Here is a 288,358-nt window from a genome sequence, read left to right as displayed (position 1 = left end):
TTGTTTTTTAGTAAGTGCTAGAAAATAGTAAAAATGAGACTATTTCGTTTGTTTCCTAAGATTTCTTACCACTTTGCGTTTCAAAACAAAATTTTATCCGTAAACGTATCGAGAACTTTACAAAAATATATATCTGTTTTGAAATAGGTAACTATAGTAAAGAACAGACCAATCAAACAATAACGCTCTTTTACAAATACTAAAGATTGTGAAATTCAGGCAGAAAAATACGTTGAATTCTTAACGTTCGCATCTAGGACTAAAATTGAGTTTACAAAAACAAAATATGTGCTACCAGAACCAAGATATTTTTATGATACGACATTTTGTTAGTACAACGTAAAACCGTAATACCCGTTTTAAATAAACATTTGCATAGTACTTAAGTATTTTTTTACATATACGAGGATGTAAAATTAAGACAAAAATTGTCCGTTCTATTCTCAACGTCCGCAGCATTTTACGAAACCGTAATTTAAATGAGATTTGTGTGGAGCAGAAATGACGCTATTTTAATTATAAAACACAACATTTACTGGAACAGAATTAAAAAAAAATAAGCATATTTTCTCTTCTATACTGATATCTCTGATAAATCAAAAATCATGCAGATATTTTATATCTTAATTTAAAATAAATAAAAGCAAATGACGTAATATTCTCACCATTTTGTTTGTTTGTTTTATAAAAAAAATGTTATTTTACATACGCGAGGTTGTAAAACATAGGCAAAAATATCCTTTTCATTTTCAACGTTTGCAGCATTTTCGCAAACGTGATTTAAAGTATCATGTAAAAATGCCGCAATTAAAAAACTCAATATTCAAAACTAAAACAGAGCTTGTTGTTTCCAAATATTTTATCAAAATAGCGTTCCAAATATTTTCACTCTTAAAAAATATAAATTAAAATAATTGTCTTATTTAAAAAATATCCAAAGTCATACTATTTTGTTCGTTTGTTTCATACTGAAGCATTCTTTTACAAATTGTAAAATACCGTTTCGTTCTCAACGTTCGCAGCATTTTGTTAAAACAAAACGTGATTTAAATGAGTTTTATATCGGTAAGAAATAGTGCTTTTTTAATTATAAAATGTTTCTAAATATTTTACTAAAACTGCGTTCAAAAAGTATTTATTAGATCAAAAATAAACCAAACATCTTCGATCTTTATTGAAAATAAAATATAAAATATTAATATCATTATTTTCAGTGTTGTATTTGTATTTCATGCAAAAGCGGTATTTTACAAATACAAGGCTGTAAAATTCAGGCAATAAATGTCAGTTTTATTCTTAACTTTAGCAGCATTTTACGAAAACATGATTCGAATCAGTTTTATATCAAGTAGAAATGCCGGTATTTTAATTATAAAAATCAATGTTTTTAACAGCAAAAACGTTCTATTTTTAAATATTTCACCGGAACGGCGTTTTAAAGATTTTGGGAATAATTTTACTCTCATAGAATAAAGAACAAAAAACTTTTAACAAATTATGAATCAGCGAAACATTTCGGATTATAATTAAAAAAATATATTTATAAGGTTTTTGTGGTTGTAAAATTCTGAAAAAAATAATCTATTTTATTTGGAACAATATACATCGGAAAAAATGCCGCTGTTTTAAAACCTGTTAATTGAACGTAGATTATAATTGTGCCTAATATATACATAACATTGTTTTACATAAAAACTACCAAGAATGCATGCAAATTAATGTAAATTATATGTATGTTGATCATATTATAAATACATCTAGAAATACTTTTGATTAACAAAATCATATAAAGGTGTCTTCTAGAATCATGCAAATTTAATATAAGTTTTATTTTTTTCTTTAAATGCAAATGCTTATAAAAATACTAACTTAAACAAATAAATAACTAGTCGAAAGTCGACATTTGTTCAAATGATTTTCCTCCTTTATTTTATATGTGTAGTTGGGTTGTTTCTTTGCACCACAAATTGTTATTTTTATTTATTTTTATTTTAGCATTATCAAAAAGAGTTAATTATAGTTAAATTTTAAATAATTAATATCAAACCATGTTTTATCAACAATTTTATCAAACCATGTCCTTATTGAAAAAATCTCTTTGAGTGTTTCTTATATGAACGTTGCGCATACAACGAAAGTGAAAAAAAACTATGCCACAAAGACAATCCGTGTGTGACAACACAAAACAAATCTGCGCCTACCGATAAGGATCGGCTTAGATAAAAAGTGAATCTTTACCTTCGGATTCCCTTATAATGCTCTTATTATGCACCGGCATTCGTCTATTATATGCGACAGAAAGGAACTACAATGCAAGATTCAAGTGTGGAGTTATTGTGGACCAAAGTTATGTACAAAAGAAAAATCCCAAAGTTGTGACAGGTCGGAGAATGGGTGTAATTGCACGTTATTGTGCTACCAAACAGGTAGGACTATGAAGAAAGTTTCGTAGGAGTGTCTCAATTTACTACCGTGTCAAACATTTGTGTGGATTTTTTTTAACTTGCGGTTGTAAAGGATTGGAGATTTTATAAAAAAAATATAAATATATGTGAATTAAGATACATTAAAATGTGAAACAACAATATCGATATTTCTATTGTGTGTATGTAACATCATGTTACCTTACATTCCAGATTGTCAAAATTCTTCTATAGACGTATCTGGCGCCATGTCTCTTCGCCTTCGGTGAGGACACTACAATAGGTTTACTATTTTTGTAACGCTGCAAACCACTAGACTAGACGTACACAAGTTGACCACTTATTTTGCAATAATAATGCAGAATGGCAAAAAATATACACTCTAACTAATTCCAAATCCTTTCAACTATTCCGAGCTCACTTTCGTCCACTTTTGAAAGGCGCTACACGTGAACGACATTGCCTTCGATTATCGCGCTCGAGGTCAAAAAAAATATATCAAGATCAGATATCGACACCTGAAATTAGGTTTCTTTGGTCAAAGATATGATTTATCAATGTGGACAGACTTTATGTTTAAAATGTTTATCTGTGTACATTTACAATTGGTAGCAATGTGCGGTCAATGATTTATTCCGTGTTGGCACATGCTCGTCAAGGCTTACCTTATTGTGACCTCACAACGTGAACGAACTGAACAATACGATTTATTTATATATCATATTGTGTATTGAAAAGGCAGAGCTGTTATTGTTAAAATGTTTTTAGAAATGCGTGTGCGATCAGCGAGAAAACCATCATTGGCCCCCCAATTGGGAATATGCCGCCATTTGTCAACGTCTATTTTTCAAATATTCGACGACACAATAGAGACGTTCCTTTTTAACGTGTATATAATATAAATATGTCATATATAACATATGGATGTAAACAAATAAGTATCAACTGCTTTAATATAGTTCTCGGAAGCTAAGACAAATTTTTTTAAATTTTTTGACGAAAGTATGTCATTTTACGATTAGTTAAAATATATAAAACATATAGATATGCATATGCATGTGCTATTTAAAAAGTTTTCAAATCTTTAATTTTTATTTTTAAGGATTTTTTATCCTTGTCACTCTCCTGTATAGATACACTACTTTTTTGAACAGTCCTGTGAATCGTTTTTCATGATAACACTTATATCCAATCGTGTTTAATATGTTTGATTTTAACGTTTATGTTAAATTTAATAATAAAACATCTAACGCATTGCTCTATTAAAAAACAATGAATTTTGTACTAAATTACAAAAAGTAAATCAATCTAAAAATCCATTTATTACAGAAAAAATATTATGTTTAAACAAAGCCATAAATCGTAATTTGGTACATTTATTTTAAAAGTTCGGAAACTTTTTGAACATTCTATGTATAATATAAGTTCACCATGGAATATATTTCATATAATTATGATAATATATATGAGGTCAATTTCACTCCGAAAATTAACAACCACTCTAGGTGGAAAATTATAATTTATTTGTTCGAGCCAAAGGCGTGTGCGTGCCATTTTGGATTTTTTTCTCAAGTTTTGGTAAATAAATAAAAATATATCATTTCTGATCTCGGCATCATTTTCGCCCTATGCGTCAACCATGACGTATTTATTTATACGGCGAGCTTAATTTTCTTGCCAAAAATGTGTATAAAATATTATACATACCTTCACATTTATTACCACATTTTTTATATGTACATACATGTGCCCTTTACCTCCACTCTCTGGTCAATAGCCTTTATGGGGTGAGTTTTAGACATTTCAAACATGATTTATATCGTAGTATTTTTTGCATAAAAATATGGCTGATTTATGTGCTGTTATATTTTTTCATGCGTTCAAAGTTTATATTAGTATTTACTGAAATTATATCAATAGGTATCTGGTAGTAAATTAGATTTTTAAAATACGTACTGTTTTATTGTTTTTACTTATTTTACGCAAAACTGCAATTTGGAAATCCCATATTTTGAAAAAAATATATATATATGTAAAAAGCATGCATTTTTTCCTATAAGCAATGCTCACATATTTATATATAAATTAATAAAAAAATACATTGCAAAATAATCTGACATATAAAATAAATAATCCAATAATTTAACAAACTTTACATTAATTTCTTAGAAAAAAGTCTACAGAGATAATACAACGATTAATAATATAACATTTAAATGAAATTTTAGTTTTCATCTAATTAATTGAAACTTAAATATAAATTTATTTGGTATGCTAAAATAGTATCATATTTAATGTTAAATAAACTAATTGTATAATCAATAATTATGAATATAATTAGTATATTATATTATACAAAATATTTGAGAGTAACTTTTTTTAAATAATCAAAAAAATAGTCTAGTATGAAAATGTGTTAAAAAACAATAATTTTCATAATTAGTATTTTCACCGTAATTTCGTATATAATCTACATTGTAATTAGTACAATTAAAGCTATTTACAAGTCTTATTGTAAGGCTTAAGATATAACCATTTAATTTAATAGGTATAATAAAAACATATATTTTATTTTAGTTAAAATTAAATAAATTTAAGCTTTACTGTTTATTATAATATATAATATAAGATGCGTGATTATTTAGCAAAAAAAGGTGAAGCATCATCCCTTAGACACATTTTTTTGTAATCATATTTTAACATAAAATAAAAAATGGATATAATATATAATCTACTTTAAAAAAAATATAAAATAATCCGTATACGAATTGTTTTATATTTATTCTGATGAATAACTTTATTATAAATATTCACAAATTATAATACTTAATTAATTATAATACTTAATTAATTAAAATCTTAATTAATTTATAATTGTGAAACAATAAATATAAGTGAAATTTAGTATATTCTGGGTATGTGAGATTGAGATACATTTTTTTAAGATAATTATTATTAACAAAACATTTTCTACATATAGTTTCTTATTGTATTCCTTTTACATGCAAAAGTTCTAACCGATTGTATTTAATTATAATTCACGAAACATAAAACAAAATAGGACTGAAATTATACTATTTAGTAATTTATCATTGAAGGTTAAATAAGCCCCTTATTTAACCTATATTTAAAATTAAAATAAATATACTAAAAAGGTTAATGAAACGCGACCAATATTGCCTTGTATGGAAATGGGAATCTTCAAACAACTTAATACATTTATTATTTTATAGAATAATTATTATGAATAACAGTTGGGCTTTAATGAAAAAATCTTTAAGGACTATACTACAAATAGTATTAAATAACTGGTGGAAAAGGATGTAAATTAGACCGTTAAAATGATATTTTTGGCTTTCAAGAGAAATTTTATAAACGTAGACAGATACATATATAATTTTAAATAAACTAGAGACTAATTGTATAAGCAAAGTTGTTTTAATATTGTTTAGTAACTTCTTTAAAAATTAAAAAGCAAAAATCTAAAAATGTGTATGTGTTATTAAGATATTACAGATTAAATAGTATATAAATTAAATGATTTTAAGATCGTTTGATAATTATATAAAAGTTGTTATAGGTAACTCTAATATAAAACTCAATAATAAAAATACACAATAATATAAAATATTTTGGAGTAATTAAAGATCAAAAAATTAAGTTTAATAAACAATGTAATTACACAATTAATGGTATATTATCTAGAATGGGATAAAAAAAAATAAAAAAATAATTATCTACAATAAAAAATTCTCGCTGCGCTATTGATTGTGTGCGAATATTGTTCCTAACACGATTTCAGAAATGTCTATATATATAATCTGTCTAGCCCTTATAGTTTTGGGTCATTAAAATAATCAATTCTTTATTTAGTTAAATTATTATTAGATAGTTGATCAGATCAGACACATGAGCAATGAATCAATGGATGGTAGTGAATCGATACCATAATTCGATTAAATCTCTTCACTGCATTTTTATGCAAGTGTAATGTGATCCTGTGATTTAGCGAAGGTGTGAGGTTAGGAAATGGGGTGCACCAGGGGTGTGTGCATCGAGGGCGTCGGTAATCTGCTTTGGCCGTCGGCGATAGCGACGCCACGCGCCGCGGGAATTGAACCGCTTATCTCTGATGGCGCAGGACTCGCACAATGCATGCGACGGTTCAAGGGCAACCTTCGAATGGGCCCTTCGACAAAAGTTATTTGTTCGCAAGCATTTATAGGCTTGAGTGGCAAGTGTACATGCACAGAGTGATCTATTATAAACTTTGCTTGGATTTAGTTAAAGTTAAAACAATGCTATTTATATGTTAGTATAATTTTAAATATTTAAAAGACACTATCTGTATAAAAGCGTTCTTAAAATATATTCTAGCCGACCTTTAGTGACAACTTGGCTTTGTATCATATCCTAAGATCGCAGTGGTGCCCATTTTTATTAATCGTCTTGTGCTTTTAATATCAAAATATCAGTAGAAAAAATAATTTTGCTATTACTGCTTTCGAATTAATTAATATGCTTTTAATTAAAACTGTTCCAAAAATGGTATATGTAATTAATTCACACAAAATCAATCCAATTTTATAAAATACACTGAGGAATTAATTCGAAGCAATGTCTAATTATCAACTGAAATAAATTATCACAAATATTATAAACAGTTAAAAGAATTTATACTTAAATACCGGTATTATAGTATTTAAAAATTTGACTGCACTAAATAATATGTGCTGGTGATATTGATTCAGATAATTCAGTGTTTCACAATTATCAGTAGACAAGCAATAAGTTGCACAAGACCCGTTAAAAGGGTCATACAAACTAATGGATTTGTGTATCTAACAATTGCAAAGAAACAGAGTGGCTTTTCAAAAAGTAACAAATTATAATGAAGCACAAGTTATGTATATCTTTGATGACAAAAACTACCCTTAAAACTGGATCTATCGTGTCGATACAAATATTTTATGAATGTGCACTTTAAGAGAAAATATCGCGAAACCATACTAACCCACTAATCTCGAGTATGAGTGACTAAGATAAAAACAGCTTTAAATTTAAATACAAGCACAAAATTGCAAAGCTCATATTGATTTAGAGACAACATATCAATTATTCCAGTTCTCCAATGAAATGAACTCAAATTATCACCTATTTTTTTTCTTTTAAATTATAAGAACAAACATTTTGTTATTTATTCTTATTTTTATCAAATTGTAGCTAATAACCAATTATAAATAGTTATAAACCAGTAACATGTATTATTTTGTATTATAATAATAAAATAGTATGTCGGTAAAATTATTGATATTATTAAAATAAACATATTTAAAAATAAAGACCCGTATCGCAAAATACCGTCTCTGAGCAAGCAGGTAGCAGAACCGCCTTTGACAAACATATACAGTGACAAATGAAAGAGTTGCCGTAGTTTTAATCATAGTGACATAAAACTTGTTCTAAAAAATATTTTGTAAGTATCTCGGTTAAATTAGCCATCTTGTTTCTAAATTGTGGCTGTTAAAAAAAAATAAAAAATTAAAGAGGTAAAAAGCGTTTTAAAATAAAATGAAGTTAAAAAAGTTTTTATTTTATTGTATTTTTTTATTTAAGACACGATAATTGCTCTAACTTTAATTATATTGATATGAAACATACTCTAAAAATAAATTATGAAAATATCTCTGATTCACAAAAAACTGTTAAATATGTTAAGGAAAATTAAGATTAAAAAATACTTTTTTTTATTTTTGCGAGAAGAGCACCGACAAGTGCTATAATCATATTAGCACTTTTTCCGCTGTCATGTTTTAAAATGACAGCTATTAAAAACTAAAAAAAAATTTTTTTTGTTAAAAAAATTATAGTTCCGAAAAACAGATTTTGTTTCAATTGTTATAATAAACATTTTTGCCTTTAAGTTGAATTAAATTGACATAAAATTTGTTTTAAAAATAACTTGTTATTATCTCGGCTAAGTTTACTATATGATATAATTCTTTATTCCAAGAGCTAATCACCGCATGGTCCGTCAAGACACTCATATTATCGACAAGTAAGACAAGAAATGACTTTTTCACATTATTAATTAAAATAATACTACAAATATGTAATCCTTTTTTGTATGGGACAATAGTAGTGTTTATTCTAGAGAAGTATTCTAAATCGAAATTCTTATTTCTTGAGAAATTTTATCGACTAACACTTAAGCAACTTGATCAGTGTCAATTAAATAGACAATTAGAGGTCATAAGCTACCCCGAAATTCCACATATATTATGAAACCAATGATAGACTTTTGCAACGATAAGAAACAAGAGGTGATTTATATTAAACAAAATTAGTGTCTCCAATCACAAATGGACAGGTACAATCAAGGAATTCCAAATTTACTATTTAAAAAAGACGAAAAACCTTGGAATAATACCGATACGAAAAAGTTGCAACGCAAAAAATATTTTAAAGCTAGTGAGTCAAAAATTATTTTCGTTTGGAAACAGTATTGAAGATGCTGTCATTTCCTTCATTTGGTAAACTCTCACTAATTTATCAGAAACTATGCTATAACCACGAGCTTTACTTTGCAATGTTATATGGCAAAGTGCTATATGTAAAAAAATATAAAATATTTCTATAATTAATAGCTTTTTAATAAAACTATAGATCAAACTTGCTAACTAAGTTACACCACTCGCCACCAATCTAAAAAAAATATTTCAGAAATCTATGTACATATATAGATAATTACATAACAAATTTAATTAGGTAACGATCCTGACAGGCAGATTGAAATGCAAAAATATGTTTATTTTAAGAATTCCATTAATTTCTAAAAATATTTCCTTTTGCTTTAAAAGGTCTTAATCTCAAATAATTAGCCTTATTATCGCCATAACAATGAATATGACAAATATACTTTGGGATAAATATTAAATTATGTTGTTTCAATATTTTTTTTAATTGTATTCACTTAAATTATAAAATTAAACATACTACATGTGATTGAAGTAAGTTTCATGGATTAAATTGAGAGATTAATGCTTTTCTAGTAATAAATATATCGCAATTCAAAGCATCTACTATATGTGCTGATAGATGAAAATAATTTAACATAAAACGTCATATAGAGATGCTGAAGGATACTTGTATATAACTAGATACAAAATGCGGACAAAGCCGTGTACGAAAGCTAGTTCAAGACATAATGAGCTTAATTATCAAATGCTGTTTTAGTTAGTTATACGTCATTGTCAGAGTAGCAGCAACTCAAAATAATTCATGAATACAACGGCAAAGTGATGAAATATCAAAGTGTACCCCCGCCTTTAGGTCGAAGCACACCAGATTACCGAAAGTCACAGCGATGAATGGTCTAAGAGCCACTAAATAGTCTTAAATCGCTGCATCATGCCTCCCGCGCCCTTTGTCGCCAAATTCCCCATCCTCCGTTTATCCCTCAACCCCACCCCCTGGCGATAAGCCGCCACGCGCCTCAGATATCATATCGTGTAGGGTAATTTATTATCTCGGAGGGTGGGCTTCCTCCCGTTGCCCGACGTACCCCCTGTCATTAGAGGCTTAAATCATAAAATTTAACAGCGCACTCCAGCTTTCAGTCATCGCTTAACCGGCCATTTTTCTGACCCTTTAGATTTTAAAACGCTATTCTATATTTAACATGCACCATGTCCTGATCTTTGCTAAGAAGTATTGTTGTATATTTTATTTTTATTTATAAATTAGAGAGCAGTTTTATAAATTTAATTTTTATTATGATCAGAATAGCTTTTCACGCGTTTTTTTTAATGTACGCCCACAGCTATATTTCTGCAATTTTATGGACCTTATTGCTGTTCGTCTTTAGAAAAAAAATCATAAATATTTTGATACACAACTGAGATATCTTTTACACGACTTTTTAATAGTGTTGCCGCCGAATTGTGCGTAAACCAATATTCGCCAAACTTTTCGCAATATAAAAGTGGCGATAGCATTGTGTCGCGTCGTTGCCATTGTAACGGGATAAAATACGAAATAAAACGTGTAAAAAAAGGGGAACGGGTATAAAAAAAGGTTCTACAGAACACAATATTACATAAATCATAAAGGCCGCATATAGTGTTACACGTTGGCCCCATTGATAAAACGCTGCGTTGTCGAGAAAAATGTCCAGGCCAAAGTGTTACGAGGGTTACACTTCTTAAAATATGGCGAACGGGTTAAAATTCGATAGCAATAAATATCAATAAGGGATGTATTTATCAAAATGATATCCGATAAATAAACAGTATTTTTTATAAAATCTATGTTTAATTCTCTATTTGGTACTTGATTTCGCTACGAAATTTTATACATTTAATCATTTAACAATACTCATTTTCATTAATGTATGTTATTTTATATCTCATCTACAAAATATTAAATTGCAAAATATTTTAATAAATATATATGTTAAAGTAAATGTGTATTTTTCAGTGAAATTATATTTTCACAAATAATACACATTCACTGGAACATAAATCATACTAATAGAATTCATTACGATATTTCAGCATCATGTTGATAAATGTAATACATTAACATCTAAAATATTATTTGCTTATTTTCAAGTGTCCTGCTTAATTTTTATATTTTTAATTGCAGTATTGAGATTTTTACCGTTTATAAATAAAAAAATTTAAAACCGATTTTTGTAATATATTTCAAGCTATATCTAAGCACCTTTATAAAGTACATTGATAATATTAAATCATATTATTTTTATTTTTTAATAAATATGTAATAATATTTAATATTTTACCACGCTTTGAGAAACGTGTCGAGCGTGAAAGATGTTTCTATTAGTTTTGGCGTATAAAGCCTACGCCTCCTTTTGTCAAATTCAATTTTTACCCCGTGAATATGTCCCCATATGTCATTGTTGTACAAACTCTTCCCCATAGAGTCCAATAAAGGAGTTTCGCTTGAATTAAAAGATACTCGTTTATCAAAATGGACCATTCACGGCCTCCACCTTGGACGAGCCAGTGGCGCGGAATGATCCCAAAATAGAGTGTCTATACACATTTTGCATACATTTCACGTCAAATAGAAAATTAGGCCGAATAACGAACCCTATAAATACCGTAAAATAAATTTGATTAAATTTTGTACGGTGGTTTATTCAATGTTTTGGTTTATTATAATAATTTGGTACAGCCACTGATGTTTATCGCCACGGGCGGCATTCGAACCCGAGAACTTCATTTATTAAATCGTTTGACAAAACCCAGTGGGCTATGTATGGTATAACGTCGAAAAGAGTGTTTCTTTTTTTTCATCATCGAGATTAAAAATAGACAACCATTTGAGACATTCTTCCATTCAGCCCCCACAGTACGGAGGCTGATAATTAAATTTGATCACGTTCCTCTTACATGAAAGGGTCATGAACATACATCATTATTTATTCATTTATTCCAAGAAAGGGCATAAGGAGAAGTTTATTTAAAAAAAATCAATAGCTACTGTTGAACGGACACCTTGAATTTTTAATACTCATACATGTGTATGTAAATTAAATTATAATAAAAAGTTTTTATATATTTTCCTACTAATTAAAAAATAATTTAAAAGTTCTAATTTAAAATTTCTGACATTCTTTAATTATATATCATATTTACCCAATTTCTACTAAAGATTTTATAAAACTATGTATTCGATTTAAAGCTTAGTTTTGTAAAATACATATATAAAAAAATCCTATTTTTTTTTCTGCGAAATTTATAAAGAACATAAAATTGTATATTCTTCTAAATATAAAATTGTATTTATATTCGCAGTTAAACTTTGCCTAACCACAAAGTTGTTAGGCAAAATCTTAATTTATTTGTAAAATAATAATTCCTAGTTTGTTGTTGTACTAAATTATATGAACTACTTTAATTCCGAATTCATTATTATTTGTTTTATAACATGATTTTTTTCAATTCTTAGAATTTTCGATAAAAAAACATGTGTTAGATAAAAAGAAACAGCACATGCTTTTACTTTTAATAGAATTTTTTAATAATAAATAAAAAAATTGAAAAAAAATATTTTGGTAGACTTTTATATAATAAAAATTAAATTCCATAATTACACTCTATAAATAATTTAATATTATATGAAATGTCTCTAATATATTGTAATAAAAATTATATTGTGAAAAAATATTATTTTGTGTGCAACAATGAGTTCTTAATTAATAAATAGATAAAAATAATGAGCAATTTACGAAGCTACTTTAATACAGTTTATTGAATATTTATGCAATCAAAAAATCCATTATTTAGCTATAATTATATTTTAAATTTATATTTGTCATATATTTTCTAACCATTAGTGTTCATAAACTTTTATAATTTATAACTATTATTTAACATACTTTCATTGTATATTTTATATCATTATAAAATTAAAATATTGACAATTTTGACAAAGCAAAATATATTTCATATTCTATGCTAAATTAAGAAGAAAAAATTAATGAGTAAATTTTAAAATTCTCAAGCCAATAATTATTATATTAACATAGTTTTATTGTATGTAATATGTATTACGCAATTATTTTGTAACATTAAATAACAAAATTTAGGATATCTAAAAATGATAATCATATAAATTAAATTATATCATTTAAGTAAAAATAAGTGCAAATTTATTTGTACTATTATTCAGAACCATTTTAATTCAGTAATATTTGTATTGCATTATTGTGTACTATATGAAGCAACACTTTAATATATTTAATTGGAAATGCTTACTTAAGGATTATTTATATATATTATAAAACACACATAACATAATCCTCAGTTTGATTCAATAACTAAACCATGTATGTACGTTGACAGGTGCGTTCGATAAATTATTTATTTATTTATTAAATATTTACACAAGCAACTGCTGGTTATCACGTACGTATCATAGTTCAACAGGCTTTCATTTTTAACAGGAAAACGCGATTATTATTTTGTTTTTGTCAAAATTTCATACCGAACAATTCGCCTTATCTGTTTGATAGCATAAAAATCAAATTGTGTTCTCCTATCGCGTACAACGATCTAAATCTTATTGATTCAATTTTGTAGTTTTATATCTTAACTGAATTTGATTATCAAGGTCCATCGATTAAATCAATCAATCAAATGTTTTATTTTGTGTGTTTCAACGACGCACCTTATCAGTATCATTGTTTGTTTTAAAAAAAAACACTTGCTAATATAATATATACATAAGACTCGTAGATTATTTTTAAATATGGCTATATATTTTAGTGTGTTAAAGTGTATACATGTCAAGAATTGCTATGTAAGGTAAGAATAGACTGACAAAAAATGTATACGGCGCCAACTTGTCCTCTGCATAATTTATGCTTCGGTTGAAATAAATTTTGGATATAATAAAATGCGGACACCCCCGTCCTTTGTTGGGATTTTTGATGTTTGGGACATTAAATTGAGATTTTTATGTGTACCTGGTGACAAATCCTAGTCCTGGGGCATGTCCTCGTATCTAGTCACTGTAACCATGCGTTATATAAGAATAATATTTTTTTAATCGGCACTAATTCAATGTGAGCGAAATATTACGTATATATAATACGATTAATAACACGGCACAATAATAGCAACTACTCACCGAAATAATATCTAAAATAGATATAATAATAAAAATCAAGATGATATCATCGCTTTTTATTCCATAAAAGATAGTAGATCATTTTGTAAAATATTACATTAAAATTCAGTAGCTCTATTACGTATGTATTCATATTTCTCAGAACTTTATAGATTAAGAACCTGTTTTAATCATTTATGTTAAAATATTTAAATATTATATAATAATTTTTAATCAATCTTCAATTAAATTAATATTTAATAAATTAGACTAATATTATGAAAAAAAATTAAATATGTATACAAATCACAAGTGTGCGACTAAAATCATTTGACCTTAAGATTTTCGCAACCTTGTCTGAATTATTATCTTTTTAAAACACAGATTAAATCTACGGACGACTGTAAATGTGTATTAGTATCAATACATTCAGATAAAAAATAATTGACACGCAATTGATTCGTGCCACTCGTTTGTTCTAATTATGGTCACCTGATATTTAAAGTAATAAACGCTAAAATATTCTAATTATGGTCACCTGAAATTTCAAGTAGTAAACGCGACGATTTACGAGTGTTCTTTTTTGTTACTATATGTTACTGGACCATTTTATTATAGACATCGAGGAGAACACGTCCAACCCAAGATGAATAACTGACCCTTCCGTGCGAAAACACCTGATTGTTTACCTGGCGCTACATCGCCGTACAAAAAATCAGTCGTTATGTTTCAAAACTAACAAAAACCATTTATAGTACATGAATCGATAAAAAGTAAAAGTGTAATTGAAGAGTTTGAAACTAAAGATGAAACTAATGTCATTGAATTTAAAAATTATGACGTACCAAAATAATATTGTTTTTTTTAATATTATTTTTATTATTAATAAACTAATATAGCTAATTATTTTTAAATTGTATAATAAAAAACATTAAAATTATATAATATTTTTTTTTAATTGAAATGTTTGTAAATGATTTCTTTACAAAATAAACCCGATAAATTAAAGAGTACGAAATAAATTAGCATACCAAAAAATATTTTATATTAATTTTATAAAAAATGTTAAGATTCTCTGTATTGATAAAAAAAAATCCGCAAAAAGCAAATAATATTTAATAAATATGTAAAATAAATTATTAAAACATACTAATACAAAAAAGTAGTAAAATAAATCAAAGCAATAAAACTAATCGAATCACTGTTTTTTTATTATTATTTACTATAAATTCAATATTAAATAATAATAAATAAATAACAACCGAAATAATTATGGAAATATACGTAAAATTAACTCACTCCTAGGTGTATACTAACAAATTAACAAATGCTTACAAATTAACTCACTACTCAAAGGATTAAGTACATTACCTAAATTATTACCTTTGTTTAAAATTGAAAAAATATATATAAATATTTAGTCTACTGTTGATGACTTAAACATAAAAAGAAAAGTATATGAAACCATTTTTGCAAGAAATATATATATTTATAATTAAATTAATACTGTGCTATAAATACAACATTAATTATTTTGGTTAACATATACTTCTTTTAAAACATATGATTCATAGTTTTGTAACTCTTGTTTTCATAAAAAATACTTCAATATGTATTTTTAATATTAAGTAAGTATTAAGAAAGCAAACTGAAAGCAATTTTAATAATTATAAACTATTATTATACAGGCTAAGCGCGGTTTATTTTAATTTTTCATCACGATATTAATATGTAAGTTTAGAAAAATTTAGTAAATTCTAGTCTGTAATGATCGAAAAAATAATAACTATATAATAATCACTAATTCCGATATTCATCCCTCTCCATATCATAGGTGCATGTATTTGCTGGTATTTTGGAATACTCAGTATATTTCTACTTTATTAATATTATTCTCAAGCGTCTACTATGCGGATTTATAATAGCAATGAATTTATGAAGTACAATATTTATTTATTTTATGTTAAAAGGCAATTAGCTTAAACATAAACATAATATAAACTATTACTAACACGTTAAAAATAAGCATTGAGCATAATTAAAAAGTTTTATATCTAAAGTACCCTTATTTATACAGAAACACAGTGTTTATTTTTTTTTAATCACAAAAAAATTTGATTTGTCATTTATTTAAAATATTCCATCTATGCCTTGATTTGCAATCCGTTAATTTTAATATAATGTACATGTAGAAATTGCAAAATCAAAATGTTGTTACAAAAAAATCATTGCCAGTTTTAATTCTAAACGACCCGAATATTTTTTTATTCTATTTCAACCCTGTTTGGATACGTCAGAAAACATTGAATTTCATTAATGTTTTCCTTTTCTTAACGAAACGATTTTTTCCGCGTATTCAAACGCATCGATCATCACGGCACAATTTGACAAAACAATCGCCTGGCAATTTGAAAGTTTTGATGGTCCAGGGAGGAAGGACCTCCCGTGAATGAGGGGACCCTGCGGGGGTCCCTACCTGTCCACCGCGAGCCCCACGACATTGAAAGTTGATCACCACAACATTTATGAACTATAAAAAAAAAACATACCTTTTGCTAGAATTATTCGTGATGTGTCACAGAAATGCGGGAGAGAAGCAAATATTTGTGTAACGTGCTACGCTTAGGTTTTTATTTATTATGTACCGAAAACTTCTTATATTGAATAATAATTTAACAAGGTAGGGACGTAAATATTATTTTAACTAGCATTTGATATTAGGGTAGTTTTTGAATTAATGAATTTTTATTAAAAAGTGTCTAAATGATTTTTATGAAATGAGCTCATCACGAAGAGCTTCTAAACAGCTTTATAAATATAAACAAACTATACTAAAGGTAGTTACTAAGGATTTTAATATTCAGTACTCCATTGCATCCTAAGAATCAAGACTCTTTAATAAATCCTGGAAATTTCTGTGATTTAAATTTTGAATATACATATATTGCTCTTAAATTAAAGTTTTTATGTGATTTCAGTGGTACATAAATAGATTTTTACGTAGTTACAATTTGACTCGTTAGGGTTCTTATACGTAATGAACAATTCATTAAATATTTTTTTTTATTTGATGATTAAATTAATAGCCTCAAAATGTATCATAAAGAAAATATATTCTGTTCCAAAATTTTATATGTATAATTAATATTTTAAGCTGTTCAAACATTCCACTAAAAATATATGTTTTATATTTATTAATATATCTATTAATAATTTAATAAGTAAATATTTATTTGAATATCAACATAAGCTTACAACTATTATTCGCTATACCAGACGTAGTCAAAGAGTCAAATATAATCAGCAAAATGATTTAGAATTTCCTTGAGAACCATAAATATATGTTTTAAATATAAATTTAAGTAAACTTGCACATTATATTTATTTAACAGTTTAGAAGCTCCACTATTGTGCTCGTTTAGTACAAAAATTGCATTTATAAAGTATACATATCCATTTCTAAAATTTGATTCATAGCAAAATATAGAATCATTTTACTTTTTTTGCATTTCTGATATTTTGAAGAATAAAAACTGTCCTGAAATTATTAAAGCTGATAAAGTTATTGGTTTTTCAACAATATTTTGATAATTAGTCTATTATTTTAAATAATAATTATATTTTCAAACCTTTAACCCCCTGAGCAGTATCGCCGTACATGTACGGCGGTTGATTTTTCACTGTTCTAAGATACCCCAGTTAGTTATATATTTACATATTTAACTTAAAAATATTTTAATGTATATGATTTCTGTAGAAAATAATATCGATAAATTAAAGAGCACGAAATAAATGCACACTACAAAAAATATTGAGAGCTTCTAAATTGATATAAAAAAAATCACAAAAGCCGAATAATATACAAAAATTAAGTAAATTGTATAATAAAAAAGTCTTGAAAGAAATTATTAAAATATACTAATACAAAAAAATAGTAATATAAATCAAAGCAATGAAACGTTGAGAATCGATATTTTTTCTTTAATTTACAATAGATGCAATTTAAAATAATAATAATTAAATAACAAAAGAAATAATTATGGAAAATACGTAAAATTAACTCACTCCCATGTGAATGCTAATAAATGTATAAATTAATTTACTACTCAAAGGGTTAAAAAAAAACATTTTTTAGAAGACATTGTATTTTCTTTTCCGATTAATTTACAATTGAGCAGACTTATTTGTGATATGATGCTTACAATAAAATATTTTTTATAAGCAGTGTTGTTTTAACAACACATCTATCTATCATATATATATATATATTGGTAAAGGAATTGGAATCCGTTGTTATTTTAATAATCCTCACATGTAACAAAGATCCAGAAACTAAAAATAATTATTCATTTTCAACATACGAATCTAGCTGCAGAAAGTCGATAGACATTCGCAATTGTCTGCATTCCTGGCGGGCGACAGATTTTCAATAATAATTGTGAGCAAAGACATAAAGTGGAATGATTCATTAGCGGCCGCAGGGTGCCGCTACCTGTCCGCCCCGCTCCTGCAGCCGGCCCTGCGCTAATGGGATAAAAAATAACCAGGAGTCTCCGAGTTTGACAGGGGTATTTATTTTTATTATGTGACCCGTACACGATGCTGCATGGGAACGCGCTGTCGATGCCGATATTTCATTTCGAGAAAACGCACCTCGTTCTTCTATGTCATTTTTTGAAACGACGCAACATAAAGTTGAATGAATAACTGTACAATACTATTTACACTCTAATTTTATACAAACAAAAATATTAAACTATAGCTGTGTTATGTTTGTGTATTCTATCAACATTTGCTTTAACTTCATGTAAAAATATTTAAACATTGTTTATAATCAGTACCTAAATTCTCTAACTGCAGATTGCAAAAATGTATGGGGGCTTTCCACAAAGGCGGAAAAAATCCTGTCTGTGAACTTGAATCTCATTTTATCAATAATTCAAAGAGATTTTTTATCTTTATCTCGTTTGAAATACAAAAAATGTAAAGTAACAGCAATATTGACAATTTCTCTACGATTCGGGTATAAATAGGGGAGCTCAAAATCATAACTTGACGAAGTAGATTGATCTGTTCTGATCATTCGATTATTCGTGTTCAATATATTATAAAATGAGTATACTTTTAAGAACATTGTATAATAATATACCTACTAATATATTTTAATAAATAAAAAATATTTTGCCATACTTAAACCTCTTTGAATGAAAAATATAATTTACATACTTAAATTCTTAGCAGTAAAGATATTTATAATGATATACCATATTATTTTATTTACATACATTTTTTTATGTTTCACTAGAATTTTCGAGAAAATCGTGAAGTAAAAAGAATTCTTTTTTTTGAGAAATGCAAAACATTAAGAAACCAGAATACTTAATTTTAAATTATTTAGTCATTTTACATTTTAATGGTAATATTTTATCGATCATTAACTAGTATCTAAATCTTTTATCTTTACTGGTGATAAACATAAAGTAAAAACACTGCAGACTTAGAACTAAATCTTGTATCAATTCAATTCAATTATCTATAAGATTTTATTAACATCTTATAATCATTATCGTAATAAACTATTCTATAGCTATCGTACATACAAAATATTGTAATCTGAATTGAAGAAAGTATTATATTTTTATAAGATGCAATAATACATTATCTATGATAGCTATTCTCTACTATACAATAAAAATAATCTTGAAAATGTAAATATAATTCACACATAATTGATAATGAATATACTATTAGTCCATATTCTATGAAAATCATTAAAAATATATAATAAATGTTTCAAACTAAAAAGAATATCATAAATGACAAAGATTAGTATGTAGAAATTAAAGCATATAGCTAAAATTCTTGTCTTTAATAATAAAAAATATTTTTATAACCATATTATTTTCTTTAAATAGTGATGATTTTATATCGATACGTTATTTAAAGAATAATCTGAAACGCCTATTATTTCGACAAACGATTGTTTGATTAGCAGTTTTTAATGCTATTTTTTTAAATTTAATCTTATGCTATTATTTATAATTAATATAATACAATACGATATTATTTTAGTCTTACAGGAAACATCAAAGTCAGCGGATGCCGACGTGCTTTGCTAAAATGACAACTTCCTCCTATTAGTCATTCGAATAGAAATTAGTTATTCGATATCTGTATTGCGAAACGTTACATTGACTCATAAAAAGGGTTACTGATCTGCAAAAAAAATGTAATCGATTCGTAACATATTAATTTTAAATAAAACAGCGACATCGTATTGTTATCGTATGAAACGGAGACAATTTGATGTATTTTATGGGTTTACGCTTTAATTTGTTGTGTATAAACAAAATTCGGGGGTTGAACCCTAGCACTGTTAAATGTTGTTACGCCAATATAAAATACTGGGAGCGTGGTGAAACCATTTAGACACACAGCATCCCTACAAATTACAAATTGTATAAATAACGTATAAAATAAATTTATATCTACTTGAAAATAAAATGCTAAGAAAATTATTAATAATTACATTTATGTTGTTAAAGAAAATAAGTTTGTAAAATATAGATAAAATTCTGCACTTACACATTGGTTGTTATCATTATTCCAAATCGATTAAATAATTTTGCATATCTATTTTAATCTATAATTCTTAAATCAATATAAAACACTTTGCAATAATTAATATCAATAATATATATTAGCTGTCAGACTCTCACTATCGTGAGGTACCGCAGCTAATTTAAAGGGTGGTCCCAACGTTTTCAAAGAAGTACGATTTTAACTATTCTATCCTCTCTCTTTTTAACCTCTATATTACAAAATATTTTTTCAGAAAGTACAGTCAGTATTGACTACATAATCGGATAAGTAAACTTATCTTCTATAGATCTAGACGCCCCATGAGGTCTTAAGCGCCACCAGAATATTGAAATGCTATAGAGAAAGAAATGTCACCGATTGCGATTCGTGTCTTTCCCATCGTAAAAATGAATTATGTATGTCGAGCGCTGCCATTGATTTCCCGCGGGTATTGTGAGTGTTGCCAGCGCTAATGCTAATTGTTCGGAACTGATTTTATGACGACCCCGACGAACGGTGTTGCCATCTCGTCGCGTTTGATGTGGTCGCCATCCGTGAAATTGCTATTTTTATTCTGGAAATTGACAGAAAAATTCTTATAAGCTATGATACGTTAATAGGACTTCCCCTACAGCTATGCCTGGTTATATTAATTAGGATACATTTCCTCCTTACACTTTTCGTAAAAATATATATAAAACAAACCAGAATATTTTCAATTATATTTTTTTACTTGATTTAAATATATATATATGATAAGTATAACTGACTTAAATAAATCTACGTCTAGAAAGTATAATAGTTATTCAAAAATAATAATTAGAAAAGCAAAATACTACAATATTAAATACTATCTACATGTTTTCATCATCATTAGAGCTTCCAAATATTTGTTATTTATAATTCGTATATCAAAAATCAAACGATAAAATATTCGAAAATATTTATAAAGTTATGAAGAAGGCAATAAAATGTATCAAAACTATTTATTTTTATTTATGTTTCAAACTTTACGGAGTTTACTTTTACTAACTATTCTTGCTGCCGAAAAGACTCATTCAATTATTGTTGATGTGGACTTTATTGTCAGAAATGTGTTGTAAAAACAGAAATGTGCATTTATTTTTTAAAAAAATATAGTCTGAATTTTGCAAAGATATCAAATTTATTTCAAATGTATTTAAATTAAATTATTCAGTTTATAACATTTTTGTTGAAATTAAAATAACCTAGGTTTTTCAAGAAGACATTATTCATATCGACCGTAAACATTTAATGTCTAGTTAATTCAATACAAATATTGAGAAAGTTCCCAGCCGCATATAATTTCTAGAACTTAGCAATATATTAGTATTTCTACAGTCCACACACAGATTTTTTTAAATAAAATTAAATATGAACACAATATCTATTCTGCAATGAAATTACAATAAATCTAAATACTTGAACCTTAATAATTATCTGGATTTATCATCGTTAGGTTTTGATATTTAAGATTCCATAAATAATCCGTGTGCTAATCATAATCATAACCATACATCGCTATTTGAAAAGTTCGCTGGACCACCTTAATAAATATATACGTATATATACATAGCACTAGCCTGTTATAAATATTATAATATACAAATAAAAATAAAAATATATTATTTCGTAATAAAGAGTTACAGCATCCGCGCAACAATGACCGAGCGCTCCATTAGTTATCGACCATTTAACGGACGTTCCTCCAAATGGACTTGTCAGATTTTTGTCATTCTGACAGGGAGAGAGACGCGTGAGTGGAATTAAGAAGTTTTGTCAAATTAATTTTTCGTTCCTTTCAACGTGAACACTGTCAAACAAATGATGGTGCAAAATAGATGAGATTTTTTTTACCCTCGACTTTTTTCACATTACATATTTCTCATTCTTCAACCCAGTCACTTTAATATGGACATCGATTGGATGATTGATGAAGACAGTCTAATTTAAAATAATCTTCGTTTAGAATATAATAATACGAAATAATGCAATAAAGACTCACTAAACTTTGATTATCCAGGTTAAAAAGCAAACTTTAGCGAATGACAAATTTTAATAATACTTTGCGCAATTAATACAATCTTTTTGTAGGTTGTGAGAAAATTAATTACTTAAGAATTTTCAATGGCCAAATCTAAAAAATAATATAAATAATATAAAAAAATATTATTGATAAAAATAAGAAAGAGCATAAGGCTTAATTATGCTCCCTGTAATACTTTAAAACTGAAAAAATATTGTTTATTAAAGATTTATTAGTTATTTTACCGTATATCTATGTATTATAGAATACATGTTCTTTAGTCAGAACAAACTTTTTTAATTTAAATTTGATAGCCAATATTAAAATATATCAGAGGATGTAAAATATATTTTTCACGTAATAAATCAGAACCTTTCAAAGAAAATGCAACACCCGGAGAAACTAATATTTTTTAAGCACTTCTTAATAATAAAAAAGTGGGCAAGCCAACAAAATCAATAGAATTAAATATTAATGCGATTACAACATTTAATTATTTCACAAAAGCTTTATGCGCTTTTCTATTAATAAATTCGGTTATTATTTCAATATAGTCTAAGAAAACTGGTAATTATTATTGAGTGTTAAATATATTTAGTCACTCTTTACTCATTGTTAAGCATAGAAAAAAAAATATTTTAGAACGAAGCAATGTTCTGGAATACTATGTCGATAATTTTAAAAGTAATTTTGCTGCTTTTATGCATATTTTAAAATTGGATTCGTAAATACGCTTCAGCAGTATTCGTTCTTTCACAATTTTATCGGTAATTTCATATACATATTTCTCTAAGTATAATTTTTTCTTATAAACTGTACTATTATTGATTTGATAATTTTGTCAAAAACATTTTATTAAAAATATTCTTCAGCAGATTTTAATCTTTAAATTGACGATTTATCTCGAATTCTGCAGTGATTTTATTTTTGATTGCGATTTTTTTACACTCAAGTTCAAGTCCAAAAATAAATTTATCGAAGAATTCATTTCAACACTTTTGATACAGAATCGAATATATTCAATGGGGGTGTTTTTTTTCTTATGGTGGTTGATTCAATTATCAATGAAATTATATTTTTTTCTTATTTCATCACTTATATGATTCACAATATTAATGCATGCGTTTATTGGACAAATAATACGATCCATTTTAATTCCGTTCAGTTCTTGCAGATAAATTTTAATTTTAAAAGTATAGAATGACTGATTTTCCTTTGCTACACTATATGCACTTTAATTTTTTTATCTGCTCCTAAAACTTTTTCGCGAAATAATGATTTAAAAATAAATTCAACCTTCTTTTTTTCGGTTAAAAAAGTATTTTTAAACGCTCGTTTGTATACAGCAAATTCACAGTAAACGAAATTTTTTTTTAGTGATCTCATTGTTGACCCATTCTTCAGCAATTTTCATTCCTATCGCCATTTTAGTTCCATAAGTTCCAACATTTCTGAAAGGTGTGCAGCTTAGTTTCATTTTATGTATGTTCAACCATTCATTTTCTGAGCAAATTTTTTTTTTTTATCAAACGACCAGCAATCCGGTCAATCATTTTAAGTTCATTGCTCCTCAAGATCAGCTTGAGATGATTCACAATTAACTTGCACCAAGATTTCCACATTTTCTCTCATCATTTCTTTTATTATATTGTACTTTTTTATTGATACAATACATTATTAGAAAAAATGTATTGCTAATTCTACATACAATGCTACTATATTTATGGTAAAATCTTGTTGTGCAGTACAATTAGAACAAAGAGTCCTTCAAAATCAGCATCTGTCTCAATGGCAGTCTCGCGTTACACCACTCAACCAAAAAGACCACCTATGAGCTCGTGCACTTCGTTGATGTCATTAATACCAAGCGCGTGCGTTTCGATTGACACTAGTCACCCCGTTTTAGTAACAATAAAGATTTTTTTATTCTCTTCTCTCCACTTCATATTGTTACTCGGTTACCAAAACACTCGTTTGCATCACACGCGCTCCGAAGCCATTGTTTGGCACGCACATGCCAATTGTTTAAACTTCTCCCATTCACGGGGTCAGGAGTGTGATGTACAACGTTCAACATTCCGAAACACAGTATTCATAGTCACAAAATAATAAAAAAATTGAAATAAAAAAGCTATTCCAATCTCATTAGATTCTTATTGGATTGAAAAGCGAATAGATAGAATTTTTCATTTTTAATATGACACATAGATTTTTCAGGTACAATAAAAACCAGATAATGAACGTACGCCATCGGACCACTAGAAATACCAATAGAAGCTGTGTCAGTTACAAAAGTCTAATAGACACCACACACGTTCTGTATTTTAAAATAAAATTTCGTATAACTATTTTTCAAGTGCAACATATTCAATATATTTTTGTTACAACCATAATATTATTATTCTGTACATTTGATTATATGTATAATAACCTTTAGAAGTCCAAAGATATGTTTATGCCATGTCCAATATATTTTCTATTTTCTAAAACCGTATTAAATGATTTTTGTTATTTGTATAACTTTCAAATGTATATATTTTTATTATTATTTTAACCCTTGGCTGCGAAGCCTTATCAAATTAATATCTAAATAGCAATTTACTACACAATAAAATAATAAATGTTCAGAAAAATGTCCTTAACCTTAAAAAAAAAACCTAACAGCCTATTAAAATGTATCTTTAATAATAACACCAGATCCAGTAGTAAGTATAAAAGTAGCAATTGTCGATATGTGCAACTAAAGAGTTGAAGTAATATATTCTTGCTAAGTAGATCAAGTTTATATAAAATATTGCTTATTATCGGCCTATTTACTATTAGTTTGCCATTTTCATTTTTTTTTTAAAACAAATATAAAAACTTAGTAGTATTTTAGATTTACACCAGCATGAATTTTATCAGATAGATTTACTTAATCAAATTAATGAATTCACAAAAATTTAATAAATGTTCTTTCGAATTTTAAGACCGAATTATTCTTGAAACTCGCGTTAAAATGATCATTCAACAATTAGGATAAACTAGACAATAGTGGTATCACACAAAACCCTCGTTACGACTATAACTAAATTGTTTCCCATAAAAATCACGCTAAGATTCCCCGGTGCATTGAATGAATATTTCTTTGTTACGAAATGGTTACGGAAAACAAAAAGCATCGTAAGGCCACAACATTCCCGTTACACAATTCGCCCTCGGATATGTCCATCAAGCAAATGTCACTTTCTAAAGACGTATACATATTGTTCTAAGAAGCGAGTGCAATGATTGGCTGGATGATTTCTGAATAATTGTGGGTGGTCAGAAAGCTATGCAGACATGAATACATAAGCCTGGTCTCCAATTAGGAGAAGGCAGACACCGGCAGAATTCGGCCCGCCCGCGAAGCTCACATCGTGAGAAGGACTCTACTATATGAGCACCTCCGCTATAATGTCGCTGCCACACCAATCACAACTCTCAGGATCTTTCAACGATATCATCCCTCCGCCAGCTTCTCCACCACCGCTCGGAGAATAACGATCTCGCAATATGTAATATAATCTAATAAAATTCTCATTAATTTCACCTGCGTCTTACTGACTGCGAAGTCACACTCCAGAGTTATATCATAAATGACTTTTAAATCTGCTGGTTTAATTTGAGACTTGAGCATTTTTTTAGCAAAAACTTTATTTTATTTCCAAAGATACGCTATTAATTTATTTATATATTAGGAAGCTAAAATTGATTTAATTGTTTAAATTTATTTAGCATATTGCAATTTTTTCAGTAAGAAGTTAATTAAAACATAATTTTTCAGAGCTTTTAATATCTGTATCAAGTAAATCTAAAAAAATTTATAAAAAATTATCATAAAACATTTATATTAATTTCGTCCTAAATTATCGGGAATAAAATTATAAATAGTTATTAGAAAATTATAAATTAAATAACAAGACATTTTAGTTTGTTTCATTATGAAGTTTTTCAACCTAATATTATATTATTTGCGAAATTATATAGTTACAAATTGTTAATTACGAATATCTGATTTTTGTTGATTTTTTGTAATTCCACTTATCTGCTCTTAGAGTTGTGATCTATATAATTATAATTAATAACACTCATTTAATGATTTATTCAATTAATAAATAAATAGATACCGTCATTTAAATAGTGTCGGAATAAATAAATGCCGAGCGTGTGCACGCCCCTTGAGTTTTTCCGCTGATGTAGGTCTCCTTTGTGGCGGACACAGACAATGGCTTGCAGATTGCTCTTGTATCAAAAACGTTTCTTTGTCTCAGAACTCTTTCCTTGACAATGGGGACTACATCTGTCCGAAGAGAGCGTATTGGTCCTACCACTCGCTTTGTTATTCGATTCTCAAACGTCCGTCTATCGACCATCAATCGGTAAACAATACAAAACGATAATTCTAATTCGTCCCCTTAACTATCAAACGCCAATCTGTGGCGTCCATCCTCTGGCCGACATGTGTGACAAGACGGCCAGGATCTAAATTGCATTGTCCAAAATGTGAGGGTCGTAATTTAATGAACCTCAAATATGGGGGTAAGCAGAGATTGCGGCATTGGAAATACATAGTGTACGTATTAAAGCATTTGTTAGCGACACCAATTACACATGCCGCCAGTTAGAGTTAGAGTTAAACAACACTCAAAGGAAACGTTTAAAGCTAAACCAGCGCCTCTCAAAATATTCACAAATATTTTTAAAAAATCATGAATGTAAACATTTCTTTTTACATTCTTATGACAATTCAAAACCAATGTTAGTTTATAATTTAATGTTGTTTAGATTTAAACATCATGTAGATGTAAAAGTATTAGAAAACATTTGGAAAACCACCCTATAAACTGGGGTGACTACCCTCCGAATAACTTAGAACCCCCGCAGAGCGCACCATCCACCCTCTGCGATGTTAAATCGTCCACATATCACATATCACCACCGACCACTGATTTTGATAATAAATTAAAACAATCGCCTTAGGGTGTCTTAATGCGATAAAAAAATATTTAGCATATCATATGATACTGTCAATCTTTAACTGCCCTTGTACATTTCTTCTTTCTTTTTTTAAAAGCTTTTTAATAAATAACAATATATTTTAATGACTCGCGACGATTTGACGTCGAATTTTAAACCCCTTTCACAATTTTGATCGTATTTTAAACTTTAGAGACATATAGTTTTCACCTGACAATTCAAAATAATTGTCTTTGCAGCATAAATGTTAAAGAATATTGTTTAATGACCGTGAACTCAGACATGAGTCCTGCGTCATGCGCTTTCTTTTATTAAAAAAAAATACTAGGACACCATAAAATTTGCCTCTATATCAGTGGTGGCCAACCCGTGGCGCATTGGATGATCACAAGTGGCGCATTGCATCCTTGCGCCCACTTATTCTTAAAAATAGGCGTCATAACTAAATCCATATTCATATTTTGAACTCAAGTCCCCTTAGTTCAATTCATTTAGCCTTCGGTAATGTTCAACTTTACGCGGATTTTTCCGCGGTGCACCAGTTAAGAACCATGCATGGAAAATCTAAAATTAGATTATAGTAAACTCATCAGTGTCTGTACTGATGGAGCGCCATCAATGATAGGTAAAGTCAATAGCTTTACAACTTTGCTTGAAGACGTCCTGTATTAAAAAATCACCAAGAGGCATTGTGTAGGAAAACGTTAAATATACAGCATGTTATGTTACCGGTTGTGAAATGTGTGAATAAAATTAGAGCAAGAGAATTCAGAGAATACTGTAAATTGCTAGATTTGGAACATGATGAACTTATCCTTCATTGTGAACTGCGCTGGCTTTCTAGAGGTCAGATTCTGAGTAGATTTTGGAAATTGAAAAATACCGTTTCTAATTTTTTGGTAAAATAAAATGAACTACCTGATAAAGGAACTAATTATTTGATAACAACTGGCTTTTGATTTGGCATTTTTAGTTGACATTACTAGCCATCTCAATGATCTAAATATAAAACTGCAAGATAAGAATACATTTTTTTCTAGCTTAGTAAATAGCATTAGTTCATTTAAAATGAAATTAAAATTGTTTATCTCCCTGTTATAAAATGAGGATTTAAGTAAATTTCCACACTTAAAAGAGCAGAGTGAACGTGCTGTGAGTAATAACAATTTGACCAAATATATTGACAAAATCAAGATTTTGCAAGAGTCGTTTGAAAGTCGTTTTCGTGATTTTGCTAAATAAGAAAACTGAATGCTTTCATTTATAAACCCATTTTCAGTTAGTGAAAAAAATAGAATGCAGATGCCTAGTAACATGCAAATGGAAACAAATTCCTTCTTAAAAATTAAATTTGATAAGCTTTTCCCGGATCAAAATGCGTCTGACATTATTAATTTCTGGCATTCAATACCCAGTGAACATTTCCCAGAGCTAAGAAAGTTTGCAAAAAAGTATATATATCGCTTTGGAACCGCATACAGGGGTGAACAAGCCTTTTCATAAATGAAGTTAGTAAAAAGCAAATCAAGGTCGCGAATAACTGATTCGAATTTGAACAGTGATCACCCTCTCTTCCGTATGATTATTTCTGACTATTGTAGATTGGTGCTCTAATAAACGTGTCTTTTGTAAATTAATTAATTGAATTCCGTGATTGCGTTATTCCCTTTCTTTCCATAAGCAAAGCAGTTCCTACTCCTATCTCTATTTTAGAACCCCAAATGTGAACGTAAGAAGGTAAAAAAATGCTTGAGTTGTATGGCGCATCTGAACTTGTCTGTGAAAAAATTGGCGTATGGTATACAAAAGGTTGGCCACCTCTGCTCTATATGATAATCAAAGTTGATACTATACTATTTCTATGTACTATTTAATAAAAAATAAATTATATTTTACTTAATTTTTTTGTAAAAAGAGTCGTTTTATCTCATTGCAAAGCAATGCAATGAGACGTCGCCTTTTTAGAGCACGTGATTTTTTTATGAAATGTATGAAGCATAATTATTTATTTTATAAAAAAATAAAATTTATGTTACACTTCTTGAACAGAAATAAATTTCAGGGGGAAACTGCCTGGCTAGGTAAACACAAAACCAACCCAATCAAACGAAATCGATTGATAGTACATTAATTAATAAAAATTTTCAATGTTATCGCAAAATTAAAAAGTAAAATCGTTACGATATATGTAGATAAATTAAATAACACAGTAATCAAATAGCTTAACTAAAAATATCATCTATTAATTTACGAACATTTTTACAAGGTGTTTGTTATTTTGAAATTTCCTCACCATTTGTAAAACCGCAATGATTCAAAGATTAAAAAACCAGAGGATAAAAGCTACAATTCAGATAAATTATCGCTGTATTAGTCAATTGTAAAATAATTAAAAAAATAATATTATTGCACTCTGGGGTAAGTAATAAATCATGAACGAATAAATATGTATTTTTCATTCCTAATATTTTGTGTAAATTGAAAATAGTTGCAATGGTTATAAACTAGTTATTTATAATTTAATAATATGTATGTTCAAATGCATCCATGAATTTTTATATAAGCAATTCATAAAAATATCCGTTTATAATATAATAAAATATGCACTCACCAAATTTTTCGGCGTCCTTTTTCTGCTTACAACTGTCACAGACACATTTATTTTAAACATTACACTTAAAAACCACACTAAATCACTATTTATATTTATTTTTATTATTCACACTTTTTTATCTATTTCAATATTTTTTTAAACGTATAAAAACATTCGCCAATTTGAAGAGAAATTTCACAACTTCTGCACATGTATGCTTTATCTCTCCTTATTTCATGTTCAGAACAAACACGACATTTTTCCGAACTTTTTATTTTTATTAGCTGATGGTTTTTCAGCTTATCCGAAAGCCTTTCTAGTAGATCGATAACACGGGCACCCCAAGATGTGGTAGAAACTGGTGAATGTCGATAAATTTCACGTAGTTCTGCATCGATCCTTACTCAAAAGATCTTTGAATTTAATTTTGCCGTTAAGATTCAAATTTTGATAGACACTGAACGAGTAAAACTAATAATAAACAACCGTTTTTGTTTATTCAATTGTTTTTTTAAAATATTAGGTAACTAGGTATCGATCGACACGATCAACACTTCAAATATTTATATATTGTAAAGTCGGTCGTTCTGCTTTTTTCCCATGTCTATCATCTGGCTGTTATGAAAAGTAGGTATCATTCTTAAACCTTTTTTTTATTTGTTTTCCAAATTTGGATAAGCGTGGAACAATTAATAATCTGGAACAATTGTTTCACAAATATTTTGCGAATAAAACGCTATTTTAAAAATAAACACAATGCCACTTGTCCAGATATGGGTTTAACACTTTCATTGCCGTGTTCACTTATCTTCCTGGATTTCCGGAATATAATTTTAATTTACAAATATAACTGGTATCTGATTCGCAAATCATTCTATTCAACATTCCATATTTGATTGAGGACTGAACGTCCGAAAATAAGTCTACCTAACCATGGAATCATTCCCTCATCCAGGAAAAGTTTTGCTTTGACTTGTAAACATTATTGAATTTGCCTAAAGAGTGATCAACAATAGGTTTTACTTTTGCCAACCTATCTCTATTATTTAAAATTGTTGCATTTTTATCAAAATGCAAAAAAAGTTAAAATTTGTCTAAAATTATTTCTTGACATAGTTTTTCGAAATATTGGCGTCTCGATTATGGGGTTTGTTGAGCTTATGCACCATGCCCATTATAATAAGTAAACTAAACCACTTTTTCAGATCATTTACTGTCGCATCGTTCCATTGTGCATTTTTTATTATATTTTTGTATTTGTGAGATGCTTTCCGATGATATAATTCTGTTCCTGAAACTATTATTTCAAACAAATGATCGCTTATAAATAAATTGTCCACTTCTTAGGTGCTTCCACTATTTTTGGGAAAACTTGTTCCCCTGGAATACCTTTAAAATCTTGATTATCGCTTGTTGGATCAAATTCACTTCAGTCTTTTAGGATAATATCACTATCACTAAGTGAAAGTAAATTTTTTTAAAGTCTATGTTCACGTACACTTGAATTAGAATCACTTTTGCACATATCACTGGAGGCATTAGACAACGTGTCTTAAATTTTTTCCAAAAAGGTTTCATCTCTTTCGTCCTTTTGGAGTGATTTAAAATATTTTTTTTAAATTAAAATCACAATCACAACAGATCACTGAGAGAAGAGCAATTTTCGCGATACGTTTCGGTCGATAGTTATATACTGCATTCCTTTGATTATAAAATGCATTATTTTATCTGCGTGGAATTCTCGAATTAAAGGTAAATCATATACTCTAATACAGGGTTTCCCAAACTTTTTCAGCGACGGAACACTTGGCAAATCCGAAAATTTTGGCGGAACACTTACCTTATTTTTTATATAGTATAAATAAAAATAAAAAAATGTTATTAAATAAATATTAATTAATAAACATAAAAATTCAAATAAATATAACTCCTAATAACTCTGATGATTTTGGGTTGTTAATTTTTTTATTTTTTTATATATGAAACTTCTCCCTCCAGAATTTATACACATCAATGTTGAATATTTAACACATATTTTCAAGCTTTTTTATCAGATTTATGAACAATTTTAATGTATTAGGAGCTCGTATTCAAGCTTTTTTATCAGATTTATTTACAATTTTAATGGAGCAAGACTAACAATTTTTTTAATTTACTCCAAATTTTTGTGAAATATTTATTCAGGCTCCGCGGAACACCTATTTTGGATATAAATTTGGAAATAGTTTGGGAAACCATGCTCTAATAGATAGATTTTTAAAAACTATGTATCGATATATTTATGGGAAAAATCATAAGGAAGCTACATATTTAATTTCAATAAAATATCTTAATTGGTTTACAAGTTATAGGGAATTCACTAAAAAAGATAATTGTTTGCTTTTATTCTGCGAAATCGCGGTGCCACCAAGCAAGGATCGGCAAAAAAACCCCGGGCGGTAAGCTGTTAAAAAGTATTTTTTCCAGTATTTATTAAGTCGTGTCAATTCATTTGTTTCGTGTGCTTAATTGTGGATTTTTTACCTCCGTTTTAGTTGAATACAAAAACCACAATGAACTCGAGTAGCAAAGATGCTCGATCAAAGAAGAGAAGAGTGACAGAAAAATTGAGAATTTTTCAAGACAAATTAACTTCAGCTGTCTGACTTTTTGGGTAAGTCAATAATGTGTTAGTTATGGATCACGTTTTTTGCGATTCTGATGATCGATACATTTTTTGTGTGCCGTCAATCGTCGTCGTTGTCGTTTGACAACATGCAATAATATTAATATTAGGTTTTATTTATATGAACGAAAATTAGCATATAAATTGAAATTTATTCTTAACATTTTATTTTATTCAAACCATATATGTACACTATAAAATTACATAGATAGATAGATCAATGTGTATTTTAGATTTATTTATTGAAAAAATACATCGGCATATATTCCGTCACTGTACAAGTGTTTCCAATACGTATTTGATTGTCTTATGATAAAAGTGCTCTCGTATTTGAATAGAACATATAGTATACAAATATTAAAATAGCTAACAAAGCATGATTTAAAAATAGCGAGGTCGAATATCTTACTACTATATAATGCTTACTCAAAAATCCTCTAGCAGCGGGCGTCCAATCTTGTAAGACAAAGTTGTGGCAGAGGAGGCTGCGTGGAAGTGGAGCAATGGCTTTCTTATCGGCGGGCAATAAATCGTTGCATGTCCAGTGTTTAATTTATGGTGAAAGCTTCAAACAGTGTTTGGCCATGTTGACTCCGATAAACGCAATGTTTAGATGTCATATCGTCCCAGAGGATTTAGCGATCCCGCGGGCACATTCCTACCCTATCTCCGCGCTACCCCTATAAATAAATTGAGACTCAAAATATACGCAATTACTCCGCGGAGAGCCACCCAGAGAGCGCGAATAAATTGGGGTGGGACACCGTTAAAAGTACAATTGAACACACTTTTAGAACGTTAGTTGGCTGAGTAACATAGAATTATTCTGGGTGCGACATTTGGGGATGTTGGTGGCACTTGTTGGTACAAGGAGAAAATATGTCGGTATCAATGGGTTGTTTAATGTTTTGATTGTGTTCATTGTGGTGATTGTGTAACCAGTATGTATATTATATATAAAAGACTAGCAATTAAACGTCAGTATAAAAAACACATTTGTGGTGTCTAGTCATTATTTTACAATAATTATAAAATTTATCTACAATTAATTATTATTTTTTTTAATGTATATATGTACATATGATTACGTTCCTACGGTTTTGTAATATTTCTAATATTTGTTTCATATATTTTTTACATGAAACTGAATCTTAAAAACAAGAAAAACACAAGTTGTGTATTTTAGTTCTAGACGACACGATAAACGCTTAAGAACCAGTTGAAGCAAATTTTAAGGCAATAATCAGCACGTGTAATTCGATACTGTACCAGAGATTTATTGAAATCATCCCGCAGAGGACCGCAGGCGCCCCGATCGAAGGGGCGCCGCGAGTCGATCGCAGATAATATGTGCGATGGCCGAAAACAATGAGAGCGGTAAATCTGAAACAAGCGTCGTCGTATCCGGCAGCCATTAAAAAACAAGATGGTGTTTGTGAGCGGAAGCGGGCCGGAGATGAAGCCCGCGATACAATATCCGGCTGGGTGGGCCGAGACACTCGAGACAAAAGCCGGCAGCCGGCCCTGGACTTTCTCTCCCGGTCACTGAAATTTCAACTCGACGTGTGTTAGGGGTGCATTTTTCCGGAAGACACATAAATTGTGAAATATAAAAAAAAATAGGAAATTCTTTTAAATATTATATTAGGTTACTAGAAAAATACTATAGGCTCTTCAAATACATTTTTCGCAGTAAATAATTTTTTTTTTCTGTGGTGGAAAATTTTAAAAATCTCGAAATGTACTTTTGGTCGCAACTTAGTTGTTGATCTTTTCTGTAAGAAATTAGCAAAATAATTTAGCAAGTGATAATATGTTAAAATAAATATTTCGTAGCGCAACTCGTTCAATTATTGAAGGGTCAATCATGGGATATGTGCTCACGTATTGTTGTGTAAGAGTCGCAGTTTTTTTGACAATAACTATATGTAAAAAGTATGACATATTTATAAAGCTATTAAATATATTGGAAGTGATTATAGTGAAATTAAAATACCTACGATGACTTTCGTGTGGGATAAGCTCACGTTAAAGATCGGAGATAGTATGGAAAACTAGTCGAAATGACCAAAGAACTGGATCTAAATCTGTAAGAAGAGGATTTTGTTTTCAATGGAAATGAACAATTAAGTCTGATTAAACTTGAGGATGAGATAAAAGAATATACAATTGTGCAAACTACCCATTGAAGTTTAAGGAATATAAGATATTTATATTATGCTTCCGTACAGAACAGAGCAAATTTACCTCGTTCGTCTGCGTATTATTACATTATAGGTATAGTTATATCTTATTATAGGTATAAGGGTACGGGGCTACCCCACCTTCAATTCATGCTTCATCCCAACTCCCACCCCCTCAGGACCCTCACCCAACAAACAGCGCGCGGGAGATAGGTATCACAATCTCTGGGCTGACTCTCGCAGATAAGCCGACGAGATCCGGGCGAAGATGAGTAAAAGTGGCTCATCTTTCATTAAATTTATATTTTATTTATTATAATATATTTTGAGAGCTCGGATGATATTAATAATTAAAAATAAAATGAAATGTATATTGAAATCTTAGAATCATACAATATATTTATTTATCGGTTATTTCCAAGATTATGAAAATGACTAATGAAATGCACTAATTCTTATATCATAAAAGCTTCAATTGCTTCAATGTAAGAATATCATATAAGCAATCATAATATTTAAAAACATTTTTGCACAAATAGTACCATTTTTCTCTTAAAAATCTAACTGGTGCAATGCGCGTATTTTAAATACAATTACATTTTAAATACTGTTAAGCATAAAAAATGTTTAAAATGTCTGGATTGCAATATTCTATATTTAAAGTCCATCTGAAATAAAAACTTTTTTTTATCAATAGCTCATTAAATCTGTCATTGAATTCGCTTTTAAGTTTGAAATCAGTATTTGCATTCTTTATATAATTTGTCATCTATCAAAATCAATCAATAATAACAAGAAAGATTTGTCATGAAAGCTTATATATAAAATTAATATATTTTTTCTTTATATTTTGATATTTGTTTTATAGTAAGCAATGTAATTTTGTGTAACTAAAATTAAAAAATCAGCAATTTATTATCATTGTGTTTTAGGGCCAACTTGTTAGGTTGGGCATGCAATATTGTCAGATAGCAACACTTTTCACTGCCGCTCTGTCGTGTTCCCCGCTTCGTTTGCCACTCTGAATACATTTGCGTCTTACATACAATTAAATAGATTCGTTTCAAATTCATTAACAGTATATATGGGATGTTCAATGTTTTGATCAACATTCGCTCACACCTAACCTGTCTAGCAGTTTTGGTGCAATTCTAAAATTAATAATTTATTGTCCATTTTTGATAAATGCTATAATACTATTTTTATTCTAACCATTTGATATTAATTTTTACCCTGAATAATATTATTATGACCATTCGTTATTTTAATTCTGATTATCCTATATTTTTATTTTAACTGTAAGCTATTTTTATTTTTACCATTGGATTTTTACTATAACCAAAAGTTGATTTAAATTCTGATCACTTATTTTGTTGCCTTAATATAATTCCGGTGGATCATCACAGATTAGGTTTTCTTAGATTTTCCTCCATATTTGATAATTTTACAGGAGCAACAAAAAACTTAATAGACAACTTGAAAATAGAAATAGAAAACAATATAACAATTTTATTGATATGAAATTTTGATATTTAATTGCAGATTTTGGAAAAAGCAATTTTTTTAAACATATGTATTTCGATTGAAGGTACAAAATGGCATTGTTAAGTAATTTTCACACAAAAGTGGAGTTAACAAATTTACAGAATATAATATCTTTAAAATTTAAAAATATAAAAATAAGTGATGACGATCATATCGAATATAAGTGCTAACGAAATATCATAGATAGAGCTCTACTGATTTCTGAATCAAGTATAGGAACATCGACTAACAGCAGTTGACCATTGATTAGTTTGTACTAATAGCTGATGCTTATTTAGATCATATTGTAAATAAATACATAATGGGTTATTTTTAATTTACTTGCTTATCTTTATTCAAGCAAAAGTGACTCTACTGCGAGACGAATTGCTGTACCAAATTATCATCGCCATATTGAATGCCAATTGCTGTCGCGTTAACTATAAACCCTAACTGTTACCTCTTTTGGTAGAATTCTCATTGATTACTTTTCCTCTATATTTAGAAATATCACATTTACAATCGTAACATAAATTGTATTATGATCGATCGCAAAAATACCACCCGAATAACGCTCATCGATAAGAAAATTCATACACGGGCCCAACTTGGGACAACGGCCCATTTCACGGACATTTTCCCTCTGAGACGATGAGGATCACAGATAGGAGGGCCGCCCCTTACAGATACCCCCTCCATCGGGGCCCCTCCCGCCCTTGGCCTCCTTCGCCCCTATTCGGGGGCGGCGGGCGCAGCCTCCGCCCCGTCGGGGGTGCACCACTTGAGAAATCAAATATACCTACCTACATATAGTATTAAGGGTACATGGATATACTACGTACATATCCATAATGTACAATATCTACGATGTTATACGGGTTAAACACAGGGCCTGTGATTCTGGCTGATCTTCGTCGTATATTACCATATTGTCATTATTCCAATAATCCCGGATAATATAAGGAAAACCATAATATTTGCTTTTACTACCTTGGGATGTAACTGCTAACGTATTGATTTTATATTAATTAAATATATGTAGGTATTATGTGCTACAGAGGCAAAGGATTTAATATTGATTTGTATTGGTACCTATTGTTTCCGATAATGTATTAAGGATGATAAATAGTATCTATAGATACAGTTTCAAAACATTATCTATTGTTATTATGACTTAAGATTATGAAAGATTCGGTGAAACTATGTCAATAATTATTCGAAATATATAAATAAATCTTTTTGTTCTATAATCATTAATTATTGGCATATTGAGATTCCTCGCAATTTATAAGATACCCATATTCTGCAAATTAACACCTTTTCTAACCTTTTTAATGTCTGAACTGATGTAGGTGACACGTTAAGCTTTTGTGCTAGCTTCTGCATCGTTAATCTCGGACCTATTTGATGGCAGCCCTAATATCCTCACTAACAACCAGCCCTTATGTAGATACTCTACGTAAGGGCTGGTAAAAAAAAATTAGAACCACATTTGACTATTTCCAAGTTTAATGAAATCACTGCCCATTGCCTAACAAAAGTGTTTATGAGTTGAAACTCATAAAGCATAATATAGCTTAACTGAGATTATTTTACATCTTAAACATATTGAAACAAAAAATATCTCATTACTAAATAGCATCATTTATACGACGTATGTTAACAAACACTGAAAGAATAGTGAAATTAATTCATAAAAAATTCTACATTTTTGCAAAAGTAAGAAAATTCATTATATCTGATTTATTCAGTTGGTACAGATTTACTCCGTTGTAACGCATTGGGCTTACGCCTGACAGATTACAACGGAAGATTTAATAAAAAAAAAAATATTTTAGCATGTGCTCAACTCGAACAAACAATGAGAAACACTTGGTGTAACTTCGCCTTTTATCGATTTAAAGAAACTAGCTAAATTTTTGGAGCGGCCAAAAATATATTTATCTAGAGGGGAGCATTTTACGACTAACCGGCTCATAAAATCAGCACCTGTTAACTGTTATTTATTATTTTTAATATTTAACATAGATATTTAGTGCATTCAGCTTAAGAACCACACTACACAAACGGTCCTTCCATCGCAAAAATTCCGCTCCCAAACAAGTGCCGCCCGGGGCGTTCCGTCCTCATCCTAGTTTGGCCACTGATACAAACCATATTCCATAACAATTGTTACAATTTTAAGCCGAGAAAACAATAAAATAATCTAGAAAATTGAATGAAACTAAATTTCAACATATAAATATTATTCATTTGTTACCGTTATAATAAACCGAGTAGTTGAAGTTGTAAGATTTAACCATCGGAGGTCATCTAGTTATATAAAACTCTTAGTCCGCATGTAATTGGTGACATTTTAATAACAACTTACTCACATTTGCTTAAATCTATCTTTGAGCCCAGTGGTCCCCAATCCATCGTTCGCGGTCATTTTTGCTAGCTCGCAACGTTATTTTCGGTGAGTATTTAAAATTCTATGATAATTTTTTTTTTAATTTTTGCCGAAGAAATTTATTTAGAATTTAAAAAAATTATATCTCAGATTATACCCACTCAGAAACTCATAAATATTACTACTTATGGTGCTCTAGCTTTTACTGGTGTTTATAATGGTTTTATTGCTATATGTGTCCTTGTTTTAATTTTTACCACTGCATTATCAATCAGCAATTATTGCAAAATATCTAAAATTCAACAATATAATGAAAATTGTTTTGGAAATAATAACTGAGTGAGATCTCATGTTCTTCAAAGACAATTATTCAAAACCTAAATGGATAAGCTGTATTATAAGCTTTTTATATACATTTTTTATATATTTTATGTACGTTAGCTAAATAAAGAAAGTGTTCTCCGTCGTTTTTTTAAGGAACATAACATAATTTATCCAGTACTTAAAGAGACTAATTGGTTGCAGGATTTTGCCTTTTTTGTAGAAATCACAGAAAAACTTAACGAACTAAATATTAAACTTAAAGGAGGAAATAAAAAAGAAAAAAATCCATTGCACTAAAATAAGTTTTGTCAATATATTCTTAAAAAAATTAAATATCTTGAAAGATCAAGACTTTAACGAGATTAGACCCATAAACCATAATACGCTTGTTCTTATTTATAAATTGATTTAAACCGAATCTGATACCATTTTTATACAGAACATATAAATACAGTATATATGTATATGTATGTACATATATTTATATATTGTATGATACATAGCATTTTATTACAACGCCAGGTTTGCCGCACTTGGACGTTAAAACTCTCTAGGGACCATATATCACGACGATAATATCTTTCGCCGGGGAGGACTTTAACATAATGCTTTCATCTTTATTCTTTATAAAGGCGCTTCTTATATATTTAAAAGGGATGTTTAAAAAAAGAGAAGTAAGAAAAAACGAGAAAAAGTCGCAAACGAAATCGTCCCAAATCCGCGGCATATTTTATTAAGGTGCTTAAGGAAGCCCTTAACGAATTTGAAAACTGCCCTACTGTCGTCCCCCGCCCGGGGCCGCCATTTACACGGGATGAATTTTTCACCGAAATGATGTGCAATTTTAACAGATTCGAGAAAATAATGTATAGTATAATGAAGGATTTTTTCTGTGTTACATCTTCTGAATCATATTTTTTAATTAAAGGGGGTTGTTTCTTTCAGGAAGTGCGCGCGTGCGTCATGTCCTGACAGCTACAGTGTGCTCAAACGCATGTGTCTTTTTTATGAATGACACCCTCCCAACGAATTATTTGAGTATCAGATTACGCGATTTGATTAGGACCATTCATCGGATGCTGCGGTTCACGTGAGAATACAAGACTCTTCTGACATATAGTAGGTACAAGGCGATTTATGGCTTTGGATAATTTTAATCACGCCTTTTGATTAATTGACTAGGGGACGCGTCTTAATATAAAATTCTAATATTAAATCTGTAGAATATAATATTAAACGCTTAAGCTCTAAATTATCGCAAACAATCAAGTTTAATTTATTTTATGTAATGTTTTGTATAATATATGTTAATCTAATTTGATAGTTAAGATTCGTTACTAAACTATTGTTTATTTATTTTATTAGCCACCAATATGTTTCGGCACAGTGTATGAAAACTTTATATATCATATCTTACCGAAAATCGGCTATCAAATTGGTGAATTTTATTTTGTTAATTACACAAAATATTTCAGTGAATTGCACCCAAATCTTACTCTCAAATTGCATAGCGATGAGATGCGACGTCTGCTTATACTTTTTTTTCAGCTTATTTTCGCATGAATAATGAATTAGTTAAGATGTAATTTTGCCCTCTTATTATTTGGCCGAGATATTGAAGCTTTCTTATCTCTATAATCCATAGAGTTTCTCATTACTTTTTCATACGTCGCATCGGAGGAATTAAATATACGTAATTCGGAAATTTTGCGCATACATCTATAGAGCCAAATCTCAAATACTTAATTGTTGATTTAAGGTCCTCCACTTCGTATAGAAAAGCTCAACTATATAAAGACGAACCATGCACGTTCTTAATTGAAGGATAATGTCACGCTTAGTCTCATTCTGAGAAATGCACTTGTATAAATTTCTTTTCGAGCTCTTACTTCTTGAGATGAGTGCCATTTCTTACTCATGAGTACTTGTATCATGTGACTCGGTTTGATATTAGTGTTTTTGGCTGGTCTATGATGTAATATTTTTGTTGCAATTATTCATTTAATTTTACGAATGTTCAGTTTCAGATCATACCTGTTTCTTGCCTCGTTCACCTTTTTAACCAGTGTTTAAAAGTGGCTGGCATTATCTGTAAATTATACTGTATCATCCGCAAATCTATATGCTATATGATATAACTCCGACGCTATATTTTCATAGATAGGTTACCTTCAAAGGTTAACGATACCTACGTCCCAGATTTTTTATAGTTATTTTCTCTTAGATAGGTTGTCATACAATATTACCAAGGCTCATCTCCCCAGAATAATAAAATTAAAAATAATTAAAAAATAATAAATTAGCAAATTAAAATTTGATAATATATTTATTATATTGCAAAATAAGTGCTAATAAATTGTACTAAAATATTTTATTGCTTGCAAAATAATATTTTTTATTATCCTAGTGTTCTACTTATAAATAAATTGCAACATACATATACAGAAATTTCCCCCCTTTGAAATATTTTTTTTGGTATGGCGTCAATTGTTTTTGTCAATGGACGGATTCCGCGCTGTTATGTCCGCGCGTGCGCACAAATTAGCGGCGCTTATGACTCGCGACGGCGGAAGCGAACGGCGCCCGCGTTTTTTAATCCGTTAAAAAACGTCTGGGTATCGTTTAACGGCGGCTTCTTATTACGAGATAAAATAATGCTAGCCCACGTTCAGACGAAGACGCGATACGATCTTCTTTGGGAGAATATTTTAGGTATAAATAAAATGCAAGCACGTATCAGGAAAGGTATTCTTAATGCAAAAACACACTTCAATGCCCTAACAAATTTTTCTAATCATAATTAAAAACTCGCACTCTATTATAATTCAGTAAATATTCGTGATTATTTTATGAGTAATAACTTAATTTAATTTCTAAATATTCCACTTATTTTTTTCACTAAATGAAAAAAGCCGGATAAAATAATTTCGCAATAATAAATTATATTTGATATTCATATGCCATTAATTTTTATCTTTATTTATCTCATATTTCAACTTGGACTCTATAATATGTTTTCAATTTTGATCTAAGATAAAGTTTTTTTCTTGAACACTTGATCAACATTTTTAGTCTGTAATTGCTAAATTATTATTATTGCTTATAAAAATACTTTAGAATTATATTGATTGGTTATTTTTTATTGTTGTATGCTTCAAGTGGAATCTTTGTTATGATCATATATTGTATAAAGGGCAAATATTCCATATTATCAACGCAAGCGATTACAAGTCGTTTCTTTTTTGGGAAATCGTCATGCGAATGCGCATTTGTCATCGTGCTTATCCGTCCGATTCAAAACAGGTCATTAAGTTAATCCCGGAACGTTCGCCAGGAGCAGCTCTCCTACTTTCACTGCGGCTCGTGGAAGTCAGCTTCCCACGGGGATCCTAATAACATATGTAAAGCGCCTGATGGATCACCGTGGACGGCGCTCGCACTTTATGGTCACAAAATATGCGATTAGCTTCGTACACTAAATAAACTGATATGGCTAGGGTGACCGAGCTGCGCTTCCGTATGGCACAGTTTAATTATGTAAAATATATATTATCCATAAGAATGAAACATATTCTGATACCTGACAAACTAAAAACTCATTCCACAAAATTAATAATACGCTTTAATTATCTTGTTGTCAACAACATTTAGCAATAATTCTACCTCAATATTCCATGATGAAATAGACACAGCATATCCACGCACTAATCCTTCCTTACTTATTTTTGAACAGTCTTCATCTATTATATAGTAACACGGCACTTTCACAATACAACGCAATAACTTATTCTAGAATTTCAGGATGGATAGTGTGTATTTTTCTCACACATCTTCATAACCGGATACCGAATATCTAACTAGCTTTAAGCCTATCTGGTATAGCATAAGTTTATTACATAATATATTGACAATTCGTAATTAAAAAAATCTATCATTTTTAGTCCTCCGTCCTATCAATCTTTTATATAAACTACATAGCGATAAATTTGTTGATTTTTATTTATCCGGTGTTTATGAAACAAAATGATTATTTTTTATGAATCTATTTTACAATATTATTTTTTCCTAAGCATAAATAGTAGCAAAATTAATTTAAAAGTGAATTTATAAATCAAGCCGTATATATATTTTTTTCTTATAACATAAATCCCGTCCAATAATTTTAACTGGAATAAAAACTTTTATTTATTATATAATAATTATATTTAAATTTATTATCCCCCCCCCCTCCTTCTTTTCTCAATTTGTCCTAAATCATTAAAATTACATTTTAACCAATATTCAATCCTCGCACTTGTAATACAGTAAATGTAAAAGATACATGTTATCTAGATCTAGAATTGCTTTATATGAAAAGTCATGTGTTACAAAATTGATCAGTGAATTCGGGACGTTCGAGCGGGTCCCGAAAAAATCAACCGACGAATGGTCACCGGCGTGTAGAGATTTGATTTTTGAGCTTGAATGATTTTGTCGCTCGCTCCGCCAACTCTCCCCTGTTTATTTGCGCATTTATCATCAGCACCCCCTACGGAACCTCCCCTTTACACCCCGACGCGTTAGGCAGCCTTGCGACCCTTGTCCCTTTCGGGGCTGGTGCCCCTTCATTCCTCAGCAAACTTACATTTAATACACATTGAATTAAGCTAATAAACCGAATGCATATTTCGACATTGAGCGAAGGATAAGACTACTTTATAAAAAATAATATCTTTCACTATATTGATTATTATAGAGTAGTTCTTGATACAATGGAAAAAATAAAGCTGGACTGCAGCCAGATCATGATTACAGACACCGGCGTTCTAAAGTCAGCACTTATCTTACAGGTGAGATAATTGGGATGTACAGACAAAAAACGTGTAAATGAGTGTTACAAATTGTATTAGTAGAACGAATTAATTTTAGCGAACTAACTCGAGAAGATCGATATTTTTATAATTTATTCAGTAAAAGTTAATCGGTTTAAGGTTAAGTTAGCCGGTTAAACTATGGCTATTCCCCCGCGGACGTTTTATAAAGGGGATGAATGGTAAAAAAGGACTTCCCATCCCTAAAGGGCACTGTTCAAACTGCTAACGACCCTAATGCTTATTTATTATTCATTCATGTTGATTCATAGTTAAGTTTCTCTTTTGGAGAAGAATCAATCCTCCCCCAACCTTTTTTTGACATGGAACATATTGTTCTTGTTCACTGTTTAAATGCTTATTATAAATCTGTTTTTAATAAAATCACTTGATAATTTAATAATAATTGGTTGCAAAGTGTGACGACCTTAGTCGTACTAATTTTAAAGACAGGTGTAAATGTATACTAATGAACCGGCGTAAACTTTGTCTTAATGTGTAATCGAGGCAATCACAACATTATGATATATGATTATATTTGTGGCCTTGAGTCTTTCATTGGCGTGCTCTAAAATTCCGACCTGAAACAATGACCTAAATATTTGTGTTATCATTTGTATGTTTATTTTACTTAAAAATGATCAAAATAAAATTTAATCTAGTATTTAGTGAGTTTGATTGTACTCTTTACTTCCAAAGCCATCAGTTTATATTCATGTAAAGATACAAATTCAAATGAATTATTATTGTTTACACCAGGGGCTGCCAACCCAAATGATCTTGCGGGCCGCTTTGGAAATGCATCATAGCTCCGAGGGCCACATATAAAATTATATATCCCCAAATATATCCAGTTTATATTATTTAATTTTAATATTTTATAATTTTTTGTTATGTTTAAGTATTGTTATATTTATGTATATGTACGTTTTTTTATGTTTTATAAATTTAAAATTTGTTTTCGACCATCGTGACGCATTGGGGTAACCTGTTAGGCCACGATGGTCTTAATTTAATCTAAAAAATAAAAAAAAATAAAAATATTAGATTTAGATACACAATAGACATTTTTTTTAACTGAAAAATTGAAACATTATGAGTTATTATTACTGTTATTATTACATGCAAACATAGATAATATAACAATAATGATACTAAACGTACATTGTACAGAATCTCGAAGGCCGGAAAAATATTCAAGGCGGGCCTCATGCGGCCCGCGGGCCGTGGGTTCGTCACCCTTGTTTTACACAAACCATATTTATTAATTATAAACCATAAGTTTCAATGTAATTTATTTTTAATTTTATATGCAACAGTTTTTTATTATTTTATTAAATCTTCCGTTGTAATCTGCCAGGTGTAAGCCCAATGCGTTAAAACAGGGTAAATCTGTACCTACTGGGTAAATCAATTAGATATAATGAATACCTACAAGTAAATATTAACCACCAGACTGAAAGTCTGGGAATCGGTGACATATATATTAATAGTTATAAATTATTGTGTAATATAATTTATAACCAATAGATGTCACATCAGCTGGGGCCAGTATTTTAGTTTTTTATCCATGAGATTCGGAAAATCTAGGAAAACTTAATGTATGATAATCGATCGGAATTATAATTATATATTAATCACAAATTCCAATCTCACAGGTTTAACCAAAATTGAAAATCACAAGGGTTCATATGGGATTCTAACCCAGATCTTTCAGGTATTAGTCACTCACTTATACGATTAGAGGCGGATTTATACACAGACGATGGAAGCGCTCACCTCAGGGCTTCCAGCTGGACAAGGTCTCCAACGGGGCACTAGCATTTTTGAAAATCCAATACATCATTAAAGTTGAACCACTTTCCGTTAAAAAATAGAGTGCGTTTGTCCAAAAACGTTAGTTATTTTATTAAATGTATCACATTTCCGAGAAGCTCCATATTCACACTTATTTATGGCCTTGAGCTTGGTTTGATTTCTTCTTTCCTCTAAATCTCCCAGACGATGGTAAAAATCAATGTGGCGTTTACGCCCACACGTGCATACGTTTTTTGAAACATCAAGAGGTACAATTTAGCAACGCTTTTTGATATATTCTGTAAGTGGCAAAATATTTAAATTACTACATATATAAATCACGAGCAGATTAATCTTTCGGATACGGGCGATCGGTATATAGTTTCCAATATTTTAAGCCATGAAGCAAACGTACGCATCTGAAGTCGAAAAACGAAAAAAAATAGATTGAAATAGAGCAAATCTCTCTTATACGAACAAAATCTCTGAATGATTGTTTTTTTAAGAAACTAGCAAATATGTTTTGTTTATGGTTATGTGTGTGGAAAACATTTGATGTGTAATAGGGGGGGGGGACCGGGCTCTGAATATTTGTTTATATAATATATAGGAGGCCCCCAAAAATTTGTGACGCCTCAGTGACGTAAATCCGCCATTGTCTAGCGTGCTGGTTCTATTTATTTATTTATAAGAGCCGAAATAATGTAGTCCATAAGCTGCTGCAACTTCGGGTACCCGCAGCAGACTTAAATTTTATTTATAAAAATGTACTATTATTAATAATTGGAAACTATATGTTCTGATTTATATGCGATATTCCTGTTACAAATGGCATCAGGGCCAAGAGATGTTTGACCCAAGCCGAGCGAGAAAATCCTGCTAGGTCTTCCTTATACAACTGGCTTCCATACTGCGCGTTCGTGGTGGTGAGCCTACGTATAACGTTACGTAGAAGTAAAACTATATTAAATATTTAAATTGATCCTCCGAACGTTGATAAGACGGTCATTCCACAAAGAATAAGGTCGCATAAGACTTCTCCTCCCATGGAAGAAGTTAAGCACAGCTTATAATTATTAATATTGATATAACTGATTAACAGACTTTGTCTTTTGGCGACAGTGGGTAGACACAGTAGGGCAAGTAGACACAGATTGAGTAGCTGCAGTAGTATTTTTATTGAAATTTAAAGTTACATGGTGTTTTAAGAGTAAACGGTGCGTGGGGTCCACACTGGCATGCGAACCCTCCAAAGTTGCTCAGAGAAGTGTTTGTTACACGACAATGTTACCAGACTGCCGCCATAATAAACCTAAATAAATACATATTTAAATAAGCCCCTACAGTCTAGTCTTTCATCATTTAGTTTTAGGTGTAAATTGTGTTTATCCTCGTTGTAAGGCATTGGGCTCACACTTTTCAATCTAGTAGCAACTAAAGATTAAAGGAATCATTAATGGATATTGGGCTTCGCAAGAGTTCCAAATTAAGGATCTTGCTTCAAGATTACTATGTGATAAATTATACAGACTACAGACAGATTATCAAAGATAAAATGCTTTATAAAGAATCTGTACAAATATTATTGAAATTTAGAAAAGATTTTACTTTTTCTCGAACGTAATTCTAAAGGCTTCCGATAAGCTTTGAGACACACGTCTAGAAAATACAAATGGCCCTAAATCAAATAAACTTTGTTATAAGAATCCTTTGTAACTATCGGACGGTAGCCCGTAAATGGCTACCTCGGAAGTTAAGCTTTCACTAAATAATATATTAGATGCGGAGATAAACAATACAAAGGATGTCACTTGATCATATCACCAATTACTCGGCGAATTTACTCTTCGACGACAATCACTCATAAACTGTGTTGATATTTCGTGTTTGATTTGTACTGCTTTACGTCGGCCACTTTACAGAAGAATACTGATTTTATTTGTCTCCCCCTCATATTAGGGCATATAAATAAAATATATAATATGCTATAATTCTTTGGCGAATAATTTACAATTTATTCACCTCATCTCTGGATATTTCAATGAATTCTTCGTTAGTGTACTGTGAGGTCCTGTTCAGTCAAAGTTATATTAAATTGATGTTACTACAATTTCATGAATTATTAAATGAAAAAAGGTTATATACACAGTAAGAATTAAATTACAAACAAATTGTCAAGCTGATAAAACAATTAGCTAATAAAGATTAAAATGCACAATTTATTAATTCGGGAAAATCGCTAGTAGCTGAAGTGTCAATATAAACCAACACAAATATCATAACAATCTTATTGAGACTTGAATCATAATTATTAAGAGCAAAGCTGTTTTTTTATTGTCTAAACTTTAAACTGAAATGCCTCATTTCTTAATTATACTTTTAAAAACAAGGGTTCAGTGATATCTTCAAACTTTTGATTCATGGTTTATATTTACACATTTAAAAAAAATTGACTAAAAACTGAAAAAGATTTTTTATCATTTTACTTAATTATAAATAAATAAATATAAATAATATATATATTTGAAATTAGATGAAACAAATGCTTAAGCATAATTAAACAAAATCTGATAAATAAAGCAATGCTCTTCGGTTATATTACATTTATATACAAAAATTTATATTTCTGGTTGTATGGATTCAGCATTTTATGTGTTTTATTTTTATACTATTTCCAGGTAAATTTAGTTTAATATATTATAACTTAATATTTAACTAACGTATGTGTTATTTTATTTCAATACCGTTAAGGATCAGTTACGTAGAGAATCAGTCATGTCACATGCAACCAAGGACATGTCTACTTTAAAAAAATCAAAATCTAGATTAAAAAATAAAAAACTAGAAAATAAAACAAAACCAATAGTCGAAAATTCTCTGGAAAATGTAAGTAAAAAATAAAAAATATTATATTATTGCAAATGAAAAACTGTTGTTTAGGCCAGCAACGAAAATAATAATAGAATCGATGATACATCACTGATGGCAGACGATTCAATGTTAGAGCTTACACAGTACGAACAAAAAGCAAGATTACTGGGAAAAGTGTTGAGGAAAAAGATATTGGAAGTACAGAAGTTATACGAGGAGAAATTAAAAGATGTAGTTGAGAAAAACAACAAATTACAGTATGAGAATAATATGTTTAGCGCCGAGTTAAAAGAACTGAAAAACGTTTTTTTAAGAAACGATTTGATATTTCAAAGAAAAACGCAATGCTACATAAAACAAATTGAAGAATTACATAAAAATGTTGAGGTAATAAAAAAATAATAATACTATACACTACCAAATATATTAGTGATAATATTATATTTTTATTACAGGATTTGAAACGCTGGAGAAGAGAGCGATATAATACTTAGAAATGTTGTTCAATAAAATAAATGTAATATTGATTAATAAACTAATTTAATATTCAGCCCTTAATAACAATTCTCTCTTTATTACATAATTTCTATTTTTTAAATAAAATGAAAGTCTTCCGATGTATGAAAGAGATCATATTAACTTTATTTGATACAGTTATATGAAATATATAAGTATTAAACCTATTCGAAAGATTATAATATTTACAAGATCTCAATTTATTTACTATTGAAAAAAAACAATATTATTAAGTACTTATAAACTAAGCAATAATCAGATGAAATGATACATATCCACGTTTATTTTGTCCATGAGACTTTAGGGATGTCGAAATGCTCCGTCAGACTGTCTAGATGTTGGTTGAACATCTCTACTCTCTGCTTATGAGTCATTGATGCCTTTGATGCAATTCTCTCTTTTTGCTGAAAAATAATAAAAGAGAACATTAATTAAAAATAAAATTCACACATATACGCGAATACACGATGCACTCAATATTATGCTTAAAACAATTCAATAAATATAACTTTATGTACCGTGCTATTTTATTTTATACAATTATATAATTCTTAACCCTTTGAGTAGTGAGTCAATTTAAACACATTTGTTAATTTGTTGGTATACACCTGGGAGTGAGTTAATTTTACGTATTTTTATTTTAATATTTTTTAGAATTAGTATGTTTTAATAATATATTTTAACACTTTTCTATTATTAAATTTCGTTAATTTATTTTACATATTTTTTATATATTGTTCGGCATTTGTGGAATTATTTTTATGTTAATTCAGATGCTTTCAATATATTTTATAAAATTAATATAAAATATTTTTTGTTATGTTCCTCTAATCCGTACTCTAATTTATTTATAATATTTATAGTATGTTCTATAGAAATCGTTCACAATAAATCAACACTCGTGGTCTATGTTAATCTTAGAGAGCTACGGACCACTCCAAGCTATAGCGTATTTTTGATGATTTATGTATTAAACATTGGCTAAACAATGTGCACCATTTAGGTAATCAGTCAGGATGCTCACCATTTTCTCCTGCATCTTTTGGAAGGCTTTTTCTGCGGGGGTTCGTTTGAGCTCTGATTGTTTATGTCTGACTTCTGGCGGCGGTGGAGGCGGAATTGCCGAAGGGCGAGTTTGCCTGTCCTTCTTCTTCTTACCTCCTCCGGAGCCTTTCAGCGAAAGGCGCCCCCTACAGACATTGGAGTACTCGTCCTCTTCAGCCGGAGCCGGAGTCGGATCGGGATCTGGAGCCGAAGCAGTGGACTCGACTTCCGGCATTGCGACACTGACAGCTTGACAGCTCGTGGGAATGCGTCGTAAACACTAGCGATGTGACATAAATTAAATTATAGTAACGGCTTCAATACAAGCGTTACTATATAAAAATACATATTTTAATAAAAAGCATTTAAAAGCATTTTATCTTTCAATTCTAAATTCATTATTTTAGTGATATATCTGCTCACTAAATATACCGCTATGTAAACTATAAAATAATTTGTCCAATTTTTTAAGAATTTGCGAGCATGTTGCCATAATTGTCTATTTGACAAACACATCAAACGCACTCGCAGACTAAAAAATTTGACTTAAATATCTAAATCTTTTTATTCACTATAATTATCACTATTAAAATACTTTAATTATATTAGATATATTGTGACATTAATATTATGTCGATAAGATACAAAAGTATAAGACAAAAAATTCTCGATAAAAGCCAGACAAAACCCTACATAAAATATACATCGAATATATAACAAAAACATGTCATATAAAATAGACCGCTCAAAAGTAAATCTGTGTGTAATTGCCACCCATCACCATCCGCCCTCCAAAATAGTAAATATTAAATTGCATACCATTAATCCTTATTTGTCCTTCGGAATGCCATTTGAAATGACTTTTTAGCTCCTGCAGCAATTTATCTTTCTTAAACAAAAATTTCCGAAATAGCCTTTTTATTTTTAATGCCCTCCTTTGATATTATGGGGGCCAATATAGATTTGTTATGGCCAAAACTGGTCGGCGCTGGAGTAGCATTGGCGTGACGATTTTTCTCCCTCTCTACCGGCAAGCTTGCAAGTATTCAGACGCGTGCCGTCGCGCGCGCGCCCTTTGAAAATGTAAAGAACACAAGTATCATCAATAAATATTACTGCAGTGGCTCAATCTGTGTCTAATTGACACCCGTCACCATCACCATCCCCAAAGTATTTTCAAAATCTGGTCATTCTAATATCTTACAACCTAACAAGCTACATGCATTATGTAAGAACTATTTTTTCTCATTTATTTTTCTTCTTGTACGATTTTTTTATCCTTAGAAAAGTATGTAAAAGATGGCTAATTAAATTTAGGTTTATAATTTTTTCTCAATAATTTTGTAATAAAATATAATGCTTTTATTTTAAATATGTATTTCAATATTTCATGCATGAATTTGAATACAGTCGGTATGGTAGAGAGCTACTATTACCAATCTGTCAGTTTTGCACATAGAATAAGGTTGAATTGAAATGTTTTCAATGAAACAACCAAAACCGCGAAATTTTAAACCATCCTGGACTATCGATTATGGTTTTGTCAAACACGGCGATAAAAGTCGTTGCGCTCTGTGCTCCGAAATTATAGTAACTCGAACGTCATCTGTCAAACGACATTTCGAAACCAACCACAAAGATATCGCCTACAAAGATGATGACGAACGAAAGAAAATAATTTTTCAGCGTTTAAAGGTGAACATTAATTAAATTTATATTCGTTAACTTTTAACAAACAAAACTAATATTTCACTTTTATGTAATGCACTGACAACTAAAATATTAAACAAACGCAACAAATTAAATGGTCACAATTTTAATAACAGCCTAGACATAAGTATATTATTCAGTGTCAGATTAAATATAATAAAAATAGCATATGGTCAAAATAAAAATATAGGACGTTCATGTGAATTAAGAAAATATTATAACATTTGTAAATATAATATAAATGGACAATAAATTATTTTTTAGAAATATCTTATAAAATATCTCGCTCGCACAAAAACTGTTGGACAAGTTAAGCGCGAGTGAGCGTTGGTCAGAAACATTGAACACCTCATGGATAACTCTCAATGGATCTATTTAATTATATGTAGGACGCAAAGGTGTTAAATATAATTAATTTAATTAGAGCATAATGCTTTCATTTTAGATTTTTTAGCAAAAGTGATTAAGTTATTGCTTACTAAACAACTGTCAACTAAGCTTATGTTTTGAACCGAGACCAAGTCTGTACTCTATTTGCGTTAACAAAGTCAGTTCGAGAGCTATCCATTTCATCATTATTCATAATTAAGAAAGAGCTAGCAAGTTTGGGTTTACGCCCCTAATATCTCTTACATTACAAGTCAAAAGTCTGGTTTATATACAATCGGGGAAAGAGGAGGAGATTGATGTCCTTACTATCCCAGGACCTCTTAATGATTTGGGAAGGTTTAGGTTTAAGTGCGATAGAATTTTAATTTTAGCCAAAAACTGCCGAATACTATCGACTAGCTATTTTGAAATCTTTGAGGCACATTCGTAAGTATCCATAGATATGCAAAATACAAATTTTGAGCACTCATTTATAAACATATTTTTAAATCAACAATATATAAAATAATTGTTCCATAAAATGAATTGTTTGTACATTACTGTTGGACAGATTAGGCGTAAGCAAACGAGTATTGGTCAGAACAGTAAACACCTTATGAATAACTGCTATGAATCCTTTTCTGAAAAATTCCGAAGATTTACCTTACATAAATGCATAAACAGTTTGTTTTATGGAACAAAGTATTTTTTAAATGCACATATCTCTCAAAATAATTCCCTGTTAAATAGCACCCTTTTTAATTTATTTAAGGGTATGCTGCAAAATACGACACCATCAAAGATACAGAAGACTGATGATGGTTTTCATCTACAACACAGTGAAACCAAATCTAAAACGACTGAGATATACAATGAATACGAAGCGAAAAGTTTTAACATTGTATCACAGTTGAAGAGAATGAATCCAACGCAACAAATATATGCAGAACTTTTAATACAAAAAGTTTTAACAAATGGATTATTAGGAAAACTAAGCGAAACTACAGATATTCTAGATTGTTCAGCATCACACGATTAATAAAGCTTAAATGTATAGTATTATTGTTTTTTTTTTAATCATAAAAATCATTGTCATGTTTAAATGTAACTTTATTAAAAATCATTACAAAAACATATTGAACTCAAAACTGAAAATATAAATGTATTTACAACAATTACGAGATAAAAATAACTACAATAATTAGAAAAATGGACGGTTATAATTATAAATAGTGTTCTAAGGCAACAGTTAATATACACATCATTGGAATGTATTGATTAACGGACTTCTTAAAAATAACATTTAATTTTATAATATATGTAAATGTCATTTTCAATAAAAATTAAGATAAATTTGTACCAGCATATCGTTCATATAATTTATGATTAATATTGTAATATAATATCAAATTTTAAATCATCAAAAACATTGTCATGCTTAAGAGTAATATTATTAAAAATCAATACAAAAACATATTGAACTCAAAATGAAAAATATAAATGTATTTACAACAATTATAAGATAACAAACATACAATAATTGGAAAAATGGACGGATACAATTCCAAATAAATGTTTCAAGACAAAAGTTATTATAATTAGCTCAATGGAATGAGTTGATTAATGGACTTCCAAAAAATAGCATTTAACAGAGACGATATGTAAATATCATTTTCAATAAAAATGTAAATAAATTTGTACAATACTAACATAAAATTTAAACAATTTCTGATCAATATTGTTTTATAGTATCAATTGAGTTTTCTTAAATTCAATGAAAGCACATAGTATTTAAATGTTAATATGAAACAAATTTGTGATATTTTTTCAACATAATTTTACACTAACGTACTAAGGCACAATACAGACTGTTAATAATCATATTAGATCGGTGAAATATTTACAGATCTAAGCTTATCACAGGAATTATCAATATGTTGAGATTCAGAAAATAACCTCATTTTACCTAATGGATGTGTAAAAAAAAATATTCTCAGATAAACAATATCTTTTGGTTATTGAGCTTTTCCTAGAAAAATGTGACATTCAATTTCATATTATAGTTCTGACTGACAATATAGAATACCAAAATGACATTAAAAACAATGTCAATGAATGCGATAGTTTGTTCCAAACTGAACTAGCAGATGAAGTTCCCCAGTAGCTATAAGTGAATATCTTGATGTAACTTTCGCTTTGCTCCCAAGGATTCGTTCCGTCGTCAAAGTGCATCGGACACTGATCTCTCTCTCTCTCGTACTCTTCCATCTCGATCGAAACACCAGCACCTTCGGTGTAATTCCACGAAGTTACGTCCTGTGTTAAATCGCAAAAGGGACCCACAGCTTGAGACATTAAAACCCTTTAAATAAAATTTATTATTATTAGTAATCATCATTATGGCTTATAAAATTTGTATAAAATGTCAACTGGTTGATTGAGCAATCGCTCAAAATGAAAAAATGTCCCTGTCACCATGTTTAATTAATGAAACCTTAAACTTACTATTTATATAACATAGCGAAAATGTTGATTTTTTATACAATAATGACAAATATATATTATAATATAAACAAAACATACCTATTAAGATCTGAACGTTGATACACCCAACATCTATATCTAGAAACTGCATCCAATTCATCATACGTAATCAGATATGACTTCAAATTCTCTTTCCAATATCCGATACACTTCATTTTATAATCAGGATCACTGTAAATATCGACCGGTCTGCCCAAATGGTCCACCGAGAGGCAATAAGTCTCGTCTACGTGAATCTCTTTTTGATCGGTATCGCAAACCGAAAAGTCTGAGATGTTCTCTTTGCAGTAAATGTTCGGGCGGGGACTCAGCGTCACACCGCCAAGGATTCGCGTCTCAAACGGATTCTCTCCTTTCTGGGTGAAATTGAACTTTCCGGCCACCGGACAACGCACGCCAACAGGGTTCTTGGCCAAGAACAGATCGTACTTCCACTTTTCCTTGTTCTTGAACTGAACCCAAGAACAAACGGTGTGGAAGTTATCTTTAATAACGGCGACTCCCTTTCGGAATCGTATGATGTTATGATGGCGAGGAACAAAGTCGAAGCAAATGTAATCCTTTTGACAACCGTCGACGGTGAGACGAGCCATCATTATACGACTATCGCGTTGTTCTCTGTAAACAAAGAATTAAATTTATTTCCATATAAAATTTAATAGTCCGTAATCTAATATAATGGTGGGAAAACACCGCAGAATCCGCCCCTTCAAATGCATAAATGTAAAAAACTTACCGGCATACGTAAATCGTTCGCCTATAACGTCCTTCATCAGGATACCAAGTCTCGATGATATGCGTTTCATTTATGAATACATCAGCATCTAAATTAGCCGTATTAATCCATTCTCCGGAAAAGTTTTGAGGCAATCGACATCCAGGCTCTACAACTTCGGACTGCAACGAAAGAATTATAATTAATTTAAATTGCAAATATAATATGCAGACCATCTATCCAAATATTACCTTCACGGGGGTGATACGCATTCTCTCCGGAGACTGCTCGGGCGTTTTCAAAGTATTACATTCAGCCGTTATGGACGCTCCGATGAACAAATCGTCGTCTCTGTTCTTCAAGAAACATCTGTACTTTTCATCCTTTCGAGACTCTTTTGTGTTGGCTACGGCAAAGTAGTGATTCTTATCCACGAACCAATCGCCTTTAAAAAAATAATCAATGATTAAAAATACGAATTCCTGCTTCAAAACTAAAGAGATAAATACATACCCAAACAACTGTATTCAACCGTTCCGTCGAACGTTCCCAACATTCCCTCGCACTTTTTATAAGTGATGTTAAACTTTTGATTAGTGATCAAGAATTGAGTACCGGCCGTCTGACAAGATCTGACTTGAGCGTCTTGATTGTCACATTCTCCGGTGAATCTGAATCTATTCTGATACGCAAACTGCCACACGCCTTCGAGCGAAGATCGGCAATTTACCTTAAATTGAAAATATTAACAATCATATAGATATCGAGTCATATCCGAGCGAAAATGAAGAATATTACTTACAGGCACATAATTTTCACTAAACAGCGTGACCAACTGCTGGTCTGAATTGAGTCCCTGACATACTCTATTCACCGTAGGTTCTTCTCCGGGTCTTAAATTCACACATGGCGTTTCCATCTTCTCTAACACGTTTATGGTTCTGACTAGTAATTTGACGCAGAAATAGCAATCATTATGCTTTAAGATTAACGTGTAATTGACGTGATAATCATCTTGAATAGCCACGCAATCACCACTAAAAAATATATTTTAATGTGTTTTAAAAACATATGTCAATAGAATATTGGAAAAATTCTGATTTCTTATTGAAAAAATAAGCATACCGTCTAGTCATTTTATCGGCATTTATCTCCGTCAGTGTATTTCTTCCATTTTCCCATGAAAACCATGCGCCTCTGATAACAATGGGAATCTGACAGTCGCATTTTACCAGGCAAACTAGAATAAATAATATTTATTAGGCTCATATTTCAATACGGTTATGGTCAAAATTTATATTAAAAGGTCAAAATAGATATTAGATGGTCAGAATTTATATTAAATGGTAAGAATTATTTTGACAGACGGTCAGAACGATTTCTTTTAGTTTGTAATAGTGCTATACACTGATGATTGGAACAACTGGTCTATCTGTCATTCGCATATCAGTAGTTCATTATCAAGATGTTCGGTTTGCCAACTTTTTGGTTGTCAGTTATCAGCACAACAAGCCAAACATGTTCTTTGCCACCGCTTTGTCGTTATTCCTACTTTGTTGTCGCTCTAAATACCTTCGCGTCTTACATACAATTAAAGAAGTTATAGAAATACTACGTTATAGGGGACTAGAAACCTATACAAAATTTGAGGTTAGGTTCTTTCAACTGTATTTTGAGAATTTAACGAAATCACCAAATTAAACTTTCTTTCCTATGTTCTAATTGCGACACGCGAGCGAAGAATGTCTTTGATTTTGCGAGTGCCAGGGGAGTCAAACGCAACAGTTTTTTGAGTTATTTTTTTTAATGCATAAGCCTACAATGAATAAATAATAAAAAATAAATATAAATTATCAAACTTTTTCTGCGGTATATTTTATTTTAGAATATTAATAAAAACCTAATAATTACATAAAAAATCAGTATTTAGATTTCATTAAGATTCATAGTATTTTATTAAGTGACATGCATTTTTTGGCTAAATTAAAAGGGGGCAAATTCCCCCAAATGACGTCCTTGTTTAACATCCATGTCAAAAGCAATAAAATCGTCGCGGTGGAATCGCTCAGTTATCTAGTGTTAAATAAGTGAGAATCGAATGAAGCACATCTAAACCGAATTTTGACCAATAAGAGAGCGCAGAAAACAATTATCCTTTCTCAGAAGTGAAAAATCCATGTCAAAAGCAACAAAATCGTGTCGGCACCGTTGCAGTGGGAACGCTTGGTAATCTGGCGTTCATACTACGCGTTTCATAATAATATCACAAATTGAATGAAACTCATCGGTAACCGAATTTTAAAAAAAATTGAAAAAACAAATATCACTTCTCAGAAGTCAAAAATTCACATCAAAAGCAATAAAATCGTTACTTGATGTTTACACTACGACTTTTATAATAATATCACAAATTGAATGAAGCACATCTAAACCGAATTTTGGCCAATAGGAGAGCGCAAAAAACAATTATTCCTTCTCAGAAGTTATAAATCCACGTCAAAAGCAATAAAATCGTGTCTAAAAAATGAATAATTATTTTAATTAAAAAATTCAACAAATTTTAATACTACTATATACTTGGTGCTGTGATGATCCTCAGCGGCGAATGGCCCATGAAGTCGATGTGCATAAAAGAAATGTGATCGATTGGTGTAATTTCATGCAGGATGAATGCGCAACATGGTTAAATAAACATTATGAGGAAATCGGTGGTACTGACAATAATGGGTGAGGCAATTGTCGTGGAAATTGACGAATCAAAATATTTTACCGGATCGTACTACAGCCATTTTAGAGGCCTGCATATTGCAGCATATTCTCCCCGGTACCCACATTATCTCAGATGGATGGGCATCATATGCCAACATTGAAAGGATCAACCAGGGAATATATCAGCACTCGGTAGTGATCCACGAACAAAACTTTGTGGATCCAAACACTTAAAATATAGAAAATTTGTAGATGCAGGCCAAGAGAAAATTAAAGCGGCAATTCGGGACTGAAGAGAGTCTATTCAAGTTGAATCTAGACGAATTCGTTTTTAGAAATTAGAGATGAGGATGTATTCACAAAATTTATCATTACATTAATTGAAAATTATCAATAAAATAAATAAACAAATATTTAAAAAATTGTATTCATATTCATAATTTATCCTTATTTACTGTTTATCTGTTTGAGTCATATCTACATGATTTATGTATAGAAATCATTTTAGAGATGAACAAAGGTTCGATATTATTAAGCCAACTTAATAATATTGAACGCTAATCGTCACCTTTACCCTTTGTGACTCATAAAAATACGAAAGGCTATCAGCCGCTTCAATGATGAGTCATACACTTGAAGTTTAATATAACACTTGATGATATAGTTGTTTTTAATTTGAATATTTGTCAGCCTTCGATGTGAGCGAACGCCATAGCTTAATATTATTCGTTTGTGTTTGAATTCCTATTGGAATCGCACCCTTAACGTTGAGTTTGACGGTTGAACCAACACGCGAATCAAATATAATTAAGAGTATAGTGTTTATGAAATAATTACCAGCCGTAGCCAGGAGCAAGCCGACCGATCGCCACATGACTAATGGGCTGTCGCCAATCGTCTGCTGACGCCCAACCGTCAATATGACTAGTCTTAAGCTACCACACTCACACCTCGGCACGCCCCTTCTTCAGTGCTGCCAACTAAAACATCGTCAACAACGCCACTTCATTTTTCCTCTTTTAATATAACGGGGTAATATTGAAATTATTTATAAATAAAAATACGAAGCTATGTAATTTATATTCAATTTATTCATCATGCGAAAAAAGAGAGGGAGAGAAAATCTGCAAGTATGCTACAACTTTTGCCAGAATAAAATTTTATTATCTCCAAAGTTTACGTGTGCAAATTGATTTGACGGTAAAATTGAAGGAAGTTAATTTGAAACTACAGAGTATAAATCTTTTAATTGCTTTTATGATAAGTACGGTAAATGTATATAATGATAAATTGGCGCTCTGTAAATCGCATATGAAGAAAAAATATTTATCACAATACCAAAATTTAAAAATGGTAATAAAAACATATTCCCACTCATCATTTCATGACATTGAATTAAAAATTTCTGAAATTTCGTGAATCGAAATAGCTTTTCAAATATGTTCTAAAATCCCACTCTCTTTGCGCGTCAATATATGCTTGTGAATGTTTGTTTTCCAATATAAAATATTTAGAATTAAAGTATCGATCAAGGCTCACTGACGCTCATTTGAACCAAAACTGTGTATTCAACTTGTGTGCCATATTACAATGAGCTGGCCGAAAATTTACAATGTCAAATAATCGCATTAATTTGAATTTATTTTAGGGGCTGTGATGATGGCGGTTGGCAATGAGACACAGATTGAGCCGCTGCAGTAGTATTTATTTAACGGTTAACGGTGTTTACATGGTTAGAATGGGGCGGACGCGCGACGGCACGCGTCCGAACCCTTACAAGCTTTATATTGGCCCCCATACGGCTACGGCCCTAGCAATTTACAATTGCGAACTATAACCAGGGGGAGGTATGGGGGCCTTGGCGCTGCTGTTGATTAAATGCTGGCGGCACAAAAGTAGCAAAGTCGTGACGCATGGTGTGGGCGGCGGCGCTTCTGGGAGCGTGTGTAGGGCTCCATGAGGCGCGGCGTGCTTCGCTCCAAGCCGAGTGGAACACGTGTAGACCTGGGCGGCGCGTAGGGCTCCAGGGGGCGCGAGAACGGGCATGTCCGGGAGCACCTTTCGGGGCCCTGTGGTGCGTCGGTGCAGCTACGCAGGGCGCGTGCGTGACGGGCTCCGAACATGCGGTTCGAGCTTGGAGTCGCGGGGGCGTAGCTCTACGGGTGCGTGACGAGTCACGCGTGGTCCACTCGAGCCTGGTCTACGGCAGCACTTCGGTGAGAGACACAGATTGAGCCGCTGCAGTAATATTTATTGACGATTGAGTGTTTACATTACAAAATGGGGCGGACGCGCGACGGCACTCGTCCGAACCCTTACAAGCTTGCCGGTCGAGAGAGAAAAACCGCCACGCAATGCCACTCTAGCGCCGACCAGTTTTGGCCATAACACATCTAAATTCGGCTCCCATATAATGTTTCAATTAAGACACAGATTAAGCTGACCCCTGCTATATATAAAATCCGCAGGTAAAATTGAACGAGGATGGACCGATTGTCGACACCACTCTCTAGTAACTTAATAAATTATTAATTGAAAATACAAAAAATATACCTTATTTAATTTAATGTATTTAAAATTATAACATTCATTTAATGGTTGTAAAAAAAAATAATATTGTGTTCGGTTTTACCCCATCGATCAGTCTGTCCATACAATAGTTTGACACATGACTAGCCGGCTCGACAGTTACATTTTAAAATGTAATCGAGTTTTTCTACATTTGTGCAACTTTTTACATTGAAGTTTATCATAAAATTCGTTACTTAAAGTCGTGTTGTATATAGTTAAACTATATACTCCTATTATTTAGTATAATTGAAATTTTACGATAGGTACAAAGGCACACCCACTTTTCCATAAAACGTGTTATCGCATACCGGTTTTAGTGTGAATTTCAAATTTATGCGTGATAAAGCAAAATTCTTTTGCGATTCGACTTAAAACGTACACTGTATAATTACTCATAATTTATTTTTTCAGTCTAAAATGTTGCCGATAACCCCGTTTGTGATCGGAGGTATACTATCGATCGTCATCGGACTCTTGTACGTTAGACGTCTGAAGAAGAAGGTCGATTTAACCGGTCGGCACGTGTTCGTCGTCGGAGGCACCACCGGCATCGGTTTATCAGTTGCCGAATATGCAGTCAAATCCGGAGGAACGGTCACGTTGGCAGCTCGCGATGCCGTTCGCTTGGAGAAGGTTAAAGAAACGCTGAGTTCGTCGCTGCGCGGTGAAAACCAAAAAATAAATACCGTCAAATTGGACGTTACTTCAGGACCTAATGATGTACAAGAAGCTGTTGGAAAAGCAATTAGTAAAAGCGGACCTATCGACATGCTGGTTTGCTGTGCTGGAACGGCTATTTGCGGTCGCTTGGAAGACATGAGCGAATCTGATATTCGATATTTGACCGACCTCAATTTCCTCGGATCTTTGTGGTTGAGTCGAGCTGTTCTACCAGCCATGAAAGCTCGCGGTAGTGGATCAATTGTACTCGTTTCTAGTGGAGCAGCATTGCTTGGTTTGTATATTTACTTTTTTTACATCATGTATCTTGGTTTGATTCTACTGAGAAAAAACTATTGCTATTTCTTTTTAAACTACTCATTTTTTTATCTATAATTTTCTGGTACAGGTATTTTCTTAATTCAATGTACAGAAGGATTAGTATGAGATTGAGATGAACGTTGATTATGCAATGACGAATGAGGTGTATGAATTAACCCTGCTATCTGTAATTTTATTAACCTGTAATAAAGATTTTATTAGTGTATCTCTAAATACCAAAAACTTATATTTTGTGACTTTTATGTAAAATAATATCCAAGAATTTAATACAGACGTGTATTTAAGGACGGAATAGCATAGCCCGTAACGTCTCAGACTATTAACTCTGAGATTGCGGTTTCGAGCCTCGGCAGCGACACTCCAATTTTTATTTATAATAAAAATGCTCTCTTATTAAAATACCAGCCCCAGCTATAGTGACATCTATTGGTTATAAATTGTATTACACACAATAATTTATAATTATTGAAGATAGATGTCACCGATTTCCAGACTTTCAGTTTAGTAGTTAATACTTACTTGTAGGTATTATATCTGATAAACAAAAATTCTAAAAACAAAACAATTAAAAGACGGTTTAAATATATTAAACTTTTACCATTATACATTTCTTACCATCTATCATTATACATTATACAAAGATCATAAATTAAATAGTTTCTATAGTACTCCAAACAATGAAACTAGTTATGAGAAAACATCCAAAAAATTCTCATTATGCAATTAAATTCTTATTTTCCCGATAAGAATTATTTAATCAGTATGATTATTTTTATCTTCCGATAATGTTGCTTGATCTCGATTAACCACGTCAAATAGTGGCGGGGGAATACAGGACCACATATAAAGTTTTATGTGCTATGTTATTAATACAATTCTATTTTGTATAGGTATTTATGGATATAGCGCTTATGGAGCTACAAAATGGGCCATAAGAGGATTAGGCGAAGCATTATTGATGGAGACTGTCGGCACTGGCGTAACAGTGACCATATCGTTCCCACCCGATACAGACACTCCAGGCTTTGTACAAGAAGAAGCTTCTAAACCATTAGAAACTAAATTGATATCCAGCAGTGGAGGATTATATTCTCCTACTTTGGTCGGCAAACATATTATACACGACGCCGTTGTAAGTATGATAATAATTTATCTTTATCAATATAAATAATTAATGTAACGTTTATGTATATTTTTAGGACGGAAAAGCTTATTCCACCGTCGGTTTTGAAAGCTGGATGCTATGTACTTTATGTGGAATCGGAAATACCAATTTCTCCGACGCTCTCATGCAATCATATTTAATGTTTCCGTTGCGTTTAGTATTGTTAGCGTATCAATATTACTTCAAGTATTTAATTAATAAATGCAAAGGAAATAAGAACGATAATAAGAAGGCAATGTAAGAGAGTTTCATGTTGGAGAATAATAAATTTTGATGCACGTAAATGGAATTAATATACATATTATTATTAACTGCACTAATATATGTATAATTAAAAATAATAGCACATAAAAATGAGCAATAATAAAATAATATAACATCGCCATTAAAAGTGTTGAATAAAAAGACAATTAACAGGATTTTTAACACTAGATTTACAGCACCTGTCAAATTGACGGGTTTCTGATTTATTTTTTACAGTATTTTTTATGGGTTTTTTACGATTTTTTTATATTTGTACAATGCTATTTTTATTTCTGAAAATGTGGTCACTATATACCTATTTTTAATGACACTCGTCAAATTTACGAGCTGATTGTATTTACTGGGATTGTATTTATATTTTAAACTAGGTGGCATTTATAACTCATTTTCGCATAAATAGATTTATTGTTTTCTGTTAGAATGGCGATGATACTTTTAGAGACCCAAACAATATGATTGTAAATTAATCTATGACCAGTACTTGTTAAGTTAAAAATAAAATTATACTTATTATGTATATTTTAAACTTCTTATATATTATACTATAAGTTTCATTTATGTTTCAATACATGTAAACTAAAAATTAATTCTAAATTATTTGAAGCAATACTCAACTATGAAAATATAAAGTAAATAGGTTTTAATGAACAGCAAAGCTATTGAAAATTAAAAACACTAAGGCCATCCAATAATTGTAAAAAGACGGCAGTTACATCATAAGATGTGACGTTAAAACAATATAAATTTAACCACTCGATAACTTAACTATGTTTTTATTTCTTTATATTGAAGTACATAGGTTATTTTAGTACTAAATTGGAAAATAGTTACCGCACTAACCAAATCTGTATTTTTATATGGCATTTAGGATTTTGTGTAGGTGTGTAAAAATAAAACAGTTTTATAATATGTAGCAATAAAAATACACAAAACATGTGACAGTGCAATAAAAATTATGCTGAATAAGTTACATACTGTACATTAATCAAACAAACTTTACATTAATCAAACAAAAATACACAGTAGGTAGTTGAATATTTTTAATATGATTTTATTATTTTTCTATAAATGTATTTACTTAACTGAATAGATCATCACGTGACGATACAATGATATTATAATATATGTAATTAAAAAATCATCATAATATTCTAGCCCTCCAAGTATATGCCTATGTATTTTATGTATAATTACTGAAATACATATAAATATGAATATAAATCATGCCTATTATTTCCTCAATAGTTATTTATAAATTGCACAAAGAGGCCAAAAGATAAGACAGTTTTCTATAAATTAGTTCAAGGATTTGTGTTTAGTCTTTATATTTTTCTGTTTACTCATTATAAATATTATAATGGTTTGCTATATGTAATATATATGTTATGTATATAAATTATTATACTCGCGCTCGCTCGCAAATTGATAGCAATCATATAAGAATGGAGGTTAACGCCTTATCATTGGTTCAGTGCATAATTCTAACATGTTTTGCAAACACCACACATTATTACATTACGTTTATGACAGCACACAGGTCACCTTTTACCAATCAAGGCGCATTTATCACGAGCACTGATTCTAAACATGTATTGTTTAAACTGAAACTATATTACTTGTAATAAAAATAATTATTTAATTTGATACTAATAAAATGGATCAATGGAGTCATTGTTTAAAGAGTGAATCCAATTATCTGCGCGTGCACTCACAATACGCACTTGATCAAAGTATAAGGAAAAAATGAAACTCCTGAAATCAGCTGGTAATTCTGGAACTATGTAAATTCAAAATGTATATATACGGTAATAAATAAGAATTGAATTACTTATGATGATTTTACAAATATTGCTAACAGATTTGATTTTTTAAATGATCATAATATTGTACTATTGTTTCAGTATTAGTTTTGATTGAATGATTAAAAAATTTGAACTTTGATGAAATATTGGTTAAGTAAATTAAAAGTCTATCATTTATCTATATTTTGTATTAAAATAATTAAAAAAAATGTTTAGTGTATCTTTCTTTACGGAAATATGTATTGTACTTATTCAATAAAAAGGTCTTTAGTTACATAAAGATATGAGATTTTATGTAACTAAACATCTATATATATATATATATACACATAAATAACTTTATTTAAAAATGTATTTTCAATTACTGTAACAAAATTCTCATTAATCAAAAATGCGATTCCAAACATATACATTCTACTGTAACTAAAGTGAACTAGTAAGTAAAATTTATCTCCGATTTTTCAGTGATCTAACAAGATTGTAAAGACAATGTATCAATCGGCTGGCGTAAGATCGATGCGGAGCATCACTAGACCGTCTCATTCAATATAGCATTATACATATGTAACAAATTTTCGAAATATTTTTACTATAACCTAATAACCACCAATTAATAATTTTTTCAGTTTAAAACGCAGAATGGTAATCCATTCCAAAGTACAACTTCTAATAACAAAGAAAGTACAATAACAGATGACGTCATTTTAAGAAAAAACTTATTAAAAAATATAATTAAACAAGACTAAAAATTGTTTACTTTGATTTTCGCCGTCACTTAAAAACATGTTTAACACTCAATGTTTACTTGTAAGATACATATATAAAAAAACGTTAATGTCATTTTTTGCTATAATATATGCATGAGTAGATTTTAGTGTGATGTCATTATTATGTATAATAAATTATTATGTTTTATTAGAGTGTAAATATTGGTTAGTTGTATTTGCAATGCAAATATTATTAATCCAGCATATATACAGGCAGGACAACCAGTTTTTAAAATACACAATATTGTTATTATTGTAAATATAATGTTGTAAATAATAGGCACTAACCCAATGGATTGTAATGCGGTAACAATCAACACCTATGAGTAGGTATTATACTAACACAATAACAAATTTAATAAATAATGTATTTTGTCGGTAGCTTTTAAAAAATATTTTTATTTTATTTATATATTATGTTTAAAGAAATTTAAAGTCGTACAAAGCTTCACAAACTTTTAAGACACATACATATATAGCCTTAGGCCTTAAAACATGTGACCTAGTGTCGGCCGTAGTTATTTTAATGGCAAAATAAGATAATTCTTTAGTAAAAGGGCGGATTCGGTCACAGTCGACTATAAATACGTTTGAATTAATCATTCTACAAACACTTATCCTAAACCTCTAATCAAGTGACTTTATATCTCAGAAAACATGGCAGCTAGGGTAAGAATATATAAAATATAAGATTTTAATATATTATATTTAAAATAATTTTTATGCTAGTAGTTGTATCTAATTATATAATAATAATATCAGAAATATTTGGGAAATGTAAATTATTTATTTATTATGTATAATATATACTTTTCTTATATAAAAAACACTATATTTAAAAAAAAATACACATAAAATTTATGTATTTTATAAAAAAAGTCTGTATCTTTAAAATACAACAAAATTTTATTTTTGAATTCCAATAACTTCGTAATATAAATTAAATTAAAAATGAGTAAAAAAATATCAATAGGAAGATATCAATTTATCATATAGTAGATAGATCAATTTTTTAATTCATATTGAAACAATTTAATGACAATATCTGTATAAAATGAAGAGAATACTATGCGATATATATAATCAGATTCTGATAAGTTTTTTCAACTATATATTTTATTTTCCTCTTAAATTCGTGATTTTTTAGGGATATTTATGCCAGTAAAAACGCGGGATTTCGCGAGATATTTTTATAATATTTTCTCGTATGAAAATGAGTGCTTTTTAATTGTTGGTATTTGAAAGTTAATATGCATTTTTTTAAGATTAGTATAAAAAGGTCTATTAAGAATTATTTTTATAGCTTTGTTTTGAATGCCTTGTAATTTAGAAAAAATAGTATTACTGGTCTAATTAATTGTTTATAGATAAAAAAAATGATAGTAAGCGTGCTTTTTCTATTAAATATCGGGCTAAGGGCCGCAATGGCGTCAAGCCCTTTAGAGCGAAGTTCCTTAATATGTTTATTAAATTTAAGTCTGAAGTCCAGTTGTAAGCCCAGTTATTTAACGCTCGTTTTCCATTTGACGTTATTGTCTTCTTCATTTAGGAAAGGTGGTGGCAAAGGTTGTCTACGTTTTGTGTAAATAATTATTTGGAAATTTTAATTCGGTTGAAATTAATTTTTCACCTCTCAAAATATTTCAAAAGATTTTTGTAATTTATTTGCGACTGGTTAAAGACCACAATTACTAGTTAAAATAACTGTATCATCAGCGTACATAGATAATAGTGTATTATTATTATTTAGTTCTGCTATATAAAACGTTCTTTTAAATTATTTAGATTCAAGTGGGATAGTATTGAGTCTTATTAGCAAAAAGGAGATATTTTATGGTTTTTTTGCTCTTTGTCTAGATTATTTTAGCAGGTACACCAGATAACTCGATCTAACATCTGCTATGTAGATTAAATTATAAAAAAAACTTGATTGGCAATGACTGTATAAGAAACAGACAACTATAAGTTGAGTTTACTTTTAAAAAAACGTCTTGAGACGAATGAACATAACATTTTTTTAATGTCTTTGAAAATCTAGAATTGTTAAATAATTAATATTTTTTTATAATTATAAATTAAGCTAATTGTTAGATTAGTTACGTATAAAGTCATTATATAGGTTATATATTGTATATGATGATAATGTGTTTATTTTTTTCAGTTGTGTTTTTTCTTGGCTTTGGTGGCTTGCTGTAAAGCGGCTTTTGTAGCAGCTCCTGGCTATGCCCCGGGTGTACCAGCGATCACCTCTCAACACTCCAACATCCTCAGGAGCTATGGAAATCTGGGACAAGTATCCACTTACTCTAAGACCATCGACACGCCATTCTCGAGCGTTAGTAAATCTGATGTGAGAGTCAGCAATCCTGGCTACGCTCATGGAATTGTAGCTCCAGCTTACGCCCATGGACTCGCAGCTCCAGCCTACGCCCATGGAATTGCAGCTCCAGCTTACGCTCACGGAATAGCAGCTCCAGCATACGCTCATGGAGTAGCAGCTCATGGATTATTGGGAGTAGCTTATTCCGCAGCTCCTGCCGTAGCTCACATGACGTACTCGAACGGTCTCGGATTTAACTATGCTTGGTAAATTATTTATTCATGACTGAACATCTTAAAAATATTGAAAGGAATATCGCGGTTGTATTTTAAGTAAATAAACATAGTAAAATACTATTCGAGTTGTTTTGAATATTATAATTCCTATAGCCTAATGAGTGCATTATTTTGTAATACACAATCCAGTTTTGTGTCCATGCTTAATAGCCAACTAGTGCTAGTTGCCATGCAAGCTGATTGTTCTTAGCAAATAACTGGTTTTATTATAATAATACAGTGCGAGAAATAAGTTCACAACTATAACTATTCAATTAGTGCATATAGCTTGTTTTTTTGTATTATTCTTATTTTAATCTGATCGAGTTTGGGTGATGTTGCTCATCATGGTTGGCACTGTTTTATTTTTGCCGGCTTGTCTCAGTAATGTCAGCTTGAATTGCATCAGAACCACGAGATACGTCACTAAGAAGGATATGTTCTGAAAAAAAATAATCTTAGTTATCAAAATGTAAGTATTGTTTTGTTGGCATTGATTGTTTCATACAAGTGATATACAAGTAAAAATAATACTAGCAAAAACATATTAAGGAGAGGCTGCTTAGTTTAAGAACAGTGTGTTTATCTTAAGTTGAATAATGGACCTTGAATAATCACACGAAATACGAGGAAGTTTGCAGTATATTATTTGCTTATCTAATTATATGAATATTTTATTTTAAACTATTAAAAAAACTATGAGAAAATTTAGAATCTTAGTACATAATATATATAGCCTTAAAGTTAATACTAATGAAATACAATAATTACAAATAAATAATCGTCATATGAGAAGCTTAAAAAACTATATTTTACACAGAAGTTATTGTGAAATTAAGAACAGAAGTATATATAACGTGTACATATTATAAAAACTATAAACATGTAATATGATATACCCAATTTGGCACACAATTAAAAGCGCAGTGAAAAATATTTTCAATAATAAATGATAACTAAAAATATTATGTAATAGCATATTTTTTTATTGCACGACACAGTCAATTGTGTTATTTTATATACATATTATATATTGAAAGGTTTTTCGTCAAAAAGGAAATTAATTTCTTTTTAACAAAATACTGTTCACAAAAACTAAAATCTTTGCGTCGCACACATGTTGTTTGGCATTTTATTGAAAATAAACAGTTAAGAAGGAGTAACAACTAAGGATTTTTAAGAGTAGTGCCTGCAAAATTTTGATGTTTTAAAAATTGTTCAAATTATTTGGACAACTGAGTAAACACCTGAATTCTTAATTGTATCAAACGCTTCATTGAATATAGTATTATTCCTAGGGCCAAATTATTTATGTATGCACGTTTTAATTATTAAATAACAATTGTGGTGACCGATATGTGTTACACAAACGAAAAAAATAACTAAATCCCGCCAAGCCGTCGAGATAAGAGATGACTCACAATAAAAATTCTGATCATTGAAATCATCCAATTTTACTCCAAAATTTTGCACCAGTAGATTCAAGCTAGAATTGTGCCTGTACTGAACATCAGTGGCAATAATGGATATTTCACGGAAACACTCGAAACCACTCGTAAGTATCAGAAAAACTACCATTTTGTGCTTAAAGAATGCGTCTATCTTGCGTAAAAATCGCTATTTTTATCTACCGCTTGCATTAACGATCTTTGAAAGTTCAACGCGTAAACATATTTTCTTTGTTGAATAATCAAGCGATGCAATTGGCCCGCCAACATCCGCACCTGTCTCGAATCAAGAGTATAAAATATGTGATACTTTGGCACATAAGCAGACGATCAAACGATTAGAGACGAGATGGTTAGAGATGAACTCAGAAGAAGGCATCCGGTGCAAACCGAGAGAGATCCGCATCCACGCGAGAGACATCAGCGGAACGTCTAGAAGACATCGCGATGACAATACCAGTTTATTCATCATCACTCAGTCTAAATACAATGCAACACTATTTCCCTGTTGAACAATAACAAAGAGTCTGGCTCCACCCTGAATCAGTATCTTTGCTCATATGATTGAGAACTGAAAGAGACGTTAGACTTTTATTTAATTATCAAATGTACATATGTCATACTTAATTACTTGCTTCCGCCACTTCATTCAAACACTGCTTACGATTTAGAAAATTCAGCTAAACGCGCAGTATGTGGAGCAACGCTGAATCGACCGAAACGATCTTTAGAAGTCCAAGAAAAGCAGCTGCTTTGCATTTCGACCGTTTGCTCTGATTCAGTTAAAGCAGTTATTTGAATTCAAAGAATTCAACTCGATTTTTAATAAGACTTAGAAACCAAGTGGTGCAGTTCTACGGCAAGAAAATACTTATTTATTAATACGTAACAGAATATTCATTTTTGCACAACTTGTAGGCCACATTTAAAATTATTGTGTTTTAAAATATTATATATTATACAAAAACGTTTGCACCGCCTAGGTTACGCACATAATTAAAATTTGTTTATGGGTGAAGGTTAGCAACCCCATTATATAATTCAGATCTCACAGATATAATAGGCATTGATTGTTTTTTTAATCATGTGGAGTTTAAGTCAATGAACTTAAACCCTATTGTTTTTTTTATTAGCTATTTAAATATTTATTTTCAATTGACAGATGTCTACTTATATGTAAAAAATCATTAATGTATTTTAATTTTATGGTGATAATAAATCTGTAGTGTATAAAATATAACATTATTATTCGCATACGTCATAATCGATTGAACGTATTTTAAATTGTCTGTTTTTTATTATAAAATACAACAATATAATTTGAATAAAAAAATATTCTGAATAAATTATATTTTAAATGAGTGGCGAGTATAAAAAACTTTGATTAATTTACAGTACTTTTTTTTAAATGTGAATTGATTTTTACCAGATAAAATAATTATACCGTTTTAAGTTATTAAAATAGAATAATCAGGATAATTTACTAAATTATATATGTTGTATTTGTGCACATTCAATGGTATATTTGTACTTGAATTAATTTCCTGTATACATTTTAAGTTATAAGAAAATAAAACGGAATTAACTCTTTACTAACCTTCCACAAAATGAACTTTAAAATAAATATTTATACAATTTTAACCATTGAAAACACTCACCGTAGTTATAAGCTCTCTGTTGATATTTGTATATCCATCAAGGTTCATGATAGGCGGATTTTTCGCAATCGCTACTAGAAACATTTCGATTTCCTTCTGCATACTATGATCGACCGAAGACAGGTTCACGTTCAATAGACGCTCTTGAAAGTCCAATCCGACCTGTTGAAACATGTATAGAAATTATGAGTGTCATGGACTTTTGAGGTCAAACTTCTTTTACCTTTTTTGAAGCGTGGTAGGCCTCGTTGCAGATGATGAACAACAGAGACATACAATAGCCGCTCAATACGAAAAGACCTAGCTCTTTGTAGCTGAAGCCGTGTTCCAAGATCTCGGAGAAGGAGCCGTACATTGAGATAATGGTAGTGAAGAAGATCAGCAAACAGAATATGCCATACATGTTGGAATAAGCGCGACCTAGAAAATTATACATGAAAGGCCATGCTGCACTCAATTTGTATGATGAATATTCACTGTTGACCAAGACTTTACGGTGGGGTCAACGATCCTATTGTTTATATTGTAATACTATCAGTATTATATTTTTAATTTTTGCGTATACTTATATTTTATAAAATAATTTTGCCTCAACGCCTAGTTTTCCAAGATATTTTTTAGGTGCTCCTAAGGTCTTGTTAATATCAATTAAACCTTTGAACTACAAATGTATCTATATTAGGCTTAAATATTCACGATAAAAATATTATTTGTAGTCAATCTAAAATATTATTATTTTTATGTTAAACTATTCGTAATCAAATTAAATCACACTAAACTAAACTAAATAACAGAAATGCAATTCTGATTCTTAAACACATGAGAATAAACCATATCAAGTGCCTTTAAATGTGTATGTTATAGTGAATGTATATTTTTGTACTTTCACTTATATAAATCTTTTTCAGTGAAACCATATTCGAATACATTTTCACCGTATATTTAGCTAAAACATAATTTATCTGGTAATCGCTAGTTAAATTAAATGCTGCTCTAAAATGTCTATGAAACTCAACTTGATAGTTACGAAACGTTCATTTGCTATTTAAACCTAAACCTAATCTAATGAAAGTAAAAACAATAGTTCGTTTTAGAGCTTTATTAGGTCAAGTTAGGTTTGGTTAATTCGTTTATGCTAGATTTGAGCTTGAACAGCAAATAGATACTTCGCAATTATGTATATTATTTTAGTCAAGTAATATTTTCACCAATATAAATACGATTTCATCAGTAAAAATGTATCAGACAATTTATTTATATTTTCACTGATGAAACTGTATTTATTCATGTACGTTCAGAACATTTTGCTGTACAAAGTGTACGATGTGAATGAATTTTCCTTGGTAAAATGCAGAAAAATAAATATTTATATTGACTTCTTTATTACTCATTATTGTAATATATTTATCTGGCACTAAAATGTTCTAAGAAAACAAAAACATCGGATAGAAATTTCTTAGAGACTACTTTCGTACATTTTAGTGTCTATTTTCCCTGAGAGATGAGTTGGCTTACTTTGTATTTTGGACTTGACCTACTGAAAGTTCTAAAAATGGATTTAGTTTTCGAACTTTTATTGGGTTGTGTTTGGGTTTGAACAGTAATTGAATGTTTCGCAACTGTCAAATTAAAATTCATAGACATCTTAGATGAGTATTTAAATTCACTAGTGACTATCAGTTAAATTATATTTTCGCTAGAAGAAATATATATATAATGTTGAAAATGTATTTGGACTTCACTAGTGAAAATATAACTTTACTGAAAAATACACATTCACTAACATTTATACATCGCATGTAAATAAATAATAATAAATATGTAAAAGGATATATTACTACGTATGGAAAAGTTTAAATCGTATAGTTTAACCACATAAAATAAAATTTACTGGTAAAAATATATATCTACCGGTGAAAATATATTCCGATATGATTTCACTGAAATGACATATTTAAAAAAGTATTTTCTGTATAGATTCGAGACTATTTTTTATAAATTTTCTTTGAGGAAAAATTCTGGTTTACAATCGGGGACGTCATTTAAGCTTTTTCTTAAAATGTATACGTTTATTGCTTAATATGGTATTGCTATTTTTATAATAGATGTTTACAAAGGAATCTCACAAAGGCTGTTTTGGTGCCTGACCAAAATGTTTTATAAAAGGGATTGAAAACTGTGATCTGACATAATGATGTCAGCACTATACACATTTTTTGTGAGGTTATACGAACTGTTATTAGCGTATCTGCAAATTTTACTTTAATGTGCTATGTTGTGACTTATGTGAGAGTGGTCAAATAACTCCCTGAAAATGGATTAACACTAAATAAAATTCATAAGACTATATTTCTTTCCTTATGGTAAATAAAACGGTCAAAAATTAGGCAGCTGAATTTAAACATTGAAGATGAATATCCAAGTGAAAGAACTCCATTTATTTTATTACTTATATGTTAATGGTAGATCGTCAAATCAAGCTTTATGAAATAGTAGATAATGTGGGTATCTTATATGAAATTTTCAGGGTTCAAAATATTTTGAGCAATGAACTAGATTGACTAGTAATAGAAACATCCTCACTAAACATGAAACATGAGCTCACTACCTTTTAATAATAAATGATTTTTCGTCCGCTAACAGAGTAACGGCTTATGTTTTTGTTATGCAAAGGAAATATTGATTGTGGATTACCTTCTTAAAGGTCAAATCTAACTAACAATAGTAACTTGCTACATAAATAAAAAAAAGCAATCTTGAATGCTAACGAATGGTGTGATGTTCCATAGTTCGATCGACCGATTTAAAAACAGAACAAGTTTTAAAGGCGATCGATCAAACATAAAAAGCTATGCTATGGAAAAAAAACTTTTTATAGATAAGAAACATGAGATTAGTTGGGAGATCTTTAGTGAAGTGGGCATCAGTTCCAGTATTTTTAAATACTACTCAGGAATAAATAAAGTTTTTGCTCATTTAGTGCCGCGACTGTTGAAACCAGATCATGTCTTATTAAACTTAATCTAAAAATATTTATAAGAGTTTTTTTTTATTGGGATAAATGGATAAACCTTAATGAGGATTAGGTTTAAATTACAAAGGATTATTTTAAATATATCTGTATTTTCGATATTATAAATACCAAGCTGTTGCATCATATGAGACAAGTCCACCCATAGTTTTCTGTATTCTGCTATTTTTGCTGCGGATTGTTCAACATCTAAAGTCTTCTCCAAGTTAACCGCTAAACCTTTAGAAGCCGTTCCAAATGCCGTACAGTTAATGAACCTTAAAGAAATATCGATCAAAGTATGTTTTTACAGGCGATAAATGCAGTACTCACCACAGTGAGCAGAATCCGTTCAACATCGCCAATATAGGATAATAAGCAAAGGTATGCCAAAATTCAAAGTCTTCTTGTAAATAGAATTGTAATAGTATTACCAGGGCCGCTATTAGCCAAGAGAAAAAACACAGGGCCCATGTCAGCACGTACAGATTAGGAAAAACTATCGGAGTGCCAGTGACCCTCAAATACCTCAACTGAAATTGGTTTTAAATTAATAAAAAAAAACGTTTGCTCAATATATGTTTTTAATATGATTATACTTGATAGTGTGTCCACATGTTTTTAAAAACTGCGACTTGAAATCCATGGCGCCAGGCGGCCACTGGAAGCAAAAAGTGCGGAATCAAGATGCTAATGAATATCACATTATATATGACTTCATCAAATTTTCCGTCAGAATTGTGCATGAAATTCGTGATGCGCGCTTTTCCAACTAAAAAATAATATTAAAAATATATAATACATTATTTATTTTATTACCAGCTTGTTACTCACCAGAGTATATCAAAATGCATTCAATGCCCCAAATGAAGTAAGCCCACATATTGGCAGAAGATATCCACCTGAACGTGGTCCTGTATTTAGATTTAGTTTCTGTATTAAAAAATATAATTTATGATAAACAATAGTTTTATTATGTTTTAAATAAATATATTTACCAGGTGGTACTCTCATAATAGGCATAACACCAGATATTTGGAAGAGAACGAGTAAGCTTTTAGTCGTGTGATAAAAACTGTCGTGTTTATCAAGTAAGAGTCCATCTTTATCGGATATGTTGAGATGCTCATAAGGATCGTTTTCTGAAAAGCAATACAAATATAATATGTTTCTAAAAAAACAATATACTTTTTAAATTGCACTCGAATATGTGTACATAAGACATATACAAGCACAATAGAACAGTAGTAATGGTCGGTGACAAATACTCGAATCTCATATAGACCCAAATGGTTTTCAATTTCTATCATGTCTAGGAGATCAAAATCAGTAAGTATTATATAATTTTAATCGTAATCGATCATCACAGAATAAGTTTTCATAGATTTTCCTAATCTCACATAGAAATAATTAAACTAAAATCGAGCTAGGTCGTACATAATGACATCTATTGATTGTAAGCTGAAATAATAGTTTATATTATTGCTTATATAGATTGATGTTTCACTACTTTGTCACTAATTTTTACAAGTGAGCTTTGGAAAATATTTTTTTGGTCCATCATGTATCATTGTATCGTATATTATTCATACTAAAAATATAAAAAAATAAGCAATTATATTTATACGGTTTACTGTGAGTATTAATACAGAATGCATTTTCACATTTTAGAAATTTTAAAGTCGTGTTTTAAAAAACTATAGAATTCTATTACCAAATAATTTGTACGATTAGATTTTGCAAAACAAACTTATTTTGTGTATATCCTAATGATTAATTAAATTGTATTTATTAAAGATTGAGCACCGCCTTCATGATGTCCTTTTTTTCTTAGATTTTCAATTTGTTGCTTTTGATTTGGATTCTGCACATAGCACTTTTTTGTTTCTGTGTTTTCGTGATTTATATTACTATAAAGCATCTTTGGTTATCTCGATACAAACTAAAAACTTCAGAGTTTCAAGTCCAACTGTTCACGGTTACATGAGACATTAATTGCTCGTTGTTATATTTTTATACAAAGGGTTACCAGTAACATAAAATACAAAATACTACTTGTCATCATGATTTACTTTTTTATTTTATGTTATATTCTATTCTCAAATATATACTATGATAAAGGCAAAAGTTTTATATTAAAGGACCAATGCAGATTTATTTTACAACCATGAAAAATTTATCTCATTGTTTAATCTAAGTTTATTACTGTGATGCCACTTACAAGTGTATTTATTCATTGTCAAAACACAATTTAGAATTTCAATGACAAAATACAATTGTGTATATATTTTTATGTTGTCATAACAAATCCAGTAGAAAAATATCTGCTAAACGACATTTAAGAATTGATTATTTTAAGATATTTATACGAAACAAAATAAATAATAAAAAAATCAATTTAACATACAGTTTAAAATATGGTACATTATATTCTGTTAAGAAATCATGGTCAGTGAGTGTCAAAGCATTTTCATGGTCCATATTCGGTCTTTTTAAAAAATATTGATTTGAGCAAATCATTTTTTTTTTGACCGATCAATACGTAGATTTTAGATGTATTTTTATTGTCATTTCCTGCTTACATAAAAGAGGTTGAAATGTAATTAATATGATTAATTAAGTAAATCGTAATTTTTGCTTTAACAAATAAAAACTAATAAGGAGATTTGATAATATGTATCTTTAAAAATAGTAGTAGTTATTCTAAAGATAGTAATTTGATTGGTTAGATTTTTTTACAATATCAATTAGTTCTGCCTTTATCATTAATATTTTTTGTTGTATTTAATATTTTATTTTATGTATGGCACTCATAATATAACATTTTACTCATCTGTACACTTTTACAATAATAAGAATAAAATATTTTCTATGAAATTATTTTTATTCTACACATACTTTTACACTGAAGCTTTTTCATAAATAAAATTAGATAGTTTCTTGAATAATAACTTACACTGTGTTTATATATAAATTACAGCAATATTTTTTTAATAATTTTACATTAAACGTTTCTTTCTTGCTTATAAATATTGACAAAAAGATAGTGTATCACTTTCTTTGATCTCTAAAACAAGCATAGTTTCTATAATTATCAATAATATCTGTCTAATTTTATTTAATATAGTTTCCAGTGTTAATGTTTTATTTACAATGTAAAGGTTTAATTTCCTTATCTTGAATATCTGCTGCATTGAAACTGCAACTATTTATAGTTAATTAAAAAATATTCTAATCCATTTATCGTAACCCTAAAACACTGTAAATAAATAAACAATAATTATCACCCAGCGTCTAGCTCTAGTAATTTACTATTTAAATTATGAATATCGATTGTGGGTTTTTTTGTTTGTTCAGCTCAACACAAATTATTTACGATCAATCACATCGATTTTTCCTTATATTATAATTAACTAATTTACTACAAAAAAGCTACTAGTTTTATAAATAATATTAAAAAAGTGCAAGCAAAAACTAAGGTCAAGTTATGTTTGCTGCTACATGATGTAATTATTAGTAGAATATATTTTGTGTATCGTTTTTGTAAATTAGTAGATTGTTCAATCAAAATCATGCAATAAGAATTCTTTGTCCAATTTTTTGCTTTCAAAAATGGCAAATATACATAAGTATTGTATAATCAAAATAGAAGATTGTATTGTACAGCTTCATTTTTATATGTTGTTTATGATTGTTGATATTTGCGAATTAAATTTTAAATATCTAAACTTAAAAATGTCTGAGTCTATAAACGAACATTTCCGTAATTTTGCTTTCCAAATATCTTAATAAATGTTTGTCCTGAGATTATTATTATACAAATTCACACCTCCATACATTATTCCCCTGGCCGTACTCGTTTTCTTACATCTAACTATCTTTAAATTGTTTTTATTTCTAATATTCAATCTATGTACATCTTTATTAAATACTTAAAATACTCTGATATTATTTTCTAACTTATATACATATAAATATTAAAACGTTCATATTTAATATTAATTTATCATAATTTATTTTATATGGAAATAATATTGTTATATTGTAAAAATATTTATTACTACACACGTATCCAAAAAACTTGCTTTCTTTTCAGATTCGAAAGCTGCAATTTTAGCAAAAAAATTACCGCTTGGTTAAGTATGTAATTGTGACACTTAAAAACGCTAGCTATCTTGCATATATTTATTGATATTTGTGTATTAATAGCACAATATATGAGTGGTATAAGTTGCTGGTTATTGCCTTAAAAGACCTGGGTTTGAATTCCATATTCTATCATCATTTTTTAATTTCTAATGGAATTAATAACACTGGCCAACATCTTAAGTCAGAATTTTCAGTTAAAGATAGGTACATATATTTTATAAATATATATATATATGTAGGCTATAATTTTTCATTCGAATGTCGAATATCAGTTTTAGTGAGAAAGTGCACTTGGAAACACTCAAAATAATACGAAAAATCAATAAAATGTTCAAGGACAGCTCAAGACACTGCGGTTGAGAGTTTTTGTTACATATGTGAAACATATAAATATGTCAAACAGAGTAATAATATAACTACAAAGATTAAAAATGCATATTTTCACTACTTTGGGTGCCATATTGGTGATCAAGACAAATCATGGGCTCCTCATGTTTGCTGCACATTTTTTAATATAAACGTAACTCAGTGGTTACATGGAAAAGGAAGAACAACGTCATTTGGTGTTCCAAAGGTGTGGAAGAAACCAAGAGATCATGTGAAAGATTGCTACTGACGTCACTGGATTTTCAAGTAAAAATAAACATCGAATTTCGTATCCGAACCTTCCTTAAGACTAGTTTTAAATAGTTCTGACATACCAGTGCTAGCTCCACCATCCAGTATTAAAGATATTATTTTTCATGAATTGCTTCTATCTCGAGGAAGCTGTCATCATAATCGAGCGATGAAAGTTATGACGACGAAAAAAAATTTAAAAAAATGCTCTCCTCACAACTAAAACAATTGAATTCACTTTTGACAGAAAATAGTATTTCTTATTTTAAAAAAATAAATGAATACTTAATTGTTTATTTCTATATAATGAATTGAGTTTGTTATTGCAAGGATATACGTGGATTATTCCAAGAAATCAACAAGGATTATGGTCCAAGTGATCTAAAAGCAGTTTTGATCCACAATGGTAATAAAAAACCAGCAATTCTAATGCTCATGCGGTCAATATGAAAGAATCCTACGACAGTATGTATGTATACCTAATTTTTATAAGCTCGCGAATGAATATCATGTTGCTTAATTAAAATAGCGCGTACATATTATATTATGCATTGAAAATTCTTAAATAATGAGCTACTTCAGCTCATAGCGAATTACCTAGTCCGTAACGTATCAGACTAGTAACTCTGAGGTTGCGAGTTCGAGCCCCGGCAGCGTCACTTGAATTTTTATTTATGAAAAATCTGCGATTATAAAAATCGGCAGTGACATCTTTTGCTTATAAATTATATTACACATAATAATTTATAATTATTATTATTGATGTCACCGATTCCCAAACTTTCAGTCTTGTTAATAATACTTAATTGTAGGTATTCATTATATCTGATTGACTTACTCTGTTGGTACAGATTTACCCTGTTCTAACGCAATAGGCTTACGCCTGTCAGGTTACAGCGGAAGATTTAATAAAAAATATAAATAAAATTGGATTAAAAAAGACCATCAATGGTGAAGGCATTGTCATTTAGATAAGCATATCAACAGCTAGAAATATCGGCCGGTGGAAAAAAACTCCGTACACCAGCCGATCGTAATCAGGCTTGAAGTTGCAACTTTGATTATTTTGGCTTCTGGAGACGATTGTGAAATTATACCTAGTATTCATTGTTATGATTGGGTTTGGTTGTTTCTTTTAATGTTATATTTAACTTGTTACTTTTGAACTTTTATTTTTCGACTAATTATTTACCAGCAATTATTTCTTTGTTCGAGTTAATTTTATTCGGGAACACGACATTTTATTTGGCTGAGCAACGTGACAATAATTCACTTTTGTAATGAAAGGAGATGTAATAAGGATTTCCCTCATGGTTAATTTTATGTCGCAATGCCACGAGCGGAGCATCCAAAATGCCTATATGTGCAGATAGATGCAAGAAATTTAATAAAAAGCATTATATATGACGATGTTTTGCTGAAGTCAAGGATATTTAATAATTAGGAAGAAAAGGCGAGTGACTTTGAGAATAAAAACCAGTTATATACACTACAATATAATAGATATACCTATGTATAAATAAAATCAATTCCAAAAAACCGGATCGAATTAAATTAATGTAAGGCCTACTTTAAGCACCACAAATATAAAGATAGAACGAAAGTGTTGCTAAAAATATGCTCCATGCACACATCTCATTCACACAATTTACTTCTCTAAACTTGTTTGTATATTTATACATCAATTGTAGATATGATGTAGAGAAGTAGTAGGTATATATGGTATAATCCAAAGAAGTTTGTGCCACTTGTACCTCGGTCCGTTCGTGGGAGACTTCTCGCTGACCAATTTCTTAAAGTGCTACTAAAATTTTTTAAAAATGTTCGATAAATTGAAATATTGTTTGATAACTTTCGTTTTCGCACAGAGCGTGTACAGTGAGAGTGAGTGAAGATCTAAATATGGTACACCGTAAAACTAAACGGCGCGGTTTAATTTATTGATAACCGCAGATAAGTTCTTCAAACCATGCAAGGTTTCGAGTCCCAACTTCAACGCATGTCTCAAGGAAACTGGGCAAAAAATGGTGGAGTTGATAGTCAAAGGAGAGCCAGAGTTGAAACTTCAAGGATTTAAGTCTCATCCCATCGAAGACATTGTCAGCAGCGTCGGTTCAACTCTCAAGTTCACGTTTACTAACTGCTTGATTTACGGACCGGAAAATATCAAAATAAGCGATTTGAAGTACGTATTAATATATTTTTCGTACCGAGATTTCGCCTTTTCTTATATTATATCACATATGAACGCAATAACCGGTTAGTGACCTTTTCGTTTATTACTACTACACGTGCACTGAGTAACTGGTGTTAACTCGATACGTATCCAAGTATTTTGGTATGTGACTTTCATAATCAAAATAACCATAAACAATTATATGTATTACAGAGTGAACCCAGATAAGAAGAAAATCATACTTACATATGATCATAATGGCTATATGGTTGCCGATTATAATCTAGAAGGTAGATTGATAATTTTGCCGGTAGCTGGTCGTGGAAAATCAAATATAACTCTAGGTATGTTGTCTAATTATTAGTGTTTTAGGTTAATTATTAGCCACTGATAATAAATTGAATGTCATTGGTTTTAATCTCACATGGATCTGAATTTTTTTTTAATTTTTGATGATATTTGGAAGACTTAGGTTGGAAATTACTATTAATTTAAATTCCAATCGATCACTTCAGATAAGGTTTTTCTAATTACTCTAATTACGTTTATCAACAATTAAAATCGAGTTAGTATAATAGTTAATTAGTGCGATACATAAATGTATAATATAAAAATAGCTACAAAGATAAGCCCCATGAGATTTCATTTTCGCTTAAATTGTCTTAAGGAACTTAATAATGGATGTGCAAAACCAATGCTTAGAATACGCGTTTATTCATATTACAAAAATTATTAATGATTTTTCCGATATAACAGTTGATTTTGTTGTGAAAAGTGGGGATGGGTTGTTCGTGGCGCAACGGTGTGCCTTAAAATCTTTTCAAACTCCTCACTGGACCAAATCTGAAGATCGAAGAGGAAATATTGCTTTTCTTCGGACTTGTGTGAGCTCCACTGATAGCGAGTTCAGGCCTAAAATATATTATATTTCTTAAATGAAGCTATGATTTTTTTGTAAAGTTGTTCGAACTTATGTATTGTCAGAGCAAGCAGATCAACGAATCTCTTTCTCTCGTCTTAGGCATCTTGATCGAACATGAGTGATTTGTGTGGATTGGTGACTAAGTTGTGTATATTTTGCAGTCAGTTGGACGGTTAAAGAACTGATAACAGTTTATTATACAAAATATATAATTTACCTAAAATGTGTCAGTATTGTGTGACGCCAAGTGGTCGTCGGTCCAAAGATAAATTTATTTTAAAGCAAGTTCGGTAATGTTTAATGTTTGATTCTAGTGTCTTCGCTGTGACTATCGAGTAATTATCAGTGATTTGTGATATGACCGAGTGTCATTTTTTTGAAATAGTCATTAGAGAAAGCTTGAACTAATTAAAAACGAGGCCAAATGAGATCATCGAATTTAGTGAAATCTAGTTAAAGGTGGCCGTCCGATAATTACAAACTAAAATTCAAACAATGCTTATTAGAGCATAAGCATCTGTGTTTTAAAATGTTTAATATGGTAATTGATTTCGTGGCTATTGTGCAATTCTAGGTGTTCGGTCAGTATGACAAAAAATTTTCAAACTGACATTATAAATTGGCAAAACATCCATAATTGCATAATAGCCTTTCCAACAATTACTATTGTTTAACAGACATAAGAATTGTAATTTTAATCTAGTTGCATATTGAATCCGTCACAGTGTTAATTTTATAAAATATTTTAACGTGCGGTTTCGCTACATGCTCAGTAAAACATTATTCGCTGGCATTTTATCTGTTTCTGCAAAAATTTTATCTTAAAGAGGTGCATTTATTTCATAATTTCAAACATGCTAAGCAAAAAATAAATCATATTTTGATTTAAATGCGCTGGAACGGAAATTTTAGCGTCATATCGCTAGTACGTGTCCCTTTTAAAGTCCGATAAACATTTTTGGAATTAGTCTATATATTTTTTATTGTTGCAAAACGTTGTTCTTTCAATGTCTTCTTCATTTGCTGGAACAAAAAGAAATCGCAAAGGATCATATCAGGTAACTAGTGAAAACGTTACTTGATATGACGTCAGTTTTAGCCAAGAATATTTTTTTTTATTAGATTGTCTAACAAAAACGGCGTAGAACTTCAAAGTAACAAAGCTTTTTCTGTAGTTTAACCTTGACATTTGACATTACTTTAAAATGAATAAATCGTCAAGTTTGACTGTCACACAAACTACGCGTTCAATTTGGCTGACAATTGCGTTAAAAGTTAGACTTGTGGTATCAGAGTGAGAAAAAAACATTGTTTCATTACTCTCAACGATTTATATTTAATATATTGTACGAAACAACAAGAAACCACTTAACTTAAAAGCTTTATCGTTCGAGTATCTTCGCATATTGTTAAATATTAAATTATTCATATGTATGTATATTGCTATGATTAGTTTATATTATAGTACACATTTGTATATTATACACCACATATTTACTAAATATATTTTCCTGATTATAATTGCTGTTGTAGATTATTAAAATTACTGTTTAATCATAGGCGATTGCCACTACATTTACGACATCGATTATGATATAATTAGAGGAAAAGATGGCGTCGATCATTGGAAGATACAGAAACATCAAGTGACGTATTCTCCGTCTTTCGTGAGATTTGAGTTTGAAAATTTGTTCAACGGAAACAAGCAACTGTGTAAGTAAACTCTATCGTGCATACCTAATCAATAATATATGCTTCAATAACACTAAAAAAAAATTTCAGCTGACAGTATCCATCGATTTGCCAACGATAATTGGAAGGAACTCTTCACCGAGATTGGTCCAGCATTTGGAGTCAAAATTACTAACAGAATCGTTAAAGAGATCGGAAGATTTTTTGCTGCAATACCAGCTTCAGACATGATAGAGCCTTGAATTTATATATTTAAATAAATAAGTTAAATTCTTATAGTATGCTTTATTTAAAATCAATTTAAGCAATACTAATTTTATTGATATTATGTATCATTTTATTAATAAAAAATCTTTTCAAATAAACTAAAAAATATATTTGAATCTAGTGATAATAAAATAGTGTAGTTAATATTATAAATTATATTTGACTCAATTAGTTATAAAATCAAAGCATTTATTATATTATATTATGTGTTATTTAAAATAAATATAAGCTTTATTAGTAAATAATTTTATTGATATTATAAACTGTTTTACTTAAAATAAAAATATATTTAAATAATATTTACATATTATTACGTTTTAAATAAACTATTAAATGTATAATGAATGCGAAGATAATAAACTGTTTTGTTGATTATAATAAAATATATATTTCTTATAATTACTATGTTTATTTATTTTAATACTTTTAATTAATAATACCGGAAAATTACGTTAGATTATAAAGACATACTTACAAAAGAATAAAAACATATTTCCTATTTTATAATTAATTTTGTTCTTATAGGACAAATTATATTAAATTTAAATTATGTGCATAAATTTTATAATTTATTTATTTTTCTAAAATTTGTTCAGGTAGATACAAATCTATCTAAACAACTATCTCGATTGAATTATAATGTTAGATTAAACTTGTTTTTATATACTTTTATAAACAATAATAAAAAAAATCGTCGATTTTTTTATTAATGTCATCATGCATCAAAGAACGAAGCAAATTTTAATAATATTCTTTTAGTATTGTTGTGACATATATAATTTAATATGTAGATATACATAAAAAATATAATATGCATATAATAAAATATATGTTATACTATGCAAAGATAATATTTTTTTAAGCTTTAATGGATAAGGAAAAATCAGCATAAACAAACTAAGCAAAAAATTTACAGAGTTTTTGCATCCGTATATTTATTAAGAATATAATTTTTAAAATCCTTATATTTTTCTTATTTTTTAAGTAATATAAATTTAAATAAATGAGGTATTTTAAAGCATTCATTTAATATATATAGCTGTGTTGCCTTAAAAATATATAACTGTATTTTCTAATTTCTTACGTCGGTTCAATTGCGTTGAAAAAATAAAAATCGATAATCACTAGTATATTTTTAAAGTTGCATCCTTAATAAAAATAAATTATTGTTTTTCGCAAGAGGTGAAATTAAAAAATGGCTGACATTACCATTTGGCCGATTTGGACATAAAGCCAACGTATGAAAGACTGACTGTGACTAAAGGGTAACATACAAATATCAACAAACAAATATTTTTTTCATTTTAAGTAAAGACACATTTATTTTAAGTGAATTATTTACTAACATGTTAAAAACTCTTTGTTATATATGTCAGCCTCTCGTCTGTTTCATTTTTTTCAATTAATGTCACATTGGCCTTTTATCCATCGACCATTTTCCATATCGGCCTTTTATCCAAGTCGACATAATACTTACATCGGCCATTTGATAATTTCAGCTATACATTCGTGTCGGCCTTTTGTCTGGATCCTAAAAACTTTTTACCTATATTATACTTTACCTGACAATAAATTTAAATTCATACTAATGAAACACTAAGACTTAAACTATACATAGCCAAGTATATCTATGGTTATATTTAATGTAAATTGGTCAAATTTGTATGTTATCACATCAAGGTTGTCTGAATAAAACAAATTAAAAAATATAGCTGTAGCTTATATTTTATAAAAAAATCAAACGTAGGACAAATCAAATTTGATAATTTATTCTCGTTTTACTAAAAATCTAATAAACATAATGAATTTCATAAGGTAATTAAATTTTGACTAAATAATTTTTTAATGGTAATTTAAACATAAAATTTGAGCGACCATTTAACAAACAGTCGTTTCTTGAAACTAAATTTTTAACTGCGTTTTTACGGTTCTTGGAACCACATGGAAATTGCTTTTAGAGAAAGATAAGATTGCTAGTGATTAAAGCCTTCTAAATATATATATATATATATATATATATATATATATATATATATATATATATATAAATCGTCGACTTATCATAATTTTGATTGCTTTAGAGAATTTCTCGTTTTTGGCTAGACGCCAGGGATATCAATAGTTAATAAGCCACGTCGGACAGTTGTTCTTGGGTCGTTAACCAGTGCAGAGAGGACAGTGCACCACCTTTTTTTGGCCTGAAACCAGAGTTTCTTTAACCATTGGTTTATCGAACCCCCCTCATTGCAGGCAGGACCACAGAGAGTTAACCCGGGCTTTAAGAAAATAGTGATTCCGGGCCCCATGACAATTAAAGGATTTTATATTTTTTTTCAACATCCTAATATAATTTCTTGATTAAATATTAATACGTACAAATTAACAGGATGTGATCATTAAAAACATATTTAGTATTAAATAAATATATTAATTTATCAGTAAAATTATGTACAAATATCAACAATATTAATACAAATATAAACACATATAAAAAAAATTAACATAGCATTCAGATTTGAAAAATGTCAAATAATCAGCAAATATAAATTTTAAATTAATTTAAATTTTAATACAAAGTTAAAATATAAAAAAGTGTGTTTTTGCGACAAATATTAACGAATAAACAGAAATCAAGCACATTGTGGGGGCCTATTATATATTTATTTATACATTCATTGTGGCGAAAATTTAGTGGCGTTCTGATAACACTGACGTGACGGCAGCGGAGGACAGCACATTATTTTGGTGGACCTCAACAGGAAGACAACGGCGGTGGTGCCTCGTCCACCGTTTACTTATATATATTTAAATAACAAACATATAATTTTTTTATAACTTTTACCGGGGCCCACTTATATATGTATTCATTTTTTATGGCCACAACTTGGCGGCGCTTTGGTAACACTAACGTGGAGAGCAGGAGTAATGAATTAAATTTTAGCACTATGAACAGAGTAACATTGAAGTCTATCCATTTCGACTGCCCCTAGATGGCACGTCACCAAGGGTCAGTGCACCGAATAATTTGTTTGCGTTTTAATCGGCTTTATCTTGTGTTTTTGTAATATAATGTAATTCTGAATATATAGAAAAAAGCATAGACATCATGATAAATGTTTTTATTTTAGAATAATGTAATATATGAACACATTGAAACCAAAACTAACAATATAACGTGAGTGTTCTTAGGAAGTATATATAATATATAATACAAAACATATCATAGTGACATATAATTTCAAAAACTGATTGAATATTGGAAAAAAAAATCATTTCACTCAAACTCAAATACAATGCTTATCAACACTAATGGATTCTAGATGGCGCGTCGCCAAAGGTCTGTACCCCTTGTTAACATGCTCTTTTATCGGTATCAAATGACACTTTTTGTGTAATAACAATACAATATAATTCAAAAAGGGTAATAAATTAAGTGTTCTGTTAAAATATAAAAAGGCATAAAATAGATAATATATTATACTTGAATTGAACTATTAAATAATATGCTATAATTTTTACATAACGAGTCTATAATTACAATAATTTTCTTAACTAACAAATTTATAGAGTGTGAAACACCTTGTGAAATCTCACTTGCTTCGCAATAATATATTTCACAAAACTAAAGTATTTATATATAATATATGTATATATATATATTAGCTATATTTATAAAATAAATAATTAAATAAAACAAGTGCTTAAACAACAAAATTTTCTTTATCAATATTTTATTATTTGTTTTCAACAAATAATTCGAACATCAGTTGAACATCAAATTGTTTTTTCTACGAAAACTATATGTTTTTTTGTACCATAAGTACTCTTACGTTTATATACATAATTAGATCCAAATTGAGAGTTTCTCGGTATAGCGAAAAAAAATCATGAAGCATGCTAGGTATAATTCGTTTGTAAAACACGTTTTTTTGCATTTGTACGGTCAGCGGGTATAAATACTAAAACATCGACATGTGGACATTCATTTGTGCGTAGTGTATGTGCCTAGTATTTTGTGAGATACAGAAAAGGAAAATCCATAAAATAAAAATATTAAATTATGATGTCAACCGCTGCGAGGGCATTGTTTTTGATCTTCATAGTCATAGAATGTGTCAATAGCAAATGTGAATATACATTTTGTGGCTGTTTCAGTGTGTCAAGGAAATATTAGTATAATATATTTTTTTATATTTTAGCAGCATACTTTGAGCCATGTCAAGTATCCAGCCCAACTTTTAACTCTTGTCTGATGAGCACTGCCCAGAACATGGTAGATGTTTTCGTACATGGAAATCCTGAGCTGAAACTCAAAGGTCTCAATCCATATACCATAGACGACATTGAAAACAAGGCGTCAACTCTCAAGTTTAACTTCAACAACAATGTGATATATGGACCCATCCACACCAAGATCACTAATATAACGTGAGTATATATTATACATATATAGTGACCCCGAATATAATTACAGAAACTGATTGGGTAAAATAAAAAAATGTGTTCATTTCACTCAAACCCATAAAATTGATATTAACTATGTTTTGATTTATTACACAATAATATGAAAAAGATTCGGTAAAAAGAACAACATAAACGATTAACACATTCAAACTTTTTTATTATATAATAAACAATAATGTAAATAAAATATACTAACATCATATAGAATTGTTGTACTTTAAATTGAAAAGATTTCATTAGAATAGTTAACAATATTCATATGAAGGTCATAACCTCATAACTTATATTTTTCGGTAACGTAAGTTTAAATGTAAATAAATTCATATCTTACCCAATTCTTACACTAACACTAACAAACAGAACAACATTTTTCCCTCCGTCATTTTAGATAATAAAAAAACGCGCACGAACTTATAGAGCTAAATGTCGAAATATGTTAACTATGTAGTTTACCTTATTCTGTCTTTGAATAATATCAATAAGTTAGTTAGTTTCAATTGCTGCCTCTACATATTCTAGCTATTTCATCTGAAAGAGTTACTATATTATATTGATTTTCATTTATGATATCAATTTATAAATAATCTAGTATATTATATGCATGCATTAGTATGGTAATAGCTTATTACAGTCATAAAAATAACATTCGCTGGAATGCTATTTTTATAAATAATTCAATACTAGTTAAAAGATTATACATTTTTTACATATTATCATATTATCATATTATCATATTCTACATTAAATTTTATTAAAATATTTATATTTTATTTAATAAAAATCAATGTCCGTGACACACATGCACGTGTTGAGAAACGCTGTTCTAGTAATTATTTAACTGTCTTTATGAAATTATAAAAGTTTCCATACAAGCGTATAAATAAATAATTGGTCACTTACATTGATTTGTGAACCAAACAAATTGATGTAACAAATCTTGTCAAAAAAATATTGCGTTGTTTGTAATAATAGTCAAAGTAGACTCATTAAGTTCAAGGTTTCTTAACCTTGACTTTGCAGTGAACGATGGCTAGAAGGCATTTATTAGATGGTACAATTTGATTTGATTGTTCAACAAAAAACCTGTATTATTACAATATCAACACTTATAATATTTCAGATTGGACCCGAAGAAAAAGAAAATTTTCCTTGAATACAAAAATCACGGCTATATGCTCTCAGATTATAAACTGGAGGGCAGATTAATAATACTTCCGGTCACCGGCGCAGGAAGATCCAACATCTCTTTGGGTAAGAAGTAAGATTAAATTTATTATATTTTAGGTCATTTTTATTAAAGGCCATCAAAATTTCAGGTGATACCATATACACTTATGACATTGATTATGACATAACCAAAGGAAAGGATGGCAGAGATCACTGGAAGATAAAGAAGCATCAAGTAAGCTATTCTCCAGAGTACGTCACGTTTAGTTTCGAAAATCTCTTTAATGGAAACAAAGAGTTATGTAAGTATCAAATAAAAATGAGGTATATCAAATATTATTTTATTTCAATTGATTTATTTTATTTTATAGCTGATAACATTCACACATTTGCAAATGAAAACTGGAAGGAAATCTTCACTGAATTAGGACCATCTTTGATGTCTAAAATTATAAATAGGGTTATCAAAGAAATTGGAAAATTCTTTGCTGCTATACCAGCAGAAGATATGATTAGGCCATAAATATAATTTATTAAATACATACTTAAATAGTGCTTTGTACAATATTTATTAATAATGTTATCTAAGTTACATATAAAATTTTGTTTTTAAATGTGATATTAATATAGTTTTTTCATAACTGTGTTTATATTAAATATTTACTTTAGGTATTTTTTCTATAAATAATTTAAATTATATGAATGTACTATGTAGCACATTTTATACAAGAAAATATATAATTTACACAAAAATGTATTTGATTACTTCGATATATTGAACTGACATAATAAATATATAAACTAGCTGTCGAAACTGTCGAAACCGAAACTAGCGAGTGTGTGAATACCGGACCCTCAACTTTTTGGGTTTTAAATAGTATTTTTGCTTCGTTCTGATTTTTTAAAATATATTTTAAAATTGAATGGTTCAAATTAGACATTATTATTTAGAATTTTCAATGATATTCAAAATAGTTCAATCTATAAAAAACTACTTAACATTTTCAATTCATTTGAAAATAAGCTTACAACTTGACTAAATATTTCCAGAAGAAAACATTTTATATTATTTAACGTTAAATTTGAAACTTAGATATTTAAAGATAAATATTAATATTGTATATCATTTATGAATAGTACTTAGTTAGATAATAATAAATTAAACATTGTACAGTGAAATCTCAATATAGCGAATGAATAAATTTCGGTATACTGATAATTCTTTATATTGAATGTACGGAAGATGATTTATTTTTATTTAATTTTGTATTACCATATTACTACAGCATCAAAATAACCTCATAAAGGGTTGACAGATAGTTTTTGTCAATTTTAAAGGATACTGTATGATGCACAACAAAATTTGTGAAAAAAATGTTTTATATAAAAAGTTTGAGGGTCAACGAAACACCTGTAATATCCTTTTGAACACATCTGACACACGCCAAGTCAAAGACGAACTGAATTCGGAGAAATATTGTGTCAAATTGCAACGTCATTCTTAAATTCTGGAAATTTTGTTGTTTCGGTATTCGTTACAAAGAGATTTCATTGTATTCTTTTTTAAAACTAATTAAATATTAATAAAACAAAAAAAATAGCAAAATGTTTTCAACATCAAAAATAATATTAAAACGTAATATTTTGTATCATTTAAAAGTAGATTTACTGTTTAAATAAATAATATTAATAAATAGCAGCGTCTTAACGCTGCATATAACCCAATTTTATCATAAATTTAAATTTTAGTAATAAGAACGTTTTTTAGTTACACAATAAGTTACTTTATAATTAGTAAAAAATATTTATAGGTTTTATGTGTAAATATAAAAGCAAATTTTTAATTACATTTACTAATTAGAAAGAAACAATAAACTGAAAATATCAAGTACTTAATCTGTTACTTTAGACCAAAAGTGCGCTTTAAAATATTAATAATTTTGAGACCTTTGTCTATTTTTATTAAAAAATATTTTGATTTATATATTTTTTAAAGTAAATGTTTTTTCTGCGCAGCATTATATAATTTAATAATTAATTAGTGCAAAAAGTTTTCACTTTACTTAAAATTAATAATAAAGTAAACATATGTAAAATCTTTAATAAATTAAGAATATTTAAAATCCATAATAAAATAAAAAATATTTTTAATAAATCATTCGTCAAATCTAACGAATATGTGCATTTAATCAGAAGCAATGATAATTTGAATGTATTGTAAAAGTAAAAACTCACTTTTCGGCCTCGAAGTCCATCGCCGGGAATTCAAAATTTGAAGATTTCATTACGAAGATTGTTTTATGATTGTTTATATAGTTTAATCAATGTATTCTTCTATTCCTCAACACATTATGTATATATTTATGGTTATAACACACCTAGTTATTTTGCAATCCGATTATTTATAATCAGTCAAATGACGAATTAATGAAAATTATTGTCGAAATGTTGTTATCAAATAATAATTATTTAAAACTGTCGTCAAGGTACTGTCGGCCATCTTGTTTTATATTTGAATGCTTATTTTTCATTGGTCGAAACAACAGAACGCATTACCGGCAGCACGAAAATCAATCGGAGCAAATTCAGTTTTTATTTTTATTATTATTTATTATTATAATTAAATATATTTCCTTTGTTTACTTGTATTATTATATACCGTTCATACAAAGCGATACGATTTACAGAGTAGAGAATAGAACAGAGAATGTTTCATTTTAAAATTAGCGCGTCCGGAAGCGGCTTAGAACAATTATATTATAAATAGAAGATTGCCTACTACACAAATAATTTTGTCAAATATTTGTATTTTAAGCGATTGACTAGCGAAGAAATTTAAAAAAGCTTCTTCAGTTCATAGAAAAATATTTTCCCAACAATATCAAACAAATATGTAACAAGCATAAAATCATTAAATACCTAAATATATTTTTCTCATTTACTTGAGATAGAAATATAAATATATATTTTAAGGGAATCTTTCAAATTTAAATATAATATTTTTGTTATAAATTCGTATATAATGACTTATACACATGCTTTAATTGTAACTTATTTTAAAAAAAATAATTGAGTAGCCCGAAATGTGTTTTTATGTGCAATAAAAAAATATTCTAAGCGAAAACATCTGAAAAAAGATAAATTATAATAATATACAATACAACTATCTACTTAATTAAAACTGCATAGTTATTACTCTACAATGTAAAGTGAATATGTAAATACTAATTTATTTATATTACGTATAAGGATACGAAGAAAACATACAATTTAATATTTAAATCTACCGAATTATTCATCGATTATCGTCATTTATGATAATGTGACGTAGTCATCAGAGCCAGCTCAGAGAAATAATGTTTTAGGGCATTTGTCATTTAATTTATTTCTATACCAAATAAAATAAAAATATTAGATTAATTAAAACCTCGAAACATACATGAATTTTCAGCTGCTCTAGGTTGAATTGCTCAGGAGAAACACAGCAAAAAAATGTACTTAGTACTTGTATTTATTTTTTTGATGACCGTTTGCTAAACAAGATGTTTTTCGGAACAACAATAAAATGTTTTTTAGAGAGAGACAATAAAGCATGATAAGATCTTTATGAAAAAAATGAATCGTTGAGTATTTTAGGGAAAACTTCTGCAACTATCGCCCTGTGCAGGAACAGCAACAGTTGTGAGCCACGCAGTTTAAATAATTAACGCTCTCGGATAGAAAACTGTTGCTCACCTCCATTTTCTCCCGATATAACACCATCAGATTATCATTTATTTAAGACTTTACAACATAATTTAAATGGTAAAAAAAATAATAGTATTGGTGAAATTAAAACTTTTATTTTTAAATATTTTAATTCACAGCCAGTCAGCTTTTACAAATGTGGGATTAAAAACTTACCTGATGGAAGAAGGTTGTATTTTTCTATGGAGATTATTTTATAGAATAATATTTTCAAATAAATTTGTTATTGGAAAAATATAACGTGCTTCCTAAATTTTAAGGCATTATATAGTTGTAACAAACTATAGTTTTAAGAGTCTATGAACCTTTTTCTGAATAGTGAAATTAACACTAAATAGGACTGAATGTAGAATTATAAATCAAAGTTAAACAAATAATTGTTGTGTTGTTTTTAACTTTCGGACGAATCGAACGCTCTGCATCCTGCGGAGTGAGCTCGTTCAGCATCGGATAGATCCTTACTTGCCCGACCATAGCCGGACGATCCCTTCTCAGGTGCTATGTGACCTTCTCAGGTGCTGTGATCTTTGCTGTGCGACTAAATATGTATATTCGACCCGGATTAAAATTAGTCGTGTCGTAAACACCCTATTACCTATTTCAGGGGTGCCGTCAGAGACATTAGCAAGAGAAGCTGAGGGTGGCCTCGAGAAACACCGACGGCGTACGTTATAATTGACACGTCGAATGAGTGGTCTGAATTTTAGTCGGCAGTTATCTATAAAGTGATGATGTCTTGAGTACTGCTTGAATCTAAGTGATATGACTCGTACATTCTATGATGCCCAGCAACTATTTTGGCCCCTATACCTTGAACGAGCATTTTATATATCTTAGGATAACAATATATTAAGATGCGGTCAGCCATAATGACCAAGTGTTCATAAATATTTAAATAGTATGCATGTTTTAATAAGTTTTTCACTTGCCTATTGTCAAAAGTCGTTAGCATGACAATAGGCATTGCCTGGCTTGACCGCCATTTATTATTCTATAAACACGCAGACTGTAAATTATCTATAAAAATGTTTATTAGCGGCCATATTTTTATATTTTAATATGTTGCGTTCATATGTTCTTGTTGTTGATTTCCTTAATGATTTTATTTATCTCTTCCATGGGAAATAAGGTTTGGCATCAACAATTTACAGATTGAATATTTAGGTATCTAGAATCCATTCCACTCATTTAATTTATTCGATATAAGATATAATAGAATATATACTTGATAAAAAACTGATCCTCCTTAATGTTGACTTTTGAATGTGTAAGAAGTAAAAAATCGTCTCTCTGAACCGACTCTGGTGGCTAAAATCATTTTTTATAAGCAATAAATTAATATAAATAATAATAAATAGCAATAAAAATTCCCATTACTCGCAAGTAGCAAACAAGCCGTATCATATTTTTTATTGTACAAAATGTTTCTTATTACTATTTTATCTATTGTCGTTTTATTTGAACATGGAAACAGTGATAAACGTGTGTACCAGATAGTGTAAATTATTATTATATTATTATTAAACATTAAACATATTTTTAGAACTATTTACAAAGTGTAAATTATCAGATCCTCAAATAAAGATAAATGACTGTCTCAAAGAAAACGCGCAAAAAATGTTACCCATCATCATGAAAGGAATTCCAGAAATTAAACTGAAACCTTTCGATTCATTCAAGATTAAGAATACTTTCAATTACGATCAATCGAAAGCTGTTCGTTTTAATCTTACTCACAGCAAATTTTATGGAATGAATACAACCGTTATTAACTCCATCAAGTAAGATATCGTTTTAATTACACTATAAACATAATGATTTTATAAAAAATCAACATATTTATTATAGTTTAAATCTCAATAAAAAGAAATTCTTATTGAATTTTACTAATACTGGGACTATAAAAGGAGTATATTCAGCGATAGCTAGTTTTATTCCAGGTCTTAAAAAAGGACACATGGAGATTTTTCTCAGTATGTATACAATTCAAATTACTTAGCTATTATATTATACATATATTTATTAAAACTATATACATATTTTTTGTGTCTTAGAAAACTTTAATTATCAATACGCAATTTACTATATAATCAATAAAGGCAAAGGAGGTAAACACTTTTGGAGAATAGTGAAACACAGGGCCTCGTACATTCCTGGCAAAACCATGTATAAATTTTCGGAACCATTCGATGGAAATCCAGGATTTAGTAAAAACATATTAATTTTATTTTGATTTATAATTCGCAATTTTGAATGTTATATATATATATATATTTTTAGCTGATTGGATCACAAATTATATGAACACCAATTGGAAGGAATGCCTAATAGAATACATGCAAACACTAATGAAAGGGCTCACAAATGAACCAATATATTACATAGATAAAATATTCTCAAATTTCCCTGAGGAAACATTAATTTTACCATAAATATTATTTTTAATAATTATAAAAAAATACTCAATTTATCTTTATTTTATTTTTAATATAATCAAATGTAAAAATTTACAGCAAATCATTAAAAACATATATTAACCACTTAAAATAAAATAAGGTGCTAATATTTCATAAACTTTCTTTATTGCTGTGTAATTTTATGGTAAACCCGTGAATATAATAAACAAAACATATATGTAATAATAATAAGAAAGGACCACAAAAAAATAATTTATAAAAATAACATAATTTATTTCATATTTATATTTAAGACTTTTCTATTTAATTCCACCGCCTGAAACTATATTTAACACTCCTCTATATATAGTTGATTAATTACATTATTTTAAAATAAATTGTTAGGAGATTTTCCGTAGTCTAATTGTCTGTAATGTCACACCACTTGAATTGAGTCCCTTAAGTTTTATAGTAGGGCTTCATGTCTAAAGTAGAGCAGTCCTTGAAGTGCTGAATATTCGTGATTCTCTCTTTTTCCTTAAGTAAGCGTAATTATTATCTAACGTTCTCTCACATAGTACATTTAGATAAATTTGGTTGTATGTTCAAACTCCGCTATTCTAAAGCATGAGTATTTCTTCCGGGTGATCCTCTATAAACGAAGCCATTTGGGCTGCTTTAAGATCGCTATTAATTAAACGAAACAATGCTTATTGTTTCGATGAGCACAAAGCATTATATAAGTACAAACAGTTTTGTGTGCTTAATGTGATAATTTTTCTCAAATGTTTGGGAAGTACATACATAATATTATGTAGGGTCCCCTACGATGTTTACTTTGAATTTATGAATTTTTATTGTTTTTAAATCTTCGTTATATGCATTTACTATAATATTTATATTATCACTCACACATTATACTAATGTACTGTATAACAATAAACGTCTTATTATTATAACACTTTATGTGATTTTTATATAGTATATTATCTATTTTATGGGTATATTATATCCACTCTAAGATTATATCTGATTCATGTATTATTATTAATTTAATAATAAGAATAGTTTTAAAGCCCCTTTAAAAATATAAATGACTACCATAAATTTATTTATGGGCCGTTTTTGTATTATTCGTTCTTCAATTTAAAAAGTTTTTTATTTACAAATTCTTAATGGAACACAAACGATTATTATCTATTAAATGTCTTTATCTTACTGTCCTCTATTTTTGGTATAGGCATTTGGAATTCTCGATACCTTGTAGATTTTTTAATAATATAACAAATTTATATATCATTCGCTCCTAGATGTTTTGTACAAAGTAATTACTTATGTCACCTATGTTAAATACTTTTTCATAGTAAATATTTAATGCTGAAAATATAATAAACATACATGCCAAACCATTTTCATTTCTTTACACATTAAAAAATCTATTTTTATTCATCCCTTATTTTGGGTAAGCAGAATGTTTTTTAATAGTTTTTTTATAATATACTTTTTCAATTCTTGCATCATTTACCTTCAATAAATATCAGTGTTTATTTATTTTTTTATGTTAAACTTTTTTATAATGGGTTGATTAAAGTAAATACTTCAGATTTGTGTCATTTTTCTAAATTAGCATAATATATTTTAAAAATTGATTTTTATGAATTTTTTTTAAAATTTAAGCTTTATATTAATATAATGCGTCTGTGTTAAATTTTGTTTAAATTTTTTTTATTCAGATAGGATCATTAAATATGGGACATTTAAAAACGCGTTCATATTTTTTAGCTACCGATATTATGTTAACAATACTGAATAATTTCTTAAACATAATAAAACGATCTATTCTTTATTATTTATTAATTACTTTTCGATTAAACTAATTGCATTAAGGTATAATTAATATAATAACTACTTTTACTATTGGTGGTAATTACAGTATTATTACAAAAGTCGCTATTCTAATTCAGATTCAAGAATATATATAAAGACGTCAACGAGCAATTATATCATTAATAAACACATATTCACAGTGTAGCCATCAGTTGTTCATCAATATCACCTATCAACCACCTGAAATGTATTTCTCAATTGCAAAAATGCATACTTTGTGCGTAGTTGCCATAACTATGCATTTAATTTCGTACGTGTGTGCATCAAAACTTCGTAAGTATTTTATTATTAAATAAATAAAACATATGGTTATTTTTGACTAATTTGTAAAAAATATGTTTAGCGTCTTTTTTGCACCCTTGCAAAAGGAACGACCCAGAATTAAACAAATGTATTGAGAAGTCTGCTCAGATGGCTATAAAAATGTTCTCCAAGGGAGTACCAGAATTGAACATACCCAGCTTGGACCCCGTAACTTTAGATAAAATTACAATTAATGCACCAGGATTAAAAGTTGTATACGAAGACACAGTTTTGACGGGATTAGGAGACGGAAATATTGAAAATGTCAGGTAAACTATCATCGTTTAAGAATTATTGTTGCAATTAGATTTTATTATTTTTATATAATTTAAGGCTTAATTTGGACAAATTAAAGATTCGCTTAGACTTTGTTGGAAATGTAACTTTAGCAGGAAAATACAAGATAAACGGTCGTGTATTAATTTTGCCAATAATTGGCAATGGATTATATTTAAATAAATTGAGTGAGTCTAAAAACACTAGTCTAAATAATAATTTATATACATATATATTAATAACTAATTTACAATTTACATTGCAGCAAATCTCAGAATGACACTTAAACATAACATTAAAAGAATAATAATGCAAGACGGAGAAGAGCACTGGTTTGCCGAATTGACTAGTAGAACATTTAAACTTGATAAAGCATATTTCAACTTCAGTAATCTGTTCGAAGGAAATAAGCTACTAGGTAAGTTAAATAATTTTATTAAATATTCGTATATGTATATATATATAATATAATAATATTATTGTTTGTTTCAGGAGATACAACATTGCGATTTTTGAACGACAACTGGCAAATAATAATGAAAGAGATAGCACCGCCTGCTATCGACCAAATAGTCAAGATGATGGTAGAAACTATTAACATACTATATGAAAAAGTACCTGTGAAAGATTATTTATTATGATAGACGTTGCTTAGTGCATAAGTTATTGTTAATTATTGTGTAAAAATTGTTACAATTTTGTGTAACCCCAATAAAGCTTTAATAATAAAAATATTACCCAAAAACTTGATTATCATTGCTTACATATGTCACAAAAATATTTACCTTGCAGTACTTAAAAAAAGTATTAAATGTAAAAATTCATTGAATTTAAGATAATAGTTAATAAGCTAAGTTAAACGAGCAAAAGATGAAATATAGATCCATACAATTATTATGTCACTTTATTAATATTTATGTTTAATTATGTCTAATTATTGATAATAAATTAAGTTTAAAATATAAATTTCAATATATTGCTTAAATATAGTTATTACAAGAAGGATAAAAAATATGGTGATTATAGATCATAAAAATATATATTTATTTACAATATATAAAACAATATTCTGCCTTATTACTAAAATATTACTTACCCTAAGAATAGCTTCAACAAAATTTAGAAAACGTAAATGATTTTTGCCACAAGCAAAAGTTTAACTTTCGTAAAAATATAAAATGATTAAATAAATAAGAGAACTATCACCTGTCACATTGATCTTAACAATACAATTTGTACCATTTAGATACAAACATAAGTTACTTAAACACATCTTAAACGATGAACCGTCCAATAAGCTTATTAATCTGCATCCAGGCAACTACTGCTGTCAAGGGATTGCAATAATATTAACATTAACATTATTACCGGTATTAACATTATTTTTTTATTTAAACGAAAAAATAATCCGAATACTGCTCACATGATCCACCATGTTTATTGATTAAAAAATCCAAGCTATTCACATACCCTGGCAAGTATTGTTTCGATATATTTAATATTTTAATTAAAACATTTTCATTAATTATAAAAAAAATATTTTGGAAAATACGGGCGGCAAATGTTTTTACTTTGGGAACAATAAATCCAGAACAAGATTGTCTTTGAACACCTGCTTCTGGATACTAAATTAAAAATAAAATAAAAATATTTTTTTATACTAGGGGCCAGAGCACCACTCGACAGTTTATTATAATAAAATATATTACTAATTATTTTTAGTCAGTTTGTCAGTACGTAGAAATTAAAAATTTGTTTTATCAAACTGCGACATATTTAAAAAAACAGATTTATATGATTGATGATTGTGATATTTATGTGAATTATTTATATTATTTTATTTTAATTATAGCACATGTAGTATTTATTTTAGATATATATATTATATTTATTTTCGACTGATTATTGATTTCTCGAATACTTATTTATTTATATTCATGTTAAAAGCAACATTATTAAAAAACATGTTTATGTAAATAATATAGAATAAAAAAATACGTAAATACTGCATTATTCATTTTAGTCCCAGACAATATGGCTTAACATTTGCGATTTTTTTTGTAAAAATCATTTATTTACACTTTAAAATAAATTATGTATTACATGTATTTTAATAATTTGCAAACTTTTTTTGTGTACTCTTTTTGATGTAAGGTAATAAAAACAATTATGTTTATTTTTTATTACGATAAAAAATAGGATTATTCTTAGAAAAAAATAAAATATAAATCAAGTTTGATGTAAAAAAACATCCGTTAACACATTATTACTTATTTTAATTATATCATCTAAAAAAATATATAACCCGCTCACCCGGCCGTCAAAAGCTGGGTGCCCGCACATAAGGGTTGGACTCGTAGGGCAACGGCAGTGGTGCACGCAATGGGTAACTACTTCTGTCCAGATGGCCAGGGGTGTCAGTCCACTACACGCTGGAAGCCCATCACAAACAGTGTGAAAACGAAAATGAACTCCTCCTGGGTGAACCTTATCCCTTGAAGAGCAGGGTCTCTGAGGGGCAAGCAGCTAAGGTAGCATTGAATATCCCTGGATGAACTCGTAGGGCTCTAGTACCGGTAACGACAGTGGTGCACGCAATGCATAAAATGTAGACATACTCTCTTTCTCTCTCCCTGTCCAGATGGCTACTACGGTAGAATAACAATAGTATTATTCGCAGGGTTGAAAGAATGGTTTAACACGTCTTTTCCAAATAAAGAGTAGTTTTTCAGTATACATATTAGTGAATAACGTCTTGGAACAGGTGTTCTATTATGTGATCCGTGAAATATACAATTATTTGGTCACAATATATTTTTCTATTTTTGTGAAAACACTGTGTGGCTCGGTCTGATTTTCAAAACTCTCTTATCGTTTGTTCAAATGGTTGTTACAATGAACTAAAAAATAAGGCTCGTATTTTTTGGATCAGAATTTTAATACAGTTGTGATTAGCATTCATATTCAAACGTCAGAATACTACAGCCAGGATAAATATTAGATGATAAGTATTTATATTACTTATTTTGAATTTATAATCAGTGGTTAGAATTTATATTAAATAATAAAACTCATTTTGACAAATAGGAAAAATCTTTTTTTAGTTGGCAATATTTATATTATATGATCTGTATTTTAACCTCAAGGTCAGTTTTATGTATAATAATACATGCTCATTATCAAGGTGTTTTAGGGTCAACTTATTTGGTTGGGCTCGCAACATTGTCATATATAATATCAACACATCAAACCAAGCATGTTCCTCGCGCCGCTCTGTCGTTATTCTCACTTCGTTGTCGCTCTGATTACTTGAGAGTTATTCATGGGTGTTTACTGTTCTAACCAACGCTCGCTCTCTACCGCTAATTTCTCTAAAAGTTTAATTGCTAACGAGATATTTTATAAAACATTTTTGAAATGAATAATTTATATTTATAAATGTTATATTTTTTTGGCTCACATGATATTCATATATTTTAATTATGATCATCCTATATTTTTATTTTGGCCATATGCTATTTTTAATATAACCATTTGCTATTTCTTCTGACCCAGAATAATATAATTATGACCAGGCTGTACATTTATAACTTAGGTTTGGTATTTTATATTATATAACTAAAATAATTAAAAATTAAAGATTACTACATATATGAATAATGAATGATGATTATTTATTTCTAATATATGTTAATTTTTTAATTCGTTAGTATTATTTTGTTACTTTATTTAAAAAGATATTTATTTAAATAATATATTATTCATTTTTTTTTTTCGATAACTCACAATCTTTACAATAAACGGTTGTGTGTGAATTCTGCAAATATAATATTATAGGTAAGAAAATAAAAATTGAGTTGATTTGAATATAATATATTTTAATTATCATTAATTAAATAAATCAATTACAGAAATATCAAATGATAATGAAACACAACATTAAAAAAATGCTAATAGAAGACAGAAAAGAACAAAATGTTGTCGAATTGACCAATGGAATATTTAAACTCGATAAAGCATATTTCAACTTTAGCAAACTGTTCGAAGGAAATAAACTACTAGGTTTGTAATGTCATTTATTTCAAACATTATTATTACTTATTACAAGCGATACAATATTACGACTCGAGACGAAAACTGGCAAATCATATTGAAAGAAATAGCACCACATGCCATCGACCAAATAGCCACAGCAATGGTAGATACTATCAACATACTATAAGATCATTCATGATAACAAACATTATTAATTATTTTAATTGTTATAAAATAATTTATAATACGATATCAATATATATTCTAGTAAAAAATAAATTATATTCATTCACATTATTTATTTAATAAATTATTGTTAATTATTATAAAAAATATTGTTACACTTTTGTGTAACCCCAATACCATCTTTATACAAAAAAAATATTACACACAATAAATCCATTTTATAAGTCAATTACTTCTTAATAGCCTGAAGAGCATAACTCAAGTGTCGATGATTAGTCCACGTCCAATTATTATTGTAAAATCTATAAAATAAACCTTTAACCTCCACTGTTTCACAGTTATCTAAAATGCAATAATTAAATTATAAACTTGCATGATTATGTATAATTAATAATATCCATATATTAAACTTACATTTTTTAAGCAAATCAGTTAATCCTTCCGGCGATATGAATAATCGATATTCGTGAGTTCCTTTTGGTATAACTTTCATTATTTTTTCAGCCAGTAATATACCATAAAACCAAGCAAAAAACGTTCTGTTGAAAGTGGTGAAACATAATGAACCTCCGGTCTTTAGTGTCTTCAAACAGTTTCGTAAAAAAATGTCTTTTTCTTCAATATGTTCGATGACCTCTGATATCACGACGCCGTCATATATTTCTTTATTGTGTTCCGAATAATCCTTAAATTCATATAATTTTCAATAAATATATTTACAAATATTATATTATTGAATAACTGAGAAGATTTACTTCAATTTTTGCGCAAATATAGTTCAAGTTTTTGCTTATTACTGGATTTTTACTGGCGTGATCTTTTGCTACATTTACGAGATCTTCACTCGCATCTACTCCATCAACTTTAGCTCCTAATTTAGCTAATGCCTATTTGATATTATTATTAATACACAATAAAACAAATATTTTGAATAAAAAATATAAATTAACAAACCTCAGATAATATACCTCCGCCGCATCCAACATCTAAAATTCTGAAACCCTTTAATGATTCACTTTCATCTTTACTTTCATAATTAGGTCCTGCCATTTTTAGAACACTGTTTTTTAAAAATGGAACTCTGAAAATTACAATTTTTAATGAATATCTCAGCTGATTAAACTTTTTTGGTAAATTACAATGGATACACGCAGTTGAGTACACAAACTTTTTTATGTTTATCTATCAAAATTTACATAAAATTAGAATAGCAAGCTAAAAAATAGACTAATTTTTAACGCATCATTTTTTTATGAATTTTAGAAACATTTAATTGAAGCACATTACATATTGTATCATATATGATTATAAATATGATTTTCGACTATATGTTATATACTTGTTAATATAATAAAAATTTGATCCTTATTATTATAATATACGTACAAAAGTCACATACCTTCTTTTATTCAATGCATGGAGAACCTTAGCCATCCCATTTTGGTCCCACCATTCGTTTTGTATACTCTCCATGACTTCTACTTGAGACTTTATAACAGTGTCTTTGATCGTTTTCATAGTTTGATATGATATACATTTTTCGAAATTTTGTGAACGATGTAAAAAATTCAGTCTGAAAAATGAAAAATAAAATTTTTAATAATATGCATAAATCACAACAAAATAAATAGATAATAATAAAAAATGCACTACCTGTTAAATGTATTTAAAGTTTTGCTCGTCATACCTGTCAGAAGATTGGCTTACAAATGAATAGATGAGTTGACTATTCTTCGGTTAATATAGTCTGTCGCTAATTATGTGTGAATAATTAAAAAATACTTTATTAGTAATATTAATTTGTTTGTTAAAATACCTACATGATATATTTTTATGTATTTCTTAGCTTAATTATTTACATATTTAATTTAGATACAGTTTATGATATATATTTTTATAACTAGATATAATTTTAACAACTAAACACTGGATAAAGCCGTATAAACACAATAATTCTACACTGAAATATAATAGTATATGAATTCTATATAAATATATAATAGTACGGAAGTGAGATAATAAATAGACCAATAATATTCATTTAAAAAAAACTGTCGGTAATATTCTTAATTTATTGCCAGTTAAATGGCTAATAACTTTGTCATAAACGAATGATATTAGTTTATTTTAATTAATAGTTATTAAATATAAAATTAATTTATCAAGAAGAGCGAATTTCTATATTTATTATATTGATAAAATACGGTTTATTAACAATGTTATTTATCACTTATTTTACTCTAGAAAAAAATAAGTAATGTTCATAATATGTTTTTGATTTAATATTAAATAATATGTTCCATTGGTTAAACACAAAATATCAACCGTTTTTGAATTTGTTAAATTGATACAATTTTATTTTTAAAAAATTTGACCATTTAATATATTAAATGGTCAATTTTTTTAAACATACATTTTCAAACATATTTTTTTCATCTTAAAATATTTTATAAAATATTTTAACATAAAAAAAATATGTTTGAATATGATTATTTGCAGGTGAAAAATGTGAACGTATTTCAATTAAATATTTGCACTGTTTTTCAATATTTACAAATATTGAAGACATTGCGAATGGTAAGAAATTTTCTAGTTGTTCGTCACTAATGCGGTTTATGTGGTCGTTTTTTACAACTTTATTTTTTGTAAACAATTTTTCGCAGAGATATGATCCGCCTTATATGTTTTCTAAATTTATTTTTTACCTTAATTTTTTACTGCAGAATGATCGTTTTCTTTAAAAAAAACCCTCGGGTATTTTTTCTACGTCTAAATTAAACTTAAATTTTTATTCTACAAAATTATTTATTTCTTTTACATATTTTTCATGAATTTTCTTTATTTAAAAATCAAAAAGTGTGCCGTTTAATTAGATTTTAGTTTTGTATTGTCAATTTATTTTTTTAACCTCATATTTTTTATGCATATAATTTATAAACTTATTTCTTAAAGACTTACATTCAATTAAAAAGTAATTACAATATAAATTTTATTCCTTGTTAGTATTTTATTTAACCTAAATTTATTGTATTGATCAATAATTTATAATTGCCATAAATTATATATTAACCGAATACATCTGTAGTTGTAAAGCTGTCAATGTGCAGTATGTGGTCCTATATCCTGAACAAATATGATCTAGCTAGGTAAATCACTTCGAGACGGCCAGCAAGTAATTAATCACTCGCTGATCGATCACTCGTAGATGTTTACATTTCGTAAACCAAAGGTAGTATGTTCTTGCGCTAGCTTCTGGATTCGTTAAAAACGATAAAAAGTCGAATATTAAATCCATATTTAATTTGACGCGTTTTTTTTCGCGATTTGAGAATTAATTTTTCATTCGTTTACCATTCATTAATACAATAATAATTATTAGGAGCGAATAAATAAATACCTATTTCGAATTTTTTTATTTTATGCTGATGTTATAACGATGTAAATCAGAGACGCTTAATTGATCATCAATAAATCCATAAAATGGATATTCTTTAATCTCTAAGAAAAATTGTGCACACGCTATTTTTTTCGTCACAAATTAATCGTCGAATTCCAATGTTGTACCAATCTTATATCTTACGCGTTAAAAGTGTCATAACCCAAAGTTAGGTCTTGATGAAGCTACATGCATCACAACGGCCATTCTGGATTTGCTAAATACAGCACATTAGGATCAGAAGCGATAAGTGCAAGGTTGCCAAATCATCCATGTTTTTGTTCATTCAAATTTAACCTGTTCAAACTCCCAGTTTAAAAAATTAAGCAAACGGTGAAAATGGTGAGCCAAAAATTTTTAACCATGGTTAACAAATGGCTTGTACTCACATCAGTACAATAAAAGTACATATTATAAATAAAATATTTTAATACATGTTTATGTAATTATGTTTGATATCTATCATATATTGAAGTATGTGACCTTATTTGAGTGTTATCAGTGATTCAATATTATATAATTATAATAATAATAAAATAATATTTAAAATATTATTATCATTTTTCTTTAAACATACATATACTTGATACGTGTTTTATTAATTACAGTAACATGTATAATAATTACAACTATTCTTTTTAATATTTAACATGTGTCTGTTTTTATAGCTTAAATTGTATATTATGCTTGAAAATTTATTTCACAGCAAATATTTTCGACTAGTAAAACGTAACAATATGATAATTTATGATAATCGAAATAAATAGGAAATAAACATTTTTATAATAATAATTATTTTTAAATTAATGAGTTGCAGTTTTATACTATAGCACATATATTTAGATACTGTACTTTTAAGACCATTATTTAAATTTTTAATCGTTACAATAAAAAGTAAATTGCAACAATAATTGATTAGTAAAAAATATTTATCAAATATATATTTACCTATAATAAAAATCATTATAACTATGTATAAAAATGCCTTTGAATAAATATATTATTCATACTAATGATATTCTTGACATAAAAAAACATTATCAATATATTTATACATTATTTATTTAGCACACATAAATTATTGTAAATATTTAGTTAAGTTTGAAAACAACTGACACGAAAAATATGCACATATTATTAAGAATAAATAATAAATATTATTGATAAGGTAATATTTGCATTTGTGCAATTTAGATCAAAACAGATTGATCACTCAACAGCATCACACGACAGTAGATCAAAACACTATATAAAAATGTAAGTTTGTTTAATAATCAAAACTATATTTTCAACTGCTTTAGGCTTTAAAAGTTATCACACAAATATGATTAACACATTATAAACATATTTTAAGGGTGATGAAGAAATTTGTGATTCTATTAGCCATTTCTATATCCTCTATAGAGACAATAAGTAATAATATTGTCAAACCAAAGACTTCTGATGAGAATTTTGAAGAAAGTGATGAAACATTTTATAAAAAAGACTACGTGTCCATGTGTGGTTATGATGTAAGTATTATAATTATTTATTCAATTTATTTTAATCTGATTTTATATATGTTTGAAAATTTTCAGGCTTGTCATCTCACTGCTAGAGATGTAATAAATGTTCATCTAATAGCACATTCACACAATGACGTCGGTTGGTTGAAAACTGTCGATCAATATTATTACGGAAGTGAGCTTTTAATAATTTAAAATATCAATTTATTTAATTTATTATTATAATAAATATAATTGTATAGGCAATATTAAAACACAAGTAGCTGGTGTACAATACATCCTAGATTCTGTCGTAGACGCTTTGATGAAAGATCCTTCTAGGCGGTAATATTTTTATTTACAATATTAATGCCTACAGTATTATTATTATATTTCATTTTTTTATAGATTTGTATACGCAGAGACATATTTCTTTCAACGTTGGTGGTCGGAACAGACCTCAAAGAAGAGGAAGCAAGTGAAGCAATTGGTATCTCAAGGAAGATTAGAGTTTGTCGGTGGAGGTTGGACTATGAACGATGAAGCGTCAACTCATTATCAAAGTGTTGTAGATCAATTGACTTGGGGTTTAAGGTGTGTTTTATCAGATTAGCTTAAAGGTTCAAGTTAAAAGTATGATCTATTCATTTCAGAGCACTCAATGATACATTTGGAGAATGCGGACGTCCAAAAGTTGGATGGCAAATCGATACATTTGGTCATTCTAGGGAGATGGCTGACATTTTTGCTTTGTCAGGATATGATGGATTGTTTTTAGGGAGAATTGATTATGAAGATAAAGATAGGAGAATGAAGGATAAAGAAATGGAAATGATCTGGAGAGGAAGCGATGATATAGGTATGGTTTTATATTCATAATATCCATCATCATCAATCATCACAGTTTAATATTTCCTAGATTTTCCTATTCTCACGAATGAATATCGTGATGAATAATTAAAAGAAAATCAAGTTAGGTCGTACATAGTGACATCTATTGATTGCAAGCTGTGACAATAGCTTTTAATGAATAAAATAGATGTCTGTGATTTACATACTTTAATTTCAGTCTAGTGTCACATTACTTACTTGTAGGGGAATAATTAAAGGCAAGTTTTAAAATGTTTTATTAAACAAAAAAGGTTGAATAATAAAATAATTTCTCTCTAAACTATCCATTATAATTTGTTCAATGAAAAGTCACTGGATTGCCCTTTTCACTGCTCCATCCGTCATGGTGAGCAAGCCTCAGGAGCGGATGACGGACTTAGCCGTCATAAATTTTTGAACCTTATATCACAGTTGTTCCATATATTTTAAAGTTGAAAATTGTTTGAACGGAATATTAAAACCTTTATCTAACGACATCTTTTGCGGTTTGTTTAAAAACATTAGTAGATATATTAAATTAAATATTTTTCAAATAATTATTGCTGTTTCTAATTCTCGATTTATCGTATTTTTTATGGTAAAAATTTACATTTTTTATGAATTAAAAAATAGGAGTATATAAATTGATATGTTCATTATATATTTTATAAAATAATGGGATAAGTTTATGCATAAAAAACTTATTTATTAACATATTAAAAACAGCGCTAATTTATAATTTATAATTTTTTAAAATGGTTAATTTATAATTTTTTGAAATATAAAAAATCTTTTAAATATTTAAATAGTTTTTTTATTATTTTAAATTGTGATTTATATACTCACATATAACACATAATATTAATGTGATATTTACCAAGTTTTTTTTTAACATTTATTATACGATCAGAAAATAATAGTGCCGATTCCGACCGTGCACTTAATAGCCGTTAACATTTTTTCTTGCCTTCACCAGTATATTTACAATTTGATCGTAACAAGTAACATAATAGATCATTTTTAATACTACATAATTAAATCTACATCTCGGCTCATCTTGGAATGTTTCGATAAAGCTTAAGCAATTTGTAGTATTTATCAGTTTGGCTTCCAAAGGCGAAGAAATCATAGTCAAGACCGTCGATTAAACTTTTTAAATTAGGCGATATTGCTGGCCGATAACCTCGTTTTTTGGCCCTAGCCTTTTATACTCACAACTTGGTCTTAACAACGAATTTAATGGCTGACATTTTAATGCTACATACATAAAAATAAAATTCTAAAATAAGATAGAGAGAGAATCTAAGCTATTTTGTTATAAAAAAAATCCATACTTGTTTTGAGTTTTGAGCCCAAATTGATGTGACCTGCCAAAATAGACCCCGGAAAATCTGGTTCCAGATTATTTAATTAAGCCTATATAATTGTTTATTTAAATAAGCGCATATACTACATATATTGAAAATGTAGCTTTCATTATCAGATGGTAGAGTAGAAATAGCTGGTTTTGTCTGAAGTGTCGAGTTGAATTATTGTTTACTGATCTATTTTAATAATTCTAAACGATTCGCTGATATCTCTCTTGCTGTATTTCTGGGGTTTAGTCGTAAAAGCATCTTCGTTCGGCCTCCATTTGCTTTTATATATATCTCTCTCCTATTTGCCTTTCTTCTAACTGCCAATGATCGTCTGCCTTGTGACCAAAAATCACATTTTTTAAATTGCGAATTCGAGACAGCAAGCGATTGTTAACAAGGAGGTAAATGACAATAGTCATTTTTGCGCAGTGTAGAACGCATATCGCGCATCCTTTTTACATAAAAATAGTTTTTTCTGAACTTATGAATGATTGTGCTCTATTATCCTATTTTTAAATTCCTAACTTTCGATACGAGTTGGTATTACTTTTATACGTTCGAATTTCTCGTTAGAATGACCTCATAGTTAATTGTTCAGGTGGTTGGAACTCCTACACTTACGATGTTATATCAACAATAAAAACATATTTTTTGAAACGCAAAAGTAAAAATGTTCAGAATGATTTTTATTAAATTTGCATGTTACTAATTTTTATTTGATGCAGTGTATTATTCCTTTAAATTATAATTTTATTTTTTAAGTTTGTATTTCTGAACCCCAATTTAAGTTTAATAAAATGCAAAATCATTAGTTAAGAAAATTATATATTTTTATTGTGAAATATCAGTATATGAAAGGATATTTCTTTCATTTTTTAATATTTATTTAATAAGACTATATGCTCCACAATGATTTTAAAAAGTATACTAAAAAAATATATTTTTTTTATTAATTTTTTTTTTATTTACTAAAAATTAGGTTCTGAATCTGACTTATTCACTGGAGTATTATACAACGGATATTCTCCACCAAATGGGTTTTGTTTTGATATACTGTGCTCGGACGAACCTATAATAGACGATTTGGAAAGCCCTAATTATAATGTCGACGAAAAGGTAATGTATAATGCAATTTATAATAATAAAAAAAATTAGTATTATTTACATATGCCAATATGTAAAAGTATTTTGATTTACCAAAACCCAAAACCGAGCTAAATTTAATAAAATATTTTCTGAGTCAAACTGAGTGATTACAAAACGCCAGTAAGCACATCCCTATTTCATCATCGTGGAACATCTCTACGCGTCACACATAAGAGCGCGCATTTTAAATATGTATGCTTCTTTTAGATCAGTAAATTTGTATCGTTTGTTACGACGCAAGCCAACGCTTATAATTCAAGTCAACTTATGATAACAATGGGTGATGATTTTGCATACCAAAATGCCGATATTTGGTTCGATAACATGAATAAATTAATAAAGTAAATATAATTTATATACCTGTCGCATTTTACTTTATTAAGAAGAAGTAATAAATATTATTATTTATAGATATATTAATCAAAGAGAGCCGTCAGTTAGGGTCATGTATTCATCGCCAACTTGTTATCTTAAATCTCTGCATGAATCCAATTTAAAATGGCCAACAAAACAAGATGACTTTTTTCCATACGCTTCTGACGAGCACTCTTTTTGGACTGGTTACTATACTTCAAGGCCTAGCAGTAAATATCTAGAGAGAAGGAGTAACACTATGTTACAGGTGAATCATGTGAATTAATTAATCAACTATGAATATTAACATTGAGCAAATTTATTCAATAGATATGCAAGCAACTATTTGTTCTTGCAGACTTACGGAGCACAGATCAATATAGATTAGATACGCTAAGATCAGCTATGGGTAAGTGTTAAATTGTTTCTTGAATAAATTTTATATAAACATGAGTCGAAGAATATTTTAAATTATCTTTTAGGAATTTTCCAACATCATGATGCTATAACTGGAACTGCAAAACAACACGTGGCTAACGATTATGCTAGAATTTTATCTGAGGGTATAAGCGATTGTCAGATTCTAGTTAAAAATGCTTTAAAGTGTGTATAATTTTTTTATATTTAAAATATAGTTTAATAAATATTAATAAATGTATTTTAGTAATTTAATGACATACAAAGACAAATCAAAGATGAAAATCACGACCGAAAAATCTTTATCTATGGACATATGTCAGTTGAACGAAACAAGATGCTCTATCACAGAAGAGTTTCCAACTTTTACAGTTAATAATCGATCTATATGATCATAAGAATAATTTATATAATTACTTATATAATATTTTTTTAGATCACTCTTTATAATCCTTTATCGCGTGAAATAGATCATTACGTTCGATTGCCTGTAGTCGGAGATAATTACAACGTAATAGACGAACTGGGTGCTTACACAAAACCTGAAATTATGCCAATAGAAAAAGAAGATCTCTTCTCTAGGATTAAATCTATAAAACCGAAGGTCAAAAATCAATTACTGTTCAAAGCCACAAGCATACCACCTTTAGGATATAAATCATATTATGTAACATTGAATGAAATGGCTTATGAAAAATTCAATCAAAGTTTAGAAAACACCATAAAAAACGATGTAATATATTATAATATAAATATTAAAAAAATACAGTTACATAAATTAGGTAATAATTTATTATAATTTAAGTTACTAACAGTAAATTTTGATGATTCTGGATATGTGAAAAGTATCACGTATGATACAATAGTTCCTGTTACGATTCCGTTGAGACAAGAACTTATGTATTATGAAGCGATGTCTGGTTCTAATGAATATATCAATGATAGGTATGCTCGTAAAATATGCTGACTCGTGCTTATTATTATATAATAAAAATATATATTTTAGGGCATCAGGTGCATATGTATTCAGACCAGTGCAAGCTAACGCACTACCACTGACCGAAAAACCGGAAAATACGTTCCACAAAGTAATTAATATTGTATTATTTTAACATATAATATATAATTAAACTTAATTTAATTTATATAGGGGGAAAATTTTGAAGAAGTTCATCAGAAGTTTACGAGTTGGGCAACTCAAGTCATAAGAGTCTATAAGGGAGATTCTAATGTACAATTTGAATGGCTCATAGGGCCTATTCCAATAAAGTAAATTATAATAAATATATACATTTATTGATATTTTTATATATGCAATAACTATGTATTTTAGAGATAGTAGAGGTAAAGAGATAGTGTCGCGGTTCACGACCAATTTTGTCACAAATGGAATACTTTTCACAGACTCAAATGGCAGACAAATGTTGAAGAGGATAAAGAACAAGAGACCCATGTGGAGATTTAATACGAAGGAAAATGTATCAGGTATTAATTATATAAATAGCATCTAAAATATATATAACATTTATATGGCACCTATAATCGTAGGCAATTTTTATCCTGTGACTTCAATGGCATCAATAAAAGATGAAGCAACAGACAATGAACTATTTATCATGACAGATAGAGCTCAGGGAGTCGCTTCTTTAAATAACGGAGAAATAGAATTAATGGTGAGGTTATTTATTTTTTCAGGCGTTAAATGAATATTTATTATATATGTATTTTATAGATACATCGAAGATTATTACATGATGATAACCTTGGAGTAAATGAAGCTTTGAATGAAACTATAGATGGTGATGGACTAGTAGCTAAAGGGACACATTATCTATATTTTGGTGGTTCAGATGATTCTGGTAAGTATTTAAACTTATATACATATGTATATATATTATATATAAAAATAATTTTACAGGCATTCCTTTAGCAACTCAAAGTAGAAACATTGCACAAACTAAATTGTTAAAACCAATCGTATTTTTATCACCAACGGAGATGACATATGAAAAATGGTCAGAAAATAGGAACGAGTTCAGTGGAATTATCTCAGTACCTCAAAACGTTCATATATTAACTCTGGAGCCATGGAAGGATGGTTCGATACTTTTGCGTCTGGAAAATCTTTTACCAAAGTCAAATATAGATGAAGAAATTGTTGTGGATATGAACAAACTGTTTTGGGGTATCAAAATAAAAAGTTTTAGAGAGACTACTTTAAGTGCTAATCAATGGAAGAATGAAAGTTCTAGGCTTCGCTGGTCTTTAGCTGATAAAATGGTTGACAATTTCAATCGAAAATACAGTGTAGATGGTATTAATAAATTTAATAAGAGACATAGGAGGAAACAATATGAAGATGATCTAAATTTTAAAATTCTAAGAATAAATCATTTTGAAATTGTATTAAAAGCAACCGAAATTAAAACATTTATTTTACATGTTCAATATTTATAAAAAAGTATAACTAATTAATAAATAAATATATACAGAAATTAATATGTTTTTACATAACTAATCAAGAAATTTATCACACGATTGATTCAATCGATACATAGTTTATATATTAATGATAATAATTACTTGATTGTTATAATATTCAGAATAAATCATAAAAATATGATACTGTTAAACAAGCAATGTCAACTCATGTCAATAAAATATCAAAAATTTGTCATGTTCGTTGTGAAAAGATTAAAATCGGTATTTATACTATTTTTTGCGTCAATAATGTATATTTGCAATTATTATATAATTATATTACTATAAAATATAAATAAAAGTGTAGTGCCGTTATATAGACATATCAAGACTCGTAACGTCGAGTTCATACTAATCAACATATAAAAGTATATAAACTAATCAGTAACCCTTACGTACGTCAGTCGTGTAGAGTAATTGTGGGTCAATCTTTTAATTTAGTTAACAAATGTCGCGACACACAATTTAAAACATTTGTGTTGAGAACTGTTACATTTGTAAGAACTTGTAAGTAAGCATACCTTTCTTTAACCTAGTAAAAGTTCTGAGTAAACTTTTTTGTTTAATTGAATTTTGAGTTCAATATTAAGCATGTATTAAATCAATAATAAAAACTCTATTTGTCAAATTTTCAATTTATTTTATATTGTATGTGTATTATTATTTACACATAAATACTTAAATATCTAAAGTTAATCTGGTAAAAGATAATTTCAATACTCTTTGGAAAGTCATAGCGATTATCATACTCAGTTGAAAACTGTAATTTAACAGTGAAAATTTTTAGAAATAGAATATTAAAATAAATTTTAATATATCTTTTTTATTTAAGTTAAGAACTAGTAGTAAATGTTGATTATATATGCAATTTATACACATATTTTAATTATTAAGATATCCGTGTTTGCGGTTAAATATAATAAATTATATATTTTTTTACCTATACAATACCTTTCATTGCTTGTATTCGCATTACCACAGTAACAAAAACTGTATTTGTCTTCAAATACTTTCCCAAAAGTATTTATTTTATTGCAATTCTTATGTATTTTAAATACTAACGCGAAACACAGTTTTACTATCTAAATAGAACATAAAGTTCGTGTATAGAATTCTTAAAATATTTTACTATAACACAATTTATCACTTCAATAGATTAACTTCACAATGAATGTTCTACTTCTGATTCTAAGTACGATTATATATCTGGTCGCCGCTAGACCTGAAGATTTTGGTTATAGATTTGATGGCGATTCTGAAAATCCAACCTGCGGATATGATGTAAGTATATAATTATAATTATTATACATTTCAACAACTTCTTGCTAACCTAAAAATATACACTATTATCAGCGGTAAAACTGGTTGTTCAAATCACAAACTGGTTCATAAAAGCGATATTGTACAAAAGCCTTAATCTGTAATTATTACTATTTATTATTAACAGTCTTGCCATCCTACGAGTGAAGATGTTTTAAATGTTCATATTGTTCCACATACCCATGATGATGTTGGTTGGTTGAAAACTGTCGATCAGTATTATTTTGGAAGTGAGTGATTATAATAATTATATTAAATATAATTAAAATACAATTTAATGAAATATAAATACTTTTAGGCAGAAGCAATATTCAAAAGGCAGGCGTGCAATACATCATTGATTCTGTGATTGATGAACTCCTAAAGGATCCTGTCAGAAGGTATATTAATTTATTTTATATCTTTACAATACAATTTTGCTATTCATTTCTATGTCAACAGATATAAGGTGAGGAATAATATCTGCATAGTGCAATATATTGATTGTCAGCTTTAATATCAATTTAAAATTAATATTATTAGTACTGATTTCAGTCTGTTGTCTCACCACTTACTTAGTATGCACTTGTTGATTATGTTGACTCTGTTGTAACGAATTATTCTAACGTTTTTCTTTTAATAATTTTTAATAGCATTATGTTTAATGATTTTAACGGCTGTTTCTTACTTTTAAGCTATCAAGTACATACATACATAATCATTTTTAATTATTAGATTCGTCTACGTAGAAACATCTTTCTTCAGTCGTTGGTGGTCAGAACAAACAGATCACAGGCGTCATCTGGTAAAACGATTGGTATCTGAAGGCAGATTGGAATTTGCTGGAGGTGCTTGGTCAATGAACGACGAAGCTGCTACGCATTATCACAGTGTACTCGATCAACTAACTTGGGGACTTAGGTAATCAAATAGTTTATTTTATAAACATATATAAATTACAACTTGGATGCCGCTATAAAATAGTGGATTTGAAATGGCAGATGTTGGAAGTCGGAGAGTCTTCGCTGGCGAGTTGTATTATTGTCAGCTGTGATTTATTTTTGATGCAGTCTCTGTTGTTGTGACTCTGTGTCTTCTACGTTTCTCACCGCTTGGAATAATACTTTAGTTCTTTTATAATTCTGATTCGTGACAGTTTTATCGAATCGCAGATGAGGATGTTTGCGAGTCAACTGCATCGCTTTTTGTACACACCTATAAAATGTGTTCACGTATTTAAATAGAAACGGTTTTTATAGTCACACCAGCGATGGGTAACCTTAGGGTAGAAGAACAATAGTATTATGCGCAGGGTAGAATCTGTTGTCTAGCGCGCGTCCTTTCCAAACAAAGATTAGTTTTTCAATGCTACTTATAAATGATGTAAGGGATGTAATGGAAGTACTATTTAGTTTCCCGTAAAATAATTTCAATAAAGAATGCATATTTTCAGTTACGAAATCTATCTTTTTTTGTTGTGAAAAATACTGTGTGTATCATTACTTTTTAGACATGTTTTCATTTGTTCAAAATGTTTGTTTAAATGACTTTATAATTATAAGCAAAATGTGCAGGTAGTTGAAGCTCTCAAGAATAAAATCATAATGATTTAATGTTTATTATAGGGTCTTGAATGATACTTTTGGAAGATGTGGTCGTCCTATTGCTGGATGGCAAATTGATCCTTTTGGACATTCCAGAGAATTGGCAAACATGTGGGCTTTATCTGGTTTTGATGGCTTATTAATGGGTAGAGTGGATTATCAAGATAGGAGTCGAAGAGTTAAAGACAAAGATTTGGAGATGCTGTGGAGAGGGAGTGACGATCTAGGTGAATAATTACTATTAATATATAATATAACGTAAATATAATTTCTATATTAAAATAAGTTTATAATGATTTTTATTTATAGGAAAACAATCTGATCTTTTAACGGGAATCATGTACAACACATATCAACCACCACCAGGTTTTTGCTTTGATATAGTATGCGCGGATGAGCCTTTCATCGATGACATCAAAAGCCCTGAATACAACGTTGATAGATTAGTGCGTATATTTTTTTTCTATTTAGATAAATATTCTTAAATATTTTTTACATCTCTCATATTTTTTTTCACAGGTAAAAAAATTCGTCGATTATATTGATAGACAAAGTAAAGCACAAAAAACCAACAATTTAATAGTAACAATGGGCGATGATTTCTCATACCAAGACGCTCAAGTTTGGTACAAAAACTTAGACAAATTGATAAAGTGAGTCATTGTACTTAATAAACAACTATTATTTCAACGTATTAAAATCTAAAATTATTTTTTTACAGATACGTGAATGAGCGTGAACCTAGAATGAAACTCATTTACTCGACTCCCGGTTGTTATATAAAGTCTTTACATGACTCGAAGAAAACTTGGTCGCAAAAGGTTGATGATTTTTTCCCTTATGCTTCGGACCCTCACGCCTACTGGACTGGCTACTTCACTTCAAGGCCCACTAGTAAATATTTTGAAAGGAGAGGAAATAATTTATTACAAGTAAACATGCGATAGCTGAGTATACATCAATATAAATAATCGATAATGTTATTAAATTATTGTATTATAGGTCTGTAAACAATTATACGCCATGACCAATTTAGACAATAGAAACAAAGTCGATTTGGACATGCTTAGATCCGCTATGGGTTAGTGTTTTAGTTTATTTAATTAATAATATCGATAATAAATCATGTTAATAATAGGTATTTTTCAACATCATGATGCGATTACTGGTACTGAAAAACAACACGTGGCCGATGATTACGCTAGAATTTTAGAAGAAGGCATTGTCGATTGCCTAAACGTCACTTATATTGCTCTCAAGTACTTAATTTACATGTTAAAAATTAATAAATTAATTGATAAGAGTTTTAATAGTACGATATTTTACAGCGAACTTATGAGCAATAACAAAAATAAACAAGAATTAACGATGAGCATGTGTAAATTAAACGAAACTGTATGTGAAATTACAGAATCGTCTAAAAAATTCATTGTAAGCTTATCTTAGATATACGTTTTATTATAATATATGCTTAAAGTAATATTTATGTAATTTATAGATTACCGTATATAACCCGTTAGGTCATGAATTAAATCATTACATAAAATTACCAGTCACAGGTCGAGAATATATCATCAAAGATGGATCTGGTATATATTTTAAAATATATAAATTATATTTATTAAATAAACATTATTATATATTTTTCTTTACTTTAGGAATGGTCTTAAAATCTGAAATAGTACCAGTCGATGTAGATTCTTTGAAAAGACAATCATATGATAATAACATAGATGCTACTGCTGAATTATTGTTCCAAGCTTTAAGCTTACCAGCTTTAGGTTATAAATCATATTATGTAACCGAAATAGATAATAATATCAAAGAAGAGAATCGTCCTGTACATAAGGTATATAATATAAATAGCAAAATAAACGTAATAGTTATATCAAATGATCAACGTTTATATATAACAGGTTGTCAGATCGTTGGATAGAACATCGAATAACAACCATAGATTGACAATCTCTTTTCCAAAAGATGCCGGTTTGTTTACTTTACTTTCAATATCAATAAATTCAAAAATATTTTTTTTTATACATATACTTTAAGATATTTCAGATGATGTAGAAATAAAATCAGAAGCAAACGATGCTGATCTATCAATCACTAATGGAGTAAGATTTCATCTTAATATTTATTAATTATGTGATTTTTATTTATGATAATTAAAATTACAGTTTTTAACTGTACATTTGGATTCAACAACTGGATTAATCGACAGTGTCACAATTGCCAAAAATGGCACCCAAACACAAATACCATTTTCTCAAGAAATGATGTACTATAAAGGAATGAAGGGATTTAATGCGAATTTCGATGATAGGTTATTATAAATAATAATAAGCAAATAAACACATATTTTAATATGCAATTAAAATAATTTTAGAGCTTCTGGTGCTTACATATTCCGTCCAAATGGTTCAGAGCCTATCAAGCTTACAGATAAACCAATCAATACAATATTCAAAGTATTTATTGATAGCATATATAGTTTTATCATTATATGGAGATTTATACATTTTTTCATAATTTATTTTAGGGTCAAAAAGTGCAAGAAATTCATCAGAGCTTTTCAAATTGGGCCACTCAAGTAATTCGATTGTATAAAAATGAGCAACACATTGAATTTGAATGGCTAGTTGGACCTATACCTGTAGAGTAAGTTATTAATAATGTTTATATGACTACCCTTAAGTAATATTTATATCGTGTTAATGTTTATATGACTTCCCTTAAGTAATATTTTTATCGTGTTGTATTTGCCTTTTATTTTTCTACCCTTTAGAAATTGAGATATTTACATATAAGAAAATAATAATCGTACCCGCAGATAAAATTAACTTCTATGGTGAAGAAGAATCTTTATGCCATTATTTCTTACTTTATTGACTAATGATTTATTTTTGGTACATTTTATCAATAACTATAATTTTATTAATAATTTCAGTGGTATATTGATGAAAAATCTGCATACAGTATTCAACTTTAAATAAATGCATCACCAATCTTGTCAATATTTTTCTCATATCTAATCTTTGGGTAAGGATATGAATTGCTTGTTAATCTAAGATATTTACAGTATATTCTTCACTGGCAACAACCAGCTACATGTACTATCACTTTTAATGAAATTTTATAAATGTACCAATACTACAAACATAATTTTTAAATATTTGAATATCAGGTCATAAATTTCTTAAATAACCAAGTTTTTATATATTTTTTAATGATTCTAAGAATTGAGAAAGGCGTAAATTCTAACTAAGTTAACTTAATTACTCACAAAAAGGCGTACAAAATTGAATGTTAATTATATATTCTTTCAGTGATACAATTGGAAAAGAAGTTATTATGCGCTATACAACTGATTTTAAAAACAATGGAGTTTTTTACACTGACTCTAATGGCAGACAAATGTTGAAGAGAACAAGAAATAAAAGACCCACATGGAATTTGGAAATTGTTGAACCAGTTGCAGGTGCTAGTCAATTCTTATCAAAATTTAATGTTATTCAACTGAAATTTATTTTTAAATGTTATTTTTTTTCAGGAAATTATTATCCAATAACGTCAATGATATCGATCAAAGATGATAAATCAGATAGAGAGATGTTTATATTAAACGACAGGGCACAAGGTGGTGGTTCTATCAATGATGGTCAAGCTGAAATAATGGTATGTTTTGAGCAATAAAAAATACTGATAAATACATTTATATATAATTTATTTGTACATATCTCAGGTTCATAGAAGGCTATTGTACGATGATGCTTTTGGAGTCGGTGAACCATTGAACGAGACAATAAGTGGAATTGGACTGGTTGCCAAAGGAACACACTTCGTTGTGTTTGGAGATGCAGAAAAAACAGGTATGTAATCCAATACTATAAAACTAGTTTAAACATTCGTGTTATTTTACCTTATACTTGTATAATAGGAGCAGGTATTAGCAGAATCTTAGCATTAAAAAACCTCTTACAACCAGCTATATTTTTGTCTTCCGCTGACAATTTGCCTTATGATCAATGGATTAAAAACAGAAACGAAGTAAGGATAATTTAATAATATTCATAAATATTATATTTACATTATTATATTATTTATTTTTATAGTTTAGTGGAGTTAATTCAATGCCTGCAAACGTACATATTTTGACTTTGGAACCATGGAAAGATAGGTCTATTTTACTCCGCCTAGAAAATTTTTTCCAAACGAATGATTATAATGGGTCCACTGCAACAGTCGATCTGAATCAATTGTTTACTGGAATGAAGATAAATTCAGTCAGAGAAACTCTCTTGGCTGCAAACCAATGGAAAGACGAAGCAAAAAGATTCGAATGGAAGTCGAATGAAGAAGAAGAAGTTGAACCTATCAATGTCGAAGAAACTAATAAATTCGCAAATAAATACGAAATCACACTTGCTCCTATGGAAATAAGAACTTTTGTAATACATGCAGATTTTATATAATTAAAATATGTTTAATAAAGTATTTTTAATCACTCGAGTATGTTATTAAAACATAAGCGCTCAAAAATCACTATAAAATAGTGTGATAATTTATGTATGTTGTCTTCTTTAAAATTTAAAAAGGTTAAAATAATCAATAAAATATTTTTTCTCATATTTTGAGTAAAAATAAATATTTTTTTTATTCCTCTTTTTTATTAAATGTGAGTCGCACACAGACAAAAAAATAATTCTAGAAACTATATACCCTTAGCAACCTTTTGATGCACGAGGATTGAGCAACTTATATTACACAAACGCTGCAAAAACAAAAGAGCAAACGCACCACATATCATGTTTCTCTTAAATAATATAAAAATCGTGGTTATAAATGTTGAGGGGATACTACTTTATAACATTACTCAAAAATATAAAAATAAAATGTGTAACATGTATAAAAAAATCTGATTAATAATAATTATGTTTTAATTGGGACAATACTTATTGTTTTGACAATAGTACTATACACTGCTAAATGGTAACAAATAGTTAGGTTATATTACTTTCACATACCAGATTAATTGTAAATTATGTAAGCTCCCCCTTGATTTTTCAAAGGGTAGTATAAATTTGTGTACAAATCTAAAAATGGAACTCCGTTTAAAATTAGTAAATTTTTATATTTTTTTTACATAAGATAATATATTCTTTTTCTTTCAAGTGCTGGCAACACTGCAAATTCCTTTACCGAAACTATAACTTTAAATAGGCACTTATTAATCAACGAGGTTTATTCGTTGTGTTTTAGTTCGTCTGGACGCTGTGGTTCCTATTTTGTAGATTTCTACAAAAGGTACTCGGTACGAATCGCAGGTCAGAATTTTTAATTTTATATTAAATTTTAATTATATAATTTGTATAAATGGTAATATAAGTAATATGATAAAGACTAATTATTATACAAATGGATATGGTAAAAATATGATTTAATATTTTTTTTATTTTATTTATGTATATTCTAAGTAGCAATAAAAAATAATATTATGCCAAATTTAAGCTGTAAAGCAAAACCTTATTTATCATATAATATGGATGAATAAACCAAGGCTGTGGAGTCGTTAAAAAAAACACGACTCCGACTCCGATTCTGATATTTACCAACGACACGACTCCACTCCGACTCCGACTCCGACTTCGACTCCGACTCAAAAAAGTTTAATTTTATCAGGTATTTTTGGTGTTTTTCTACACGTTTAATATTCATACGCTATACACATTCATTATTACGCAATTAAAAATTCTTAAAATTTCATAATTTAAAAAAATGCTCGGAGTCGCTCATTTTTCACGACTCCGACTCCGACTCCAACTCCGGCCAAAACATCACGACTCCACGACTCCAACTCCGACTCCGACTCCGACTCCACAGCCCTGAAATAAACTCATACTAAAATAATGGTTCGTTTAATCCTAATTTTGATATGGATCGCATAGTTTTTTTATTGCTTATAGATTCAACAATCTGAGGTTGTATATTTTTTCATACAATACAACGGAGAAAGTCGTATTAAAAATTAATAAAAATTAATAATTTTTTATACATTCTATTAATAGCACATTGACAAAGTCAACAAGTGGAACAACAAGTCGTAAGGATGCCAGATCTGCTGATTATTCAAATTTTAACGGTCGTGCAATACAAAAATGTAGCGAAAAAAAAATAAGAAACACTATTACACCTCCAAATCTTCCTAATTGGGCGTTGTAGCGAAAAGTGGGTGAGCATGAAATTTTCCTAAATAAGCCAAACGTATAAATGTAAATATATAGCTGTTATATTACACTTGCATTAAAAACTCTACGCTCCATAAATTAAATACACGAGCTTATTTATTTTTTGGTGTTATAAATTAATATTTATTATATATGTATTTTATAGATACATCGAAGATTATTACATGATGATAACTTTGGAGTAAATGAAGCTTTGAATGAAACTATAGATGGTGATGGACTAGTAGCTAAAGGGACACATTATCTATATTTTGGTGGTTCAGATGATTCTGGTAATTATTTAAACGTATATACATATGTATATATATTATATATAAAAATAATTTTATAGGCATTCCTTTAGCAACTCAAAATAGAAACATTGCACAAACTAAATTGTTAAAACCAATCGTATTTTTATCACCAACGGAGATGACATATAAAAAATGGTCAGAAAATAGGAACGAGTTCAATGGAATTATCTCAGTACCTCAAAACGATCATATATTAACTCTGGAACCATAGAAGGATGGTTCGATACTTTTGCGTCTGGAAAATCTTTTACCAAAGTAAAATATAGATGAAGAAATTGTTGTGGATATGAACAAACTGTTTTGGGGTATCAAAATAAAAAGTTTTAGAGAGACTACTTTAAGTGTTAATCATTGGAAGGATCAAAGTTCTAGACTTCGCTGGTCTTTAGCTGATGAAATGGTTGACAGTTTCAATCGAAAATACAGTGTAGATGGTATTAATAGGTTTAATAAGCGACATATGAGAAAACAATATGAAGATGATTTAAATTCAGAAAATCTAAGAATAAATCATTTTGAAATTTTATTAGAAGCAACTGAAATTAAAACATTTATTTTACATGTTCAATATTTATAAAAAAATATAATTAAAAAACAAATAAATATATACAGACCTAAATATGTTTTTACATAACTAATCAAGAAATTTATCAGACGATTCATTCAATCGATATATAGTATATATATTAGTTAAAAGAAATACTTAGATTGTTATCATATTTAAAATAAATCATAAAAATATAATACTGTTAAACAATCAATGTCAACTCATGTCAAAAAAATATCACAAATTTGTCACGTTCGTTGTGAAAAGATAATAATCGGTATTTATACTATTTTTTGTGACAATAACGTATATTTGCAATTATTATATAATTATATTACTATAAAATATAAATAAAAGTGTAGTGCTCGTTATATAGACATATCAAGACTCGTAACATCGAGTTCTTACTTATCAACATATAAAAGTATATAAACTAATCAGTGTTCCTTACGTACGTCAGTCGTGTAGAGTAATTGTAGGTCAATCTTTTAATTTAGTTAACAAATGTCGCGACACACAATTTAAAACATTTGTGTTGAGAACCGTTACATTTGAAAGGACTTGTAAGTAAGCATACCTTTTTTTAATCTAGTAAAAGTTCTGAGTAAACTTTTTCGTTTGATTGAATTTCTAGTTCAATATTAAACATGTATTAAATTAATAATAAAAACTTTATTTGTCAAATTTTCATTTTATTTTATATTGTGTGTGTAAAATTATTTACACATAGATGCTTAAATATCTTATTAATTAATCTAGTGAAAGATAATTTCAATACTCATAAAGTCATAGCGAATATCATACTCTGTTGATAACTGTAATTTAACAGTGAAAATATGTTGATTATTTATGCAATTTATACACATATTTTAATTATTAAGAAAATTATGTTTGCGGTAAAATATAATAAATTATACATTTTTTTACCTTTACAATACTTTTCATTGATCGTTATCGCATTACCACGGTAACAAAAACTTTGGTTTGACTTTATGATTTGCTGTGAAAATATATCCGCAAATAGATTATTTTTTTACTTCATCTACAATACCATTTATGTATACACAACACAAACAATAATAAACTGAACTAAAATCGCTATGGAACTCCATAGGGATTTAAGTTAAGTCCTTTTTTGTTTTCTACAAAATAAATAGTCTTGAAGCCATTTATTTATTATTATGTATTTTATTTTTTAATCCATATGCATTTAAGTATATATGTATTATTACTAATGCTCTTTTACAATTAAATAAAATTAATCGTAAGACTGAATGCTTCTCTCTGAATCCTAATTGAACTGGTCTTCATCACCTCTATTAATAATAACATATTTATTGATCTAATTTCTTTATATTTTCCTTAACCTTTATCACCGTAATTGATTCACTAACTTTTCCGAAACTATTCAGACTAATAATTATCTGATCTAACATATCTGTAAAATCAATCTGACATAGATTTACTCATTTTATAAAACTAATAACAAAAGTATTTTTTTATTGCAATTTTTATGTATTTTAGATACTAACGCGAATCACAGTTTTACTATCTAAATAGAACATAAAGTTCGTGTACACAATTTTTTAAATATTTTACTATAACACAATTTATCATTTCATTAGATTCACTTCAAAATGAATGTTCTACTTCTGATTCTGAGTACGATTATATATCTGGTCGCCGCTAGACCTGAAGACTTTGGTTATAGATTTGATGGCGATCCTGAAAATCCAACCTGCGGATATGATGTAAGTATATAATTATAACTGTTATACATTTCAACAACTTCTTGATAACCTAAAAATATACATTATTATCAGAGGTAAAACTGGTTGTTCAAATCACAAACTGGTTCATAAAAGCCATTTTGTACAAAAGCCTTATTCTGTAATTGTTACTATTTATTATTAACAGTCTTGCCATCCTACGAGTGAAGATGTTTTAAATGTTCATATTGTTCCACATACCCATGATGATGTTGGTTGGTTGAAAACTGTCGATCAGTATTATTTTGGAAGTGAGTGATTATAATAATTATATTAAATATAATTTAAATACAATTTAATGAAATATAAATACTTTTAGGCAGAAGCAATATTCAAAAGGCAGGCGTGCAATACATCATTGATTCTGTGATTGATGAACTTCTAAAGGATCCTGTCAGAAGGTATATTAATTTATTTTATATCTTTACAATACAATTATGCTATTCATTTCTATATCAACAGATATAAGGTGAGGAATAATATCTGCATACTGCAATATATTGATTGTTAGCTTTAATATCAATTTAAAATTAATATTATTAGTACTGATTTCAGTCTGATGTCTCACCACTTACTTAGTATGCACTTGTTGATTATGTTGACTCTGTTATAATGAATTAGTCTAACGTTTTTCTTTTATTGCATATTTGCCTATTTGTTTATGCAATATATTATATTTACTTTAAATAGATATATTAGTATTTGTTTTAAATAATATTTTGCAGCATCCGCTCAAAAGAATTTTTAATAGCATTATGTTTAATTATTTTAACGGCTGTTCCTAACTTTTATGCTATCAAGTACATACATAATCATTTTTAATTATTAGATTCGTCTACGTAGAAACATCTTTCTTCAGTCGTTGGTGGTCAGAACAAACAGATCACAGGCGTCATCTGGTAAAACGATTGGTATCTGAAGGCAGATTGGAATTTGCTGGAGGTGCTTGGTCAATGAACGACGAAGCTGCTGCGCATTATCACAGTGTACTCGATCAACTAACTTGGGGACTTAGGTAATCAAATAGTTTATTTTATAAACATATATAAATTACAACTTAGATGCCGCTATAAAATAGTGGATTTAAAATGGCAGATGTTGGAAGTCGGAGAGTCTTCGCTGGCGAGTTGTATTATTGTCAGCTTGGATTTATTTTTGATGTGGTCTCTGTTGTTGTGACTCTGTAGCGTCTCTTATCGCTTGTCTTCTACGTTTATCCCCGTTTGTATAGTACTTTAGTTCTTTTTTAATTCTGATTTGTGACAGCTCTGTCGAATCGCAGATAAGGATGTTTGCGTGTCAACTGCATCGCTTTTTGTACACACCTACGAAATGTGTTCACGTCTTTAAATATTATAATTTTATAGAAGCGGTTTTTATAGTCACACCAGCGATCGGTATCCTTAGAGTAGAAGAAAAATAGTATTATGCGCAGGGTAGAATCTGTTGTCTAGCGCGCGTCCTTTCCAAACAAAGAGTAGAGTTTCAATGCTACTTATAAATGATGTACGGGACGGAACGGAAGTAATATTTAGTGGCCCGTGAAATAATTTCAATAAAGAATGCATATTTTCGGTTTCGAGATCTTTCTTTTTTTGTTGTGAAAAAAACTGTGTGTGTCATTACTTTTTAGACATGTTATCATTTGTTCAAAATATTTGTTCAAATGACTTCATAATTATGAACAAAATGTGCAGGTGGTTGAAGCCCTCAAGAATAAAATCATAATGATTTAATGTTTATTATAGGGTCTTGAATGATACTTTTGGAAGATGCGGTCGTCCCATTGCCGGATGGCAAATCGATCCTTTTGGACATTCCAGAGAATTGGCAAACATGTGGGCTCTATCTGGATTTGATGGCTTATTTTTTGGTAGAGTTGATTATCAAGATAAAAACCGAAGGGCTAAAGACAAAGATTTGGAGATGCTTTGGAGAGGGAGTGACGATCTAGGTTAAGAATCATTCTGCATATTTTACATTCATATAATTCCTATATAAAAATAAGTTTTAATTGTTTTTTGATAGGAAAACAGTCTGATATTTTAACGGGAGTTATGTTCAACCAATATCAACCGCCACCAGGTTTTTGCTTCGATATAGTATGCTCAGATGAGCCTTTCATCGATGACATAAAAAGCCCTGAATACAATGTTGATAGATTAGTGCGTATATTTTTTTTAATTTAGGTAAATATTCCTAATATATTTTGTACATCTCTCATCAATATTTTCACAGGTGAAAAAATTCGTCGATTATATTGATAAACAAAGTGAAGCATACAAAACCAACAATTTAATAGTAACAATGGGCGGAGATTTCACATACCAAGACGCTCAAGTTTGGTACAAAAATTTAGACAAATTGATTAAGTGAGTCATTGTACTTAATAAACAACTATTATTTCAACGTTTTAAAATCTAAAATTAATTTTTTTACAGATACGTGAATGAGCGTGAACCTAGAATGAAACTCATTTACTCGACTCCCGGTTGTTACACAAAGTCTTTACATGACTCGAAGAAAACTTGGTCGTCAAAGGTTGATGATTTCTTCCCCTATGCTTCGGACCCTCACGCCTACTGGACTGGCTACTTCACTTCAAGGCCCACTAGTAAATATTTTGAAAGGAGGGGAAATAATTTATTACAAGTAAACATGCGATAGCTGAGAATATATCAATATAAATAATCGATAATGTTATTGAATGATTTTATTATAGGTCTGTAAACAATTATACGCCATGACCAATTTAGACAATAGAAACAAAGTCGATTTGGACATGCTTAGATCCGCAATGGGTTAGTGTTTTAATTTATTTAATTACTAATATCGATAATGAATCATGTTAATAATAGGTATTTTCCAACATCATGATGCGATTACTGGTACTGAAAAACAACACGTGGCCGATGATTACGCTAGAATTTTAGAAGAAGGCATTGTCGATTGCCTAAACGTCACTTACATTGCTCTCAAGTACTTCATTTACGTGTTAAAAAGAAATTAATTAATTAAGAAGAGTTTTAATAATACGATATTTTACAGCAAACTTATGAACAATAACAAAAATGAACAAGAATTAACGATGAGCATGTGTAAATTAAACGAAACTGTATGTGGAATTACAGAATCGTCTAAAAAATTCATTGTAAGTTTATCTTAGATATATGTTTTATTATAATACATGCTTAAAGTAAAATTTATGTAATTTATAGATTACCATATATAACCCGTTAGGTCATGAATTAAATCATTACATAAAATTACCAGTCACAGGTCGAGAATATATCATCAAAGATGGATCTGGTATATATTTTAAAATATATAAATTAAATTTATTAAATAAACATTATTATTTATTTTTTATTACTTTAGGAATGGTTTTAAAATCTGAAATAGTTCCAGTCGATGTAGATTCTTTGAAAAGACAATCATATGATAATAACATAGATGCTACTGCTGAATTATTGTTCCAAGCTTTAAGCTTACCAGCTTTAGGTTATAAATCATATTATGTAACCGAAATAGATAATAATATCAAAGGAGAGAATCGTCCTGTACATAAGGTAAATAATATAAATAGAAAAATAAACGTAATAGTTATATCAAATAATCAACGTTTATATATAACAGGTTATCAGATCGTTGGATAGAACATCGAATAACAACCATAGATTGACAATCTCTGTTCAAAAAGATGACGGTTTGTTTACATTACTATATCATTTCAATATCAATAAATTCAAAAATATATTTTTTTATACATATACTTTAAGATATTTCAGATGATGTTGAAATAAAATCAGAAGCAAACGTTGATGATCTATCAATCACTAATGGAGTAAGATTTCATTTAATATTTACTAATTATATGATTTTTATTTATGGTAATTTAAATTACAGTTTTTAACTGTACATTTGGATTCAACAACTGGATTAATCGACAGTGTCACAATTGCCAAAAATGGCACCCAAACACAAATACCATTTTCTCAAGAAATGATGTACTATAAAGGAATGAAGGGATTTAATGCGAATTTCGATGATAGGTTATTATAAATAATAATAAGCAAATAAACACATATTTTAATATGCATTTAAAATAATTTTAGAGCTTCTGGTGCTTACATATTCCGTCCAAATGGTTCAGAGCCTGTCAAGTTTACAGATAAACCAATCAATACTTTATTCAAAGTATTTATTGATAGTTATTATACTTTTATCATAATATTGGGAATTTTATAATTTTTTCATAATTTATTTTAGGGGCAAAAAGTGCAAGAAATCCATCAGAGCTTTTCAAATTGGGCCACTCAAGTAATTCGATTGTACAAAAATGATCAACACATTGAATTTGAATGGCTAGTTGGACCTATACCTGTAGAGTAAGTTTTTAATAATGTTTATATGACTTCCCCTAAATATTATTTTTATCGTGTTATATTTTAATATAATAGTATTTGCCTTTTATTTTTCTACCCTTTAGAAAATGAGATATTTATATACAAGAAAATAATAATTGTACCCGCAGATAAAATTAACCTATGGTGAAGAAGAATCTTTATACCATTATTTCTTATTTTATGACTAATGATTTATTTTAGGTACATTTTATCAATGACTATAATTTTATGAATAAAATCAGTGGTATATTGATGAAAAATCTGCATACAGTATTTAACTTTAAATAAATGCATCACCAATCTTGCCAATATTTTTTTCATGTCTAATCCTTAAGTAATGATATGAATTGCTTGTTAATCTAAGATATTTACAGTATATTCTTTACTGGCAACAACCAGCTACATGTACATTAACTTTTAATGAAATTTTTAAATATACCAATACTACAGACATAATTTTTATATATTTGAACATCAGGGTATGAATTTCTATATATTTTTTAATGATTCTAAGAATTGAGAAAGGCGTATATTCTAACTAAGATGTCTTAATTACTCACAAAATTTAATGTTTATTATATATTCTTTCAGTGATAAAATTGGAAAAGAAGTTATTATGCGCTATACAACTGATTTTGAAAACAATGGAGTTTTTTATACTGACTCTAATGGCAGACAAATGTTGAAGAGAACAAGAAATAAAAGACCCACATGGAATTTGGAAATTGTTGAACCAGTTGCAGGTGCTAGTCAATTCTTATCAAAATTTAATGTTATTCAACTTAAATTTATTTTTAAATGTCATTTTTTTTCAGGAAATTATTATCCAATAACGTCAATGATATCGATCAAAGATGATAAATCAGATAGAGAGATGTTTGTATTAAACGACAGGGCACAAGGTGGTGGTTCTATCAATGATGGTCAAGCCGAAATAATGGTATGTTCTGAGCAATAAAAAATACTGATAAATACATTTATACATAATTTATTTGTACATATCTCAGGTTCATAGAAGGCTATTGTACGATGATGCTTTTGGAGTCGGTGAACCATTGAACGAGTCGATAAGTGGAATTGGACTGGTTGCCAAAGGAACACACTTCATTGTGTTTGGAGATGCAGAAAAAACAGGTAGAATACGTAATCCAATACTATAAAACTAGTTTAAACATTCGTGTTATTTTAACTTATACATGTATAATAGGAGCAGGTATTAGCAGAATTTTAGCGTTAAAAAACCTCTTACAACCAGCTATATTTTTGTCTTCCGCTGACAATTTGCCTTATGATCAATGGATTAAAAACAGAAACGAAGTAAGAATTATTTTATAATATTCATAAATATTATATTTACATTATTATATGATTTATTTTTATAGTTTAGTGGAGTTAATTCAATGCCTGCAAACGTACATATTTTGACTTTGGAACCATGGAAAGATAGGTCTATTTTACTCCGCCTAGAAAATTTTTTCCAAACGAATGATTATAATGGGTCCACTGCAACAGTCGATCTGAATCAATTGTTTACTGGAATGAAGATAAATTCAGTCAGAGAAACTCTCTTGGCTGCAAACCAATGGAAAGACGAGGCAAAAAGATTCGAATGGAAGTCGAATGAAGAAGAAGAAGTTGAACCTATCAATGTCGAAGAAACTAATAAATTCGCAAATAAATACGAAATCACACTTGCTCCTATGGAAATAAGAACTTTTGTAATACATGCAGATTTTATATAATTAAAATATGTTTAATAAATTATTATTAATCACTCGAGTATGTTACTAATACATAAGCGCTTAAAAAATTACTATAAAATAGTGTGATAATTTATGTATGTTGTCTTCCTTAAAATTTAAAAAGTTAAAATAATCAATAAAATATTTTTTCTCATATTTCGAGTAAATGTAAATTTTTTTTTATTCCTCGTTTTTATTTAATGCGAGTTGCACACAGACACAAAAATGATTTTAGAAACTATAAACCCTTAGCAACCTTTTTTATGCATGAGGATTGAGCAACTTATATTACACAAACGCCACAAAAACACAAGAGCAAACGCACCACATGTATACACAGAACAGATATTCTCTAGTCAGTGCGTGCAAATCACGTTACTTTTAAATAATAAAAAAAAATCGTGTTTATAAATGTTGAGGATATACTACTTTAATATATTACTCAAAAATATGAAAATAAAATGTGCTGCATGTACAAAAAAATTCTGATTAATAATAATTATGTTTTAATTGAGACAATACTTATTGTTTTGACAATAGTACAATACACCCCTAAATGGTAACAAATAGTTAGGTTATATTACTTTCACATAGAAGATTAATTGTAAATTATATAAGCGTATATATTTGTGTACAAATCTAAAAATGGAACTGCGTTTAAAATAGTAAAGTTTTTTGTTTTTTTTGCTACCTGCTTACTTTACATAAGATAATATATTATTATTCTTTTAGTGATGGCAACACTGCAATTTCCTTTACCGAGACTATAACTTTAAATAGGCACTTATCAATCAACGAGGTTCATTCGTTGTGTGTTAGTTCATCTGGACGCTGCGGTAACTATTTTGTAGATTTCTACAAAAGGTACTCGGTACGAATCGCAGGTCAGAATTTTAAATTTCATATTCAATTTTAATTATATAATTTGTATAAATGGTTACAAGATAAGGACTAATTATTTTACAAATGTAAATGGTAAAAGTATGATTTAAAACTTGGAAGCTTTTTTTCATTTTATTTATGTATACTCTAAGTAGCAATAAAAAATAATATTATGACAAAATTTTAGCTGTATAGCAAAACCTTTTTTATCATATAATATCTGTGAATAAACTCTTACTAAAATAATGGTTTCTTTGATCCAAATTTTGAGATGGATCGAATAGTTTTTTTTATTTTTTATAGATTCAACAATCTGATATTGCATATTTTTTTCATACAATACGATGGAGAAAATCGTATTAAAAATTATCGAATAATCTGATCATAAAATAATTGCACACATACATGCAGCACTTGTTTGTATACAAATAAATATTAGATAGAATTAGATTATAACTTTATTTGAAACAATAATAGGAGTACAAGTTATTTCATAAACATTTTCTTAGTAATTTTAACTGATGATAAATGTGTCAGTTCTTACTTGGAGAACTTCAAATAATTATAAGAGATAACTTTACAATGAAACAATGAAATTGACAACTCGTCAATATAAATTTAACTACGCAAAAGATAACATGTTATATAACATAGTTATATAGTTATTATGTATTTTTATTGTTTTTTAACCATATAGATTATATAACCAACTTAATAAATATATCATGTAAGTTAGCATATTTCTCCAGAAATGAACATATAAATACATAATTAAAACAAACGCACATGTGACATTAGGAATAAAAATAAAAAATAATTTTTCTATAGACCGTTTAATGGTCAGTTAGTATATTTATTAATGGTCAAAATAAATAAGAAATACTCAGTAACTTTAATTTTTAATTAGAATAAATATGCCGGTAATTATTATTTTTTAACTTTGAACCAAATTTGAAAAATTATTGTTATACACTATAAAAAATCATTTATAAAAAATGAAACTGTAGTTACTTAAAATTATCCAGCGTAAAACCCGCTATTGTAATCTATGTATAATTGACATTTGGAACGTGTTCACCTCACGGTTTCACTTATAAGTCGTTGCTTGAATATGCAAGCGATGTAATTGGCGAACTAATTTCTGCATCTGTGATTCGACGGAGACGTTTCGAATTAAGAATATAAACAATCTGACACTTTGTCAAATCAGAAACGATCAAGTGATTCGAGACGTGAATGAGTCGAAGAAGACAATCGCGCGAATCGAAAGCAGACGATCACGCGATTCGAGGCGACAGACAACCAGACCGAGACCGAGAACAAACAACAACAAATACGAAAGACGTTAACGGATCATTTAGAGGACATTACTTCTCGACCAGTGTTGAGTCTACAGAATATTTACAACTGGACATTATTTCGTTTTGGTAATTTATACAGCTAAAAAAATATAAACTGTTAACAGCTTTTTCCGATATCTATTCTGGATGCAAATTCAAACCCATTCGGCCTATAAGCCCGAAATAACCCGAAATATTCCCGATCTTCTGTAAAAGTTATTTTTTATACATTGTATTGATAGCAGAAAGTCAACAAGTGGAACAACAAGTCGTAAGGATGCCAGATCTGCTGATTGTTCAAATTTTAACGGTCGTGCAATACAAAAATGTAGCGTAAAAAAATACGGATATTAAGAAACTCAATTATACCCCCAAATCTTCCTAATTGGGCGTTGTAGCGAAAAGTGGGTGAGCATTAAATTTTCTTAAATAAGCCAAACGTATAAATGCAAATATAATGCTGCTATATTACACTTGAATTAAGAACTCTACATGAGCTCCATAAATAAGATACACGAGAGTGCATTTGAAACTAAGTGGAACAATGCTGACCATCATAGACGAAAGAGACTGTGAAAGCAGCCGCTTCCCTCTTCAAGTCAATCCTGGCCCAGATACGAAATCCAGAATTAAACCTGGAGACTTGGCTATCATGACTATAACTATGCATGGACTGACTAAAAATTGTTACATAATAATCATTTTATGATTTAAAAAATAAGCCACTGACACTCAGGCCAAGACACGTCATTTTTAAAATAAATAAATGAATCACTAAATACTATAAAACACAAACTACGCGCTAAATATGTCTGACAATTAACATACGCATCAACTGAAAACTAATACAGTTATAATAAATTTATACATTTTTATTGCTCTATGTATAATAAATAAACTATATTTATCATAGATAATAAATATATTATATATAACTGAAATTATACTACAATAGTTGCATTATAGATAAATTAAAATTCAATTTAATTACATAATTGATTTTAATATATTTTTATAATAATCATTAAATATCACATTATTATTGTTACAGTCATGAAGATCGATCTCCTTTTTTTGTTCATCTTTATTTGTTCGGCAAGCTGTCGTCCCAATTACAATAATCCCAAAACAAGCACATGCGGATATGCTGTAAATATTTTGTTCATTTATAACATAAAACACACAAATATTGATGTTCATTTATAACTTAAAACACACAAATATTTATATTAATAAACAAAATATGTACCTAGATTTAGAATTAATCAATATGCCCTCTTATCTCAAGTTCACGACTCGAGATGAAAGGTCACAAGTTTTCATATTTGTCTCACGTACTGTTTATTTATAACGAGATAGTTATGAGCGCAGATGTAAAACGTTAATTAAAATTTATTTATTCATAACAATTTAGACATGTCATCCTACCAAACAAGGAGTTTTGAACGTTCATATCGTTCCTCACAGCCACGATGACGTTGGATGGCTCAAAACTGTTGATCAGTATTATTATGGAAGTAAGTGTAGAATGCATTAATGATTGTAATATTATATTAGCATCATTCAATTAATTTGTATGATTAGGTAGAACGTTGACTCAAAGAGCTGGAGTTCAATACATCCTCGATTCTGTTATCGATGAACTTATGAAAGATCCCGATAGGAGGTTCGTTTATGTGGAAAGCGCTTTCTTTGATCGTTGGTGGTCGCATCAAGACGATCAGAGACGCCATCATGTGAAGAGATTGGTTAATGAAGGAAGATTGGAATTTGCTGGAGGCGCTTGGTCCATGAACGATGAAGCTACCACTCATTATCAATCGATAATTGATCAGATGTCTTGGGGTCTGAGGTGAAAATTATACCATACATTTATATACATAATATATGTCTGATATACCTTAATAAGAAAAAGATGACTCGATGAGATTCACAACCACATACACAAATTAATAATTTTGCAATAGTGATAGTAGTTCACCAAATCACTGTTCTTTTATATTGTATATTCATAAATTATTTAGGATGCTCAATCATACCTTTGGTGAATGTGGAAGACCAAAAGTCGGATGGCAGATCGATCCATTTGGTCATTCCCGAGAAATGACAAATATCTGGGCGCAAGCTGGTTACGATGGTCTCTTTTTGGGAAGGATCGATTTTCAGGATAAAAAGAATCGCTTTCAAAAACAAGAAGCTGAGATGATATGGCGTGGAAGCGATGATTTATGTAAGTATCTACAATTTAAAATAGTTCTACAAATCTATTTTTTATAATTGATAATTTTAGGTAAAAGTTCTGATCTTTTCACCGGAGTGTTATATAACAATTATGCACCACCGCCTGGATTTTGTTTTGATGTTTTGTGCAGCGACGATCCTATCATCGATGATCCAAGAAGCCCAGACTACAACGTCGATAAAATGGTACCCATAGATTGATAATGAAATTGAAAAACAAACCAATGACATTTATCTATAATTTAGGTCACAAAGTTCGTAGAATACGCCAACAATCAGTCAAAGACTTATAAATCGGACCACATTATCATGACAATGGGTGAAGACTTCAATTACCAAGATGCTAGAATGTGGTATAAGAACTTGGACAAATTAATCAAGTACGTAAAAGATTTTATGCATAATTTTCGTAGGTATTCAATATATCTGATTGACTTACTCAGTACATATTTATCCTGGTGTAACGCTTTGGGCTTATGCCTGTCAAGTTACAACGGAAGATTTATTAAAATAATAATAATAATTATCAATGATTCTGATCATTATGATTAATAGCCAATAAGCACGGTAGAAATTCAGTATAGGATTTAAATTTAAATTTTCTAAGTCAGTAATTAATTACTTACGTTTAGTTTATCACGTGCTTGCTCCATCACAGTTTAACGCCTTGATGACATAAATTTTACAGTTTTTTTGCCGATTCTTTTATTGTTCTCAAACCTAGCCATCGTATTGCAGAATATCTGATGTACATAGCAGGTCGAGTACCTGATTCAGCACGATACCTTGAGGTACTCCACCTGATAAATTTATTAGTTATGTAAATGTTCTTGTTTAACAATAAACTATATGAGGGAAACCTTTTTTAATTTTGAAAACGAGCCATCTGTGTCACACTCTTTTTAAATGCTTTTTCAATAAATGGTTGAATGCTCTTCCCTGAAGCTAAACTGTTGAGATGGAACTAGCTGTTTATCCTCAGGTATTGATCAGAATAGTTAAATCGATTGGTTTGTCCAAGGTAACCTTCAAAACGTCACCGGAGATGCAACCTTGTCCAACACTATACAAAGAAAATATTATTTCATTTGTTTTTTTGCAGATACGTTAATAATCGTGACACTACAATTAATTTGTTTTATTCCACTCCATCATGTTACTTAAAATCACTAAACGAAGCAAATTTAAAATGGCCAACAAAACAAGACGATTTCTTCCCATATGCCTCTGATAATCACGCTTTCTGGACTGGATACTTTACTTCTAGGCCTACTATAAAATACTTTGAAAGGAGGGGAAATAATTTCTTGCAAGTAAGTATTATCTTTGTTCGGCTTTTCATCAGTAATTTGGCTAGTAATTGGAAGCAATATTACGGTCTACCACTTTAGACAAATTAATAGTTTCATGATAGGCTTATCGAATGTTTATTGCACGTTTATACGTGTTTAACTATCACTTATGGTGTAAAAAATCCGTGATGTACACTCAGTGTACATGTAAAATGTGTAAAAATTATTGATTTAAAATCAGATCAATAGGAATTAAATTATGATATAATCATTATAGTTTTAGTCAAAGTCTAAACAATTATTATAATAAAAATCCTGAAAACTATAATTTCAGAAATTACAGGTACAAAAATTAAACTTATAATATATTTATTTACAAAAATAATATAAGATAAAAATCAACAAATCCGACCAACAACACTCGTACGTCTGACTGTATTGATGAATTACTGCCAGATTTTGTTGACATCATATATATTTATGATACTTCCGTTAATTACTTACATAATGTAATATAATATTTTAATATATAAGTGTATTATGAAACAATAAGTAAAATATGATCATTTTATTCGACATATTTATTAAGATATTTACATAATAACTGTGATGTACACTCGGTGTACATCACAGTAAAGGAAATATTAAGTTCCATATAAACGAAATTTAATGATTCACTACTTAAAATATTATTTAATAACTACTCCTACTCTTTAAGGTATGTAAACAACTGTATGCAATGACCAACTTGAACGAAAAAGACAAAATAGATCTGAACATGCTTCGCTCTGCTATGGGTATAATTTTATAAATTAATAACATATTGCATATTTTTTTTTATATTACTCTTATACTATTCAGGCATAATGCAGCATCACGATGCTGTTACTGGAACTGAGCAACAACATGTCGCTAGAGATTATGCCAGATTGTTGGATGTTGGAATCGACGATTGTCTAACCACAACTAAAGAATCGTTGAAGTATGTTTTTTTTTTATTTTATATGTAAAATATGTAAGGTTCCATTCATCATAATATTGTTTTTAGCATACTGATGTCGAACAAAAACCAGAAAAATAGGGTACCATCAAGTAAATCTTCAAAAGATATTTACATGCCGATGACTTTATGCCAATTAAACATCACAGAATGTGAAGTCACAGAATCTTCAAAGATATTTGTGGTAATATATCATAAATTATATGTTTAATCTATATTATTCAAGACACATTTTTAAATTTGTAGATCACAGTCTACAATCCATTGGCTCATATTATATCCGACTATGTCAGATTGCCTGTGACGGCTAATACCTATTCCATCAAAGATCCTTCAGGGGAAAATATTGATTATGAAATCTTATCAATAAGTAACAGCGTTATGGAACAATTGCCATCAAGAAAGTCGAACGCTACAGGAGAGTTACTCTTCTTAGCCGAAAATTTACTACCGATGGGATATAGATCTTACTATGTACAAGAAACTAATTCAGAAAACAAAATGCATTTAATACAACCTACCCCTAAAGTCATTACAAAAAAAGCACAAGAAGATTCAGTTAGCTCCGATGAAGACGATATGATGGGTGACTCTACACCGATGGTGATTGACAGTCGTTCACAAGGATTGAGTGGTTTTGATATAGGAATGTCAGAATTTAAGAAATTGATATTGAAAGAAATTCAAGAAGAAAATTCAATTGAAAATGCTGTATGTTTTTTATATTATTTTTTTCAATATTTAATATAAATATATAATAATTTATTCTTTGATATTTTAAGCATATTAAACTAGCACTACACCCTTCTAATGGACTTGTGGATAGTATAACTGTGAATGAAAATGGCATTTTGACAACGTTACCTATTTGTCAACAACTGATGTACTATGAAGGAATGCCGGCTTCTAACAGCACTATTTATAATAGGTATTTATTAGTGGCGTTGCATCCATATAATCTGTTAAATCGTATTTTCCACTATTAACAAATTAAATTTTAAATGACATAAATATAGAATTTTAATCTATCTACTCACAAGATTTTTTGTCTAATGGTTAAGTAATACCTAAAATTTTATCATGTGTTATTATGCGAATAAACGAACTCTTTTTAGAAGTCGTAACAAGGTTTTTGAACCATTACTAAATAACTTAGTAACATCAAATGTCATCACAAGCCAATTTAAATAGTGTGAGATTCTTACCCACTGAAACCCTCGCATCCGCTGCGACTGTCCCTGGTATCCACTTTAACGCATTTCTGCATAAGGCAGCTGGACTTCGACTGGCTTCTCACCCTGCGACTTGATTAAAGTGGTGCTTAAAACCAACGCCTACTAATATATTGCATCGATGGTATTGCTACCACTCGGTAGCCCAAAACTTCGTGACGTCACGACATACAACGATTCCAGGCTTAGTTTTAATGACATTGTTTAAGACTAACTTTACACATTATGTATTTAATATACATAATGCATCAATATTATTAATAGCTCATATCAATTATATTTAATATTTCCATCGATCAGAAGTAAAGTTTTTGTCTTCTTGTGACGTACGGGCTCGACTCTCGCAAGAAGGCATTTACATTTATATTTGATCATTTATTTTGCCTTTCTAAATGTTTAAGAACAAATAGGCTTATCCCCGCATCCGTACATTACAGACGCCGGCGATATGCAAACAAGCAGGAAATTTCCGTTCGGATTGGTTCAAAACATCTTAGCCATAAAAATAATTTTTGTGGACATGTCCAAAATATTAATTAGACACTTTAGTCTATTATATTTATTATATAAAAAACTATTAACAAAAGTTAATAGTTTTGTCCATTATATTTTTTTATTATATTGTTAATTTAATTATTGTAATCTAGAAAGCAATGAAATTATATTAAAACTATATACTAGCTGATTGTTTAACTTTGCCAAGCGCTCTAGAAGCAATAACAAATATTTTGATTTCATTTAGATTTTACCTATGTTTTCTAGTGAAAGTGCGTAAGTGCTTAATCCCCATGTATTGTATTGTGCGTGCTCATTATATAATACATACACAACAACTTCCTATTTCATCGTTTTCTATTTGTATGGTTACTGGATTAACCTATACTATTAAGAAGGCAATAGTTTCCACCCACATTAGTTTATCTTAAAATGTAAGCAGTATCCAACGGAGCCCAAAATATCTAAAAAATAGCATAAAGAAATCTGTATATCAGTACTAATTCAACTTAATAACTACTTACCTGACAAATTTAAAATGAAAGAGCAAACTAAGCTATAATTATTTTAGTAAATTAAACTTTAGAAGACGTTCTTACTTTATATATGATTAAGGGCAAGATTTTATTTTCTTTATTAAATAATATATGTAATGCCATTACTTTTTGATTCACCGACTAGGAAGCAATAAAATAATTTTATATTTTTATCATATGACAGACCTTCCGGAGCTTACATATTCAGACCAAAGTCAGAACAAGCCAAATTTTTTGATAAACCTGTCAATACAGTATTTAAGGTGAATATTATCAACAATATCATTAATAATGCTATATTAAAATATACTTATAATAATGAATTATTTTAGGGTGCTATGGTTCAAGAAATACATCAAAAGTTCTCCAACTGGGCAACGCAAATTATAAGACTTTACAAAGACAATATGCATTTAGAATTTGAATGGCTTGTTGGCCCAATTCCAATTGAGTATGCATAAATATTTTTTAGTATTTCATTATTATTGTGATTAGTATTAATATTTAATATTTATATGTTTTAGTGATGGTGTAGGTAAAGAAGTTGTATCTCGATTCATAACCAATTTTAAAACAGACGGTGAGTTTTATACCGATTCGAACGGAAGGCAAATGTTGAAGAGGATCGTCAATAAAAGACCAACATGGGACGTTCAGCTTGATGAGAAAACTTCAGGCAACTATTATCCAGTGACTTCGATGATATGCCTCAAGGATAAGAACACTGAGAACGAACTACATGTAATGACTGACCGAGCTCAAGGCGGTAGCTCTTTGAAAGATGGAGAAATTGAAATTATGGTAAATGCAGCTTTGAGCTTATTTTACATTTATAAAATCATATAATTAATTGTAATAATTTTACTAACAAACATAATTTAGGTACATAGACGATTGTTATATGATGATTCATTTGGTGTTGGAGAGCCGTTGAATGAAACTGAAAACGGACTGGGCTTAGTAGCCAAAGGGACGCATTATGTTATCATTGGAAGTTCTACACATAGAGGTATTTCAACATTATTTTAGATATATAATATATTATAATAAAAAAATACAAATATTTCATATATCTATTTTAGATTTACCTATAGCAGTCATGAGCAGACACTTAGCTCTTAAAAAATTACTACAGCCATCTATATTTATAACACCAGCTGAAAATATAACGTTTGATCAATGGAAAAATAACAGAAATGAAGTAATTTCAACACTTTATTATGTAATATATAAATTTAATTAATATATTAAATATTAATAATGATTTTAGTTCAGTGGATTGCATACAGCACTACCGGCCAATGTTCATTTATTAACATTAGAGCCGTGGAAAGATGGAAGCATATTACTGCGATTGGAACATATCTTGGAGAGCAAGAACGATCCACAAGATCTTTCCAAGCCAGCTATCGTAAATCTGAGGAATCTATTCTCTGAAATAAAAATATTGACAGTTAGAGAAACGATGTTAGGTGCAAATCAATGGAAAGAGAATTCTAATCGACTCAAATGGCAAACTTCCGAGGGAATGTTTAATACTAATGATAATGAATCTCCCAATGACTCAAAACGGAAGAGAAAAGATAAGGATGATGAATTCCTTATAACCTTAAACCCCATGGAAATAAGAACATTCATTTTGACAGCAAATGTGTTATAAATTTAGTACTACCATATTATAATTATACAAATTTATATTATATTATTCAATAAATCAATGAAAAATATAGAAATTTATTATAAATAATTCCTAATATGCTTCAATATGTGTCATTACCTTGTCAAAGTTAAATTGACAAGCTATTGACATCTTTTGATTAAAATTTCACTTTGATTTTATATAATCACGCAATGCATGTTTAACTTTTTATATAAATAGTGATTTAAAAGGATTTCCTTTCAATCTTCTAGAAACTCATAGCAGAATGAAGCTCAACTCATATATTATACTCTTGAACTCACTTTCTTTTGCAAAATGTGATTCTAAAATAAACGATATTTATTTTCAAAACATAATACTTGATTATTACGAATTAAAAAATATACATAATGGTATAATTTTCACGTGTGGCGAAAGACAAGGTGAGAATAAGTACATGTGTAAAGAAACTTGTATGGGTGCTTTATTAATTGAGGCAATTTGTAAATTTTATCTTATAAAATAATCCTCAATCTTTTATTTTCTTGATAGTATTAAAAAAACTATTTCTCTATTAAAAACCAGTAATGTAGAAGAAAAAATAAAGTAAAACCTTAAACTTGTAGCATGTGCTTAAATTAAACAATTTTTTCTGATTTTATTTATGTTTGTAATTCAAGTAATTAAAAAAGATTTATCTTTTTCAGTTTGTATAAGTGACGTCTAGAATCAATATCAGAAATGTCTAACGTTTATAGTTTCTTCACTATATATGCAGAAATGAAAAGCAAATAAATACCTATAAGACAAACTTCATATTTTACAAAATCATTTATGTTCCATGAACAGCTATATTAAACTCAAACAATCATATTATCTATCCTTGTTTATGAAGTTTGGCTATTTTTATGATGTCACTGGTTGTTAATTCGATTGCTTTATATTTAGTTTACTCAAAATAAATCATTCTGAATTGTGTTTTATGGCAATAATATAACTTTTTTACTTATTTCTAGATATATTTCAACTATACAAATCACTCTCTCACAAACACATTGTAAATATACAAAATATAAATACTTCAAGGTTTAAAACTTTATTCACTATAAGCAGCTATTTTAACAACACATTGAGATTAAACATGGGTATTGTTTTAAATTTAGACTGTCCGAATGCAAATAACGTATTAGATGTGGTAATTTAATATTTCCATATTATAATTAGAGTACGTAATATTCATTTAATTATATATTTATTATTATTAAGGCTTCTACAGAGGAACATTTCACTATCAAATACAAATGGTTGATGATCACGGAGCATTTTATATTGAACTTACCGTCATTGAAGCAAACCAAGTTCAGAATTGATAACGACGTTCTTTTGGCAATCCGAAATAAATCCGGTAAATCAAATTATGACTGAAATCTTATCACTTTAACGATACTTATGAATACATTATTTAAGAAAATTGGATTATTTATGATATATACAACCCCGGCTTTAAATATAAAGGAAAATTCAACATCACTTTATACGGTATGTGGAATGCTCATACTGACGATCCGATGGGAAAACGAATAGTAAATGAATACATCATTAATGGTTTTGTATGCTTCATCATAAGAGATATATTATTAATTACTTTTTTATTTAACAAATCATGTTTCTAGAAAAACCAGTTTACAATAAACACAACAAATCAAAGATTGATTATGATTCAATGCCGTGGACTTTTGGAAATTGGATTATTTATATCAAAACATCTATATTTAAGCGAAGAAGGAATTTTCATGGTTTAGTTTTAAATTTAGGAGTTGCGGTGTGTTTTATCTTTATTTATATTTTTATTGAATATTTAATTAAAACTAAAACAATATTATTATAGTCAGTTCATAGGCCACTCAATGGGACACTAGTGAGTCACTTAAGTTCTCCAAAAAATAGAGAAATTGACGTGATGCACAGATATGGTTATGCCTTTCATCTTTTACTAGGAGACATCTATAATTTCACGTATAGATAAATAAATTTATATGTAGAAGCTAAATATAATATATTGTAATTTATATTTTAGAACAAAAGTTGTGAGAGCAAAAGCTTGGGGTGTTCTTAGAAACGAATCTTGGTCAGGATCCATCAGATTGGTAGTGGAAGGTTTTGCAGAAATGTCAGTTACGCCAGTTCAGTTCAAAAATGAACGGGTAGACTATACAAGTCAAACGGCAATATTTTGGTTAGCTAGGTAATAATTTAGGTATCTAATCTACAAATTGATAAATTCAATATGTATACAAAACAATGCATATGTTTTAAGACCGTGTATTCTATTCAAAAACATAAGAAGAGCTTCATTGGGAGGTAACCTGCTGCGTCCGTTGAGTAATCAGATCTGGATATATACGCTGATTACTCTTTTTATAGCTTCTGTCTTATTTAAAATAATCTTCAAGAGTGAAGTATTAATAATTTAACAATTTACTTATTACAAATATACATTTGTTACTAGATTTATATGTATATTTAAGGAAAAGCGACCAATGAAAAAATACGAAAAAATATTATTAGAAAACCAAAACACTTGGAGTCATATTGTATTTATCACTCTCATAGGTGGAATGTCTCAGCAAGGTAATAAATCAAAATATACACATAATTAACTTCAACTGTTAATACTTCAATTTAATCTCATGCATTACAGGTCTTCAAGACACGCCGTCAAATATGAGCGGTCGAACAGTATTGCTGATAATATTATTATTCTCATTTGCAATATATCAATTTTATTCAGCATCTCTCGTCTCATTTTTATTGCTTAAACCACCAAAGATGATTAAGACACTAGAAGATTTAACTGCGAGCTCATTTCAAATTCTCATTGAAAATGTTCCATATAATTACGACTTTTTTGAAGTGAGTATTTTAGATATAAATACAAACATAATAATTCATTATTCAATATTACATTATATACCCTGCTAAGTCCATGAAAAATATAGTGTAGTCGAGTGCATATACAAATAAGGATGTAGATTAAAAAGAACCGTGAACGCGCATTTGAGTTGTGGATAATAATATGAATGCTTCATTTTGTTGTTAAATTATTTCATGTTAGTATGTTCATAATTATGTGCCGAACGGCAAAACACGTTCTGCCGTGATTGAGTAAATTCCTGCTTCGCCACAGTGCTGCCAGCGCAGCTCTAATTTGGCCAACTGTGTCAGATCCGCCACAAACCAATATAATTCCAAATAATTGCAAATTATCTAAATCTTTATAAGAAATAAACAATTTTTGGTAATGATTCGTCAATTTGTGGTTTTGGTCTGATATCAGTCACCCTCTGAAAGTCACACATTCGAGTTTTCTCATTTGTTAATTTTTTTAAGAACATGAAATGGGTCACTTATTCCAACTGAATATATATAGTCTTTACATCTGTTGCATTTCAATTGCAACTGTGATCACTTCTTTGCTTTGATTAGCCTAATTTTATAAAAAAAAAATACCATTTGTTTTTTACTTAAATTTTTATTTTAAGGGTTTTTATAGTATCTTACTATCTATCTTGCAGCAACCGATCCTTTCGATGACTTTTTCGTACATTTCTGGCGGTATCTCGGCTCTAACTTAACGGATGTTGGTTTTTAGGTGCTTCAACATTTCGGGTTTGTTGGCGTGGACGCGACTCTAAATGTAATCCCACAAAAAATCGCATGATCTTGGCGTCCATTTGACGTCACCAAATGAAATAGTGTGACCTAGGAACTTTTCACGCAAAACATCAAACGTTGCACCCGATATGTGGCAAGCTGCGCCGTTTTGTTAAAACTACTTGTTTTTCACATCAATATCTTCGATTTTATGCCAAAAATAATTGATCATTGATAACCGATTATTTTTGACATAAAATCGATTTTTGGAGTGAGCGCTATGGGCGCATGATAACTTATCATGCGTCTATAGCGCTCACCGTTGACTGTTACAATCCTACCATTATACTTTTCAAAAAAGTAAGGCCCAATGACACCGCCATAGCACAATATACACCAATGCACACTTTTTGGCCATGTTATACTTTCCCGTGAATTTTCCTCGCTTCATATGCGGCAATTTTGCTTATTAACATATCCAGAGGTAGAAATGTGCCTCATCAGAGAAAAATATTCTCTTTAAAAAATCAGCATCAACTTCCTGCTGCTTTATTCGCTTTCCATGGTCTCTGGGTTTTAATTCTTGTATTACCTGAATTTTATACGGGTGTAGGTGCAAGTCCAGATGCAAAATGCGCCAAAGGGAACCATAAGAAAAGTTCAAAAGTGCGAACGCCGACGAATCGACAATTCCGGGTTTTTGGCCGCATTTTTACTTACAGCACCAATGATGATCCACAAGCCTTACCCTATCTCTAACGCTTCCAGTCTTTTAAAAATTTTTGACTACGTTGCGAATTGTTCGCTCAGTATGACAATGAAATTACCCTTACAATTATTTGTTTCATAAACAATTAGTTTTATGAAACAAAGTACTTTATAAACTGATTTAAATTGTCCTCAAAATAAATTATAAAATATTTTTAGGAAACTACTAACCCTGCTGCTATAGATTTGTTTAAAAAGAAAATATTACCAAAAGGCATAAAAAATGTATACACTTCTTCAGAAAAAGGCTTGAAAAAGGTTTTACAGGGAGGTTATGCATTTCAGGTACTCTAGTAAATTGTGTATTAATATCTTATCGATTTGTATCTCTATAATTGATTTTATTAGGTCGACGTCGCATTAGCATATAAGTTAATTCCAGAGATGTTTGACGAAAAGAGCATATGCGATCTTTCTGAAATCCAGTTATTTGCACCGCAACCCACTAATCTTCCAGTGCGGAAAAACTCATCGTATCAGCAGTTTATTGCAGCTGGGTAATTATTGATACAAAACCATTTACTAAAATAAAAAATTCTGACGCATATATTATTTTACAGGATACGAAAAACTCAAGAAACTGGCGTTATGCAACATTTAATAAATTATTGGCATCCGCCAAGACCAAAGTGCAATTTCGACTCGAGTACGAACCTTGAGAGTGTCTCGATAGAACAGATGGCATCGGCTTTTGTTATTTACGCTGCTTGTTGCGCAATATCAATTATGATTCTCATTATAGAAAAGTTGACGTTCATAAAAAACACTTTATTGATAAAACCTTGTCAAAGAATTATAAAGAAACTTAACAAAAAATAGTAAAAAAAATAATACTAGTAATTTAACAGATCACCAAAATATAAATTTAAGAAAAATAAGTATGATTTATACCTATTTAATTAATCTTCTTAACAAATTGCATTGCATAATTTATAGACGTGTTAGAAGTCCAACACCATTCATTCTGTAAAAATGAATAAAACATTCCATGTATCATGCGTGTCTTGCAATTGTCTGAAATTATTAAAAAAACACATTATAAATAAGTAATCAAGTAATTATATATTTATTGTAAATATATTACGTTTATCCAAAATACGAGCGAGCTCCTCAGGAGAGATAAATTTATCCCATTGATGAGTTCCATTAGGCACAATTCTCAATAAGTTTTCGGCTATCATTATACCGCCTAACCAAGCCAAATTCGTTTTATTTAGCGTTGTAATAAACAGAGAACCGCCAGGACGTAATGCTCGAACGCAAGATTCGATAAATAAATCTTTGTTTGTGACATGTTCTACGACTTCGGAGGAAACGACAGCGTCAAATTCTTCACTATGTTTTTCACTAAACAACTAAAATGAATTTGAACATATTTACATTCTAAAATATACTTATTGTGATTAGTATATTATTTATAATAATACCTCTATAGAATCGTGCACGTAATTTAAATGATCAATAGATGATCCGTGTTCTTTAGCCAATGTTATTAATTCTTCACTAGCATCTAAACCCGTGACGGCACCGCCAAGCTTCGCTAAAGACTAATAAAGAATATATACTATGTATAATGTTTTATTAAATATTACAAATTAGTACCTCTGTGAGTATTCCGCCTCCGCATCCGACGTCCAATATTTTTGCATCTTTCAACGGTGCCGGAGTATCGACGTTTATTATTAAATCGTTACGCGTCTCCAATAAACCATCGCGCACGAACGGCACTCTGAGATTATTCAACGAATGCAATCCTCTCATCGAACCATCTTTTTTCCACCATTGATTTTTTAAGTTGGCATGTAAGTTTACTTCGTCGATGTCGATCGTCGAGTGATGCGAATGATTCGACTGCGCTTCAGCCATGTTCGCATCGCTTTTTCCATTTGTCAATAAAACGAACGAGGCTGATAAGTTGCGATTATGAACTTTAATACTGCTAAATCTGAGACGTGACACGTCAAATAAAATAAATTGCTATAATATTTCACCTTAGATTATAATATCTAAAAATCTTAGATTAAAATACCTGCTTAAAAGTTTCAGTGTTTTAGTTAAGTTTGACATTTTGAAATGTAGCGCAATACTACTGACAGTGCACCTGACCACTTGACGCTTCAATTTTGGTCATAACAAGATCAATGATAACCAGGGCTGTGGAGTCATATTTTGCTTTGAAGAGCGTTTTTTTTCCACCTTTAAAATGATAAAATCTGATTTAAGAATTTCCATAAATGCTGACATATTAAAAGTGTTTATTTTTAATGTCTAATTTTAATTTTTAATTAATTAAACTTTTAATTAATTTTTACTTAATTCAAAAAAATTAAGCAATTCCAATTCAATTTTTTTTCAAATGACATGATTTATTAAAAGCTCGACCATTATGTTGGGAAATTGAGAAATTGTCACAGCTATTCTCGATGAATAGCTGTGACAATTTTTCTTTTTGCGCTCCAGCATGTTTCCGAATCGCATTTTAATGTCAGTTGCAAAGCCTGTAAATAGTAAAACGGAAAAAATCGCATATATGCTTTCTGTTCCGAAAAAAGTGACAACCACTAGATTTTTTTTTTTTGGATGAGTGTGATTCAGCAAAATTTAAGCTATGGATATCATAGTTTTGGCAAAATTAAATATATTGTTTGAATATGGATTATTACCAATTTTGTTTTAACGCCCCTTTCAATCTTGCACCCGGGGTGATTTGTCTCCCTCTCTTTGTTACGACCCTAATCAAGTTTTAGGTAAAAACATGAGTCAGTTTGAAAACAATTGAAACTAAAATAATTCATTACCAATGTGTATGGTATTTGTTGTATATCGAGATACGCGAACTTGTTACTTCTGAGGTCTGAATCCAAAACACGTGTGCTTGTATGTAAGCTTTATTGTGTTTGGCCAGGTCCGACCGTTTCGTAACGATAATCGGAGCCAACTGATTTGTCAAGCATAGACATTTCCGAACGCCGACATTTTAGAGTTGATGGATGACATCATATTTTACTTGAAAAATGAAGACTTGCCCTGCTTTCGAATACCATTTGGTAACCTTAGCCTTATGCTCTATAGGTAAATAGCTCCCAGGCTAAATATTTGTTGCAAAAACAATTTATGAAAAATTAGAAAATTACTTTTTTGTCATTTAGTAATAATCATTCTGAAAGAATAGTTTAAAATTGTAGTGTTTCTAATTACCTACTTTTCCGCCATGCTCGACAATTCGTGTTATTTGAACCAAACTTCAGTTATAAACTGTCAATACAATACCAAGCTAGAATGGCGTTTACCAAAACCGGTAATATATCGTTGTATTCAAAAAATTAAACAATAAAAATAAATAGCTTCAATATTTTGCTTTTAAGTTATCATAACTTCTCCGCCAAATTGATTTATGTTCAGTTAAAAACGATATATATTGAATTATTTACTGGCTAATTAGATATTAAATTTCATCTTTGCAGAAGCTGACATCAAAATCGACAAAGAACCGTTTACTTCCGTTAAATTGATTCAATGTAAAGTCGAGGTAATCAAATATTATGTCTCTTAATACATAACACTTGTCCGATGTGAACGTATGTGATTTTTTTCAAGTTATTGGATGTAAAACGCGAATACGATAGCAGCGAAGATACTTACAAAGAAGATGACTTATTCGAAATGGGTTAGACATGCATTTTAATATACCGTATTTCCTCAAACATATATTAATTCATCTCAAATTTGGCCCCAGCTATTATTTTAAAATTATAAAATGTTAGTGAATTATCTAAGTGAGAAATAATATAATAAAAAAAATTCAATACAAAGATACCCCCTTACTTTAGGTTATATACGTATTCCAATTTACTCTTATATTCAAATTGTATTTTTATTTTTTGGGCAAATCTATATTTTTATGCAACACGTTCTAACGTAATGTATGACGATTATTGTTTATTATATGATTTTAGAATTACACGATATAAAAGATGTACTCAAGGCGAATACTACCGTTGTGGACGTCTTTCCTCACCAAAAATGTGATGTCACCAAAGTAATAGTCAAACAGATTTTGCTTACAATGTATTTGACGTTTACGACTAATCTAATAAATAAAATATTTCAATTTTAGGAACCAGAAAGAGGAAAATGCCCTACAAATGATGATTTTTATAAATATCAGTGTAGCAAATGTGGAAAAGTATTCAAAACAAAATATAATCTCTCAAGACATATAAAAAGTCATAGCGATGTTCGTGAGTTTGGATGTGAAATATGTGAAAAGGCATTCAAAACAAAATCTAATCTCTTAGGGCATATGCTTATTCATAACGATGTTAGTGAGTTTGAATGTGAAAAATGTGGAAAAGCATTCAAAACTAAATCCAGTCTTATAGGCCATATGAGTCAAATTCATGACAATTTCTTTGACTTTAAATGTGAAACGTGTGGAAAAGGATTCAAGTATAAAAAACATCTTTCAATACATATGCTAACTCATAGCAATATTTGTGATTTTAAATGTGAAAAATGCGGAAAAGGGTTCAAATTAAAATCGTATCTTACACAACATATGCTAGCTCATAGCGATGTTCGTCAGTTTAAATGTGAGAATTGTGGAAAAGTATTCAAAACAAAATATAATCTCTCAGGGCATATAAAAACTCATAGCAATGTTCGTAAGTTTGGATGTGAAATATGTGGAAAAGCATTCAAAACAAAATTCAATCTCTTAGGACATATGCTTATTCATAGCGATGTTAGCGAGTTTGAATGTGAAAAATGTGGAAAAGCATTCAAGACTAAATCTAGTCTTTTAGGGCATATGAGTCAAATTCATGACAATTTCTTTGACTTTGAATGTGAAACATGTGGAAAAGGATTCAAATATCAAAAGCATCTTTCAATACATGTGCTAACTCATAGCAACGTTTGTGATTTTAAATGTGAAAAATGCGGAAAAGCATTCAAATTAAAATCCTATCTTACTCAACATATGATAACTCATAGCGACGTCCGTCGGTTTGAATGTGACAAATGTGGTAACACATTTAAATATAAACACCTTCTTTCAATACACATGCAAACTCATAGCGATCTCCGTGAGTTCGAATGTGAAATATGCGGTAAAACCTTCAAAACAAAATCTAATCTCTCAGGACATATGAAAACTCATAGCGACGTTCAGCGGGTTGAATGTGATATATGTGGAAATACATTTAAAAATACATACCTTCTTTCAATACATATGCAAACTCATAGTGTCTGTGACTTTGAATGTGAAATATGTGGAAAAGAATTTAAATATAAATATTATTTTTTAATGCATATGCAATCTCATAGCCATATTCGTAACTTTAAATGTGAAATATGTGAAAAAGCATACAAAAGTAAATACACTCTTTCAGAACATATGCAAATTCATAGTGATATTCGTAAGTTTAGATGTGAAAACTGTGGTAAAGCATTTAAAACTAAATCCAATCTCTTAAGGCATATGAAAACTCATACCAATGTTTATGACTTTGAATGCAAAAAATGTAGAAAAGGATTCAAGTTAAAATCCATTTTATTGCAACATATGCAAACTCATAACGATTCTAAAGCCTTTGAATGCGAAATATGTGGGAAAGCATTTAAAAGAAAATTTACTCTCTCAGGGCATATGAAAGCTCATAGTGATGATTGTAACTGAATGTGGAAAGCAGGAAAACCTAATCATTCATGATATATCAAAACTCAAGTTGAGACTTTTATATCTTGACAGACTGGTTCAGTAAAGTGTCTGTTTTAGTTGGTTGTCGCAATTCATGGACAGAGACTAGTAATCTTACCTTTTTTACTGTCTTACAATAATCGTCGGACTCAGTAATCTTTTTTATAAATATTTTGTTAAAATAAAAGAAATTTTAAACATAAATTAATTATGTCTTAATTTTGATTTTACGCGCCCCACAATTTTTAAGACCATTAATAGATGTACCGACATGGATCAAAACTATTGATCCACTTATTTTTATTATTTCCTTTAATCCATAAGTTATGTTTTTTATTTTCGAAAAATAGCTTGTTTTTATTAGGACAATTTAAATATGCAAATAATCGCTCCATAAAACGAATTGTTTGTGCATTACTGTTGGACAGATTAGGTGCGAGCGAGTATTGGTCAAAACAGTGAACACCCAATGAATAACTGCTTTTCCCTACATAAATTGATAAGCAACTAATTTTTTAGAACTGTAGGGGGCCTATTTATATATGTATTTATTAAGGTTTATTATGGTCAAAATTTGGCGGCACTCTGGTAACACTGGTGTAACGGACCCTTTTCGCTTGGTAACTTCGGCGGCCGGTGGGGGCCCCGCGCACTGTCCACTTACACTTGTATATTCATGTAACTTTTTTATCGTAATAAAAATACTACTACAGCGGCTCAATCCGTGTCTAGTTGCCACCCGTCGCCAAAGAACAGATGTTTATTTTAATGCACATATCTCTTAAACTAATTCCCTGTAAAATCGCACCCTTAAGCAATTTTACTTTTAAGTCTGAAAATGGTAGTAAATTTACAGCTGTAGGAAGTGATTTTAAATTGGCCGAGTCTACAATTATGCGACAAAAAGATATAATTAAAAAGGCTGGTGAGTGTTACTCCAATTATAGGGACAAAAGTTTCACGAACCAGAAGTTTTTTGATGACGGAAATGGAGAATTTATTAAGAAAATGGATAGAGGATCAGATTTAAAACCACATGCCTATTAGTACTCAAATCATAATGAATACATCACATGGAGGAGAAGAAGTATTTAAAGCAAGCAAAGGTTGGCTTGATCGGCTTAGAAAACGATCAAATTAGCATAACCTAAAATGATTGGTGAATTGGCTAGTGCAGATGTAGAATCAGCTGAAAAATATCAAACGGAATTCCGTGAAATTGTAGAAAAGGGAAATTATTCACAAAATTTATTGTATTTAATTTGGATGAAACTGGACTTTATTGGAAACGAATGCTAACACGTACGTTTATTTTCATATATGAGAAGACTGCTTCTGGATTTAAAGCACCCAAAGACCGTCTAACTCTTCATCTCGGTGGAAATGTATGCTCTTTTTGTTATTATTAACGTTTATTTAATAAATAAAGTGTTTTTCGAGTTTTAGGGGTTTTTTTCAAAAATCCCTCGTTAATCGCGAAATTTCGCTTAGCGCGGTTATGTCCAGAACGTATCTCTCGCGTTGAACGGGGGCTTCCTCTAGTGACAAAGTAAAAAAAAAAACAACAAACTCGACCAATCCAGTAGCGCCTACTCTCGAGTCTTACCACTATTGCCAAATTTACAGTTTTGTAAAAAGATATTACCATATTTGATCACTTTCATCTGGACTTTATGCGCAGAATAACCACTTCCCTTCCGACTTGCAATATGCAAAATATTAACCAAATTTGTATACAATATTAAAAATTGAATAGAACGATTATCATATTACACAAATATGTGTCATAAAATCTAGGGACGTGATTGTATGAAGTACGGAAATATATATAAGTTTTATCTAAAAGAGGATTTACATTTTTTTAATCTAATTAATTTAATGATCATTTTGTGAAATAGATTTGTGCTTTATTTCATTACAATATTTTTAATAAAAATAAATAACAATTAAATATCATGTATTAAAATTTATTCTATAAATATAATTTCAGTCGATAATGGCCGAGATAAATTTTGTTTAGGTTCATAATAGCAAATGCCTTGATCGTCGGCGCATCGTCGTGGCGGCGCTTCTCGTTTTACATCACATATTGCCATTGAATCATCGTTCAGATGATCGAAATAAGCCACAGATTAGACTGAGCGTCGATCTAAAGTCAACCGCATACATGAAAGTAAAGTAGTCGCCGGCAGGTACCGAATTAATAATCACACCTTTTCTGACAGCTTTGAATGTTTTCAGGATGTATTCCGGAAACAAGACGATCGATTACCCTACGCAGTGGGCGCTGAATCCATCAGCTTACCAAGACATGACAAACGATCAAGTGGATTGGGCCGCTCTGGCCCAGCAATGGATCCAGATGAAAGAATCGTGCCCCACGGTTGCGATTCCTCCTGCACCTCCGCCACCCATCATCAGCACCCCTGGTGAGCTAGTATTCACTTGATAAAACATCCTTAGTTTAATGAGAACACAATTTATATATTGTTCAATATTCCATTAATTAATAGAGAATTAATATTAATTGAAAACAAAAACATTGCACAAGAATGGATTTATCATGCAAAAGTGTGAATTTATTTGTAATGTTTAATATACGAGTCAGCATCAATATTTGTTAGTATGAAAGAGATTAACAATTAATCGATGCACACACTCATTATTATGTATCAAAATAAATATATTTTAGTATTTTATTATTGAAATAATTTTAGTTTTAGAAGAAGAAGGCGAAGCGCCGATGGACGTAGAAGGGAATGAAATTGATGCAGCTCCACCAGCACCGATAGTATCCTCACAACAATGGAAAAATTCTACTAATAATTCCAACTGGAGCAATTCGTGGGATCAATGGGGAGGTGTGTTATAAATAACAATTTATTGAAGGCTTAAATGGTCTGAGGAGTGGTGGTTCAAGTATTAAATTTTTACATGTTTCAATCTCATCGGCATCTAAATAACGATGAGAGGTATATTTCATAAATGAAAATCTTTTAAAAAGTTTAGATTATTCTCTTTCTTTGGACAATGGAGATTTATAACGTTCATCTGTTTAGACAATTTACTAGCATGATATATGTATTATTCCATTACATTTTTCAATATATTTTGAATGGTCAGAATAAAAATCAAATCTGTCATAATTTTGGTTCAAACTAAATATTATTATTTATTAAAATGAAAATAGCATATGGTCAAAATAAAAATATAGGAGGAACAAGAGTTATATTATTCACGGTTTGAATAATATAATTCTGAAAAAATGGTTAGAATGAAAATATTGGATAATCACAATTAAAATATAGTGATTCAAAAAAAATATATATATGGGCAATAAATTATTTATTTTAGAAATATCTTATAAAATAGTGAACACCCCATGAATAACTCTAAAAGAATCGATTTAATTATGTATGTAGGACGTAAAGGTATTCAGAGCGACAAACAAAGCTGGAATAACGACAAAGCAGCGGTGGAGAGCATGCTTAGCTTGTTGTGTTGACATCTGACAATGTTGTGAGCCCAACCAAACAAGTTTGCCCTAAAGCACCTTGATGATGATAATGAACTCCCAACAAAAATTCTGACCAAACCAATTTTAATTCTAAAAATTTAATATGAATTCTGACATTTTGAATTAGGGTAAAATATTTTCATTATCAAAACTAGCATAATTTATGTAACACATGGCAGCATTGTTTGGATTCAGGAAATAAATTTTCAACAAGCTTCTCTGACAGATAAGCTTCATGGTAGTATTATTATTCATCTTCTCGGGGAAGATCAGATTGCAACTGGCCAAAAAAAGCTTACCTTATATTTTTTATAGACTACCTATTAAGTTTCTTCAAAACAGAATGAAAAAAATTCGATTGGTCTCCATATTACAATATATTAATATAGCATAAATTAACAATAATATTAAAATCACCAGAAGGTAATAATCAAGAAAACTGGAACTGGCAGTCAAACTCATCGTCGAAAGCTCCACAACCACCATTGGCACCTCCGCCATATTCAACCGGTTACACAAGCACAGATGCTAATTTTTCAGGGTAAATAATTGTTTGTTAATTATTTTTTTATTGTTTTATTTTTATTTCTATAATTATTTCATTATACGTGCATAGGTATAATAATAACGGACCGCAAAATTATAGAACCGGCTATTGGAGCACCGACGCCGAAAATAAACCAAATAATATACCCAATCAGATGAACGAGATTGGCAATCGCGTCTTGCGTCGGATTCCGAGACAGCAGAACGCCCCAGAGCCTGCGCCTAGTCCGCAAATAGCTAACTCTGTGGATACAACGCAAACTATAGATGCGGCCAAACGTCGCCAGCTACCTGCATGGATTCGAGAAGGTTTTCGAAATATGATGATTGGTAGTCGGTAGCAGGATAATTCGATGCAAAAAACCATACGTAATTTGTCCATTTCGATCCAGATTTACATTTTATTTTAAGATGAGTACAACGTTTTAGCTAATATTGAAAGACACTGATGCGTTTGTTTATGGTTTATTTGAAAGATGCATTTACCTAATGCATTAAAATAGCTGATCGGTGTGATGAATACGCTTGTTCGGCAAGTCGCAAGTACTAATTTAATTTATTATTCTTAACAAATATTTCTGTTTTTTCTTAGTCAAAATAGTGGTAATACTCATACATAAGTGCAGATACTAGGTTTTATGATCAGAGAGTTGAAAACAATAATTCGTTACAAGGTTATGATTATTCAAAGCTATATAAATAAATTAATGACATTAGAATATATGTACAATTATCTATATTATCTTTCCTAATATTGAATGACACTGGCGTCTCTCGGTAGTTTTATAAATTACGCATAATTAAGTCATCGACCTATAAAGTGTGAGTCACCGAGAATATCAAATTAAAGTATTCCAATATCAAAATACACCACGAATTTGAAAACGATTGTTATGGTGTACTATGAAAATGTAAACAAATATTCTGCACATGGCCTGCGAAAATCTATTTTTAGAAAAATCTTTTAGTTTTTTAACTGGTTTTTATGCATTTTTTAATGCGGATTCTAAAAATGACATCCATTTTTTTCTATCACATAAGGTTATTTCACAAGAAGATAATAAAAAAATTAACCTTTCCTTTACTGTGCCAAATAAATCCGTACATTACTGTGCTGTGTAGTCCATACACGTGCAATGATTAGTGATTTAAAACTGGATATTCATAAATATTACTAATTATTCATAGTTGAGGTCAACATGTAATAAGTGAAATTGAATTACTGAAAATAGAAAAAATCATTGACTAAACAGACGAATAGACCGATTTGAATGAAAGTCACCCAATTTTCAGAAAAGTAGTCCAGATATAAATAGAATAAATGTACTTTTAAAGTCGTGTTACAGCCTAAGATCTTGAAATTTTTCAACATAGCTTCAACAATATACCTAAAAAATAATTTAGTATGATTGTCACACATATGTCAAAAATAATCCGAGGAGTTAACACATCTGTTGTTAACAGTTTCATAAAGCTCGGAGCACTATGACATGTGGACTGCACAGAGTCCAGATACGAAGGGACCGGAGAGACAGATTGAAGGGCTAATGTGCGGGGGATGGCGTCAACAGGCTAGTGAACTGGTTTTCACTAGTTTTATTATTATAATTGTGATAGTTTGGGGACAAATGCTTTTGATTGTGATTTGTACTTTCTTTTAAAGTGTTAACACACCTTGAACAATTATTTAATATACTATAAATACATGTGTATTGTACATAAAAACAGTTTCATTGTACTTTTCATTCTACTAAATGGCAAAATTAGAATTATCATTATTTTTCCAGTAATCTACACATGTCACTATTTACATTCAAGGCAACTTTCACATTGCATGCCTGTGTTATTTACCATTCTAAATGATTTCTCAAGGCCAACCTTGTACACCGCATTAATAATTGGAGCATAGGGCAAATTTTTGCTATCAAAAAATATTTTAGTATCATAGAAAAATCTATTCTTTTACTGGATTGAGGACGAATTATCATATGATTTTTTCGCATAGGTTGAATACCTGAACATCGAATGCTCCTGCTCGCTGACTCTCAATGTCAACATTATTAGTTTATATTGTAGTAGGTATGTAATTTTGAGATTGTTTTAGGACTTGAGAAAATGGAACGCGAGAAACAAAAGCAAATGGACAGAGAGCGAGAACTAAAAGAAAGGGAAGAACTTCTGAAGCAACAGGAATTGGATGCAGTTCAACCGCCGACACAGGAAGATGGCGTTCCGCAAGTTCCAGCCAAAAGCAAATTTGTATGATTTCAGAATTTAAATATATACACAAAATCATGAACGCATTCAGGAAGAATTTTGTATCCACTACATTGTAACAAAATCGAATAATTTAATTATTAATACTCGAAAGGAAAATTTGATGTTAATAATTATAAAATAATACATTACCTATGGCATATAAATAGAAGAGAAATTTGTATTGCTGTCACAGTTTCATTGTCAAAAACATTTATGAATATTTTTGTGTAGTAGTTATAGTGGTCTCTGTTTTTAGGAGTCTGATAGCAATGATTCGGAACCGGAAGTCGAAGTTAAAAAGCCGCAAAAGGTGCCTGCGCGTGAGCAAATTGCGCTTATTCCATTATTACCCAAAACGCAAGAAGAGATTATGCAAGAAGTGGTCGGTTAAATTATCAACAATTAGTGCAACCAATTCTTGTTTATTTATTGAAAGCTCTGTATATTCGTAATGTAGATGCTGTGCGTACGTCGGACTTTAACGGAGATTTTGCTCGACGTAACAAACGAACAAATTCTGGAAGTATGTCAAGAGGAACTAAACCGGAAAAGATCTCAACCACAAGGTATCAATGTTGTTAACAAAAACAAAACAATTGACTACTCTTCAGCCATTGAAGAATTCCAGTTACTGGCGTACGGACGGCAAAAAAGACTCACAAGACAATTATAACGATGTCTATATTAAACTGTGATATTTACATAAGTAGTACATTGTGAATGGTGTTCGACGTATTTTATATAGTTTCTAATAGAATACCCTGTTGTATATTATTATCGATGAGTATTCAATACTTTTTTTTAAATATATACTAAATTGCAAAATAAATGTGCAATATGAGTGTAAAAGTGTGGACGGTATGATTTTATTTACATCTGCTCCTGCCAAATGTCATTTTTTACTATATGATCTAGATATTTTGGTTTCAGGATATCCCTGCCATTGATTTTTTTTTCAATATATTTTATTTACTAAAAATTTATATTTATATGAAAAGCATCGCGTGGCACGTCAGTGGCTAGCAAATCGCAGGCCTTATCAAGCATTGGTGGACAACTCGGTAAGTTTTTACTCTTTGCTAATATTCAATATGTGATTGCTTTATCTGTTAGTTTGATTTTGTTCGATGCATATTTTTTAAATTTATTTCTTTAATGAAAATGAACCATTCGTATATTTATTATTAGAACAAATATGAATTAAAAAGTTTGATAAATTTCTATAGAACACATAAATTGTAATGAGTGCATTTTCATTTGTATATTGGTGAAAATGTAAAAGACAACAAAATTTATCACCAGGTTTGCCGCATAAAATATTATTAAATAATGGTGAAGTCTTACACTGTGGTTTCAATGTAGGTTTGGGCATCTACGGCGACAGCAGCGGCGAGAGCGACACCGACGCCGATTCGGGCGAAGAAGAAGGAAGACGTTCGAGTACTCCTGTTGGTAAACACCGCAAGAGAGCAGAACTCACCGATGCTCAGCTTCAGGTGAGACAGATGTCATATTTAACGTATAATACGTATAACTAATTTTTCTCGATCGTGTTTTTATTTATTATTAAAGGAAAGTATTCGGCGTAAAATGGCAGACTTTGAAAAGACGGCGCGAGAAATTGAAAATCAAATCGCTTCAGACGATGCGGCCCATAAAAAGAACGACAGCGGAGACGTCTCGAACCGCACCGGTGCTGCGGAGGAAAGGTCTTCGCGGCATGGCGAGGGATTGGGAAACTCCGATTCAGATGGTGAGGAATCAACTACCCACAATAGGAATGAAGTGAATAGCAACAGACAAAGTAAGTTACAATACAAATATACGAGTAAGGTGTTTTTAGAAGGCCACTGCATTGGTTTCGTACAAGAAATATTGAAGTCTCAGTCTCTATCTTGATCACACGGCGACCGGATGTAGATTTATGTCGTACAGGGTTTTGGTTATCGAATCAATTTATATGCAAATAGGTTTTTGCTTATTCAATACGTATATGTTTAACAATCTAGTATACACATTTGTGTTCACATAAATGCTCCTTATTCAATCGTACAAGTCTATTATTGCATTTATGCCGATTAGAATGTGTATGCAATGTTATTTTATCATAATAATATTTTAACATGTCATATTTTCAGTTGTATCACTATCTATAATTTTTTAATTTTCATCAAATGTTACTAAGTATAGCAGGAAATTGTGCAGCAAAAACTTGAATTTGCATTATCGTTTATATATATTAAAATTTATATCATGTTCATATTGTAAAATAGCAAGTTTTTGTTGATGAGACTAGATCGCTTGTATGGAAATAAATATCGCGTTAATTAGCTTCGTTAGAAAATTGTTCTAATCCCGTTATGTATAAAACGTATAATTATTTAACTGTTCTTTCAGTTTACGTTAAATGAAATAATCCTAACTGCTCTGCTTCATAATTTTATAATACGCACTACTTTGTTGTTTTCTGCATTTCAATAAAATCATGCAACAGAGCTTTGGATGAATGCTGTGAATATTTTATTTTCAGGAAAATTTTCTTCAGATAAAACGCCGCCTGCGGATAATGCAAAGAAATCTTTTTCAGATAAGTCTGAAAAATATTTACATTACTCTAAATCTAATTCTGAAACAAAGAGCAGACACGGCGAGACTAGTAATAGCAAACGCGAGTCCTCGAACAAACGCGACGCTTCCAAGAGAAGACGAAACGGCTCTAAAAAGTCAGACAGGCGATCTGGCAATTCGAAAAGGCGATCCAGGTCTTTGTCCGCCAACAGCAATTCTGAACGTTCCGATGACAGCGAAAAGGAAAGTTATTCTCGATCACCGAGCTCGTCTTCCAATACCGAATCTAGCTACAGCGGCAGCAGCCACTCTAGCAGATCGCGCAGAAAGCGTTCGAGAAAATCTAAAAAGAACAGCGAGGAACGATCTACGGCTAGAAAAAAAGATAAAGGCAGGTCGAAGCGAAACAGAAAAGACGATGAAGTCGAGTCAGATTCGGAAAACAAAAACGCTAGGGACAGCGTGTCTAGCAATAGGAGGTCGCGTACACCCGATAGGCGATATAAACGATCGCATTCTAGAAGCGAAGACAGACACGGACATTATTACGATAAGAAGCATTATAGCAGTAATAGGTATAAATCGCGAGAGCAGGACCGATCTAGAGACAGAAAGAACGATTACAGAGACAAGAGGGATAGATCGAGGGATAGGGGCAGCGATCGGTACAACAGAGATAGACGAGATACGTCCAAGGAGAATAGAGGCAGTTCCAAAGATAAATACGATAGGGATAGGAGAAGCGATCGTAGAGACTATAAAGACAGCAGTAGACGTTCACGTTACTAGTTTAGGATTTGTTAAATATGAGATTGTACATTTTAAACGTTATTTTCCATTACTCAGCTTTTAAATCATATCATTACGCCGACGATATCGCTGAACCTCTATAAATTGAATACATATTAATGATGAATTAAATCAATTTATTAAATTAAATTTGTTAATAAAATATATTAATTGAATCGGTCAATCTATTTTAGAGCCCTATAGATATTAATATCCCTCCCAAGTTTTTGGTAAACACGCACTCACGCAGGTTAGAAAACATAGATTTAAACTCAATACGTTGTATTTTTAAATTAAATATTAGTATAAAAAATTCTGAACCCCTTCTGCAAGAACCGATTCATTTATGGTAATAAAAAAAATATTTTTACATGAAGTGTGTCGATTCACATTTGTCAGAATGTGGGCTTCTAAATTTTGTACAAAAACTGATAATTGTACACTCTGCCTTATTAGTTTCATAGTATATATGATGCGATCGACGGCGCAATATAGTATCGCTTTTAGTAAAATAAAAATGTCTTCCCCGCTACGAGATGATGGAATGTATATTTATATGCACGCACAATTTTAGTTAAGGTCCTAACGATCAACTTTAATCAAAAATCATAAAAAATAAAATATTTTGCCTTCTTAAATCTGTTACTTTACACATAAGGAGTCTTGTGTTCCTTTATTTATTAAATCTGCGAATTTATGGGAGGTATCCTTTTGTAAATCGTTTCGATGACTTGAATTGTAAATATGATGAAACTCAATATTGTAAGTGAAATTTGTCGATAAGTGAACTTTTTTTAATCAACCCTTTGTATGCTGAGAACTATATTTGAATTCTTATTATTTATTTTTTTAAAGCAATTCAATAGCGAAAGGAGTGATAAGTAACACAGCGATTTTTTGTTTGATATTTATACTAGGAATGCATTATATTGTAAAAAACTGTTTGTTTTATTAACGTTTATTAATAAACACCTTAAATATTAATTTGTTGTTTCTCTTCGTATTGCATCGTTACAAACGTTTGTATATAAATATATATTTACAATAAAAATGGAGTGTGTACTATAAACAACAAAAGTATATTAGAATCCTTTCAAATCAAAGAAAATGTATATTTGAATTTTATCAAATAAAAAAAAACTCATTCGAGTACTCAATTTATCATAATTATATTGCCAACTTAGTTACAAAATAATGAATTGAATATATAGAGCAGTAATAATAAATCACAATGACTAGTTTTTATTCATTCAAGATATAAATTATAAAAAATCTTGCAATAAAGTAGAATGTAAAAGCTCATAGCAAGAATATAACAATATTTTGAAATAACATATCTGATTAAAAAATTTATGAGTTATTTTAAATGAAACATTCACCTTTACTTTTGTTATATAACGTACAATTATACAAAAAAAAATGTAATAAACTGTTTATTTTGAAAAAAGACGATTTTTTAAAAATCTTATGTCGCATAAATACCATTTTATTTTAATTTCAAAAAATAAATAAAACCATCTTAAAATAATTTGATCTTAAATACGCAAGTTCAAAATAAACGAAAAAAATACTAAAAACATTATTTATCATTTACCAATAAATTAATATTTTCAACTGGAATAACTATCACATTTCTGCACATCGGCGATCGATCGATCTCACCGAGACGAACGGATCGGGAGAACCGACATAGCATTATTTCCCGAATCTCTGTTCGCATCTGTCGTACCTCTGCAGCATTTCGACAAAGTCTTCTAAATTTATAGATTCACTACCTAAGCTGAGGAACTCGGTCAACCTCAGGTGCCACGGAGCGAAGCCTCTCGTGCAGCACAATTCACCGAAATACATAACTAGATCAGGTTCCGACACAAACGAGCACCGGCCGTTCAACAGACCGTCGATCTGCTCCACGGTGACATTGTCCGAACTTAAACTATCAACACTGTCGCCGTCGTCGAACGCCTCTCTGATGATTGACATTATTTTGCGCTTGCCGTCGTCGGCTGACATTATCCTAACTGTTATTTTGTGTTTGGTTCCATTTTTGTAACCGTTTTTATCAGGACGGTCGGCCCAAATTACTTCGCCTGGATTGTTTGACTTTTTTAATTCTTCGACGGCCGCTATTAGTTTGTCTTCGTTTTTCTTCAGCATGCCTGAAATTAATAGAAATGAGATGTTTACACTTGTTCCAATGTTACTTTATTAGTCATCTTCCATCTATCCGTATATATATGTCATAGCGAATATTTACTACTGGTGAAAATATATTTTCACTAGTATAAATATAATTTCACTAACTCGGCTAATTAAAATGAATTTGTACGCGTATTTCCACAAGTTCACAGATTCACAGAATTGTGGCATCACATTGTATGACAAAATAATATGATACAGTGGAACCTCAACTTTTGAGATACGAGCAATTATTTTTTTAAATTTGATTCAACATACAAGCAGTGTTGACATACGAGAAAAAAAGTATCACATAACTTTAAGAAAAACACCTTATCTTTAATTCAGTTAATATGTATTTACCATTTCAATTGATTTCAATGGAGAAAACTGATTTGACATACACGAGTAATTTGAGTTACGAGCTCCGTTATGGAAGGAATTAAACTCATAAGTCAAGGTACCACTGTATTTAAAATAAATTAAGCCAAACCTATTAATTCAATGAATTTCATATTATAGTTAGTGGTCAAGTTAACCTTTCTGATGCTGCACTACGTCCATACAAATTGTCATTCACAAGTAAAATATAAAATAAATATTAAGTGCTTGACTAAATGATGCATGTCATTGAAGCCTTTTAGGGATTGTGAAGAAAGTCAACATATGCTTTACAAATGTTTATGACCTTTTTTTAAATCTAAAAATATGCAGCACTGGGAGCGTTAATGTGTAATACACAATGCGGCAAAAAACGGTTATTTCATTTAGGTTAGGTGTAAGTTCGAACATTAAATTGAGTTTAAATTACTTTAGGGCAGCATATAATTTTACTAGTTAAATTATATTTTTGCTAGTAGTAATGTACCGGGGAAAAAGTATTCAGTTAAGATTTCACTGAAACACTAATAAAATATGACTTCAATGTTCTGCGCATGATAATCACCATACCTCTCACACTCGATTTCGAATCATAATGCCATAGACTTGAACTTTATACCAACATACAAATAGTGTATTTTCGGAAAAAATGTTTGTTTATTTATTTTAATTTGATAAAAAATTTTTCTGTGAAATAAACTTTTCATACCTGTTTAAAAACGCATATTATTTTCAACCCATTTATGGAGACTTCACTGACTTTATATTACACCTCCTCAGCCGCATTTAAAAACTGCGTTTAAAAATTTACAGAGGTTGGTGCGATTGAGCGTTGGTCAAAACAATGGGCACCCCATGAATAACTCTACAATGAACCTACTTTAAAAATGTCATTTAGAATAAATTTGACTCCTGGTAACAGGAAAGTTGGATTAAACAAGAAAGCAAAAGGAATGTCATTTTTAGATTACAGTACGTCATAAAGGATCTATTACAATACAAAAGTTGGTTTGAAAAAATGATGAAATTAAATAAAAATGTCAAGTATGCGACAAAAAACACGATGTGTGAGTGATAGCATATCGAAGCTGTCATAAAAAACTCGTACAAAGGGCGATAGTTTATCGTACCGTTTTTGTCGTAGAACGTAAAGTGCTTCGCTCCGGCCTTGAGACTCCACACTAGGAGCTGGGCGAGCTGACCGACGGGTGGCGGAGGCTCGTCTAAGAGCAGCGCCAGATGAGGGGGCGCTCTCGAAAGGGTCGTCGAGACGAGTTTGGGTCTGTGCGCCGCCTTTCTGAGTAGGGCTGCGCCCCTCGCGAGGGCTGCGAAGAGCGCCCAGGCGAGGTGCAGCAACCGCCACAAGACGGCGCGCACCGACGCCCGCAGCATCGCGAGCCGACTGTCACGCGACACGTGCATATACCCCCACTCCACCTCCAACACAAGTATGGCCGAATTATAGAGTGCTATGGCGAGATTCACTTCATTCATTTATTTAGAAAATTTTACCACGAGCTGATTAAAACAATAACTGCATGCAAATGGAATGTCAAAATGTGGCCCTTTCTTTTTTTAACAGTTGTTTCGCAGCCTTCTGGACCAAATATTTTGGCGCAGAGTCGGCTCTGGCGAGTGCAGGGACCTACGTAAGAATAAATTGCAAGCTTCCCCCCACCCACACATAAAAAGGTATACAAAATAATAAATTAAAGAAAACACTAATAAAGTATCGTAATTCCAAATATTTTTGTATAACTAGCACGACATTTTAACTCTTCATAATCACAAGTAAATTAATTGCATATAGGATAGGGTAAATGAAATTATAATCGGTTCTAGAGCTCGAACTGTTTACTAATATTTTCCTCATTTGTACGCTAATAATTGAACAATAAAATAACGGTGCACTAGTATTATGAAATACACGTATTTTTTTCTTTTATTTCAAGTTATTTTCTTAACAATGAGTAGGTAATATCACGATATGGAAAAGTAATTTCGTTAAAATTTAAAAGTTAGTGTACTTGATAAAAATATCGGCGCCACGCTTAGAAACCAGTGGTTATAAACATTTATTCTGATTTTGGCCCTAATTCCTGCGAAAGTGGTCAACAACGTATTGCTACATGAATACATTTTATAATTTAAAATTTTGTGTTTTATCGCCGTGCGTGTGTTTATTCCTTAAACATCGGAAAAATCGCAATTAAACGTTTATCAGTGTTATAGATAACACTGAATAACACGACTAAACTGATAAACGGTTGACTACGATTTTTAACTGACGTTTGGCAATAAACACGCGCACAGCGATAAAAAACTAAGTTATTTTTTTAAAACTAAATGTTTGCTGCTTTCGTATTTGTTAAAATAGTCATAACCATTGGTTTGAGCGTGCCGCCGATATTCTTAAGAAGTAGCAATTTTTTAATCTTTGCATGCTTTACGTATAAATTTAGTTGAATCGTTGGAAAACATTTGGAGTCTGTATTTTGGGACGTAGTAAATGACGTACAGTGGGAACGCTCGTTTAATTGCTTTTGGCTTCTTAGTATTGATAATTGTCTTTGCGCTTTCCTATTGGTCATAGTTTGGTTTAAATATGCTTCGTTCGATTCTCATTCATTTTAAGTCGTAATATTGTTATAAAAAGTCTTAACAGCTTAACGTCCGGGGTTTATTTGCCAAACTTTGCTTGGTTATTTGGGTTAAAAACATAAAAAGGCTTTAAATTCTTTGTGGGAGCCTAAATTTGTTATGGCCAAAACTTGGCGACACTTGAGTAGCACTGGCGTGACGGTTATTCTCTCGCCTGGCAACCCTCGGCCCGTTCGCGCGCGTCCCGTATATTTATAAATAACCATGTAAATTTCATAAATCTTCAATAAAACATTACTGCAGCAGCTCAATGTGTGTCTAATTGTCACCCGTCACTATTTTGTCGTTAAATCTTCATCTTTCAAATCTTCCCATGAATTCCACATTGAGTTATTTCCTAGATTGATTTTTTCAATTTTAACATTTGCATATCATACATTTCATAAAAAAATTCACGTGCCCCAAATAGGCAACGACTCATTGCATTGCAACCCAATGGGGTAAGACGACTCATTTTATAAAAAAATGAAGTAAAATATAATTTATTTTATATTATGTAGAAATAGTATACTAGACTCTTGGCTGAGTCCACGACCATTACACAATGTTCTTTCAAGACATATGTAGATGAGTCTGCGGGGGTTAAATTGCTAATATGAACGCTAGATGACCGAGCATTTCCACCACGGCGGTTATGTGGATTCTAAACAGGGACTACCTTGAATTTGGCCCGAAAAATGCACGACTGGCCAACTTTTGCACCCCTTCTGGAAAAATTGGAAAGACATCCCTGGTTTTACCGCTGTGCCTTTATGTTGCATTAGAAAAATGAATAAAACAAAAATAAAAATTTGGATTGGTTTAATTTCTGCATATAAGCTAACAAGAGAGAAAAATAAATAATAACAATGCACAATAAATATATAAAACGAATCAGTCAATAATTTAAGAAATATTTCATAAAAATTTGTACTTATTTCAGCTGTCGATAAAACATGCACTTAAAAACAATTGTCAACATTCGTTCGGTCAATCTTATAACATTTTCAAAAACAGTCGAAACACAGACAATAAAAACGATCTAAAATTAAATATAAATAACCTAACACTTAAATAAATTAAAATCTGACCATCGAGACAATCTAATGTATGTAACGTTTTAAGTTTTTGCAGGAATAAATCAAAGAATCGGTTTAACTCCTAGATAAATTAAAGGTCGAAAAACTAATATTGAATGCATAATCTCTGATAAATTAAATATACATTTTCCATGTTTGGTAAATTATACATCCTAAGCGTAAATATCGATATAAAACATTAACTATAAAAATAATAATAAATAAAATAATTTAACACCGCGTCTAATCAACGAGCCGAAAATGTATTTGCTAAATTTTCTGAATAAAAATGTACTGAAACGATTCACATGCTTAACTAATCAACGGTTCAAATCCCTCAATGGGGTGAGTTGCCGTTCCGACATCGGACTCGCAATCACGTTCGGAGACTGCGGCCTGCTGCTGCTCCTGTTTTCTTTTCCGTGCGGTGAGTGTATTTGGAGGAGCTGTTTCTTCTGAACGAGCGGCGATTTGTAACCTTCGTTCATGTCCTTCTTCAATTTATCGATCAAGGTGGATTGTTTCTGTACTGTCAACGAAAGCTTTTCATTTTCCTATAAAATTACAATGAAATATATAAATTAATAACATAATATTTTACACTAAGATAAATTCAAAGTTTTAAATTTTGATCAAGTATACAATGACTAGGCAAAGTATGCACTATGAATTTTAGTTAAGCCATACAATGTTACATTTTGTGTATACTTTCACTAGATAATGTATGCTTCAACTAGGGAGTGTGTGTGTGTGTGGACTCTCTGACGTGAGCTAGTTACGTCATCAACGAGCAAGATTTGACAGACGAGCGTGTTTGACAACCAATCTAATCGCGAGCGACTAATCAATAGTCAATAAAAAAAGTTAACATTGGTCGGAACAGTGAACACCCCATGAATAACTCCCTGCAACGAATCTACTACGAGGATTATATAAATTGGCAACAAGATTTACCTTGCCTAAATGGTATAATCCCTTCCTGGTTATGTCCGAGCTGATTCGGAAATTTGTATTTTGTGAATTCTTATCTCAAAATTCAGCAAATTTGTTGTTAAAAATTAAACAAATATTTTTAAACGTTTTACAATGGCTGCATATTTTTATACCGCTGTCTGCATAGGAAATGGCGGGTCCATGCAAGAAGCTTTTGAGTTATTTTTAAAAAAGTTCTGTGACCGGGAAGTTGTTAAAATACCTATTAAATATGTCATTATTTGATTTTCAATACTTTGACAAGCACCGAACAGTGAGAGCATACAATAACTAGTTACATTGTTCATCATTTTTTTGTGTGTACTGTAAGTGAAGTGATTTGATAGTGCATACATTTACACTTTGCCCGTAACATGTACATTTATACATATTGTATGGCTGATTTAATATATTTGATATGCGTATACATTTATCAAAATAGCGTTGATTAATCGAGTGGGACAAAATGTAGAGTACAGATATAATTATTTCCATTAACAGTATGTTAACAACACTGTTAGTCTGCAATGTGTCATGATAGATTGTTAGTTTATAGCGAGTTTAAGCAATTACACGTTGAAACGATGAAGTAAAATAATTTATATTTTGACTGTACTTTATAGTTCAGGGCTCGGCAACCTATGACCCGCGGGTCACCAAGTGACCCGTTTGATGATTTGAAGTGACCCATTTCAGTTCTGCAAATATCATTTTTTTAGCGTGTTACGATGTCACGACTAGACCACAGATATGGTTGTTAGGACCAAAAATATTCCCTGACCCGGTGAGTCTTTTTAATAGTCACATTTTAATTATTTTGACCCGCAGTCAAAAAAGGTTGCCGAGACCTGTTATAGTTCATTACGCCAAATTTTAAAATATGATTTTCGAGAAGCTTAAATATTTATATAAAGTTGGTTTCGTATCAATCCAATTAAATAATTTAAAGAATTAATTACCCCTTTCAAAGTACTATTTTGAGATTTCAAATCGGCCATATGCTTAATCTTCTGCCTGTTATTTTGGTGACCGAGTAGATTAGTGTACTTCTCGGTCATCTCTTTCAATTCTACTTCAATGTTTTCACAGTGGACTCTCAAACTTTCCTCTTCGCACTTCGCCATGTGTAGTTCGAGATCCTGCAACTATAAACACGACAAATAATTAAAAGAAACGGGAAAATATAGTTTTCCTATAAACAATATATGTACCTGTTGTTCCAATTGCTGAATTTTCAATTCACCGTCCATCACATTATTTTCGACCTTCTTTAGGCACTCTTTCAGGCTTTCGTTATCATTGTTCATCTCTTCGACTTTCACTTGCAACTTCTCCAATTCAATCTTATAATTATAATTGTCATTCTTTAGATGCTCGTGTTCGAAAATCAACTTTTCGTGAATCTTTTCAATGTTCTGCTTCTCCTCGTTGAGCAATAATGCATCCTCTTGGTAACGATTAATCTCTGCATCTTTCTCTTTGATAACAAACTCCGTAGCTTCCAGTAACTGCGTCATATGCATTGCGCGATCTTCGGCATTATAAACCTCGTCCTCGAGTTTCTCGATTTTCATAGTTAAGTCGTAAATTCGCATATCTTTGATTTCAACAAGCTTCACGAATTCTTCCAAAAGAACTTTGAACTCACTCTTTTCTTGCTCAGAAGCGGCTAAAGTACCGGATAATCTATCATTTTCGGAGCCTAATTCGATCAGCTCTTGATCTTTGGTTTCCAATTGGGATTCGGCAGCGGAGAGAAGCTCGCGACATTCACCGATCTTCGTATAAGCTTGATCGCAATTATTCTTCATTTCTTCGAACGAATTATGCTCTTCTTCGATCCTCTTCAATAGATCGTCGATTGTGATTTGCGCTTGTTTTTTAAATTCATCGATTTCGTTCAGCAAACCAGATTTTAAATCGAAAATGTTCTTGGCTACGTCTTCTTTTATGGACTCGAACGATTCCGATAACTTAGTATTGTTCTCCAGTATTTCATTATGGCTCTTGTCTAAAGTGGTCTTCGAATTAACGATCGAAGTCAAGAGTTGCGTATATTCGTCTTTGAAACTACTAAATTCAATTTGTAACTCGACAATCTCAGCTTCGTACATTTTATTCAAAGACAGCGAGCTGTCCAATTTTTTTTTAAAGTCTTCAGCGCAAGCGTCAGAGTTTCGCAAGCGGTTTCCGAGAACTTCGACAGTCTGCCTGGTAGTATCTAAAGCTATAGCGAACATACTTTTGTCTTTAGCTAATTTATCGACATTCACTTTCAGTTCTATGATGCGATTTTCATACGTTAGCTTCTGATCTAGAAAAGTATTTCTGGACATCTCAATGTCTGCCTGTAGTTTATTTAGCAGATTCTCCTTCGTGTTATTTTTATCCCTCAATTCTTCGACAAAACTAGAGAGCTCGCTTATCCTTTGATTGTTTGCCTCCAACGCATTCCTCAGTTCATTTATCTGTCGCCCAGAATTCATCATTTCTTTTTCGGCCAATTCTTGGCAAATCTGTAAATCTTCATCTCTGACTTTGCGTTCATGATTGATCTGAGCTTCGGAGTAAGCTTGCAGATCATTATATCTCTCTTCAAACTGAATCTCGCAAATCCTCACCTTCTCGGTTGCATTCTCTTCGTAATGCTTAACCTGATTAGACAACTCAGCCTTCAAGTGCTGAATGTTTTCATTGTGTTCTTCTTTCAGTGACTGTAAATCTTCAACCATCCTCTTATTTTGCTCAATCTGTTTCCTGTACTGCTTATCCATCGATACTAATTCGTCATTATGTCTCACTTTCAACGAATCAATCTCAACTTTATATTCATGACGGATACTCTCGTTAGCTTCCAAAGCCAAAGCATGCTGACCCCTGACCATAGCCACGTTCTCCATCAATTCGTTTATTTGAACGTCTTTCTTGCTAAGTTTATCCTTCAATTCTTCGCACATCAAATTATTAACATTTATCAAATCTGACATAGCCAAAATATCCAAACTTCTTCTCTCATCGTACGAGTTTAACTCGGCAGTTTTAGTTTCCAGCTCTGAAATCCTCTCCTTCAAATAAGGAATAATGCTCAACTCCAATTCTTTCTCTTCAATCACCTGTTTAGTCGATTCAACTTCTATTAACAAATCTGATAATTTACGATTCAGCATCGAAATCTCACTATCTTTATCGTCAATTGCATTTTTAATAAAAACTACATTCTCAAACATTGATTTTCCACTATCGTATGTATCAGAGAACACGATTTCAATATTGGCTTTTTCGTTTCTCAATTCATCTATGAGTTGAACCGATTCTTCGTTTTGTTCATTCAAAAATTTCAATTCAGCTTGAAGATTTAAAACATTGGATTTCAATTTTTCATTTTCTTCAGACAGAAGAGCATTTTCAGTGCTCAATTTGTCCAGCTCCTTCGCTTTACCTGCTTCCAAATCCTTCACAGCACTCTCGAAATTGTAGATTTGATTTTTCATATCAGCGATTTGCATTTCGTATTCTTTAATAGTGTCATCCTTATTTCTGAAAAAATAAGTGAATTTTTACATTACTTCTTTAACAAATTCATCGATTGAGTATTAAATCGTTATTTTTAAAATATCCAAAATTACACTAATTTTTGTTAGAAAATTTATGACACCATAAAAGTGAGAAATGTACGATTTGAACTCTAGTCAATTGATTACGGTCAATATTGATCTTACGGTTAATGCAAAAACATGATCGATCAAAAGAAAATTGGCGTGTCTTTTGTGATTAAAACAATCAATCATTTGCCCATTTAAATACTGCTGTTAAACAGAACATTGAGATAACTATAAAATGTTTTGGAGAGCTTTTAATGTTCTGTATGCAGTAAAGTTTATAGGAGTCACAGATTGAAAAATCTTAGACCGTTTTTATTTAGCCAAAGGTTGCTTTTATAAAATACAAGTGTTATAATTTATTGATAGAACTGTCAAGAAGTAATGAGATCTCAACTTACATCACCAGTTTTGAAACCACTTATGATGTATTTTTGTCTGTTTGTATTTTTACTATTTATAGAATCCTACAACCTTTGATCGAATTTTTTGCACAGTTGCTCACTAGGACTTTGATCTAAATATAGTTAATCAATATTGTACGTAGTATATTGAATGCCATTTAGTTGAATTGCATTCTAGAAACCCTACGGTAAAAAGTCACTTCCATTTTTTCCCATTTTGGGGTAAAAAAAAATGTGACTTTTTAGTATGTAAAAAAAATGATAATATCAGCATAGATGAATTATAAAGTAAAGCAAGAACGACTTTTCAATAATTCTAGATAGAAATACAAAAACTCTTTATTTATTATTATAACTTTATTACTTACTTGATTTCTACATTTTTAACTGCTATCATCTCTTCCATCAAAGACTTGTAGTCGACGTCTCCATTCTCATTCTTATTCTTAAATGAAGTGAACGGATTGCGTCTGATCGCTTTCGGCTATTCCGAGAATGTAAATAAAACACAATCATACATTTACAAATATATGTAGAATATTGAATCAATAATAACTCACCGTTCGGAATATTTGTGATGATTTCTCACTGTGAACCGACTCTGCGTCTGAATGCACAGAGTTGGCCTTTTTAAATTCAGCAAAACGATCTACTTTGGGTATTACTCCACCAACAGGTTTTACCAAGTCCTTAGGCGAGTAAGGTACATCAGCTCCGCAGCCGACTGAAAGTAATAAGATTAATCATATATTACAAATGCCTGTTGCAACATTAATAATACAATAAGATTAATTTTAGCTCTTGGCGGTCAAATGGCATTAATGACAAGACGGCTTTCCCATTGTATTCCTATAACCTGGAATACTTGACAAACTAAAACCTAATTTTTAAAATCATTTTTCTAACACTTATCAATAAAAGATTTTGTGGTTTCTATCATCGGAAAAGCTAAAAAGCAAAAACCATTGTGGCAAAAACTGATCAATACATATGTTTGTATATGTAAAAGTATATGGAACATAATGGTTTTTGTGATCACAAAATCAGCCTCATTAACATCTAAACTACGTTTATTAACCAGTCTGATTCGCCATCTTGATTCAAAATGGCAGCCATTGACAAATTAAAAAAAATCCTATATAAATAAAAGTAAAAAACCTTTTCTATATAGTATTTTTTTCACTAGGATAGTTGCCGTAGTTTTAATCAGATTTCCCAAAAACTTTTTTTTATTATACAAAAAAGTAGTGGTCAAAATACATACATAGGATATAACGGTTTTTATGCACACGACAAATCAAAAATTAAAATAAGTGAAAATCTCTTTTACCATGTTTATTAACTAAACACATTATTGTATACATATTCTATTTCGTGCGCCCATTTTAAATGTGTAATCAAGGAGGTCGTTATATTTATTTGTAAAAACCGCGTTGCGCAAATTTGGCGCGTGAATATCGTTACAAGTGCGCAAAGTAGTAAATAGTAGTTCGTACCCGGCTTTTCGTCGAACCTCTTGGATTTGGAGAACATGATGAACCGATGAACCGATGAACCGACGAACCGACGAACCGACTCCGGCGAGTGGAGTCGGTGTTGAAGATCTGGCGGAGTTGAAGCTACGGCCGGTATCCTATTCAAACTGCAGACCGTTACGAGCGGCTGTCGCACAGCTGCCGTTAATCGCCTTGCGACATTACACATTTCCAGCCAGTAAGCTTCAACTTTTCAAAAAAGCAATTTTATTGTAATTTCTATTCTAGATACTATGTTTCAATATACAATTATTGTATGCAGTATATCAATTGGATATTATAAGTGATCGGTTTAATATTATGAGAGCTAATTAAGAAGATGTGCAAGTGATGATAAACTAGTAGAAATTCATTTAGGCGCAACGCGCAAAGCCATTCGAAGAAAATCCGGTAAATTGATTCAATATCTAAAATGACGGAGTAATTTTTAATAACATACATCGTAATTTTTTTTAAATATTTTTAATAAATAAACACATTTAACTGTTTATCTAATATATTTGTTTAAATATATGCACATTGAAATATGTTTTATTGTAATTAAAAAAATCTTTATTTTTTTATTTGTTTGCCGTCCGACTTAAGAACGATTAGTCTACCAATAGACATAACAATTATGTAAAAACTGTATATAGAAATTTACGGGAAGATTATACTTAATTTCATCGTTCTATTGAGCGAACAATTCGCAACGTAGGGAATTTTTTGGAAAGACTGGAAGCGTTGTAGATAGGGTAATGCTTGTGCATCATTGTGGCGTCCATTTAGCTAAGAATATTGCTGCTGTAAATAACCGTGCGGCTGAACGTTGGATGTTTTGCGTAACGTGAAAAGTTTCCAGACTGCATTATTTTACGTTTTGGTTACGTCAATTGGCTGCCAAGATCATGCGATTTATCGCTGTTAGATTTTTTGTTTCGTTAAGAATCGTGTCTACGCCGACATACCCGAAACGTTGGAGCAATTATAGCTGAAATATCGCCCAAAATAAATGAAATAGTCATCGAAAGGATCGGCTGCTGCAAAAATTCCAGAGGCGGGTATTTGATTAATATTATTTTATATAATTAATAGAATACAGCAAATGTTTACTTATTAAAAAAAATCCCAAAATATCCTTAAATTTATATGTTATTTTTTTGTTCAAAACAATTTGGAAACTGAAGTCGGATTACTCTTTATTTGTAACAAACCACATGCACGTAGTGCATGATAGTGTATTGACCTTAAGACTACAGCTCTTATTTATTTTGATTCAGAATATCAGTTTTTGATTAATTTTACATATTCCGTAAAAATGTACGATTCGGGTAATCCTACATAGTATTGCTTTGGTAGTACGCTGTCTAGTTTGTAAATTACGCCTCTGTGTCAAAGTTTATCAAAAACTTGAGAAATATTACACCAAATGAATTGCTTATTAGCATAAAAATATGAGTTGTTTTTTATAATTTGGCAATAATCTGTATATTTATATAAAATGGTAAATATATTTATTTATTTTTTATTTTTAAATACCCATTTGCGTGTTGACTGCAAGTTGGTCGCTCTTCAGGAATTACTGTTTAATAATAAAAGTATTTTTTTCAAATTGCAAAATTATTAAAAACGCTTTTGATTTTTGTAATGGTAAATCATAGCTGGCTGGAAAGGTGCGCACTCTTTTAACCTCAAACGCTGTTTCCGCGCCTCCATCTTTCTTTTCGCCCGTCGCCAATCCAGGTTGGTTGTCGCTACGCAATTTTGCCGTTTCACACGTCATACGCTCTTTTTACGCGTAACCGCGCGTGCTTCTTCTTTCCGCTATCGAAATTCACGTCGATTGTCGCGTTACAGAGATCAAGATGCAGTTCATCGTGCGAGGACAGGCGCTACACGTGGTAGAAGCGGTCGAAGACGAGACCATCGCTCACATCAAGGTAACGTCAAACATAACCTCAAAATCTTCGATGTAATGTGAAAACGTAATAAATAGATATAGAATACGTGGAATCTACTAAGTTTCAATTGTCAAGTGAAAACGCCAGTATAAAGTTTAACAGTATTGGCCATAACCAATGTTAAATTTAGATTTTTATTGTTATTACTTAGAACCTACATATTTGACCATTAATGTAATTGTCAAAATTAAGATGAGGTTTTACGTTTAGAAGTTAATCACGGTTGTTTGTATAGTATGTCTATTTTAAGTTTGAAATAATTTAATTGTTTATTTATATTACAGGAACGTGTAGCCTTATTAGCTCAACTCGCAGCTTCTGACTTCACGTTATCGTGCAGTGGAATTCCACTCAGCGACGATGTCGTAGTATCTTCGTTGAATTCCAGTGAGCTGGACCTCACTGTCCCACTACTCGGTGGTAAAGTGCACGGTTCTCTCGCTCGTGCCGGTCAGTATAACAAAGCAACTGTATTTTTAATTGTCGAATATATTTAATGTCGAATAATCTAATCGCAGGTAAGGTCAAGGGACAAACACCCAAAGTAGAGAAGCAAGAGAAGAAAAAGAAGAAGACTGGACGTGCAAAGCGTCGCATTCAATACAACAGGAGGTCAGTTTTTTTATAATATTACTTTACTCCTAATGGTTGATTGTATATTGAATTGAATTAATATAATTTTTTTCAACAGGTTCGTCAACATTGTCCAAACCTACGGAAGACGTCGCGGACCCAACGCTAACTCCGCCTAAACTGTCCATCTTGACAATGATGCATTCGCAAAAAAACATTTGTAATCTATATACGAAAGTGCATTAAAACACAAATAAGAAAGCCCATTTGTTTTTTTATTTCATTTTATTTCTTCGATAAATTTATGTTCTTTGTATATAATAGTTTCAATATAAATACATTTGTTAGTTAAAATGGTAAATAATTAATAGGAAGACATGTAATGTTTTGTTAGATTAACTATATCCAGAAATGGTTTTCTTACTTTGGTTATATTTAATTAGAAACATGCATAGATTTATATTTAAAACTTATCTAAAAAATTTAAGGTAGGCTTTCGATAATGTGAAGATGGAAAAATCAGATAAATATGTATTAGGAGTCTTGCAGATTATAAATAATGGATGTGAATCTAATTTTGTCACTGGATACCATAAATCAATGAAACACGGAATGCAATTAGAAGTAAATAACAATCCTTTAGATCGAAAACGAACCATTTTTCGGAATTTAATCCTTGTTTGAGCGTTTGAAAGAATGGAATAGGTTTAAATTATGTATAAAGACTAACAAATTTGTGTATAAACAATGACATTTTTTTAAATGGACGCATAAAAAAGACAAGTCAGCGAAAATTTAACAAATTAAATTTGAAATTACAGGGTAGAAATCATCATACTGCTTCTAAGTACAGTAAATGCATTTAAAGCTTAATTGGCGCTCTGAATATCTGGATATTTCCAAAATATAAAAGTGGTAATAGAAAATTATTGTGATGGAAATGCTACCACCCATCAGTTTGCCAAACCTTTTGATTCCTTATTGAAAGAATTAAATACCAGATTTGAAGAACTCTACGAATTGGAGACATTCTTAGCGTTTTTATTAATCCTTTTTTTAATACAGAGGACGATGTGACCAATAAAATAGCAACATATTACGATATTTCCAAATAGGAGGACTTAGAATTGGAATTTATAAATATACCAAATGAGATTGAATTAAAATCACTACATAAAGAAGAAAAATTCTGGAATTTAATAATTTGAAATAGCTTCTCATTGTTGAGAAAATGTACTGTAAAATTAAACTCTCTTTGCACGTCGACATATGCTTGTGAATGTTTGTTTTCCAATATGAAGTACATACTTAAAATCAAAGTACCGATCAAGCCTCATTGGACCAATGCATAAGAACTGGGAATTCAACATATGTATGTGGCACATTACAATGAGTTCACTGCAGATTTTCAATGTCAAATATCGCATTTATTATCAATTTTAAGATTGTTTTTCAATTAAAATTTGAATTTAGGTATTAAAGATTCATGTAATAAATTTATGCTGGGTTACTATTTTCATGATTATATATTACCCCTCCCTCCTCTTCATCGCACAGTGCCTGCTGAACTCCAGCATTTCTGAAATATGCCCTCCTAGTAAAAAATATTGCCGACCGTCCAAAATAAAATATCACAAACCTTTATACATCTAATAAAAATAATATTGTCTTTAAAAATTGAATCCAAGCAAAACCATTTTTATCGAAAAGAACATACCTATTTTTAAATGTATAAATAGTAACCATAAATCACCATTAGAAGAATTTAGATATTCCTAATTTTAAAAATATAAGTTATATTTCTAGTTTAAATGAAGCTAAAGAAGATTTTTTAATATACAGTCTATCTATTTTCATCTGTCAGTGAACAAAAACTTTATTTAACGCATATTCATCACATGCTCTTAAATTTCTTCCCAGTGATTGGTCGGTCGCCCTAAGGGGTCAGTACCGATATGTGTAAGTACACAAGGTGATATCGCATTTCTTGTTCTCGAGGTACAGTTTTCGAGATTCTTATATTATCTTATCGCCACTTTCACATTGATATAGTTTTGGTTTCTATTAGTTACTATGTCGCATGGGTGTGATCGGTGTGTGCAATCATATATGTACATCCTCGTTCATAACCACAAAAGAACGTTGACATAGTAATCAATGCATCAGAAAAAAACTCATTCACACTGTATAGCATTGTATCTTTATTCATGTACAGAATGTAATAGCTAAAAAGGCTTTTTTTTCACACAATAGCTTTTGGAATGCACTTTTTGTGTACTAAGCCGCATCAAGTGTAAAAGAAGGGCGGATCTACCAAAAATTCACAACCGAAACGTGAGCTGAATTTAAGATACATAGAAATATGTACAATTTATATATTAAGTTCGAATCAGATGGCAAAAGACTCATGATTGGCTTAAAAGAAGATTAATTAACAATCATTTAAAACAAGAAATGTGTGACTTACGTTAGTATTTTTGATTTAAGCACTGGACTTTTGGTTTATATACTAATGGAATTATAGTCAATCTTTGCTATACGGATGACTACTACCGAAGACCTACAAAATATAACAATTAAGTAAATAAATAAATAACAATATTTAGAATAAATTCTTTAATCATATTATTCTATAACAACACAATGGATTAACATTTTGACTAGATTACAAATAACGTTAATATGGAATGACTTGAACACAATATAAATATTGTTAATGTCTATTATAGACATGGTTTTTAAAACTGTAATTCTAATTAAGTAGATTCTAATGTTTTATATCACATTATCGATTCAACCATTGAAACGCTATGCGCTACAATCACAAATAAACAAATTAGCATAAAATTTGTTATTGATCACTTAACTATGTAAATTACGTATTCGACTTGGTCGATATTTAAGTTTTCATATATGTATATATATAATTGGTTCAAAATGTTAATGAATATTCTTTGGTATATATTACACATGTAATGCGAAAGGATCGACGTTTATGAATTGTAACATTATAACAACCTTTCTTTTTTCAATCTTATATAATAATATAATATGTACATATTTACAAGCGAGTAGTTTATACTGTTTGTGCATTATTTTATATTTAAAAAGTTATCACAATCAAATATTAAAATACGATCGTTATCGTAAGTCTTTTGAAATCATTTATATTGCACGCCTCTTCTTATTAGACGGTAGTGTTTGATATGCTATTGTCGTTCTTCATACATGATATGGGCGATTCGGATATGGTCTTTCTGATTTGCATCAATCCTTCGTCGTCCATTAAATTACTCTCTTTACTAACATATAAATTGTTATTGACGGAATTTGTAGAACCTAACGTTATTGTGATGCTTTTGATCTGCGTCATGTCTTCGTCGCTCAATGAACACTCTGAAACGCTCTCTTCTCTTATCCTGGCTCTGAGGTGAAACAGTGGGGCTGACGATTGCTTATTCTTCAATAAAGATGGACTAGAGAGTTTGACAGACGATTTTGGACTGATACTTTTACCGTTCATGCAATTTTTTCTAACGTGATTGTCCATTAAATGTTTCGGATTTAATTCAGCCCAATCTACACATTCCTTTGGAGAGCAACAGTTTGTACTACTCTTTGGGATGAGACATTGCAAGAGTTCACTCTCAGTTTGGCAAGATAGTGTGCGTTGTTCAGGTTTTCTTGAATAGTCTATAAATATAATACATATTCATAAAATACAGTATTGCATACATAGATAGATAATAAATAAAATTCATAAAAATAACATTTTAATTAATATTGAATTTAAACAAAAAAGTAAATCACTATGAACACACATTAAAGTATTGGGACAGTAATTTTTAAACAGTATCCACATATGTCATTAACATGTTCTCGTTTTGGAGTCCTTCTATATAATGTTAAAATATTTACCATTCTTTATTGATTCCATATTTCCATCACTCCAACTCACGTTGTGTCTTGGAGTCGTTGTAGATTTATCCTGTTTCTTAATAGCTTTTCCAGGTGAATCAATTCCTCTGTTAGTGTTGTTGAAAGAGCTGGAACTCTTATCTGATATGGCTGAAGCGACTCTTGAGCCAATGTGGCATCTTATAGACTTAGAAGTGGTGAACAAAGCTCTGTTATTTCTTTCTGGTTGGAAGATTATTATGTACAACTTTGGCATGAAGAGAAAAATTAGAGTCACCATAGCACTCAACGTGACGCACATGCACATTGTGATAATCTGGAAGATTAAAATTAAATATTAAAATACTTAAATTATAATATTTTTTAGATGAGATCTAATACTAAATTAAATCATACATAAATTTAAATAAAAATGGAATTAAATTAATTAAGTCCAACTGTTCTGATTATATTATATTTTTATATTAAGGGTAATTAATGAGTCGTTTCATGATCTATGTGATTCAAACTTGCTGTAATATTTTCTAGTCGATATGCCTAGTTTTTATGATTAGTATTTTCAATTTTTTTTTAAAGTAAATGTACTTGTTAACCGTTTCATAGACAATACACAGTCTGTGCGCTTTAACGTAATACATAAGTGGTTAATACTTTAATAAATACCATCATCACGTAAAGCACACAGAAAAAAATCAATGCAGATTGTCATCATTGAGACGTACGTAAAAGGCTTGATCATAGCAACATACAATAATATTATTTATGGCCATTGAGTCATTGTGGGTGATCCCCTCTAAAGATATCATTCAAGTAATACAATAATATTATACAAGAGCATAGATAATGTTCGCCCAAGATACAATTTTGGCACTGACTTTATTAGCTGGTTGTCAAACATATACAAAAGCTTTTCGCGAACACACTTCTCTTTGAGTTGAACTTCAAGCACCTTATCGATTATTTGGTAAGATAGATTCTTATTTTGTGACACAAAATCTGAAAGATATTTAGTGATATAGACTTAATCAACATGTCGCACCTTAGATTCACTTCCAAAGTAGATAGGAACAAAGGCGATCCATATGACACACGTCGTATACATAGCGAATCCTATGAACTTAGCCTCATTAAAATTCTCTGGAACGTTACGCGTTTTCACCGCATACAATGTGCAAAGTCCTATAAGGACAAAGTCAAAAACTAGAGGCGTTAAAACTCCTCTAGGAGTCGTATCGCAAACCAGTTTAGATTGCCATCGAGTAGGATACACGTGCTTTTCACGAGCTGGCTCTATAATCAACATGCCTAAAGCGACAGCTACTTCAATTCCAATCAATAATCCGCTGATCATTACCTGTAAATAATAAAGTATTAAATATGACATATAAATAATCACCTGAAGACAATAAATGCTTACTTGCGCCGTTCCAGACATGAACCTTGGTTTCCTAGTAGGAAACCGTTTCTTGGAACCGGCTAAAATCCTAGCTATCCTATTAGTCTTGGTCAGTAACGAAGCATAGATCATGGCAAAGCTTATTCCTGGTAATGTTCTGCTAAGGGCGCAAGTCAAATTGGACGGTTTAGCCAAAATTGGAAAGGTAGCAGCGTGACTTAAAGTCATTCCGGCTAAAATCAAATAGCTCAATTCCCTCGTGGAAGATTTGACCACTGGAGTGTGGTTGTGCTTGATGAATATAAAGGCAGTAAAAGCAGTTGTGATAAATCCGACGCAGGAAAATGTTATGGCAACTATGGCTTCACTATCAAACCATTGGACTCGCTCTTCAGATACTTTCAAGCATTCTGCAAATAATATGACAATGAGTTAACACATACTAGGCGTTTATAAAAATGTAGATAAAATGCTATTTTTAAGATATATTATATTTGTGATAATTAAGTAATTAAAAAAATATGCTCTCACCTGTCTTATTGTTGTTTGGATACCAGCCCCAAGGACATTCAGAACAAGTGGTCTCGTTCAATAGCTTTTCATAATCGTTGCAAGGCACGCATGCCCAACAGCAACGCTTTTCTTGCCCACCAGTCTGAAAGTTCTATAAATGTGGATTTCATGAAATCAGTGAAGAGAAAGTGTTAAGAACAAACATGCCGTCTAAAATTAAATTATACCTTATAGAACCCTGGCAGGCATGGCAGAGAGCATACCGAAGTAGGAGGTTTTGCGCTCATTCCGTATTGTATTTTAGTGTGAAAATTTAATTGTCCATCTCTCCAGTCTCCCACATGGACATATTTGTATTCGCCGTCACTCAGACGTTGAAAGTTCATTATTTCGTACCTGAAATGGTCGTACGCTAGAAACAGTGCTACGCAGACATATATTTTTTAAGGGAACTGTGTTCAGAGGGATTTTATATGAAATGCATCTAACTATGACGCTGTATTTGAGTATACTTTATACTTGACGAAATCAGACTCCTGATACAACTCGCATAGTTCGTTGTTTTACCGACGATATCAAGTATTGTATTCGTAAGCAGGTTTAAAATCTTTCTCAGGATTAAGATTTTTTAACATTACTAGTTCTTTAACTGATTTTGCGTTCGTTAATTCTCGCGAATTCATAGATTTTTAATAAGTGAAGAAATTTTTCATAAATTGACACGGTTTTGTTAAAATTAATATGAGGTTTATACAATTAACTGTCATTATTTAAAGCAAACAACGTATGGTTAACCGCGCACCAAAAATGTAAAATAATCTTCCAATATATTTAAAGAAGACACCGAAGTACGATTGGTCGGGCAGCGAAATAATTTTAGATTTTTTTTGTAGTTTATATTATGTGGCGACGTATAAATGCTAAACTAAATAAACTGCTTGGTCCACGTCAAAAGCAACAAAATCGTGTCATCGCTGTCGTAATGGAAATAGTTGGATATCTAGCGTTCTTATTAAGACTTTAATAATAATATTACGACTTATACCAATTTTGACCAATGGGAGGGTGCAAAAAACAATTATCGTTTCACAGAAATCAAAAATTCACGCCAAAAACATTTTTTTTTAGTTTGAGCTTTGACTTCTGAGAAGCGATAATTGTTTTTGCGCCCTTCTATTGACCAAAATTCGGTTTGCATATACTTTGATCAGCTCTCTTATATCAGAAGTACTTAGTAATAAAGGTAAGGATAGCAATCATATTTTTAAAACAGTCATTATGACATGAACATTTTCAAGAAAGTGCAGTGGATTTCAGATTCCCTCGATCTGCAAGAGGATCTTAATTCTTTATGGAAGTGGGCTTGCTATAACCGATTGCCTTTCAGTGTAAAGAAATGTCACATAATTTCATCGATGCCGGCGGAATATTTATACCATCAGGTATTCTTTTACTAAGGATTTAGGTGTGATTTTTGAACTACACTACACAAACAGTCCATCGCGAAAATGCCGCCCCCAAGCAAGTACCGCCCGGGGCGGTCCGCCACGCTAGCTACGCCACTGGCGCGAATACCACCATATACCCACCGACCTGCCGGGAGGATCGCCAAACATGTCGAACTGGACCATCTCGCCATCTTCCATGGAAAAAGACACGTTCAGCAAGTATTTCTGTGAATTAAAACACAATTTTAGATTAGGAAATAAATATGTTTAAAATTATAACTGATTAATGAATGTCACGCACTTTGTGATGCATTTGTACATTTTTTTTTATTACAACAACTGATTATTTACATAACTGTAAAAAAAAATGTAATTGACTTAGCGATAGTCATTAGTTATTGGTTGGTTTTATCGGTTTGGAAACTGGCCAACTTTATATCAAGAGTGTATCTAAGTTCTGAATACATATTAATAATGTGACATACATGTCCATTGTATGGAGGAAGATTTAGATTAAAAATATTGATTCAATACCTTGAACAAAGTACCATTGAATGGGAAGAGTGCTGGACATGTACCATTTTTGCCGCATATGTCTCTGGCCATATCGTGTAAGCCATGTGCCATTGTGTATAGGGCCTTTATTATAAAATTCATTTTAGAGTCCTGCTTATATCGATCGGTGAGTTTTTCATCTCCTGTAATTATAAATTTATAAAATAACTATTTAAAGTGTAATAAATTAAAATTATTGTGCAGATTACTTTTCGCATGATTTATATTTCATTGTACGTAGAGAATTGAATAAAAACAGGTAATTTGTATTCAGGATGCACAGAAGTAACGAATTGTTATTCAATTTATTATATTCCATTACACAAATCATGCGGTGTACGTTTTCAATAAGGGTTATTTTTTATAGCGAAAATAAATATTGCTCTATAAATTTTCAATTATTTTTAAAGCATCTAAGCTAAACCTTTGTCTATAAATTTTATTTAGTCTATAAAAAATATATTTCAGATATACGTATATTGAATTCTTATAATTTCTTTGGATATATACTAGATTGCTTTTTATATTGTATTTAATAATTGAATATGCGGATATAAGACTTTCTTAACATATAAAAAAATATTGTTTTTTAACATATACATGTGACTAAAAATACCAAAATACCTTTTGAATGCTGTTATCTCACGAACCATTATATATAAATAATAAATAAAAACATAACTATAAAGTCATATCACCATTGAAACTTAAAAAAAGTATAACTGAAGTTAATATATAAAATATCGTTAGCAAATGTTAATAAATTTAGTGAAAAAGCATATCACAATCAAAGATATTCAGATGTAAATTATAAAACATATTCTTATAAAGCAGTAAAGATTTATGGGATACTACACTTTATTTATAAATAAATATAATTGAGGTGTTTTTTTATATATTAAATTCTCGTACCTCTTTTTGAATTGTCACAGAAATTTATGTTTTACCATAAATTTAGTCACAAATAACAATATCATCTTATTACCTACAAAGTCATATACTTTTATAATAAGCTTAGGTGGAAATTCGTTAACCTACTAGATAAATAAGTATTGTATTGCAATATATAAAAGCATGTAGTCAGACTTTTATTTAAGCATGTAGGTTGTTTTTATTCAATAAAAGTTTGATAAATCTATTGCTGAAACATGAGACAACGAAAAGTGGTGGACCTTTAAATAAAAAAATATATAATAAATTATAATATATTTTACAGTTAAGATATTAACTTAAAATTATAAACCTATTTTAATATAACTTAAAATTTATTTGTATAGATATAAAAATATAGTCTACCTTAAATGCGATGTTGACCGATGAAAAAGGTAATTCAATATGTCTTTTTGAACGAGACAGAGCTGTCTTTGCCTTGTCTGGGTTTTCGTAGAATAAAACGTAAAAACATACCGTGAAAGTCGTCGCATATGTATAACCAACGATTTGTGCCATTTACATGAACATGCCTTAGGCTGTATGATGCACTAGTTTCCTATCAGGAAACAAGCGGTTAACTTGAAACACGGAATGGCATTTTAAAATGCACGTCTTTCACATGGGCACTGCTCTTCTTTAAAACATAACATACTATAACCTAAATCGTTACATCTGACTATCATTGTCATTCAAGTATTTGCTTTTTATACTCAACTATGATCTATATGTATATATAAAATATAATAATATACAAACCTGTGCAATTTCCATACTCTGGTTTCTGTATCTTTGAATCGCCTCTAGTCAGAAGATCTTCTGGGATTTTGCATGTGAATTTCGATTGCCAAAATTCAGTGAACCAAGGATTACGTGTATTGGTCACAGGCTTTAAACTCAGATAGTAATTATCAAAGGCTTTCACGTAAGGAGAGTGTATTCTGATGCTGATGCTTCCTTGAGCTTCGTATTCGTATCCTTGGACCACTTCACTTCTGTCTGCCCAACCATCACTGGAAAAAAATGTTTGCTGTAGTAAATAATCTGAAGTTTTACGCAAAAACAGCGTAGTTGAACATACACATGGTAAATAACTTGGTTTATTATATGAGAACAAAAAATAATAATAACTGATCTAGTCTCGTGGCACGCCTTGGAGATCTTTTTATGTCGCAAGATCGACGTTCGGAATCTAAAGCGAATCCAATTCAAGGACGCTTGCAGCCTATGGAAGCACCCACGGAATAATAAAATAGATATCACTGATTTACAGATTTCTTCAATTTTATAGTATTCTAGCAGTATGTTTTTATTTTGGTTTAAATTATATAAGGCGAACGAGATTATTACTAGATTATAGATATGACATTTAGTTACATCAATATATAGTACTTCTACAACGCCACAAATAATAATAAGTATACTTTATACAACCATAATCGATTTGAGCTATCAACGAAAAAACGTTAAAAGTCTCTCGCTATCAAAAATATTATTGACGCTGTATATATGAGAGTTGAATACTGCTTTTTTACTTTTCTCTTTTCTGGAAAACAATCACGGGGATTGATTTAATATTAGCTGTAATTCAATTCCAGCACGGAGAGCGAGTTCAGAGCGTTGAAAAAAAATATCGAGAAAAAAAACCGGAAACGGAACAAGGGGAAGAGTCGCGGGAAGCTAGTGCTCTTCATAATAATTAATTTGACGTTGCTTCGCCGAGTGGTCTCGTCGGAAAACGTTGGTTTCCAGCAATGTACAGAGCCGTTCTTATGAGGTAAGTGACTTGGGCTAATGCTTAGGTCGACAATTGAAAGAGGCGCTATGAAAAAATAATTTTTATGGATTATTAATCCCTTCATTGTGTTGTATCTTAAAATAACTAATAGAAAACAGCGATATCCTTTTACGCCTGATAAATTCACTTACTCCATAAAGTTATGACTTTCCGTAAACGTCTGGCTGGATAAATGTATTCTGGGGATCAGAGTTAAATCACAATTGACAGGACGGAACAATGGTGGTTTTTAAAGTAAAATAATGTAATAGAATATAGTTCCGGTTTTTTCTTAATTTTCTTATAATTATATCACATTTTTTTATTATAATTTTCATATACATATTTTGTTTAAAAAATCTAATTATGATGGATACAAATATATGTTTATTTTATATTACTGTAAACCAAACAAATCTTATCAAAATATAAAATAAAAAAATGATTGTTACAATATTTTTCCTAGCTTTTAAAGGACGAAGAGTCGAAAAATGACAAGGGTTTCGAACAGGGGGACGTAACGACCCCACGAATTTCTGTATTAATTATGTTAAATATATTATTGCTGATATTCTTCAATAAGTTATTGCTTAAAGAAACGATAAGTATGAAGTATATCTTGAATTTAAAAATGGAAGTGAAAATTTAATAACTGGAAACAATTTTTATCAGCCTTGCTTGCAGCGTGTGCTTAAAATGACCAGGTGCGAAGTCAGTGATTAATTTCTTATTTGCGAGAAGTTTAACTTCTCTTACTATAAACATAAAAATATAGCAAACTAGAGTATCATCAGTAACTCAATGTGCCCTCACCCTTATTATGAACCAATATGGAAAATAAACCAAAAAATGAAATTATCAAATATTATTTTCCCCGTAATTATTTTGTACTATTATATTTCAATTGAAAAAATTTAATAATGAAAATCATAAGAAACATTTGTATAAAAAATATGATTAAAATTATTTTGTTTAAAATAGTACCGAATTATTAAATATACTTAATTTTTCAAGTAATATTATGAAGATTTAAATAATATATTTAAAAAAACGTGAGTCATATAAAATACAATGAAATTGTGAGGTCCTCCTTTTTGTATTTGCCAGGTGTGAGCCCAATGCGTTACAATGGGGTTAAACAAAATCAATATTTATAAGTGGGAAAAAACAGCTTACAATCAATGTCAGTTTGTGACTGAGGCATGTTTTAAATAATAGCGCTTTTTTATAAATAAAAAGATTCTGCAACATACTTGGATTATAAGTCACCAAACCGCTTTCAAGAAAAAAGAGATAAGGGGTGACTCATCGGAAATGGAAATTTCAATGAGTCATCAAATGTATAAAATTTTGAGCAAGGAACAGTATAAGTATAGAAGAAATATTATGTTGATATGATAACTTACATTTAGTAGCGGTAATATATTTATTATTAAATGATTTTTTTATCCGTAATTTATGCATACAATTTACTTAACACTGTATAATTTGTAAAGTAAATGTCGGAACGACATTTTCACATCGTGCTATAAAAAAATATTTATGACGTTACATATTTTCAGCTACAAATAATATTTTTGTTGTCATTCTTACGGGAGCTAAATTAAATATAAAAAATATAAATTAAATTTAAATAATATTAATAATTAAACATGAAACTATATGCAGAGAAAAAAAATTAAGAAAAAAAATAATAAATAGAAACAACTGAAACTTGCAAATATAAAATTAAAAATAATGTTTTTAATAACTTATAAAATAAAACAAATATATTTGAGGTGAAATAAAGTAATATTAATATTTATAATATAAACAATAAAATAAAAATTTAACTAGCACGATAGATAGAGTGGTATAAATCAGTGAAAAATCTTGATTCGAATCTTATATGGACCCTAATGTTTTTCAATTTCTATCGCGTCTGAGAGAACAAAATTAGTAATTAATATATAATTATAATTTCAATCAATCATTACAGATTAGGTTTGCTTATATTTAAAATAAAAATAATAGCTATAATCGAAAAATACTAGAACAGTAATTCAATAAGTGCAACGTTAACGCTTACAGCAAATCATTACATATAATCAAATAAATATAAAATAAATATTATTTTTTATTTTCAGATCTCTTGAATGTATAATATTAAAGTAAATTAATGAGTAATGGATTGATAATTAATTAATATCCTTAAGTGCTAACTTTATTTACTTGTATCTAATAATATTTTATGCATATTGTTAGATATTTTCAATTAAAATCTAACTTATTACAGTATTTATAAACAATTAAAATTGTGTCAAACCCGCTTCACCTGAAACTTTGAAAGTTTCAAAGTTTCTCGAAGATTATTTAATAAGCTTAATTTAATTGCAGAACGTCCAAGGCTGAGAGAGAGAGAGAGGGACACATTTTCGGTTCACCAAATTTTCCATTATTACGTCAGATTCGTTTTAAATTAAACGTTTACTTGGATAAGAGCGAAACACACAGGATGTTCCACAGATTCAATTTAGTCTTGAACGAGTTTTGTTGTATACTCACACGAACTCCAAGATAATTAATTAAATGTCAAAAAAGCATTATAATAAATATTTGTTTAAAAATGTATAATAAACATTACTATTCCTTATTTATTTTCCTAATTTTATTTATTTAATATAATAATTAGTTCTTTATTTAATAACCTAATATATGTATACATAATCTATACTTGTTTTATATTATCAAGTATAACGTATCTTATTTTTATCATTTATATTTAATTTAATAACAACAGTTCTACTCTGTATAATAAAATATTGGCATGTACTGTTATATATATATATGTTTTACGATGCTCATTCGTTCGCGCAGTTTTAATAGGCATAACTTATTTTATTATCCTCTTTCCAATAATCGAGAAAATATATTATATTACCAAGACAATATGAAAAGAAATACGCGATAGATATGTAACATATAAGTTGCCTTTATCTGATTATTATTTTAATAATTAGTAGGACTTGTCAGATATTTTTATATCCCACATAAGATTTATAGCTATATGTGCAATGTTGGTCAGCAATTTATATCACAATATGCTGAAATCTGATGGAGGTCCAGACAGCGTGAAGCTGTAAATTGAGGCAATGGCCTAGATGGCTAGACATTGCTCGATTAAGTTTATCCTGTCGTAGTTAGATGGACAAGTGATTAATGTCAACTGGATATTAGGATAATTAAACACGAGTTTTCATATTTTTTACTTAGTTGTTTGCCATTTTGAGTTCCGCAAAGATAATTAATGTTTCTTCATGGTCGGTTCTCTTATTTTTACAATGATTTTTTGTTGAACACTTTTAATAAATTGCTGATTTTATTACATAATAATGATATTTAATAAAGCTCCAAGGTATTGAAATATTATTTATATTATAAATTAATTCGCCTTATATATGAATGCACACGTCTTACTTTACTATAATATTAAGATTTTGAGACAGGGGCAAATTTAATTTTGTCATATAGGGTATCCTTTAATGTCATAATTAAGTTTCTCTTCCTTTTTATCTATTTATATAGTTCTACATTAATGTAAACGTATATATGTATAATATATACACTCGAGAAGTTTAAAATCAGTAACGTCATTTCAGATTTTTCCAGAGGTGTAAAAGTTAACCAGTCATTTTTTTAATACCTTATTAAATGACATGCATTTTTTTGGCCAAATTCAAGGGCGAGGAATGCTCTTGCAAAGTGACGTCTGCGTTTGTCAAAGAATCAGTCTTTGAGGGCGTTAGAGTTTTCATTTTATTTGATAATATATAAGCTAGAACGATGCTGTATAGAACTACCATTTTTATTTCGACATGGAATATATAATACAAGAGTTGAACTGAGCTCGCATTTGAGTCGACATTTTGAGCTCCTTGAAAAATTTCCGTTTCACTTCAATCGCTCGATCTGGTCCACTCAAGCAGTCACCTCCATATCCAAGAGTTTTTTTTGCTTATATAATATTTTTAAGATACCTAACTTGTGATTAAAAAAATATCTCACCTGCCGACAATAATTAGTTTGTCCGTGAAGTTCAGTCTCCTTTCCGCCGCTAGAAGACCTCTTATAGTCATCCCTTCGCAAAAGCACACGACGACTTTTGCGTGTTTGTCCTGCCGTAGATTTTTTATAACTTCTTCAAAGTCTTCATCGGCTGCATTGCTCAGCACCGAGTCCTCTTTAGCTATGCAAACGTTCGCCCTTTCTGCTAATTCCCGAAAAGCCTGAATTCCCGACTGGCCGTAGTTCTCTGAAATAACAAGTCATTATTATGTAGGGCAAATGCAAGCGCTGTATAAGGAGATTCTCAATTAAGATGGGTCAATTATTGGCAGGGATATCCATTAGGGACAAGATACATCGTTAGCGCATGATTGAATTAACCTATCGAAGACAATCGATTAAATAGGGTATTGTTTTCGTTATATGTAGGTCTACATACTAGTACTATTCTCTCATTTTGATTATTATCGAAGGAGTTTAATATTGAAAAAATATCAGAGATGCCATTTTTTATTTTCCCGCGAGAGCAATACTAAAATTATTTTTTTATCTAGCTAAAATTGAAACTTAAGGTACGTCGCAAACAATTTGTATATAATATAATATGTCTGTATATAGATTTAATACCAAAAAAAGTTAAGCTTTGATGTATAAGGTATTTTTAATTGTGTTATCTCATTTCTGATAATGTATAAATTTTCAAAATCCAATAATGTGTGTGCGAAAAGGGAAAAGTTTAAAACTATTGCTCCGCAAAGATAGCGGTGAAACTTTCCGATCACACAAATATAATATTGTTTTCACTTCGGTAAACCCATTTGAAAACCGCTATTCAAGTAAAGCTAACTTGTGCGTTTGCCGTCAGTCTTTGCATGACAATGTGCCAATATGTTTTGAGCTTTTTTCGTTCAAAGGAGTCACATGGCTTAAAGTTTTTCAATTTCCTTTACAAGGCCTACATTACCATACAATGAGGATTTGCCGAATCATATCGCTGTCCTGCTCACCTATTCTGTATTTTATTCATACGACCATATGAACACGAGCTTTTCTTGGAGCTTTAGCTCATTAATGGCATAAAGACATCAATTTGTACGCTCCAACAATCTTACATAATAATGAATGGAGTGAGTCCGTTAGTTCAAGTTTATTGACTCGATTAATCTTTGATTTTGAAATAAATTGATTTCGTTATCTACAGCAACCATAAAAGGACGAGAAAGAGAGTGTGTGGCAAAAATATCTAGTGTGTCAAATCTGGTATTTAACAATCGATGCGTTCATCAGGAAGTATACAATATTAATTAAAAACAGTGTTAACTTTAATTTTTTATCCCCTTAGAATTTTTTAAATACTTATTTTTATATCAAAAATATTATTAGAAACAATGTGAATGAACTAACACACATTTTCTAAAGAATGTCATAAAAATAACTAACGCTCATAAATGGTTTAGACTACAAACAAAATATAATTTACTGCAAATATTCTGTTGCAAGGTGTTAGTCCAATACGTTACAACCAAGTAAACACAATCAATAACCACTTTCTGCTCGTAAGGTGCGTGAGACGCACCAGCGCTTGGCTCTATATTACTCGTAGGGTGCGCAGGCGCACCATTTCAATTAATGAAATATAACGACGATTTTTGGGTATTAACTATGTATGTTTTGTATGGCGTTTTTGCAGTATTGTAGACAAGAGTTTCAAGAAGCATATCTTATCACAAAAAATATCATTTTTACTTGAATCAAGCCGGGGAGAGCTCATTTATCGCGATAAGTCGGGGTTTTTTTGATGACTAAATTTAAATCTGTAAATTATAACATCTATTTTATTAAATTCAAACAAATATTATGGTTTAAAAACAATAGATGTAGATTAAATTTTATTTTTAATATTGCTTACGATAATCCTGCATAAGATAAGGGAAATCTGAGAAAACATATTCTGCGATGATTTACAGAAAATAAAAAAAACATTAGAGTGCACATGCGATATGAACTCGTCTTATAGGCAATAGTCACTAACGTATGCGACTGGTCATAGTGCTGGCAAATCCCTTAATAAATTTTATATATGAATAAATATGACTTATGAAGAATCCTATAAAAAACTGCAATGTTCTTAGCTCGCCATTTTTTTTTTGCTATTTAATAAAATAAATTAACTATACTTAAATATAATTTCGAGCTCGTAGAAATTAAGATGGTTTAATCATAAACTAATAAATTTATTGCTAATATTTTTTTTTGTCAATAAGAGCTCAAAACTTTTGTATATGTTTATAACCCATAACTAGAAATTTAGTTATGAGTCGAACGTTTCTTAAAGATTACCTCAATTTTTATTACAATTAAAAAGTAGACGTATTAAAATATAATTATTTGATACCAAAGTTGAGATTATAGTCTTATTAACTAATAGTGAACTAAGATTAGTTTTGCTTAATAGCATTCACAAAGGTTATATAGATTGAATATATAGTTAAAATAGAGAATAAACTTTTAGGCAGCCATAGTCTGAGTACAATTTATGTATGGCTTAAAAAATTGGGGGTTAATTAAAGACATATAAAATAGATTAAAAGTTTTTGAAATGTTTTGTAAAGATAGGGAAAAGCTACGCATTTCTTAGGTTTACAAAGTGAAGAACTCGAAAATGCAATATTAAATAGTATAGTATTCTTAAAAGCGTTTAAAGAAAAAAAGCTAAGCGCCTCAGTAGTATTATATCAAATAAAAAGTAGAAAATACCACAACTTATTGCTCTAAAGAAAATTTCAGGATGTCGTGCTTAAAAATTTAAGAAACTGAGACAATTCATTAATTATTAAAAAAATTAAAATAAAAAATATTACACAAATAACAGAAAAGATTTAACAGTAAAGTATATACTCAGATGAACGATTAATCGATACTTCGCTTTTGTCGTGCTTCTAAACGACGCAAAATTCAACAACAATATTGTTTTGTTAAAGAGTCCTCTTTTGATAAACAGGGAAAAGGGCGAGAGATAAATGTGTGTCGTTTTCCGATTCACTAAGAAACGAATAATCAATTGAGCGGCAGGGCATGAGTTTTCTACTCGACTTTTGCCTTTCTTCCTTTTTCGTCTTTATAACTAGGTACCTATATATATTTTCTTTTCACGGTCGGAAAAGTTGCGTCGCATTAAAGACGCCCATATTAATTGTTCTTTGCCCTGGCGCCGGCCCAAAATTATCATAAATTCGCTTCTTATCGGCGATTTAATTAGGAAGATAATTGAATTCCGATAATTTAGATTAAAAATTATACTTTTACATTTTTTTAAAGTGATATAATCTAATGTACTTCATAGCAAATCTTAAGTTGAACGTTAGCTTTAATTAACTTATTTAGTTTGATTAGGCTTATTACATATTTTTTTTTATTAATACGGTTGTCGGTATAAATTTATAATAAATACATATTATAATTCTTCAAGTTGGTATTTGTATTTATCATCAATATGAAACATAAAATAATAATATGTAATAATTAGTAACGGTATTTCTAAAAATATAATTTTCATATTACTATCTCTGAATATTTTCCTTTGAATGAGTGGTAAAACGAGCAATATAAGCTATAAAGATACGATAAATTTGAATCATTGATTCAAGGGATAATGTTTCCAGAACTAACTATTATCGAGTAAAAAATCGCCGAAATATTTCAGCGTCGATTCATAAAATAAGGTTTTAATACAAGGGATCTATTTATTTACACATATTTGGAATTAATATGTAATTTATGATCCAGCATTGATAAAAACAGATTCAGAATTTGAAACTTCACGTCATAGAAAAGTCAGATGTCACAGCGTAAGTAGAAGTAATATATATATCAAAATGTTCAAAACTAATTTGGCATTCTAATGTTCATTCACAAGTCTAACTACATACATACTAGTTATTTAGCGTAGAGCCAATCTAGACAAAATTGGTCGTTTAGCGAGTGATTAATTCCTTGCCGTCTGACCCATAGAAACGGTTGTATTTACTTGCTAAGAAGAACTTGCTATTTACTATTTCTACAAATATAGTATACATTCCACTACAGCTCTGCTTATACCTCTGGTATACCTTTCTTGTTATTTTTTAATAGTTTAAAATATATAAATGCGACTTATATAGTAGCCTCTATAAAAATAATGCATTGTCTCTGGCTTGAAATTTATCTTGCTGAATCTTAAAAGTATTGTACATGTTTTTCATTAAATTCTTGTATTGTTTACTAAAGCGAATTGAGGACAAAAAAATGTCCCTTATAATATATTATGAAAGATGTTATATTATTATAAAATAAGCCACAATTGAAATTTCCAAGGGCAGCTATCGTCTGGCAATAAAACAATAGTATTTTGACATAACATCCACGGGAAACAGGTGAAAAGTTTTCGGTGGATGAGAAAAGTCTGACAATGGTTCAGCTCGGTTCGCAATTATTATCCGAAATGGCGTTTTGTTATACATATACCAAAAACGTACGTATTGTATTGTGTGCTTTATTTATTTTTGCCCGTTCGAAATGGATACTCGTGTTTGAACTGTGTGGTGCGATTACGAAGCTGAGGTCGAAAGCTCAATCTAAAATATATGAAATGAAATATGCCTCGAAAGAAAGCGCCGTTTGTATTTCACGCCTCTGTGACATTAATAAATGTCACGAATGAAAGTGACTTCTGAATGAAAAATGTGTGTGAAAATAATTAAACAGTCTCGTATTTAATAACTACAATTAACAAACACAAATGTGGTTGTATTTAGTACACTTGTATGTAAAATAATATTTCATATATAATAAAATATAATATTTAACAGTCGTTGGCAAAAGCAATTTATAGTTTGCGATTTTGTGTTCTAAAAAATATCATATTAACAAATATTATTTTATTGCTGCGTGTTTAAATATATTTGGAGAGTCTCATATTTATTAACACAAGTCAAGAGACACGATACACACGCGTCCGAAATCCCATGATCGGCGCCCACGGACCTATCGCGGCAGCCGTCAAGAAGTACGCCCGCATTCTTACGATCCCCTCCAACATACGTAGCACAAAACCGGATTAGATACGTTCAATTCTACTACGCCTTGACGCCTTGCTTATTAATAATCGTTTTTACATAATGCAAAACCTTGTTTTAATACATTCGTATTCACTGATGTGTGCGTCTGTAAAGGTTCTATAAATAAAGGTGAACAACTGAAAATACATTAGCAATTGTATATTTTCTTGAAATATATTTAATTTTACGTAGATACCCACTTTTGAAACACCCTGTATAATTCGATATGATACATTAGGCGAGACGCTCAATTAGGCGCGCGCCGCGAATCGTGTCCTCGGATAATTCCAGTGGGTTAGAAAATTCCGTCTGTGATTTCGCATTATGAAAGTAATCCGAAGTAATTCCGAGACTGTCTTTTCTGCTTTTGCTGACACAACTTGTCACCAGAGATTATCGATAATACTGTTGAGCAAATAATTGTCAGTGATACTCTTAGGTAAAAGACATTTCCGATACCAAAACGCCATCTCTTTTCGATTTGATTAATCAATTACTAAACCACTCGATTTGATGAAGAAAGTAAGAATATGGTACAAAAATAGGTTTACGAATTTGTCTTAATATATGTTTTTTATTGAACAGCTAACATAGTTTGAGATTGATTGTTTTGGTGATTAAATATGTTGATATTAAAATATTAAAAGTTCTATGGTTAGCGTTGATTTGCATATGGACTAATTTAGATAATATACACAAGTGCTGTGTTTTTTGTTAGACATACATAAATCTACAAAGTCAAAAGAGATAAAATCATATAAAAATATAATTTTATTTTATACTAACTAGCTGTCGGACTCTCACTATCGTGAGGTACCGCAGCTAGTTTTATGCCTCTAATAATAATATCAGATATTGTATAATATATTTACAGTTAAATTAGTATTCTTATGCATCATAATTGATTAAAGTGATTATATACAGTACAACATTAACTATTTATAAACTGTTTATTAAAATTTATCATTAGAATAATACTTTTATGTTCTAATTATGTATATTTTTTTTAAGTTTTCAATTCAGTTTAATATAATAAAATAATATAAAAATTTAATATTTTACATTCGAATTACAAACAAAAAAATGGTTGTTAGCTTTAGTAAACTTGTTTCAGGTCATTTGTATGTCCAATAAAATGTGCAAAGGTGCAATTTTCAGGTGAAATACGAGTCTTATTTAATATGCAGCTTTATATCGCAATGCGAGTGTTATTGCATTCCATATGTAGATTATTTTTTTACCACTTAATCAAAAAGTTTTTTATCCAAATATTTAAATAATATACTTAATATTAAACTATATTATCAAGATATTTTTAATAATTTGTTCACTTAATTAAAAAAATCAACATCAAATTAAATTTAATGCGCTGTATATTGAAGTCGAATTCAAGTTTAATTTATACGGTCAAATTGAAATCTCTTACATCATAGCGACCTTTGATAAGAAATCAATTTCGCTAAAAGGCTATTTAAAGGTGAAAGATATTTCCACTCGAAAGTACCCTAAAAACGGGGTCGAATAGATCAGATACATGTTATTTACATTCTGCTAGATTGTGCACATACGAAAATTATATCGATCTTTTAAAATGCATATTTTTAACGTAATGGAGAAAACTTGATGGTAGTGATATAAAAAGCGTCATTTTCACCCAGAAAGAAGGCGTAATGATCTTACGTTTTTACAATATGTCTATGTATTATATACAGTTTCATATGTGAAGTGTCCTTTTGGAATTGAGCGATGGAAAAAATTGGGTGTGACGCCTCAAGTTGGAGGAAAGTTTCGCCGGAAGGACTTTTTTCGGTGCTACAAAGTTAACTCAATTGGGTCTACTATATCAATATAAACACTCAGGAACGCGTACAAAATACTTTATAATATTGTATACACAATTTTTAATCTATTGATATTTATTATATTTTCTTTTAATCTTACAATTAATTACATTTTTAACACTATCAATTTAAATCGATTTAAACTGTATTTTTATTTTGGGTAACACCGAAAACTAAAACGTTTACTATTTGATATTCAAATAGTATAAAACTTAAGTTTTAACACACCTTTTATTGATTTAAAAAAAAAAGATATGAACATAAAATACTATTCCATTGTATTTATGTAACAGGGAATATTTTTATTGTTAAAAATATTAATTTGATAGCTCACGACCTTTAAAATGATATAAGATGTCGCTGATTGAATAGTATGTAACACAACTAGTAAAAACAACCACTATAAAAATTCTCATTTTTCCAGAAATTTGCTGATGTCCGGAAAAAAATATAGAGCTTTTTTATTAGAGATTAAATTTGTATAAATACTTTTAAATGTTTTACAACCGCTTCATTTTTTTATAATACTATATAAAAAAGGGAGGGTCCGTGCCAGATGTTTGAAATTATGCATTTTTTCTTGATAGGTATAATATATGTCGAAATATTTGAATGGCAAAATGATATTTTTAACAACTCTAATTGCCCGTATCTTTGCCTTGGTAATCTAACAATTACATTTATAATCAGATAGAACGAAATCGCAGATTGCAAAAATGTATGGGGGCTTTCTATAGAGCGACGCCATAAAATCTCGTTTTTTCAATAGTTCAAAAACAGCTGTTATTGACAATTTTCTCTACGATTTGGGTATAAATACAGGAGACTGAAATTCCTGCGTAACTCGACGCTTTGTAATCAATCAAAGTAGATTGATTATTCGCGTTTTATATGGCAACTCATCATCCTATTGAAGTATATTGTCTTCAACGATCATCCAGTTCTCAGTTCATCTATATTGTATTATTATAGTTACATTTATATGTTTGTGTATTAAATTTTCTCGAGAGTTATTCTCGAGAATATCAAAAAGTAGAAAGTTTAAGGAACGAATTAAGTTATTTGTATAGGACAAGAACGATAGACTTGTAGTATAAGCCGGTGACTCATACCTAAAAAATCGTATAAAATAAACTGAAAATATTTTTTTCGGCTGACATCAAAACAAATATAGAATATTTAATTAGTCTCCACAATTTACTATAATTAACACACCCACATTGAATTAATTGTTTTAAAAAAATGCACACTAAATATAATCATCTCACATTCAGGTCACATGACATACTACATACGTTCGGAATTAATTACGGGAACAAACCGCTAAACTCACCCGTAAGCCTCTCCCATAAAATTCCAAACGTTAAAACCCACCTAGAATGCGACGCGAGTGTGAAATTAAACCGTCCAAGATTATTCAGCGATCCGTGAATCCGTTTAACGGCCGCTCGAGTGGTGGCTAGTGTTGCGTGGACTCTCGGAGGCTTCCAGAGGTTCCTGTCACTACGTTTTTTTACCGACATTAATCATGCGACTTATCGGTGTGGGGTATATAAGTTTAGTCGGTTCAAAGGCCGCGTTCGTCACGGGTGGTGTAATATTACTCGGAAAATATATTTCGCTTTTTAATAGGCAAGCTGAAATCTTGATGATTGAGGTACTCGAATAAATAAAACAGTAATGGTTATCGCGACTTTCTACAATTCCTACAATCAAATAAGTGAGATATCAATTTAATTATTTTTATTTGTGCGTTGCATCTAAATGCAACGCAATATAACTGTATTTATGAAACGCAATCGTGTACGATGTTAAAGAGCGCGTCATCATAGTTAAACAGAAGCTATGGGTTTATATTTTATGTCCTTGCACGTAAAATTCATCGTATTATGGTAAAGAAAAAAGGCTTTTAGCAAAGGAATCCGATGCAATTATATATTAATTATAGAGCTGCATGCTCTAAAACGAGTGCAGGGGAAAAGCAAGTCAAGTCAGAAATAAACGGTTCATGCAATCCACTCGATGCAATACTACGGTTTTCAAATATTAAAATGTACTTAATATTTTACATTAATCACCCGTAATTGGCTTCTTAGACGATGGGAAGATAAGGTAGGCGGGATTTTATTTTCAGGTTATTAGCTTAGACATAGGAATTGCAATAATACAGGAATTTTCAATACCAGTATTACCGGAATTTACAGTATTATTATTTTAATTAATTGACCTACAAAAATAATACGACAGATTTAATTTTAGTCAAAATAAATAAATTTTATAGTTCACAGTCAAGATTAAATTCTATCATGATACCAAAGAAAGATAGAAAAAATGCCAATGAAATATTTTAAAACCACTCTTGTTTTGCTTTTTGTCCGTGAGCTTGGAACAATTTTAATTTTATAAGAATTTGCTTATTGTAAAAACACGTAAGATGGCTCACCAGTCCCAAAACATTGTTGACAACAAAAATGTGTTTCTATTATGGGTCAAAAGATTAACAGTAACTTTATGAAGTGTCGACCATTGTCAACTAGCGTGATCATTAACTTAAAGGCATATTAATATTTTTATAATTTTCTATTTATAAATCACTTTATTGCACTTGAAAAATTTACTTTTCTTGTGTTTGCAAAAGTGAACAAGGAATATTTTTTGTTACTTCTAAATCGATAATAAATATTAGTTACCTACTCAAATAATTTATTCTGTGTAATTTGTATCAAAATTGCATTAAAACAGTTTTAAAAAAAATCTGCTCACATCTCGTACTAGCAGTGCTAACAATCAAGCTATCATAAATCACTGATTATAAATATTACCTAAATTAATAAAATAAATGTTGTTTTTTTGTGTACAACCGTCCCCCGATTATGTTTTTTTTGCATTTTTTTTTGTTAAACGGCAAATGTTTGAGGAAGCCGAAATGAAATGTGTTATAAAACTTACATTGTGAAACAATAATTTCGGACTGTTGCATAGGGATTTCCTGTCCTTTTTCAATAAACCGCTTTCACTACACACTCTAAATGGGAGAAATAATTACAAATAGTATATTGAAATTATAATTCCTGGATCCCCGTTAAAAATAATAGGATATTCGGTTCTTTAATAAGCGTGTGGGTACCTCGAAAGCCCTAGCAGGGTAGTATTCTACGATAATCTCTAATCTGCAAATAAGTGAGCAAGTGTCAAACCCTTAATAAATACTTTTACGAAAGCTTGAGTGAATAGAATAAATATGTCCAGATCAATTAAGCCGTATTGTCAAACATCGCTTATAAAGTCTACACTCTCAATTAAAGCACGAGTGTCTCTCGGGTGCTCCCCTATAAACGAAATCAATGTTGCTTTGCAATGACGATAGAGAATAAAATAACTATTCGTTAAACAAAAATATGCGTTTTTTGACTTTGTTGTCATTGTTTACGTCGTTATTGGTTGTGAATATGATAAATATTTTAGATTGTGAATCATTATAAATTTGTCAAGTGAAACACAAATACTTATAATTTTTTTATGTAAAATTCTGCTTTTCACTATATATTATCTATTATTTTATAAGTTCATTGCCTTTATTACGGATATAATTGTGGCTTTTATATCGGAATTTGCGGTTTTCCAAGTGTCATAATATTTCATATATTGTAAATAAATATATTATTATTATATATGTATTATGCGTTTTAATAAATACCGCTCCTTCAAAAAAGAAAACCTCATTAACCTTTTGCACTTTTTTAATTTATATACCTCCATGTAAGCATCCGACTTGACTATAATTTATAGCCTACCTTTGTCCGCTATACATGTATAAATTTGAGAAGGCGTGGATGCGTATTGTGGTCTACTACCCCAAATTTGTTTCATCTGTTGTACACCCTCAACAACCGCCTCTTTCCACTATCGCTTCACGTTTATCTCGGCCTCACAAATATGCACAAAATTTATTATCATAATTGCCATAAGGATATAATTATTATTTTCATGTAAAAAAAGAGGAAACAGTCGAACGGAATCGCCATTATCGTTACTACGCTACTAATGTGGGTTTTAATCGTGCTTTTTAGGTACTATAAAAATTCTGTTCACATATCAAAATTAATGTAAAAATAATTACAAAGACTCACCATCTGTGTTTACAGCTGAAACGTAAGTCCAGTTGTGTAATCTGACTATGTCCACCATCACTTGAGCCTGATAGTAATCTGACGGAACGACCCTGAGGAACGAGCTGAATCTGGACTTATCGGATAGATCCCTTGATGTTGCAGAATAGGCCACTTGTGGAATACCAAAGAGTTGCAGCAAGTTTTGAACCTGTTATAAATATTCAATTTAATATATAGTTTCATACAAAACATGGCTAAAATCAAAACAAACAATATTTATCTATCTGTGTTAATAAAAATAAATATTGAACTCAAAAATACAAAATCTATTGCTCCATTTAACGTTTCTTTAAATTGTATTTACGTAATTTCGCATTAGTAAGAAATAACTCATTCTGCGGTTACAATTTGATACAAAAAAATTATAAATTTAGAAAAATATTTATTATTAAATTTAAAAATAATTAATAAAAACTATGTTAAAGGAAAACTAAAATAACAATTATATAGTGATATGATATATGTATGTATTATTTATTAACTTAATTTTATTGTATTAAAGTTGCATGTATTCATTAGAAAATTATTTTTTAATATCTTCGCAATTATTTCTTATTGATTTTGCTAGATTATGAAAGGTTTTAAATGCAATATACTTAAAAGAAATTGTGCTAAGCTTCACAAAAAAATGCTTGACGGATATGTAAATCATCAGCAGATCTAATTTTATAATTTAGAAAACCCCTACATAAGTAGGGGTTTTCTAAATTTAAATTTAGTATTCATAATTGATTTTCTTTCTAGTATTTTTTTGGTTACCATTATTAGTTAATATTTTGGTAGAATTTTTATAAGAAAAAAATTAGTTTTCATATATATGTTTTTCGTGTGAGCATCGAAAGGCAAATTTAATATTTTTTTATAACACTATTTTGAATAACCTGAAGTGATTTTAATTTAAATTTAATTTTAAATCTCCAAACGCAAGACGTATGCTCAGTGGCGTAGCTATAGGGGGGTGGAGGGGGCGAGCTGACCCGGGCGGTACTTGCTTGGGGGCGGCATATTCGCGATGGAATCGTCTAGTGTTGTTCTTAACACTGAATGCACTAAAACATAAATCCACGAATAACAGCAACTTCAAAATAACCAATTTATTATTTTAAGAAATGATGATTTTATGACCCTGCAAAAAATGTATGTGAGGGGGGCAATTTTAAGGATCGCCCTGGGCGGCACATACCCTAGCTACGCCATTGCATATGCTAGATGTCTTTTGGGGATTTAAAAAACCTTTTTTAGAAATTTTTGACATTGGTTATATTTTTTTTAAAAGTAAACTTAAAAGATTTTTATTAATTTTGTAATTAAATAATTATTTACATTGACTGTAATATTAAAATGATCATTAAATATCATATAGTTGTTTTTACATTATTAGTTAATTTGTTATTTTTCTTCAAATGATAATCGAAAAACGATTTCTTACGTTTATGTAAAAAAGGTTATAGAACAAGTTTTTAGGATAGGATTAGAACATTGCTGTACAGAGTATGTGAAATTCAATGAGATTATATTGAAAGATAATTTTTTTTTAAATAACATATAAATCTTGAGATTCGCGTTTGCAATCTAGGTAGTCAAACTGCGCATTTAAAAAATGAGGTTATCTACATATTTTAGTGATTTTTCTTACCTGCATTGCTACCGAACTAGACCCAGGTCCAACCACGCCGATCAAAGTCCCTCTGGGCTGGGGTGGATTAGACAACACAGGGCCGGACTCTTGTACCTGAAATATAAATGAATTATCAAACAGCCTCAATTAACCTTAGATTCAATTAAATTAAATCCCACGTATATTAATAATTTCCTACACTGTCATAACTCGAATCTGCACGTGCTAATTGTATTAGAAGCAGTAATGAAATGATTCATATTTTAGGTGTTATGTTATGTTATATAATACATAGTGAACTTTCAAGTTCAGCTCTATTTCGATTGATCACCTGACGCACAGTGCGATCATACGCTTTATACTTCAGTTTTTGCATGAATATTTTGCTATTTTTATTATAATAAATTCTTTCATCATGAATCGTTGTGGTTTCAAATTGTTATATTTAACCATAATATAGAGAAATGTAGTATTGAGCTATTAAAGTAATAGTTTGCACATTAGCTAACATTTCATATGGACCATATTGGCCGTTTGGACACACTGTGCGACAGTGTGGTAAATCGTAGTTTTTTTCATTCGCCTTTGACTTCCTTTCAGGAAATGCTCGAAAGAGTAAAGGGTTTCAATTTGCACAAGACTACGACGGCCTTTTTCAATTTCCCATGAAATATCGAGGTGCTCCTATAACACATCCTAATAGCGCGACCTCACTGTGAGTCGTTTTTGAAAGGATGAGATTTATTATCCAAATCAAATGTTACAAGAAAGCACCGGAAATTGTATGGTACATATGATTTGACTGAAAACCTACGATACAAATTTAGATATTAACATCAAAGTCTACAGAATGTAGTAAAAAATCGAAGCAAAATAATTTATAATTTAATATAAAAAAATATCCAAGTCTTAAGAAACTTAATACACCATTAAGCAATAACTTTTACCACTTAAACGGCAGCGATCACCGGTGAGTCAATTGTTCATTATTTTTTTTAAGCAAATTAATTAATTATGTACATTTTTTTTATTTATAAAGATTATTATACTAGCGTAATTTATCAGTAAGTATTTAAAAAAATATTTTCAGAAAGAGATACTAACGTATGAAGAGAAATAACAGATGACTCACTAATTAATCTAGCGTTTAAAGGGTTAAAGGACGTATTAGAACAGTATGGACTATACATCTATGTACAGCATAGCTTTGATAAAAAAACAGGGATATTCACCGGAGAGCTTAGAAATAGTTACACTACTCTATGCGTGTAGAATGATTACATTTTAATGGACTAGTGTAACTGCTAAAAATATGGTTTCTTCACAAAAGTTTTTGAAAAAAATAGTGTACAGATAACAGGTAATTAGTCTAATTATTTTTCGATAAATATTAATGAAATTATCTTAAGATCGCATATATATGCATACGTAGGAGACATCTATTTATGTATCTCTATATATTATGTTCTAGATATTTTCTGTTGCTAATTTAAATATTATTATTATTAATCATATAAAATAAGACTAACTATAATATGCTATCGAGTCTTTTTATACAATTTTCCCTTTGGAACATTATTAATAACGTGTGTTATAATTACTATGCTTTTGACGCTCTTGTTTACACTCGCTTCTCATAGTTTCACACGCAAGTGTTAACACTGCCGTGGTTCTTGTGTCAAAATTGCTTTTAATGTTTGTTTAAATCCCACATAAGTAATTACAATTAGCATGGTTTAAACTATATTTGTTTTAATATTATAGTAGACATGTCATAATATCATGAGTTAATTCTCGTATAATTAAATTATTGATATGAAACGAATAGGAGAATATTATAATCTCGGAAGCTTTATCGCTAAATCTGCGGCAGCTTTATAGATGTGCGCTCTAGATTTTTTCCCTAGCTGTCGTATATTCATATATACACAAGTGCTACGACCGCCAGAGCCTTGAAGAGCTCTAAAGAAAACGGGGTTCACGTTTAAAGCAAACGCCTCAACGGAATAACGCTAGAGTTATACGCAATCTTTTTAGATAAAATACAAATACCACCGTGACCGTCCTTTTTCATATTTGATTATTATCATTCTTGTACTTAAAAACTGAATGGTCATTTATATATAAAAATCAGGTGAATGTAATCAATGGTTTCTTTATACAGAGTATCATCAGTATATCTACTTAATGCTTTTCAGACGCACATCAATTACAATGAATTTTCACAAAGGGACCTTTGTTGTAATATTTAAGATAAAAACACGAAGAACAATGAAAGTCAAGGGAGTATCATATAACTTAGTCGTGTGTTTCACGAAATAGGCAATCGCTTTGAGTTTTGTGTAATATTGTATATGTACACGTAGAAACTCATCATTAAATGATGTTTTATTGTACATATAATTACAAGCAATAAAATATTACAAATGCAAAATTCATATTATTAGTATTTATAATAACACATCATAGCTGTTTACAACAGGAGCAAAAAAAGCAACAACTTCTACGTAAGTAGTAAGAAACTAAACTGAAATTAGATCTATAAATCAGGAACAATAATTTAATTAATTAAAAAAAATGATTACAGCTTAAAATCAATAGATGTCCGTAAGATTAAACAAATCCGTAAGATTAAACAAATCAAAGGAATCTGTAATGTTTGATCGAAAATATAACTATAATTTAGATCTCCTAGTCACGATCAAAATTTATATATCCCTCTTTATATATATATTTATTTTAATTAAATCTTTCGTTGTAACCTGACAGGCATAAGCCCAATGTGTCACAACAGGGAAAATCTGTACGAACTGAATAAGTCGATCAGACATAATAAATACCTAAAAGTAAGTATTAACCATAAGACTGAAAGTCTGGGAATCGGTGACATCTATATTAATATATAATTATAAATTATTATATGTAATATAATTTATAACCAATAGATGTCACTACAGCTGGGACCGGTTTTTTTTTATTAAAAACGAATTTTTAAAAAATAAAAATTCGAGTTCTGCTGCCGGGGCTCGAACCCGCAACTCCAGAGCTACTGGTCTGAGACGTTACAGACTATGCTATTCCGACCTTAATATGGAATTTGAACCTATGTCTTTCTGATATTAGTCACTAGTATATTGTTTATGTATATTATCTGGTTCATCAATTGAACCACTTCATAATTGGATGGATTAACTCATGCTATTCAATCATATAAAAGGCTAAATTGGCCGTTTCAAGACGCTTAAACCATGAGAAAAATATAAAATAGGACACTATGATAAAATAACATGTTTGAAAATTAAGTCAAAGTATCAGCCATAAATTAGAAATAATATAATTAAAAATATCAGTCGCAAGCGCTCCAAGAAAGAATAACAACAACAAATTATTGCAAAAAAAAAAACATTCATCAGCCACCCTTTTGTAATTAGCGGTCCCACCGAAAGGGGCGGAAAAATTAAATGTGTTATAAAGAAGGCCATAGGTATAAATATGGAAACGCGGGAAATTAATGACTGAGTTTGAAGCATCAGAACTTCAAAATCTCTCAACTTGAATAAACAAGTTCGTACAAGCTTTGACCAAGAGGAGGCCGACCTGCAGAAGTTGCCGCTTCTCTCTTCGTATCCACTGGTTCAGCTTGCCGTCCGAGATTCAGAGTTTAACCTGACAGGCATAAGCCCAATGCGTTACAACGGGAAAATTTTGTACCAACTGAGTAAGTCAAGTTTAACCAGCTGCGTATACGCATGGAGACTACGGACGCAAATTTGTTATTAATATTTTATATAGAATATAAAATATTAATAGCAAATTTTGCTTTAACAAAAATAAACCCCCTGACAATATAATTAAAATTTAGACAATTTAAAACAGGCTGAAATAAGAATACGATGATTAAACGTTTGTACTCAATGAATGTATTGTATATCTCACACATATAAAGTAAATCGTAATTAGGGATTGTAATACCGGTAATACCTTTATTGAGACAAAAATTGACTTTCGGTACTATTGATATTAAAAAATAGTACCGAAAATATTTTTTATTTGTTAAAAATTATATATACATAGCATAGAACTACAAAAACGACGATGCACATATTGCTCGAAAATAGAAGTGAAGAATAAAATTATACTCCTTGTATGGAATTAACCTAAGTAGGATATCAAAATAAAATAATATTATCTCTTTTAGTCTTAGAGGGCCAAAATATTAGCCCACTCTACCTATGCAAAAAATTCCAGCTCAATTTCTTTAAATTTAATGTAATATATTCGATATTTTTGTACGATATGTGCGACGTGTTAACATAAAAGGAATACATTTGCTTTGTCTCTGGCAAGTCTAACGGTATCTAGCAGTTCCAAATTATTATGTTATGTAACAGAGAAATGACTGTAACACAGCGGCCTGCCTGTCACTTTTTTTGATAGGGATGGCTGGCGAAGTGATATTGCGTACACGATAATTTTTCAATTATTTGTACATTTTTATCTCCAATCAGACATATTTTTACCCAAATAGTACCAGGGAATATGCTTCATTAAACATAGGTGTAAAACATTAGCAATAAGTAAAGTCTCAATAATTACATTTAAATAAAAAAAATATTTGAAAAAAATGCACGAAATGTATATTTAAAAAAATCTATTCCATTGAAATATGCGTGTTACTTTTTTTCTGTTATAATTAAAATGTATTGACGGTTGTTTTTTTAAATCAAACTTATTATTGTTTTTATTACCTTACATATATTAATAATAATGTCAATGTCGGTAATATTGGTATTGACTGTTTTCTCTCTCTGTAATACAGATATTGAAATTTCTGATATTATTGCAATCCTTAGTCTTAATATACATATTATTTTTGTATCAAGATTTTATGGTGAAAGCAGCAATTTGAATTAGTCATTGTGTTTTTATCTTTTCGTAAAAAACACATTAATCTGTCATTTTAATTCATGGCGTTGGAATAATCGTATAAATCGAGGAATGTTGTACAACTCTTTATCAAAATAATTAATCTAAATTGTGGTTGAATTAAACAAAAACAAGTTATAATAATTAAATATTATAAAATAATGTGATTGCGAACTAAAAATAATAATGAACTTCGTCAATCAATTCGAGAAATCATTGTGGTGTTCAATATATATTGTAATTATTATCCGTGAGTAGTTGATTGTAAAATGTACAATACACATTGTATGATAAATTAAGGAATTTAAATTGAACTCCCGGAATTTTCGTAAATGAAGTATTCAATTTGTCTTTAATGGAAACGCGGGGAAAGTGCGAAAATTGCGTATCTATGCGTAAGATTTGCGCTAGGACACTAAAAGCCGAATAATCCGACATAGCCAAAGTTATTTTAGGAAATGGAACATTTTATTATCCGGTATGTACATGTGTACTGTGTATATAGTACCAGCTTAGTCGTTTTTATTTAGTTTAACGGAATTGATGCAAGTGCTGAAGTTTTTTTGAAGTGGTTCCAAACATGAGGCGAAACTATATACTTATAAAATAAAATCATAGCAAAAAATATTTTTTTTTATAAAAAATTCAATAATTTTTTTTTTATAAATTCGATATCGATATTCTAGAATAATATATAATTTGAGAGCATATTTATAAACTATTAACTTCAGATAATTTAAAAATTGTAAGAAAATAAAATCAATGATCTCCTCCCTTTCCCCGATTATATATAAGCCCTAACGCGTCATATAAAATCACTTTCCAAGTATCACTTTGACTACTATTTTATTTTTAATTTGAAATATGGAAAACATCAGTCACATATAGACACAGATTACACTTTACTGACATCAGTAGACATCGAAATCATTACAGCATGTATATTTTTGAATATATATATTGCACAAGATTTACAACTGTATTTAAAACTAATTTATAATCCATTGTAATGCCATGTACCAATAATAATTGCTTTTTTAAAATATTTGTTAGTCATTATAAAGTTTCATTTAACAAATCCGAAAAACCACTCAAAAAAATTATACTCTTTAAAAATAAAATATTAAAGTTGGGTTTTAAATATCTTAATGTGTAAATATTTATAATTAAGAGACAATACATATCCATATAAATATTGTGCGACAATATTTAGAGAAAATCAAAGGGTGATGTAAAATTCATTTTTTTGCGAAATGTTGTGGGAAAAAAGGTAGTGAATCCTCATTAAATTTATATACATATATTTTTAATATCAGTGCAGTCACCATAAGTTTAGAATCCGAAATATGTTTGACCTGACATATCAATAGTTCCAACACACACAGAATTTTTGTTTTTAGATAAAAGTGGTGTCGGCTCGAGGAGAAAGAGACTGCCTCTTGCTTTAAAATCTTGTTTTGCATATCACAGAGACACGGCGCGCACACATTTTACACGTAACATCGAGGAACAAAAGACGTTACCTCCACAACATTTGCATAAAGCGTCAGAATTGTAAATGCGCCGCATTAAATATTTAATAAACTGAATCTGTGCACGAAAAACGTCCACCGTATATTATGCGATGTATCAGCGTTTCCTAAACTATATGTCTAGACAACAATGCTTCTACAAAATGTAGGTGTGTGATTTTGAACACAATAACAATATCTGACGTCTAGTTAAAACGAATTGAAAAGTCATTGATAATATGTATAGCAAAACAGTTGCTCAGTATTTTTAAACAGTAACTCACCCCCGCATTTTTTACAATTTTACTGTATTTTAAAAATCATCAGAACTTTACTTAAATTTACTTTGAATTACTATTTTAATATTGCGTAATAAACCAAGCCAATAATATTTTCCTGCAGAATATCTTTTATTTTTCAATTATGAGACTAGCCAAATGTTCCAATTCAATATTTCACGGTGTTCGCTACCTGCTCGCTCCTAGATGATATTTTGATTGTCTGTTTTTGCATAAACAAGCATTAAATATTCCAAACTAGATAACGTTTTACAAAAAAATCTAGATCGTCAGATCTAGTAGGTTTGATCCGATAATTTATAACAATTACAAATGAACCATATTTTATTATGTGTTTAGGTGGCCGCAAAAATAATTTGAAATTTTGTTGTCTGAACAATGTTTTAGAAACACCGCTATATGTATATAATAGAAAAAGCGCTCTTCCTATTGAATAGTCACTATGTCGTGTTAAGGGAGTACATACATATATGATATTTATACTTTAGTTCGATTTATGTTTGTTGGAAAAATTATGGTGGTGTAATTTTGCTTCGACGGCGTGTCGTTTATCTTATATTGAAATGGGTCAGAAAACTCTTTCATTTATGTGGTGTGTTAACTTTTCGAATGAAAAATGATAGCGAATATGAACGTGTTTCGAATTAATGTGTTTGAGTGGTGTGAAAGTAATGGCAGTATTATTTTGTTCGACTAAGTTAAGTATGGAAAAATTGGTATAGAAGCAGTTTCAGTTATTCAATGATTTTTGCTTAATATATAATTCACATAATAATGAATTCATTATTATAGTTATGGTGCCAACGGACAATAATAAGGGATGCAATCGCGACTTGTGACATCTATATTATTAATTATGCGCTATACAATTTATAATCAATAGATGTCACTGCAGCTGGGGTCAGTTTTTTTAAATAATAAAAATTCGAGTGCCGGGGATCGAACCCGCAACCTCAGAGTTACTAGTTTGAGAAATTACGGACTACGCTATTAATATAAAATAATATAATATATAAATCCGCAGATATGATATTTTATGAGATACAGACATTTTTATCTAGAGGTGTAACTATGCTATATAATCAGATATATATTATAAATAAATCGTTATTGTGATCGTTTTTTTTTTTATAAAAATAAAACTCTTTTTTAACACGTCCTTTCGCTAATGCATCGGTGATAAAACACCCATATCGAACTCTATCCACTTTCCCTTAAACCCTATGAAAATATATCATCCGCTTTGACCTTTGACAAGACAACAGTATAAATTGCTTCCATAATATTATAAAGCAGTCTGAATCAGATTAGAAAAATAATGATAATTCCACAAACAAACTGAATGCTCACGAAGTTAAAAAAATAGCTTACACAATGGTTCAAAATTAGCGATGATAAACTTTTAATTCGGACCAACTCTTGAGTCAATTTGCAGACAGCACACACGACCCGGGAAAAGTATTTTATATGCAAATTTTCTGTTTCGAAAATCCGCGTAAATCCACCAATCAGAAATTCGGTCAACAGATTAAATTAGATTTTGACCTCACCATTCGAATTAATTACCACAACACCGAAAAAACACCAGAAACAGTAACCGAACATCTCCAATTAAGTTCGGGTCGCAAATGCCCATTAAAATTAACCGCTTAAGTTTTAAGTGGAATTTTTGCTTCGTATTGATCAGATTTTATACAAGAAAAGGAAATCAAGCCGCAATCCGTGTGTATTAAATTTTAATGGGATTTTTTTTATTATTCCTGTTTGTAATTTTAAAGGGAGAACGTTTTGAATTCGAGTTGTGTCTAACGAGAACTCGTAAACATGACCAGAAGATGGCAAAGGAGAATCTCACACACTTTCTTATGTTATCTTGGATAGGTTTTCTTGGGTGGCAGGTGCGGTTGTCGCTTCGTGTAAATTTTGCGTTACAGTTCGAATGTAACGAAAAATAAATTATTTAATAAATAAAATTCTAGGAATTTGCGTATAATATTCATTTTTCCAATTAACGTAATCACTGTTAAAAGCGATGCACTTTTTTCAACGAGAAACAAGCTTTTTAGATCCACTTCAAGGATCTTTTGTACTGTTTATCAACCCATTTATCGCTCTTTTCACTTCGCTAAGAGCTGAATATACTTGCCCCTTAGTGCTTTTTTTTAATTTTCTATGTATGTGGAAATTACTAGAAGCTTTTATGACGAATAAAAAACATTTGCCAACAGCCAGCAAAAAGACAAAATTAAAACATGGCGAAATAATAGCGTATGGAAATGATAATGTTATGATTCTTGTTCAATTGGCATTCTAACGAATCTCAAATTGTAAAGAGGTAGAATAGAAGAAAACATCGTTAAACCAGAAGTGGTCTTAAATTATACAAAATATATGGGAGGTGTCGATTATACTTCTTCATAGTGTTTCCTAAGGAAAACATTGAAATGGTGGCGTAAGCGCTTTTTTTGGGGCTTAGAAGTTGCGGTAATAAATGCGTACATTTTATGTAAGGAAAATAAGATAAAATACAACGAAAAACTAATGAGCCATTTTCAATTTGTCGATAGAATAAATATTCAGCTGGTTGAGTCACACAGAAGGCTTAGAAACAAGAAAAAGAAGACATTTAGTTGATCCGAAACAGCTATTAAATCACGTTAATCTACATGTAGTTATGCCTGATGTGCATTAAAAATACAGCAACTAAAAAGCGTCATTTGTTCGGACCATTTTAGCTCGGTATTTTTTCTTATAAAATGTGGTAACCATGAAAATGTTTTCCATCTCGCTCGGTAAATTTTCTAATCGCGATTTCATCTATAACTAAACTGCAAACAAGTTTATAATTCATCGATTGAGATTTTATTTTTAATAATTGAAATGTAAATCCTGGATCTCCGTTTAAGTTATGACACCATTTACCGATGGTTCTTAGGTGAGGGAGGTTAAAAAGTCTGTCAAATATATTGATACGCTTTAGGAGAATAAAACTTAAGGTTAATGCAAAGGATCAAATTCGGGCTGAATACTTGGCAAATTTTGAAGTGTTCTTTTTTTTAGAAAAGTTGAAAACTCTTGAATCAAATACAAAATTTTATAATAGTGACAATCCGTTTTCCTCACTTAAAAGTCCTTGTCTGTTATTGATCTAACTATATTTTACAAATTAACTATTTTTTGGTATCTACGATAAAGTTTTTGCCTTAATGCATATATTTTTTTTCACTTTTTTTTTAAATTAACTTAACATGATTTAATTTTCGTAATAAATTTATTTTTCTAGGAGAATTGTAAGCATCAGTATTTTAAATTGACGTTTCAATAGTGGAGACGGTGGTTGGTTATGTAAAGGGATTGAGTTTAATACTATTGATTAAGTTTAATAAATTTCGTTACATCCTACATTAATTACAAAAAAATGTTTCATAATTTGTAAAAGTTATTTTATTTTTAATTATCAATATTCGTCGAATTATGAAGGTTGCTTTATCAGACCAATAGTTTTTAGAAAGTATAATACATTTCCAGTTATTTTAATAAAATTTAATTTAAAATATTCCTCCCCATCTGCTGCGGCAAAACAATATTGCGCTATGTTAGGAGCGCAGAGCTGTGAGGCGGTCGCGTTCATGATATAATTTATGTGTTTAAAATGACCGCTTTTAATTTCTGATAAAAACATTATTGATTTCTTTACCTTTTTTCCCCAACATCTCACCGAAATGATGAGAGCTATTTTTAGAGTAGGTTTATGACGACTTATGAAGGTCACTAGACATTGTAGTGCTTATCAGATTAATAGGTTTTAGAAAGTATTCAAAATTCATTTGAAATTTTAATAAAATTGAATTAAAATTATTCCTCCCTAACTGCCGCCGCCATACAGAATGGTTCTTTCTGTATTAGAATCGCAGAGTTGTGAGGCGATCGCACTCGCAATGCATTTAATTTTTATTAAAAACATTTTTTATTTCTTTACTTTTTTCTTTAAGATTTCACTGAAATGGGCTATTTTTATAACAAGTTTCATGTACCTATATATATATATAATTAAACTACGACAGTTATCGTGTTTTCAAATTTCGTTATATCCTAAGTTAATGATAAAAAAATGTTTTATAATTCAGATAATTTGTAGTGCTTATCAGCTTAGAAAAGAATTCAATATCCTCTTGAAGTTATTTTAAAATATTCCTCCCCATCTGCCGCTGTCAAACAGAATGGTCTGTATTAGGAGCGCAGAGCTGTGAGGCGATCGTGCTCACAATATTATTTTTCATATGAAGTGCTTAACACGACCGCTTTTAATTTCTGCTAAAAACATGATTGATTTCTTTACTTTTTTCTCTAAGATTTCACCGAAATGATGAGAGGTATTTTTAGAAAAAGCCTAATGTATTATTTCAAATAATCAAATTTCGACAAATCCCACATTAATGACAAAAAAATGTTTAATAATTTAAACAATTTCTAAAATGTATTATATTGTTAATTATCAATATTAGTCGACTTAAGAAATCACTAGAAATAGTAGTGGCTATCAGATCAAAGTATAATCATCCTCTTGAAGCTATTTTAATAAAATGTAATTCTATTATGTGCCGCTGCCGTACAGAATGGTTCTTTCTGTATTAGGAGCGCAGAGTTGTGAGGCGATCGCGTTCGCAATATATTACGTGTTTGCAATGATCGCATTTAATTTATATTAAAAACATTTTTGCTTTCTTACTTTTTTTCTTTAAGATTTCACTGAAATGATAAGGGCTATTTTTAAAACAAGTTTCATGTAGATGATTAAACTACTATATATAATTAAACTACGACAGTTATTGTATTTTCAAATTTCGATACGTCCCACAAAAAAAATGTCCAGGAATATTTTAAACAATTTCTAAAATTTATTATATTGTTAATTATCAATATTCGTCGACTTATGAATGTCGCTAAACATTGTAGTGCTTATCAGATCAATGTTTTTAGAAAGTATGCAACATTAATTTGAAATTTTAATAAAATTTAATTAAAATTATTCTACCGCTGCCATACAGAATGGTTCTGTATTAGGAGCACAGAGCTGTGAGGTGATCGCGCTCACAATATTGTTTTTTGTATGAAGTGCTTAACACGACCGCTTTTAATTTCTACCAAAAACATTATTGATTTCTTTACTTTTTCTTTAAGATTTCACCGAAGTTATGAGAAGTATTTTCAGAATAAGTTTAATGTATTATTTAAAATAATCAAATTTCGACACATCCCACATTATTGACAAAATTTTTTTCCATAATTTAAACAATTTCTAAAATGTATTATATTGTTAATTATTAATATCCGTTGACTTATGAACGTCGCTAGAAATTGTACTGGTTATCAGTTCAATAGTTTGGAAAATTATTCAATATTCTCTTGAAGTTATTTAAATAAAATTGAATTTAAAATATTCCTCCCCATCTGCCGCTTCATACAGAATGGCTCTGTATTAGGAGCGCAGAATTGTGAGGCGATCGCGCTTAACTTAGGATGTAACGAAATTTGAAAACACGATAACTGTCGTAGCTTAATATATACAATAAGTATTAATATATACATAAAACTTATTCTAAAATAGCACAATTTCAGTGAAATTCTAAATAATAAAGTAAAGAAATCAAAAATGTTCTTAATATAAATTAAATGCGATCATTGCAAACACGTAATATATTGCGAGCGAGATCGCCTCACAATTCTGCGCTCCTAATACAGAAAGAACCATTCTGTACGGCAGCGGCACATAATATTTTAAGTTCAATTGAATTAAATTTTATTAAAATAGCTTCAAGAGGATGATTATACTTTGATTTGATAGCCACTACTATTTCTAGCGATTTCTTAAGTCGACTAATATTGATAATTAACAATATAATACATTTTAGAAATTGTTTAAATTATTAAACATTTTTTTGTCATTAATGTGGGATTTGTTGAAATTTGATTATTTGAAATAATACATTAAGCTTTTTCTAAAAATACCTCTCATCATTTCGGTGAAATCTTAGAGAAAAAAGTAAAGAAATCAATCATGTTTTTGGCAGAAATTAAAAGCGGTCGTGTTAAGCACTTCATATGAAAAATAATATTGTGAGCGCGATCGCCTCACAGCTCTGCGCTCCTAATACAGAACCATTCTGTTTGACAGCGGCAGATGGGGAGGAATATTTTAAAATAACTTCAAGAGGATATTGAATACTTTTCTAAACTGATAAGCACTACAATGTAATTATTTGAATTATAAAACATTTTTTTATCATTAACATAGGATGTAACGAAATTTGAAAACACGATAACTGTCGTAGTTTAATTATATATATAGGTACATGAAACTTGTTATAAAAATAGCCCATATCATTTCAGTGAAATCTTAAAGAAAAAAGTAAAGAAATCAAAAATGTTTTTAATAAAAATGAAATGCATTGCGAGTGCGATCGCCTCACAACTCTGCGCTCCTAATACAGAAAGAACCATTCTGTATGGCGGCGGCAGTTAGGGAGGAATAATTTTAATTCAATTTTATTAAAATTTCAAATGAATTTTGAATACTTTCTAAAACCTATTAATCTGATAAGCACTACAATGTCTAGTGACCTTCATAAGTCGTCATAAACCTACTCTAAAAATAGCTCTCATCATTTCGGTGAGATGTTGGGGAAAAAAGGTAAAGAAATCAATAATGTTTTTATCATAAATTAAAAGCGGTCATGTTAAACACATAAATTATATTGTGAACGCGATCGTCTCACAGCTATGCGCTCCTAACATAGCGCAATATTGTCTTACCGCAGCAGATGGGGAGAAAATTTTTAATTACATTTTATTAAAATAACTGAAAATGCATTACACTTTCTAAAAACTATTGGTTTGATAAAGCAACCTTCATAATTCGATGGATATTGATAATTAAAAATATAATAACTTTTACAAAGTATGAAACATTTTTTTGTCATTAATATAAGATGTAACGACATTTAATAAACTCAATCAAACTCAATCCCTTTACAAAATCAACCATCGTCTCCACTCTCGTTAACGCCAATTTCGAATACTGATGCTTACAATTCTCCTATAAAAATAAATTTATTACGAAAATTAAATCATGTTAAGTTAGTTTTAAAAAAAACGTGAATAAACAATGCATAAATTAAGAAATTCACATGTGACAATTCATTTGTCAAAGGTCACAAGGTCATTTTAAACTATGATTAAATACTAGTCTATAGACGATTTACTTTACCAATATTTTTTTATTAATATTTTGTCATAAAGTAGCTGATTGATTTTGAAAAAATTCAATATTTTTGACAAAAGTATAGAATTTAAGATCATATTTTTTTTGGTTATTTATACATTTACTATTAAATTAAAATAATTGAATCGATTATTTATAAAATTTCAGTCTCAAGAAACAAATATTTAAATGAGTAATTATATTATTTAAAGTTGTAACAATCTATTTTTAACATCTGTGTGTGTTTCTGATAAAAACTTAAAATTTTAATCAAGTCATTAAAATACATTTGCAGCTTACGGATAAAAGTTACATAAATGTGCATATGACTAAAAATTACTAATAGATTTAGTAATAATATTACTTCGAAATCGTAATAAATAATATTGCATCAAGCCTTTTGCGACATACTCTATAGGTAAACAAAATGTAATAGGGCTTTCTATGACAGCTATCATAGAGTGATTTATAAAAGAAAGTCGTACATAATAAATATGCAAATATGTTAACTCTGATTAATTTAATAGTAAATAAAAAGCTAAAATATTGTTGCTTCACCTAAGTTTATAAGTTGTAGAAGCAAATTTCGTTTACCATATGACAGTTCGCATCTAATATTGACTGGATCGATCAAGATTATGTAAGCTATTGATGCAATCGAATAAATAATATAAATGTAGTCAAGTCAGATATGAAAAAATACATAGCGAATAAGATTATTTTTATATGATTTTATGGTTGTTATATGATGTTGAATATATTGTATGTAGTCACCGAATATGTATTATACTGATATGTTCACCTCGAAGCAAATCTAAACTATGTGTGAAAAGGAGCACTGACCTGAGACAGACCATCCCTCATGCAAGTGGAAGCTGAATGTGTGACAGGCGTGATGGAGTCCCTGATGAGCTCTATCGTTTGTTGGAGAGCAACTGGGGCGTACCAGCACGAGTCTCTGATTTCTGCGCCGAGCGTTATGTTCGGCAGGAGGTTCGGGTCACTGTTTATCTTGTCCAATGTTTGAAATGTCACTTCGGCTCTTTGTATGCCGTACTCCTCTCTTATCTCGCCGCACTCCAGGAAGTGACTGATGCTCGCCTTCTTTTGTCTCGGCTGATGGTGCATCGAGTAAAGGGCGCCTATGATGAAATCGCCCCTGTACAAGGCAGAAGGGCGTTCCTGTCTGGTGCATTCGCTCCATTCTAGGGCTAACATCAAGACGCAGGACAGCAGAGGCAGGAGTCTGATCGGCAAGGTCCTTCTCCTCAAATGTCTCATGTCGTCGAAGACATTGTTCGTCTCTATCGGCATAGTGTTTCATAGTTAGGTGTTGGCGATGTTCTCATTTGTTGCAAATTGTTGGATTTTCTGCAATTGTAATACAAAAATGTTTTATTGTTGACATATAATATTATTTCATTAAATGACATTCTGGCCAAATTCAAGGGGGGCACCTGCTTCTCCCCCAAAAGACAGTATTGTACAAAATAATCCTAAACCAATAACAATATTAAGAATTATATGCTGCTTTAAAATGTCTATGATACTCAATCCAACAGTTGCGAAACGTCCATTTGCTGTTCAAACCCAAACCTAACATAATAAAAACTTTAGAACTTATATTAGTTCAATTCAAAAATACAAACTAAGCCAACTCATCTCTCATACGAAAATATGCGGAAGAAGTACTGCTCCATAGTTTGTCTGCATTTCAATATTACAATATGTTTTAAAAATATGATAACTATCCTTACCGATAGTATTATGAGCTTCTAATATAAGAGTCAATAGGAGAGCGCGAAAACAATTATTACATCTCAGAAGTCAAAAATTCACGTCAAAAGCAATTTAAGCTCGGTAACAAGCGTGCCCATTGCGACGGCGACGGTACGCTTTTATTGCTTTTGACGTAGATTTTCGACTTCTGAGAAGGGATAATTGTTTTTTGCGCTTTCTTATTGGTCAAAATTTGATTTAGATATGCTTCATTTGATTTTTGATTTGTTATAAAAAGTCTTACTATGAAAGCATGAATTTATTGCTTTTGACGTGGATTATAAAATATGACTATAAAACTTGATGAAATGGAAATAATAAAAAATTGCTCACACATCCTTTGAAATAAGTTCCTGTTAACACGTATCTGTTAATATTTATTCAACAAATTATTTTACGAGGATAATTTTTTTATCATCATGGAGCCTAGAATCATTATTTTCCCATGGTCCGGGTTCGCTTTTCACTTTTTCTTCATAGAAATGCTGTTTCTTCAAATGTTAGTATGATTATATTCACCGGAATTGTTTTTTATAATAGTAGAGTAGATTGGATAAACTAATGTCTGTGTTAAAGACAACTTTGAAAGTTCATACAGAAACACAATGGCCCTCAAGAGAAAATGCCACCAAGGAATTTTATCAGCAAATAACATTAGTATATAATGTGTTAATGGATTTAGAAAATAAACAATTCTTACACCGTGTCGAAATTAAAAGCGTATTAATATAAATAAATTTAAAATGTTTGTGTACACTACCTGCATGGAATTATTGCAATAAGTTAAAGTAAACAAAGCTTTGCAGCAAAAACGATTATAACAATATTTTTGAGAAATTGGCTTTAAAAATGGAATTACCAGCAAGATTTGACAACAAACAATGTAACATTTTCAAATTAAATGATCGATCTCAACTGAAAATTGCAAAAAAATGCTGAATAAAATAACACATGTACGAAGTATTAAATTTACTGTCATTAGTTAGTGCGGCACTTATCAGAATAATTTATTTGATACCCGAACGCTAACAAATATTGATACACGAAGTCTCTCTGCTACCGCATCGACCTTTTTGTTTGTGCATATATGTATATTTTATGACAACACTGAAATATTCTCGGAAAAGCTTGGAGCCGAAAAATCAACTCAACTTGTGTCAACTAATTGACATTCACCGTCATCATATTCAGACATTTAATTTGTAACGAATGCCCCCGCTATTTGCACTAGCGCTGTATGATATGTATATACATTTTTTATGCTTTTATACATTTTTGACAGATAGAAATATAAAAACTAAAATAATAGTGCTTCTTAAGAATATAAATATTTTTCGGGTGAAAAATAATCCAGTCCTCAAGTTCCCACAAACTATACAGAACCAATATAGTATTTTAGATTATTTTACACTAATAGCTAAATTAACAAAATTATTTAAAAAGCAAATATGAGGATTTTAAATATGACTTCAAGATCGGTATGGAAAAGCTAGAAAGATTCAAGAATTATGGCCTTCTAAATGTATGCAAGATTATTGGTCTTCTCACTATAATTGTAATTTACATTTCTTAGAATATGTATAGAAGAGAATGATGTTTTAAAATATTTTAAATGTTGCATCTTAATATAAATAAATAAATTAATGATCTGAGGAACAGAATTTAAAAAGTCAACACATATTTAAAATACTTGGATCAAAACTTGAATCGGTTGTAAAGTCAGATTTATTATCAAAATAATAGAAAAGAGTCGCTAAAGATTTATCTTTTTAAATTCAATCTTTTTACACAGTATGATGTTTTATTAAATAGTAAAAAACTTATATTTTTCATATGAGATAAAATAAAAATAAAATATTAATTATTTTAAATAATGGGAAAAATTACTAAACTAAAAAATGTAATACTTTTTAACTGAAAACCATATATTTTATGTAAATAAAAAAGTCATATACTTTTCATTACTTATAAATAATATATTATAATATGTAGTAGTAAAGTCCGAGTGGAATATAACTTTATTAGATTTAGGGAAAATTCGCCTTTAAATAGCCAGAACCGATAGTAATAAAGCTAAATAAAATTGAATTTGTGTTCGTTTTCATATATTTTTTTCTAATACAAATTTTATATATACGATCTAAGTTTATGTGTAAATTAACATTTCGATTCTCTTCCGTGTTTTCTTTCGTATTTTTTATAAGAATTATCACAAAATTTTATACCAAAAAACACACTATTGTTTTCGTCGAAAACAGATCGTCAAGCATGACGGTAATTTTTTATTCGAGCGAAACTCTCGTATTTTTGCCTTGTAAAAGTGGAAGGATTCTATATGTTGGAATTGAGAAAATAAGGAGGAGATTCAGCATTCTTTGGGCCAGTGAATTAATTCTATATCGCGCCTAGAGACAGTTGTGTTTGAACGACGTGAAAAGTTTTATGGCACAATTCAATTGTAGGTCTTCTTGAAAAAACCTAATTCGATAAATTTTTTCGGTAAAAAGACCCGTCAAGGAGAATATTTCGCAGAGGAAAAATTTCCGATTAACGAACGCGCTGGCAGGGCTTCTTTGTGAATCAATTTAATATAGATTATTATATAGAAGATTTAGGAATTAAAAAATAGATAGAAATTAAGTTAAATTTAAAAAATACCGTTCAATTTTATATGAAATTTAACATTTTTTTTGCTTTGAAAAATACTCAAAGATTATTATGGTATGCTATGTGTATGGTATATATTTAATTTACCTTACGGTCATATTATTAATGCTAGCTTCGGTACCTCACGACAGTGAGGCACCGACAGCTAGTATTATTAATAGGATTATTTTAATGTTAAAAAACTTATTTTATCTAATCATTGACAATTCTTTTTTATAAAATTCGACAATTTATTAACTATGCCACTTTTAAATGCAGAATTTGCTATTTTAAATCATGTATTATAAAAAATAAAACTATTAATATAAATACATATGGATAATATTAATGTAACTTTATCAAAATATATGTATAAATAATTAAATTCCTATATACTCGCTTGTCTGTTAAAATATATTGTATGCATTTAAGATTTAACAATTCTTGATATGTAAATTTATTTTTATAGTCAGGCGTAATATTTAATTTTATTATAATGGAGTTATTTTGCAAAGGAAGTATATGGTCTATATCTTTATCTGAAAGATTATATGATCTATCTTAAATCGAAAAAAGTCGAAAAAAATATGTAATAATTGAATATATATATAGATATATGTTATAATAGCATTAAATTAATTATATATTACCAGCACGATAAACATGTCAGTAACTAATACGTGAAATACCCAAGTATATTATATGCACTTTTTTATTTTATATTTGAGATCAGAATTAGTAATTATTATACAATTATAATTCTGATAGATCATCATAGATAAGGTTTTTGTAGATTTTCATAGTTTTGGTTATTTTAGGACGTGCACAATGTTTTACTACTTACTTGGTAGTTAGTATCCGATTGTGACCCATTAAAAAATATACTATAAGCAAAACTGAATTAAAACATATAACCGAGTAAGAATTCATCTTAGAAACAAGACACTGACAAAGAAATATGCTTTCCGTTAGATACATAAAAAAATACAGATCAATACATTATTCCAAATGTTCGTGCCAATTTTTACGCTTGAAAAATATACCTTCAATCGTAACTAATAGTTTTTCCTCCCATTTTTGTTTACTTTTATGGTAATATATCAAACGGGAAATTCGGCGACAAAAATAGTCACGGTCTATGGAACAATTGATTTTGGGTGAAAGAATAAAAAAATAAAAGCGTCAAGCTTTCCATTATCATTTCTGTGACCAAAGCCGGTTAACTTGAACTAACCAGTTATTTTCCTGCGTTGACAGATGATCGATTTTACGATGTTCTGAAACAATATGCTTTGCGCAGGCTAATGAACTGCGGACTCAATTAATATTGTAATTTTTTTATAAGTTCTAACAACCTAGTCACAATGAGGTGTGGTCAGATGACCTAATCACACGTGTATCGTGTAAATCAAATTATAAAAAAATAAGAATGTATAAAAATTGTAAACTACAATCAAATGATTTAACAAATAAAAATACCATGGTAATTTATTCCGATTCTTATACAAGGTAAAAATTAAAGGTCCTAAAATGCTTATTGTAATATTTTTTTTTCGTAATGAGTTTTTATAAATAATTAAATTTTTATTTTTAAAAAAACACTATTGTTTTGCGGTAAATAAAATTACATATTTTAAAAATATAAGTGTTTATATTGTGTTTAAAATTATACTAAAAAATAATCGACTATACATACAAATAGTATTGATCGGAAAATAATTTTTAATAAAAATCAGATTGAATAACCATTTTATAAATTTCATAAAAATAATATGTATTTATTATAAAAAAATATGCATATATTTTCTAAATTAAAAAAATAATTTGCATAAATTGGTGTGAAAAATAATTTATTATGGCGGTTGACATGTACCACACAGACCGAAAAAATAAGGGAATTTCAATGGCTCTTACTTCAAGAAAAAAACTATAAAGTTGTGGTAATTTTATTATGGTATATCTGTTTAAATTATGTATTTGATACAATAGCTCAGCAAATCGCCTATTACTTAAATAAAATGCATTGAATTGTATTAATAGTTTTCCAAAAATCTTAAAATTAAGTTAATGTATGTAGTATGTTTTGTTGCATCAGTACAAACGTAGCAATAAAATAAACAACGCTGCATACGTTTTACGATTCTCAAACAAATATATATATATATATATATGTAAATTTTAAATACATCTCAACTAGTACTTTTATTATTATTATTATTATAATACTTTTGGGATTATTTTTTATTACAGGCGTTTAATATCAGAATTATTTTTATGTGTATCACAGAAATGAAGCTCGAAAACGTTGAACATATTCCAGACCTCTCTTGTGTAATATATGCGAACTCGAGGTTTCCGCTGGGATTGAAAATCAAATTGGCAGTAAATTTCTTTTTAAAGGACACTTGAGAAAGTCAGAGAGAGTGAAAAAGATTCAAGCAAACACCTGTCGTTCTGAACTTTGAACTTAAAAGGGTCTACTTTGGTTTTATATTTTTTTATCTACTGTTCGAGTACTTAAGTGAGCATAAAATACGAATGGCATAGTCAATGTTTTAATTATTAAATTTAATATAATATATTTTTAATTATAAAAATTTAAATACGTATACAATTTGAGTGTCTGTGATTTAACTTGATAAAAATGGCTTATCATGAACTGGAAAATTCATTGTAATTAAACTGGATTGGATAAATTATTAGTTCTTATAATTTTTAAATCATTGATTGGCACAAAATAAAGTACTAAGAATTACAATGAAAAGAGCTATTTAAAATTAAATGGGATTAAATATTTAAATATAAATAAAAAAGATTTCAGATCTGTTGAAAATGCGATGCTTGATTATGTATTTAATTAAAGAAATGATAAAAATATGTAGTATATTTAATATCCGCTTCAAAGAGCAGCGAAAATAATGTCAAGAGCATCGTTTACATATTTATTAGTCATTTCATAATATTCATGCTTTATTTACCCGTTCTTGGCCTTAACAATCATAGGTACAACTTTGTCTTAACAATTAACTTATTGGTTAATATTAATACATACTAAATCAGTTTAGTATAACGAATCTATTTATTAAAAAGCTATATATTGTCGACAAATGTTTGTAAAACTAAACGCGATTAAGAAACACGGAAGAATTAGCATCATTAGAAAATAATAATAAAAGGAAATAAACATCCTAAAATAACCATCTATGTATATATAGTATACATGTATCTGCCGATTCTAGAATAATTTCCACAAATAATTGACAAAGAAAACTAACGATAATTTAATTTTAAATAGCACTGAAACATACAAAAATTAGCTCTTAGATGAGTTTAGAAATGCAAAGAACATATACTTTCTTTTAAGATATAAAATAATCTGCGTACTCCAGTGATGTTCACTGAGTGTACATATAAAAATTTGTAAAACAGTAATATTATTGTAAAATGCTGAATTTAATAAAAGTTACAGTAACACTTAGTGTAATACAAGCGCTGTAAACAATTAAATCGTGATTAATTTGAGTAAAAAAAATTAATTTAATTTAAAAAATCGACTGGCAACACTTACCCCTTTTTATTGTACTCGTGCCTGATTTTTCGACAGAATTATTTTCGTCCCATCCGATAATTACTTACATATTGTAATTATTTTATTTATTATTTAAGTGTATAATGAAGGAACCTGAAATTATAACAAATTTTTTTAGAGAAATTTTCATATCAAGATAAAATGTACACTCGGTGTACATCACAGGAAGGGAACACTGAGCAATTAAATACATTAATTTGATTAAATTTATTTATACAAATATTTTTCAACACCAAACACCAAAACATTATTGGAATTTGTAATTTGTATTAATAATGCACGCCCCCGATATGTGCGCCTACGCTACATTGGTTTTGCCTCCAAGTGAGGGAAATGAACAAACTACTTATCTTTTTTTTTTAAACTAATTTTATTAGTCGTTTTCATACCTTTATTTCCAAGAAATGCTTGTCAGTGGTTTTTGGTAAAAAAATTGCAAAAAAATTGTATTTGTGATTTAATAACTGGTTGACCATTGCTGTTGCGGATAAAACGCCATTATTAAAACAAAATGTAAAATATAGACAATACTAAAAAAATTGATCATGGCCGATGAGAAATGTTTTCTAAGAAAGTTGAAACGTCAAGCTATATTAAAAAATTATAAACAGAAGGCTAATAAAAATGTATATATACTATGCTTATCCATGATAATAGAAAAATCTGAAGAATTCTAATCTGTGATGATTAATTAGAAATATAATTATATAATAGTCACTATCACCGATCTCCCAGACACGATAGAAATTGAAAAGCATTAGGATTCATATGGGATTCGAACCTAAGTCTTTCAGGTTGTAGGCATTGACTCTACTACTGATTCCTCGCACTGGTTATATAACTATAAATTCTCAAATCATGTAAAAAGGGCTTAATAACTTTTTAGTCATTAAAGTAATATAATCAAAACGACACAAATTAAACAATTATTGTTTTATACTTAATTTTAGAAAACAATTTGCTTAATTTAAAGTTTTAATTTTCACACAGTAGACCATTATTAATATTTTTTACATTTACATATTAGTCTTTTCCATGAAAATACGTTGCTGAGTAATAATTCGCGTCACGCATACCTTAGTCAGAGATTTAATGCGTTTCAGGGCAAAAGTACAAGGTAACCACAAAATAACGATAAATCACAACAAAAAAAACCCGACCGTGACAAGATTTGACCCACAAAAAGGGCGACCGTCGTTTTTTCACTTACGAATTGACTTAAATTGAATATTTTAAACTTCACCTTCCACAAACACTTTATTCGGTCTAATTTATTATTTTTTTACAAACTTTGAACTTTAAACGCAATAATGAACGTTTGAGAAAAATCTTAGTAACATTAAAAAAAACATTATTGCGACTTAGCATTCAGATGATTTGTTTGGTATAAAACTATTATATATTTTACAATATACTAAATGAACCACGCAATATTCATATGAAAATGGCTAGATAAAATTTAATTACTTTCAGGAAAAAATTCGATTAAAAGCCTTTTATAGTTTCCCTTAAACTTTTAATGGATAAAAGATATCAGTCTATTCTTTATAATTAGACCTTTCAAGAGCTTATCTATAACGTTGACGGTGATTTATTACAATTTAAAATTAAATTAAAAGTTCTAACATATGATTTTAATAAGAAAAAATAATAATGTGTTTCAATCACATTATTGTAGAAAATAATAAATACAATACGTCATTCAAATGCAATTTTGTAACTCGATACTAAGATTATACATAGCATACTGCTATAGCTAAACCGCAATATTAGTATTACTGTTTTAGTTTCATAATAAAATTGCGTTTCGTAATAATAACAAAGAAGGAATTTGGTCACATATTTTCGGAATTTCGTAATAAGCGAAATATTCTTATTAAGTATATCATTTTCGGACGAAAAACTTATTGTATATTTTATTTTAGTATTTTAAAAGATGCGACTTTTCTCTTCTTATGATTCATTACAAGTGTCACTCTCAAGGTTTTTGTGAATTTATAAATGAAATCGCAAATTAGCCCGCGACTAAAATGAATCGTCGTATTTTCCTGTGGGAAAACTGGGACGGTTAAATTAAATGTTATTTTAACTAGCTTTGTACTGTTATTTTAATGTGTATAAAATAAATGCCAAATAATAGCAATTATAATAATATTAAATAACAACATATTTTTATGCTACGAAGATACGAGGAAATCGACTAAAAAAACATACATTATAAATTAGTTTTCTATCAATCTTTGACATTTTGCATAATAATTAAAGTATTTATTTATATTTTAATTGCTTAAGATAATTATATTTTCATTAATTGTGATTAAAATATACCAGAAAAGATTTCTGAAATAAATCTATATGAGAAGCTTTGGGTTATAATTAATTAAGATTGCAAAAAACTGAATAATACTATAAACAATCCTTCTATTATCGAGAATTTTCAGCTTTGTAATAAAAAAATCATTAAGAAACGAGTTTAATATTTTTAATTATAACTTTAAGTAACCGATGGGGTCATAATATTATTTTTTAATAAATAAATAAATTTATTGGGTTCCTTAATCAGAGACGCATACTTAACGTTTTTTTATATTACTGTGTACATACACGTGTTTTAATTATATTTTATTACTTTTTCTTTCACAGTTAGCATTGACAGTAAAACTCTTTCATCCCAACTCTTTTCATCATTTTTTGATCAAAGTAAAAATATAATTACTGGAGTTCATAAAATTCAAATTAAAACTCAATTATTATCATTTGCCTCAACTTATATTTGTGAGATGATTCCAGCATAAATTTAATTAAAACGAAGCTGTGTGAAAAATTTAAGTGAACAAATATATAAACACACACTTAGCACTCATAATAATTGACTGACAACGATTTTACTTAATATGTAACGTCAATTTTATTTTCTTATCTTGCGAATTTTTGCAATTGCTCTTTGGTTAAATCAATGACATTTTTAGTATAAATTTGCTTATGACTCTATGATTTATTCTATACCGATGGGTTTAAATATTCTATTTCGTTACTGACATCATCGTTTTAATTTGTGTTGTATGTATATACATATATTTATATTTATAACAATATATTTCAGAATGTTTTTTTTTATTCTTTATTTTCTATTGATATTTCTGGGAAGGACTTTGTATTTAAATTTGCTTATTCTAGTGATGTTAAAATAATATATATTGGTCTAAATCAAATACAAAGAGCAGATAAGAAAACATCACCGAAAAAAGGCCACTTCTCAAATAATTTAAGGGAATATTATGATACCATAAATTATTTTTTTGCAATTAAAAGCCATTATAAGATTTATAATTCATAATAATATTACCTATGTAGTGTTTTTTTATTGCACTATAATTATTCACACATATAAGACTGAATATAATGAAAGAATATAATGAAAATAACCAATGAATAACTTGAATAAATATAAGTTTTTGCCAAATATGTGGTAGCGTAATAATTTTAGTCATTGAATTAAAATAATATTAATTAAATATAATAAAAGAAATTTTATAATAAAATTCGCTAAAGCTTAAAAATTTGATTGTATTACTAATACTTGAAATATAAAGTTTTTGGGATATTTAATTTTGTAGTAATTATACGGTTAATAAATTTGATGCAGTTGATCTGAGATAGGTTCTATAAAGTTTTAGTTTGATAAAATTACGTTTTACTAAGCAACCGTTTCATAAATTCATAAATTTGGGAAAACATTTAATGGTATTATTTTTTTAAAATTTATTACCTCTAATAAACTACCTTTAGTATTGGGTACCAAAGTACAAATTATTTTATTTTTTCATACAAATCATAACTTTTTGTATTGAAATTATCTGCATCCTTAAGAATTAGTATTTTGAACAGATTTAGTAATTTTGGTAAAAGTTATGTGACTAACTAATATATCACTGTAAGGTTTCAAACACATAGTCAAATTATGATCTTTTGCATTATAAGTTTTAAGAATACCATAAAATATGCAGCCTTGATTTTTTTATTAAAATAATTCGAGAGTAGATTTAGTGATTTTTAAAACAATTAGCAATAAGTTCTACTCTATTTTCAGGCGATATAATTACATTAAAAATCTTTTTTCAACGGAATTCATATATATTTGCAATCATATTTTGAACTGTGAAAAATGTTGGTATATTTTTACAAGACTTTTATAAGACATATTTTCCCAGAAAAAATAAATGATGTAAATCGCCTTAAGACTTGGATTTGTATTCCACTTGGATCCTAGTATTTTTAAATGTATATCGAGACTGAGAAATCGGATTTAGTGAGTATTGTATAAATATAATTTCGATCGATTATCACAGATTAGGTTTACCTAGATTTTCTTAATCTCGCGAATGAATATTGTGAGGATTAATTAAAATCGAGCTGGGTCATATATATTATATTAGGTATTGAAAATTATATAATAATGAGCTCATAGAGTATATACGTTCAAAAAATCACAAGAAAAATAATATTGAAGCAAATATACGACACGAACCTTTAATACACAAAACATCTTACTAATTTTATGTTGCCTTATCAAACAATATATTAGAGAGATAAAAAAAATGTAGTTTTATTACTTACTTGCTGCTGTATATTATAATACTATCGTGAGGTGTGTAAATAACTGACTCTTTTGTTTCGTTCTGATTTTTTCGTATATATATATATTTAATATTCAATTGTTAAAAATATTAATTCATTTGTTAGAAATTTAAACTATGTATGATGTGGGATAAAATAACATTTGTATTTTTTTATAACTAAAATAATATAATTTTACATTTACTTTTCATTGTTTTTATATTTTCACTACAAATATATTATATGTTTACATTTATATAAACAATCTTTGCTATTTTTATTAAATAAAATATAAGCGTTATTGAGCACATTATATTAGAAAACGAATAAATGTAATTTCCATTCGTTGTTGATAAAAATTACACATAAATAGGTATTTTCTTAAGTAATTAATATTAATCATATATTAAATTTAATAATATATTTTTCGTTGTTAATAATGAAATATGACACACTAGAAGTATTGAAACCTTTGAAACATTACTTTTAGTAAAAAATAACAGAAATGAGCAATTACCTTTTTAATTAATTTGACTGGAATATAAAAAAAAGTAATGTAATGTATGTGAAGCAATGTACGTAGTAAAATATAAATGTATTACGTTTTTCGCTTTTTTATATTTTTCATTATAAATTGTATGTACATTAATATTTCCATTAAATTAAATATTAACGATTATAGGTACATAGATTTTAATTTTCCATTCAAACATTTTCTATATTTTTTAATTAAATAATATTTAAGCAAAATATGAAAATCAAATATTTTAATTTATAATATACGTATATAATATAAATTATATCTCTGTGTCAGTTATTAACAAAAAAATACCTGGAACCGAACCGGGTCCCAGTTAAGTAATAGAAAAATATCCGAGAACCGGGTCATGAATTTGGCCGGGTATTTGTATGCCCTAGAGCCTAGACTAATGATATAAGTCAGTGACTAATACTTGAAAGACCAAGGTTCGGATCCCATATGGTTCATATTAATTTTTAGCTTCTTTCAATAGGAGGCGCAGTTTTGATTTTGCAGGTAACAATCAAGGCTCATGGATATAATATAGACGGCGCCGACACGATTTTATTGCTTTTGACGTGGATTTTTGCCTTCTGTGAAGGGATAATTATTTTTTTCGCTCTTTTATTGATCTAAATCAGTATAGATGTGCATAAACTGATTCTCACTTATTATAAATCGTTAAATTTATTTTATTAAATCTTCCGTTGTAACCTGTCAGGCGTAAGTCCAAGTCGTTACAACGTTAAATCTGTAGCAACTGAGTAAGGTAATCAGATATAATGAATATATACAAGTAAGTATTAACCTAGTAACCCAGTTAATTTTAAAAAAAAAGCAACTGACACGTTGCTACCAAACATCTTGTTTTATATTTATATGCTGATTTTTTGATCGACAGTCAAATCCTTCAATTCAAAACAATTAAATACTGGGGGCTCGGATATCAATTTAAATTTTTAATAATTATAATTTAATATATTTTGTGTTTACGTCAATATTATAAACAGTTCATACAGAGCAATACGATTTACAGAGTAACAAATTGAACGTAGAGCGTTTCAATTTTGAGGTGAGTCCATCCAACACTGAAAGCTTAAAATAATTATGTGTAAGATATACATTAACTATATTATATTTGCCACAGGACGACTCCTCTTAACTTTACATAAAAATGCAAACATTTAAAATAGATATTTGTGAATAATGTTTGAAGATTTCGCGCTTTGCTGATAAATTATATTGAGATTTTAATGAGTAAAATTAAAACTGTAGTAAAGATACCTAAATATTAAATTTAAAAAAACAGCGCAGGTACATGGACCTAATTTTTTTTTAAATAAAAAAATAGTATAGCTGCTAAATAAGCCCAATCTTAGTTTACTGATTAAAATAATAAATTTTAATTAGGCAGATTAACATTTTCTGTACATACATCTGCTGAGGTGTAAGATTCTGCGGAATACTAAATTATATAAGCTTCAATATTGTATTGTGCTATATTTTTAAAATTATAATTCACCTGTAAATTATATACATTATGGACAGTACCGCATTATTTATCTATATATAAAAATCATTAAATACACTATATAACTGAATTGTTACGTTACGAATATTTCACTAAAATTTCTTATTGATTTTTTATTATTGAAAAAAAAGAACTGTTCTCCTTCACTATTAGTAATTTTTTTTGCTTGTTGCTTGATAACGTTTGAAAACTTTCCAACCCCCACCCGATTTCTTATGAATTGGCAGGTAACTTAATGGCAACTTGAGGAATACTCATTCAGTGTTATTTCTCCGAGCCGAAAACATCTAATCGCAAAATGGTAAATATATATTGACTTTAGTATTTTAGGAGTGTATATTTATTTTGTATGTCTTTCATAGAATCCTGCTGAAAACTACAATCGCAGGTATAGATTCGTCGTAGACTTACTCTTGCAATATAATTTGCAAGAATTGATTGTAGATTTAAACAATAACTATTCCGTTGACATTGTTCAAGTAGTTCCAGTAAATCGACCAGTCCAAAACGATGGTAAATATTTTATTATAAACATGTCTTACGTTTGGTATGTAAATACAATAATATTTTTTTTTAGAGTTAAACGAAAACGAAGATACGGAAGAATCTGTCAATGATTCGGTTATTAATTTAACACCGCGCGAGCTTATAGTGAGAATTGATAAACATTAATTATGTAGGTAAATGATATTAAAATATTTTAAACGTGTATCTTAATGTTACAGGATAGGTCCAGATTATAATAAACTTGAAGCCGGATCGTCAAACCAAAATATGAAATTGCTATGAAATGATTTATATGTAATATGTATTATTGAAGTTATATGTAAGCGACATTAAATTTGTAATTAATATGCATTTCTTAAATAAATATATATCTATATAAAAATTACTTTTAATCTAAAACTATTTTTAAGCAAATAAAATATTTAATAATAATAAAAATAATGGTATTAGTATTAAATATATACCAATAATAAAATTGATAATGCAATCTATAATTGAATTTTTGAATGCCTAAGATTTATTCAATAACTAAAGGTATTCATGATGAACTTATAAAATTTATTTATTAAACTATTTAAATTTGCTAAACTATTAAATTACTTATATTATATTTCATATTGCCATATTACTTTATATAATATGTATTTTAAAACACCTGTGACACTCAAATTGTTTATCACCGTTATTTTATAAAAAAAACGTTATCAGCATTTCGTAGTATTAGCTCCGCCCACTATTTCATGGTCAAGGATCTTTAAGGATTAGCACTCATTCGACTTTCAACCCTCGGACGGAGAATATCAAAACTTAAGATGGTAAGTCAATACTTATTTGTACTAAAATTATATGGTTATTCTTAGTAATAAATATATATTTTACGGCTTTTAATTTATATATTTTTTTGCAGGAAACGGTTCAGAAAAAAAAGTTGATTAACTTCGCAAAAATTCTATTCGTTAATTCAGACTATACTCAAGATGATGATGCTTTGCTTTCAAATCTTAATGGTAACTATACTTTTGACAAAAATTATAATTTTAATTCAGTATACAATATATTTTTTTTATGTTTGATTAGAATCAGAAGATATCTTCAAAATTGAACCTCCTCAAATAGAGGTTTGTGCTCCTAATAAGGTAAAAATGCGACAATATTTAAGCCGAATTAATAATGTTTACAATAAATAATAACAAAATTTTATTTTCAGAATACAATAAAGATGAACTCATTGCTTAAACAGTTCTGTGCATGGAAAGTGGGTAAATCTATATTCCAAGATTGCAATTCTACTCCAGATAAGGATTCACAAGAAAGATCTGAAATACGAAAACCCCCAAGCAATTACAACAAGCTACTTGATTCGGTAAGAAAAAAATAACATTATAATAAAATAATAGCATAAGCAATCATTCAACATGGTTTTACATCCCATTTTAGATCTCTGGAAAGTATGACACACTAAGGAAACGAGCGCGCGTATCAAGATTTGCAAAAATATTATTCCAAGATGATGAGAGTTCTGAAATGAAAAAGCAACCCAACGAAGTTGATAATAATGTAAGAAGTGCCTTTATTTTTTACAATGGTTTATATTAAAAAAAATAAATTGTAATTATTATTATACAGAAAGCTCAAAAATTGCAACTTAATCGTAAAGCGCAAATCGCGAAAGTACTGTTCCAAGATTCTACTACTGATATCGACGAAATTGTGAAAGAGTGCATCGAGATACTTTCATATATTTATCCAGATGGTATATATTTTAATAATATTACTTATAATAAATATAACAATATATAAATTAATATAAATATAATTTTAAAATACAGATTTTGATAACTCTGTAGTAGAAAAACTGCCTGAAGATCAAATGCGACCATGCGATTATTTGGTAATGAATTTACAACTTTCATTTAAAAATTTTATCATGGATTCAAAATAATATACTTTTTTTTTTGTATTATAGGAGATAACTGTACTGTAAACTCATCTACAGGACCTATGAAGTATTAAATCCAGTGCTTATATTATACATTTTTTGTATAATAGTGTATTTTTTGTCATATTGACACAATACTTTTATTATTACCATGTAATAAACTTTTTATGTAAATAAAAATATTTTATTTATAATTTATTTGAAAAGCCCAAAAAATAGTTGCTGAGACCAAGTTATAAGTATGGCGTTTAAAGGCAAAAACAGGGTCAATGACCAAGAAGCGCGCGGTCAGAATCGGCGGCAACTTTTGTCGTCCGCTTTATAAATATTTGAACGATGCATTTGACTTTGATTTTGCTGTCTTTGAATCAGACGTAGTTAAATTATTTGCTAACGAAAATACCCTTTTTATTTAATATTTTTCAACATATAATATATGGATTTTATTTTAATATAGAAAATAAGCGCACTGTAAATTTGTCTATATGATTTATAAAAAAATCAGTCTAGTGCTTAAATATTTTTTGTTTAATTGTTTATTTTTTATCTTTATTGATATTATTTTGTTATAATTATCTAAATCTTTTTATATATGAATATAATAAAAGTATAATATAAAGATAAGCCTGTTAGTAAATTGCCGAAAATCAGTTATTTTTTTTTTAATATTAGCTAAATAAAGATAGATTGTCAATATGGCGCTTAAGGCCAAGAAACGGGGTCAACGACCAAGCAGCGCGCAGTCGGAATCGGCGCAATCTTATGTCGTCCACATAATAAATGTTTAAACGATGCTCCTAACTTTTATTTTATTGTGATCAGAATCTGATATGGTTAATACTATATTTATTTTATTAAAACCATATAAAATGTCCTTAAATCCGCTAATTGATCACGGCTAAAATAAGGGATTTCAACATTTTAAAATTGTAAGCGTACATAGACACACACCACTAGAACACATACAAAATACGCATAGGGTTGCCGCTTACATTATTTACCAATATAATTGAAAAAGCGTATAATAAATTATTATTAAAAAAAAAAAATTCCGCAACACGATTGTGTCAACCCTAATGGTGTGGTGTTAGAGCTCGCCCACGAGTTGCAAAAGACTGAATGAAATGTATCATTTTAAATCTACATACATCACTGTTCTAGCTCAAATTAATAAAATAATAATAATAATGTAAACGCCTAATATGAATACGAATTGTTTTTTGAAACAATTATAGCCAGCCATCTCCCTGTAGTTTCATTAACTGCGGGCACTGAGGGACCGACAAAGCAACGCATGTATACATGCGCGTGGCGGTGAACAAGTTAACGGTATTTCGTAGTGTTAGCTCCGCCCACTATTTCACAACCGAGAACCTACGCTCATTACGAACTATACTACCACTCATTCGACAGTCTACCCTCGGACGGAAAACATCAAAACTTAAGATGGTAAGTAAATACTTTTTTGTATAATATTACTACTGTACAAAAATACTTGCTATTTTAAATATTATATTATTATACAATTTATATATTTTACAAATTGTTTTTGCAGAACTCAACACCGAAAATTTGCTTAGAAAAAATCCCTAGAAAATTATTTCCAGATTCGGATTATACTCAAGATACTTTGGCTTTGAAACTAAATGGTAACCATATTTTTAACAACAAATTATAATTTTAATTCAGTACGCCATATAATTTTTTTTTATGTTTGATCTAGAATCGGAAGATATATTCAAAATTGAACTTCCTCAAAAAGAAGATTGCGCTCCAAATAAGGTAAAAATGATACAATATTTAAGCAAAATTAATATTGTATACAGTAAACAATAATACAATTTTATTTTCAGAATACAATAAAGATGAACTCATTGGTTAAACAGTTCCGTGTGTGGAAAGTGGGTAAATCGTTATTCCAAGATTGGAATTGTACTCCAGATATTGATGCACAGGAGAGTTCCGAAGTAGGAAAAACCCCAAACAAATACAAGATAACTGATTCGGTAAGAAAATTTAAAATTACAATAAAATAATAATTTAAAACGGTGTTATAATTTTTATTTTCATTTTCATTAGATCTCTAAAAAGGAAGACAGACTTGCGAAACAAGCGCGCATATCAAAATTTGCAAAGGTATTATTCCAGGAAGATGAGAGCTCTAAAATACAAAATCAAACTGAGGCAATTAATAAAAATGTAAGAAATGCATATATTCTTTAAATGTTATTTATAACAAATATATACAATTTTTTTTTAATTTTAACATATTATATTCTAGGAAGTTTTGATATCGCATCCAGATCGTAAATTAAAAATTGCGAAAATATTGTTCCAAGAATCTACCGATGATATTTACGATGAAAGTGTCAAGGAGTGCATCGAATTGCTTTCATCTTTTTGTCTAGAAGGTTTTTAAATTTAATATATTTTTTAATAATATTGTAAAATATGTAACAAATTATTAATCATTTTTATTATACAGATCTGGATATATCTGCAATAGAAAAACTGCCTAAAGAGCAAATGCGACCATGCGATTATTTAGTAAATACTTTTACATTTTTATGTATACTTATGTATTAAAATGGATTTTAATATAAATATTTTTTTATAGGATGCTACTGTAAGCAAAATTCGTCCATGGGATCAAGAATATATTCAATCCAGTGCTTCTACAATTTTTGTATAGTAGTTGTGTATTTTGTGTCATATTGACATTGTTCTATTTTTATTATTACTATGTAATAAACAATTTTGTATATAAATAAATCGTTTTATTTATTACTTTAAATTTCAAATATGATCTAGTCAATGAGATCAAGTCGTTGTAATTTTTATAGTGCAGTTTTATTTGAGAAATAAATGATTTAGTGCAATTCGTAGGTATACCGTTTTAACCTATTAGCTGCCGGTATAACCTATGTCTATTACGCCTAAATGAGTTTATATTTCTTATAGTATAATGACAACTATTCTGAACCTATACATAATTATATAACATAAGTAATCCCGTAATATAAAAAGTAACATAACAGTATGGCCATGCTACATAACTTAATTAAATAAGTCACACAAAAATAAAGCAGCTAATATCGTAAAAATATTTTTAATGTCTTACTATAGATTTTAAAATAAATAAAGATTTAAAAGTATGTTTTTTTTAATTATTGTTATTTACATAGGTTATAGTTGTTTTTGCAGACAAAATTTCCCTTGAAATAGCCCTTGTAAATATCTCAATTAAATTAATTATTTAACATAATCTGCCATCATGTTTTATGTAAGTGGTTATTTAAAAAAATTCGCAACTCTGTTAAAAATATTTGTAGAGAAAAATAAAGAGATTAATAATTTTCTGTAATAAAAATTCAATTAAAATATTATTTTTTATGATTTATGGATAACATTAATGATTTTTGTAATATTGGCAACACCCATAATATAAAAAATATTAAATTTATATTTAAAAAATAGTAATAGTCTTTGTACTGGAGAGAATAATAAAAAAATATATGATACTATTTTAATCCTTTAAATATTTCTTAAAACTATGGGAGTGTAAGTAAATTTGGCGTTTAAAAATAAGGCAGCTAACAGGTTAAGCACCTTAAAATATAAAAATCGTATCTACCCATAAATATATTTTATTAAAAACTAGAATAATAATAAAAAAATAAATACTAAATAAGAAATAGATTACTTAAAAATATTATTTTTTTTCTCTAATATCGGCGCCCTGGTAATATATTTATGTCACGGAAGAGGAAAGTCAAGGAGGAAAGGGTACATTAGACCATAAAAATAATAGGTAAAGGAACTCAAAAGAATAAAATCTCATCCAACCTTTAATTTATTTTATTAGACTAGTAATACAAATAAATATGTTTTAATCTATATAAAATATTTACCTCCCCTTTCTTTTATATTTAATATAAAAAGGGTAAATGATAAATATTATAACTCAATACTAAGGTTAGTGGATTTTTGCCAAGGAATTAGATGAAAAAAAGTTGTATGTTTTTTGTTGTATAAAACTGTACGTTCTAAAAAATACAATAGATCAATCATATTTTATATCATATTTCTGTATTATTTTAATTTAATTACTGTATTTAGTTCATTCTACATAAGTAGCAGTGATGTGACTTTTAAAACAGGGGATTAAGTTTGGAAAAATATATATAAAAAAAATCATTTAGTAAATATGATATGATGAGTTTCATATTTACATATATTTTTCTATATATTATATTTCTCTACTTCTAATCATATTAGAATACATTTTCTACTGTATATATATTTTTACCAGTGAAAATAGAATTTATCTGGCAGTAATATGTAGTATTATATACATTTACATACTGATCATTATTTATTTTCATGCGATATTACAATGAAAGTGTACTTTTCAGTGAAGTTTTCACTAATGTTCAAATACATTTTTACTAGTAGATATATATTTATATTAACGAAAATTTAATATAATTGATGGGTGCTAGTGAAATTATATGCTGCTCTAAAATGTCTATGAAACTCAATTTGACAGTTGCGAAACGTCCATTTGCTGTTCAAACCCAAACCTAATCTAATGAAAGTTCTAAAACTAAGTATAGTTTTGGTTATATCATATTTTTACTTGTAATTTATTTTGCTAATTTTTATTTTTGCATAGCATTAAAATAAAAATTACATATATAATCATATGTATATGTAAAAATATTTATTTTCAATCAAATAAAATTTCGCTTTTCCTCATATATATTTTACAAAAATGTTGATCAAATAAATTTCATTATTTCACCGAGATTTTTAACAATAATAGTTTTCGCCGCATGTGTCGAAAGAAGTTTCTCAAAAGTATTATCTAAGATAATTTTTCACTTTACAATGTCACACCAACAGCTTTAAAATATTAGAAAATATAAACTTATTAGACTTTGTGGACGAAAATGTGTCTCTAAAATTTAAAAATTGTATAAATAAAAACATATTTAAATACTTTATATATTTTAAGGAATAGTATTGCAAATATATTTTTATTGTGTATTCCTAAAATTTAATTCAAACGGAATAATGGGGCGGCGAAAAGTGGACATACAGACGCGCGCAGACAGGCACTGACTTGTCCGTAGTTTGTTTTGCAAAAAACACGTTGCAAAAAATATTATTTTCTGAGATTATGTACCTTTAAGATAAAAATTCAATATCACAAAAATTAAACGCAAACTTTAAAACAGTCTTTAGATTTTATATTTTTTTTATATATAAGCATGTAAAGGTGTTTGCTTCTATACATTTTTTTGCGATTAAATAAGAAGTTAATATTTTTCATTAATTAAAATGGAACCTTATTAAAATATTTTATTTAGAAAAAATACTGAAATATTTAAATTATAATAAGCTTATTTTGAAAATACTGTAAGATATAAGCGCTGACTACTGTCTAATTCTTATCGCCGATGTTGGCACGCCCACTATTTCACAACGACGCTCGTTAATGACAGCCACCCATTCGACATTCTACCCTCGGACGGAGAACATCAAACTTAAAATGGTTAGTCAATATTTTTTATACTTTTATTTGCATAATATTTAGTTAATTTTTATAATTTTTTAATTAATATCTAATTTACATTATTTTACAGGATTCAATTCAGAAAAAAATGCTGAAAAAACTCACCAAAAAATTGTTCCCGAGATCGGTCTATACTCAAGATGGTAACGCATTGACATTGAACCTCAACGGTAACTATACTTTTAACAGCAAATTATAATTTTTATACTGTGTACAATATGTAATTATTTTTTTACGTTTAATATAGAATCGGAGGATATCTTCAAAATCAAACTTCCGCAAATAGATGATTGTGTACCAAATAAGGTAAACAGAATACAATTTTTGAGTGAAATTAATATTGTATACAGTGAATAATATTAAACATTATTTTCAGAAACTTCTTAAGAAAAACTCTGTGATTAAGCAAATGCATGTTTGGAAAGTCGGTAAATCGTTATTTCAAGAATGGGATTTTACACCAGATAAAGATCTACAGAATATGTCCGAAATAAAGAAATCATCACATAAATACAAATTATGCGATTCGGTAAGAAAAAAATACATTACAATATATTATTTGTTTTAACGATTATATATAATAATGCTATAATTTTAATTTTAGTTATTTAAGAGAGAAAGTACTCTTACTAAACGAACGCGTTTATCGAAATATGCAAAAGTTTTATTTCAAGAAAATGAGAGCTCCGAAAAGCGTAAACAACTTGAGGTTGTTCATAAAAACGTAAGAAATGCATATATTTTTACAGTATTATTTATATTAAATTTATACAAAAAATTGAATTTTATATTTGCAACTAATTTTTTTTAGGAACTATTAAAATCTCGACCAGATCGTAAAGCGCAAATCTCGAAAATATTGTTCCAAGATTCTATTGATGATATTTACGAACAAGGTGTCGAAGAGTTTTCGTCTTCTTGTCTAGAGGGTAAATAAATAACATATATTTGTAAGAAAAATATTGTACAAATTAAATAAATATAAATATTTATAGATCTGGATATATCTGAAATATAAAAAATGACTGAGGATCAAAAGCAGGCAAACGACTATTTGGTAAAAAATTATATTAAAATTTAATGTATGTATGTTTATATTTTTTAAAGATGGATTTTAATATGCATATTTTTTATTGTTATAGGATGCTACTGTCAGTGAAATTCATCTACAGAAACAATAAAATATTAAATTACATGCTTCTACAATTTTTGTATTGTTTTATTACATATTGACATTGTACTGTTATTATAACTGCAAAATAAACAATTTTGTAATATAATTAAAAACTGTGTTTATTTCTTGAAAAAAGAACTAAGAAAATCGAATTTAAATTAATTGAATTAAATATTAAGTGCTATATCTACATATTTAATGATATATATATATTATTTATAATATTTACCAGTAATTTTCTTTTAAGACATTGGATATTTGCAAATGAAACTGCTATATAATGAGCATACAAAAATCTTAATAGATCTGGCATCAACTCCAAAAGAATTAATTCATTTTTTAAAAGGGTGTTCATAGCATACATTGAGAAAATTATTTAATTGTAGTAATGTTTATAAAAAAAATAAAAACGGATATGCCACATTTTCAAACATAAAATTTATGACTGTAAACTGAAAAATCCATTAAAATAAACTTATACACTAATTAAATTTATTTCTTTACTAACTTGATAAAATTCACATAGACATTTACAGTTACACGTTTTATTATACTAAAAAAATGTTAAACAGAAGTTACTTTAAATCGCTACAAATCCGATATCACATCTTGTATGACTAATGCTGCTGGGTTTTTCCTAAAAATTGACACCCTAACGCAGTGGCTCACAAACTTTTTAGATTCTCGGCGCCCGTGCTTAATTTAATGCGTCATATGTCAAATACAATTAACTAGTAGGATTGAAAATGGAAATAAAATTATGATATTAATAAATCACGCACCGCAAAGCTCTATATAAATTAATAATATGTAAGACTTTTGATAGTTGATTAAAAAATATTTTTTTACAGAAGGTATTACTTTATTTAATTTTTACGATTTTTTAATTTCATATATATTTAACCCCTTACTTCCTTAGCATAAACTTAAGAAAAATTTAACGGTATTTTTTAGTGTTAGCTCCGCCCACTATTTCATAACCAAGGACTTCCGCTCATCAGTCATTACGAACTACCACTCAATCGACAGTCAACCCTCGGACGGAGAACACTGCATCTTAAGATGGTGAGTAAATACTCTTATTGTATTTGTACAAATACTTGTTTTTTTAAATATTTTATTATTGAACTATTTATATTTAATTTATTTACTTTATTACAGAACACAACAGCGAAAATTATTTTAAGAAAACGTCCTAGAAAATTATTTCTGGATACAGATTATACTCAAGATGGTGATGCGTTGGCTTTGAATATCAATGGTAACTATTCGTTTAATAAATAATAGTTTTAATTTAGTATACAAAGTATAATTCATTTTTTATTTGATTTAGAAGCAGATGGGGTGTTTAAAATAGATGATTACGCACCAAATAAGGTAAAAAGACTACAATATTTAAGCTAAATTATTAATGTATACAGTAAATATTAATTTTTACAGAACTCAACACCGAGAATTGTTTTAAAAAAACGTCCCAGAAAATTATTTCCAGATTCAGATTATACTCAAGATAATAATGATTTGGCTGTGAATTTAAATGGTTACTATACTTTTATTAGCAAATTATAATTTAAATCAGTATACAGATAATAATTGATTTTTATATATTTGATCTAGAACTGGAGGATGTCTTTAAAATTGATCTCCCTCAAATAGAGAATTGCGCCCCAAATAAGGTAAAATGACTAAAATATTAATGTTATGAATTATTTATTAATGCATACGTTAAATAATAATAACGAATATTATTTTCAGAATGCAATCAAGATGAACTCGTTGATTAAACAGTTTCGTGCATGGAAAGTGGGTAAATCTTTATTTCAAGATTTGAATTCTACTCCAGATAAGAATCTACAGGAGATGTCCGAAATAAGAAAAACTCCCAACAACTACAAAATTTTTCGCGATTCAGTGAGAATATTATGCATTACATTAAAATAATATTTTAAACAAATATTTAACATTATATTTTTATTTTTAATTTCAGATATTTAAAAAGGAAATGAGAATTAAAAAACGAGCGCGTATATCAAGATTAGCAAAAATATTATTTCAGGATGGTTACAGATCGGAAATTCAGCAGCATGCGGTGGTTCATAATAACGTAAGAAATGAATATAGCTTTAAAAAATATTATTTGTATTTGATACAAAAATAAAAAAATGTTATTATAATGTTTTAGGAAGCTTTGAAATCGCATCCAAATCGTAAATTAAAAATTGCGAAAATATTGTTCCAAGACTCTACCGATGATATTTATATTGAAAATGTCAAACAATGCATCGAATTGCTTTCGAGATGTTCTCTTGAAGGTTAATATATTACATATTTTATGTAATAAAATTTTTATATGTATAAAAAGATAAAGCTATTTTTATTTTACAGATCTTGATATTTCTGCAATAGACAAACTACCTGAAGATCAATGGCTATCATACGATTATTAGGTAAAGTGTGTCTCATTTTTATTCAATTGATATAAATCTATAATATGAATTATAATATTAATATGTATTATTATTATTGAAATAGGAAGCTACTGCTAGCTAAAGACGTCTATGGAATCAATGAAATATTCAAACCAGCGCTTCTACAATTTTTGTATAACTGTGTTCTATGTGTCATATTGACATTGTACCTTTATTATTACTGTCTAATAAACAATCCTGTATATAAATAAATTATTTGATATTTTATTTATATTTATTATTAGTATTATATTTTGTGCAGTTTTATTTTATCGATAAATAATATATATCAAGATCAGTTTACTTCGTAGTAAGTTTTAAACTCGTGGCTTTTTGTTTCAATTTTTTTAGTTTTAAAAATTTTTCTTTAGTTTTAAGTCTGTGTTAAGTTTATTGCAAGATCTTAAAAAATATCGTTTGGTCCCTGAATTAATTCTGATAATCTATAAAAGTCATTCTCTCTTTTTGAAAGGTTCTCTATGTCGATCCTGTTTAATTTATATAGTATCAAATTCCAAAGGAATAATAATGTATATAGTTATACATAAATCTGAAAGTATAATTATTATACTATAATGATTTCGCAAGTGAGTGGGAGCAGGGCCGCCGAGAGCGAATCTGGGCCCTGGGAAAACAATGATTCCGGGCCTCATGACAAAAATGGCATTTTATATATTTTTTAATTTCATCAATAAACAATAATAGGTACCAGTTAAACTTTTCTATGCTACAAATAAATATAAAATTAGTCACCGTTGCGACATAATTTCTGAAATCATATTTTCGAGAATCGAATAAAGCACATCTAAACCAAATTTTGCCCAATAGGAGAACGCAAAAAACAATTATCACTTCTCAGACGCCAAAAATTCACGTCAAAAGCAATAAAATCGTGCCGTCGCCGTCGCAGTGGGAACGCTCGTTACCGAGCGTTCCCACTGCGACGGCGCCGACACGATTTTATTGCTTTTGACGTGAATTTTTGGCTTCTGAGAAGTGATAATTGTTTTTGCGCCCTCCTATTGACCAAAATTCGGTTTGAATATATTTTGATCAGCCCCCTTAAAAGTAATATTTTTAAAACATAGTGTAATATCTAAATGCAGACAAACTATGGAGCAATATGTGAGATGCGATGTCTGTGTGTACTTATACTTTTACATATTTTCCCCTGAGAGATGAATTGGCTTAATTTGTATTTTAGATTTGACCTAATGAAGTTCTCAAACTATAATTAGTTTTAGAACTTTCATTCGGTTAGGTTAGGGTTTGAACAGTAAATGAACGTTTCGCAACTATCAAATTGACTATCATAGATATTTTGGGCAGAATATTAGCGCATATCAATTAAATTATATTTTCGCTAGTAGAAATATAAATCTACTGACGAAAATATATTTGGACTAGTGAAAATATAACTTTATCAAAATAATATAAAATAATAATAAATATAAATACATATGAAAAATGTATATATTTATACATATAAAAAGTCGAAATCATATAATCTGCCAGATAATTAAATGTTCACTGGTAAAAAATATCTACTAGTGAAAATATATTCCGATATGATTTTACTGAAATGACATATTTAAAAAAATATTTTCTGGATGGATTCAAGACCACATTATTTATTTTGCTGCATTAAATCTAGTTGGAAAATTACTGAAAATACAATACATAAAAACAAAAGGTATTCGATCTGAATATTTAGATGGAATACCTAAATTTACTGCTAAAAAGCAATAAAGTCAATAATAATTTACAAACAAATTTTAACACAAACGGAGCCTCCTCAAAAAACTACAATCTGTCCCTTGGAATAATAATGTATATTGTGAAAGTACTACCCAAATAGTGGATGTTTTTGAAGGCAATGTTCCTACATCATCAGTTCAATTCATATATCTCAAACAAGTGTAGTTTATTTTATAATCATTATTTGAGGTAGGTTTTTACTTTTTTTATACATATATTATTGCTATGATTTTTCAAGAGTCGGGCCCCTCAAAGAAAACGGGCCCCGTGAATTTGCCCTCCTCTCGGCAGGCCTGAGTGTGAGCTACGAAAGATTTAATCGTCTTTTATATTTTTCAAGATTGAAACAGTGTCTTTAAAGTGTTAATAAACTGCTTCTACTAATTGTTTTTTAATACAATTTCATATATTTTGTTGATAGTAAGTGATGATAATTTTTTCTATTTTATAAGACCAAGAAAATATATTAAAAAAGCCTATATGATTCCGAAAAATATTAATACCTACAATATAATAAAAACTATGCGGACAATCCCTCGAAAGAGATACCGATTTTATGTACACCTTTATATTAATTAAACCAGGTGTAGAAAACCTTTTTACGTTGGAAGGCCGAAATAAGTTAGTTCCAAACAAAAAAGATCGCATTCAAGAAATTTCAATTGATGACCTCAAAATCAGTTACAGAAATTTTGGGAACATATCATGGGTTGATTACGCTATTTTCCAAAAGGTTGCGTATAATTATTTAATCAAAAGAAATGTATTTTTATTTATAAAAAATAAATAGATCCTGGCGTTTTTTCTTTATAATATTTGCATATTATAAAGAAAAAACTAATATAATAGCTTTCTTTCATTGTATTATATATACGACTATCCATTAAAATAATTTATATTATTAGAAATATACTATAATATTTTGGTTGCAGAATTTTTTTTTTTTTTTTACGGAATAAATTTAAAATGAATCTCTAGTAATAATTATCGCAAAAAATATTACAATACGCTATTAGAAAGAACCGGACAAATTTGCGATAAGAATTTCGGAGACTATAGATAAAAAAACACCCTTATCTATCACTTTCACTTTGCAATTCTCCGAACCTTTTAACTTGGCCTGACATATAAATAAGTTCAATGACCTACAAGAATAGACGAGCGACAATATAATTTTAAATATAGCGAATTTTCTTTATAAAGATTTTTTAAACGCACTTAGTCAATCAGAAAAAATGCGATAAGATAAAGGTGAACTGATAATTATGTAAAAACCATAGAAATGTTTTTTGTTTTTGGAAAACCACAAAGTGCAATTCATCGTTAAAGCACAAATCGCGATAAAATTGTTTTAAGGTTCTACTGATGTTATTTATATAATAATTTACACTAAAAAAAGCTAAGAACTAATTTTAAAATCCGCGTATGATTTCACATATTAATGAAGTTATTGAATCAATATGGTAATTTAAATCGAGCCTTAGCAAAAAGTTCACCCACAGCTCATGTCTTATTTTACGATACAAATTTAGCTATAAATTTTTTAATTTGTATTTTAAAAAAATAATCACATTTACTATTAAAATTAACTATATTTTTTTGTAAATACCTAAGTTCACATTTTATGGAAAACATCTCTCTTAATTGTGTTATCTAATTATAATAGGAAATTAATGTAACCATAATATGATTCAAATTACTTTCGGACTTTTATAAAAAAAAAACATTGTATTGAAAAATTACTGTTTATCATTGAAGACTATTTTTATGTTACCATAATTTTACATACGACGTATGTTTAATATTTGTATAAAAAATGAATTGCTTACACCAGAGCTTCTTTAAAAGATTCAAACGATTATCGCAATAATTCAAGGGTCTGAGGCAGTTTTAAGGTATGTTTTTGCTTGAATTCATCAATAGGTACGCATCTTAATTTCGTTATAATTTTGACCAAAATATCACAATTTCGACAGAATATTAAGAATTATCATATAGTCCGATACTAATAATGTACATAGGTATGTAATAATATGAGTGACGTTATATTGAAATATAAATTTGCAATATTCATGCTTGCAGAATTTTGTTTCTGAGCTTTCTTATCGCAACTTTCCCTCTTATCAACCCTTTACCTGTAAGCGAATGATAGTTCGGGAGCTCATTCTGTTGTCTGTCGTCGGACTGTGAACACCGAACTAACAATGGTGAGTAAATTAATAGTTTTGTTCTGATTGCAAATATAATCAATATGTTTATAGTTTATTTTAATATGTTTTCTTTATTACAGAATACTGCTATGTATTATTACAACGTGCTGATGCTGATGAAGGAAGCTGAGAAGAGTTCTTTTCAAGAAACTAATATGTTCGTGTTGGATGAAAAGATTGCTTCTATTTGGAGCACGGATGGTGAATATTTTATATATGGAATTTACTTTATTTGTTTCAAAATACAACTATAAACATAATTTTATTTGCATTTCTAGAAAATGATCGTGATCCTGAAGCGGGACTTTACGTGCAAGAGTTTCTATCCATGCCGCCTATTCAAGTTAGTAAATATATCTTATTTATATATTTTAGATGAAATTCTAATTTAATTTTTTTTTTAGAACCCGTTCGGGCAGTTAAGCGTATCGAGATTCAATAACGTCTTTTTTAAAGACACTAATAATGTTGAAGGATCTATTCAGGACATAAATGGTTAATATTCTATATTTATATTATTAATAAATAATTCAATTATTATAATTAATCCATGATTTTATTTACAGAGGAGGATAATAGCGTTTCTGATGTTAACCCTCAAGATCTGCATTCCTTATTGGAATCACCACCGAAGTGTAAACGAGTTCGCTATGTAAGATTTAAATTATAATTTATGTAAATAATTATTGTGAATACAGAGAAATAATATATAATTAATTTCAGAGAAGGGAAAGAATAAAGGTAGTGAAACGAGTTCGTTTGTCGAGAGTTGCAAGAACATTATTTCAAGACGAAAGTTCTGATACGAAAGATGATTTTGAAGAAGATATTCTGCCTTTGGATTCAGACGATGAGATTGTAAGAAATATATTATAAAAATATTTCATTTTTAATGTATTTAATTAAAATTTATTATTTTGTTTATCTATAGGAGACTCCGCAATTCAGTCTTAATGGCAAGGTCCAAATTCAGGAAATATCCGAAGATTCGATGTTTGATTTTCGTAATGATAGCTTCAATGAATGTATGGCAAAGCTTTCAACTTTATATTTAAAAGGTAAAATTAATATTTTATCCTTTTTTTTAAATTAATATTAATAAAATTATTTTTTGATTTTGTAGAGGAAGATACACCTGAAATGGATAAGTTGCCAGAAGAATTAATGCGAACCTGTGATTATTTGGTAAGTTACTCTGATTACATTAGCTTTAAAATAAACTGAATTATTATTTGGGTTATTTTTTAAAGTTCATAACATATAATGTAATATATTTAATATTTTTTGTTACAGGAAGCTTCAGAATTGTAATATTGATTACTATTCTCATGAAACGGATTTTTAAACGAATATTCACGAAACTGGACATCTTATTATGGATTTAACCCGCTCACTCAGATTTACCATCAACCGCATGATTTTTTTAAAAACATTTTTGTATTCGTATTGTATTCTTTTTATCTAAATATTTATACCATTTTTTTATATATATATTTTCATACATTAATTATTAGATATGAACTGATATTTTTTTATTATATAATATGTATCCATAATTAAAATAATGTATTCCGTAAATATATTTATAAATGTATATGTATTGTAATATTTTGATTGTGTCATATTGACATTGTATTTTATAAATATATATTTTTTATAACAAACTGAATTTATTTTTTAAACTATTATACTTAAAAAAATTACTTTTAAATACTTTTCATAAAGTGCATAATAATCGTATAAGTATTTAATATTAGATAATACTATTTAAATAGTTAGATATAAAGATGTACAATTTTAATTAGATATCAAAAATATTGTAGTAAATAATCTTTCATTTTTTTTATCATCTAGCACTGGGTTGTTTTTTGCGATATTTTACCTTTTTTTTTTTTAAATTAACTTTTTCGAAAATAGATAAACAAAACAAATTACTACAGAATTCTAATAATCTTATCAGTTTTTTTTTCATAAATTTCCAATAATCTAAAGATTTAAAAATATAATATTTTAAACATTATATTGTATTTATTGCTAGAATAAATAAGTTATTTTAGTTTATAAGCTAATTTATCATATCAAACCTAAACGGGATTTTTTTTTTTAATAGATTTGATTAATTAAAACCACTAAAACTTTAAGTGTGTAAAATGTTACATATCCTTATCTAATAATCTGACACTGGGTTAAGAAAAGTGCAACTTTAATTTTTTACCCAACTATCTATTATTATATATTATACCAGTTAATACAAAACAACCTTATCAGCTTGTTTTTTTAATGTAATAATTAATACATATGATATGTATTAATTCTTACATTAAAAATGTAAAGTAATTTATTTATAAATGTTGATATTTAGATTTTTAAAACATATCTTAGAATATAACATGTAGTTAAAAATGTATTTTTTTTATATAAATTCCAATTTGTATGCGAAACCTTAACTCTTTGGCCAGTGATGGCTCACGAAGGGTTTCAATATATATTGTATATAGATATTTGATCATAAATATAAATTTTGATTCAATAGATTTTTTGTATATTAGTTATACATAAATGATATATTTGTAAATAAAACTAAATTAAAACTAAAAATATATTATATAGATATTTCTACAAGTATTTTACAATATTTTAAGGTAGTCTTATAATACATGTAATAGATATTATTTAATGCAAATTGTGAATTATGCGATTAATAAAGAACAGAAAATCAAATTTAATTATCACATAACAGCACAGCTCAGAAAATGATTACTATATATACATTTTAGATACTGGTTTTAACGACCCAAATGATATAAACTACGCTATAAAATTCACAAAACCATTTAACTAACCTGAGTATTTATAACTCAAATATTTGGGTAGATTTTATAATATTAGAATACAATAACTAATAATTTATAAGTCGCAATGAATATTTTCAGGGTCTAAGAAAATTTATCGGCTGCAATTCGCCGCCAGCAATTAATCACCAACAGTATACCTTTGCGTCAATTGATCGCATGAACAATTTATAGCCTAAAAATGATTACTAGCATATAAAATTATATGAAGGGTTTATGATATCAAATCTTTATTCAAAAGCAATGCTTTAAATTATAAATATTTTTTATTATACTGTAAGCATAATTTATATTTAATTGATATTTGTCAATAGTGAAAAATTTCTTCAGTGAACTTTGGGTTTCTTATTTATGTTATTTTAGAGGATTATAGTAGCTTTCATAATTGACGATTGATTAAATTATTTGTAATAAGGTTATTTTTAAATTAATTTTAATTTAAGAGTAATAAATAAATAAAGCAAGCCACAAAAAAACCGTTAAAAACGAGCATGGAAAAGATCATTCTCTTATAAAAGATTTTAGAATATGGTGGGATAGTATTTATAATTCTATATAATAAACGGTAATAGATTTTGAGATTTTTTCTTTACCATTCAACGCAAATTTGGGTAAAAATTGATGAAATTATAGAGCTTATGTAACACTTATAATTAACTGTTAAATCACTTCCGACGTAATTTTAGCTTGGATTTCAGAAATTGACCGTAACTGCATAAACCAAAAACATGATAATTACTATAAAAAAATATACAAAAACGAAGGCGAACAGATTTAACTGATGAACTGAAATATTTATTAAATCTAAATTCATTCCACGACATTTCTGCAACTCTTAAAACAATTAGAGAAATAATAAAAAAAAAGATTAAAAGATTAGCCACAATTTTATAAAAGCTATTTAGTATATATATATTATTCATAAATTTCAGCTCAGGATTGGACTCCTTACTCACGAGTCGCCACTGGTCTCATCGAATCGTATCGTAAATATTATTCTACGCACAATCGTTAGCGTCAATGTCGATAAATTAGACGAAAACCTAAACTAAACGGACACTATGCGAACACGACGCGGCACTTAGTACAAATTGCTAACCATAAATCTTTCTAAAACATCCAACAGACGTTGTTATATATGCAAAAACTAATCTTACATACATCCGAACCAATAATATCTGCTACTAGATACAATCATGAGTTTAAACTCTGGCCATTAATAATAACAAGAGCGCTTATGAAATAATAAATTCGATTAAGCTCTCAAAGCTCATTGTGCGTATCAGCTCTCACGCGAGGCATAACAAAATTGTATTAAATGTATAATATGTGTGTTGTGTATGTATCATGCATGGACCATTGTTAATCTCATGATTGTCTTCAACAATTTCCAGTTTAGCATTGAAGTGGTCGCGAAAGGAGGGTTTGCGTGCCCTCGGTGGTTTGGTGTGCAAACAATGGAATAACCCGTGGGATAATAGAGTTTGCGAATGTCTGAAAATTATAATTGTGTATCCCACATAAGGACAAGGCCGGCATCAGGTGCATTTTGCCGGATTTTCAAAAGCAGATGTAGAGTCTAATGGTTGTCATGTGTCCTGAATTTTCACAATGGTCTGGAAACGCCAGGGATTTATAGTGAAACATAATTCATGTAATTCTAAAATAAACTGTTGATTAATATTTGTTTTGATATGATATATAATATAGTTGTTTATTTTTTTAAATAAAAAAAATGTTATAGAATTATAAATTTCAAAACATATTAACCTGACATGATATAATTATTAATAAGTATCATATTATAAGAAGAATGAAATTGAAAAATTACTCAACATGTGAGGATTTTTTTCGGTTTATCTGATATAATACGATTAAAGTTTGTCGTCCTAAGTTTAATATCGAAAATATGTTTTTTTATAATTGGGACAAATACGTTCACTTTTTTGCTATATTTTTAAATTCCACAATTTATTTTTATACTAGCTTTTCTAACTATGAAAATATTGCTTAAAACAGATTCTGGTAATGAATATATCAAAAATATACTATTTTTAAGGACAATGCTTGTAAATAAACCATGGAAAAATTATTATTATTTTTGAGAGACCTAAAAAATTTATAGTTTTTCAATATTATATTAAAGGCCACATTTAAAAGTGTATATTGTCCCACACGAATTGAACCAAAACCACACATGTGCACGAGAAAATGTCAATATCTCTATGCACAGTATTGCGCAGCCTTTGCCATAGAAGAGGCAAGTGCTTTAGTTTACAGACTTTACAGGCAAGAACAGTGGACGCGACCGATAACTATAACCACTTTCTGGAGCCTTTTATTTTATTTATATTTGTTACTATTATGAACTGAGAATATTTCTGTCGGAACACTTAGCAAAAGTAGGTACTTATATTTTATGTACATAGAAAAAAATCAGTAAATCAATTTACAAAATTATCTATAAGATATATCTACATTTATCTCACAAGTTTGGGATTTTTATTATTTTTTTCGCATGCTGGCACAATGAACACATCAAAGATCTAATGAAATAAACAATAATGCAAAGTTTCGAGCTCAAACTACCGGACCAAATTGCCCAGCACATTTTTTTCATTTTTTATCCCTATAGGGTCCGATTTTGTATGACATTTCGAACTGGTGGTTCGTGTTTTAAATTTTAAAAATGAATCGGAAGAACAAGAGACGTCTCTCAAAAATTCTAAAATAAAAACTTGAAGTATTTCCAAAGTTAACTTATTAATTGAAAGGGAATTCGGTGCCCAGTGGCGTAGCTATGGTGGGGCGGAGGGGGCGGGCCGCCCCGGGCGGCACTTACTTGGGGGCGGCATATTCGCGATGCGATCGTCTAGTGTGGTTCTAAGCCCTGAATGCACAAAAACATATATAAATCTACGAATAACTAGATCTTAATAATAACCAATTTATTATTTTAACAAATGCTAATTTTATGACTCTGCAAAAAATGTGTGGGGGGGGGTGGCAATTTTAAGGATCGCCCTGGGCGGCACATACCCTAGTTACGCCACTGTCGGCGCCATATGGCGCTTGCGGCGTAGACCTGGGTTAAAAGAGTTAACATTGAAAATTTTATTTTAAAAAAAAAAATAATCAGAATAAATAAAAATTTTGCTCATTATAAATATTAGACGGCAATGGAAAATTTTTCTTGTATTAATAAAGCACATGTACATTTTATTAAATATTACCAGAAAATAATAAATACCAAACAATATTTTTTTTGTCCAAGATTTAATAATAAAAAATGGTGTATATTCATATTTTAGTATAAATATAATTTTTAGTCATTATGAATAACAAACGTAAATTTAAAGGATTTTTCAATATCATTTAAGCCGGAAATTTTGTAAACGAAACAATTTAGAACAGGCATATTTTATTAAATAATAATAAGCTAATAATTAGTAATAAAATTAGTTATAATATTATAGTAATAAAGAAATCTGATTAGAACAAATTTTTAATTTTGTTATTATTTATTTTAGTCGGTAGAAATATCAAATAATTTTTTATCTTTAAAAATATTAAATGTCAATTGAAAAAAATCAATTTAATTTCAGGAAAAAATAATTTTAATGAAAAAATAAATAACAAGCGTATTTTATTAAATAATTTAAAGTGAATAATTATCACACAATTTAGGTTTCGTATAAGATTTTTTAAGTAAAAAAATATTATATAAATTTATATTTATACAATAATTTGCTCATTATAATTATTAGACGGCAATTTGAAGGATTTTTTAAATTTAATTAAAAGGGGAAATTTATATTAATAAGAAAAATTAAGCACAGGCGTGTTTTATTAAATAACAACGAGTGAATAATTATTATTAATAAAGTTTGGTATTTTAAAATATTTTTTAAGAATTTTTAATAAAAAAACTGATTATATTAGAATGAGAAAGCAATATTTATATTTTTGTCATTAAAAAAGTGATTTTCAGTCATTTGATTTATTTAATTTAATTAAAGGGGAGAATTTATTTAAAAGAAAATATTCGAGCAAATGCATATTTTATTAATCAATTATGAGTGAATAATTAGTATATTATATTTTACAATTAAAAAATATTTGATTGCATTTAAATGAAAAAAATCTGCATTAAAAATTAATGGTCAGCATTAATATTTTGTCAAGTATAAATTTAATTTTTGTGAAATATATTTATTAAATGGGCATTATAAATAATATATTCATAAAAATATAATTAAAAGATAATAAAATTTAGTTAAAAAAAATAAAGCACAGTAATATATACAAATAGTTTAACCTGCACTGAGATATTCCTAATTAAAAAGTTTATTTAAAAAAAATATTTGAAAAATTTAATGGTTGTTATAAATATTTTTTTGGCATCATACATATTAGTCAGAAATTTATTATTTCATTAATCTTTATATTTAAACTTGTTTCTTTATATTAAAACTTGTTTCAGCTAGTTTTGTCTAGAAATATAAAATCTACAACATAAAAAAATGGAATAAAAGTAACTCCGATGTTTAATAAATTAATCCCCTCGACAACCCACATCCTTTATGGGCGATAATAGATGTCTATATATGTATCATTCTATTTTATAGCTCAATCTTAAACACTCTACACGCACGTTTCGATATAAATATAACCAATTTTAAAATTGGTGAGGTTACAAAAAATACTGCAAAAACATTAATATTTACCAAATAATAACACATGGAAAATCAATGAATGGAATTAAAGAGAATAAAAAAGTGCACAAATTATTACTATAAAGAATCGACAAAGGTAACTGACAAAAATTTTACTTATAATATTGCAACAAATAAAAACAGGCTTAAGTCAAAATTCAGGCAAACGTACAAAATCCGTTATTCGCGACTGATCCTCGCGCGGCATGCAAACTAAATAAATATGGTATACTGTCGTCGTTCTTTGTACGACAAGAAATATTATTATAATATTATAAACTATTTTAAAAAGCTGACAACGTCATTTTCATTAGTATCATAATTAAAATATTTAATTACAAAGATTGCGGTATGTTTTAAATAAAACTTATATTTTTAATATGTAATTAATAAATGAAGTAAGTTTAATTACAATATTTTATTTTAAAGCAAACCACACACACGTCATATCCATTCACAGAAATAACCACAAATTACGCATATATTTTTTTTAATAATGAGCTTAATTGTAAGAGCAGTTGAAAAAGTACTCAAGATTAATTAAACCGTATGTAAACTATTCACGCACTTATTGTTTATGTTACAGTGAATATATAATATATTATCAGTAAATTTATATTTAAATTGTATGAATATAATTGCACTAACTCAGACAGTTGAAATGAATCAAACAATCGATTTATAAACCCAAAACTAACCTAAAATAATTTACATAATGAAACTTAGGTATTGATTTGAACAGAAAACGTTTCGCAACTGTAAAATAGAGTTTCATAGACATTTTAGAGCTAAATTATATTAATATATCTAGTAGAAATACAATGTACTGGGATAAGATTTGACTGAAACATATTTATGTATTTGGTTCATTTTTACGGTTCTCAATTAAAAAAACTATGATATACTTTAAAGAAAATTTTAGTTAATTACAATACACATTTTAGAATTATTAAACAAAATTATTAAGCAAACAAAATATTTTTTAGGCTAAAAGCACTATTTATACAATTGTTTATATAATGCGATACATATAGAACTAAGTTATATTTTCGCAATTAATATCTTATAATTATGTAATTCATTGGTCGCGTAGCTGAATAGAAATTTTACGGTATCCTAATTATTATATTATATATAGTTAGTACATATAATTAATTTATCTGGTGATCGGCAATCAAATAGCTTTTTATTATTAAATTGTACAGCTTCATCATAATCTCATACATATAATAGATAGTAATATAAGCATTTTAATTAATGTATAAAATACTATAATATGCTAATGTATAGACTTGAAATAATATGCTGCTCTAAAATGTCTATGAAACTCAATTTAATAGTTGCTAAACATACCTTTGCTGTTCAAACCCAAACCATATTGCTCCATAGTTTGACTATGTTTTAAAAATGTGATATCTATCCTTACCGATTTTTCTATGGACTTCAGATATAATAGGGTTGATCAAAAACTATTCCAACCGAATTTTAATCAATAGGAGAGCGCAAAAAACAATTATCCCTTCTGAGAAGTAAAAAATCCACGTCAAAAGCAATAAAATCGTGCCGTCGCAGTGGGAACGCTCGTTACTGAGCGCTCAATAATTATAAGTAAATTGTTATTAAAATAAAAAATCTTGTTTGCTAAGTAGCCATGAACTTTCTAAATATACTAGAAAATAACTATAATAATTTTTTTTATAATCTTCACACTAATAATAAATTACTTTTACTTGAATACGCAATAGAGATTATATTTTACTATTAAAAAAATATTCACTAATACAAGTTTAAAATGTAAAATCATAATCCTTATAATGAATCAATAATTTACATAAAATTTTCGTCTAAAATATGAAATGAAGGAATTACTTTTATTAAACTATAAAATTTGCCTAAACGAGAGAAGTTTGAAAGACGGTACAGTTTGGCTTTATGGTAAAAAAATTAGATTTCCCCAAAACTTTCAAGTAGAACAATCGATTTAAACTAGCAGTAATTTTATATGATCTGTTTTAATCTATTATATATAATATTTTCGCGTAATATATAGTTTTTTCGTATACTAATTATACATAAATCGTTATTATTATTTTATTACTACATTCACACAATCAGATATTTGTCAAATCCGTTTATTTTATTTAATTACATATATATATTTAAATAAACAATATGGTTTCACATTGTTGTTTATTTAAATATTGTGTACAATTATTGTACATTACATTATCATGAGAGAAATTTAAGGGTAGATTTAACCAAACAATTTGATAAATGAAATTTGCTTAAACAAAGAAAGGATAAAACGAGAATAAATCTTGAATAGACTCTTGAAACATATACAAAATTATTTTATATGATAAATGAAATGTGGCCATTATTTGATCCCATAAATATAATTGTTGATTATGAAATTGCGATTCATCAAGCATAAGTCTTACGATATTCTATTGACCAGAAATAGTTCTAAGGCGCAATTATCTTTAAATTAAAAAAATACTACTTCACTTGAATTTGTTCCAGAACAAGATGCGTGTGAACTGGAGAATAATTTATATAAAGAGAGAACTAATTTTGGAATGACTTACCAACGCCTAAGAAACAATAGAACAGTGAACGTCACAACTTCCACTTTTTATCCAAAACACATGCACGCTGAACTAACATAATCATACGGTAGGAGTTGACAACCAGTTACTGTGATAAAATATATTATTTATTTTGTGCGAAATATTTATTTTTATATATATGACACAGACAAAAACTTTTAAATGAGCATTGCTGCTTCAACAAGAACAAGCGAGACAACGAATACATCTGTATACGTAAACAATGCACTCACAAAAAGAATGCCGATGCACTATTGCAGTATGAATTTTTAATGTATCATTTAACAGCAAACTGTTTTTGGATTTGGTGCTCTCACAATTTTTCGCGCGAATGTATGTGTGTAAAATTGGAAGCCATGACGTACACTGCTCTAATTTAATGACAGCACGCCACTTTACTGAATAGGGATTGACTGCTTAAATGGAACTAGCTGAGAAAGAATCCGATTCCCAAGACTCATTAATAGATATTTAATAATATTGTTTATTAATATAATAAATTAAATTAAAAATTGCCTGCATGATTTAATTTTCATATCCGGATGAAGTGGTTTTCTAGGGTAAAAAATAAATAAAAATAAAAACGTGTTGCTTGTGTTTTGCGATTGCGGTTCGTTTCTAAAGCCACTTTGGTGTGGATTTAATTAAATGAGTCTATAATTTATTTTACTGGTGGGTTATCGACGTTGAAAATTTAGGGTTTCAACTTTAGTAATTCGCCAGGCCGAACGCCTTATTGAGGTATGCAATGCAATTACTCATTCGAAAACTTTTTCGATCGAGTAGCGAGTGAATAATATAGGCACATATTTCACGATTCGTATATAAATACTCATATATTGTATTTTACGATCGTATGATGCACTAGTCATATCCCAGATGACACACTAAGGTTGTTATCTCGTTGTGACACAAGTGCTTAGTAATCGTGCGTATATTTATGGAGTACACGATACTTGTGTTCTGCAATTAGTAAACAGAATATCACGTTTTGATTTATGTGAATCGAATATGACACAATATTCAATTAATCCTTTACTTTTCATCACATAAAAATGGCGAGATGGAAGTATATAACATATGTATGTATATACTTGAAAAATAATATTCTAATATAATATACCGTTACAAAATAAAGTCCATTTCAACTTGAAAAGTATCTTAATTTGCTTAACTCATTACTGAAAGTTATTTTGACCCTTCCGAGCTGACGGAGCGATGTTATTTTACAAACATAAATGTCTATTCAAATCGAAATAGTTTCTTCTCTCAAACATCATTCAGAGTCAAAATTATTTACATTTTAATCTTAAAGATGATCAATCAAGTCGCATTACAAGTCAAACGGTAAAACTTTTGAGCCAAGAGGAAACTTAACAGTTCTAATCAAACTCTGTATTTTCTTGAAGGGTTAAATTAATATTATACTATTACTCGCTGATTGAATGTAAATGTTTATCATAATTATTTAGATACATATTGACATAAACTGCGAATACACTCAGCGAAGAAAATTTTAAATTATTTAATTAAAAACTACCCTTCCATTAAAATTACGTCGACATGCAATCGAGTATATGCTTTTATTTTTTATGTGTACGTTCATATAATGAATCTTGACATTAGGGCGCGGCCTCTAATTAGTTAAATAAATAACCAACCCTTAAAAACCCTTCGTGCATATTTCATATATTAACTAGCTGTTTTGATTAATATTTAATTTGATCCTACAAAAAATTTAATTATTTATTAAATTAAAAATTAAATAAAATATATTATAATATTTTAAAACCTTATAAATATACTATATGTATATATATTATATATATATATAACAATAAAGGGTAGTCGATAAATGATAATATATGTTCTTAGTTCAGATAATATATATTCTTAGTTATAAATATAATTTTCACCATTAAATAGTATGGTCGCTACTAATTTCAAAAATATGATTTTAATTACAAGTATAACATTAATTACTATACACATTAAGTGTAGATATAAAAAAACACTTATACAATTAAAATAAAAAAATGACAATGACACCAATGTGATTCAATGATTACTTAAAAAAAAGTAATAAAAAAGTAAAATTTGTGGAACTGTATATCAATTGTATGTAACATTGCGGAACGTTTATTTATAAAATATATTATTGATTGCAGAAATCTGCGATAATATTGACTTTTATATAGTTGTGATAAGATATATAAATAAAACTATCTATACATTTATAATGAGCAGAAAAACAATGTACTTATTTGTACTAATAATTGATATCGTAATTTTCCGTCTATTTTTTTGAAATCATCGTTGATATTTAAGGATATCCAATTATTACCTACGAAGTGTTTTTAGAGGCTGTAGTTGGCATTTTTTTAAATAAATTCATATTTCATGTAATTTTATTAAAATTGTTCACTATGTAAAAAAATGTGACATCGTAAATTTAATGTCAGAATATGGAGTCCAGTTTAAAAAAATAGGTATCAACGGCTTAACCCCTTGAGTGGTATCGCCGTACATGTACGGCGGTCGATCTTTCACTGTTTTGCTGTACCCTATATAATTATATTTACATATATAACTGAATAAATATAAAATATTATATTTATTTATTATTTAAAAAAAAATATTTTGATGTAAATGATTTTTATATAAAATAATTCTAATAAATTAAAGAGTACGTAAATGAAAATAACAAAAAATATGCTATATTAATTTTATATACAAATATTAAGAGCCTCTGAGTTGATATAAAAAAAATCCACAAAAGCCGAAAAATATATAAAATATATATAAAATAAATTGACAATATTTTATATTAGAAAAGTGTATAATTTTATAAAACACACTAATACAAAAAAGTAGTAAAATAAATCAAATCAATTACACGTTAAGAAACACTGATTTTTTTATATTTGAAATATAAATGCAATATAAATAATAATAAATAACTAACAAAAAAATAATTATGGAAAAATACGTAAAATAACTCACTCCCAGGTGTTACAAACAGATGTGTTTTACTACTCTCACTACTCAAAGGGTTAAGAACGACTGACTGTTAAACTTAAATTTAAAAAAATACATTTATATATAAAAGTTTTTATAATATTATTTTATGACACATTTATATACTGTTAGTAATAATGTATTTTTTATAATAAAATAGTTTTATTTTACGGATATTAAATAGTAGATGGAGGTTTATGAATATTGATATAATATGATAAACTATAAAGATTGTAATTGAAATATAATAACTCAAATATTTTGTGTAAATATTGATAAGAAGTTAACTTTTAATTAAATATGATTATCTTGTTAAAATATTTTGAAACAAATTGTTAATATTTTAAGCATAGATTATATGAAAATGATGTATAGCACAATAGTGTAATCATTTTATAGAAATATATATATGTAAAATTATGAGGGTTGTTGCCAACTTTTCCTCTATAAATATTTTCCCTAATAATCTAGACTAAGATAATAATTTTAAGAAGCTGAAAATGTTGTAGATACTTAATTTAATATTATAAATAAAAAATGTATGTAAAATACAGTTTTTAATACATATACATATAAAAATTATAAAAAGCATGAAAGAAAATTTATGATGAAGGATTATTAAAGAAATATAGATTAAAAGTATTCTGAATGTATTTAAAAATATAGATAAATAACATTGTAAGAAGTATATTTTTAATATGTAAGCAAATTAATACTAAGTTGGAACAAATAATATTACGTTTAAGTTTAGTATCAATAAATTTATAGCTTTATAAATTATATAGTAAATTTTACTTACGATTAAATGAATAACATTGTACTGCTAAGTAATCACACACGTTTCACATTACACTTTAATTATAATTTATGTACACATTTATATTTTTATTGTAATAAATAAAAAAGATTTTTATAAACGGCACTAAAATATTTTTTTAGGTAAGATTGCTTATTATTTTATTTATTGTAATTTGTAAATTATTATTTTACAGCATTTTTCAATTGTTCTAAAACTTTTCCGATGTTTTCAAGCGGATGAAGTCTCGGAAAACGCGTCTCGACGCCGAGCGTCGTATCAACCGTACTGAAGGTTTGTGGGAAAATTTTTACCGAGGCACATTCGTGGTCAACTTGTGCGCAAGAGCAATGAAAAATATGATACACGTTGATATAAAATTCACTGATAACTAATGAATATACATGTGTTTGTATATATACCGTTATCGTTAAATTATTAATAAATAAACATATGAATTAATAAAATTATAAATAACAAAAAAATATTTTCATATAATATAAATATTTAAATATATTTACTTTATTCTTTATTGAAATAAATTAGAACACCGTTTTTAAAAAAAGTCTTGCTTTTTTGAGACCTCTAATTTGCAATATGTAATATAACGGTAATAATGAATCTGAACTAATAAACTACAGTTGTTTGAGATGTACCTAAATACTGATGCATTTCAGGTATAAGTTCCTATTTAGCCCTTTTTTATACATATTATACAAAACATAAAAGGAACGGAAAATTGTCTTCAAAAGCACCTACTTTCTAGGTAGTATTGTTACATTAAACATTTTTATTCGAAGGGACAGATTGTAGTTTTTTGACGCGGCTCCGTTTGTGTTAAAATTTATTTGCAAATTATAACAAAAAAATATACAGTAATAAGAAAGAAATAAAAGTAAAAAATACACAAGTCATTATTCTGAATGTTTAATTTTAAGACATCGTGTAACTATTAAAATGTATTAACAAAATATGTAAATTTATATAGTTTGCGAAATGTTTTCAGTACAATTATAGCAGTGCTCCTTAATTTATGGCTATGACTAAATTTGTATAAAAAGGAATGTCATATATTATTTTTATTACTTTTCTTTAAATAAATTTTAGCTTGGAAAAAATATTTTTAATAGTATTTCACCCATATGTCTGTTTTTATAATAACAAAAAAATCTTATTAATGAGTTTATTCTGCTATACAATAGTACCTCGACTTACGAACCGCTCTACATAATAACTTCTCGAGATACGAACTTTTTTCATATTGCATTTTGACTTCTACATACGTATCTAAATTCGAGACACGAACTGCGATGCATGCGCTGAAACTATTTATCCGAGCAGTATTTGTTGTTATTACGTCGCATTTATCTGAAATAGGACGCATGGAGTGGTGTGTGCGACGCAAGCTGTATGTACATATTTGCTTTTTGTGCATATATTTCCGTATTAGTATAATTAATAAGATGTTATGGGAAATTGGGTTTCGATATTCGAACTTTTCGAGATACGAACCACAGTCAAAAATGGATTGAGTTTGTAAGTCAAGGCACCGCCGTATATTTATCTAAGGGACACAATAGTGGCACGACTTTGCCGTTTGCTCTCTATTTAATAATTTTTGAATGCTTTATTTTAAGAGGAAAAGAAAAGGGTTGTCTACGATTGCTAAATATAATAATTATCTTTTATATTATTTTGTGAATAGCTTTAATTTTTATTTTATAAAATAATTAATTCATTAGACAATTTTAATATTGGTTTGTAATTGAAAGAACTTGTTTATATATAAATATATATTTTGTATTTTAATGTTATTAACATTTTAAATAATAATTAATGGGTCAAGTAAACTTTCCTGCGGGACTTCAGTTAAATAGTCGGAACAGCGCAGTCCGTTACGTTTCAGGCTAGTGCTCCTTAGGTTGCGGGTTCGTGTCCTGGCAAAGATTCGAATATTTATTTATAAATATGACTGGCCACAGCTACAAAGTGACATCTATTGATTAAAAATTAAATGTCATATTTCATTTATAATTATTAAAATATAGGGATTTTTATTAAAATTATTTATCTAATAAACTATCGTTACATTCCGTATTTTCTATATCAAACGGAATGATTCTTTGCTTTTTATAATAATAAATGTGCTTTGTCGAGTTGGTAAGTAATTAAGGGAATTTCGTGAAAATCTGCTTATTAATTATTCAACTATCTAGAGATTTTTGTAAGGGTTGTCTTTGTTTATTTAAATATTATTAGGTTTAATGCGGAAATAAGATAATATTTAATTGAGGTGCAATATTTTTTACATGATATTTAATCAAGTAGATATTTTTGGTTTTCCAGGTAGCTTATCGTTGTTTTTTAGAAAAGTGTGAAAGCTATTAAGAGGAGGTGTCTTATCAAGATGCTATCTTATCCATATAACTGAGAATTTACAGCTGATGAGCTACGTGAGTGGGTTTTTATTTGTTATTAAATGCCTTATTATGCTTAACGAATTTAGCTGATGTATTTCTATGTTATTATAATTATAATACACATATGCATATATGAAAATATGTTGTTCAGAAATGCGAATCGCTTTTATTTAGCCTAACGTGAAATTTCCTTTGGTTAAGTAGACTGTCGCATCTATCTATTGTATCTACGCATCAAACGCTTGTTTGATAATGTTATGGAATGTTATGGAATGTTGAGCATTCGCGTCATTGGATGATATTTCTGCCGCAGCTGATATGGTAAAACGATATAATCGTGCGGTTTAGAGCTAATCTCATATATGTTAGCAATAATGTTAAAAATATTATATATGTAGTCGTACGATAAAACGCTCGTTTCAAATAACCTTTGACTAAATTGTATTTATATTGAGGAAGCAAGCAATCTAACCATTTATGGGTCATATTTATTTACATACGCGTATTTAGGAAATGAACTGGAGAAATATATAATTCACATAAAAAAATGTAAATGTGGCACGCAGATTTTTTTAATCTATGCGGTTAATTTGTAAGCATTTTCGTGTGAAAAAAATATGTACGCTGAAAATGTTTTTATATTATATACCTTATGTTCATTAATGTTGTTTGTATAACTCAATTACAACGAATGGAAAGTTTCCAAGAAAAGTGCTAACCCTGAGAATGATTGGCAAATTGATAATCGGATATATGCGAAAATAGGAAGTTTATCTGCTTCGCTTAATATGTAATGTTGTTTTGTTGTTGGTACAATTTCTAGGATAATCAAGGTAGTATTTTATCCATTATGTTAAAATAAATAAATTAGGTAAAACTCCAAATTTTTTTGCTTAATTTTCTTTAAGTAAAGCAAAATACTTATTTATAGTGTGAAAAACTATATTTTGCAATAAAATAAAATATTTTAGGCATGGTGAAGTTTCAAGATAAAGTTTTTAAAGTGCTCGTTTCCAAACACTGTAACTATAAAGCTTTATTCTATGATTTTGTACAATAAAGTTCTTTGAAATATTATTATGGCGACAAAAGTTTTCTGATAATTTATTAAGTTGTAATTAAATTTTATTAATTTTAATTATATATAAAATTATACAGACTGATATATTTTATTATGTATGGACAAAAAAACATATGTTTTGATGAGTTTATTTTTTTTAGTTATGAAAATAATTTTATTATACGTTTAAATAGTGATATTTTAATCAGTTTTTCTAATAATTTAACTTAACTGAAAAAAAATAAAGTAGGAGTGGAATTGGAAACATATTTTATTTTACTTTTATGCTCAAAGGATTTTGTTAGTTTTTTTAATGAAAAAATATTATTGTTACCGACGCGATCTATATAAAGGCCTAATTAGTTATCCGCAGTTTTATTATGACGTCATAAGCGTCGGGATAAGCGAAAATCTCAATTGTATACAGTAAAATAATTTTTTTAAACTTGTTTTTAAATATCGATTATTGTGATTACAATGTTGCTCATATTGTACATACACAAATATTTTATTATAATGAAAAATACATTTTTTCTCTTCTAAATGTAATATATTTTTTTAAAAACATAAATTTATAATTTAATAGATAAAGGTTTTTTATTATAAATTTGTTTATTTAAATTATTAAATTTATTTTTATTTTTATTTATTATATATTAAAAAAATCAATACTCAAAACCCTTACTAAATATAAAATTGTTTTTACTTTATTTATTTTGTATATTAATGAAGAAATTTATCTTAAATTAAAAACATAAAAATCATACAGAGAGGTAGATTGGTATCCTTTTTATTAAAATAGTCATAAACGGCTTTATATTATTGGAAAATGATGGTAATATTATTGTCTATAAAATTTAGCGTGTAAAAATTTGGGTAAAATACTAAAAAAAAATTACAACTATAACCACTGAAATTTCAATTAAAATATATATTTTAGTGATAATATTACGTACGTAATTAATCATTTACATATATGTAATTTACTGTAAAATATTTGTAGAGGCCAACATGTGTCACAAGGACAGTCTAATAAGAACTCTGGCGACGAGTCCGTAAAGGAAGAGTTAACCCTTTCCGCTCGTATGGTGCGTGAGACGCACCAGTACTTGGGTCTATATTACTCGTCAGGCGCGTCAGACGCACCATTTTAATTAATGAAATATAACGTCGATTTTTGGGTATTTCCTGTGCATGTTTTAAATGGCGTTTTTGCAGTGTTGAAGACAAGAGTTTCAAGAGTCATACCTTATCAAAAAAATATCATTTTTACCTGAATCAAGCCGGGGAGAGCTTATTTATCGGGATAAGTCGGGGTTTTTTTGATGACTAAATTTAACGGCAGATTTGCCGTAGCTTCTCCCAAAGGCAACAGTTGGCGATCGCCTTTCGGTTGACACGCGTCGGTGACGTTTTTATTACCTATTCTGTTTTCGACAGCGGCTCGGTTGTCCGTAATTTGTGTCTAAGTAAAACTATATATAGTGACTGATAATTTTGTTTAATTACTTATTTTGTAATTTTATTGTGAAGTTATTGTAAAGTTAATTTTTAAATATTATTGTGAAAAAATAGTACTATGGCTAAATATAGTGATTGTGAAGATATGTTTTGTAATGATAGTGTATAATCGTATATTGGGCGACAGTCAAATGGGCGATTCAAAATGGGCGACAGACAAACGGGCGATGGTCTTTTGGGCGATACAATAATAATGCATTACAAATAAATGTGATGCAAATCATGATCTTATAATTAATTAAATAATTAACGTAATTAAATACATACGAAAATATAAGTAATATTTTTTAGAAAAGAATTAAAAGATGAAAACATTATTCGGTCTAAACAAAATATAATATACCTACATAAGATATATGTATATGTGTATTTACTAATCATTTGTGCATATTTAATCATAAAATTAATCACTTAAACAGTTTGATTTTTTTATTCAAGAATTTAAGAAAGTTACTCGATATCATAAAACACTTAGGCTAAAGTCGGTAATTTTATTATAAATACCTACCAAAAAAATGTTTATAGTGGGACATTACGCGAATTTTTTTTATGTTTTGAGCCTTGGAAACTACTGTGAGAACAAACTTTTGGAATTCCCAAAAATCGCATATTTTACAGTTATCTATTTTAAATTGGATAGGATTGTTATATATAAATATAATAACACAGAACTAGCGCTGATAAGTGCTTATCGTGGATTTCGCCCTTTACGCGATTTTTTTATATTTTGAGACTTTTAAATTACTGTGAGAACAATCTTTTGGAATTTCCAAAAATCGCATACTATACCGTTATCTATTTTAAACTGGATAGGGTAGATATATATAAATATAATAACCCAGAACTAGCGCTGATAAGTGCTTATCGCAGATTTTACCCTTTACGCGATTTTTTTATATTTTGAGAATTATAAATTACTGTGAGAACAAACTTTTGGAATTTCCAATATAATTTTTCGTTTTAACCCTTAATAGGACACATATTTTTGTTTTATTTACATTTTTTAAAAATGAATTAATATCTTATTTGTCGTTTTAGGCTGCAATATTCTAAATTAAGTCAACTTTATATTGAATGGTAAACTGACCTACCAATGTACGTTATCACGGGTGCTCTTGTAACATTAGGTTCATTATTAAAAAAAAAACATAGGAAAAATAAACCTTAATTTTGGTGGTATATACATGTACCACTTTGTTCAAGGTGTCCTATAAATAGTTAATGTATATTTTATTAATATTTACAATAAAGCAAGGCGTGCAAGTTTTTTTTAATTTCTGTCGCCCAATAAACCATCGCCCAATTGACCGTCGTCGTCGTATAAAATTACAAACAAATACATATTTACCATACAGCTATTCATTAATAAAAGTTTTGTCTATTTTTAATTAAGAAATATATAAAATAATATGACACTAACTGCAACGTTCCATTTGCCCTTCGATGGGGCGATGAGACTAATATTAGTTTATATAAATATAGATATCTTGTGGGTTTCTTTAATTATGGAAAAAACGTACAATTTGTAATTCTGCGAGCAATGTAAGCTGGCTTTGTTCGCAGGTAGATATATCTAAACCTAAAACCGAGCGGCATATTGTTATTTGTGTATATTTATGGTTTAAACATTTTTCGGTCCCATAAATATTTTAAAAAGGGTCGTCACCCTATTGTGTTAATTTATTGTTATGGATTGCCAACCAATGGTACTTGAGAGAACCAAAAAAAATTAAAATGTAATTTAGAGAAATGCAAGTATTTGTTCTGATTTTTCGTTTTTGATATTAGTTTATTCATAGTTATGCTCTACATATATAATTTTAATTTTTAAAAAGAATTTAACATTTTTCATTTTTCCCGAGCTGGCGACATACCTAGTACGAAAACGATTACGAGTGCAAAGGGTTAACGTAACATTTTTAATTCTAATGATACTATTAAAGCGTTTCTTCAGTAAAAGCATATTTTTATATGTATGTATAAAAATATGGTTTTACCTCAATTACTACCACGTACAATTATTCCTGATTTTTTTAAAGTGTTCTGCAGGACCAAACATATCTTATATAATTTAAGGTTAAATATTAGTGTTATTAAAAATTATAGAATTATGTAAAAAAAAATTGAAACGATAAATGTTTTTTAATGACAATAAATAAATGGTATTTTTAAAATAAAATATTTTAACCGAATGGTATACATTTGTATGTCAAGAAATGGTATACATTTGTATTTTAAAAATAATGATATTTGTATCACTCAAATCAACCAATAATAAGTTTTGTAATTCAATTTTTATTAACTATGACTTCCAAAAAAAAAATTTCAATCGACAAATATTTCATGTTTTTTTATCAAAGAAAACTAAATTTGTAATATATTTTTAAGATAATATTTGAATTTAATTACAAAATTATGCACGTATCATATATTGAGGTGATGATTTATATTAATTATAAATAATTTTAATATCATGGAGTACACGTGGTTATTGAGTTGTTACTGTACATTGAACACATGGCTAAAAAGTAATAATTGTATTTGAAAATTTTTCGAAAATCTTGGAAGGCTTGGAACGCAACAATTTGTAGTGTATTTATCTGAGCTAAAACTGAAAAACATACCGGTCCACTACTCGAGAAAATATGAGTAGTACTGTGGTTTTGAATCATTAAAAAAATGAATGTTAATTAAGTCTAATCTTAAAAACACAAAATGCGTAAACCACAAACATGTATAAAAATCTGTGTTATCCCAATTTATGAAGCTAATTTATTATTTTTAATGCAAATTTAAACATATACATTATACAAGCTAACGCAAATAGCGATTACACATTTATATATACATAAATAATACACAATCAAATATTTGTGTACATACGACTAACTCTGTCGTGTTGCATTTAAATTGTTGTACTATAACATAAAAGATGGACGATAGATAATTTGGGAACGTCCCCTGTTGTGTTGCTGCCTTCAACAGAATTTAATTTAATTATATAATAACTTAGACAATATTCCTTATATATTTTAATAATTTATGCATATATAAATATATTCAAATATGAAAGACAGAAACGAATATTTTACGCTGTGATAGCTTTTTTTATCAATGACATTGAAATTATTTTGCGTATTTTTAAATCGGTGTTTCATGGAATCATGTTACTAAATGTACAGTAGATATATAACATAAATATTACTGCGTAAGTTTCATGTCTGAACTATTATAGTTTCGGACTTTTAACCGCGCTTCATAAATTAACCATAGGCGAAACTAACCCAGTTAACCAGATGCGAATTTTCCACCGTACATTATAATTAAACTTACAATTTGCTATTCCGACAGCGAAATGTATGCACACGACGTTATTTTTTGTAACGAGCGTCGTACGGAATACTAATTCTTAATTGTAAATAGGAATCAAGACGCAAAATTAATTAGGCTAATCGCTTGATTTAGTTTTCAATGTTTGTATGTACACGTTATTTATAATATATGAGATAGGTAGAAAGGCGGTATAAAGTAAGCAGTTAACAATTACTATTTACTGTAGTTCTTATCTCTTGTAATTAAAAAGTTTTACAGAAAAATATACGTTGATTTTTTTTGTTATGAAAATTAAATATAATTTTAAATTATGTTTAAAACTTAGCTAGATAATAATTAAACTAAACATCATATTCAGTTTTAAAATAGGTTTGCAACTAAATATTAATAAAACAAGAAAATACCAAAAAAATTATAGCACGTAACATTTTGTTTCATTTAAAAATAGGTTTGCAGTTTAAATAAATAATAATAATAAATAGAATCGGTTTCACATCCGCTCAGAAATATGACAGAAATTAAAAATATTTTGTTACACCTTACTGACGCTACATCACAATCGATGACCTATAGTTGGTTATATAAAATATTTTGATTTATAGATTTTTAAAGTAAAGGTTTTTCTACGCAACATTATATATTTTAATAATTAATAAGTGCAAAAAGTTTTCACTGTATTTAAAATAAACTAAACATATTTAAAATCTATAATAAACTAGAATATTTTGAAATCAATAATAAAATAAATATTATTGTGACGGTTGAAAAAAATATTTTAAATAAATTTTGAAATTTTATTCTGAATTATTACTAACCATTAATTAATTATTATTGTCAGTATTGTTTGGATTTTAATTATTGTAAATAGTTTTTATTCTATATAATTATTTTTAGAAGCCATGAGCGAGCAATAAGATGATTACGCATAAATGAAACCAAACTTCTTCAGCTAAATAACCGACTGCATACCAATCATTGTCACGCGATCGTCGTGAAAGATAGTACCCCCAAATATCAATAGATAAAATACTACGTTTTATTAGCATTTATTTGGTTTGATCGATATTAACCTCAATCGTCATAAGCACTAAGTATATATTTGCAATTTAAATAATTGCAAATATATACTTAGTCAAAAGCAATAATAATTATTTATTTATTGTAAATAAAAACTCACTTTTTGATCTCGGAGGCTTACGCGGAATTCAAAATTTTATTTATCTAATTTAATCCATCTATTCTTCTTATCTTCAACACATTATGTATATATTTAATTTTCATGGTTATAACACACCTAGTTAATTTGCAATCCGATTATTTATATTCAGTAAAATGAAGAATTAATGAAAATTATTGTCGCGTAGCAAAATTTTATTGTTAAATAATAATTATTTAAAACTGTTGTCACGGTACTGTCAGCCATCTTGTTTTATTATATTTGAATGCTTCTTTTTCATTGGTCGAAACAACAGAACGCATTACCGGTGCCTCGGAAAGCAACGAAGCAAATTCAATTTTTATTATTATTTATTATTATATTTAAATATATTTCCTTTGTTTACGTATATTATTTAATACACCGTTCATACAAAGCTATAGGCCGGTTTCACACGTATGGCCGGCGTCGTGTAGTGGGGGTAGTGTATGGGCAGCGCGGGCCGGCGACGGATGGATTAGTCCGGCACGTCTAAATGGTCAGTACTAGCTCATACAACACCACCCCCACTACACGACGCAGGCCCGGTGCCGGGCAAATCCATCCGGCACGTGTGAAACCAGCCTTACAGAGTAGAATATTGAGCATATAATATTTTATTTAAGGTGAGCGTCCGGAAGCGACGGCGGAAGCGGCTTAGAACAGTTATTTATAAGAAGATGATTAATTAAAAATAACTTTTCAAGTTTTAGAGGGGTAGTGTCGATAATTCGTTGATGTGTGACGATTTTCAGCTTCGGTTTGTAGACTGTAGAGTGACTTAGATAGTAATTTCGTCCATTATTTTCAATTGCCAATATCGAGAACGCTTTCCTTACACGTGTCATGTAGCATATATCATATTTATATATTTTTGGCTACTAGTATTATTTGGCTACTAGTAAGCGTAACCATAGATATCCATATGTAAATAACTAGTTAAAAGTATAAAATATTAATCACGGAAACTAATATACAATAAAAAAGTTCACTGTTTCTTAATTTTTTTTATTAAATCAAACACAAACGAAATAAAATTAAACACAGTTAATAAACATAATTTCCAACATAAGTGTTGTCTGTTAAATGGTAAATTATTTTAAATTTGGTTTATATAATGCACCAAATAATATATAATATATGTACGTATTTGATCTTTTAACATAACAACTTTGCATTCAATTTGAAATTCCTCGCCAAAAGAATATTCTTTTAACTTATATGTAGGGTCGATGTACTTTCTAAAGTTCTAGATTTAAAAAAAAATATTGAATACAAATTATTTGTATTAAAAACTCATTAAAAACCTTAATGTCAACATTAGTGTACATCTGATTAATTGCATTTTTTTCTTTAAATTATCAGTAAAACTTATATTAAAAATAGTTTATATAATGTATTGATTAAAATATGATACATGCATTAGATCCTTTTACATAACAACTTTGCTTTAAATTTGAAATTCTTCGCCAAAATGATATTTTTTTAACTTATTTGTAGGGTCGATGTGTTTTCTAAAAATAAATATTGAATATAAATTATTTTTATTATAAACTCATTAAAAACCCTAATGTCAACTTTAGTGTACGTCTACTCTATAGTTTATATAATGTATTGCTTAATATATGATACATGCATTTGGTCTTTTTACATATTAACTTTGCTTTTACATGGCCATTTATCGTTAAAAGGATATTCTTTTAACATATTTAAAGAATCGATTATCATTTTGATTCTTTTTTTGTACGAATAATTGTAATTGATTTCAAAAGATTCACTTGCAACTATAATTAAAAATGTAGAAGATCTGGATGCGGAATTGAAAAGCGCACAGCTATGAAATATTGAATTACTAAAATTTACACAGCTTATTACAACACATTTAAATTCTAATCCGCGAACACCAGATAACATATCTGTTACAAGAAATTTATTTGTTTCAGAAGATTCCATGAAATCTAAATTATTATGTACTGCAATTGGTCTGTAACGATCTTTTTCGAAATATGAAGATATTTCATTATTTAGAGCATCTATATCATACAACATGTCATATGAATATAAAACACACAAGTCACGTGGTTTTGTATTTTTATACGAAAATAAATCTACGATGCATTTACCCACAGCAAAGTATGTATTAGGATATTTATCAGAATCTATCCAATATACAGAAGGGCCAGGAATATCATGCCCTAAATTTCTATAAAAAATTATTTTATCGATAACTTTTTCATAAACAATGTCAGCAGTGTGACTTAAAACTGTTAAATATTTATGAATATTACCAGTGTTTCTGAAATTTTTAGTTAGAACAATATTTTTTTGCGCGAAATCATCAAACTTACTAAATTCTAACTGTCTGAAAAAGGCTGTAAAATCTCTATTATAAAATATATAAAAATCACCAAAACTAACCATTTTAGTTTTTTCAACCTTATAAATTTCAGAAAAAATTGTATCAAAATAATCTTCATCACTCATTTTATAAAAAACAACTTGATAATATTCTGTAAGGAGTTGGTTAGAATAATTCAATATGCGATTTTTAAAGTCTACATCTTCAATTTTTAAATCATCACTTTCTGAGCATTTAGCATCACTTGTTTTAATATTATTTTTAGAAAAATTGCTTTCAATACCGTCTTAGGAGCACAAGTCATGGTAATACAAATTTTGCTTATTATAAAATTCATCATCATAATCAGTTAATCTTAAATTACAAATATCTTTCCATCGAACCGTTGTTATAATTAACCCCATAATTTGTTCGTCTATAAAAATGTGTCTATATTTATTATATGTATCAAAGTTAGCTAATAAGTCTAGTGTATCTATATGTGTATTAATATTAAGTTTCTGTAGTTTTTGCTCAATATCTTGCCTGAAATTAAACAAACAGTAAGTTAAATACACATTTAATATTGATTTTTAATAACTTAATTAGGAATTTAATTTACTAACCTCATTAATTTGCAGTGACATAAGTAAAGTGCTCTATTTTTACTGTCAATTAATCCATGCTTATGCAATTTCTCCAGTTTATGTAAAATAATAAAAGTTTTTCCTGATCCTACATCCCCAAAAACCAATGTAGGAAAACCGTTAGACTTTGGCTTTCTATGTAAAATATTCAATTGCTGCGGTGTAAGTAACGCAATCATTCGCTTATCAATTTCGTTGACAGTTATACCGCAGCTTAATACGATGAATCTAAACAAAAAGTAAACATATAGATTTAAAAAAATTCAAAAATATTTTATTGCTTTTTTTTTAACCTTTTTATATTTTAAGGAAGAAGACATACGTTATTTATCATTTAAAGTTTCTAGCGCCTCTTTATAAAATATACTTGCTTACTTCATTTCATAATATACTTGACTTGACCCGAGTTTTTATCCTTACTCACATAGAAGGTTAACTACAGTAATAAAGTCGCCTACTACTTGCAAAAAGCTTACTAAAAGGTACCTTAAGCTTAAGTCATAAAAAATAGTATTTTAAAGATGTAAAGTACATAGTCAGTTAAATATTATATAAATATACAAAATACTTAAAATAAATCACAATGATGAAACAAAATAATTTTATTAAATATTATTGAATATACAACATTTTAATTGGTATTATCTTATAAAAATTACAGATAATTAACATTAAACACATTTAATTTAACTAAATTTAATAACCATAAAACAGAAAAATAGTTATAAATTAAAAAGGGATATAATATTTTTATTTAATGAACATTTTTAGCATTAATAGAGCAGATAAATATATTAAAGAGCTGTAGTTAGTATCAGAACTATTTGTAGATGATTGTTGATTACTTTCATCAAGAGATTCACACTTCTTTTGTTTGCAGATTTCCATCGTATCACCGGTCAATTCGTCCATAATTTTTTTCAGCATATCTTGCGATTTTTTAGGGCAATCTTGACAAGCCGTTAGGGTGCAGTTTCTAAAGTGTCTCAGAGAACTTAAAAAAATGTGTTATTAAAATTTGCCTAAAATTGCTAATTATTTAGTACCTTACCAGCAGAAGTCTCCCTTCATATTCATTTTACCAAATTGCAAAACGGTCTTTTGAAGTTCATTTTGGCATTTTTCGAATTTATCTGTAACTTTGGAAAATCCTACGTAAGCCTCTGCGTATTCTGAAAACACAAACCACATTTTGTTCAATTTTTCGTGACTATTTTAACTAACACATAAAATATTAATATACCTTTTTTAAATTCTAAATCGTGACACATGAATTTCATGAAATTTACTTGTTTTTTAGTGAAATCTTCAAGTTTGTCTATAGCATCTGTCTGAGTGCAATTACTAGTATCCATGCAAACACTTATTTCATCGAAATGTCTATTGATAATGATATGAATAATCGTGAAAATTAGTGTTTTAAATAGAAAAGTATCATTAATAATATATGAAAAACTAACTCGCATGTATTTTTAATATCGTAAAATGGAACACTTCCGTGCTTTTGCATAGAATTTTTCACACAGTTCACTACTTCGTCGCAGCCATCTGCGCTTCCTTCATAGCAGAGTGAAGCTAAAAGTAGTATTACATAATGTTAGCATAGTAGACATATTGTGTTATGAGAAAAAGTTTTAAAATGTTAAAAATTACCGATGAAAAGCAGGAGGAGGATAACTTTGACCGCCATCTTCGCTACTCTGGATTTTCTATGTGAAAAAAAATGAAGGTTTATTATAACATATTTGAAAACAAAATTGTTTACCGCAATAATAATTTGAATTATATAAGAATTAAATATTTATAGAAAAAATATACGTGGGTTAACAATAAAATTAAAAAAAAACATATGCCAAAAAATTTCATTTTAATGATTTCCTCGAAAAATATTCACAAAAATACAATAAAAATTATAATGCAGACTTTTATCAGTAATTTGTTCGAATTTTAGCGGCCACGTGTTTATTTTGAAGAATTTAATTTATTTGTATTAAAACTAATTATTAAATTTGTCACAATTTTGAATCACGTAATTATTTATACATGATGCGATCGTAGGTATTCATCGCGTTCCCACTGACGCCGACACGATTTTATTGCTTTTGACGTGAATTTTTGCCTTCCGAGAAGGGATAAATTTTTACCAAATATTGATTTAATATTCGTTAATAAAAATGATGATTCGTTAATTAAATGAAATGGTTAGTTATATTTTTACCAAATGTTGATTTAATATTCGTTATTAAAAATGACGTAAGATCAGAATATAAAATATTTTTATTGTAATGAAAATATAAATTAATTTTGCTATTTTCACTATAATGGTTTAATTGGTTACTGGCCGTTTTTCTCAAAGACAAAATTACTGACTTGCTAATATTTTTACCAAAATTTATATCGTGAACCTTTGACGTAATAACGTCGCCGTCGCAGTGGGATCGCTCGGTTATATAGCGTTCACATTACGTCTCTTATAATAATATTACAAATTAAATGAGCAACATATAAACCGAATTTTGACCAATAGGAGAGCGCAAAAAACAATTATCCCTTCTCAGAAGTCAAAAATCCACGTCAAAAGTAATAAAATCGTGTCAGCGCCGTCGCAGTGGGAACGCTCGTTACCGAGCGTTCCCACTGCGACGGCGCCAACACGATTTTATTACTTTTGACGTGAATTTTTGACTTCTGAGAAGTGATAATTGTTTTTGCGCTCTCCTATTGACCAAAATTCGGTTTGAATATACTTTGATCAGCCCTCTTATATTATAAGTCCATAGTAATATCGGTAAGGATAGCTATCATATTTTTAAACATAGTGTAATAATGAAATGCAGACAAACTATGGAGCAATATGTGAGATGCGATGTCTATCTGTACTTATTCTTCCGCTTATTTTCCCCTGAAAGATGATTTGGTTAGCCTGTATTTTGGACTTGACATAATGAAAGTTCTAAAACTTTCTTTATTATTTTTAGAACTTTCCAAAGGTTAGGTTTGGGTTTTAACGGTAAATGGACGTTTCGCAACTGGAAAATTTAGCTACAAATAGTGAAAAAATAATTTCATAAAATCGTGTGCCCCCGGGCTAGGGCATCGCCAGTTCTTATCTTGTGTGGAGCATTATGATAAACTATTGTATATGTATACTACTGATGTATATTAATATTTGGACTAAAGCATATTCTCTTTTTTTTATCGTAATCCTTCGCTTTGAATATAATCGTAAAAGTGTATTCGTGCCGGAAGTTCCGTCTCCCATCAAAAACTGTTTTTTTTCTCTCCTCGGTCAACTAGGAATTGAGTCCAACACCCAATAAAGCCCCCGACGCAAACACTTCAACACTTCTACTGGAGCGACTTTTTCCTTTTTCACCCCCCAGAAAACGTAATCTCAACGGCCTTGTAACGACTGCGTTAAGAAGCACTTTATAAATACGGTCTCATCGTTTACATAACATTTACGCATAAAAGACCCGGCCTATGAATGAATTTTCACCATATACGCTCGGATCGACACGTTTTCTTTCGAAAATTGGTCGTGTCGTTTGTTTTTATACAGCGACGGAAAATAACGACGTGTCAGGCTATATAAATGATGCAAGGTGCGCATGCGTGACAATATATAATAACAGACAAAGTTTAAACCATATTTCTATACATGTTTTCGGAAAATTGCAATTCTAAATATCTAGCCTGGGTTCATCATCCTTGTATTATATTAACATCTTGTGTTACAGTGACATTAAAATTATTTTTTAATAAAAATACGTTTTTTAAATTAAATTAAATTAATATTAGGTTGTGAGTTTTCAATGAATGGTTTCAATTTCCTTTCAATATGATCTCACCTGGTTTAAGAAACTATCGATACCTTCATAATGCAAAATAATATTTTTCGAGTGATACTCAGTTTCGTAGCTTCTTTGCTAGTAAACCATTCTCCTCGTCTCTTCTAGTCATCATAGAAAACCAATTTATCATCACTATAATGATTCTCTTAAAAATATGTTCCTCATTATTTCTCAGAACTAATGAGGAACAGACTTTGAATTGTGTTTTATTTGCCTTTCGATCAGTACGTGCGGTACCCATTTGTCCATTGTTTCAACTTTCTATGGCATCCAGATGTTGTGAAATAGTTGCAGAAGAAACCTCTAAGTGTGATGCGAGTATCCGAACATTGTTTGTGTATTAGTTTCAACAATGTTTATTAGTCTTTCTTAATCAATTTCATTGGATTTATTTTCAAGGTTAAAATCGTCAGTATTAAATTTCTCAAACAATCGTGTCACAGTTCTCTGACAAACAATACCCTCGTCAAATCCAAAATTACGATTTCTCATGGTCTGCACTAAATTGTTATAGTTTGAACTCGAAAAAAGGATCTTTTGTCTAATAATAATACATAGGAGCACAAAAACAATAAACAAGTTTGACTGCAAATAAAATAAATAAAATAAAAAACAAGTTTCGTGAAATAAATTAGCCAGTGGCGTAGCTATGGGGGGGGGGGGCCGCCTCAGGCGGCACTTGCTTGGGGCGGCATATTCGCGATGGGATCGTCTAGTGTGGTTTTTAATCCTGAATGCACTAAAACATATACAAATTCACGAATAACAAAAGTTTAATAATAACCAATTTATTATTTTAAGAAATGCTGATTTTATGACCCTGTAAAAAATGTATAAGGGGGGGGGCAATTTTAAGGATCGCCCTGGGCAGCACATACTCTAGCTACGCCACTGAAATAAACCAAAAGACTATTTACCATAGAGGTCATATTTTAATCACTGTTTATTTCAGAACAAAAATTAAGCACAAACATAATATATCTGCATACCACTCTCTATTTTTTTTAAATATTGTAAAATTTACTTTTTACCATTTTCTGCAAAAGTAGTTTGTTAAACCATTTTTCAAGTGTCTTTTAATTTTTCCAGCGTTTTTTAATTTTTGCAAAATATTTGTGGAATGCACTTTTTATTTTCTATGGTCCCAAAACGTTGTCATTTCAATGTCCTCTTTTTCTGGGAAAGCAGGAAAAAGCTACATCACAAAGCAAGAAAAAGTTACAAAATCAACATGTTAATAAAATGATTTTATGAACATGTTGATTTCCGGTTTTCAAAAGTTTAACTTTAATTAGAAAAAATATAATAATTTATTTCTTTACTTTTCTATTTTAATTCAACATTTCATACTTTTTTCGAATATTATTTTATAAATAAAAATAATAACAAAATGGAAAAATACAATACAATACATAACACACAACAACATAACCAAATACTTAAGGGAATATTACTATTATTTATAACGTAGAAAAGACATCAAATCACCTAATATTTTATTAACCGTGTACGACATGAAAATTTTCGAAAGAGTACAGTCGATTTTGGATTTCCTCGATCAAAATTATTAATTGTGTTACATTTCAGTGTCATGAAATGTCACACAATTTAATTTTCAAGGTCTTTAATGCCGATATTTTTGATAAGCCTTTCTTTATTAAGGATCTTGTGTGACGTTCGAGAAGCATCGAAAATTCAACCTGCACATTTCAGAGACTCTCAGCAGATCGATAAAGATGCTCGCTTTTATTTTGAGAAATGCGCGCTACTTCAACGATACTTTTTATGATGCCGTATACTAGAATCTGGCTCCATTATATAGATTTCACGCGTAATAAATCAATGCAATCAATTGTGTCTTAAAAAAGTATAGCGTAATTTCCTTCGGTATTAAATATGAATACCATCCATTCCTGTTTTTCGGTGCTTTAATTGTAATGGCGTTGAGATTCGTTTTGTTGTCAACTCGTAAAAGTGGTAATATACATAAACATTTTTGGAAATTGCTCAAAGGCGTAGTTGACAACCCTTCGGAGCTCGGACAGCTCCAAAAGTGAGCCCTGGAGGGTGATCATAGTTCTTAGTCGCATCCACTGTTCTTGTCTATAAAGGCTATGCCTGGAGCACCTTCTCTTCATTAGAATTGTCCGTCCGACTACTTTATACTGCATCTTGATACTTTCTCGTGCACATACGGAGAGTTAGTTCAGTTCATATGGGTTAATGAACACCTGTTGAGATGATTTGTGTGTGTGCTCTTATCATGTTTTAATTGATAAAATTGTTATATGTGTTACGCTTTTGGCCATCATGACGCATTAGCTTAACCTGTTAATTCACGATGCTATTAATTTTATTAAATAAATAAATATTTTTTCGTAACTTTTCAGTTTCAACCATCTTCGCTCACTTTATATATTTATAAGGATTATTTTATATTAGCAACATTGGTTGGTCTTTAATATGCAGAACAATAAGATTTATAACCATTTGTTCATAAAAAAAATAGTTTTCTTAAACCCAAAACTTTGTCTGTAGGGGTTTAATTCACCCCTTTGCTTTTTGCATCTATTTGACGAAGCGAGGGTTTGTAGGTTGGTAAAATTGCCCAACAGGGAATACTTTCGACTGAATCGAGTCATGCTACTCCAGGCTAGGATCTTCGAGCACTATCTCCAGCCCTGGGGACCAGTAGCCGCGATTCAAAAATTGCACACACGAAATTATACTCCTGTACATACCGTACACATATGTATGTATGCAGTACATACACAAAAGCTTTTCGTACCGTTGATATTGTATTCGTTCGTTGGAAAAAATAAACATATTTTTCTCTCGGCATCGCATAGTTGAGCGAAATTTAGAACCAAACAAGAAATTAATTGTAATCCCGCGTTGAGTCGAAAAATTACGCGCGTTCCACCCGCAAATTTATTATTAAAGTTAGCTCTTTTTGACTGGAGAGGGAAATTAATACAAGCTGGAAGCGTTGCTCTATACTATTTTCTCTTCGTTGGGATTTTTTGTTAAAAATTACAAAGTTTCAAAAAGGAAAAAGTAACAATTCGCAGCTCCTCGCCAGCATTCCTTTTACTTTCGTTATTATGTTATTATAACTTAAAGTTGAATCGGCATGTTTTCTTTCTTCGTCTCGGACACTCTATCGCATGTTTTTATATAAAACCTCTTAAAAACTTTCATGTTATTCAGTTAATAATCGAAAATTAGGTAGTGATAATATACGATGTTTTTTATTTCTTTAAATCATACTAAAGTCATCTTGTACAAATACTAAATATATATATATATATATATATATATATATATATATATATATATATATATATATATATATATATATATATATATATATATATATATATATATATATATATATATATATATATATATATATATATATATATATATATATATATATATATATATATATATATATATATATATATATATATATATATATATATATATATATATATATATATATATATATATATATATATATATATATATATATATATATATATATATATATATATATATATATATATATATATATATATATATATATATATATATATATATATATATATATATATATATATATATATATATATATATATATATATATATATATATATATATATATATATATATATATATATATATATATATATATATATATATATATATATATATATATATATATATATATATATATATATATATATATATATATATATATATATATATATATATATATATATATATATATATATATATATATATATATATATATATAATCTAATAAATTTCATATAAAAACAACTAACGGTAAAAATATAATTTAATGTTTGTGTTTTACTAAATAGACATTAAAACAAATATTCTTACACACGTAGAGTGGGAGGATGTCACAGATTAAAAATCGTAGCGTATTTTGGAACGCCGAAGGACAAAATGACATTGTGACGGCTGTCACATTTGTAATTTCTTAATTTATATTTTTCTTTATTAATTTAGATTTATCAATAATTATTAATTTATCATTACAGATATTTTGTTATTCATTTCCGCACCACCATTGAGATAGAATAAATGGCCCGCTTATATTTACGTGTGCTTTGAATATGCCAGGTAAATATGGAAGTCAAATCAAATTTGAATAACAATGTCCTTTAAAATAAATAGCGCTATCTATGCAAATTAAGAATCCTAAAAATACTTTTTTTATTCTACTAGAAACTACTTTTTTTCCATTATGGTGAAGAGATATTATGTATTTTTAACATATTAAAAAAAAGTTATAAATCTCTAAATGGTTTGCTTTACATAGAGGTTTCTTAAAGTTGAACTGCTTTATATTTTTTTAATTTAAAATATCAAATAAATTATTTATAGCACGTATGAAGGTTACAGTCCCTATACAATCATTAAAGCTTTCTAAGCAATATTTTTACAAAATTCTTACGTGTCTGCTACATTATTACTAAGAAGTTGAGCAGCTAATTTCACTTTCATTTTTTAGTTGTAAAAGTGAATGTGTTTTCGCATTTCTTCCATTTTAATTGATGAAGTTGAATTATAAAATTCAATTTAATATTATCACAAACTATCCTTAAAAATTTGTTTGGATTCCAACTTAATTTTATTAAAATAGCTTCAAGAGGTTTTTGAATATTTTAATAAGCAATGTCTAGCGACCATCATTAGTCAACGGATATTGATAATTAACAATATAATAACTTTTAGAAATTATGAAACATTTTTTTGTCATTGACGAAATTTGAGAACTCAACAATAACTGCCGTAGTTTTAATAATACATTAAACTTATTCTAAAAATACCTCTCAGCATTTCGGTAAAATCTTATAGAAAAAAGTAAAGAAATCAAAACTGTTTTTAACCAAAATTAAAAGCGGTCATGGTTAAACACTTAATATAATAAATGTTATTGTGAGCGCGGTCGCTTCACAATTCTGCGCTCTTAATACTGAGCCATTCTGTATGCAGCGCAGATGGGGAGGAATATTTTAAATTAAATTTTATTAAATTAACTTCAAGAGAATTTTAAATATTCCTGGACATTTTTTTGTAGGACGTATCGAAATTTGAAAATACGATAACTGTCGTAGTTTAATCATATATAGGTACATGAAACTTGTTCTAAAAATAGCCCTTATCATTTCAGTTACATCTTAAAGAAAAAAGTAAGAAAGCAAAAATGTTTTTAATATAAATTAAATGCGATCATTGCAAACACGTAATATATTGCGAGCGAGATCGCCTCACAATTCTGCGCTCCTAATACAGAAAGAACCATTCTGTACGGCAGCGGCACATAATATTGTTCAATTGAATTAAATTTTATTAAAATAGCTTCAAGAGGATGATTATACTTTGATCTGATAGCCACTACTATTTCTAGCGATTTCTTAAGTCGACTAATATTGATAATTAACAATATAATACATTTTAGAAATTGTTTAAATTATGAAACATTTTTTTGTCATTAATGTGGGATTTGTCGAAATTTGATTATTTGAAATAATACATTAAGCTTTTTCTAAAAATACCTCTCATCATTTCGGTGAAATCTTAGAGAAAAAAGTAAAGAAATCAATCATGTTTTTGGCAGAAATTAAAAGCGGTCGTGTTAAGCACTTCATATGAAAAATAATATTGTGAGCACGATCGCCTCACAGCTCTGCGCTCCTAATACAGACCATTCTGTTTGACAGCGGCAGATGGGGAGGAATATTTTAAAATAACTTCAAGAGGATATTGAATTCTTTTAGCACTACAAATTATCTGAATTATAAAACATTTTTTTATCATTAACTTATATAACGAAATTTGAAAACACGATAACTGTCGTAGTTTAATTATATATATAGGTACATGAAACTTGTTATAAAAATAGCCCATATCATTTCAGTGAAATCTTAAAGAAAAAAGTAAAGAAATCAAAAATGTTTTTAATAAAAATTAAATGCATTGCGAGTGCGATCGCCTCACAACTCTGCGATCCTAATACAGAAAGAACCATTCTGTATGGCGGCGGCAGTTAGGGAGGAATAATTTTAATTCAATTTTATTAAAATTCTAAATGAATTTTGAATACTTTCTAAAAACTATTAATCTGATAAGCACTACAATGTCTAGTGACCTTCATAAGTCGACATAAACCTACTCTAAAAATAGCTCTCATCATTTCGGTGAGATGTTGGAGATAAAAGTAAAGAAATCAATAATGTTTATATCAGAAATTAAAAGCGGTCATTTTAAACACATAAATTATATCATGAACGCGACCGCCTCACAGCTCTGCGCTCCTCACATAGCGCAATATTGTTTTGCCGCAGCAGATGGGGAGGAATATTTTAAATTAAATTTTATTAAAATAACTGGAAGTCTATTATACTTTCTAAAAACTATTGGTCTGATAAAGCAACCTTCATAATTCGACGAATATTGATAATTAAAAATAAAATAACTTTTACAAATTATGAAACATTTTTTTGTAATTAATGTAGGATGTAACGAAATTTATTAAACTTAATCAATAGTATTAAACTCAATCCCTTTACATAACCAACCACCGTCTCCACTCTTGAAACGTCAATTTAAAATACCGATGCTTACAATTCTCCTAGAAAAATAAATTTATTACGAAAATTAAATTATGTTAAGTTAATTTAAAAAAAAAACGTGAAAAAAAATATATGCATTAAGGCAAAAACTTTATCGTAGATACCAAAAAATAGTTAATTTGGAAAATATAGGTAGATCAATAACGGACAAAAACTTTTAATTGAGGAAAATGGATTGTCACTATTAAAAAATTTTGTATTTGATTCAAGATTTGTCAAATTTTCTAAAAAGAATGAACAATTGAAAATTAGCTAAGTATTCAGCTCGAGTTTGATCGTTTGCATTAACCTTACGTTTTTATTCTCTTAAAGCATATCAATATACTCGACAGACTTTAAATTTTAACCTGCCTCACTTAAAAATCATCGGTAAATGGTATCAGAACTTAAACGGAGATCCAGGGTTTACATTGGAAGCATTTGAAGCAATAAGAATTATAAACTTACTGTTTTTGATAAAAAAAATTGAGCGCGGACAGCGGACTGACAGTAGCTTTTCACATTACACACAATCGGATTTATCAGCCGGACATCCGTCTCGGACAGATCCGTGCGTATGTGGCAAACTAAAAAGTTACTGCCTTAATGTATGTATTATTTTTTCACTTTTTTTTAATTAACTCAACAGGATTTAATTTTCGTATCAAATTAATTTTTCTAAGAGAATCGTAAGCATCACTTGATTGCGTTTAGTTTTAATCTTTTATATCTACCTTTTATATAAAAAAAAACAATCTGGGTTAAAATGGTACGAACAGATGACGCTTTTTACGGATGGCTTCCATGAAGGACGTAAAATATTTTTAAGGCATATTTTCCGCAATTTTGGTTCTAAAGGAAATCTAAAAAACGTGTATAATATTACTAACCTTAATATGTGACAAAAATATTTACCAATGAAATATTATTTTCATAATTTATATTTAATTTGAATATAAATTTAATATAAACTCGAAGTATGGAACGCGCAGCCCTAGTTGGAAATTGACGCGTGCAAAAGCACGCGTCACTTTTAATAAAAAAAATCTTAAAATAACACAGATAATTGCAAAACGTAACATGTGAAACGATAAATTCCATTTCTTTTGCAGTTTTGTACTGTTTTTATATGATAATACCACACAAGAAGCCGTATTTTATTTAGTAGTTCGTCAAATGCGTGGAAACGGACACCACCGACCACACGCTTGGGGTGATGACTGAATGACTAGCTTATTTGATTTTTCTTGGCACGAATTTTTTGCCCTCCATACTTATTTCATTACTCTATGACACGTATATATGTACATAGTTTGTAGAAGCCAGAACATGCCAGTATATACAATTAATTCAATAATTTAATGATGCAATTATGTAAGTAATATTTATTTAAAGTTGTATGACATATCGGGTTGTCACATTAATCTTTGCGGTTTTTTTTATTTTTGTAAA

General features: G+C 29.1%; 21 protein-coding genes and 2 long non-coding RNA genes across 37 annotated transcripts; 15 read left to right on the top strand and 8 right to left on the bottom strand.

Annotated features, from left to right (window-relative positions):
- Nucleotides 1-49,506: 49,506 nt before the first annotated feature.
- LOC148228041 (uncharacterized) lies at nt 49,507-50,749 on the bottom strand. Its single transcript, XM_088199455.1, has 2 exons — nt 50,430-50,749; nt 49,507-49,809 (listed from the first exon to the last, which is right to left on the bottom strand). The coding sequence occupies exons 1-2, from the start codon at nt 50,682-50,684 to the stop codon at nt 49,687-49,689; spliced, it is 378 nt and encodes a 125-aa protein (XP_088055581.1). The 5' UTR covers nt 50,685-50,749; the 3' UTR covers nt 49,507-49,686.
- A 1,099-nt stretch (nt 50,750-51,848) lies between these two features.
- On the top strand, nt 51,849-54,116 carry LOC148228040 (uncharacterized). Its single transcript, XR_015811780.1, has 2 exons — nt 51,849-52,144; nt 53,301-54,116. It is a non-coding gene; the product is annotated as an uncharacterized LOC148228040 (long non-coding RNA).
- Nucleotides 53,621-59,468, bottom strand: udt (protein undicht). Its single transcript, XM_088200981.1, has 8 exons — nt 59,334-59,468; nt 56,913-57,027; nt 56,590-56,824; nt 56,301-56,517; nt 56,039-56,232; nt 55,809-55,969; nt 55,112-55,690; nt 53,621-54,890 (listed from the first exon to the last, which is right to left on the bottom strand). The coding sequence occupies exons 1-8, from the start codon at nt 59,368-59,370 to the stop codon at nt 54,581-54,583; spliced, it is 1,848 nt and encodes a 615-aa protein (XP_088057107.1). The 5' UTR covers nt 59,371-59,468; the 3' UTR covers nt 53,621-54,580.
- Nucleotides 59,469-61,121: 1,653 nt separating this feature from the next.
- On the top strand, nt 61,122-64,015 carry Kdsr (3-ketodihydrosphingosine reductase). Of its 3 annotated transcripts, none has more exons than XM_088200345.1 (4): nt 61,122-61,198; nt 61,479-62,022; nt 62,960-63,201; nt 63,269-64,015. In XM_088200345.1, exons 2-4 carry the CDS (start codon nt 61,485-61,487, stop codon nt 63,473-63,475), a joined length of 987 nt encoding a protein of 328 aa, XP_088056471.1. In that variant the 5' UTR covers nt 61,122-61,198; nt 61,479-61,484; the 3' UTR covers nt 63,476-64,015. The 3 variants fall into 3 exon arrangements, with proteins under 3 accessions (XP_088056471.1, XP_088056472.1, XP_088056473.1); XM_088200346.1 differs by having other exon boundaries at nt 61,135-61,330; nt 63,269-63,523; XM_088200347.1 differs by having other exon boundaries at nt 61,187-61,385; nt 63,269-63,523.
- Nucleotides 64,016-66,530: 2,515 nt separating this feature from the next.
- Nucleotides 66,531-68,743, top strand: LOC148228037 (cuticle protein 76-like). The gene is made up of 2 exons (XM_088200344.1): nt 66,531-66,736; nt 68,229-68,743. The coding sequence occupies exons 1-2, from the start codon at nt 66,725-66,727 to the stop codon at nt 68,655-68,657; spliced, it is 441 nt and encodes a 146-aa protein (XP_088056470.1). The 5' UTR covers nt 66,531-66,724; the 3' UTR covers nt 68,658-68,743.
- A 78-nt stretch (nt 68,744-68,821) lies between these two features.
- On the bottom strand, nt 68,822-75,880 carry Gr21a (Gustatory receptor 21a). The gene is made up of 8 exons (XM_088199339.1): nt 75,777-75,880; nt 75,613-75,711; nt 75,378-75,550; nt 75,112-75,311; nt 74,911-75,056; nt 71,992-72,188; nt 71,769-71,930; nt 68,822-69,104 (listed from the first exon to the last, which is right to left on the bottom strand). The coding sequence occupies exons 1-8, from the start codon at nt 75,799-75,801 to the stop codon at nt 68,976-68,978; spliced, it is 1,131 nt and encodes a 376-aa protein (XP_088055465.1). The 5' UTR covers nt 75,802-75,880; the 3' UTR covers nt 68,822-68,975.
- A 5,533-nt stretch (nt 75,881-81,413) lies between these two features.
- On the top strand, nt 81,414-84,734 carry LOC148228035 (protein takeout-like). Its single transcript, XM_088200275.1, has 5 exons — nt 81,414-81,429; nt 81,499-81,730; nt 81,935-82,065; nt 84,204-84,356; nt 84,426-84,734. Exons 2-5 carry the CDS (start codon nt 81,570-81,572, stop codon nt 84,575-84,577), a joined length of 597 nt encoding a protein of 198 aa, XP_088056401.1. The 5' UTR covers nt 81,414-81,429; nt 81,499-81,569; the 3' UTR covers nt 84,578-84,734.
- A 3,834-nt stretch (nt 84,735-88,568) lies between these two features.
- On the top strand, nt 88,569-90,986 carry LOC148228034 (protein takeout-like). Of its 2 annotated transcripts, none has more exons than XM_088200273.1 (5): nt 88,569-88,729; nt 88,802-89,030; nt 90,187-90,317; nt 90,383-90,535; nt 90,605-90,986. In XM_088200273.1, exons 1-5 carry the CDS (start codon nt 88,663-88,665, stop codon nt 90,754-90,756), a joined length of 732 nt encoding a protein of 243 aa, XP_088056399.1. In that variant the 5' UTR covers nt 88,569-88,662; the 3' UTR covers nt 90,757-90,986. The 2 variants fall into 2 exon arrangements, with proteins under 2 accessions (XP_088056399.1, XP_088056400.1); XM_088200274.1 differs by having other exon boundaries at nt 88,571-88,729; nt 88,805-89,030.
- Nucleotides 90,987-98,070: 7,084 nt separating this feature from the next.
- On the top strand, nt 98,071-99,579 carry LOC148228033 (protein takeout-like). Its single transcript, XM_088199358.1, has 5 exons — nt 98,071-98,536; nt 98,607-98,835; nt 98,900-99,030; nt 99,108-99,260; nt 99,335-99,579. The coding sequence occupies exons 1-5, from the start codon at nt 98,449-98,451 to the stop codon at nt 99,481-99,483; spliced, it is 750 nt and encodes a 249-aa protein (XP_088055484.1). The 5' UTR covers nt 98,071-98,448; the 3' UTR covers nt 99,484-99,579.
- A 3,565-nt stretch (nt 99,580-103,144) lies between these two features.
- Nucleotides 103,145-104,852, bottom strand: LOC148228032 (ubiquinone biosynthesis O-methyltransferase, mitochondrial-like). The gene is made up of 6 exons (XM_088200924.1): nt 104,717-104,852; nt 104,463-104,636; nt 104,018-104,144; nt 103,819-103,950; nt 103,478-103,748; nt 103,145-103,405 (listed from the first exon to the last, which is right to left on the bottom strand). Exons 1-6 carry the CDS (start codon nt 104,746-104,748, stop codon nt 103,293-103,295), a joined length of 849 nt encoding a protein of 282 aa, XP_088057050.1. The 5' UTR covers nt 104,749-104,852; the 3' UTR covers nt 103,145-103,292.
- A 2,773-nt stretch (nt 104,853-107,625) lies between these two features.
- Nucleotides 107,626-114,747, top strand: LOC148228031 (lysosomal alpha-mannosidase-like). Its single transcript, XM_088199721.1, has 20 exons — nt 107,626-107,756; nt 107,854-108,010; nt 108,077-108,179; nt 108,247-108,328; nt 108,392-108,577; nt 108,637-108,842; nt 111,191-111,327; nt 111,565-111,698; nt 111,769-111,979; nt 112,042-112,120; nt 112,194-112,314; nt 112,376-112,499; nt 112,565-112,861; nt 112,934-113,073; nt 113,135-113,216; nt 113,279-113,397; nt 113,462-113,613; nt 113,677-113,801; nt 113,861-113,987; nt 114,047-114,747. Coding segments are annotated over exons 1-20 (3,123 nt in total). The 5' UTR covers nt 107,626-107,754; the 3' UTR covers nt 114,586-114,747.
- Nucleotides 114,748-114,946: 199 nt separating this feature from the next.
- Nucleotides 114,947-122,160, top strand: LOC148228030 (lysosomal alpha-mannosidase-like). 5 transcript variants are annotated; one of them, XM_088199719.1, is made up of 24 exons: nt 114,947-115,120; nt 115,765-115,890; nt 116,057-116,159; nt 116,228-116,309; nt 116,644-116,829; nt 117,534-117,739; nt 117,822-117,958; nt 118,032-118,165; nt 118,234-118,444; nt 118,515-118,593; nt 118,651-118,771; nt 118,841-118,943; nt 119,011-119,101; nt 119,171-119,361; nt 119,429-119,498; nt 119,565-119,629; nt 119,693-119,838; nt 119,902-119,983; nt 120,055-120,173; nt 120,842-120,993; nt 121,066-121,190; nt 121,258-121,384; nt 121,453-121,562; nt 121,628-122,160. In XM_088199719.1, exons 2-24 carry the CDS (start codon nt 115,777-115,779, stop codon nt 121,985-121,987), a joined length of 3,114 nt encoding a protein of 1,037 aa, XP_088055845.1. In that variant the 5' UTR covers nt 114,947-115,120; nt 115,765-115,776; the 3' UTR covers nt 121,988-122,160. The 5 variants fall into 5 exon arrangements, with proteins under 5 accessions (XP_088055845.1, XP_088055843.1, XP_088055842.1 ...); XM_088199720.1 differs by having other exon boundaries at nt 114,973-115,116; nt 119,574-119,629; XM_088199718.1 differs by having other exon boundaries at nt 114,973-115,116.
- Nucleotides 122,161-122,774: 614 nt separating this feature from the next.
- On the top strand, nt 122,775-124,281 carry LOC148228029 (uncharacterized). The gene is made up of 3 exons (XR_015811618.1): nt 122,775-122,839; nt 123,581-123,744; nt 123,906-124,281. It is a non-coding gene; the product is annotated as an uncharacterized LOC148228029 (long non-coding RNA).
- A 728-nt stretch (nt 124,282-125,009) lies between these two features.
- Nucleotides 125,010-132,684, top strand: LOC148228028 (lysosomal alpha-mannosidase-like). Of its 3 annotated transcripts, none has more exons than XM_088199725.1 (24): nt 125,010-125,163; nt 126,226-126,351; nt 126,518-126,620; nt 126,689-126,770; nt 127,199-127,384; nt 128,118-128,323; nt 128,398-128,534; nt 128,608-128,741; nt 128,811-129,021; nt 129,092-129,170; nt 129,228-129,348; nt 129,418-129,520; nt 129,588-129,678; nt 129,748-129,938; nt 130,006-130,075; nt 130,158-130,213; nt 130,276-130,421; nt 130,485-130,566; nt 130,639-130,757; nt 131,367-131,518; nt 131,591-131,715; nt 131,783-131,909; nt 131,983-132,092; nt 132,158-132,684. In XM_088199725.1, exons 2-24 carry the CDS (start codon nt 126,238-126,240, stop codon nt 132,515-132,517), a joined length of 3,105 nt encoding a protein of 1,034 aa, XP_088055851.1. In that variant the 5' UTR covers nt 125,010-125,163; nt 126,226-126,237; the 3' UTR covers nt 132,518-132,684. The 3 variants fall into 3 exon arrangements, with proteins under 3 accessions (XP_088055851.1, XP_088055849.1, XP_088055850.1); XM_088199723.1 differs by having other exon boundaries at nt 130,149-130,213; XM_088199724.1 differs by having other exon boundaries at nt 125,016-125,167; nt 130,149-130,213.
- A 569-nt stretch (nt 132,685-133,253) lies between these two features.
- On the top strand, nt 133,254-143,260 carry LOC148228027 (lysosomal alpha-mannosidase-like). The gene is made up of 19 exons (XM_088200845.1): nt 133,254-133,401; nt 135,791-135,888; nt 136,154-136,256; nt 136,324-136,591; nt 136,764-136,969; nt 137,030-137,166; nt 137,227-137,360; nt 138,083-138,293; nt 138,991-139,069; nt 139,134-139,254; nt 139,321-139,456; nt 139,519-139,983; nt 140,055-140,200; nt 141,720-141,798; nt 141,868-141,986; nt 142,060-142,336; nt 142,418-142,544; nt 142,618-142,736; nt 142,806-143,260. Exons 2-19 carry the CDS (start codon nt 135,793-135,795, stop codon nt 143,193-143,195), a joined length of 3,213 nt encoding a protein of 1,070 aa, XP_088056971.1. The 5' UTR covers nt 133,254-133,401; nt 135,791-135,792; the 3' UTR covers nt 143,196-143,260.
- A 1,168-nt stretch (nt 143,261-144,428) lies between these two features.
- LOC148228026 (ionotropic receptor 84a-like) lies at nt 144,429-148,424 on the top strand. Its single transcript, XM_088200931.1, has 11 exons — nt 144,429-144,579; nt 144,642-144,779; nt 144,848-144,996; nt 145,063-145,190; nt 145,252-145,419; nt 145,492-145,633; nt 145,703-145,805; nt 145,876-146,087; nt 147,756-147,881; nt 147,945-148,093; nt 148,157-148,424. The coding sequence occupies exons 1-11, from the start codon at nt 144,483-144,485 to the stop codon at nt 148,413-148,415; spliced, it is 1,671 nt and encodes a 556-aa protein (XP_088057057.1). The 5' UTR covers nt 144,429-144,482; the 3' UTR covers nt 148,416-148,424.
- On the bottom strand, nt 148,344-149,755 carry LOC148228025 (ubiquinone biosynthesis O-methyltransferase, mitochondrial-like). The gene is made up of 5 exons (XM_088200922.1): nt 149,626-149,755; nt 149,199-149,541; nt 149,024-149,143; nt 148,681-148,951; nt 148,344-148,610 (listed from the first exon to the last, which is right to left on the bottom strand). Exons 1-5 carry the CDS (start codon nt 149,661-149,663, stop codon nt 148,492-148,494), a joined length of 891 nt encoding a protein of 296 aa, XP_088057048.1. The 5' UTR covers nt 149,664-149,755; the 3' UTR covers nt 148,344-148,491.
- A 1,075-nt stretch (nt 149,756-150,830) lies between these two features.
- Nucleotides 150,831-153,501, top strand: LOC148228024 (uncharacterized). Of its 2 annotated transcripts, XM_088200873.1 has the most exons (5): nt 150,841-150,894; nt 151,061-151,125; nt 151,194-151,263; nt 151,553-151,635; nt 151,714-153,501. In XM_088200873.1, exons 1-5 carry the CDS (start codon nt 150,876-150,878, stop codon nt 153,274-153,276), a joined length of 1,800 nt encoding a protein of 599 aa, XP_088056999.1. In that variant the 5' UTR covers nt 150,841-150,875; the 3' UTR covers nt 153,277-153,501. The 2 variants fall into 2 exon arrangements, with proteins under 2 accessions (XP_088057000.1, XP_088056999.1); XM_088200874.1 differs by lacking the exon at nt 151,194-151,263 and having other exon boundaries at nt 150,831-150,894.
- Nucleotides 153,502-155,321: 1,820 nt separating this feature from the next.
- LOC148228023 (uncharacterized) lies at nt 155,322-163,960 on the top strand. 2 transcript variants are annotated; one of them, XM_088200857.1, is made up of 12 exons: nt 155,322-155,470; nt 155,539-155,726; nt 156,015-156,158; nt 157,235-157,355; nt 157,461-157,669; nt 159,465-159,619; nt 159,876-160,001; nt 160,077-160,185; nt 160,618-160,680; nt 160,982-161,115; nt 161,192-161,423; nt 162,150-163,960. In XM_088200857.1, exons 2-12 carry the CDS (start codon nt 155,540-155,542, stop codon nt 162,974-162,976), a joined length of 2,307 nt encoding a protein of 768 aa, XP_088056983.1. In that variant the 5' UTR covers nt 155,322-155,470; nt 155,539; the 3' UTR covers nt 162,977-163,960. The 2 variants fall into 2 exon arrangements, with proteins under 2 accessions (XP_088056983.1, XP_088056982.1); XM_088200856.1 differs by having other exon boundaries at nt 157,431-157,669.
- Tango14 (transport and golgi organization 14) lies at nt 163,919-166,981 on the bottom strand. The gene is made up of 2 exons (XM_088200925.1): nt 166,666-166,981; nt 163,919-165,135 (listed from the first exon to the last, which is right to left on the bottom strand). Exons 1-2 carry the CDS (start codon nt 166,955-166,957, stop codon nt 164,672-164,674), a joined length of 756 nt encoding a protein of 251 aa, XP_088057051.1. The 5' UTR covers nt 166,958-166,981; the 3' UTR covers nt 163,919-164,671.
- A 2,001-nt stretch (nt 166,982-168,982) lies between these two features.
- Nucleotides 168,983-175,900, bottom strand: LOC148228021 (uncharacterized). Its single transcript, XM_088200849.1, has 6 exons — nt 175,726-175,900; nt 174,790-174,953; nt 174,598-174,713; nt 171,438-173,763; nt 171,186-171,371; nt 168,983-169,808 (listed from the first exon to the last, which is right to left on the bottom strand). The coding sequence occupies exons 1-6, from the start codon at nt 175,760-175,762 to the stop codon at nt 169,575-169,577; spliced, it is 3,063 nt and encodes a 1,020-aa protein (XP_088056975.1). The 5' UTR covers nt 175,763-175,900; the 3' UTR covers nt 168,983-169,574.
- A 1,530-nt stretch (nt 175,901-177,430) lies between these two features.
- RpS30 (ribosomal protein S30) lies at nt 177,431-178,541 on the top strand. The gene is made up of 5 exons (XM_088200928.1): nt 177,431-177,486; nt 177,601-177,683; nt 177,989-178,154; nt 178,223-178,316; nt 178,396-178,541. The coding sequence occupies exons 2-5, from the start codon at nt 177,609-177,611 to the stop codon at nt 178,454-178,456; spliced, it is 396 nt and encodes a 131-aa protein (XP_088057054.1). The 5' UTR covers nt 177,431-177,486; nt 177,601-177,608; the 3' UTR covers nt 178,457-178,541.
- A 2,337-nt stretch (nt 178,542-180,878) lies between these two features.
- LOC148228019 (metabotropic glutamate receptor 1-like) lies at nt 180,879-264,188 on the bottom strand. Of its 4 annotated transcripts, none has more exons than XR_015811756.1 (15): nt 263,892-264,179; nt 227,576-227,689; nt 220,426-220,953; nt 205,604-205,699; nt 203,926-204,115; nt 192,859-193,105; nt 187,797-188,050; nt 186,087-186,250; nt 185,694-185,777; nt 184,332-184,500; nt 184,123-184,255; nt 183,613-184,001; nt 183,235-183,549; nt 182,196-182,511; nt 180,879-181,970 (listed from the first exon to the last, which is right to left on the bottom strand). XR_015811756.1 is itself a non-coding variant. In XM_088200844.1 (15 exons), exons 3-15 carry the CDS (start codon nt 220,894-220,896, stop codon nt 181,465-181,467), a joined length of 3,330 nt encoding a protein of 1,109 aa, XP_088056970.1. In that variant the 5' UTR covers nt 220,897-220,953; nt 227,576-227,689; nt 263,892-264,188; the 3' UTR covers nt 180,879-181,464. The 4 variants fall into 4 exon arrangements, 2 of the variants coding, with proteins under 2 accessions (XP_088056970.1, XP_088056969.1); XM_088200844.1 differs by having other exon boundaries at nt 185,698-185,777; nt 263,892-264,188; XR_015811755.1 differs by lacking the exon at nt 227,576-227,689 and having other exon boundaries at nt 263,892-264,027.
- Nucleotides 264,189-288,358: the final 24,170 nt, after the last annotated feature.

Source organism: Plectrocnemia conspersa, unplaced genomic scaffold, assembly GCF_051122295.1.
Source record: "Plectrocnemia conspersa isolate PC_06_02 unplaced genomic scaffold, ASM5112229v1 ptg000012l, whole genome shotgun sequence".
NCBI lineage: Eukaryota > Metazoa > Arthropoda > Insecta > Trichoptera > Polycentropodidae > Plectrocnemia > Plectrocnemia conspersa.
The sequence above is the reverse complement of the archived record's forward strand: the minus strand, read 5'-3'. Positions and strand labels throughout refer to the sequence as shown.

Bases quoted from the DNA above. Each gene is read 5' to 3' on its own strand.
- LOC148228041 (XM_088199455.1), bottom strand. From the start codon at position 50,684: ATGCCGGAAGTCGAGTCCACTGCTTCGGCTCCAGATCCCGATCCGACT. The intron at 49,810-50,429 runs GTGAGCATCCTG...ATTATTTTTCAG, and splicing joins AAAAGATGCAGGAGAAAATG to CAAAAAGAGAGAATTGCATC.
- udt (XM_088200981.1), bottom strand. From the start codon at position 59,370: ATGTGGCGATCGGTCGGCTTGCTCCTGGCTACGGCTG. The intron at 57,028-59,333 runs GTAATTATTTCA...TATTTATTCTAG, and splicing joins CTTGCTCCTGGCTACGGCTG to TTTGCCTGGTAAAATGCGAC. The intron at 56,518-56,589 runs GTAAGTAATATT...TTTCAATTTAAG, and splicing joins TTAGTGAAAATTATGTGCCT to GTAAATTGCCGATCTTCGCT.
- Kdsr (XM_088200345.1), top strand. From the start codon at position 61,485: ATGTTGCCGATAACCCCGTTTGTGATCGGAGGTATACTATCGATCGTC. The intron at 62,023-62,959 runs GTTTGTATATTT...TATTTTGTATAG, and splicing joins TAGTGGAGCAGCATTGCTTG to GTATTTATGGATATAGCGCT. The intron at 63,202-63,268 runs GTAAGTATGATA...GTATATTTTTAG, and splicing joins ATATTATACACGACGCCGTT to GACGGAAAAGCTTATTCCAC.
- Gr21a (XM_088199339.1), bottom strand. From the start codon at position 75,801: ATGCCTATTATGAGAGTACCACCTG. The intron at 75,312-75,377 runs GTATAATCATAT...AACCAATTTCAG, and splicing joins ACATGTGGACACACTATCAA to TTGAGGTATTTGAGGGTCAC. The intron at 72,189-74,910 runs GTATTTATAATA...ATAATTTTCTAG, and splicing joins TCATATGATGCAACAGCTTG to GTCGCGCTTATTCCAACATG.
- LOC148228035 (XM_088200275.1), top strand. From the start codon at position 81,570: ATGGTGGAGTTGATAGTCAAAGGAGAGCCAGAGTTGAAACTTCAAGGA. The intron at 81,731-81,934 runs GTACGTATTAAT...TATGTATTACAG, and splicing joins ATCAAAATAAGCGATTTGAA to AGTGAACCCAGATAAGAAGA. The intron at 84,357-84,425 runs GTAAGTAAACTC...AAAAAATTTCAG, and splicing joins CAACGGAAACAAGCAACTGT to CTGACAGTATCCATCGATTT.
- LOC148228034 (XM_088200273.1), top strand. From the start codon at position 88,663: ATGATGTCAACCGCTGCGAGGGCATTGTTTTTGATCTTCATAGTCATA. The intron at 88,730-88,801 runs GTGAATATACAT...TTTATATTTTAG, and splicing joins AGAATGTGTCAATAGCAAAT to CAGCATACTTTGAGCCATGT. The intron at 90,536-90,604 runs GTAAGTATCAAA...TTTATTTTATAG, and splicing joins TAATGGAAACAAAGAGTTAT to CTGATAACATTCACACATTT.
- LOC148228033 (XM_088199358.1), top strand. From the start codon at position 98,449: ATGTATTTCTCAATTGCAAAAATGCATACTTTGTGCGTAGTTGCCATA. The intron at 98,836-98,899 runs GTAAACTATCAT...ATATAATTTAAG, and splicing joins GGAAATATTGAAAATGTCAG to GCTTAATTTGGACAAATTAA. The intron at 99,031-99,107 runs GTGAGTCTAAAA...TTTACATTGCAG, and splicing joins ATTATATTTAAATAAATTGA to CAAATCTCAGAATGACACTT.
- LOC148228032 (XM_088200924.1), bottom strand. From the start codon at position 104,748: ATGACGAGCAAAACTTTAAATACATTTAACAG. The intron at 103,749-103,818 runs GTAAATCTTCTC...TATGAATTTAAG, and splicing joins ATATTTGCGCAAAAATTGAA to GATTATTCGGAACACAATAA. The intron at 103,406-103,477 runs GTAAGTTTAATA...ATTGCATTTTAG, and splicing joins AACTGATTTGCTTAAAAAAT to ATAACTGTGAAACAGTGGAG.
- LOC148228031 (XM_088199721.1), top strand. The intron at 113,217-113,278 runs GTAATTAATATT...TAATTTATATAG, and splicing joins CGGAAAATACGTTCCACAAA to GGGGAAAATTTTGAAGAAGT. The intron at 113,398-113,461 runs GTAAATTATAAT...TATGTATTTTAG, and splicing joins ATAGGGCCTATTCCAATAAA to AGATAGTAGAGGTAAAGAGA.
- LOC148228030 (XM_088199716.1), top strand. From the start codon at position 115,777: ATGAATGTTCTACTTCTGATTCTAAGTACGATTATATATCTGGTCGCC. The intron at 120,174-120,841 runs GTAAGTTATTAA...ATATTCTTTCAG, and splicing joins GTTGGACCTATACCTGTAGA to TGATACAATTGGAAAAGAAG. The intron at 121,191-121,257 runs GTATGTTTTGAG...TACATATCTCAG, and splicing joins ATGGTCAAGCTGAAATAATG to GTTCATAGAAGGCTATTGTA.
- LOC148228028 (XM_088199723.1), top strand. From the start codon at position 126,238: ATGAATGTTCTACTTCTGATTCTGAGTACGATTATATATCTGGTCGCC. The intron at 128,324-128,397 runs GTTAAGAATCAT...GTTTTTTGATAG, and splicing joins GAGAGGGAGTGACGATCTAG to GAAAACAGTCTGATATTTTA. The intron at 129,521-129,587 runs GTAAGTTTATCT...TGTAATTTATAG, and splicing joins AATCGTCTAAAAAATTCATT to ATTACCATATATAACCCGTT.
- LOC148228027 (XM_088200845.1), top strand. From the start codon at position 135,793: ATGAAGATCGATCTCCTTTTTTTGTTCATCTTTATTTGTTCGGCAAGC. The intron at 135,889-136,153 runs GTAAATATTTTG...ATAACAATTTAG, and splicing joins CAAGCACATGCGGATATGCT to ACATGTCATCCTACCAAACA. The intron at 136,592-136,763 runs GTGAAAATTATA...TAAATTATTTAG, and splicing joins CAGATGTCTTGGGGTCTGAG to GATGCTCAATCATACCTTTG.
- LOC148228026 (XM_088200931.1), top strand. From the start codon at position 144,483: ATGATCACGGAGCATTTTATATTGAACTTACCGTCATTGAAGCAAACC. The intron at 144,580-144,641 runs GTAAATCAAATT...ACATTATTTAAG, and splicing joins GGCAATCCGAAATAAATCCG to AAAATTGGATTATTTATGAT. The intron at 144,780-144,847 runs GTTTTGTATGCT...TCATGTTTCTAG, and splicing joins AAATGAATACATCATTAATG to AAAAACCAGTTTACAATAAA.
- LOC148228025 (XM_088200922.1), bottom strand. From the start codon at position 149,663: ATGTCAAACTTAACTAAAACACTGAAACTTTTAAGCAG. The intron at 149,144-149,198 runs GTACTAATTTGT...ATTCTTTATTAG, and splicing joins GAGGCGGAATACTCACAGAG to TCTTTAGCGAAGCTTGGCGG. The intron at 148,611-148,680 runs GTAATATATTTA...TAATAATTTCAG, and splicing joins CGCTCGTATTTTGGATAAAC to ACAATTGCAAGACACGCATG.
- LOC148228024 (XM_088200873.1), top strand. The intron at 151,126-151,193 runs GTAATCAAATAT...ATTTTTTTCAAG, and splicing joins TGATTCAATGTAAAGTCGAG to TTATTGGATGTAAAACGCGA. The intron at 151,636-151,713 runs GTAATAGTCAAA...TTTCAATTTTAG, and splicing joins AAAAATGTGATGTCACCAAA to GAACCAGAAAGAGGAAAATG.
- LOC148228023 (XM_088200856.1), top strand. From the start codon at position 155,540: ATGTATTCCGGAAACAAGACGATCGATTACCCTACGCAGTGGGCGCTG. The intron at 157,670-159,464 runs GTTTTCGAAATA...AGATTGTTTTAG, and splicing joins ACCTGCATGGATTCGAGAAG to GACTTGAGAAAATGGAACGC. The intron at 160,186-160,617 runs GTATCAATGTTG...TTATATGAAAAG, and splicing joins GAAAAGATCTCAACCACAAG to CATCGCGTGGCACGTCAGTG.
- Tango14 (XM_088200925.1), bottom strand. From the start codon at position 166,957: ATGCACGTGTCGCGTGACAGTCGGCTCGCGATGCTGCGGGCGTCGGTG. The intron at 165,136-166,665 runs GTACGATAAACT...TATTAATTTCAG, and splicing joins TACGTTCTACGACAAAAACG to GCATGCTGAAGAAAAACGAA.
- LOC148228021 (XM_088200849.1), bottom strand. From the start codon at position 175,762: ATGTTCTCCAAATCCAAGAGGTTCGACGAAAAGCCGG. The intron at 174,954-175,725 runs GTACGAACTACT...TATTACTTTCAG, and splicing joins GAGGTTCGACGAAAAGCCGG to TCGGCTGCGGAGCTGATGTA. The intron at 174,714-174,789 runs GTGAGTTATTAT...TTCTCGGAATAG, and splicing joins CATCACAAATATTCCGAACG to CCGAAAGCGATCAGACGCAA.
- RpS30 (XM_088200928.1), top strand. From the start codon at position 177,609: ATGCAGTTCATCGTGCGAGGACAGGCGCTACACGTGGTAGAAGCGGTC. The intron at 177,684-177,988 runs GTAACGTCAAAC...TTTATATTACAG, and splicing joins AGACCATCGCTCACATCAAG to GAACGTGTAGCCTTATTAGC. The intron at 178,155-178,222 runs GTCAGTATAACA...ATCTAATCGCAG, and splicing joins CGGTTCTCTCGCTCGTGCCG to GTAAGGTCAAGGGACAAACA.
- LOC148228019 (XM_088200844.1), bottom strand. From the start codon at position 220,896: ATGCCGATAGAGACGAACAATGTCTTCGACGACATGAGACATTTGAGG. The intron at 186,251-187,796 runs GTTTGTATATTA...TTATAATTACAG, and splicing joins AGAGTATGGAAATTGCACAG to GAGATGAAAAACTCACCGAT. The intron at 184,256-184,331 runs GTATAATTTAAT...CCACATTTATAG, and splicing joins GCCTGCCAGGGTTCTATAAG to AACTTTCAGACTGGTGGGCA.